General features: G+C 39.3%; 4 protein-coding genes across 18 annotated transcripts in view; 2 read left to right on the top strand and 2 right to left on the bottom strand.

Annotated features, from left to right (window-relative positions):
* Positions 1-38,985: 38,985 nt before the first annotated feature.
* rgs3a (regulator of G protein signaling 3a) lies at positions 38,986-235,468 on the bottom strand. 9 transcript variants are annotated; one of them, XM_057819522.1, is made up of 17 exons: positions 235,352-235,468; positions 224,958-225,025; positions 209,807-209,888; positions 206,726-206,831; positions 205,827-206,256; positions 204,891-204,930; positions 203,972-204,291; positions 203,809-203,886; positions 199,492-199,603; positions 192,564-192,607; positions 171,666-171,800; positions 109,271-110,224; positions 73,256-73,326; positions 49,046-49,147; positions 47,964-48,025; positions 43,188-43,354; positions 38,987-42,705 (listed from the first exon to the last, which is right to left on the bottom strand). In XM_057819522.1, exons 2-17 carry the CDS (start codon positions 224,970-224,972, stop codon positions 42,505-42,507), a joined length of 2,919 nt encoding a protein of 972 aa, XP_057675505.1. In that variant the 5' UTR covers positions 224,973-225,025; positions 235,352-235,468; the 3' UTR covers positions 38,987-42,504. The 9 variants fall into 9 exon arrangements, with proteins under 9 accessions (XP_057675503.1, XP_057675505.1, XP_057675507.1 ...); XM_057819524.1 differs by lacking the exon at positions 235,352-235,468 and adding an exon at positions 228,146-228,800; XM_057819523.1 differs by lacking the exon at positions 235,352-235,468 and adding an exon at positions 225,098-225,348.
* Positions 235,469-248,591: 13,123 nt separating this feature from the next.
* rabepk (Rab9 effector protein with kelch motifs) lies at positions 248,592-254,648 on the top strand. Of its 2 annotated transcripts, none has more exons than XM_057819380.1 (7): positions 248,592-248,805; positions 250,429-250,604; positions 250,684-250,836; positions 250,921-251,085; positions 252,763-252,912; positions 253,545-253,694; positions 253,761-254,648. In XM_057819380.1, exons 1-7 carry the CDS (start codon positions 248,753-248,755, stop codon positions 253,991-253,993), a joined length of 1,080 nt encoding a protein of 359 aa, XP_057675363.1. In that variant the 5' UTR covers positions 248,592-248,752; the 3' UTR covers positions 253,994-254,648. The 2 variants fall into 2 exon arrangements, with proteins under 2 accessions (XP_057675363.1, XP_057675362.1); XM_057819379.1 differs by having other exon boundaries at positions 250,681-250,836; positions 253,761-254,647.
* Positions 254,649-256,950: 2,302 nt separating this feature from the next.
* On the bottom strand, positions 256,951-260,704 carry hspa5 (heat shock protein 5). Its single transcript, XM_057818499.1, has 9 exons — positions 260,539-260,704; positions 259,855-260,017; positions 259,544-259,775; positions 259,346-259,483; positions 259,065-259,177; positions 258,598-258,988; positions 258,290-258,527; positions 258,047-258,214; positions 256,951-257,800 (listed from the first exon to the last, which is right to left on the bottom strand). The coding sequence occupies exons 2-9, from the start codon at positions 259,971-259,973 to the stop codon at positions 257,244-257,246; spliced, it is 1,956 nt and encodes a 651-aa protein (XP_057674482.1). The 5' UTR covers positions 259,974-260,017; positions 260,539-260,704; the 3' UTR covers positions 256,951-257,243.
* Positions 260,705-261,333: 629 nt separating this feature from the next.
* The window catches only part of golga2 (golgin A2), a 26,931-nt gene continuing 6,292 nt past the window's right edge, over positions 261,334-281,972 (top strand). For 2 of the 6 annotated variants that reach the window (XM_057818494.1, XM_057818493.1), the window contains exons 1-19: positions 263,192-263,339; positions 265,362-265,520; positions 265,747-265,815; positions 269,412-269,555; positions 270,365-270,411; positions 271,304-271,367; positions 271,450-271,509; positions 271,705-271,785; positions 272,613-272,651; positions 272,740-272,802; positions 275,282-275,375; positions 275,470-275,576; positions 275,679-275,737; positions 275,894-276,035; positions 276,125-276,214; positions 276,326-276,433; positions 277,409-277,496; positions 279,262-279,404; positions 279,465-279,683. In XM_057818494.1, the coding sequence (XP_057674477.1) occupies positions 263,250-263,339; positions 265,362-265,520; positions 265,747-265,815; positions 269,412-269,555; positions 270,365-270,411; positions 271,304-271,367; positions 271,450-271,509; positions 271,705-271,785; positions 272,613-272,651; positions 272,740-272,802; positions 275,282-275,375; positions 275,470-275,576; positions 275,679-275,737; positions 275,894-276,035; positions 276,125-276,214; positions 276,326-276,433; positions 277,409-277,496; positions 279,262-279,404; positions 279,465-279,683 (1,866 nt within the window). In that variant the 5' untranslated portion in view covers positions 263,192-263,249. Of the gene's footprint in view, positions 261,491-263,191; positions 263,340-265,361; positions 265,521-265,746; positions 265,816-269,411; positions 269,556-270,364; positions 270,412-271,303; positions 271,368-271,449; positions 271,510-271,704; positions 271,786-272,612; positions 272,652-272,739; positions 272,803-275,281; positions 275,376-275,469; positions 275,577-275,678; positions 275,738-275,893; positions 276,036-276,124; positions 276,215-276,325; positions 276,434-277,408; positions 277,497-279,261; positions 279,405-279,464; positions 279,684-281,972 lie in introns of those variants that run through there. The other 4 variants (XM_057818496.1, XM_057818495.1, XM_057818497.1 and 1 more) reach the window with 4 other exon arrangements.

Here is a 281,972-nt window from a genome sequence, read left to right as displayed (position 1 = left end):
CAGAAAAACACACCATAATAGGAGGAATTTACGTAGCGGTAATGCATCAACAGTGACAAGTTGACGGACAATATGGCGCGGGGGCGTGGTTGTGACGTCATGTGAGTAGGGTCTATTGGGGAGGTTTTGTCAAATTTTGTCGCCATTGTACGTTTCTGCCAAATAACTAACTGCCAGATAACTTTTGTGTGCTTTGATTTTTTGGGATGTTTTGATGTGTGCATTAAGTGAATTTGACAAAAACTGTAGGACAAAATGCATTTTGAGAATTTGAAATGTTTTTTCAATTGGAAATGTGAATTTTTGGAAAGTTTTGAAATGCGAATGTTGAATCAGTCAAAGTGTGCGGTTTGTGCATCGAGCCGAAAAAGTGAACAGAAAAAAATATGAATATTGTATGTCAGGAGCACCTACAGTGATATAAGTGGTTCAAGCAGTGATTTTGCATCTCTTTCAACATAAGCGGATGAGGTCATCACCATTGTTAGAGACATAGTGAGTTTGATGGATTTATGTAGTGTAAGAATTGCTGAATTTTCAAGCTCTGACACATTTACACGATTGAATGCGTTACACATAGTTTACAACACCCATTTAGTAATTCTGAGTAGGTGTGAATTGGAGTAGTGGGGAAAGCAGGAAAAAACAAATTCATTTCGTAAGGCATCACAAGCACGATGACGCAATAAGTGACTAAAAGATTAGCCACTTCCTGATGATGCCTGAGGCGGCTTCCTATGACTGCACGCTAATTTACACGGTAGACTGGCATCAAGTCAACAGCTGATTTCTAAAAAAGATACTCAGGGAAAACGTAAGATTGCTGCTGAAAAAAATTAAACCATCAACATGGGCCTCTTCTTATTACTCAGATTTTTTTATCCTTAAAGGGAACCTCAGAATTTAAGACTTGTAGGTGCTGATAAGCCACAATTGTTCTCTTTCACTAAAATATGTTATTAGAAACACATAAAATATTGCCATTGATTTTAAAATCTAAATATTTAGTACATGTTTTGGTGTCATGTTTTATGCGCGCAATGGACGCTTGGGATGATGACGTAGTTTGTCACTGTCACTAAATCAGGGGTATGCAACCCTGGTCCTTGAGAGCCGCTATTCAGCTTGTTTTCAGTGTCTCCCTCCTTTAACACACCTGAATCAAATGATCAGCTCATCAGCAAGCTCTGCAGGAGCCTGATAACGATCCTGATTATTTGATTTAGGTGGGTTAAAGGAGGGAAACATGGAAAACAAGCTTAATAGCGGCTCTGGAAGACCAGGGTTGCAGACCCCTGTACTACATGAACACTACCTGTGTTCTGCAAATCCTTCTATGCGGTGAGACGTCCAACACATGCGCACATCGGTTAAAAGTGGCGAACACTTACTATTTGTGTTTTTATTGAGTCTTTTATTACCTTTTCATTGCCTCAAATACTTTATGCTTGTGTTTTCCTCTCATATGTTTAAGCATTTCTTATGGTAGCTGTGGTAGCACTGGCCTGTCATGGGTGTTCCGACAGGACATTGAGCTAAAACATTCCTTAAATAGCACCAAGAAATGGTTGGAGACCAGTACCCAGTGCCAGGAAAAAATGAGGCATACAAAAAAAAAAAAGAACACAGTGCCTATAGACCCCAATCACGTGACGTCACAACTCCGCCCCCCTGACTCGTGCCGCCATGTTGTCCATCAGCTCATCGTGTTTACATATTACCGCTATGTACATTCCTTCTATTACTGCGTGTTTTTTAGCTTGTCTAAGGAATCACCGCCGGGTAAACGAACACAAAAACCTTCCTGACAGTCGTTAACATTGATTAATCAAAATGGTGAAGGCATGTGTGGCGGTTGGTTGCAGTAACAGAAAAGATAAATGGTCATTTTAGTAGTTGCTGTGTACCCATTGTTAAAAGGGCAAATCTCGAAAGCAGCACAGTTTTTTTTTCTCGGTCCATGATGCGTTTGTGTCGACAGCCGTTAGACAGCAGCGAAAACATCAATATGATGCCAACACGATCGCAGACATCATCAGACGGAGACTACGAAGCTCGTCACCGCGGTCCCGCAGCAAGAAGGTGAGCGCAACAACAGGTGTTGTGCCGAAAAATAGCCGCCCTGCGTGAAATGTCCCCCCTGACGGGAGCGCCCAAACGGAAACGACTTTCTTGTACCGTGAATATGTATTATTTTAATCTGCTTGAACTAATAAATGTCATACCTGTGTGATTGTCATTGGGATATGGTCGTGAAAACCTGTAGACTAATACATTTCTGTTCAAAGATGGTTATGTGCCCCAGTCCACGATTTGTTACTAAAATACAATACTAATATTTTGTGTAATTTAATTATTTAAAACTGATCTTACAGTCGTAAATCCATTACTGTAATGCGTCCATGAAAACATTTGATGTTTTCACGTCAATAAAGCGTTATAAATAAGCGCTCCCGTCAGGGGGGACATTTCACGCGGGGCAGCTATTTTTCGGCACACAACGGCCCGTTGTCGATCAAGTTTCATTCTACAATCGTGACAACGGTGACGCTCTGCTGACCAAATGTCGGTTTATATTCGGGCAGGTGCCGATTTTGGGTACCCGACTCCTCATCGTGACATAAACTGGAGTATGATTGGAAATTTTGTGGTCTCAGGACGAGCTCTGACGCACGGGACGGGACCGGACGGGAGGAAACATCAGTTTGGGCATCAAATATGGATCTGGCGACTGGATCGACAGAAGCTTTTCCAAATAACGGCTTTTATGCAACTCATCCAATGAGTTTACAGCGTCTGAAAGCACCAGGTATTCCATAATTTGCAAGTGAATCCACCTTTCAAAACTACGATCAATGACAATACGGACACACAATGACGGACAATATGGCGGCACAATACAGCGATCACGTGATTGTGTGACGTTGGTGATTGGGGTCTATCGTCAAATATGGTGGAGTTCGATAATGTTTTGGGGTTGTTTTACTGCCTCTGGCACTGGGTGCCTTGACAGTGTGCAAGGAGTCATAAGATATTGAGATCTATCAAAATGTTTGGGGCCGGAATGTAAGGTGTAGTGTGAGAAAACCTGGTCTGCGTCAGAGGTCCTGGGTGTTCCAACAGGACAATGACACAAAAGATACTTCCAAGAGCAAGAAAGGATTGGAGGCAAAGCGCTGGAGAATTATGAGGAGCCATCGATGAGTCCAGATCTAAATCGTATTGAACACGATGGAGAGGTCTCAAAATTGCTGTTGCAAGAAGGCCCCTTTCAAATCTGAGAGATCTGGAACCGTTCGCAAAAGAAGAGTGGTCCAAAATTCCATCAGAGAGGTGTACTTGTTAATGGTAATAGGAAACAATTGCTTCCTGTTATTTCTTCTAAACCAAATATTGAGTTGAGGGTGCCAACAATTTTGCCCAGCCCATTTTTGGAATTCTGTGTAAAATTGTGTACATTTTTACTTTTCTCTTCAGCTTTTTTGTGGTTTTCCAATGCACATCCAAGAAATAAACACATTATTGCCCCTTTCCCACTGAAACTAATGGGTCAACGCGCGTTTTTTCCAAACCGATGCAACCCACTAGCAATTGGCATTTGGCACCTTTCCCATTGACAAAAAAAAAAAAAAAAGCCGTCTTTTTTTTTTTTTTCACCCGTCTAACCTCCCACCCCTCCTCAGCCGTGCGTAAGGTTACGTGACGTCACCACGCTGAGATGCGCAACTGAATTCATTCAGTTCAAGGAAGTAAACAATGCAGAGCAACATGGCAGTAAAGGATCAATACTCTGCTTGTGCTGAGGCAACGTAGGCGACGTGAATTTTGGTTTGAAATTGAAAGGAGTCGTGTAGGTCACAGAAGGGGGAGAAGAGCCTTTGTTTCATCTGTTATGGCTATTGCTAACGCTGCTACACCAACTGTTCGCGGTATGTGGATCCGGCGACTGGCACGTTGTTATGACGCATCACGTAAGAGCCTACGTCACCACGTAGATTAGGGTGTTGACTGTTGACCCGGGGTTTTGCTTTCACAATGCATGGCGATCAGAGCCGAGGTGATTTTAACGCGGATCGCTTGGCGGGTTGATTGACACGGGTCGAGGCAGGTCGCTGCACCTTTCCCACTGCCACCAAAAGCCGATTGTTAGTGGGTTGACACGGGTTTTTTGGCCAGCGGGAAAGGGGTATATGTTTGGTTTTGTGTTGGTTACATCCTAGTGTGTCCCTGTGATTGCCCATTGATTTCACCTGTTGTACCTGCTCCTAGTGTATCCTCCAATGTGCATCCTCCTGTGTCGCTCACCTGTTCTTCGTTGTCTCATTACCCCTTGTCTGTGTGGGTATAGAAGCTCCCAGTTTCTTATCACTCCTTGTTGCTTCATTGTTTATATCTATCCCAGTGTGGTCGATATCTACTTCTGAAGCCCTCGTGTTCCTGCATTCCCTGTTTGAGTTTTGATGCCATTTATTTGATCCCCTGGCCTTCTGTTGATGCTTTGTGCTTTTGTTAATTATCATTAAACCAATTTTGAGTTTGCTGCTACCAGGCATTGCCTCCTTGCCTTGCCTTGGATTTGTTTCCCTGCTTTTGGGTCCACACCTCTCGTCCACCCCCGCTCCCCTAACACATTCATACTGAAAACATTTGTAATTGCATTAATTTCTGTGAAAATGCTGTATTCATATATATACATATATACTGTATATGTTATTAACCATCTTATGTACGCGGATGATGTGGTGGTGCTCTCTCCATGCAGTGCTAGCTTGCATGAGCTACTCTCAATATGTTCCCAATTAAATGATCATTTTGACATCTGCAATAACGCAGGGAAAAGCAACATCATGATTGTACGTTCCAAAAAAGACATATATTCCCTCAGTTTTTCTGGGTAAAATAGCTCTGAATACTTGCAATGAAGCTAAATACCAGCAACTATGCCACTGGCTCTGTGCTCTTCACCAATGAAAGCAGGTTCAACCCGAGCTCATGCGACAGACGTGAGAGGGTCCAGAGATCCCATGGAGAACGTTATGCTGCCTGCAAAATCATTCAGAATGACCAGTGTGGTGGTGGGTCAGTGATGGTCAGGGAAGGCAATTCCCTGGAAGGGCATACAGACCTCTACAGGTTGGATGATGGCTTCATGTGGCTGCAGTATGCAACAGTTCCTGAAGGAAGAAGGAATTGATAATATTGACTGGCCCCCACGTTCGCCTGACCTAAATCCAATAGAACACCTCTGGGACATTGTGTTTAAGTCTATCTGGCAAAGCCAGGTTGCTCCTCAGAATGTCCAGGAGCTCAGTGATGCCCGGGTCCAGATCTGGGAGGAGATTCCCGAGGACACCCTCTGTCATCTCATTAGGAGCATGCCCGGGCGTTGCAGGGAGGTTATCCAGGCAGGCACGTGGCGATCACATACACTACTGTGCCTCATTTTGACTTGTTTACATGAAAATTGAATCAGCCTGTAGTGTGTTTTTCCACTTTCATTTTGAGTATAACTCCAAATCCAGACCTCCATGGGCTGATACATTTGATTTTCATTGGTCATTTTTGTGTGATTTTGTTGTCAGCACATTCAACCATGGAACAAACAAAGTATTTAATACAAAGTTTCATTCATTTATAACTACAATGTGTTACGTTAGTGTTCCCTTTATTTTTTTTGAGCAGTGTTTATACAGAGGTGAGAACAAGTATTTGATACACTGCCAATGGGTTTTCCCATTGTGAGCGAATCAAATACTTGTTCTCCCCACTGTATGCCCAAGGTTGCCCTTATGAAACATCGCTTTTTCTCGTAAAACTTAAAGAAAACCCGAGCGGGGGTGGTGCTAGCATATCGTAGCTTGTAGAATGTTTTCCAGTACGATATTTACTGTACGCCATATCTGTTAAAATGATTGTGAAAATCCCATACAAAATACAGGCTGGTGGGGGGAAAAAATGGTCATAGTGCAATAATAAATTGGATTTCAAATCTTACAATATTCAATTGATTATCCATGCACTACAGTATTTTAATGTCCCAGAATTCAGTCTTTACTAGGGGTCCTTCAGCAGATATGACATTAAAATGCGATGAATTCGGTTAATTAATTACAAATCCTGTTATGAATTAGTTAGATTTTTTTTTGCCTGACATCAGTAATGACTAATGGAGAGAGAGGGGCACAGGATATTAATTTATTTATTAATAATTTATTTTATTTGTTTGATCATTAATTAATTAATAAGTGTCTTATTTTTTTGCTGCCATAAATTTAAAAACGGTAAGTCTAGCGTAAGATAAAATGTAAAAAAAACATTATTAGTCCCAGCGTGGGGAAATGTATGATTGCAAATATGTTAATAGCTGTAAATTTTAAACATTGCGGAAATAATATCTATAAACTGAAGCACATGCAACTGACTTTATAGAAAACTAAAGCAACACTGTAAATTAGTCTAGTCTACTCATTGATTAATTTCGTTGTTTATTAATCACTTTAATCACTCTCTTTATGCGTATCACTCTCTCTTTACACACACACGTACACATTTGCGCACACACACGACGCATGGCGTGATAACGCCTGTCGATGTACACGCTTTTGCTGACGCTGTACAGGGTTTTGTGTGAATAAATTTCGTTGGATCAACCTGTAGGCTTTTCAGCCGTATCTCTGCACCTCCCCCTCATTCTTTTCCGTCTCAGTTGTCCAGGGGGTGGGGTTAGCGGAGCACTGAGATATTTCATTGGGCAAACAAAAATTGGACCAACGAATGGGCCGTGTGCCACAGCCAAGAAACTTAAAAAAAAAAAATGTTTTAACTTAACAGCGTCACCAGCCCAAAAATGTGTGTCACCTCCCTGGGAAGTGTCCGGTAAGCCTGACGGCCAGTCCACCTCTGCCACCTCTCTCAGTACATTTTGGATCATTTCCTGTTGATTTTGGGGCACTTCATCCACACACTTTTATTGATCCTATCTTCCCTCTTCCTCTTTTCTGGGTACTAGGTATATCCTCCCCACATGCTGTTACCTTAGTAAAAGCAACACTACTTCTATTAGGTAGCATAATTTGTTAATGTTTTTAGTGTAGACCTATTTCTTCTTACTTTCTGTCTGTTCTTCTTTTCTCTCCTTCCCCCGAAAACCTTTTTCTGTCCAGTTGCTTTTTATGAATATACAACCACAATGAAGTACACCAAACTCCCATGTGGCACATTAAAATTGTGGGGGCACTGGGGACACTTTACATTTATATTGCTCTGCACCAAGCACTTTAATGGAAACTAACCCATAGTATTGTTGGAACTCCAATCTGAATTTCGTTATCTTGACAATAACAAATAAACTCTGAATCTGAATCTAAAACATTAAAGATACAATCATTTTTCCCATTCTCCGTGTCAAAGCAGCTGAACAGGACAGGTAAATAGATTGGGGTATTCCATATAAAATAACGTTTTTATTCAAAAAAAGGCTATCAATGGATAATAATATTTTGCAACTCTGAGTTGCATGAGTGAATGGAGACGTTTTTGTGTGAGTTGAAAGTGCCATTGGAAATGAATGAACACACTTCTCCCATGTGTAGTTTATAATTAGGTGTGTAGTTTTTATTATTTTCCGTCTTCTCCCTTAAGTTAAATCAGTTGCTGTCAAGACACTGATGTAGACTCAGTGGTTCCCGTTTTCTAATGAGGAAAAAAAGGTGACGGGGGAGTTTCTCGACCGCATCCAGAGTAATCGAAACCTGGTTGCTAGGAGACTAATGGAAAGTCATTGGCCAAAAGGAATGGCAGGAGTGAGTCACTGACCGTGAGGGAAACTGCGTGAAGTAAGACACCGAAATTAGAAAGGGGAAACGATACCAAAAAGAGAACGGTTGGAAAATAGTTTTTAAGTTTTTCAGCCCTTCATATGCTCTAAAAAAAAGGACAAGATTACTCTCTGATGGGGCCATTGAAGTTTCTCGATTCCTTCTGAACAAAAAAGAAAATGTTGAAGACAACAACACAGACAAGGCTGAAAAAGCAATTCTGCTCTTGCACCCCTCTTTAAAATAAACTGCTGTATTTTAAGCCAAAAGAACTGTTGTGTTTGAAAGAACAATATGTCTATATGCTGTCATAGCAGTTTCATAGCGCATTGAGCCCTCAAACTATTTTCAAATGTGTTCGTTTTACCCTGGAGACCCCCGTTTACAGACACTGCGCAACGGCTTTTGTTTAAACCCATCCATAAAAAGAAGGTAAGTAATTATATTATTCAAAATGTCTATCATTTTTAGCTTAGTATAATTAATTGGTGTCTAAAATTTAGTTAAAAAAAAAACAAAAAAACGACTTTATAAAGTTATTCACACGCATATTTCAAATTTTTAAACAAAATTACATCACGATGAAAATAACTGTGTCTGTAAATAGGTCACAGATATCTACCTAGTAACTATCACTTAATTGGTTGCTGTCGCATTTTCCCCGATATTTAAGATGATGAATAATCGATCCAAACAAAGAAAAATTAGGGGGAAAAAAACGTTTAAAAGGGTAAATATTTGAAAAAGAAAATCTCGACCAATCCTTGATGTCTGCGATTTCTGCATCATGACCCTTGTTATATTACCGTGTTTCACCCATAAAATCCCCCCAAAGTCCGGCTGTGGCCATTCACAGCTGTGTCTTGACGGTGAGACATGCTACACAGAGTTTTTGTATCAAAACAAGGTAAGTACCCGATTATATCTCGTTAAAATCATGGTGTCATTAATTATGCTCTCTCATGCTCTCACCTCGAGTTACCGGAAAGACACAAAAAGATAGACATTGCAGTCGAACGCTAGCGTGAGAATTATGGACACAGCAGGGTAACTGACTGGCATGCTGTCCATTATCTTTTCGACCCTTGTTGCCATTTGGATTGCTTATTGTTGGATGATATCGATAGATATATTAGATGCTTAAATCATAAAGCCTCGCTCCTAGGTTTATGCATATGGAGTGTTGGGTTTCTGGGTGAACGGGGGACCCAAGTGCAGATGATACGCAAAACTGGCTGTGACAACAATTTATTGACAGGTTTGGTAGAAGGTGTCGAAACAGTTAGGTGAGCCGTTGCAGTGGGTGAGCAGATGGGCGAGCAGGTGTTCAGGCAGGCAGGTTTTACAGGATCTCGGGAACAAAAGAAAGATTAGCTAAATAGCAAATTTTCAGGTCTTCTGACTGAGGCTGGAGTCACGAACTCGTTGAGCTGAGTTGTTGATCTGGCGATGAGGTGAGGCCAGAGACTGGTTTAAGTAAGCCGTAAACAATGATGACCTGCACCTGGAAAATCTCGACCACTCCTTTTTGTCTGCTATTTCTGCATTGCGACCATTGTTATATTACCGTGCTTCCCCCATAAACTCCCCACAAAGTCGGGCTGTGGCCATTCACAGCTGTGTCTTGACACTCGGTAAGACATGCTTCACGGAGTTTTTGGATCAAAGCAAGGTAAGTACCCGATAATATCTCATTAAAATCATGGTGTTTTTAATTATTCTCGCTAATGCTCTTACCTCGAGTTAGGGTTTAGGGGTTGAAACATTTTTTTAAATGCCCTCCTTTTTAAAATGTTTCTTCCCCCAGAAAATTGAGATTTTAAGCTTTCCAATGATGTATCACACATGCATATAGGACAATTTTGAAATTTGGACAAATTGGGGGTCTCAGAGCGGAACTGCAAGTCACCTGAGTGTTTTCAGCCTGAAACAAAAATTCAAAACACAAATCATTAGCACTGTATGTATGATGAATGTTCCTGCCGTCCACCTCTCCATGGCACTATTCTCTCTTTTGATAGAAATGTCTCAATTTTCCTGGAAGTACATGCTGACATTAAGCAATGTAGTGTTAGGTAACAACAATACAGGTAAGAGCCGGATGTCTGCCCCTGTTAGGTTTGTCCCTGCACTCAGCTCTTGACATTTGTACCGAAAAGGAGAGGCTGTTTATGTCCTTGGTGTCCTGCTCTCAAAACACTACTTAGAATCACGTTGGACATACATGTACACAGCAAGAGTTAAAAATCTTGGCATTACTGTTTTTTTTCCAGGAGTGTGGTGTTTTAATGCGGCACTGTGTGATTTAATGTCTACTCCTTTGGTGATTTTACTGAAGAAAAATCAATTTAAAAAAAATCTTCAAATTAAAGGGTTCTTTCGAACCCTCCAGATGTTAAATTTAACGCCGAAATAACAGTAACTTTAAAATTATTGCTTAAAAAAGAACTATTTTAAAACCTTCTGGTGTGCTCGCATACAGTTTGTAAACAAGGAAAAGGTTGAAATGAACACCATGCTGTTGATTTTGCTGTATACGCCGCATTTGCCAACTCTAGTCTTGTCTTTATAACAGCGGTGAAAAAATTCTGAAGGGCAGGCAAATAATAATAACTGAAACAAGAAAAAAAAACTTAGGACCAATGCTTTTCCAAGTACTCTTTTGCAAGTATTTAGGCTTAGCTAGGAGTGAAAGTGGGCCAGAATGGTCAGGAACGCAGTTCCGGTATAAGATTCAGGGCCGGAATGCTGTTCCGGTACACGGTGCTTTGATTCCAAAAAAATGACGGCAACTGTCAAAATGCTATGTAAAAAAAAAAAAAAAAAAAAAGTGCTAAGCTGCCACACATGCATTTCATCTCCAAGAAGAGAACAATCTACCAACATCAGATTTACATATACAAGTGTTAACAACAAGCATAATAAAGTCCTTGTGTAGTTTAATCCGTTTCCACCGATATTTATCATTTATTTTATTCCACGGACGGCATGGAGGTTTCAGCAGCTGCTGCAATTATCTGAGTCTGACGATGATGAGTCACGTCAATGTGCGAATGGACTCATTTATCCGTTCAATGGCGTACCGCACGCAGGCTATTTTTAGACCGTGACGTCGCATCGTAAAGTGGAAGTAAAGCCGAAGTGGGACATTATAGACCCGCCCTCGCATAGACACAACGCAATTAGTGCTACTTTTCGCCGGTAATCTTTCATAAACGAACATGGCGATCACGCATTGCTTTTTTGGAACTTGTAGAAACGACTCTAGACATTACGACCATGAAGGATGTTTTCTTCATACGTTCCCGGAAACCAAAAACTCGGGAGGAAAAAAATGTGAAGACCGAATCAACTTGCGCGGAGTTTAACAATCAGCTCGGCGAATCCATTCACGTTTCATATGCAGTAAACATTATGTTGGGTTGGCATGGTCTTTCAGAGGACAAAGAAGTAAGCCATTTTTATATTTTTACCTTATTTTTTTAGCATAACGTTGTGCCGCACTGCTTCTGTCTGACAATGAATGACCTGAAAAGAATTACAATGGTATCTGACTGCCACTGTTACCGTTTCTGTTATATATATATATGTAAAAAAACAACTTTAGTAAGGGGGAAGTGTAAATAAATTATAGGATTAAGATGTGCTAGCAATGAAAAAATTAAAAGTGTTCGTTGGCTGTCACTGAGTAGCATTTGCGATCGCTACACAAAGCTAACTAAATTACCCCCAAGAACGGTAAGAGACGTAGGACAACCAGAGGATATATAAGAAAGACAGGGCTGATGGTAAAGGATAGCTTGTTGAAACCGGAGAATGTCATTGTCAGTCGCGTCGATAAAAAAAAAAAAGCTAAAGCTATGCTTAGGTCGGCTCGTTTTTTTCGTCCTTTTCAGCCTTCGACACTAAAGCCATCTCTTCAACTGAACATTTTTATGTTCTTCCACATCTATGCCAGTCAATTTGGCACCAGACACATCATTTTCAGAGAGAATTGGTAGGGGGTAGCTCTGTAAACATCTCCTTCGTACACGATTTCCATTCATTTCCTATTAGGGACAAACGGTGGCTTGTCCTTGCTTAGCAACAGTAGCTAATGTCATGAATATTAATGAGCGGAAGTGACGTGTTGCTTGCGGTACGCCATTGGCTGACATACTGACATGTAATTAGCAGAGATAGTTAGCTCCGATTGGTTCAAATGTTAATGTTTTCTGGAACAGCAAAAAAAAAAAAAACGGCAATGCAACAGAAAATGGATCAAATCTTTAGAGCAAGAAAAAAGTTGAGGAGGCTTACTTTTCATATTTAGATTCATTTGCTCTGATGAGGAGGTTCAGAACATCTTAGCTGTCAGTGTACACTTTGGACTTATATTTGTTCATGTATGTTAGGCTACTTATTCATTTCCTTATGATTTAAAAAATAATAATGTTTGTGCGATCTTCAAAATATATTCCATTTCACTCTGCATAATATTTGTACTTATTTTTCTGAATGTATGTTACTTATATCTTTATTATTAAAAAAAAAAAAAAAAAGAAAGCAAAAGTAAATGTTTACATTAACTTCAATTTTAATATACATCCTATGTTATTGAGTAGTTAAAATTGAGATTTGGCATTTAGTATGTGAGGAAATGAGGGAAAATAAAAATTAGGAGATGGAGGTTGGGGTTATTGCTGTTTTTGTTAACTTTTATTTTGCAAATCATTGAAAAAAATACAATTTTGAATGAAAATCCGTTTCTGTATGTGTTATAGAAATAACTGTGCCAAAACAGTTTTCTTTGCATTTCAGTAGTTTTAGGAAAAAAGAAAATAAATAAATAAAATTTCTGGCTCCATGGCGACCTTCACATCAGGGAGTTCCGGCAAGAAATTCTAGCCACTTTCACCCCTGAGTTTAGCTCATGCAACCAGACAGACAACAGTCAATTTCAGAGTAGAGGGAACAGCAATCAACCAAGGCCACACAATGATTAGGTAACATACAGTAAATAACTGGGAAGAATTGGAAAACAGCCTTTGAATTCCAGGAGAGAACTGAATTGAAAACAAATTCTCAAAAATATGCGTGGATAAAAATGGGCAACAGATAAATGTCATAGCATAAATGTCCCCCTTGTTATTGGGAGTTGGCAGAGAACTGGGATTGTTTTGACAATTTTTTTTTTTTTTTTTTTTTTTAAAGCGTGTGATATTGTATGAAAGAAATTAGGCCAGTTAAAACTCATTTGTAAATGTAGGTTTTATTCCAAAGGAGGACATTCAAAATAATTGTTTCCTATTTATTTTTGTTTTTATGGATTTCAAGGTGATAGGCCAGGGTGGAAAGTAACAAATTATTCTTTTACATTCCCAAGATGATGATGACCATCCAATTGTGTGGCGTCCAATCAGCCTTCTGCTGTCAATTTTAGTGAGTTAATCACTAGTAGATGTCAAATCCATGTGAAGTGGGAGGTCTGTCAGCGAATAATTCGCTGCCAGTCCTCCCACTTCAAATGAATTGGACGTCTACCTAGATAGCAAAGTATAACTGGAGCGGACATGGGCCAGATGTACTCAAATTTTGGCACAACTTCGTAAAACGGATCTGCCATGGTGTCTTTTTTCTTTTTCTTTTTCAACCTGTCCTGTTCAGCTGTTTGACACGGAGAATGGAAGTCTAAGTGCCCGGATGGTCTGAACAGTTTTAATGTTTCACATTGAAAGTCCGACATACTCCCATTGTGATCATTCAACATACCTCGTTTACGAACAGGAAGGGGTTATGGGGGAACAGAAGAAAAGAAACACAAGAGAAGAAAGAAGAAAGAAAAGAAACACAAACTACAACAAGAAATACATACTAATAATACTAATACTACTAATATGTTGGTGCTATCGTCAGCTAGATGTATTTCCGGTTGACACCATGTGGGGGGCCTGTTGACCAGGGAAAGAGGGGGATGGGGGTGGGAAGTCTATAAGCTAAGTGATTGAAAGGGGTAGAGTGTACACCAGACATGTCCAAAGTGCGGCCCGGGGGCCAAATGCGGCCCGTGGTCAAATTTCATCCGGCCCCCAGCCTCTGTCATAAGATCAATAACGTCTGGCCCGCGCACAGACTGAATAAATTGGTCAGCAGTACTGCTACCAGCATATGAAGTAGCTTACACACTAAATGCTGCTCCTCATTTACCCAATAAAAGGCAGCAGCACTCTAAGTAACATTATGTCATGCGATCCTTGACTTCCAATTTTCTAAAATGGCGACAATCAACAACAACAAAAAAGTTGACTGCGACGGCTGACGCTTCAAGGATAGGTGGAAATTGGACTATTTCTTCTATAAAATACGCAACAACTGTGTCTGCCTCATTTGCAAAGAGACATTCGCTGTTTTTAAAGAATTCTATGTGAGGCGATATTACCAAACAAGACACACTGACATGTACGACAAGATTACGGGAAAGATACGCAGCGAGAAATTGAAGCAACTTTTGAAGCTAGTTTAATTTCACAGCAGCAGTATTTCGCAAGAGCCCGAGAGTCGAAAGAGAACACTAGTTGCGAGATTGTTGAAATTATTAATTAAAAAATAATAATAAAGCAAATGTGACACACAGAATGGCTTGCTAAAATTTGCTTAAACATATTGTTCTGCGAAAAGGACGTCAGTCAAGGTCGGCCCCCCACATTTTTACCACACCAAATCTGGCCCCCTTTGCAAAAAGTTTGGACACCCCTGGTGTACACAAATCAGCTCAGTCGTGTGAATCCCTTGTGAGTGCAAGCCCGTTGGCGACCGACCTACGCCGCCCCATCGCCAATCCCGGCACCGGGACCCCTCCACCCGAGCGCGCACTATCAATTCCAGCTGCACGCCAGCCCCACTAGGCGCGTGACAGCCACACAGACGAGTAGAGATGCCACGCGGGTGCCAACCCAGGGCCACGGCCCCCACCCAGCCAGCCCGGGGGAGGGGGTGTCAGCGCAGCACATCCCTCTTCCCGCAGCCCAGCAAAGAAGCCCCCCTCCCAGGATCCAGGGTGGTCCCCCCGGCACCCCGCGCACCCATCAACCGGCCTTCAGGGATGGAAAGAAGCGACGCACCACCAACCCCACGCCCACCCACACCCCCGTCCGCCCACCCGGCCCACGGGCCACAGCCCCCCAACCGGCACGGCACGCAACGGGACCCCTAGCGGCCCACCAAGCCCAGGGCAGGGTCCCGCGCCGGAGCAAGCAGCACCCAACCGATACACTGGCGCCCAGCCAGCGACCCGCGACGGAGCACAGGCTGGATACCCAGTCAGGGAAGAGAGGGGAAGGCGGAGGCAGGAGAACGCAGAGGAGCCGCCAGGGGGCGACGCAAGATCGGAGCCCCGACCCCCCCCCCCCCCCCAGTCCCGCGGCCAGCAGCCCACTGTGTCTTTTTGAACAATGGCTCAAACTCAGTAAGGAGTCACTTGCCAGATCAGCACCAGTTTTGGGCCAGAACTGGTCCAAAGTAGCAGACACGACATTAATGTATGGCCCAGATATGGCACTCATGTTACCCAATCTGGGCCAGGTTTGAATCAAAACCGTTTTCAGTATTAAATTTGGAGTCCATTTTGTTTACTGTATCGTACTGTAATGTTTTTGTATTGCAAATTAAATTTGTCTATTAAAAGCAATAATGACAACACTTCTTTTTCACACCATTTATTAATGCTAACATAATAATGCAACATACAACAACATAACAATATAACATTGTTTTTTCACAAAATATTTTAATTGGAACAAGCAACTCCACATTAAAGATGACCCAAACATGATACAAATGTGGCCCAGATTGGGAAACATGTGTACCATATCCGGGGACATACAGTACATTAATGTTGTGTCTGCTACTTTGAAACAGTTCTGGCCCAAAACTGGTTGCTGATCCGGCAAGTGACGCCTTACTGAGTTTGGGCCATTGTTCAAAAAGACACCGGGGCGGATCCGTTTTACAAAGTTGTGCCGAAATTTGCAGTACATCTGACCCATGTCCGCTCCAGTTATATTTTGCCATATGAGATCATAGTGCTGATCCGGGCCGCATCTAGCGCAAGGAAATTAAGTGGGTGTGATTGCTATGCGGATCTGGCGAGCTGAGGCCCGATCCGGCACGCAGTCGCCTGCTATTGGGAAATGAGTTTAGCAGTGTCTGACCAAACCATGATATCAATTACTTCAGACTGAAACTAGAATAGAATTGATTTACAGTCAAGTGAGTGTATGCAATAATTCAGAAAAAAAAGGGGAAAAATTTGAAAAGGCGGTATCGGTACAGTATCGCCATCAGCCGAAACCACACAGATGGTTGTCAGAATCGGTATCAGGAGCTTAAAATTTGTGTCACCGCAACAGTAATTATAGGTAATTAACATCTGTTAATTCTTTGTGAAATAAAAGTAACATTGTATACCCCTAAAAAGTGTTTTTTAAACCCCGCACGAACAAGGCAAGGCAAGGCAAATTTATTTATGTAGCACAATTCATCGCAAGGCTAATCAGAGTGCTTTACATCACATGAAGATCATAAAAATCACATTAAATCAATAGAACGTAAAAACAAAGACGGTCATAAACAGGAAATAAAATTATACATAAAAATCGCATTTAATCACGAGTAGAATAAAAAATCAATCAATCAATCAATAAAATATAAAAAATACTACTACTACTACTAATAATAATAATTGAAATCAGCAATGGAAATAAAGCACAAGAGGAATAGAAAGCAAATAGATTGAAATATATAGACAGTTATGGTTATGCTGTTCTAAACAAAACCATTTTAGCCCTGATTTAAAGGAGCAAACAGTGTGAGCATACTTCAGACCTTCAGGTAACTTGTTCCAGAGGTGAGGAGCATAATAACTAAATGCTGCCTCACCCTGCTTGGTTCTTGTTCTTGGAACATACAGGAGACCGGTTCCAGACGACCTTAGGGGTCTTGATGTTTCATACGAATCAAACAAATCAAGCATGTATTTTGGTCCAAGGCCATTAAGTGTTTTGTAGACAAGCAGTAGTATTTTATAGTCTAGTCCTTTGACTCACTGGAAGCCAGTGTAACGATTTCAAAACCGGTGTAATGTGGTCCAGTTTCCTTGTATTTGTGAGGACTCTGGCTGCAGCATTCTGTACTAGCTGCAGCTTCCTGACTGATTTTTTATCAAGACCTGTAAATATACCGTTGCAATAGTCCACTCTGCTGAAAATGAATGCATGCATAAGTTTTTCCATGTCTTGTTGAGTCAGAAGCCCCTTAATTCTGGCTATATTTTTTAGGTGGTAATAAGCAGATTTAGTGGCGGACTTTAGATGGCTATCAAATTTGAGGTCTGAGTCAATAATTACGCCAAGATTTCTGACTTGATTTGTAGCTGTAAGTGACATTGTGCTAAGGTGCCTGCTTATCTTTGACCTTTCCTTTTTTGGGCCAAAAATGATCACTTCTGTCTTTTCCACATTTAACTGAAGAAAATTCTGGCACATCCATTCATTGATTTGATGAATGCATTTACTCAGGGAAACTAAGAGACTATAATCATGTGTGGACACAGAAATGTGAAGTTGTGTGTCATCTTCATAGGTGTGATAGGAGATGTCATACTGTTCCATAATCTCAGCTAGGAGAAGCATATAGATGTTAAATAAGAGTGGTCCAAGAATTGACCCTTGAGGGACTCCACACGTGAATTTGGTTCGTTCTGATTGATGGTTTCAGATTGACACAAAGAAATCCCTATCATGTAAATAAGATGTCAACCACTGTAGAACAGTGTCAGTAAGCCCTACCCACTCTTCCAATCTGCTGAGTAGTATGTTGTGATCAACATTGTCGAACACACACAAAGTAATTTTTGCTTTGAGTAAATTTAAAATTAGGTACTTTTACTTTAAGCAAATTTTTACACCAGTAATTTTACGAGAGTAAAAGTTCATCAATGTAGCTTTACTGAAGTCGATTTTGGGGGGCGTACTTTTTACACCCTTTTAGTCGCTGATAATCTTTTCCGATTTTAGCCTTCTTGTTTTTGTTTTAACATCAGATTTAAAACATCCTGCGCTATGCAGCAACACGTAAATGTGTGTCAGCTTCTGAGCAGCATTCATCCACCCACCCAGTCTGGATGAGATGACAAAGAGCAAAGACTCAGTCATATAGCAGACACTAACAGTGCAAATTCAACAATTCCACTGAAGAACTTTTTAAATACTTTTGAACTGTCATTGGCCTTATTTTAACTACGAGTACTTCATACAGAGTTATTCATGAATTTGATATATTTATGTATGATATATTTGTGCAGTTCCATTTTTTTTTTTTTTTTATCATGGAGCCTTCTTCTGGATTTATTATATAATGGCAGCTAAGCACCAAAAGTGTTTTTCCATTCTTCAGTATTGGCTGTCTGAAACGTGGATACTCACTCCTTGTATGTTGTTAATATTGGCGTTTAAACAAATGCTTCAGGGGAAGCTTTTAAAGAAAGGCCGTAAATTTGAATAGCAAGCTCAGTAAGGCACTTGTAAACTGACCATTTAAATACTGAATGTTCTTTGAATTTAGGTATGAACTGGATGTAACTTACATGACCGTTTCTATCATGGTATGGTCAGTCATTGCTCATTATTCGTCATTGACAGAGCTATACATTCAATCCATTTTAAGTGGGAGGCATGTTTGTTCTTTCGCTGCCACTGGGTTGGACGTCTGCTAGTGACAAACTAATTGGTGGGAAGGTGCATCTTTTCCAGAGGAAGAACACATTTAGTATTCTTAACCCATTGGTTGCCATTGATGTTTACTAGTAATGAACACATTTAAAGCAGAAGGATGACTGATGACGTCTTTCGTTATAATCTTGGAACGGGCGACAAACGCTCCTTTTTTTACAGCAGCATCTTGGGTAGGGTGAACAGCAGCTGGAAACTAATTCTGGACTAAAAAGTAAGAATAGATTGCGTTATATCTTAGTACTCGCCGATACTAATTATGTCATTTTAGTGATGGATCGGTACCGATACTAAGGCTAGGTTCATACTGCAGGTCTTAATGCACATTTCCGTTTTTTGTATATTTAGCTGTTTTTTGGCGTTCCCGTTCAGAGTGCCTTTGTCCATAGAGCTCATTCAAGGATTACGCATGCGCACTAATTCGCAGTCCGACTCCGACACGCGCTGAGCAAACTGACCCGCATGTGCATCAAGCATCAAAACAAATAATTACTCACTGTGCGTGCATGACACACACACATAAGCCTTATGTGTGTGCGCCAGTTTGCCCCGACTCGGCCACGTAAGCAATACTGAAATATTGCTCATTTGGCGCACTATCAGGCTTATACTTTTCTTCATAGTATTTTTCCCTTTTCAATTGTATTTTGCCTCCTGCGTAGTAAAAGCCGAGTTCTAGGCGCTAACGTTAATGAACAGCTACATCGCTGACGTCTTGCATGTTGCTCTCGTTCTTTGCTGACGTTATTCTGCATGAATTCCGATTTGGGAGACTTGACAGTTCAGACTGCCACAACATTCTGGACAAATGTGGCCCAGATCGGATTTAAATCACGTACTAAATTCTGTGTTCTGTCAAATTTTCAGCCCCATCAGAAATTACAACTTTGTGTTAAAAATGGCCGCGAACATAGCGATTACAAAGTAAACACTACAAACTTTCTTTAAATAAAGGACTATTTACTTAAGTTTGATCATGGACCGACAGGTAGAAAAGTTCTCCTCAGACACATCCTGCCATGTTAGCTGCACAACAACTGTACGCCGCTCTCTGTTTACGTCTTCGCCATGTAGTAAAGCATTAATTTACTTCATATTTGTGTTGACCATTTGGCAGCTACTCGCTCCTCTGACGTCGGCCGGTTTGTCCGGTGGCACTATCCAGCTGCCTCCCCAGCGAGCTCTCCTGTCCGTATCAGGGGAACAAGCTGTAAATTGCTCGCCGCCGGGCTGGTTGCCGATCGGTGAAGACATCGACAACCCCACCGCCCTATGATATGATCCGGGCTAGTTTTGTGAGATTTTTCGCTTCGAAAAGCGAAAATAAGACTTTGAGACGTCACTCGGTTCGGGTTAGCATGTCGGCTAGCTGTCACGCCTCTTGGTTTGTTTACATTCTCCGAAGCCGGGGCAGGGAAATGACAAAAGCCTGACTAACTACTGTGGAATAAAATATCTTCGGGGGGTGCGACAGTAAAGGTGAAGTCAACAGTAGTGACAATTATGGAGTAATTTTGCCATGTCGTACTGAATTAATGCATTTTTGTTATTTCATATTCCATTTAGCACAAGACTGTTATTTGTCATGACCATACCATTTATTTAGCAATTGGGAGAAATACTTCGATGAAAAGAATATCCTATAAAAGTATTGGAGAGACTGGAACAGTGACATTTTGCAGCTCTCTTCGTCGTATTTTCCTCGTTCTGAAAAATTCCCCCTCAATGGGCTGAATTCTAAATCGAATGAAACCATGACCCTGCCGACGTCATCCTCCTGTTGGGGATGCTAGAGCCCTATAATGGTAGGCGTGGGTAAACGACGGATTAAAAGAGTAATTTCTCGTCATCTGCGCTTTGCCAAATTGTTGTATATAGTCGAATCGTCTCAAAATATGATTCTAATTCACATAATAATTCTATTTAAGACTTTTTTTTTATCCTGTCGTACACACTTTAAGACCTGCAGTATGAACCTAGCCTAAGAGTATCAGTGCAACGCTACAAAAAAAAAAAAAACTAAACATGTGCCATATTGAGGCAAAAGTAATGACGTAGTGATCATGCGATTGGTTAAAATGGCACTCCCTGCTGTTATGTCCTTATTTTTATACTAATTTATGGGTTTAAACATAATTTTGTGCATTAGATATCATTCATTTTTGTCGGAATTCTTTTTCTTTTAAGCACTGCTCAATCAAATAACATTGCACATTCAATTTCATGTTCCTTTAACAATACAGTTCATTGGCCATTACTCCTTTTTCCTGTTCTCTTACCAGTTTTATCTCATACACATTGCTTTCTCAAGGGGCTGCCCGTTTTGGAGCTAACATTTTGTATGTTCAAAACAATGATGCTTTCATTTCTACCCGCTGACTAAAAAAAATTCGAAGTAAAAAAAAAAAATACCCACAACTTTTTAATGCAGTTTTCCTGCTACAATAATTTCTAATCTCTTGTTAAAACATATGACCCTGTACTTCACACACTTTACAATAGGATATGATATACTGGACAGAAGAATGATTTGTGACTGAATGGAAAACATGAAAAAAGCCAAGACACAGTTGGAGTTTAAACTGTTGCATAACAGTGAGGCTGTGGAGGGGAAACGGAAAAAGAGGATCAATCAAAGAGCTGCGGTGAACACCTGCAGATGAAGCTAATATGTCTGTGTTAGATATCTAACTCAAAGACAAGCTTTATATACAAAGGGCCACTGATGCCAAGGTCTTCCTCTAAACAATTTAGCATTCAGATTTCAGTTGGTCATCTGAGCACTATGCTTAATTCATTGCCTGCCAGTGATGGCGCTAGACGTACAATCCATTTTGACTGGGAAGGGCAAATGAAAGATTGTTTATTCGCTGCATCCAGGTAAACTAGGGTTGCCATGTTTAATCGAGAAATCGATTAGCAGATTAATCATCTGTTTTTATAGTCAATGCACCATTTCCAGGCAATGTCCACCTCAAAATTGTCCAATTCTTTTTTTAGTTTAATCTTTTTTGTAATGGTTTTATCATAACAAAGCAACATATAACAGCATGTATACGAACAAACAAAAACAGAATATTAATGCTATCAAAAAATTGACATAGAGGCAGCAGTCAGTGCACACACTCCAACTGTCCAATTCCTTTTTTGGGCCTCTTAGTAATATGTTTTGTTCATTTGCTTTCAGCCCTCCCAGTTCAACTGGATTGGACACCTGGAGCCATCAATACTCCGTTCTCTGAATGCAGGTCTACTGATTGTTCCCAGGGTCTCTAAAAGTACGGTAGGAGCTAGAGCCTTTAGCTACCAAGCTCCTGTCTTATGGAATCAGCTTCCAGCTAGTATTAAAGAAGCCGACACAGTCTGTACATTTAAGGTTAGACTAAAAACGTTCCTATTTGACAAAGCTTATGGTCAGGCTAGTTGAAATCGGACTAGACTCACAGTTCAGTCTAAGCTGCACTAGAAGCTATAATGCTGGGGGAAGTACAGCCACTGAGTCCTGTCCCCTGTTTCTCACTCTACCTACCACTTGTCTTTACTTTATATCTCTTTTCTAATTCTAATATCTAGTTGACTATAGTCTCTTCATCGCTAATCCCCCGGTGTCCCCATTCCCCCCTCCCCTCAGGGGGAGGAGCTATTTTTCAGTCGCAGCCTCCTAATTATCCTGACCCTTGGCTGGATGGACATTCTCGTCCGTCCTGGGAGTGGATCTCTCCTGACTGTGGTTCTCCCCAAGGTTTCTCATTTTTCCCAAAGGGTTTTTTGAGTTTTTCCTTGACGACATGGAGGGTCTAAGGAGGGGGGATGCCCAGGACATGAAGTTCATCTAATTAATTTACTGTTTCTGACTGTGTATCATATTGACTCTGCAAAGCCCTCTGTGACAACCTTGTTGTGCTATAGGGCGATACAAATAAAATTGAATTGAATTGAATCAATGGCAGACAATTAGGTAAAAAATACATTTTTTCTTCCTCTAACCAAGATGCATCTTCCTACCAACTAGTTTATTACTAGTAGACGTCCAATCCATTTGAACGTTCAAATGAACATTCATTTGCTGCCAACCTCCAATTTTAAATGTATCGCATGCCAATGGTACACAATCACTGCCAACCTCCCACTTCAAATGTATCGCACACTAATGGTACACAATGAGTTGAGCAGTTTCTGTCCAAGCCATGATTGTAATTACTTTAAATCGAAGGGATTGTTCTGTAATTTAGTATTCAGAGGGGGAAAAAATGTATACCGTATTTTTCGGAATATAAATAGCAGTATTTTTCATAGTTTGGCTGTGGGTGCGACTTATACTATGAAGCGACTAATGTGTGGAATTATTAACACATTATTATATCATTTCACATGTTATTTTGTGTTTTAGAGTGAGACTGATGGTTTGGTAAACTTGTTAGCATGTTCTTTATGCTATAGTTATCTGAAAAACTCTAAATGGCTATGTTTCGTTAACACACCGGCCACGTTCACATTTCGTTGTTCATGCATCATGTAACATTATCATACTGTACACTTATTTAGCATGTTGTTCTCTAATGTATTTTTATTTTAAATTGCCTTTCAAGATGACATATATGCTCTTTGTGTTGGATTTTATTAAGTAAATTTCCCCCAAAAATGTGACTTATACTCAGGTGCGACTTATAGTCCGAAAAATACGTAAATACATTTTTTAATGTGGTATTGGTGCAGTAACAACATCAGCCAATACCATACAGCCACGTGTCGGAATCGGTAGCCAAAAATGGTATCGAGGGAACACTAGTTTTAACATCTAACTCTGAGTGCGATAACGTTTCTTGTTAAGCAGTTGTGCATTCTTCTGCACTGGCAACATAATAAGCACAACACTATTATCCGTCATGAAGCAGCCTCTGAATCATACACTTGTAATGTACATGATACAATTCATTCATTTCCGCTGAACCACTTCCTCCCTCGAGACAGCGCATTATGCAGCTTGATCACACGAGTTGCTAACGACTCACTGGTGGGCATCCAAGCACACGATGGGGGGAATGATTAAAGAAATCCCACATGTCATATTTTGATGGTTTCTTCCATTTCACTATCCCTTCATCGTTTAAGTGGTACTCAAGTGTTATTTTCATAACCGTGGATGACATTTTACCAGGTTTGCACAACAACAGTGATCAGAACGTCACCCAATTTGAATAATGAATTTTTAAATTTCAACTCTTTGCTCTAATTGGCCTTGGGTGGAGTGGGTGTGTCAGTGGGAACGTCAGGGGCGTTGGCAAAGTGTGCGTTGACTTTGATGCCTGACTCAGACCACATGATTTCAGTCCGATTCTAGCTCGACAGCGCTTATCTCGTGCACTCATTTTGAGGATGTCCAGAACCCAAATTTCTCAATCTAATCACTAGAACTTGGCCCAATTCTGCATTTGATGAGCTTTGGTTCCATTCTGCGCAGCGGTTTTTGATATATCATCAAATTTATATTACCCGACAAAAGTGCGCTTATCCCTCGCTGGGGAGGTCAGTTTGGCTGTCAAAACTCATTTTGAGGATTCCGCACAAACCAAATGTCCCAGACTCGAATATATATTTATATATGGCGGAAAACACTCAAGTGACTTGAAGTTCCGCTCTGAGACCCCCAATTTAGCCAACTTTCTAAATTGTGCGATATGCATGTGTGATACATAATTGGAAAGATTAAAATCTCAATTTTCTTGGGGAAGAAAGCATTTTGAACAGGAGGGCATTTTTTAAAAAAACAAAATATTTTTCAAACAGCAAAACCCTATATGGAGGTGAGAGCACGCAAGAACAGAATTAAAGACGCCATGACTTTAACGAGATATTATCGCGTACATACCTTGTTTTGATCCAAAAACTCCATGTAGCATGTATCACTGAGTGTCAAGACACAGCTGCGAATGGCCACAGCTGGATTTTTAGGGGATTTTATAGGTGAAACATGGTAATATAACAAGGGTCGCGATGCAGAAATCGCAGACATCAAGGAGTGGTCCAGATTTTCTTACTCATATATTTACCCTTTTAATAGTGTTTTTCTATTTTTCTTTGTTTGGGTCGATTATTTATCATCTAACTGTTTGGATCGATTATTTATCATCTAACATATCGGAGAAAATGCGACAGTAACAAAAGAAAATACAATTAAGTGATAGTTATGAGGTAGATATCTGTGACTTTTTTACAGACGCCATTTTTTTCATTGTGACATAATTTGTTTAAAAGATTAAGATATGTAAAATATATATAAATTTAAAATATGAATAATTTTTTAAAGTAGTTTTTTTTTTAAACATCAGAGATCAATAATTCTGAGCTAAAAACGACAGACATTTTGAATAATAAATATAATTAATTACCTTCGTTTTATGGCTGGGTTGAAACAAAAGGGGTTGCGAGACGTCTGTAAATGGGGGTTTTCAGGGTAAAACGGACATATTAAAAATAGTTTGTGGGCTTAATGCGCCATAAATCTGCTATGGCAGCATACAGACCCCACTCACATGACGTCACAACCACGCCTCCTCGCCATATTGTCCGTCAGCTCGTCGTGTTTACGCATTACCGCTACGTAAATTCCTCCTATTATGGCGTGTTTTTCTGCTCGTTAACATTAATAATCAAAATGGTGAAGGCGTGTGTGGCGGTTGGTTGCAGTAACAGAGAAGATAGACGGAGAGACTTGAAGTTCTACCGTATTCCGAGAGACCCGGAGAGGAGAGCGAGATGGACTGCTGCAATTCGACGAGAAAACTGGGCACCAAACGATCACCACAGATTATGTAGTAGTCATTTTATATCTGGTAAGATGCATTTAATATGTATTTAGCGGGTTTTGGGCTGACAACCACAATTAAGATCATTGCGAGGCTAATCGCCGACAACATACAGTTTCAAATTCAAGATGCTTCAACCATCATTTTTTTGAATAATATTTAGCTGGTACCAAGTGTAAGAAGCTGGCCTTGTCTACGGATCATCAGTTAAACAGGTATGTCCAAACCTTTTGCAAAGGGGGCCAGATTTGGTGTGGTAAAAATGCGGGGGGCTACCTTGGCTGATTTACATAGAACAACATATTCAAACAAATTTTAGCTAGCCCTTCTGTGTGTCACATTTGCTTTATTATTTTTTTTTAATTCATAATTTCAACAATCTCGTCTTTGTGGCGTTCTCTTTCGACACTCGGGCTCTTGCAAAATACTGCTGCTGTGAAATTAAACTAGCTTCAAGTTGCTATAATTTCTCGCTGCTTATCTTCCCTGTAATGTCGTACATGTCAGCGTCTTGTTTGATAATATTGCGTCACATCGAACTCTCTGAAAACAGCGACTGTCTCTTTGCAAATGAGGCAGACACAGTTGTTGCGTGTTTTATTGAAGAAATAGTCCAATATCCACTTATCCTTGAAGCGTCGGCCATCGCAGTCAACTTTTTTTTTTATTGATTGTCGCCATTTTAGAAAATTGGAAGTAAAGGGTCACACGGGGTAATGTTGCTTAGAGTGCTGCTCTTAAAGTTTTTCAAACTTTCGTGAGAATAAGCTGATTTTGTGTGGACAACATAGTTGTAGATATCAGGGTAGCAGATGTCAGGCAGAGAGGGCAAAGACAGCGGGTCGAAAAATATCGATTTCGGCATCAAATATGGATCTGGCGAATTGATAGACTGAAGCTTTTCCACATAACGCCTTTTATGCAACGCATCCAATGAGTTTACAGCGTCTGAAAGCACCGGGGCTTCCATGAATTGCACTATAAATTGCACGACAAATTGAAACCATTGAGAATACAGATAAACAATGACGGACAATATGGTGGCTGGATACAGCGACACATCATTGTGTGACGTTGGTGAGTGGGGTGTATAGACATATTGTTCTATCAAACACAACAGTTCTTTTGGCTCAAAATACAGCAGTTTCTTTTAAAAAGGAGTGCAAGAGCAGAAACTGCTTTTTCAGTCTTGCCTGTGTTTTCCGCCATATATACTGTATATATTTTATATTTTATATTTTGATGTCCCCATTTTGGTCCAGACAAAGCAGAGGAGCAGAGTGCAGAAAGAGGTGAAGGAGAGATGGAAGTTGATGAGCATGAGCAGAAGTGACTACCAACAAGGAATGTCCCAATTTTGATTTTCAATACTGATGGCTGAAAAAAAAAAACTTTTTTTTGCAGAAACATATACTGTATTTTGGTTTGATTATACTTTAAAATGGTATTTCTGGCTTTTTATCAATGGATATGTGCGAAAAAAAATCTTTTTTGCCTGCTCACCAGTGTCCCAGTATTGTATTAAGGCTAGTGACGCCCCTGGTTGTCAGGGGTTTGGAGGCAATGGAGCGCTGGGACGAAGGTACAGGTAGCGAACGCGAGAAAGCACTAACAAGGAACTGAGAGACAATCCAGTACGTGGCAGGGCTCTGGCTCATTTAAGTAGTCACATGATGATGATTTAAAACATCTGCCGTCGCTCTGGCACTGACCCTGTGATAAGGTGAGACACACACAAGCACACAAGCACACACGCACAGCCCAGGGCCTGACATGAGCATAGTGCCTCTTGGCCAGCTCGACAGTGAACACCTGTTGGGTGTGACAAAGACAAAGACAGGAACTGACAAAAGTATCTTATTAAACAAAAGCAAATGCACATGTATACATTTAAATACTGCATTATGTATACACTCTATGCTTGATGCGGCTCAGTTAAGAACCAGGAAGTGGCAATGTCCAGCCGGCTTTCCTCAGTGCTCAGTGAAGGAGGAACAAAGAGGTCAAGTAGTTGCATAAAAAGGCACAGTGTGACGTCACGTAACCATGAACAATTTCAAAATCTACCGTGTGCAGAGCTTAATTCACGTGCAATCTGATCCGTGTGGTCCATAAGGCGAGCTAGGCAAATGCTAGGGGCGTTGCAGTGTTCAAAAGAGCGTCAAGAAAAATGTTGCATAAAAAGGCACAGTGTGACGTCACGTAACCATGAACAATTTCAAAATCTACCGTGTGCAGAGCTTAATTCACGTGCAATCTGATCCGTGTGGTCCATAAGGCGAGCTAGGCAAATGCTAGGGGCGTTGCAGTGTTCAAAAGAGCGTCAAGAAAAATGTTGCATAAAAAGGCACAGTGTGACGTCACGTAACCATGAACAATTTCAAAATCTACCATGTGCAGAGCTTAAGTCACGTGCAGTCTGATCCGTGTGGTCCATAAGGTGAGTTAGGCAAATGCTAGGGGCGTTGCAGTGTTCAAAAGAGCGTCAAGAAAAATGTTCAAATACTATCTGATGACAGCAGTATTAAAAAAAAAAAAAAATACAAGAAAAATCAAAATAAACAAGACAATTAAACAAAAGAACTTTAATACATATAGTAATGAGTCTTTAAATACCGTATTGGCCAGAATATAAGACGGCCCTGATTATAAGACGACCTCCTCTTTTTCAAGTCTCAAGTTTGAAAAAAAGACTTTATGAACACCAAATTAATTTTTATACAGAAAATAATTACAGTACATCTGAAACAAATGATTATAACAATATATTTGAGAGTAAAAGCATGTTATTTTGCCATTCAAATTTTTAGTATCTGAACATTTAAATATGTAAACTAAAGTACAATCACATTCGTAAATGAATGGCTTCTGGTTTTTGAAATGTAAATAAATCAATCTATTGTGATAAAACAACAAAATTGCAATAACTGTATTAACAATCAAAGTGAAGTCTAACTATAGTCTTGAAACAAATCTGAATAAGGAAAAACATTGCAGTAGAATAATGAGAGTAGCTGAGATCCATCATGACAGAACATCGCTTCAAAGGTATCTGGCGCCATCTAGCGTCGCGAATGGGGAGAGTAGCTGAGATCTGTCATGACAAAACATCGCTTCAATGATATCTGGCGCCATCTAGCGTCGTGAATGGGTATACTGTCTAGACCGCGAATATAAGACGACCCCCTCTTTTTCAGGCTTATTTCAATGCAAAAAACACTGTCTTATATTCGGGCCAATACGGTAATTCATGATTATTAGATGGTTAGGATCTGAAAACCTGACTGAGCCAGGTACAGTGGGCTGCTAAAGTCAGGAGCTATTTTGGTTATGTCATGCTGGTTGTACAATCAACAGCTACTTGTCTAATATGATGTAACATCCCACTTTCTTCTCTTTGTAGATGCTCTTCTGAGATATTTTCCTTCCACTTCTGGACATCCTTGGCCATCTTTTACAGCCAACTTATCCACATCAGCACTCAGTCCAAGCCCGCCAAGTCCAGTACCTTCCCACACACAAACTGCTAGTGGAAAAAGAAGTACAGTGCGAGTATGAGTGTTTAAATATTTGTGGCGAAAATAGATATTGTTGCGGGCGGACGGAGGGGGCACCAGCAAATATGTTGTCTTGGGTACCACATTGGTCAGGAACGCCTTGCTTGCAATTGCAATCAAATACAAAAAAAAAAAAAACAACAACAAAAAACTACACGGATAACACACTTCTACTTTCTTCAACCTTTCTTATCAGTTCAAAATATTACAAAAAGGCTTTTGTGCCTCTTTAAGGGTGACAGATAGACAGCAAGGTGGAGTGTGGAGGCAACGTGAGGCAAAATGCAGGGAAGCAGGAGAAAGCAATGGAGAAGTCATTGAAAAATAATGACTTAATAAGGCAGCCAAAGATCATGAAATACTCAAAATTTAAAATTAACATCACTTACTCCTACATGAAACAGTGAACATGAACTTACAGGAACAGTACTTAACCTACGAGGACTAAATGAAACAACATTCGTTCATTCACCCTTCTTAATCAAAATCATACCTGTCAAGTTGTACGGTTTCGGCGTAATTTGTACAAGTGAGCACTGATTTTTAAATGTGTACGCCGTACGTTCAAAATCTGTACGATTTTTGTGAATTACGTTTTTTTTTTTCTGTTTGGATTTTGTCACCATTTTGGCAACGAGACAATGTGCATTACTATGCGTTACTACGTTGGTTGAATGACGTGAGAAAAGTCAGAAACAGAGAGAGAAAAGCGGGAGTGGGAAGGAGGGAAGATTGTTGTGACGCTGTTGCAAACGCAATGCTAGGCAAGGTGGCTCCAATATTTCCTGACTGTAGCGACAGCCTACTATCCACGCCCACTTGATGCTACACTACATATGACATGCATAGAGAACTACATACGAAATGACAGACTAGGCGAATAGGCAAATAGGCAAAATCTTGACTTGAATCTATCTTTAAATGATTTTTAAAACTTTCACATGTCGAAAGTACACAGAAGGGAACTAATGCAAAAACGGGAGAAATTTTAACAAGTTTAACAGTTGATTCACAAAAATAAATGACTTCCAAACATAGCAAAGGTAATTATGTTTTTATTTAATTTTGTTTTGTTGAAAAAAATGAAGAAAAAAAAAAAAAAACATGAAAGGTAACACCAGTTACTTTGCCAAGTAACTAATTACTCTTATTTTCAGGTAACTGAGTTACTAACTCAATTACTTTTTGGGAGAAGTAATTTGTAACTGTAATTAATTACTTTTTTAAAGTAAGATCAACAACACTGGTCATAAAGATGAAGTCTGCAGAATGAAAAATGACAAAAGCGGAGATTTTTTTTCTGCCAATTTGTTGCCGAACACAATTTGCCACAATTATTGCTGATCACTTCTCAGAATTAGCTAAAGAAATGTTCCCTGACTCAAAGATTGCATCGGTAAGTTAATTGTATCAGTTGACCTTTTTGATTTATAATTGGACACACTAACGAGCTACCTTCAAGTCAAACTGAATTGCGAGCTGAAGTGCCATGAAGTGCAGCCATCAAAAGACACGACAGAAAGTGCCAAAAGTGCTACAGACAATTATGACAAAAGTTACTGTCAAATTTTAGTAATCATGATGTAGCTGAATATATTGATTGCACCAGGTTATATGTAACAATATTACCAATAAATTCATATTATTTTAAAATATGAGTTTTATTTTTGTTTCATATTGAACGCTTTATAAAACCTAAGATTACTCACCATTTTGTAAGATTGACAACAGCCTCGGGTTGACAGGTATGATCAAAATGGATTGTATGTCTAATGCCGTCAATGGCATGTAAACTAGGGCTGCCACGATTAGCAGACTAATTAATCAACAAAAGAATCATCATTGATTGTGATAGCCATAAACCGTTTAGAGACATTGTTGACCTAAAAAATAACCATCATTTTATCGAATTCTAGCTCGGGATTACGTTTTCTTCAGAAGAAACAAAAGCAATCAGATGAAGTCACTTGATTGCAATCCTATTAGGAGAGTGTATTACTGAAGCTTAGCACCTACCGCATTCATCATTTAAAGTGTTTGTTTGGGAGGAAAACTTAAGTCTGGGCTCTCAGCTCTTTTCCCTCGGCATGTCTTGCTGTCTGAGCTAAAAATAAACTGGCTGATTGTAAAAACAGCCCAAAAGCCTCTCGCGGATCATTTCCATGTCTCTGGGTTATATGTCAAAACGCAACATGTTTTTATCTCGGAACTTGCGACCAGAGCAATGTCAAAGTCAAAGGCTCCCTTGACACGCGCTGACATCCGCTTCCAGAGCTCTGCACCAGCTATGGAAACTCAGCTAAACGTTGGCGCGGCTTTGCGATTCAGGTGCGCCAAGTTGAAAATATTCCACGATAAATCTGAGGTCAGTGTTGTTACAGCCCCCGCGGCTCAGTGGAGCCAAAATGAATTTTTCCTCCCGTATGCCTGACTGAGGAAATTTGGCACCATTATATTTATCCAAGTTGACAGATGAACTCTTTTACAAGGGTGCAAGAAAAATGAATCAATGTCAGGTGAGACACGGCTTCATGGAAGCGGAGATTTACTCTTTATCAAGTTGAATACCATTCTTAGACGGGTGATGGAGGAAACTCATTTGGTTCCTTGGAATGTTGGGAAAGGTCAAGAGAAAATTTGCCGAAGAGAGGTTTCTGCTAAGACAGTTACATTTGAAATTCTTTAAAGACAACAGTTATTATCAAGAAATTGCTCAGGAAAAATATTTCAATGCATGTTGACACCTTAACTCATTGGCTGCCATTGACGGCACTAGATATCCAATCCATTTTTACTGGGAGGTAATTAACTTTTTTTTTAATTATTAAAAACTGAAAAACCATCTAAATAAAAAAATAATAATAATTCCCAGTCCAAATGAACTGAACATCTATCACTGCCAACGGTAGCCAATGAGCCGAGAAAAAAAATATTTTATTATTATTTTTTCTTAAATTGAATTCCAAACCGGAACAACAATAAAGCCCACTAAAAATGGAATTGACATGTAGCACTATCAATGGCAGCCAATGAATTAGTAATAATAAAACAATTTATAAATGCATATAGTATATATATGGCAGAAAACACAGACAAGCCTGAAAAAGCAGTTTTTGCTCTTGCATCCCTCTTTAAAATATTCTGCTGTATTTTAAGCCAAAAGAACTGTTGTGTTTGATAGAACAGTATGTCTACACGCTGCCATAGCAGTTTCATGGCGCATTATCCCGCCGGACTATTTTTAATTTGTCCATTTTACCCTAGAGACCCCCCATTTACAGACACTGTGCAACCACTTTTGTTTCAACCCTGCCATAAAAAAAAAAAGGTAAGTAATTATATTTATTATGCAAAATGTCTATCATTTTTAGCTTAGAATCACTAATTGATGTCTAATATTTAGTAAAAAAAAAAAAAGACTTAAAAAAATTGTTCATTCGCATATTTTTAAGTCACGGATATTTACCTCATAACTATCGCTTATTTGTATTTTTTTTTGTTTTTTGTTTTTTTTGTTACTGTCGCATTTTCCCCGATATTTTAGATGATGAATAATCGATCCAAAGAAAAATTGAAACAAAAAAGTTTAAAAGGAGAATAATTGAAAAAGAACATCTCGACTACTCCATGTCTGTGAATTCTGCATCGCAAACCTTGTTATATTACCGTGTTTCACCCATAAAATTCCCACAAAGTCCGACTGCGGCCATTCAGAGCTGTGTCGTAACACTACATACATACTACATGATACATGCTACACGGAGTTTTTTAATCGAAAATAGATTAGCACGCGATACTATCTCGTTAAAATCATGGTGTCATTAATTATTCTCTCTCATGCTCTCACCTCGAGTTACCGGAGAGCCACAAAAAGACATACATTGCAGTTGAACGGGAAGCGCTAGAATTAGGGACACAGCAGGCTAACTGACTAGCATGCTATCCCTTATCTTTTCAACCCTTGTTGCCGTTTAGATTGCTTATTATGGGATGATATCGATATATTAGATACATTAGATGCTTAAATCCTACAGCCTAGGTCCTAGGCTTCAAGGCCAATTTCACTAAATAGATAGTGTTATGTACTCACATTTATATGTTCCCTGTATGCATCTGGAGCCTTTTACTGTCAGTATCTTGCATTCACATTCTTTAATCCTAATTGGAAAAAATATTTTAAAAGGCCCACCCCAAAAATTAAAGTATGGTATTGGAATTTAACCCCTAAAATTCCCCCGGAAATGTTTTGGGGGTTTTTTTGCACAGGTTAAGCCCAGTCTACTCCCCATTTAGTCATATTTGTTAACAAAATAAAACACAGGGCTAAATTAGATCTACATTTATTCACACACCAAATTCTTTTATTATTATACATCCGCCCACATGTCTTTGGGCATGCATAGTGATTATCAAAGACTTGAGTAGACATAGGGGGATCATTTTGAAGTGTTCGTTATTATTATGTACCAGGATGGGTGTCCAAAACCTTTTTTTTTAAATGAGAAACTTAAGAAAATTTCAAAGGTCTCAAAATGCCCTCCAGTTCTAAATTTTTCATCCCTCAGGAAATAACGATTTGAAGCTTTGCAATGATGTATCACACATGCATAAAGGGCAATTTTGAAATTTGGCCAAATTGGGGGTCTCAGAGCGGAACTTCAAAGCACCTCAGTGTTTTCTGCCATATATATATTAAATCAAATATATTTTTTTATTTATTTTTTTAGTCAAAATGAATTGGACATCTATTGCTGTCAATGGCAGACGAGTTAAAAGGCAATTGTTTCATTTTCTCACGCTTCACTGTGTGGTGTGTAGGCCTACATCATAATTGTGCAAGCCGATAGACAGCCGATCATGTGGCATCCAATCATCATTCTGCTATAAATTTATAATACCGGTAATGAGTTTCTCACTAGTAGACTCCCAATTCCCAATTCAAATAAATTGGACGTCTACCGCTGTCAATGGCAGCGAATGAGTTAATGATTTTTTTTACTGCAAGGTTCCCGTCAAGGTTGTTGTGAATATAAAACAGCAAGGACATATAAAAAGAGGATTTCCTCGAAAGATAAACACAATGAAATGTTACGCAATGTTTAAAAGCAGCTGTAAATAAAGATACGAAACATGAAAGTCATGGCATAGAGCGACGACCATTTTAAGATAAGAGCCATCCGAGGAATCCCAATACGGCCATATTTGGAAAAAACACCAAGGCAAAAGGAAAAACCCGTGACAGATAGATTTCCAAAACAGTGACATATACTGTTAGTGGCAGGAAGGAAATGTGGACAAAGGGATCCTGTCAGAGAATCTTGAAACAGTTCATGCGGGTGGCCATTAAAAGAAAAATAATCGAGAGAGGGTGAGAAGGAAACAAGCCAAGAAAGAAACATTGTGTCAAAACAGATGGCAACTCCTAAAGGAGATTATGACCAGCAACACTTCCTCAGACTGATCAACCCCCTCATTTCAAGACAAACACACTAATCCCACTACAACAACCTTGTGTATAACTAAACTGGCCTCTTTTGATGTGTCACATAAAAGGAAATAACATTCAACGACATATTGACGGCAATTAAGCAACTTGTGTTGCCTTATTGACTATTTTTACATTGACCACGCTATAATTTTGTCAAATTACCATTTATAACACTAAAACTAATGAACACATCAACAACCATCCCATAGGCGGAGTTGATGTTGATGACCCCGAAATGCATTGTCAGCAATAAAATTAACTTACAAGAATATTTATTATAATAAGTTGAAAATGAGCTTTTTTGTTTCCTATCATTTGTGAGGGGAATTCTAAATCAGGCTGCTTAGGACAGCTATAATTTTCGCCAACATCATAATCCATTGAATATGGTACGCCCGCCGGTGGTGGCTCTGTTGTACAATTAGCGTCTTTAGTGGGGCAAATTAAATTAAAAATTGATATTCGATATTTTCTGCGTCCTATATGGTATACTGGGGACGGGTTTCAATAAGCTTCGGCTTCTCCCGTCATCCCTTTTCTTTTCGGGTTGAATTAATTGTAAACACATATAAATGCTGTATGTTTGTTTGGATTTGTCATGCCTGAAGGGAAAATATATATTTTTTTTTTTTTAAATTGAAACTCCGCTCTACATTTTGGCGGTGCTCTCTGGCGTTTCATGGTCCACATTTTCAATCCTTCGTTCTTGCTCAGAAGTTGTTGTCGCTTTTGAAAGCTTAAGTTTGAAAAAATTACGTATATCCATCTTGCCTCTTCGGTCCTCAGGTGGTTTTGGCTAACCAAAACAAATGACCGTCTAAGGTGCTAGTCACATGATTTGTTCAAAAAATAATTTTGACCCATTATAAAAATATTTTCTGTTCATTTCATTCATTTTTGTTGTTTGTTTTATTGCTCTACAATGTTTATAGACAATATTTCGCCAGGAAATTCTTAATTTTAAAATCATATCACAGTCAATTACACGCAATGACACTTTTCGGCCACCGGGCCGAAAACTCTGCGTATGAACTTTCCTATTGTTGGATTGGTTTTAATTCTATATAATAAATTAACATTTGCTGCTACTAACGGTGCTGGACGTCCAATTCATTTGGGCTGAAAAAAATTGCTTGGGTTTTTGATCTTCTGGTTTATCTTTCCCCACTTCGCATTGGAATTAACAAATATACTGGTCCTTCTAAAATAAATTAGCATATTGTGATAAAGTTCATTATTTTCTGTAGTGTACTGATAAACATTAGACTTTCATATATTTCAGATTCATTACACACAACTGAAGTAGTTCAAGCCTTTTATTGTTTTAATATTGATGGCTCAGGCAAAAAAGTCAAGGAAAAACAAAAATCCCTATCTAAAAAAATAGCATATCATGAAAAGGTAGTCTAAAGAAGCTACTAACCTCATCATCTGAATCAACGAATTGACTCAAAACCCCTGTGAAAGATTCCTGAGGCTTTTAAAAACTCCCAGCCTGGTTGATTACTCAAAACCGCATTAATGGGCAAGACTGCCGACCTGACTGCTGTCCAGAAGGCCATCATTGATACCCTCAAGCAAGAGGCTAAGACACAGAAAGAAATTTCTGAGCGAATAGGCTGTTCCCAGAGTGCTGTATCAAGGCACCTCAGTGGGAAGTCTGTGCGAAGGAAAAAGTTTGGCAGGAAACGCTGCAAAACCAGAAGAGGTGATTGTACGCTGAGAAAGATTGTGGAGAAGGGCCGATTCCAGACCTCGGGAGACCTGCAGAAACTTGGAAATGGGTTACAGGTGCCGCATACACCAGGTCAAGCCACTTTTGAACCTGAAACAGCGGCAGAAGCGCCTGACCTGGGCTACAGAGAAGCAGCACTAGACTGTTGCTCAGTTCTTTTTTCAGATGAAAGCAAATTTTGCATGTCATTCGGAAATCAAGGTGCCAAAGTTTGGAGAAAGACTGGGGAGAAGGAAATGCTAAAATGCCTGAAGTACAGTGTCAAGTAACAACAGTCAGTGATGGTCTGGGGTGCCATAACAGCTGCTGGCGTTGTTATCAAGGGCAGGGTCAATGCAGCTATCCATCAGATTTTGGAGCACTTCATGCTTTCATTTGCTGAAAAGCTTTATGGAAATGAATATTTCATTTTTCAGCATGGCCTGGCACCTGCTCACAGTGCCAAAACCACTGGTAAATGGTTTTCTGACCATGGCATTACTGTGCTTTATTGGCCTGCCAACTCTCCTGACCTGAACCCCATAGAGAATCTGTGGGATATTGTGAAGAGGAAGTTGAGAGACACCAGACCCAACACTGTGGATTAGTTTAAGGCCGCTATCAAAGCATCCTGGGCTTCCATAACACCTCAGCAGTGCCACAGGCTGATTGCTTCCATGCCACGCCGCATTGAAGCAGTCATTTCTGTAAAAGGATTCCCGACCACGTATTGAGTGCATAGCTTATATAATTAATTGAAGGTTGACCTTTTTTGTATTAAATAACACTTTTTTGTATTGATCGGATGAAATATGCTATTTTTTTAGATAGGGATTTTTGTTTTTTCTGGACTTTTTTGCCAAAATCATTAATATTAAAACAATAAAAGGCTTAAACTACTTCAGTTGTGTGTAATGAATCTAAAATATATGAAAGTCTAATGATTATCAGTACATTACAGAAAATAATGAACTTTATCACAATTTGCTAATTTTTTGAGGACTAGCATGTATCACAGGTATTGATGGAATTGACTGATTTGACCATAGACTTCACATTGCGCCACGCCTTCCCGTTGGGGGCTGACCCAGGTAGAGCGTTTGGCTTTCACTGTGATAAACTCAAACACACGCTGCGTTCAAGGTGGAAAAAGGACGAAAGATTTACTGCATACAAGCAGGTAGGAGTGTCTCAAGAGTGATTTGGTCGAGGAGTCAAGGTAATTATTATATAAAATAGCCCCATGCATGCACTTTGAAACGAAATGAAAATTTAGCTTGAAATATTGACGTAAAATTAATGATAACTGCCTATTTTTTTGCTTTTAACTAAGAATCTAGACTGTTCTATGTTCATATCTATACAAATTCAGGGATGTACGCATTTATTTACAAAAATTTCCAACTTACAAAAAACTTTGTTTTGTGATGGCTGCCATGTTGTATCCAATACACAGTAGCGTAAGTTTCCATTCAAATGATCAGGTAATTTTTGGCCAACTGCCTGTGTTTTTGGCAAAGAAGCAGGAATTTAGACATTTCTACGTCCATACAAAAAAAAAAAATCACCTTATCCGTGTTTTATTTAATTTAACATTTCAATCTAAAAGCAACGAGGGCCAGATAGCCAGCAAGACGTGCCTCCATGCTGAGGCAATGCATCATCCGAATTCACCCTAAATAAGTTGTGATTTTGTATAGAAAAGTGCAAATTTTGCTTTTGTTGAGTAAAATTAAGATGATTCTGCATGCTTTCCTCGAGTATTAATTTTCTGATGTGAAAATGGAGTCATTTATTAGCTGTTGAAAACTTTAAAAATATGTTTCTACTTTAGGCAAAAACATATAATATGGTAAACTTTGCTATTGAGCCTAGAAATATCGGTGATTATCTCTGCATTTGGTGATTTTTGTGCATCTAGTGTAAAATTTGAGAATTTAATAGCCATTTTAAGTATTGTCATGCTTTTATAAAAAATAATTAATTGGGATTTTATGAGGGAGCGACTCTGAATTTTTTTATGTCGCTGCTCATGGAGAGTCTGATAGGCTAGGTTCATACTACAGGTCTTAATGCACGAATCCGATTTTTTCATGTTGTTCCGACTCGAGTCAGGCATTAACTTGACGGTCTGAACGGGACAAGTCGCATAGAAGTGGACCATTTCAAATCCGATCTGACTCACTTTCGTATGTGAATCAAATCCGATTTGTGCCACATTTTTTCAGAATGTGACTGGCGGTCTGAACTGCCAAGACTCCCAAATCGGAATTTCTGCAGCAATGACGTCAGCAAAGAGCAAGAGGCACGGAGGATGGCAGTCATGTAGGCATTAGCTAGCATTAACTAGCTTGAACTCTGCTTTTAAGCACGAAGCGGGCTTGACCACAGTCATAAAAAGAAATAAAATGATGAAAAGAATAAGCCTTACAAATTTCGATTTTCATTCTGTGCGCCGAATGAGCAATATTTCATTATTGCACACATGGCCGAGTCGGGGCAAACTGACGCACCCACATCATTTCACGCACACACGTCCATATAAACTTTGAATCTAAGACTTAACGGGGATTATTAATGTCTGTTATTCGTGTCCTCTTTTTGGAAATCAAAATATGATCACTCTGGAATGATATACAGCTAGCATGTGTAATTTGTTTTGATGCTTCTGCGCATGCGGGTCTTTTTGCTGAGCGCATCTCAGACTGCAAATTAGTACGCATGCGTGATACTTGAACGGTCTCAGTGGACAAAGGCAGTCTGAACGGGCATGCCAAAAAACAGATATGGCAAAAAATCGGATTTGTGCATTAAGACCTGTAGTATGAACCTAGCCATATATGCATAATAAGGGAGGTGCCTGTTTTGGTTTTAGGTCGCTAGCAGCTTTGGTTTTGAAAATATTTGAATTTTAAGTTTTCGAAAATAGGCTTCCTACGGATCGGCTCTGATCCCCATGTCCCATCAACTGACAGTCTATGGAATATGTTTTTTGGCTTTGACAAATATAACACTCTTTAGCATTGACGGACACAGCTATCTTTGGCATTGATGGGTATAGCTGTCTTTGGCATTTACAGCTACATCATAAAAACTAACATGAAAAACTGTTAAAAACCTGTAAAAAATCAGGGAAAAAAACACACAAAAAATGGGGAAAGTTCATGTCAATTGTCAGCCATTGGAAAAGAATGGTAATAATAGCCGTGGACTGTACGTTTGTACCCATATCAAAATAATAGCCGTGTTTGCCCCTCCCAGTCCAAATGGATTTGACGTCTCCTCCCGTTAATGGCAGCCAATAAGTTAATGGTCTGTACAACTTCAGATAACACTTCATGAAGTGCACAACTACACAAATGTACTTATGTTATGTGTTTGTTTACTTGTGATATTCAAAGGACAGGGCAAAAACCAAGAAAAAAATAGTTCAGGGAAAACACAGGTCGACTTGTTCAGCTGATTGTTTTATTTATCATTTGCATTGACACCAGATGCAATCTACTGTTTTCACTTGCTATCAAGGGAAATGCATTTTGACTTGTAAACGGTGAAAATAATCAAATGCATTAAGAAAACACCTTATAAGCAGTGTTAATATGTATGACCCAGCAATTGTGCCCTGTTCTTGCTCGCCATCTACTAGTATTTTGTTATTCTTCAATATTACATATCATCCTATAGTTCTGGAGTCTCTTCTATTTACATAAATACAGCTGAATCCCAACTTCACAACATGTGGGAGACTCCTGTCACTTGATTTTTTTGCTTTTATCACATAGTTTTCTTAAAGAATTACAGAATATGTACAACCATAAAGTTCCCGGCGGCCCGCTGCCGGGGGGATCAAACACAGTTGAAATCATTACTCGCTTTAATTAAAACCCCTTGACGCCTGAATTTACATTGAATATATATATACGTCAAACTTCAGTGAGGGAATACTTAAGTACATAAAAGTAGTAATTATATATATATATATATATATATATATATATATATATATATATATATATATATATATATATATATATATATATATATATATATATATATATACATACATACATACATACATACATACATACATACATACATACATACATACATACATACATACATCCACATATATACTGTATATAATGTAAATATGGAAAGTTACAGTGGAATAATACAACATACTACTTTTAAAAAATAATAAAGAAATAGAAATAAATATATAGCTAGCTGACTTAATGTGACTAGTCATTTTGTTTTACTTCTACTTCTTAATTGTTTTCATGTAATGTAAAGCATTTTCAATTACCTCACCAATTACAGTTGAATTGCGCTATACAAATTAATTTGCTTTGCTAGAAAATGTTAAAATTTTAAAATAATACAAATTCAAATTGAAGTAAAAATGTATTTGGAAAAAAAAAACATTAAATAAAAAGGAGAAATTTATTTAGTCCTTTTTTATATTATAGAAATTATATTTTTTATGTTTAAGTATTTTTAAGTATTTTTTTCTTATTCATTTTCTATATTATAGATCTTATAAATCCATTTTTTAAATTCATGATTTTCTCATTTTTAGCTAATTTTCTATATTTAGCTATTTTGTATTAATACCATTTTGGTGTACTCAAGTATTCCTTCAAAACTTGATGTGTACTTTTTAAACGTAAATCCAGGCAACGAGGGGTTAAATCCATAAAAACCTCACACAGATTTGTCAAAAGTCTTCATGTTAAGTCAAACTTACAGCTCTAATTTTTCTTTGCTAACAAATCTAAATAAATGAACAAATAATAATAATATTAACAATAATAATATGAAAAATAAAAATATTGCACTTAAATTCAGAACAGCATTGGACCTGTTTGGCGGTTAGGAGGAAAGCTTTTGAGCAGAGTGCTTTTTTTTTTTTTTTTTTTGACGTCCAACCAGTTATTCCATTACTCTAAATAAATAGGCAAAGTGAACTTTTCTCAAGTGACTTGTCGTGTATTGCTTAGTATAAGTAAAGGAGTGCAAGTTGGGAAGCCAGGAAACCAAAAAAAGTGAAACCATGTCCTGAGAAATCCTCGTTCATCAGCTACGTTTGTTTTTGAATGAAAATGTGGCTTATCCTCTCATTGAGTCCGTTTGTTCTTGCCGTTCAAACGACTTTTCAAGTCTTGAATATGTCCGTTCATGCGCATTCTTCGTTTGTTTTTGTCACAGTCTGTAGAAGGAACCTAGATGATCGTGGAACAGAGCTACAATTTCTTCACGATGGTGAGGAACCATCAGAGGTTGTCGTACCAACTGTTTGGGAACGGGCATTGTAGAGCAGGGGTGTCAAACAACTGGCTGCCATTGATGACGTTCATTCCCCCCATTCCGGTCAAAATGGATTGGATGTATTGCGCCGTCAATTGGCAGATAAACTTAAGCGTTGTCATGATTAGTCAACAAAGTGATTAGCAAATTGATCTATTTTCATAGTCAAAATTAGTGTTGCACCGATTGTACTTTCAGTACCGATATTACACAAAAATGATGTCAAGTAGAAGGGTGGCAGCACGTTAATTTGCTGCTAACCCTCCCACTTGAAATGGATTAGATGTCTGTCGTTGTCAATGGCAGCCAGTTAGCCAAAGCAATGCCTAAACAAGCCATGATAGCAATTACATTACATTGACGTAAGTGTGCAGTATTTTAGTGTTAAATGCAAAAAATTGTTCTTTTTGTTTGTTTTTTTTTTCCCCCCAAAAAATGTATCAGTACAGTATCGGCATTGGCCAATACCATACAGCCGGGTGTCAGAATTGGTATTATGAGCCAAAAAATGGTATTGATGCAAGAAATAATTAATAATAATTATTATTACAACGGAAATTTTAGGTCGATTTTATTTTAACCAAAACATGAAGTAGATGCATGTGTTTTACTTTCACGGTGGGCCAGATCTGGCCCCCGGGCCACCAGTTTGACACCCCTGTTGCAAAGGAAATGAAAGGACTACGATATAAGAAAATGAACAGAGTGACAAACAGTACCGGCCTGTCTTCATTTCTGCAGCGGCTTTTTTTGTTAAAAAAAAAAAACTACCCTATTTCTCCAGTACAACTGGACCCAAACATTTCTTACAAAAACAGTGATCCGACAAGCTTCTTCGTAATTCCGTTTCGGAAACCGTTGAGTAAACGTTCCTTTACAGTGCCGTTAGCGTTTCCGCGACCACCGAAAACAAATGAGAAGTTATAGCGCACAGGATGACAGACAAAATGTCAACAACAAAAAAAGGCAAAACAAAAGGAGAAACTTGGCATCCCAAACGTGCCCGCTCCTTTCGGGACGATTGTTTTTATGTCGTTCTTACGTCGTTCTTATGACGAAGACGACGTCGAAGTGGAGCTGGCCTTTTTTTGGTTGATCAAGTCCAAGTAGAGCTCGGAGCGGAGGAAGCGTGGGTATGAGTCTTTCTCCATCAGTCCATATATTCGCCTTTGTGCCAGCTCAAAGCAAGAGCGCGTCACATTCTGCAGGTTGTCCTTTGTGTGATCCCGAGTATACGAGTCTAGGTTCACCTGGATCGACGAAAAAAATACAGTAAGTTAACCCTTTATTGGGCAATTAAAGTGCAAGAAGCAACCCAAAACCGACAGAAAGTGACCCTGAAATGCTCAAATCTAGAGTAAACGAACAAAAAGCAATAGAAAGTGACCCAGAAATGACCCAAAATGAACAGGAAGTAGCCAAAATTAATGGAAAGTTACCATGAAATGATCAACGGAAGTGACCCAAATTCAAAACCAAGTGGCCCAGACATAAACCAAAATCAACCGAAAGCGACCTGAAACTGCCCCAAAATCAACAGGAAGAGACCAAAATAATCAGGATATTATGAGTTACAACACATAATGAAAATAGTGAAGAATAATCATATAAACATGATAGTACAACTTTTTTTTTTTTTCAAATTTATTTTAATTACCAAAAATAGTGACTTGCCATATAAAAGGTGAACAAGAAAATCAAGGTGGCGACATGCTCAAATCGTGTTCCTCACCTCTTTACACGACTGGATAGCAATATATTCTGCAAAGATCTTCTTGGCTTTTGAGGCCATCTTGGACTGCGACTTGATCTTCTTGTATTCTTCGCACGCCAGCCAAAATTCCAGATTCTCCTCGCTGAACTCGGTGCGCAAGAATGCTCTGAAAGCTGCCAAACCATCTGAAAGAGAGCAGAAAGAGGGACGATGATGATGAGGAGGATGACGATTATCAGGATGAGGAGTATAAACAAATGGAAGCGTTGACTGGGTTACCATGGCAACGCTTCTTGGAGTTATGTTTTACGTGATTATCATTGTTCTGCTGTGGCATAGATCAGTTATTATATGTTGAGGTCTATGTGACTCAAAATGTGGTTTCCACATGTGTAAATCACTATTTTGTCTTTTTTCCATTAACTAAGAATAGAATAGAATAGAATAGAATAGAATAGAATAGAATAGAATAGAATAGAATAGAATAGAATAGAATAGAATAGAATAGAATAGAATAGAATAGAATAGAATAGAATATACAGTGATCCCTTGCTACTTCGTGCCCTCAGTCCACCGCGGTTTTTTTTTTCAATTTAAAAAAAAAATTCTAATGAGCTGTCCCAAGCCGATCGCATAGTCTCACTCTCGCTCCCTCCCTCCCCCTGCTCTTAGTTCATCAGGCACTGCGGCACTCTACTGGAGTTGCCTGTAAAAGTTAACAATGTTGACAGATGTTTGTGTTTGATCTTGCCGTGTCACGAGCTTCAAAAGCGCTGCATGCGTCAATCATCGTTTAACTTGTTACACAGTTGCTGTGGCGATTCATTGTGTGTAAGTGAAAGGATTTGAGTGGACTCACTCAATGAAGTGTTGTGAGTGCTGCCTTGTAACAGACAGGCTCTGTGTGCGCATGCGCGGGCGGGAGGATAAGGAAGCGCGCGCTGGAATGAATGTGTGTGTGTGGGGCGACGTTCGAGGCAGGCGGACGTGTTGTGTTCGCGGCAAGAAATGCCATATGTTAAAAGTGATCCTGAGCAGTTTGTAATTTACACATGTCACTCCAAGAGTCACAGCCAAGGGAGGTAACAGAAGCATTTAATAAAGTCAAGCATTTTTTTACTACAGTACTCTATTCTTGTTTTTAAAAAATTGGGTGGGACACTACCATGTTTAAAACATATCATAATTATAACATTTGAAGTGCTTAAAAACCATTTATTAAAATATATATTGCGGAAAACACAGACAAGACTGAAAAAGCAGTTTCTCATCTTGCACTCCTCTTTAAAAGAAACTGCAGTATTTTAAGCCAAAACAACTGTTGTGTTTGATAGAACAATATGTCTGTATGCTGCCATAGCAGATTCATGGCGCATTAAGCCCCCGAATTATTTTTAATTTTTCCGTTTTACCAACCGCTTATGTTTCAACTTAGCCATATAAAGAAGATAAGTAATTATATTTATTGTTCAAAATGTCTGTCATTTTTAGCTTGGAATCTTTAATTGATGTCTAATACAGTGGTACCTCTACATACGATCACTTCGACACACGATCTTTTCGACATCCGACGTAAAATTTGAGCCGCCATTTGTTTCTACATCCGACGAGTTGCTCGAAATACGACGACATGACAGCACTGCAAACGAACGCACGGTGGATTTTCTTGTGTGAGAAATCAACACAGTTTTCAAAAAAAGTTGATACAGTTGGAGAAACAAGGAAAAAAGTGATGCTTACCTTTGAAATGAAGATGCAAGTTATAGAAAAATATGAGCTTGGGGTGCGCGTCCCTGAACTGGCTCAACAATACAGCTCCGTGGTCCTCTTCCGACCACCGTTCGCCACTATTTATAAGTTAAGGTGACAGTTATCATTGTGGTAACATTGCCAAGGAAATCGCCAGCTTCGTCACGTTTTTATCATTTATTTAAGAACTTATCCAACACAAAACGCCCATTGTCTTAAGCAGTTGACTGCTCTCAAGAAAACGAAAGTATTATCTCTACCGCACCGACCTATCTCACTGAGACGTCAGCTTCGCGGTGCGTTCAGGGACAGTAAAAAGTGTCCGCCATATTAGAATCCGCTTTGTTACATTATTTACAGGAATAATTATTAATTATTCTTATTATTATTATATTATTCTGAATTATGTATTCATAACTTATTTGTTTTTCTATGTTTAATTGCCATTTGTAACAGTGCCAGCAGTATTTATTAAGAATTTAGTGTATGTTTTTAGGCTTTGGAACGAATTAATGGAATTATAATGTATTCCTATGGGGAAATCCTGCTCGACATACGACCATTTCGACTTACAAACAAGGTCCTGGAACGAATTAAATTCGTATGTAGAGGTACCACTGTATTTAGTTAAAAAAAAAAAAACGACTTGTTATTCAGTTATTCACTCGCATATTTTAAACTTTTAAACAAATTACGTCGCAATGAAAAATTCTGTAAAAAAGTCAAGGGTATCTACCTCATAACTATCGCTTAATTGTATTTGTTTTGTTATTGTAGCATTTGCCCCGATATGTTAGATGATAAAAATAACGTTTAAAAGGGTAACTATATGAAAAAGATAATCTAATGTATCTGGCTGTGGCCATTCACAGCTGTGTCTTGACAGCCGGTGATACATGCTACATGGAGTTTTTGATCGAAACAAGGTAGGTACACGATAATATCTCGTTAAAATAGTGGCGTCTTTAATTCTGCTCTCGCGTGCTCTCGCCTCCAGTTGTATCATTTAAAAAATTTTTTTTTTTAAATGGCCTCCTGTTCAAAATTTTTCTTCCCTCAGAAAGTGGAGATTTTAAGCTTTCCAATGAAGTATCACACATGCATATCGGACAATTTTGAAATTTGGTCAAATTGGGGGTCTCAGAGCGGAACTTCAAGTCACCTGAGTGTTTTCCGCCATATATATATATTTTTTTAAAATCAACTTTGGGAAAAAAGTGAAAAAAAACATGTCTTATATTTATCTCTTTCCAATACTAAATCTGAATAAATACATTGCACAAAAAATCTTCTGATCCCATTAACTGCGAAAAATAAGGGATCACTGTATATTAAAAGCACCCATTGACGGCGCTAGACATCCAATCCACTTTGACTGGGATGGGCGAATTCATTCATTCGCCCCTCTCAGTCAAAATAGATTGGTTGTCTAAGCGTCGTCAATGGCAGTAATGACTTCAATGAGTGCCCAACCTGGTTTTCACGAGCTATTTCATACAAAGCATGGGTGTTTTACAACAAATGGAATAGACTCCATGCAGCTGGTGAACTTTTCGGAGCCTAGTTAATGATTTGAGGAAGACAGCATCTCTGAGAGAGAATGGCAGGAAGCCCAATCTGCCCACACCTCCCAGCCTGCACCTTTCCGTTCCCATGGATTATTCGAGAGCTACGAGCAGGTCTTACTTCACTCCGTGGAAGGGAGGAATTTACATGGGGAATGAGGAACAGATGTCTTTACGTCAACTATTCTGTCTTGTACTCAGCTTTTGTTTCCTTTGTACCATAGGAGGTGGTTGGAGCGGAATACAAAGATGCACCTATGGAGTAATTGTTTTGCTGTGACATACATGCTCAGATATACAGTAGCTGTCATTAGAATTGATGGAAATGACTGATGTATCTGTCTTTGGCATTGACAGATATAGCAGTCTTTAGCATGAACAGTTTTAGCTGTTATTGAAATTGACATTTCTAGACGTCTTCAGCATTAATGGATATAGCTGTCTTTTGGCGTTTACGGTTATAAACGTTATTGTCCTCTGCGGACATAGCTGTCTTTGGCAGTGATAGTTCTAGACGTCTTTGACATTGACGGTCACAAGATTTAAAATCTGCATAAAAAGGCAAAAATCGCAAAACAATCTGAGGAAAAAAATGAAAAACTGCAAAGAAAAACTGTGAAAAATCGAAAAAACAAAGAAAGAAATATGAAAAAATGCACACAAAAAAAAGACATGAAAACAGAAAAAATCTGTGATAACACAATCGATAAACACCCCTTCCACCAAAAAATGTGGCAAACTGAAAAACTGCAAAAAATCCCAAACCACCAAAAAATGTTGAAAAAAATGCAACAAAAAAACATTAAAAACTCAAAAAAGAACAAATGCAATAAGCACAAACAACTGGAGAAAAATAAACCTCCAAAGAGTAAATAAAGGGTGAAAACCTGCAAAAAAAAATTCAACAACCCCTTCCTCCAAAAAACAAGAAAAAAAAGTTGAAAAAAAAACCAAGTCAAATTTTGTCCATTGGAAAACAATGGTAATTTTTTTTCAAAGTTTTGGCAAAGCCGTATAGTTTTGTTTAGCCTGGTTTGCCTGCATTAATTTGACATAAAAATAACATGAATTGCACAAAAAATGTATGACGAGTAGCAGTTGGAACATTTGAAATTTTATTTCATAATTTTGCCATTGGAAATGAATGTTTTTGGGGGTTTGTTTGTTTGTTTTTAATTTTTAGAGTATGCCAAATTTGGAACTGTGTCAATCGATCAAACGGTGTGGGCTGGGTGTTGCGCTGAAAAAGTGGACAGAACTTTAAATAGTATACAATATATACTTTTAATATATAATGTTTCTCTGTATACTTAATCTTTTTCCTTATAATGACCCAATTACATGCATGAAGAAACAACCGAAAGAATAGAATAGAATAGAATAGAATAGAATAGAATAGAATAGAATAGAATAGAATAGAATAGAATAGAATAGAATAGAATAGAATAGAATAGAATAGAAAGAAGTTGAAGCCTCTTACATTTGTGCGCCAACAGCTTGTCAAGAGAGTCCCCCCACTTGAGTGCATCCTCTGGGGTGGGCCTGCAGATAAAAGCAGAGCGGTTCTTGAGTAAGCCCATCTCTGCTAGGTTTCTCATGGTGTGACCCATTCGCCAGAAACAGAATGCCACACGATTGAGCCAAAATGCTGCTTCCTTCCTTTCTGATCACCCTGCCTTAATGCTCCCGCTCAGTGGTTTTAGGCTTGACTGTGTTGAGAGCAGTGCAAGCCATGAGTCTGCCTGCTTGACTCCACCGGAGGGAGGTTTTTATAATCCCCATGAATGTAAATCTAGAAGGCGTGATAGGAGGGGCATCGATGAGCCAATGGAGGGATATTTTGGCTTTGGCAGACTCCTCCCTCAAGAGAGATTGTCTGCAACCACCATCCGGATACTACCTTTCATGCTCTCATCTTCTATTAAGGAAGGAAACATGCAGTTTAACTTTAAATTCAGTAGACAAAATGTCTTGTAATAATGTACTAAATACATCATACAAATGTCTGGGACAATGTAAAATATTGTTATTTTTACTCATTAAATACCGTTTAAATTTTGAATGTTATTGGGGGCTATAAACAGATTTAATTTCTAATGAATATGCCTCAAAATGCCCACATTACATGGAAAGCTAACAGGAAATGCCTCAAAATCAACTGAAAAAGACCTGGAATTGAACCAAAATTTCAAAAAGTGCCCCCAAAATGAACGGGAAGTGGCTCAAAAAACCCAAAAATCAATAGGAAGAGACTTGTAAATGCCCCCAAATTATCTGATTGGCTATCATTGACGGCAACAGACACTCAATGTTTATTCAAACGAACGAACGTTAATTCGCTGCTACCCTTTAACTTCAAATGGATTGGATATCCACGAGTGACAAACATCTGTTTGTGTTCATGACAAACTCAGACAAAGTACTCTAATTTAAAAGAAAGGTGAAAAGTACCCCCATTCAACTGCAAATGCTTTTCATTCCGAGACGCTCGTCCGATAATCAGTAATCAAGTCAAGACCCGGAAAGGTGGTCCACATGAATAGCAAGGAAGTGGTCACTTACTTGACTGACTTCATAGTTTTGTCCAACTTTCCGGCTGGGTTGCTTCCTGGAGATTCGTTCCTCCGTCGCAGGAAAGCCAAGCGGTTCTTCATGTCTTTTGCCCTGCGAGAAGAAGAGAAGAATGATAGAAAGTCCCGAAAACCAATGTCTGAGTACCGTCCACAGTCCACTGTTGTAAATCCAAACCAAACATATGGAGACAAGAAAGGAAAATAAAGACGCATACATTTTAGGTCTTCAGGCAGTTGTGCAGGAATGATAAAACAGGATATTCCGAAAAGGCGTGTTGTCACTTGCTATTAGTTTCTCATGTCAGCGGATTATCAAAGAAAAAAACCTTCTCTCCTATAGCTGTGCCCCTGGCAGGTTCCTTGGCAGGGACTGAGCAAAAGTGTCGGAGGAGGAAGAGAGAGACTCATTCCTCACTCCTCTGGTTTGATCATGCCCTGAGGGGACGCCGAGAGGGATCCGACCCCCGGGGCCGAAGCTGTGGTGACCCCCCGACTTCACCCTCTGCTCACAACCTCTCCCGACCACCCACTGTGTCCGCTTCAACCCCCTCATCTTTAAAATGCACCTCTGTCACCTCAAGAGAGAAAGGGAGCTCATCACAAGGTATGACGTTCCCAGAGGCGGTTGACGGAAATGTGCACATTCTCCTAATCCCAGGGTACGTGTCCTGGCTTTTCCCGACCTGAAGCACATGCGCTGTAATTGGGATGTGACCTCACTCAACACCCATTTCCTGAGTCCTTGCTTTTGATTTCCACTGTGAGTTGCCAGGCCTGCTAATAGTCCAGCCCGGACGCGTGTTTGCAAAAACTGTCCCTCGATCAGCGAGCAATCTAAACCCTGATTCATCCATAATTTTTCCATAAAGTTTTGCTTGGCATTCAAAAATGCATATTGCGTTGTTATGAGCTTAACACTTGTATTGTGTTTGGGTCAAAATTGACCTGTTTCCAAGTTTAGGTATGTAAAAATCAGTGGTACTATTTACATACCTAAACTTGAAAATGGGTCAATTCTGACCTGAAAACAATTTACTGTCAAGCAGTGATCCCCAACCACCGGGCCACGGACCACATTTACTACTGAGCCGTAGAGAAATAATCAATCATTTGTTAACAACTGCAATCTGGCCTGTGGCTCTTGACACGTCAATATCCCTGTCTACGCCATAGACTAATCCTAGCAAAGATTTGTGTAGGTCACCATCTAGTGGTTGGCCGCAATTACTGGGATGTTTGCACAGCGTCAGTCAATGTAAACAGTAACTTTAGCTGCTGTTGAAGTGTGCTGCGGGCAGCGACGTCTTTGGACAACTTTTTAACGAGGAAGAACGCCACCTGCTGAGCCAGAAGAGGAGCCTACAACTAAGTCCATTCTGCATTATACAGCATGTGGCTAAAAGCTAGCAAACAAGGCAACCAAAGCGATTGCACTGAGAGCATCATACCTCATAGCGAACCGTATTGGTAAAGCCAAGAAACCTTTCACAATTGGAGAAGAACTCATTATGCTTGCGACCACGGATATTTGCCGTCAAGTTTCAGGATAGGCTGCTATTAAAAATGGTTGATTCAGCATATGGTGAGTAAAATTTTCCCTGAATTTAATATTCGTTTCTAGCCCCGTCGCGTTATTTTATATTTACTGTCATTTTAAGTGACACATTGCTGGTCCGAGAAAAAAATGCCCACATTACACCCCCGGTCCGCGGTACAAAAAAGTAAAGATGCACTGATACCATTACTAGTATCGGCAGGGGGGGGGCGATCCAGCTCGAAATAGTGGTATTGGTATCGAGGAGTACCAACAAAAAGGGCGCCGATACCATTTACCGGTCCATTATTATAACACTTGAACGCAGCCTTTTTTTCTCCTGACGCTCACTACCCTCTCTGTTGTGTGATGACACGTGACTTGCATGCTAAGCAGCTATCGCTATTGGCCTGATCCAAAGCAATGAGAGTGGCCCAATAGTCGCTCTTAACCAATGCCGGGGCAGCTTTTTCATCTGTAGGAAAAACAAACTACAAAAGGAAAATGTGGGTGGTCTGGAAATATTACAGTTTATAATCTCCCTCGAATACAATGGCTGCATGCAAGATTTGCGACCTGAAAGTTTCGAGAGGTGGAGTTAAATTGGCCAGTTTCAATACCTTGAACCTGATAAAACATTTGAAGACGAAACGTGAACGAACACAAAGAGTTTGAGGCCGCAACAGCAGGACTGCAGAGGAAGGGGACTGGACCTGAGCAACAATCCCTGGTCAGTTCGTCTACTTTACTTTTATCGTCTTTTACTGAAAGAAATGCCGCAGTAATTTAACACCTGTTTCAAAAGTAGGGTTGCCACCTTTAAGAAATAAAAATAAGGGACCCCCCTCACACCCAAAGTTGTACAAGTACTAAGTCTATCTATTCATATATATTTTCCATATTGTTTCAATACAGAACACACCTTTTAATTCCCAAATCGGAACGATTCCTTATCTCAATGGACAGGTGGCAAGCCGATTCAAAAGTGCTGTAGAAGTAAGCAAAGTAAGCTAAGCTAATTGGCTAAGTGTGTGTTGCTGCTGGTGCACAGAGAGGGAGGCTAATAGAGAGACAGGATGCTGTGGTCAATTATTATTACTTATAATTTCATGAAAGTTGCACTGTTTGGCCTTTGAGCGCCAAAACACAGGGTTTAAAAAGTGTTTTCATTATTCATTCATTGTATTTTTACATGGTATCGGTATCGGTCGGCCGCTACTGCATAGCCAGGTATCGGTATCAGTATCGGGGCCAAAAAATGGTATCGCTGATGGTACTGCTGTAAAGGTTTATCATTTTCAAACTGAGTTAAGCCACAGATCAAATTTGATCAAATGCAAAAATTTATAGCACAATACAAGGGCTAAATGGTATTGGTACAATAGGGTCATCAAAATTATCAAAAACTATCAAAGTATCAATACTGAAATGTTGTATCCAGATAATTTGATTGCAATCGTATCAGTACTCACGTATTTTGTTTTACGCACGAGAAATTTGTTGTCATGGTGGATAATTGCATTGAATTTTGCACTTCTCTAAATCGTCACGATAATGAAGAATATTTTTGCATTTTCCTTGTGAATTCATTGACAGTGCTAGACGTCATTCACTTTGACTAGGAGGGACGAATAAACATTCTAGCGCTATCAATGGCAGTGAAAGACGAACATTCGCAGTTTAATGAAATGGATGTACATCACGGGATATTTTTTCATATTCTTGTTAACTCATCGGCTGCCATTGATGCCGCTGGACGTTTACTTCCAAAATCAGTTAGATCGACTTAACAGTTCAAATTCTGCTTACTTAGAAATGTTAGTACAATTCGCCCTCCTTCCCAATTGAAATGGATTAGACGTCTCGCGTCGTCAATGACAGCCTCAAAGTCGATGCGGCAGCTGTGGCACACGAGCGCGCGCACACAGCGATGACTCATCGGCTGTTTGAAAAGATTCTCATAGCGCTGCATGAATCAGCCTTAAAGCAGATGTGAAATGCAGGCCGTGGCTCTTTCCCTCTCGTGGAAACAACGGGGCACTCTGATGTGAACAACTCACACTTCTCAGCCTGAGGCATACTGTTACCCTAATAAAAAAAAAAAAAACTCTTGCTGTTTAAAAAAAAAAGAAAAAAGAAAAAAAACTAAACCCAAGAGCAGGCTCTACTTTTAGGGTTGGGGTCTACACTGAAATTAATTAACTCGCTCTAGATGTTTTGGCCAAATAAAATAGAATTCCCAGTTTTATTATCAATGTCTGCATTAAGGTGCCTACATGGTAATGATGGGAGGATGACGTCATGATTTTTTTATGCCTTTGTCCTGCCATCATGTGGCTGTCAAAAGATATTGCATATTTTTTCTGTCACAACGCTATGCAGTTACTTGGGCAAATCAGCGCTTCAGAGGTATAAAGTTGCCCCATTATAGGGCACTCATTTAAAGACTGTGTTTTAAAAAAAATAATAAAACAACTAACGTTTAAGTGTTATTGCTTAGTTCTCATGGAAATGCTGTAAAATTATCAGGAAGTGACCGAAATAAACAAGAAGTAAACAGAAATGACCCAAAATCAATAGGCAGTGAGCAAAAATCAACAAGAAGTGACCCAGAAATGCCCCAAAATCAGCAGGAAGTGACCAAACTTTACAGAAAGTTCTCAGAAATGACTCAAAATCAAAGGAAAATGACCAAAAATCTACGGGAAGTCACCCAAAAATGGCCCAAAATGAGCAGGAAGTGACTCGGAAATGAACCTCCATTGAGAGAAAGTGACCAAAATACACCAGAAGTGACCCGTAAATGCCCCCAACTTAACACAAAGTGACCCAAAATCGGCAGGAAGTGGCCTGTAAGTACCCCAGAATAGAGTTTTTGTCGTCTCTCTAGCTGGGTCACATGAAATAGCTCCATCATCTTATTTCAAACAACCCACTTGCAATAAACTGGAATCGTTTGTGACTATCATATTAGCAAATCCTGGCACATCAAGTACCGCCGGCCTATCTGATCGCAGTTTCAAAGGGCTCTTGCGTATTGTGACACTGGACAGCAGTTTATGATCTTACTTTCACAATTATCCGATGGCTGGGGCCCTCTGTATTCCCTCCTCAAATCAGTTGCGCTAATGGCAGTGTGCAAAATAGGTTGCACTCCTTGGGAGAGGCTACAGACATGCCACAGATGACGGCGTGGCACTAAGGTGTGGTCAAAAATGAGGAATGCAAGAGTGCCTTTGTTTACACGACACTGTTTCAGACTCATACCAGAATACAACTTTCCACCATTTTGCTCTATTTGTTTACACAACAACTGAATTTTATTTGTTTGTTTATACAACAATTAGAATGTTCGTTCGATGCCACACACCCATTTCAAATGCATTGGATGTCTATCACATCACATACTGTATATGTCAATGGTAGCCAATTAGTTTAACAAAACAATATTGGAACCATTTCTGACCAAAGTGTGACCATGTTTTTACAAATCCTGAACTAATTCTCCAATTATCAAATGGATTAGACCTCTATTGCCGTCATTGGGAGACAATGAGTCAATATGCAGTTAAAATAATCAACTATGACATTCATTGTGATTACTTACATTCGGGATAGTAATGAATTCAAAGTATTTAGCACACTTTTATTAGATCAGGCATTGCAAGGCAAAGGCCCATATAGTAAAATTCCTTTTTTTTCGTTTCTTCGGCGGGCCACACAGCCCAAACCGTTTGACCGACTGACACCGTTCACATGTCAAAATGACCGGGATTTTCACGCAACGCGGGGAATTTTCTAGAACGACCCCCCTGAAATTTTCCATTCGCCTGTAAATGTGATTTTTTAGAAAAAAAAAAAAAAAAATTTATTCAAAACGCTACTTGTCCTACAGTTTTTTAATAAAACGCATAATTTACACATAAAAAATTCCGCAACCGTAAGGGGCATGCAACTTATTTACAGAATTTGGCAAAAATGTACGGTTCCCCCAAGTTTCGCCGAAAACTGTCCCATTCATTTCTAATGCGATGCCATTGACAGCCATGTATGTCCAAATTTCCCATTCGTTTGCAATCCCCTATAGAGCCTACCCACCAACGTCATAAAACCACGTGCTCGCTGCATGGTTCCGCCCACTTGTCCGTCATTTTGACTCTGTATTAGCATTGTTTTCAATTGATGGCGGAATTTAAAATGCATTTCATGGAAGACCCGGTGCTTTCTGATGCCGCAAACTCACTGGATCTGTTGCATAAAAGGCGTTATGAGGAAAAGCTTCGTTCTATACAGTCGCCAGATCCATATTTGATGCCCAAATCGATGTTTTTCGACCCACTGTCTTCGCCCTGTCTGCCTGACATCTGCTACGCTGATATTTACAATTATCTTGTCCACACAAAATCAGCCTATTCCCACGAAAATTTGAAAAACTTCAAGAGCTTGGAGGCTTATAAATACTTTGTTGCTGGTTGGGTGAAACAGGTCCTTGTTCGGCAGGAATCTATCTTTTGCTTGGAAAGGTGAGTTACGAAATTTTCAATTCAAAATCTTTTGTTATTGCTAACATCCACTGTCAAGTCTAATGTATTTCATGTCGTTTGTCAATGGAGTTAAGGCTTTTAATGTTTATATGGTTTAGCGATAGCACTCTCACGACATACATACGTGTATGTTGTCGGCGATTAGCCTAGCAATGATCTTAATTGTGGTTATTTGTCAGCCCCGTAGACGAGGCCAGTTTCTTTCACTTGGTACCAGCTAAATATTATTCAAAAAATAACGATGGTGGAAGAAAGGGAAGTCACAAACATCTTGAATTTGAAACTATGTCGTACTACGTCGTATGTTGTCGGCGATTAGCCTCGCAATGATCTTAATTGTGGTTATTTGTCAGCCCAAAACCCCCTAAGTATATCTTAAATGCATCTTACCGGATCTAAAATGACTACTACATAGTCTGTGGTGATTTTTTGGTGCCCAGTTTTCACGTCGAATTGCAGCCGTCCATTTCGCTCTCCTCTTTGGATCCCTCGGAATACGGTAAAACTTCAAGTCTCTCCTTTCATCTTCTCTGTTAGTGCAACCAACAGCCACACACGCCTTCACCATTTTGATTATTAATGTTAAGGAGCAGAAAAACACGCCGTAAATAGGAGAAATGTACGTAGCCGTAACAGGTTAACACTATGTTTTGACGGACAAGTGGGCGGTACCATTCAGGAGAGCGGAGCTGTGACGTCACGTGGGTAGGGTCTATAGCAGTTGACTGCATGCCTCAGCTCGCCAGATCCGCATAGCAATCACACCCCCTTAAGTCAGTGCCCCAAATGCGGCCCGGATCAGCACTATGACAGTTTTGCCTTAATTGTCGCCTTGATTGCACAGATGGGTGAGCCTGGGACCAGGTGCCGCTGATCATCGTCAGCAGCTTATTTAAACCAGTCCTTGGCCTCACATCATCGCCAGATCAACAACTCACCTACAGGTATGTGACTTTCAGCTAACAAAAAATCTTGTAATCCTGATACTGACCTCATTTTTGTGTTTTTCCCCCTACTGTGTTTTTCCTGTACTGCTTGCCTGGCAAAACGCCTGCCTGCCCGTTCACCTGTTTTATCACCAAACTGCCCACCGGATTCTTTGGACACTATCTACCACTCCATCTCATCGTCAATGAATTAGGTCCCCCGTTACCCCAGCACCTTAACAAATACAATATGTTGTTTACAGTGTAAAAATTGGTCATCTTCAATGTTGAGTTGCTTGTTCCAATTAAAATATTTTGTGAAAAAGAGTGTTATATTGTTGTTGTATGTTGCATCAATAAAGTGTTGTCATTATTGCTTTTAATAGACAAATTTAATTTGCATTATGAACACATTACAGTATAATACATTGAACAAAATGTACTCCAAATTTAATACTGAAAACGGTTTTGATACAAATCTGGCCCAGATTGGGTAATATGTGTGCCATATCCGGGCCATATATTAATGTAGTGTCTGCTACTTTGGCCCAGTTCTGGCCCAAAGCTGGTTGCTGATCCGGCAAGTGACTCCTTAGTGAGTTTGGGCCATTGTTCAAAAACACACTGGAGTGGATCCGTTTTACGAAGTTGGGCCGAAATTTGCAGTATATCTGGCCCATCTCCACTCCAGTTATATTGTGCTATCTGGGATGGCAGGAAAACATAGGTTCTTGTGATTTTTGACCATTTACCATTACAGCCCATTGACATTTTGTGACCTGATATCAACAGGAAGTGACCCCGAAATGTCCCCAAATTAACAGTAAGTGACCTGATATCAACAGGACGTGTCCCCCAAATGTCCTTAACAGGAAGTGACCTAATATCAACAAGACCTGTCCCCAAAATGTCTCCAAATAAACAGATGGATCTGTATCAACCACAGCAAAGCCCCATCATAATTTCTCCAGAAATTGCAGTTTATAGTGTTAAATCTACTGTCATAATAATGAAATATTTATCTTTGTTAATTCAGGAGACATTAGGTCAATGCACGGTTGAAATAATTGTGTTAATTAATATGTGAGTTAACTGTGAGTCAACTTGTCCCACCATTTACATTTACTAGGATATACAGGATACAAGTAATGTCTTGAAAAAAATTCTTTAGCTCTTTCAGTGAAACTGAGGATGATAGACATCAAATCATGTGGTGCTTGTCATACGCCTGCTGTGAACTGAAATCACTATTCATTATCACTGGTAGACGTCCAATCCATTTGAACTGAAATGGCTTCGACGTCTATCGTCGTCAATGGCAGCCAATGAGTTAAAGTCTGCAGACAAAATCAGGAAAGAAGTACTGCGGAAAGTGTAAACTGAGGCAATGGAAATCCAATCACGACAGAAAGAAGGTCACTGCAATATTCCTAGAAGAATGGTGAAAAGGGGAATTGTCCTTAATTGTATCCATAAATATCCCAGGACAGCCACGTGCCACACGCCTTTCCCTCGATTAACATCGAAAGGGAGGAGTTCCATTTCCTTAGCCTCCTCCACACACGCACGCACGCACACCAGTCCAACACATCATGCACTATTCTTAAAATCCAGGTTGGTATGATGATATTAATAAAAAGGTCTCCGGTTTCAAGTCAAAGCAGTTTCCTATACTAAATAGCTGGAATGGCTCTCGGGCCTCAATGGGGAATTCTCCTGCTCCCCTGCTGAGACAGTCAAATGAGATGCACGGCGGGGTCAAATAGCTTCTCACCAAGCTTAGAATTCCTGCAGGATGCCTAAACACGCATGCACACACACTTACACACACACATTCCTGGCTCTTACCTTTCCAGGTACTTCTCAGAGAAATCAAGCATCGAGTGAAACATAGGTGCAAATTTGTTTGGCTTGACGGCATGTAAGCGTGTGTCTCAAGCGTGCGGGTTTATTTGGCATAACATTCATCTAACCCCTTGGAGGCTCCGGTGGGAGCATTTATAGCGGCCTGTGTCTGGAGGAGGCGGACCTTCACACCACACAATCATTCAGAGTCGGTAGATTCCTTCCATCAAGCTTTGCCTAGTGTTTATGTCTGTAAAATTGTATCACATTTATGTTTGTTGTAAACAAATCAGTAGTATTTTCATATAGGGTTCAGCATGGGTTTAATCTGCTATCGCTTATTACACAGTACTTTATAAAACGCTTCCGGTGCTTAGACGGATCTTAAGCCAATACTTAAAAAATAAAGCATACAAGAAACTCTACCGTGGCAAACTTTTTTCCATTGAACATTATTATTATTTTTCAAAACCACATATTAGCAAATTGGAATACAAGTATAAAGTTAAATCAAATAAAATTTTTAAAAAATGAATGAAATATTCTATAATAAATTAAATTGGCATGCTAATTAGCCACGTTATCTGCTTTGTGTACAAGCTTACATTACAGTATGTTTTACCACCACTAGACACACTACACACGCTGGAGTTAACTCTTGTAGCTAGTGGGAAACGTTCATGAGGGAGTTTACTAACCCTTTATTTTGTGTAAATGCGAAATCATATTGGAGATATTGCCGTCTCTGGTAACCACCCCTCCGCAAACGTTTTACATGTCAGTTGGCCCAACTAAGCTGCAGCTGTCTGTAACTTTCCTGTAGCCGAAGTATTCCCTTACCAGCTATTTCGTTTTCTTCGATGGGGGAAAAAAGTTATTTCATGTCCCCCAGCCAACATGCAGCACAGCTGACTCACTGACACTGAGCAACAACTTGAGGGGGAGGGGTGAGCCCTGCATTTATGGGACATGAAAAATAGATAATACCATAGTGTCGGTATGACGGAAAATTTTAGCGCTTTTGAAACCTTGATGTTTTCATACCACGGTATACCTTGAAACTGGAAAGCTTTCAGAATGATAAATACATGAAAAAATGTTATTAAGTCATTTAGAGCCCAAATTTAGAGGAAATGAGCCAAAGTGTATAGTGTGTGACCAGGAATGCTCCAAAAGCATCATTAAGTGACCCTAAATCCACCCAAAGTGAACCGTAAGTGTCCTGAAACCAACAGGAGGTGACCTGGAAATGCCTCCAAGAATGAACAGCAATTGACTAATGAACAGGAGGTGAAACAGAAATGCCCTGAAATCAACAGGAAATTATCCAAAATGTACGCAAAGTGACCCCGGAATGCCCCAAAATGTATAGGAAGTAAAATTCACAAGGAACTGACCTACAATTAACATATTGCCTGCCATTTGATAACCAATTCATTTAAACTGGGAGGACTGGCTGTGCCATAGATGGCACTAGATAGCAACAGATAGTAGAAACCCTTTTATGACGGCAATGTCGACAAAGACATTCCAGTATCGCCACCATATTTGATGGGCTTCCTCACCGTCATCATAAACGTACAAGTAAAGGTTCATTACAATACAGTTGCACCTTTACTTATGATATTAGTTGGTTCTGGAAGTAGTTTCGTAAACTGAAAATTCCATAAATAGAGACGTATTTTCCATGTAAATGCCCTAATCCATTCCAAGCCCCCCAAAATTCAGACATAAATCTTTCCTAAAGCATAAAAATGCATCAGAATGTAACAAATAGATGTTACGATTAGATTATTGCACAATAACAATAAAATGAGTTGTAAATAAATAAAATAAAATAAAAAAAATAAAAAATAAAAGATTAACGAATAAAAGTTAATACACTTATGTAAGGCTGTTGAAACATGAGGGGCGGATGAAGAGGACACTGGGATACACACAGACACATACAGTAGAGGTCCCCCTTAGCCCATTGGATGCCAGGAAAATGCTAGGCAATAGCCAATGGCAGAGCAGCTCTAAGTATGTTACGTTCAGTAAACTCTCGGAAATGCGAGTCGCAACCCATACTGTATTTTTCCCCTTCGTATCCTGAAATTTAGTTCGTAATAAGAGGCAACATTTCCCGCTGAGGCGTGTCTTAACCTGAAAATTCTGTATGTAGAGACGTTCATAAGTAGAGGTACTACTGTATTAATATAACAAGCTTCAAATAGCAATTGCAACCAGCTACGAGTTAGTGAATCTAGTATTGGTGAAACAAATGCTCTGGCGGTTACTGAGGGACATAATGTTGCTAATAGCGTACTGCTATTAGACCGCAATTGCCCCCAAGAACGGTTGTAGAGAGACGTAGGATAACCAGAGGGTATAAAATATAAGAAAGACGGGACAGGCGAATGTCATTGTCAGTGGTGCAAGGCAATTCACGCAAGAAAAAGCTATCGATAAAAAAGCTACCTCTGAATCAGGGCAGCACTTTTTCCCGTCTTTTTCAGCCCTCGCACTCAAGCCATCTCTTTAACTAAACATTTGTACGTTCTTCTTCATCTTCACCAGTGAATTTGGCACCGGGGACATCATTTTCGGACAGAATTGGTAGGTTTAGCTCAGTAAACAGCTCGTTCGTACACTATTTACATCAGTACTCGCAGAGCGATGCCAGGGGTGGCGCATGTGACCTCGAGGAACATGCTTTTTTTTTTTTTTTTTTTCTGCCGTACTAGAATAAAGTGTACTTGCACATCCACTCAGTGGGTGGCAGTGGCACTCTCATTTTCAAAGTGTGCGCTGTATTTTTGAAGTAGCAAGAGCACACAGAAGAGAGATATGAAGAGCTGTGCGCCGTTTTCGAAAGCTGTTTTCCGGCCGGACTCACGCAGCGACCCACTGTCTTCTCCGGTTCTCACGTGTCCACTCGAGAGGTGCCATTTTCGGCTTGGGATCGTCACGACGACCGCCCTCACCTACGTTTCTCCCTCGGCCGCCGAGCTTTTTTCGGGCCGTTTGCCTTTTGGCTTTGACATTTAACACAGTGGTAGATGAGGAAAGACCACTGTTTACTGTGTGTAAAAATGATTATAGCGGACAGCCGGTGTTGTGCCGTAAAATAGCCGACCCGCGTGAAATGTCCTCCCTGGCGGAAGCGCCCACATCGTCACTCGTACAAACTTTTTCTAACCAATCGATGGACACGGAAACGACTTTCTTTTACCGTGAATACGTATTATTTTACTCTGCTTGAACTAATAAATATTGTATTGTGAATATGTATTATTTTACTCTGCTTGAACTAATGAATCTTGTACTGTGAATATGTATTATTTTGCTCTGCTTGAACTGATAAATGTCATACCTGTGTGATTGTCATCGGGATATGGTCCTGAAAACCTGGAGACTAATACATTTCTGTTCAAAGATGGTTATGTGGCCCAGTCCACGATTTGTTACCAAAATACATTACTAGTATTTTGTGTAATTTATTCATTTATATTCATTCAAAACTGATTTTACAGTCGTAAATCCATTACTGTAACACTGTACTGTTACATGAAAACATTTGACGTTTTCACCTCCATAAAGCCTCATAAATAAGCGCTCCTGTCAGGGGGGACATTTTTCGGCACAACAGATGTTGATGTAAACGTGCCGAATATTGCCAACAATCGTCCTGCTTTGTCAGTGTTATATCAGTAAACCAGTGAGCACTGTTAGCATGCTCAGTGCAAAATAACCCCACACCATTGCAAACTGGAGGTGATACTGTGAGCAGCGAGCAGCGAAAATAAAAACTGTCCTTCTGTCCAAAGACACTTTTTTTTTTTTTTTGGGCATATTGTCCTCATTAGTTAATGTTTCTAATCAATTTGAATTTGTTATTATTTACTGATTTTATTTTTCAGTATCAAATGGTCAAAAATGTACCTTTAGTGTATTTTTACAGTTTGGATGTGACTTTTTTTTTTTTTTAATTCAGGCAAATTGATGCGCGTTAAGTCTTTTCTGTTACAAACAAAACAATGTTAATAAAGTCATACTTTATAAGTTGATCTCTGTTATTTTCTCTAATAGAAAAAAAGGACACAATGTGAAGCAGAGGCGTACTTATAATAGTAATATTATAGACAAATGATACTATTTACAGTGGCGGCAGAGTTTAGGGGGGCGCGAAACATTTACGTCTTCCTTGGGGGGGTCTTACAGAAAATAATCGAGAAGCACTGATTTACATGCCTCTAGCATGAGGGACAAACGCGAGCTTGACCCCCCCAGCAATAGTTCCTAACGTCATGAATATTAATGAGCAAAGGTGACGTGTTATGTGCGATACACTATTAGCATGGCTAACATAATTTACATCCAGGGTTGCCAACTCCCTGAAAAAATAAAAAGTTGTTGGTAGCCGTCACCCTTTGATTATTTTTTTTTGTATGTGAAAAGTGATTTTTTTATTCATGAATACTTATAATATTATAGTTTGCACTTTTTAAAAAAAAAAGTTTTAAAAAAAAAAAAAAAAAAAAAAAAAAGGAAAAAAATGGCCAAACACACACACACACGCACAAAAAAGCTTAAGCCCTTAAGAGTTAAATCATTTTAGTTTTCTATTTAAATTATTATATTCCTTTAAATCAAGCAGGACATATGTTATTTTATATAGTATAGTATATAAAGTATATAGTATATTTTAAATTAAAAATATGTAGATGATAATTAAGTTTCTCCAAGTGCTTAAATATGTAACTACCGGTAATTAATTCAGGTTTGAGTAAATTTACATTAACTCTGAGGTAAACTTATTCTTTCTTTCTTTTAAACAATTTAGGTGCGTTCAAGGTGCCCTCAGCAATAACATTTTTGCAAATGATTAATCCAAATATAATATGGAAATACAAATTAAATTGACAGAGCACAAAACTATAATCTAGTTAGTAAAAAATAAAGTACACAAAGAACAATAAATCATCACTTTGAAAATGCTTTTTAGTCAAGCTTCACTCAACCCTTTTATCTCCCACCACCTCTTATGTTGTCTTCTGTTTTCATCATGGCAAAAGACAGTAGCTCGACCAATGAGATAAGTGGGATTTCGTATTATCATTGTTCCGTCAGCTCATTGGTCAAAAAGCAGGAGAAGCAGGGGAATGCGTTTCCCTGCATATTCTTGTAAAGCACCATACCAGTATTCGTTCGATTTACAAATAAGACACTATTTTCAGGTTTCATGATAATACGGGACAATGTGTGTCCCTTGAAAGCTCAAAATGGGACGTGTACTTTTGTTTCTGAATACGGGACGAGTCTGTTTTTCAATATACAATACAATATTTACAATTTACATCACACTTAGAGCAGCACTCAATTGTGGGAAAAAAATGGGTATCGTTACTGTTGTGCTCATATGATAAGTACCATATTTTTGCGACCATAGGGTGCACCATATTAAAAGGCGCAGGCTCATTTTCGGGTGATATTTTTGTATTTAAGAGAGACACAAGGTGCACCGTAATTTTGGGCTCATGAAATACACGCTAGCATGCACGCTAGCTTGCGCACTAGCATTTTTTTTTTTTTTTAAGACAGCGGCAGCAAAATGAGTTCAATTGTACTTTATTAAAGAATTTACAAAGTACTAACATCAATAATAATCGATCCACAAATCCATTTAGGTCCTCATCTTTTGTATCCGAATTGAACAGCTGGGCTAGGTCTCCATCAAACATGGCAGGTTCCCTCTCGTCATTGTCAGAGTCAGTCTCCTTGTCGTGCATCTCCTCCTCCTCAAAAATGATGCTGGCTTTGGTGAAAGCACAACAATGCAAGACACCTTAGCCTAAGCATCCACAATCCATTCGAAAATGTTGGCGTAACTCGCCCGGCACTGCCTCCCAGTCTTCATAAATCTGTGTTCCCCATTTACCATCCATTGCTCCTACGCCGCTCGCAACTGGACTTTGAACGCCCTTTTTACACTGATGTCCAGCGGTTGGAGTGCCTTCAATGATGACAAGTTCCAAGTTCATCAGATGCTACTGCGGGCACGCCCCCCAATCATATGCAACCTTCTCCCTTTAAGGTTCTCATGCAGCTCTCACTTACACCGCCTTTTCAATAATTGCTCGGTCAGACAGACACATTCTGGCACACCACATTATTAGGCGCACCATCCATTTTGGAAAAAATGTTTTACTTTTAGGTGCGCCTTATGGTCGTGAAAATACGGTACTTTGCTACTATCTTTTTATTTGTTTTATTTATTTATTTAATAGGGGCAGTGCACATTAATGAACATCTAAAAGATGTAAAGTAAAGTAAGCAAATATGCCCCCCAAAAATGCTAATTTACATCCGTAGTCCCTAGGCAGGTAATACAAAGACACAAAAAGACAAACAAGAACAAAAGATTACATAAAACAGTACAGTACAATAGGTTACTAAGAACTTAAAAGTCATTGATTGTAGGACTGGTTTACTTTCAACAACTGCTTGAGCTGAGTTTTGAAGGTTCGTATTGTGAGACACTCCTTGATGGCGAGTGGTAAACTGTTCAGGATTTTACTGGCCTTTACAGAGAGAGAATTGTGACCAAAGGCTGTTTTTCTGATTGGCAGCTCACAGTCCCCTCTAAAAGAGGCCGTGGTCCTGAGACCACTGTGATCCTTTTTTTTTTTAATAGACCCTACCCACATGACGTCACAACTCCTTCCTCCTGACTGGTGCCGCCCAATTGTCCGTCAACACATCATGTTTCCCTGTTACGGCTACGTACATTCCTCCTATTTACGACGTGTTTTTCTGCTCGTTAACATTAATAATCAAAATGGTGAAGGCGTGTGTGGCGGTCGGTTGCAATAACAGAGAAGATAGACGGAGTAGACGGAGAGACTTGAAGTTCTACCGGATTCCGAGAGACCCGGAGAGAAGAGAGCGAGATGGCTGCTGCAATTCGACGAGAAAACTGGGCTCCAAACGATTACCACAGATTATGTAGTAGTCATTTTATATCTGGTAAGATGCATTTAATATATATTTAGAGGGTTTTGGGCTGACAACCACAATTAAGATCATTGCTAGGCTAATCGCCGACAACATACACGTATGTATGTAGTGAGAGTGCTATCGCTAAACCATATAAACATTAAAAGCCCTAACTCCATTGACAAACGACATGAAATACATTAGACTTGACAGTGGATGTTAGCAATAATAAAAGATTTTGAATTGAAAATTTCGTAACTCACCTTTCCAAGCACAAGATAGATTCCTGCCGAATTTTTGTGGACGAGGACCTGTTTCACCCAACCAGCAACGAAGTATTTACAAGCCTCCAAGCTCTTAAAGTTTTTCAAACTTTCGTGAGAATGGGCTGATTTTGTGTGGACAAGATAGTTATACAGTTCAGGGTAGCTAGCAGATGTCAGGCAAATACGGCAGAGACAGCGGGTCGAAAAACATCGATTTAGGCATCAAATATGGATCTGGCGAATGGATAAACTGAAGCTTTTCCACATAACGCCTTTTATGCAACGCATCAAGTGAGTTTACGGCATCCGAAAGCACCGGGTCTTCCATGAAATGCATTATAAATTGCTCGATCAATTGAGACCATTGATAATACAGACACAAAATGACGGACAAGTGGGCGGAACCATACAGCGAGCACGTGATTTTGTGACGTCGGTGGGGAGGGTCTATAGGTGGGGCGAGTCCATGTAACACCTTGTACATTAGACAAGCCGTTTTAAAAAAATTTTAATTCTCAAGGCTCAATAAAAAGTACTTTTTTAAAATGTTACAAGCATGAAATGACATTGGTTTTCTGGCAAAGACCTTTAACGATTACTTGTAGAGTAAATCTACACTATGTTACTGCATGTATTTATACCTGCCAGTTGCCAACAAGTAATGCAATATTCAATGTGTGATAAAATCATTGAGTGTAGAAACATTCTAGCAGCCCCAAGTGTTATAAATATCTTATTTATTTAAAATTGTTCAGGTTGAATTTCACAGTCTTCCATATTACTTTAATAACTAATTTAATTAATTAATTAATTTAATATAATTAATTTTGTTAATTTGTTTGTTCTAACCCTTGTACTTTTACTTTGAGTACATTTTAGACTACTTTTTACTATTATGTTGAACAGATTTTTACACCATTACTTTTACTTGAGTTGAATTTCACCAATATAATGTAGTTTTTTTTTGCCACTCTTTTGACCCCTGATCAAATTGCTTTTCAGATCAGAATGACCACTTATTCAGAATGTGATTTAAAACCTGACATTTACAACTAGTCAATATAATCTGGATGTAATTGAAATACACAAAAAATGTAAACTGACACACCAAGACAAGAAAAAAAAAAATCTAAACTACAGAAAAAGCGTTGACAATTAAATACGATCTAAATACTGAGTGATTTGCTTAAAATTAGCCAATTGACATTTCTAGTTCACATTGTACAGACTGACAAACCTTGTACTCTTCTGCCATCAGTGATGATTACATTATCAAGATCAATGCTGTGTATTCATTAGCAAATGAGAGGCACGTGATAGCCTAACAACATCAACAAAGGTTGTTAAATGGGAACACAAGGAAACTATCAACTGCATCCTCCTTCTTTGTCTCAAAATAGTCTGGATTACAAGAGATCAAGGTCCTTCACAATTGAAGTAGAGGATGAAATACACAAACATCCAATGCGACTCTACGTTATAATCACATGTGTTTTGTACTGTCACATGTAATTGGCCTCTCGCAGGCCATAAATGGTGCAGACAAGCCCCCTCTCCCACACACATACGCAATTTGCACGTGCCTCAGCACCAATTCATTTTCCATTTCTATTTGTGAACACCATGCGTATTACAAAGATTTAATTTCCTCCAGGCTTTGGGCTTATTAGATATGTCTATATATACAGTAGCTGCAACATCAAATGCCTGCGCACAAACATTTATTGGTTGTGTGGAACCGAAAATAGTTAAAAATATTACACAAAGAATAAAGGTGGGGATTCAGCTGGAGACAAGCGAAGCATTGTAAGCATGAGATGTAATTTATCGCGTTCCTGGCACCCAGTGACGCAAATTCTCTTAATAATATTAAAAAGCACGCTGAAATAGTGCAAAAAAAGTACCTAGAAATTTATTTTGAGACACTGTAACCTACAAAATCTAATTTTTGCAGTATTGCCAACTCTTTTAGTGTTATTGATGATGATAAAGTCCAGTTATGTGGCTGTTTTCATTCTTCTGCTATGAATTTAAATGGTTTATCACTTGTATATGTCTAATCCCTTTAAAGTGAGAGGGTGGCAGGGAATGAACGTTCGATCATTTGCTGCCAACCCTCCCACTTCTAATAGATTGATGTGTATTGCAGTAAATGGAAGCCAGTGAGTTTGATTTTTATTAAATGGGGGGGTCTGTCTCAGGGGTTGTTTACATGGCGACTCCGCGACACAGAGACGCAATGACTGAGTAGCTGACTCGCCTCGCGTGCATATGGTGTCGGCGAAGACGGAAGACGAAGACGAAAAATTCTCAATCCTGCCTCCAAAGTGGAAGAATCCGATTGCGGGGGGTTCAGGGGGCTTCCTCGGCATGCATATCATTGGCTCCTGCGGCGCGAGACCGCACCGTTAACGTCAGCACTCGTACACGTCACATTGGGCGTGCGCAGTGGTGCTACTAAACATTAAAAACAGCAAATATGGCAGAATGTCAGCTTTAATTTACTCTTTTAATAATATTTCTAAATTATATATGTTGAACGTTTCAATTTTTGTGCCTTTTTGAACAAAAGAAAAATGACATTGCTTCGAGTGGGCGGGCATTTTTTTTTCCGGGCGCTTGGTGGGGTCAAAGAGCATCATTCTCTGTCGCCCTGTAAATCCGCACTGCCCCCAAGGGCCTGGCATGAATACTACATCGTTTTCATGCGGAATTGCGACATTGTTCAACTGGAGATGCAAATGCAAATTTGAAATTTTTCGTATTCTCCGAGAGTCACCATGTAAACGGCCCCTCATAAGTGATTTTTATTTTCGTTTACATTTTTTTAATTAAAAAAAAAAAACTTTTTTCGTTGGTTTTTTTTTCAGTACTCTTTGCGATTTTGGCGACTTTTAAAATTTTGATAGTTTTCATAATTTTTCAATTCAAAAGTTTTTTTTTTTTTTTTTTTTTCGGAGTTTTTGTGTTTTTGGGGGGGAATTTTTTTGTATTGTACCTTTCAGTTTTAATTGCAGTTCTTCCATTTTCACTGCTTTTCTTGATTTTTTTTTTTTTTTTTGGGTGGGGTTCTCTGTTCAGCTACAGTGGTATGAAAAAGTATCTGAACCTTTTGGAATTCATCATATTTCTGCATAAAATCACCATCACGTGTGATCTGATCCTTGTCAAAATCACACAGATGAAAAAAAACAGTTTCTGCTTTAACTAAAACCACCCAAACATTTATAGGTTTTCATATTTTAATGAGGATAGTATGCAAATAATGACAAAGGGGGGGAAAAAGTAAGCGAACCAAATTTAATGAATCAAATTTAATATTTTGTGGCCACCCCTTTGGCAGCAATAACTTCAACCAGACACTTCCTGTAGCTGCAGATCAGTCTGGTACATCGATCAGGACTAATTTTGGCCCATTCTTCTGTACAAAACTGATGTAGTTCAGTCAGATTCCTTTGATGTCTGGCATGAATCACTGTCTTTAGGTGATGCCACAGCTATATAATGGGGTCAGCTCTTTTGACCGGCCCATGATGCACATCAGACAATGCTTCTCATGTAGACAATTCTTACCAGGTGTATGTTTTATAGTGGGCAGGGCAGTTTTATACCACTCATCAGTGATTGGGCACACACCTGACTTAAACTGTTTGGTAAAAATTGTTTCAATTGCTCTTTAAGTGTCCTTAGGCAGAGGGGTTGACTTGTTTAATTTTACCCTTTCTGTCATTGTTTGCATGCTATCTTCATTAAAATATGAAAACCTATAAATGTTTGGGTGGTTTTAGTTAAAGCAGACACTGTTCTTTTCATCTGTGCGATTTTGACAAAGCTCAGATCACATTTGATGGTGATTTTAATGCAGAAATGTGAGAAATTCCAAATGGTTAAGATACTTTTTATACCACTGTAGTTTGTCACTAGCCCCTTTCACATACACCTGAACATTCTTTGGGATCTAAACAGACAGCCCTTATATTTGAAAGCAATTTTCCGGGTCGACTGACAGAGATGATGGGGACATTTACCAAGTCACGTCTTACTGTAATGTCCGGGACTTTCCCGGGAAGCGGTGTGAGTGTGAAAGCCGGCGTTAAATTCATGGGTCAAAGCACAATGGCTGATGACGTAAATATCATGGCGGGCCGAAAGTCACGTCCTCTTTCTTCGCAGTAAGTCGAAAAAGCAGTAAACAAACATCGCAATTATCAACATAGCAAGCTGAAAATAGCTAAATTAAACTGAAAACATAACAAAATTTAGTTGCTACTGGATCGTAGAGCTCAGGAAGAGAATCCATCGTCCATATTTGGAAATGTGTGGGTCCGCAACTGCGGAAACAAGGTTGTACCTCAAAGCAGAGAACAACGGAGGGATTCGTTCAAGGGTTTATTTTATACAAACAAAAATACACGTGATCGCGGAAAAGGGGGAATAACACAACAGTAGGTACAGTAGGTTGACGGGGATCAATAATACTTACCTAAGCGGTAGGCAGAGAACTGATACGAAAAAAACCAAATACAGTCAGACCAATGTAGGGAGCAAATGCACAAAATTCGAGAGTACAAGGTGTCAAATTGTGCCCGGTAAGTTAATATCTCAGCACCCTTCTCTTGGATCACCGGACCTAAATACCGTCTAAATGAGCTCGAATTGGCTGCAGGTACGACATTGGGAATGCTCCCACAACCAGCTCTGTAACAAAACACGATGTGACCAACAGAATGTGACAGCCAATGCTGACCAAAAATGACGTAATCATGCCTGGGTTATAAAATCACGCCAGCAGCCCTCCCCGCACAGAGAGCGCTGACTGGGCAACACGGTACAAGTCTGTGAAAGTGATTCCCGGGATATCTCTCCATGTGTGAAAGCAATGACGCGATTAAATCCCGCGTCACCTTGCATGGGAATTTACCGGGATATATGTGTGAAAGGGGCTACTGTCACGCGACAGAGTGTACAGTTCATATGAGTGGGATATTTATCTAAGTCAGTGGCAGCCAATGAGTTAAATGAAATAGACTATTTTTGTAGACCATAAATTTCGACCATAGAGTTCAAATGGCTTGTTGAAGCCACATTGTTGCTAACATTAGCAATAATTCTAAGAACTCAAATCACAAGTAAATCTCAGAGGCAATGTGGTAATCTCAAACCTGACATAAGAACTATTTTCACAATTTTAAAGGTGGTGGTGGGGAAGAAGTTGTGGAATCTTAATCACTTAATCTTCCTGGTTAACCAAACACAGCCTGTGGACAAGAAGGAAAGAGCATGGAGCGGCAAAGCTGCCACTCTGAGTGGCTTTTATTGTCTTGGCTAAGTGCTAATGTGTTTCAGTCTTGATGAAGTAGGGTGTGAAAAGGCTCATTCAACAGCTGATGAATCACTGAAGCGTCAATACACACACACCAACATACGCAGTTTCTCACACAGTTGAAAATGTGAGGCACACATATGGTAACACACAAAATCTTCACACATCATTTACCACTTAATTGAGGCTGTCATGTGGCACTTTTATCACCAGGCCCTAAAACATGACTGACTTACTTTATTTTGAGCAAAAATATAGCGTAAAAATACATTATAATTCCATTAATTCGTTCCACAGCCCAAAAACCTACACGGAATCCTTAATAAATACTGCTGGTACTATTACAAATAGCAATTACACAGAGCAAAACAAATAAATTATGAATAAAAATCGGAATAAAAACATAATCATAGTAATAATAATAATACCTGTAATAATGGGGGAATCGGGTTCTAATTTAGCAGATGTATTTTTGCGTGGCTGACTTGACAGAGAGAGAGAGAGAGAGGGATTTTTTACTTTTACTTTGTTCAGCTGCGGCGGACAGTAGGCATGTTGAGTTGCACAAGTTCTGAAATAAATGATTCAAAATCTGAAGAAGCAGGCATATTCTTTGGCGATGTTACAATAATAATAATTGTCACCTTAACTTATAAAGACTGTCAAACGGAGGAGGACCGCCGAGATCATAGACCGTCTACGGCCGTATCGTTGAGCCAGTTCACGGACGAGCACCCCATGCTCATATTTTTCTATCATTTCCATCTTCATTTCAATTGTAAGCATCCCCATTTTTTTCTTTTTTTCATCACCTGCACTCACAACCCATGTTGATTTTTCTCACGAGAAAATCCGCCGTGCGTCCGTTTTACGGGAAAGCAAAGCAACTGTGGCGCTGTCATAAATCGTGGTATTTCGAGCATGTCGTCTGATGTAGAAACAAATAGCGAGTCACATTTTACGTCGGATGTTGAAAAGATCGTGTGTCGAAGCGATCGTATGTCGAGGTACCACTGTATACTTACATGTGCATGTACAAATATATGGCGGAAAGAATTCAGGTGGTTTGAAGTTCTGCTCTGAGACCCCCAATTGGGCCAAATTTCAGAATTGTCGTATATGCATGTGTGATGTATATCATTGGAAAGCTTAAAACCTCAATTTTCTGGGGGAGGAAAAATTTTGAACAGGAGGATATTTAATTTTTATCTTTTTTAAACAGTGAGATCCTAACTTTAGGTGAGAGCATGAGAGAGCATAATTAAAGACGCCATGATTTTAACTAGATATTATCACATACTTACCTTGTTTCGATCCAAAAACTCCACGTAGGATGTATCACTGAGTGTCAAGACACAGCTGTGAATGGCCACAGCCCGATTTTGGGGGGATTTTATGGGTGAAACATGGTAATATAACAAGGGTCGCGATCCAGAAATCGCAGACATTAAGGAGTGGTCGAGATTTTCTTTTTGGAATATTTTCACTTGTAAATGTTTTTTTCCAAATTGTCTTTGTTTGGATCAATTACTTATCATGTAAAATATCGGGGAAAATGCGACAGTGACAAAAAAATACAATTAAGTGATAGTTCTGAGCTAGATATCCGTGACTTATTTACAGACACTATTTTTTCATTGTGACGTACTGTATTGGCCCAAATATAAGACAGTGTTTTTTGCATTGAAATAAGACTGAAAAAGTGGGGGTCGTCTCATATTCGGGGTCTAAACATTATATCCATTCACGACGCTAGATGGCGCCAGATATCATTGAAGCGAATGCTGAACTTGAGGAGTAATTTTCTGTCATGACAGATCTCAGCTACTCTCAAATTTAACCAGTTTGCATTATTTATTGCAATGTTTTTCCTTATTCAGATTTGTTTCAAGACTACAGTTACAGTTAGATCTTACTTTGATGGTTAATGCAGTTATTGCAATTTTGTTGTTTTATCACAATAGATTGGTTTACAGTATTTACATTTAGAAAAACCAGAAGCCATTCATTTACGAATGTGATTGCACTTTAGTTTACATATTTAAATGTTCAGATATTAAGATTTGAATGAGGCAAAATAACATGCTTTTTCTCTCAAATATATTGTTATAATCATTTGTTTTGGATGTACTGTAATTATTTTCTGTATAAAAATTAATTTGGTGTTCAAAAAGTCTTTTTTCAGACTTGAGTCTTGAAAAAGAGGGGGTCGTCTTATAATCAGGGCCGTCTTATATTCAGGCCAATATGGTAATTTGTTTAAAACTTTAGAATATGTGAACGAATATTTTTTTTTTTTTTTGAGTGTTTTTTTTTTTTTTTTTTTTTTAAACTAAATATTAGACATCAATTAATAATTCTAAGCTAAAAATGACAAACATTTCGAATAATAAATATAATTACTTAGCTTCTTTTTATGACTGGGTAAAAAACAAAAGCGGTTGCGCGATGTCTGTAAACGGGGGTCTTCAGGGTAAAACGGACAAATTAAAAATAATTTGGGTGCTTATTACGTCATGAAACTGCGTATAACTGCATTGAAATGTGTCAGTGAGCAGGCGATATCATCATAGATATTTTGCTAAATTTAATGCGTGTGAGCAACAAAAAGTTTGTAGTAAAGTGGTTCACGTTTTATGTCATCGCCTGCCATTGACGGGAATAGACGTCCAATTCATTTTGACTGGGAGGGGCGAATGAACATTGTTGCATCGCTATTTTAGGATAAAAAAAAAACAACAACAGCAACAGAAGCATACATGCAACAAGTTGGCATTACTTACAGATTCTTGGACTTTTTCTTCTTGGTGCCGTTGGGGCCGACCTCGCAGCTGCAGGAAGATCCGGAGCTGAGCTGGGGGGACAGGAAGGAGAAGACACACTGCATCATCCGAAAGAGGGCCTCGGAAAAGACAGCTTCAGTGTGCGCCAATCAGTAAACGATCATTCCGTTCATGTACCCCAGACGGAAAAGTGTCTGTATGGTCCGCGTGTAGTGGACGGTGTTTGCAAACAGTACAAGTCCAAACTGGGACAACGCATGTGAGGGTTTGCTGCTGATTTTGTTGCACCCCTCCCCTACAGTGCACTGAGCTACGAAACATACCACGCCACCCCTCCTGGTTTCACATTACACTTCATGCCTGGCCCGCATTTTCATTGGTTTGGAAGGGAAGGGGAAGTTGCTTCAGGGTGGAGAAAGGGTCAGTCCCTGCTAATCTGATGGCCTGAAACTGCCCCATTGTATGTGAATGTGGGGTGGGCTCCACATAATGAGCTATTGTGTTACAGGAACCTTGAATGTGAGGCACTGGCCACAGCTGGTGGAACACATTGTGTTTTATTGTGCTTCTACTTTTGCCATGTTTTGGGAAACTCCCCCCTTTGGATATTTTAGGGAACAGTCAGACATTTTTATCGGAAGCTGACCCGGGATTCTCACATCTTGAGTCACCTGAAGTCAACTGAAGATGAGGACGACGCAAGACGTCCAATCCATTTGGACTGGGAGGGGCGAATGAACATTCAGCCAGTACTGTTTAGAGACACAGCTGACCACAAAATCTGGTTTTTATTCATAAATTTCAAATTCAAATGTTTGTATACATTCATTGTTTTCATTTGTATCTTTATTTACATTTTTTAATATAAAAATCAGTGTACATCCTCTTTGTGTTGTTTTAGATTAAAAAGGAATAAACAGTAAAAAAAAAAAAAAAAGTAAACAAATACAATAAAAGGGAATATTCTCTGATTTCTGGACTATTGAAATTAAAGTAGATTCACATAATTTAGTTTCGTGGGCCATTTAAAATAATGCGACGGGCCGGATTTGGCCCTAGTGGCCGCCAGCTTGAAATTTTGCACGATCATTTTTCAGTGCAATTGACGGTGACAGACGTCCAATCAATTTGGACTGGGGCAATTGCTGTCAGCCCTCTCAGTCTAAATGGATTCGACATCAATCACCATCAGTGGGATCAATAACTGCATGGAAGCGGCAAGAAAATCCTAAAATTTGTCCTCAAGGCTTCTACAGGTATCAGCAAATCTCATTTAATGCTTTTTAATGCCACTTTTAATGCCACGTGACACAAATTTAATGCCCATGTCCAACTGCAGATACTTTCACACACACCAATTGTAAGTAGAGTTATCCGAACATGACTTTTTAAGCAATATCCCAATATTATCCAACTCCAAAAATATGACACCAATATCACACTGATACCAATATAATGTACGTGGTCGTGGACTTAACGTATTATAGTTAATTGTATTGCGATGCCCCACTGGACACTTTAATAACGATAAATGTAACAACTTCAAGGTTTTCCTTTTTTAAAGCGACGGGGCTGTACACCCCCGTACCGGCACGTCGCGGCACGTCGCAGCACTCCGGTTGGACCCGATAGCCAGCCGTCAGGTCAGCGGGTGAAGTTTCCCATGTTGAATCAAATTAAGCTGCAGGCTCTCGTATCATAGAGGCGCTGCCTTGCATCAAAGTCATCCGCCTGAGGTGCACTATTTTTGGCTTGGGCTAGACGAGTGGCCATGATTCTTGCTTCATCATGCTTTTATGGGTTACGTAATTGGCGTAGTCACTTGTCATTCAAACATGTCTGACCAATAGCAACTAGTGAATATTTGTGTCAAAATTTCAATTAAAAAAAAGTGCCTCCGAAACTTTTTCCTCTTTAATAAAAAAAAAAAAAGGTTGTTCAAAACTTTTTGCACTTCATTGAAAAAAAAAAATCCATCCATTCATCCATCATCTTCCGCTTGCGCCGAGGTCGGGTCACGGGGGCAGCAGCTTTAACAGGGAAACCCAGACTTTCCTCTCCCCAGCCACTTCAACCAGCTCCTCCGGCGGGATCCCAAGGCCTTCCCCGGCCAGCCGAGAGACATAGTCTCTCCAGCGTGTCCTGGGTCGTCCTTGGGGCCTCCCGCCGGTGGGACATGCCCGGAACACCTCTCCGGGGAGGCGTCCAGGAGGCATTCGAACCAGATGCCCGAGCCACCTCAGCTGGCTCCTCTCAACGCGGAGGAGTAGCGGCTCGACCCCGAGTCCTTCCCAGATGACCGAGCTTTTCACCTTATCGCTAAGGGAGAGCCCGGACACCCAGCGGAGGAAACTCATTTTTTTTTTATTTAATTTTATTTATTTTTTATTTATTTATATAGCACAATTCAACACAAGGCAATTCAAAGTGCTTTACATCACATGAAGATCATAAAAATCACATTTAAATCAACACAACGTACAAACGAAGACAAAAGATCGCATTTAATCACAGAATAAAAATAAATAAATAAAATAAAAATAAAACAAAAACTACTACTACTAATAATAATTGAAATCAGCAATGGAGATAAAAACAAGAGGAATAGAAAGCAGGTAGATTGAAATATATAGACAGTTATAGATATGCAGTGCTAAAAAAAAGCGTTTTTAGCCCTGATTTAAAAGAGCTAACAGTTTGAGCATACTTCAGACGTTCGGGTAACTTGTTCCAGAGGTGAGGAGCATAATAACTAAATGCTGCCTCACCCTGCTTGGTTCTTGTTCTTGGAACATGCAGAAGACCGGTTCCAGACGACCTTAGGGGTCTAGATGTCTCATAGGACTCTAACAAGTCAAGCATGTATTTTGGTCCAAGGCCATTAAGTGTTTTGTAGACGAGCAGTAGTATTTTATAGTCTATCCTTTGACTTACTGGAAGCCAGTGTAGCGATTTCAAAACTGGTGTAATGTGGTCCAGCTTCCTTGTATTTGTGAGGACTCTGGCTGCAGCATTCTGTACCAGCTGCAACTTCCTGACTGTTTTTTTATCAAGACCTGTAAATATACCGTTGCAATAGTCCAATCTGCTGAAAATGAATGCATGCATAAGTTTTTCCATGTCTTGTTGAGTCAGAAGCCCCTTAATTCTGGTTATATTTTTTAGGTGGTAATAAGCGGATTTAGTGACGGACTTTAAATGGCTATCAAATTTTAGGTCTGAGTCAATAATTACGCCGCTTGTATCCGGGATCTTGTTCTTTTGATCACGACCCACAGCTCGTGACCATAGGTGAGGGTAGGAACGTAGATCGACTGGTAAATGGAGAGCTTTGCCTTTCGGCTCAGCTCCTTCTTCACCACTACGGACCGGTGCAAAGTCCGCATCACTGCAGACGCTGCACCGATCAGTCTGTCAATCTCCCGCTCCCACCTACCATCACTCGTGAACAAGACCCCAAGATACTTGAACACCTCCACTTGGGGCAAAATCTCATCCCCGACCCGGAGAGGGCACTCCACCCTTTTCCGAGCAAGGACCATGGTCTCAGATTTAGAGGTGCTGATTTTCATCCCAACGGCTTCACACTAGGCTGCGAACCGCTCCAGTGAGAGTCGAAGGTCATGGCTTGCTGAAGCCAACAGCACCACATCATCTGTAAAAAGCAGAGATTCAATGCTGAGGTCACCAAACCGGACCCCCTCAACGCTTCGGCTGCACCTAAAAATTCTGTCCATAAAAATTATTCAACAGAATCCATGACAAAGGGCAGCCTTGGCGGAGTCCAACCCTCACTGGGAACGAATTCGACTTACTGCTGGCAACGCGGACCAAACTCTGACACCGGTCGTACAGGAACCGAACAGCCCTTACCAAGTGCCTGGGTACCCTGTACTCCCGGAGCACCCCCTACAGGACTCCCCGAGGCACACGGTCGAATGCCTTTTCCAGATCCACAGACCACATGTAGACTGGTTGGGCGAACTCCCATGCACCCTCGAGGACCCTGCCGAGAGTGTAGAGCTGGTCCACTGTTCCACGGCCGGGACGAAAACCACACTGCTCCTCCTGAATCCGAGATTCGACTTCCCGACGGACCCTCCTCTCCAGCACCCCTGAATAGACTTTACCATGGAGGCTGAGGAGTGTGATCCCTCTATAATTGGAACACACCTTCTGGTCCCCCTTATTATACAGGGGGACCAGAAGGTGCCAATCCAGAGGCACTGTCCCCGATGTCCACGCGATGTTGTAGAGGTGTGTCAGCCACGACAGCCCCACAATATCCAGAGCCTTTAGGAACTCCGGACGGATCTCATCGACCCCCGGGGCCTTGCCACCGAGGAGCTTTCCAACCACCTCAGTGACTTCAACCCCAGAGATCGGGGAGCCCACCTCGGAATCCCCAGACTCTAAATAACTCAAAATGATTTCAAATAAAAATATTATTTTCCAAAACAAAAATTTAGGGGAGGGTAATTTTATTTTTAAGATGATTTTTTCTCTTTGATTGGAAATATTTTTGGGGGGGATTGAAGAAACTTTTTGGGGGATTGAATGATTTAGACACAAATGTCCTATTGCTTATATGATTGTGTTAGGTTTTGCGTTGGTTCCCTCCTAGTGTGTCCCTGTGATTGCTCATTGATTTCAACTGTTGTGCCTGCACCTAGTGTATCCTCCAACTGCTTCCTCCTGCGTCACCCATCTGTTCCTCGTTGTCTCGTTACCCCTTGTCTGCGTGTGTATATAAGCTCCCAGTTTCTTTTCACTCCTTGTTGCGTCATTGTCAATGTCCATGTGCACGTCCGAACCTGTTCTCGTCAGTTTTCTCCAAGCCCTCGTGTTCCCCTCAGTAAGTTTTTGATACCCATCCTTTTGTTAGTAACCTGGGATTTGTTTGCTGTGTTGTTTTTTTGGGATCTCCACATTATTTTTTGGTACTTTGTTTTTTGCTTGCCTCAATTCAATCACTTTTGCACCGTATATCTGCCTCAGCTCCCTTTTCCTGCCTTTGGGTCCATACCACCTGCCATACCACCATTTTTTGTTTGAAGCAACTTCTTTTTTGATTTAGTAATAAAGACACAAATGTTCTAGCCGAAATGTGGCCCAAACGCAAAACAACATTACTTTAATCAAAAAAATTTGTTTAAAAAAAATAATAAATAAATCTAAGAAACTTAGTTTTCAAATGCATTTTTCGGAGTTTCAAATGTATTTTTCCAACATTTTTTAAAATTTGATTGAAGTGACTTTTTGTTTCGATTGAAAATATATATTTTGATTGAAGCAACATTTTTTTAGGTTGGATAAGACACAAATCTACCTCCATTAATATGCATAATTGCTGTGCTAGGCTTTAACCAGCCCTTGAAAAAAGGCAGCTTCTCCATTCACTCTGAAGGCAACGTGCATATTGGGCCAAAACCGATAATGAACAACAGATGTCTATATTATCCAATATCATTTTAAAATGATTTCATCGGCCGACATCATCGGCTAACCGATTGCATAACTACATATGTTGCTCATACAACATAAATAAGTATGTACATTAAAAAAAGAATGATATATACTGTAAATATATATATTTTTAAGTGCCACCATCTGCCCACACTAGCGTTGCAATCGACTGGTAGATCGTGATCGACTTAATGAGGCCCCCTGCCCAAAAGCAACATTTTTATCCATTTATCAATTTCAAACATTATTGTGCAAACAGTAGACGTTTCAGATGCATGGCCAGTCAGAGTGTCGGCGCGAACGGGGGAGGGAAGCTCTAAAAACATTTTCAGACTCAAGTCACAGTTGACTGTGAGAATGGATGTTGAGGGAGCCGTCTAAAATTAAGCACAGGCATTGACATAGTGTATTTTTAGTTAGCTACAACTGACTGCTAAATGTACGTATTCTCCATTCGCTTGCAGAAATACAATGCACAGTAATTTGGTCATATAAACTGGAAGACGCAATATCTCCAGAAATTGCTTGGGAATGCTTTGCTCTCCTATGGGTCACTTCCTGTATATTTTTAGTCATTTCCTGTTAATTTCGAGGCATTTTCAGGTCACTTTCTTGTTAAGTCATTGGCTGCCATTGAAGGCGTTAGATGTCCAATTCAATTTTGACTGAATAAATGTTCATTCTTGGGACGCAGATATCGAAGATTTTAGAAATCGAGTATTCGACTGAAAATTCTATCGATTAATCGGATAAAACATATTTTGTTATGTAAAGAGCAATTATAAATATACACGAGAAAACAAGACATTTTGCCTAATATTGAACCATTTTCAGACAATCAATGTCTTAATTTTCGATTACATTGTTGAAAACAACCAACAATTGCATCTCAGATGTGACTAGAAAAAGAAAAAAAAAAACAACAAATTCATGGCATTCACTCAAAAAACCTCTAGATCTGATAAGAAATATATATATATTTCTTACCTAAAAATGTCACTACGCTGTATAACACACATCACTGAAAAGGTGTTTTTCCCACGTGTTTCAATTGTATTTCCATTTGTGTCAAGCTATTTTTAAGTTCTAGGTAAGTATTAAGTTTCTAAATTGTAAGTCCTGATAGGATTTGGAGTTTTTGCAGTGTTCAGAATAAATGTGTACAGTGGGGCAAATAAGTATTTAGTCAACCACTAATTGTGCAAGTTCTCCCACTTGAAAATATTAGAGAGGCCTGTAATTGTCAACATGGGTAAACCTCAACCATGAGAGACAGAATGTGGAGAAAAAAAAAGAAAATCACATTGTTTGATTTTTAAAGAATTTATTTGCAAATCATGGTGAAAAATAAATATTTGGTCAATACCAAAAGTTCATCTCAATACTTTGTTATGTACCCTTTGTTGGCAATAACAGAGGCCAAACGTTTTCTGTAAGTCTTCACAAGCTTTTCACACACTGTTCCTGGTATTTTGGCCCATTCCTCCATGCAGATCTCCTCTAGAGCAGTGATGTTTTGGGGCTGTCGTTGGGTAATACGGACTTTCAACTCCCTCCACAGATTTTCTATGGGGTTGAGATCTGGAGACTGGCTAAGCCACTCCAGGACCTTGAAATGCTTCTTACGAAGCCACTCCTTTATTGCACTGGCTGTTTGTTTGGGATCATTGTCATGCTGAAAGACCCAGCCACGTCTCATCTTCAATGCCCTTGCTGATGGAAGGAGATTTTCACTCAAAATCTCTCGATACATGGCCCCATTCATTATTTCCTTTACAGAGATCAGTCGTTCTGGTCCCTTTGCAGAAAAACAGCCCCAAAGCATGATGTTTCCACCCCCATGCTTCACAGTGGGTACGGTGCAATTGAATATTCTTTCTCCTCCAAACACGAGAACCTGTGTTTCTACCAAAAAGTTCTATTTTGGTTTCATCTGACCATAACCAGTCCTCTTCTGGATCATCCAAATGCTCTCTAGCGAACCGCAGACGGGCCTGGACGTGTCCTGGCTTCAGCAGGGGGACACGTCTGGCCGTGCAGAATTTGAGTCCCTGGCAGCGCATTGTGTTACTGATAGTAGCCTTTGTTACTGTGATCCCAGTTCCCTGTAGGTCATTCACTAGGTCGCCCTGTGTGGTTCTGGGATTTTTGCTCACCGTTCTTGTTATCATTTTGAGGCCACGGGGTGAGATCTCGTATGGAGCCCCAGATCGAGGGAGATTATCAGTGGTCTTGTATGTCTTCCATTTTCTATTAATTGCTCCCACGGTTGATTTCGTTACACCAAGCGAAGAGTGAAGAGTTACAGGAAACGTTTGGCCTCCGTTATTGCCAACAAAGGGTACATAACAAAGTATTGAGATGAACTTTTGGTATTGACCAAATACTTTTTTTCCACCATGATTTGCAAATAAATTCTTTAAAAATCAAGCAATGTGATTTTCTGTTTTTTTTCCACATGCTGTCTCTCATGGTTGAGGTTTACCCATGTTGACAATTACAGGCCTCTCTAATCTTTTCAAGTAGGAGAACTTGCACAATTGGTGGTTGACTAAATACTTATTTGCCCCACTGCACCTGCTGCATTGGAGCACATTAGGCACCAGTGCAACTTGATGTTTTATCCATCAATGACTACCGAGCTAAAATTGACAGTAAGCTTTATTATGTTTTTATTTTACACCCTCATCACTCTACAGCGCTGTGTTTTTACAGATTAAATGAAGACTGTATGTAAGACATGTTAGCCACGCATAGACAGTAGTCATAATAGAAACCCAGTAACGTTAATCTTATTTATTAGCGCTGAGAAGTCTTCTGCTTTAAGATGGCGGCTGTTTACTAATGCCGGCGAGTCCGTCATTTCGCATCTAGGTCTATGTATATGTGCTAACGCAGGCGAGTCTGTCATTTCACATCTAGTTCCATATACATGTGATATCTATGAGAGTCATCAGACGCTACCACCGTAGCATCATGCGGGCGTAGTTTGTAGCAACGTTGGCATTGTTTGCAGCAGCTGTCAGCTGCAGTCAGGAATTATTGCTTCTTCTGTACGCACGTGACCTCAGCGCATTGAACCGTATTTAAAGTAGTCCAAGCAAAACATGATGTTTAGAGCTGGCAAAATTAAACAATTCCTCGAGGCGAATAAAATTACTCGGATCAATTTTTAGACTCGAGTTACTCGGGTATTCGTTTCAGATCTAGTTCATTCGCCCCTTCCAGTCAAAAGGAAATGGACGTCTAGTGCCGTCAATGGCACTGACAGATAAGTATTCGTAAAAAGTCTCCCAGTTTAACTAATCGGATGTCTATCGTTGTCAGTGTAAGGAAGTGAATAAATTTTGGGTCACTTCTTGCTGGTTTTGGGGTACTAACGGGGCACTTTTTTTTGGGGGGGGGTCACGTTCTGGTGATTTTGGACCATTGAGAAAGTTTTTTGTTGTTGTTTTTGTTGCCATTAACAATTACCACCAGTGGTGAAAGACATTAATTGAAAAAATATATTTTTTTTTAAATTGATGGAATGTGTAGAAAATGGTATCGAATATTTCTTTGAGTATTGAGTTGAAAGTGTTAGTGTCTTGACTAGAGTTGTCCGATAATGACGTTTTAACCGTAACCGGAGAACTAAAAAAATCGGATACTGATATCAAACCGATATGTATATGCGGTATTGTTATGTATTTTATATATTAAATTGTATGTTGTAAACTGTATTGTATGCATGTATTGTAAAACTGATAATGTAAAACTTAAGTTGATATTATCCGATATCGTTTTAAAATGCTTTTATCTGCCGATATTATCGGCTACTTAATAATATTGAAATCTCTAGTCTTGACAACTGTATTTGGGGCAGAGCTGGGTATATATAGGCTGTATAGCTCCTTTCACAAACATAGGTGAACGGTAAATTCCCGCGGTGTTTACTCGCGTCATTGCTTTCATGCAAGTAGAGGTATCCTAGCAATGACTCGAGTTGGAAACTTTAACAGACTTGTCCTGTGTTGCTCACTGGCGCTTTTATAACCTGGACATTACGTGATTTTTGGTCAGCATCGGCTGACACAATGTTGGTCAAATCGTGTTTTTTTACAGAACCGTTTGTGGTAGCATTCCCGACGTCGTAACTGCTGCCAATTCAAGTTTATCAAGACTGTATTTAAGCCCAGGCGATCCAAGAGAAGGGTGCTGAGATATTAACTTGCTGGGTGCCATTCGACACCTTTGCTGCCTTTGTTTTTGAAATCCCCTACGTTGTGCTGGTATTTGAATGTATTTGTTTTGTTGTTTTATCAGCTCTCTGCCTACCACTTTGGTTAATATTATTGACCCATTGTGTTATTCCCCCTTTTCTGCGATTGCATGTACTTTTGTTTGTATTTAATAAACCCTAGAAAGCTTCCCTACGTTGTTTTCTGCTTTGAGGTACCAACCCTAACATCGGCAACAAAATAAACCACACGTTTCCAGAGATGGACTCTCCAGTAGCAATTTAATTTAGTTATGTTTTCAGTTTAATTTAGCTATTTCCAACTTGCTATGTTGATCATTGCGATGTTTGTTTACCGCTTTTGGTCTAACTGCGAAGTAAGAGGAAGTGACGATCGGCCCGCCATGATATTTACGTCCCAGGAAGTTAACGCTTGCTTTCACATACGCCTCGTCCCGGGACTTTCCTGGACATTATACGAAGACGCGACCCGTGAAATGTCCGCGTAATCTCCGGGTCAGCCGAACTGGAAAATTGCTTTTACATGCAGGGGCAGCCCATTTAAATCCCGGGATTTTAGCGATGTTTCGGCGTATGTGAAAAGGGCTTATGGATATGGAATCACAGGAGTGCCAAAATTAAAACAAAATAAATGAATAAATAAAAAAAAATACTGTATATAAAAACATGGAAGTATATTATAGAAGTACATTTCGTCATTGACTTTTACTTTTTGTTATTAAAAAATCCCAAACGAAAAAAACAATTACAATTTTTTTCTTTGCCTTTGCCTTTTCTATTTCGCTTGTCATCGTCTTTGCTTTAGTTTTTGCGTTTGCTTTTACTGAAAGAAATGGTCTGTCAATCAAATGGCGTTGGGAGGGGCTTTCCAAACAGGAAAGGGTTAGTTATCGACGGCATTAAATTTGATGGCTGAGGCGACCCATCCAGCCTGTCAGCTGTTTCTCTATGCAGTTGTGATAAGGATTTTTCCATATCTCTCAATATATAAATGATGAATCAAAAATCGCACGCGATACAGATACCCCCCCCCCCCCGTCGCTCCGAGACATGACTTTCCTTCAGGTGTACTTGGAGCAATCAACTATAAACTACTATTCTTGTTTAGAACGCCGTGAACACTTTACAATAACAGTCCCTTTATTAACATTAGTTAATGCATTTTTAGATAATAACTCATGTTTAAGTAACATTACAATGATTAAAACAATTGCTTATCTAACATTTATTAATATATTAATTAACATGAGTTAATGCATGACCAGACAGTTACTAATGGTTTGGTAAAATTAAACATATTTATAGGCCTATATAGGGTTAGGGTTTAGGCTTTGTTAACTTAGCATTTTTTAATTTCTTAGTTAAGGGACACATGTGCTACACTTTAGTATAAGGGTCCTAAAAGCATTCAGTAATGGTTAATAAAGGTTAAGGGGGGTGGGGGGGGGGGTGGTAGGGGGGAGAGACTTAAGCATTTATAATTTCTTAGTTAAGGGACACATGTGCTACACTTTACAATAAGGGTCCAAAAAACAGACCCGTGCCACCCATAAGGCAATTTAAGCAACCGCCTAAGGGCGCACCGGCGTCAAGAAAAATATTCAAATAATATTTGATGAAAGCAGTATTCAAAAAATTATATAAAACAAAAGAACAACAAAACTGTTCATAATAAGTCTTTAAATAATAACGAAATCATTTTTCTAGTGTGCCTTCAGCCCGTTTCACTTTTTCCTGTGATGCGATAATTTCACCACGGACCCTAGTCTCACCACCCAGCAGACCAGCGAGCTACTTGAAGGTGCTATTTTTAGCCTCTGCAATTGAGCGACGTTACGTTGACAAGTCAACTTGAAAAGACAAAAGCCCTTCGGGTCAGAAGAAAAAGAAGACAGCAAAGACGTGAAGAAAAACTGAGGTTTGTTGTGATGATTTATATTCTTATATGCCTTAGTGCTAAAGCAAAATTATACTGTATCATTAGCCAGGCTGTTGTTTTAGAAATATTTTCAGTATTCAGCCAGCCGTGGAATAGTTTCAGTTAAATTTACTCCCCCTCCAATTTTAGAGAAATTTGGACAAAGTGTATGGGAGACTACAATTGTCTTGCTTATTTTCATGTGATCTGAACCACTTTTACCTTGTGTTAAATTGTGCTTTTCAAATAAATTTGCCTTTCCTAAAAGTGCCAAGGTTAATTCAATAAATACACCTTTAAATATGGAATAAATAATTTCAAAGTTCTGTGGTATTGGGGACTAAAAGTGCCACGGATTTAAATGCAAATATTTGTTATTAAATGTGTCATTAATTCATTAAAATGGCGATCACATTCATGTAAAAACATATTCAATTTTTTTTTTTTTTTTTTGCTATCATATATTATTTAATTTATTATTATTGGATAGTCCTGTGTAGTTGCCGTGATTCAAGAATTTATTTTCTTTTAACTACGCCCATCAAAGATAGTGGCTGGATCCAATAGACTGATACAGTAGGCTGCAAGATATTAGGCGATATTATGGTTATGTCATGCTGGTTTCACAATCAACAGCTATTTGACTAATATAATGTAACATTCCACTTTCTTCTCTTTGTAGATGCTCTTCTGAAATATTTTCTTTCTACCTCTGTACATCCTGGGCCATCTTTTACAGCGAACTTATCCACATCAGCACCAAGTCCAAGCCCACCAAGTCCAGGAAAGAAGTGCACCTTCCAAAACAACTGTCATACGAAAGTGCAATAGAGGCTTTTGCATCAGTGAAGACAAGGTGAGTAAGGTTATAAGCAGGGGTGAAAGTGGGCTGGAACAGTCAGGAACGCAGTTTCGGTATAAGATTCAGGGCTGGAACGCAGTTCCGGTATAGGATTCAGGGCCTGAACGCAGTTACGGTATAAGATTCAGGGCTGGAACGCTGTTCCAGTATACGGTGCTTTGATTCTGAAAATATGACGGCAACTGTCAAAACGCCATGTAAAAAAAAAAAATGCCAAGCTGCCACACATGCATTTCATCTCTAAGATGAAAACAATCTACCAACATCAGATTTACTGTACATACACAAGTGTTAACAACAAGCATAATAAAGTGCTTGTGTAGCGTAAACCGTTTCCACCAATATATATTATTGATTTTTTTCCACGGACGGCATGGAGGTTTCCCCAGCTGCTGCAGGTATCTGAGTCTGACGACGATGAGTCACGTCAATGTGCGAATGCACGCAGCAAAGCAAAACGCCTGGACTCATTTATCCGTTCAATTGGCTGACATACTGACATGTGATCACCAGAGTAAGTTAGCTCTGATTGGTTCAAATGTGCATGTTTTCTGAAACAGCAAAAAAAAAAAAAAAAAAGGCCAATGCAACAGAAATCTTTAAGAGCAAGGAAAGAGTTAAGGTGGCTTATTTATCATATTTAGTTTTATTTGCTCTGATGGTGATGTTCAGAACATCTTAGCTGTCAATGTGCACTTTGGACTTATATCTGTTCATTTATGTTAGGCTACTTATTCATTTCCTTATGATTAAAAAAAAAAATCAATGTTTGCGCGAGCTTAAAAATATATTCCATTTCACTCTGCATGATATAAGTCATTTGTTGTCACTTTTATCTTTACTATTAAAAAACACAACAAAAAGTAAACGTTTACATTATCTTCAATTTAAATATACAACCTATGTTCTTGAGATTTGGCATTTAGTATGTGAGGAAATGAGGGAAAATAAAAATTGAATGAAAATCAGTTTTTGTATGTGTTGCAGAAGTAACTGACCAAAACAGTTATCATTGCATTTCAGTAGTTTTGAACCCCAACCCCCCCTCCACCCCAACCCTAAAAATAAATGGATAAATACATTTTAAAAATTCTGGCTCCGTGGTGACCTTCAATTCAGGGAGTTCCAGCAAGAAATTCTAACCACTTTCACCCCTGGTTATAAGTCGGGGGGACTGCATTTTAAAGTGTTCTGTGTGTCTTTATATAGGTTTGTGTGGGTGGGTGTTAATCATATTGTACTAACAATTGTAATTTATTTAATGTATTTGTTTTTTAAGTGTTTTCATTGGTGCTTTTGAATAGTTATTACAGCATTTTTCTTTTAATTTCTGCACTTGTTCGTTGTCTTTTTTTATATAATAAATTACAAAGAGATAACGTGCTTTTTCAGTGTGAGTGTGTAAACATACAGTATGTGGTGAAAAATTGGTCAGGAACGGCCCTGCCAAAAAACATTCAGTAATGGTTAATTAAGGTTAAGTAATACTTATGAGGTACATTCACGTGAAATAATACCATACTTAAGGGTAGGTTAGCAGCACCCAAGGACTCACAGAGCAGTGTTTCTCATTTTAAAATAACAATCACTTACTAGTACCAGTATACATTAATAACTATTTATGAATGCACTAATGTATATGTGATTAATGTTAAGTGATGTATTAATATATATTATATATTATAACCTAACCTTAAGTATGGTATTATTTCACGTGAACATATCTCATAAGTATTACTTAACCTTAATTAACCATAACTGAAGGTTTTTTGGACCCTTATTGTAAAGTGTAGCACACGTATCCCTTAATTTACAAATTATAAATGCTTAAGTTCCCCCCCCTTAACCTTTATTAACCATTACTGAATGCTTTTTGGACCCTTATACTAAAGTGTAGCACATGAGTCCCTTAACTAAGAAATTATAAATGCTTAAATGAACAAACCCTAACACTAAACCCTAAACCTATATAGGCCTATATATATTTTTAATTTTACCAAACAATTAGTAAATGTCTGGTTATCCATTAACCAATACATTAACTCGTGTTAATTAATATATTAATAAATGTTAGATAAGCAATTATATTAATTATTGTAATGTTACTGAAACATTAGTTATTGTCTTAAAATGCATTAACTAATGCATTAACTCATGTTAATTTATATAGTAATAAATGTTAGATAAGGGATTAAATGAATTATTGTCATGTTACTTAAACATGAGTTATTGTCTAAAAATGCATTAACTAATGTTAATTAAGGGACCCTTATTGTAAAGTAATACCGGAAAGCCCCTCCCAATTTCATTTGATTGACAGACCAGTCCTTTCGCTAAAAGCACAGGCAAAGACAATGACAAGTGAAACAGAAAAGGCAAATATTTTTTTTTGTGTTTTTCAATGAAAAAAGGCAAAAGTCAATGATAAAAATTGTCAATGTTTTTTTTTTGTTTGTTTGTGATTTCCATTGGCAAAAAGTTAAAATCAATGACAAAATATACTTTTCTATTTTCATTTATTTATTTTTTCATTCATTTATTTATTTATTTTGGGACTCCTGTGATTCCATATATGAAAGCCACCCGAATCAATAAACAGTGTTCTCTGCTTTTTGTTTAGAAAAGCTCGCCTGGGCCCCAATACAAAACAGAACCGCTACGCAAACACTTAACGCAGACGACACATAACACTTCTTGACCACTGAAGCATACAAAAAAGTGTAAATCGTTCCTAAAAATAGCTCATGCGTGCAGATTTGCCAAAAAAACAGAACCTGCAAAAGCTCACTCAGGGACTGAGAGCCCCCCCCCCCTCCAAGGCGCTCACAGCAGATGTTGACACACTGTTAGGTGTCGCAGATAATAGTTCAAACACATGCATACGCACACCTGGCTGTGAAAGAGAAAACGTGTGGGCAAATGCAAATTGTGCACGTGTAAAGCCAAACACGTTTTCTCAATTTGAGTCCTCATTAAAGCCAACTGTGAAGAGAGAAATTAGTGCTGCGACAAATTTACATTCTTCCTTCGCAGCCTGCAACAATAAGATCAATCAACAAAAAAAAATATTTTAGATGCCGCTCAAGGAAACATTCTCGACCTCGCTAAATCTAAACAACCAAAAGAGTTAAGATGTGTTGGAACAACTGCTCTACATATGTAACAATCATTGTTTGGTGATTTAAATATTAGAACTACTTTTGTTCATCCGTGTACTTGGCAGACCCACCAGAGGAAAAAGGTATTTTAAAAATGTGTCTCCTGCTAACTGCAAAAATATTATTTTGCTCATACGCTGTGAGGTTCTGAAACTTTATAGTGCGCCTGTTCTAAAGCTCAACAAACAAATGAACACACTAGCGTGGTGACCTCGACAAGCTCTAGAGGTAAGGAAACGTTTGCTCTCTGTTGGGCTTTTTTACGAGATTGAGAAAACACAAACTAACAGTCATTATGTAAATAAGAAGACACACGGGAGGGATCATCAAGCAAAAATATCACCCTCCACCTTGAATGTTTTCAGCCCTGTGAGAGCACTCCCGGTGTGTTTGATTGCATAATCGCCTTTCATTGTCTGCCACAGGAAACGGTTGTGCAACTATTCCAAATAAAGGGAAAATTGAGGGGAAAATAAACAGTTGAAGTATTTGGGTACACACCCATACACACTTTCAGGGGTAAAAATACATCATGATAATTCATTCTTTCAGACGTTCATTCGTGTGGAATGCAATCATTGTGCTGTGAATTGGAAATGTCATCAGTAGAACGAACGAATGAATGAATGAATGAATGAATGAATGAATGTCAACAAAGTTCATTCGCTGCCAACCCTCACACTTCAAATGGATTGGATGTCTATCTGCTGTCAATGGAATCCAAGTATGAGTATGAATTTGGATTTTTATTAACTTGCTGTCTGGAATAATCTCCTGGAGATCATGAAGATTATAACAGAAGATTTTGTTTTTTATAAAGGTCTTATTCAATGACATCAGGGCTATCCAAAGCCTGGCCTGCGGGTCATTTGGGGCCCACGGTTCATTTTTATTTTTTATTTTTTTATTTCTTAATTTTTTGCTGTTTTTCATCAATCGTTCCACCTTCTTTGGCTTTGTTATCTCAAATTTCTTTTGCAGTTTTTTTTTTTTTTTTAATCTTTCGTGGTTTCAGCATCTTACACACGTTTTGAATTTTTCACTTTTTTTTGCGGTTTAAAAAAATTTTTTAAACAATTTTTTAAATTACTTTTTAAACTACTTCGCGTTTCAAACATCGCGCCCTCAGTACATCGCAGATTTTTTTTTCAATTTAAAAAAACAGATGAGCACAGGCAATCGCAAAGTCTCACTCTCGCGCCCTCCCTCCCTCTCCCTGCTGCGGCACTGCAGTGGAGTTGCTATTGAAGTTAACTGTTAGGGCCTCAGTCTCCTGAGCCCTGCTCCTCCTCCCTGTTTGTGTGTGTGTGCGTGCGTGTGTGTCTTGATTGCAGGATTGGGCAGATGGGTGAGCCTGGGACCAGGTGCAGTCGATCATCATTAGCAGCCTACTTAAGCCAGTCCCTGGCATCACTTCATCGCCAGATCAACTACTCTACTTGACGAGTTTGTGACGCTAGCATTTGCTTTTTTCCAAGTATTTCTGATATTCTACTCACTCTGCCTTGCTTACAGATTCTATGTTACTCGCCTGCCTTGACAACTTGCCTGGTCACCCAACAACTGCCGCCTGACTTTTTGGACACAGACCATCTTTATATTCTGCAATAAACAATTGTTAACTCTGCCACCTTGCCTTCCTCTCTGCATCTGGGTCCCCCGCTCACCCAGAAACGTAACAGCTTGATCTGGCCGTAATATGGACCCAGCAGAGACCGAACCGCTTCACCGCCAAGCAGCTGCCCAGGACGTCCTTCTGGAGCTACACGGTGAGGCAATCTCCGCCCTGTCGAGACAGTTAAGTGAATTTGCCGAAACCCTGGCTCGACTCCAGGCTGGGCTCTCCTCCCCTCAAGCCTTTAAGCAGGTGCCACCTGCTCCGGAGTCGCTTTACACAGCCCCTTTTACCTCCAGAGAGCCGTTTGTCCCGGCACCTGCTCCTTATCACGGAGACTTGGGGACTTGTCGAGCCTTTTTGGTTCAATGTGCACTCGTTTTCACGCAGCAGCCCCACACGTACGCTTCTGAAGATGCCAAAATAGCATACCTCATTGGCTGCCTTCGTGGTGCCGCGCTAGAATGGGCTACAGCGACATGGGAGGGGTGCTCTCCTGCCTGCTCCTCCTATCACGCCTTTACGGAGGAAATGAAAAAGGTGTTTGATCACCCAGTGCGCGGCAGGGAGGCAGCGAAGCGCCTCATGTCGCTCCAGCAAGGCACAGACAGCGTAGCAGAATTTGCAATCCGCTTTAGGACGCTTGCCGCCGAGAGTCGCTTCAACAATGTGGCACTCCAGGAGATCTTCCGGGGTGCCCTTAACGACTCAATTAAGGATGAGTTGGCCGCCCGGGATGAGCCTGCTGACCTCGACCAGCTCGTTGACCTTTCCATCCGGCTAGATTGTCGTCTCCGTGAGCGCCACAGGGAACGTTTGAGACATCTGGGACCACTGGCTTTCTCGTCCACCCAGCCACATGTCCCACTCACACCTTCATTCCATGGAGGGCACGGCTCCCCGTCTACTCTACGCCCTAGCGCAGGGCCTGAGCCAATGCAGTTGGGACGTGCCCGGCTTTCCACTGAGGAGAGGGAGCGCCGGCGGTGTGCCAATTTGTGCCTTTACTGTGGGGGTGAAAACCATTTTGTCATCAACTGCCCTGTGCGGTCAGGGAGGAGGGCCACTCCACTCTCCAACAAGAACAGCCCGGTGAGTCATGATCAAACCATAACAATCGCACGTTTAAAGCTTTCTGCCATGCTTTGTTGGAGAGAACAGTCTATCCCGTTATATGCCCTTGTTGATTCTGGTGCAGACGATAATCTAATTGACCGTGCCCTGGTCGACCAGATGGGGATCACTCTACTGCCCCTAAAAACCCCGATCAAGGCCCGAGCCCTCAATGGCGACCTGTTATATTGTGTGACTCAGGAGACTGCCCCCTTATCCTTAGTGCTCTCGGGAAACCACAGAGAAGTAATAAAGTTTTATGTTTTTGAGAATCTTCAAGTGCCCTTAGTTCTCGGCCTGCCTTGGCTTAAGACCCACAACCCCAATATCGATTGGAGGGGGGGCAGCGTATCGGCTTGGAGCGACTTTTGCCTCAGTAACTGCCTGGGATCTGCCGCCGTGGTCACTGTTGCACAACCAGCTCCAGAGCAGGTAGATCTGTCCCTTGTTCCAGCCTGTTATCACGATCTTGCTCCCGTTTTCAGCAAAAGCCGTGCCAAGTCGCTACCACCTCATAGGCCCTATGACTGCACCATCGACTTGAAGCCTGGGGCGCCTCTTCCCAGTGGACGGCTGTTCAACATCTCGCGCCAGGAACGGCAAGCTATGGAGGAATACATCTCGGAATCTTTGGCTGCTGGTGTAATCCGTCCATCTTCTTCGCCGGTGGGGGCTGGCTTTTTCTTTGTAGGCAAGAAGGACAAGACCCTGCGACCTTGTGTTGACTATAGAGGCCTTAACAGCATAACAGTCAAAAACAGGTACCCACTTCCTCTTATCGACTCTGCCTTTGCTTCCCTTCATGGTGCCACAGTCTTCACGAAGCTCGACCTACGCCAAGCCTACCATCTGGTCCGCATCCGTGAGGGGGACGAATGGAAGACGGCCTTCAACACTCATCGTGGCCACTACGAGTATTTGGTGATGCCCTTTGGTTTGACTAATGCGCCTGCCGTCTTCCAGTGCCTTGTCAACGACGTCCTGCGGGACATGATAGGCGTATTTGTGTTTGTTTACCTGGACGACATTCTTATTTTTTCAGATTCCCTCACAGCACACGTAGGTCATGTTCGGCAGGTGCTCCAAAGGCTACTTGAAAACCAACTCTACGTCAAACCCGAGAAGTGCGAATTTCATGTCGCTCATACCACGTTCCTTGGCTTTGTCGTCGCTAAGGGAGAATTGAAAATGGACCCCGCCAAAGTGACAGCTGTCACTGATTGGCCCCGACCAGCCTCACGGAAGGCCCTGCAGCGCTTCTTGGGATTTGCGAACTTCCTCCGGCGATTCATCAGGGACTACAGCCGGGTTGCTGCCCCCCTCACAGGCCTCACCTCTCCGTCAGTACCATTCAAGTGGACTGCTGCAGCGGAAGCAGCATTCAGTGATCTCAAGAGGCGGTTCAGTTCTGCACCCATCCTTTGTCACCCTGACCTAACACGCCAGTTCATTGTCGAGGTGGACGCTTCAGATCTAGGAGTGGGAGCTGTGCTTTCCCAGCGCTCGGAGGATAGCAAGGTACACCCATGCGCATTCTTTTCCCGCAGGCTATCGGCGGCAGAGCGCAATTACAGCATTGGCGACAAGGAGCTCTTGGCAGTGAAGCTTGCTTTGGAGGAGTGGCGCCACTTCCTCGAAGGGGCAGAGCACCCATTTGTCGTCTGGACAGACCATCGAAACCTGGAGTACATTCGGTCGGCCAAGAGACTGAACTCCAGGCAGGCAAGGTGGGCTCTCTTCTTCGACCGCTTCTCCTTCACTCTCTCTTACCGTCCAGGGTCTCAGAACATCAAGCCTGACGCACTGTCCCGCCAGTTCGCACCCGATGGTGAAAGACCAGAACCCAAACCCATTCTATCCCCTTCCTGTTTTGTGGCATCTCTCAATTGGGAGATCGAGTCGGTGGTCAAGCGGGCCCAAGCGCAACAAGCAGATCCAGGGGGAGGCCCCAAGAACCGTTTGTTTGTGCCTGATTCTGTCCGGGCCCAGGTGCTGGAGTGGGGGCACTCCACACCCCTGACATGCCATCCTGGTGTGCGTAGAACACTGGCCTTTATCAGACGGCGATTCTGGTGGCCGTCCATGGAAGGGGACACAAAAGCCTTTGTGGCAGCTTGCACGGTCTGCGCCCGTAATAAGACCTCCACCAAGCCCAGTTCCGGTCTTCTTCAACCACTTCCTGTTCCTGGCCGCCCATGGTCGCACATTGCTCTTGACTTCGTCACTGGTCTCCCGCCATCTAAGGGTAATACAGTCATACTCACAGTCATAGACCGTTTCTCAAAGACTGCTCATTTCCTTGCATTACCCAAACTCCCATCTGCTAAGGAGACGGCAAACCTGCTGGTCAACAACGTCTTTCGTCTTCATGGAATCCCTGCTGACATTGTGTCTGACCGTGGTCCCCAGTTCATCTCCCAAGTCTGGAGGGCTTTCTGTGCAGCCCTGGGCGTCAAGATCAGTCTGTCTTCCGGATACCACCCACAGACTAACGGGCAAGCAGAACGAGCCAACCAACAACTGGAGTCAGCCCTGCGCTGTATGACCAGCACGCATCCCTCTTCCTGGTGCTCACATCTTGCCTGGGTCGAGTATGCGCACAACACGCTGCCAAGCGCTTCCTCTGGTTTGTCCCCCTTTCAATGTTCATTAGGTTACCAGCCCCCCCTGTTTCCGTCGCAGGAGACGGAATGTGCTGTTCCATCAGTACAAGCCCACATGCGCAAGTGTGCCAAGGTCTGGAAGACTGCCCGCACGGCCCTGCTCCGCGCAGCCTCAAGCTCCAAAGCGCAGGCCGATCGCCGCCGCACGCCTGCGCCCACCTACAACGTCGGACAGCAGGTCTGGCTCAGTGCCCGTAACCTCCCCCTCAAAGTGGAGTCCAGAAAACTGTCGCCGCGTTTTGTGGGCCCGTACGAAATCGTGGCAATCGTAAACCCAAGCGCTGTCCGCCTCAAGCTTCCTGCCTCTCTTCGAGTCCACCCCACATTCCATGTGTCCCAAATAAAGCCAGTCTCATCCAGTCCGCTGTCTCCTTCGGTGCCAGCTCCTCCTCCTCCCCGGCTCATCGATGGGCATCCCGCCTTCACTGTCCGGAGGCTGCTGGACGTCCGCCGACGAGGTCGGGGCCTCCAGTACTTGGTGGACTGGGAGGGTTACGGGCCTGAGGAGCGCAGCTGGGTCCCCGCCCGCCATGTGCTGTGTCGGTCCCTTATCCGTGACTTTCACCGTCAGAACCCTGGTCGGCTGGCTGGTGCGCCAAGTGGCGCCCGTAGGAGGGGGGGTACTGTTAGGGCCTCAGTCTCCTGAGCCCTGCTCCTCCTCCCTGTTTGTGTGTGTGTGCGTGCGTGTGTGTCTTGATTGCAGGATTGGGCAGATGGGTGAGCCTGGGACCAGGTGCAGTCGATCATCATTAGCAGCCTACTTAAGCCAGTCCCTGGCATCACTTCATCGCCAGATCAACTACTCTACTTGACGAGTTTGTGACGCTAGCATTTGCTTTTTTCCAAGTATTTCTGATATTCTACTCACTCTGCCTTGCTTACAGATTCTATGTTACTCGCCTGCCTTGACAACTTGCCTGGTCACCCAACAACTGCCGCCTGACTTTTTGGACACAGACCATCTTTATATTCTGCAATAAACAATTGTTAACTCTGCCACCTTGCCTTCCTCTCTGCATCTGGGTCCCCCGCTCACCCAGAAACGTAACATTAACGATGTTGACAGATGTTTGTGCTTGATCTTGCCAGAGTCACAAGCTTCAGAAGCGTCGCATGTGTCAATCATTGTTAAACAATTGCTCTGGCAATTCATTGTGTGTAGGCGAGAGGATTTGAGTAGACTCAGGGTTAGGGTTGAAGTGTTGCGAGTGCTGCCTTGGGACAGACAGGCCCTGCGTGCGCATGCTCGGGCGGGGGGATATGGACGCGTGCGCTGGAATGGATGTGTGTGTGTGGTGATGTTCGAGGCAGCCGTATGTGTTGTGTTCGCGGCAATAAACGCCACATGTTAAAAGTGATCCTGAGTCATTTGTAATTTCCACATGTCACAGCAAAGGGAAGTAACAGAAGCATTTAATAAAGTCAAGCATTTTTCTACTACAGTAATTTATTCTTGTTTAAGAATATTTCGGTGGGACAGTAACATGTTTAAAACATAACTATTACATTTGAAGTGCTTAAAAACCATTTATTATAATTTATTAAAATATACATACTGTCCTTCTCAAAACATTTGCATATTGTGATAAAGTTCATTATTTTTTGTAATGTGCTGTTAAACATTAGACTTTCATATATTTTAGATTCATTACACACAAATGAAGTAGTTCAAGCCTTTTATTGTTTTAATATTGATGGCTTAGGCAAAAAAGTCAAGGAAAAACAAAAATCCCTACCTAAAAAAATAGCATATCATGAAAAGGTAGTCTAAAGAAGCTACTAACCTCATCATCTGAATCAACGAATTGACTCAAAACCCCTGTGAAAGATTCCTGAGGCTTTTAAAAACTCCCAGCCTGGTTGATTACTCAAAACCGTAATCTCAAAAAAGTTGCATATTTAATTCAACCAATACCAAAAAAGTGTTTTTTTGATACAAAAAAAGTCAACCTTTAATTAATTATATCAGCTATGCACTCAATACTTCGTCGGGAATCCTTTTGCAGAAATGACTGCTTCAATGAGGCGTGGCATGGAGGCAATCAGACTGTGGCACTGCTGAGGTGTTATGGAGGCCCAGGATGCTTGGATAGCGGCCTTAAGATCGTCCACAGTGTTGGTTCTAGTGTCTCTCAACTTTCTCTTCACAATATCTTCACAATACTTCAGTTGTGTGTAATGAATCTAAAATATATGAAAGTCTAATGTTTAACAGCACATTACAAAAAATAATGAACTTTATCACAATATGCTAATTTTTTTTTAGAGGGACCAGTATATTATATATATATTTTTTTTATACTTTGGGGAAAAAAGTGAAAAAAATATGTTCTGGTCCCCATTAACCGCGAAAAACAAGGGATGACTGTATATTATTTACTTTTTTTTCTCCAACTCTTCTGCAGTACTTCTATTTTTCACTTTTTCCATTTTTCGTATTATTTTTTTCCCATTTTGTTTTTTTTGCAGTTAAAGTACTTATTCACTTTTAGATGTCCAATTCATTTGAACTGGGAGGGTGGCAGTGGGCAGCGAATATACGAACTTCCCAGCCCTCCGAGTTCAAATTGGACATCTATTACTGTCAATTTTCATCCAATGATTTAATATCTGAGCGACCCATTAACAGGATACTGACTCATTCCATCACCAAGCCACATAATGAACACACGAACAAAAGGTGCATTGTCTGCAAATTTGCGGACAGTATGTGTGTGTGTGTGTGTGTGTGTCCACCGTACAGTACGTGAGTGTCTACTGTTATTCCGACACGCTCAGGAGATGGCTGCTTCCTGCGTGTCACAGGATGTAAAACGCTTGTGCGTCACTTCTCCGAGCTCCTTAAACAAATGATCAGGTTACCCACTCCAGTCCCGGAACTGACTGATGCCATCCCGTAAAATAAAGGTGCTTGACCTTTGCGGGAATATTTTAAATCCACCAGTTCTGTCAGTTTGAACTTGCCCTGACCCGAATTTAACTAATTATTGTCTTAATAATACATAAGTGCCATAGAATGCATGGATCATAACCCCGACAGTAAATCCAATGTAAACGGATTGTGTCATCATATATTTGAGCATAATTACAAATCAGAGGCACAGAGCAAAGGGATTAAGTATGCTTTAGCATAATCTCAACACTCAGCACAAACAAGGCTCTGGAATCTTAGATGATCCAGTACTATTCCGGGAAAGCGAAACGGGATCAGATGTAAAGCATTAACATATTATAGGGCACTCATTGACTGACAGCGCTAGACGTCCAATCCATTTGGACTGTTTTACTTGAAGTGCCTGTGACTCAAAAAAATGGTTATTTCATACTACACGCACTATTTTATGCTCCTGAATGAAATGGACCACTTGGAAGTTAGATGTGTGTGGAAGCGATTGATATATTTATTCAATTTTATTGAGGAAGAAGGCGAATGTAACGTCAGTGGACTAATCATCGTCACAATACAGCCATTACTATCGTATGCAGAAGGACCGCGGATTCTGCCGATTTCGCAGATTAATTCGTTTATTTTTTGCGTCACGCCAGCCCAATGTGCTGTAGGCTTTTGTTGCTGCACCAGGGAGAGTGGTGTGAGGCTTTTTGGATTTCCAAAAGATCCTGTTCACGTGAAGTCCGACAATCAATAGACCGTTGGACGGATGGCTAAGTGAGTGAGATACATGTTTTATGTTATGTCGAATACTGCGATCATGGAAAGCGTTTTAATAAGGAGGTGGCTTGCATTTTGTGGGTGACCATATTCTCTGTCCACCGAGAAGGCCACTTGGCCGACGACCGGCGGCTTGTCGCACACCATGGTTGCCGGCCGATGAGTGCCTGTGCTCGAGCAGCCCCGGGGAGCCCCCCGCTCTCGTCTCTGGTTTTCGATAGCGTCAAGACTTCGACCCCCCCCCACAGCCCTCTTCACATGCCCGCCTAGAAAGCTCTAAACTCGGCTTGGGCTCGGGCAGCCACGCGCTCCGACGTCAGCTGGTTTGTCCACTGAGAATGCGCCATTTTTGGCATTCATTCCCCACAGCGTCCCCGGTGACGAGCACCGCCTGCCTGCCGGGGCCGCAGCAGAACGACGAGCCGAAACTTGCTCGCCGCTGGAGGCTGGCCTATCAGTGAAGACAATCAACCCTGCCACTGTGTGTGACATGAGTCAGGGTAGTTTTGTGTGAATTTTCGTGTTCGAAAGGCAAGGAAAAGACTTCGAAAAGCCACTTGGTTCGGGTTTGCATGTCGCCTAGCACTCACTTCTTCTGTTTTGTTTACACTTTTTCCTCCCTCTCTGAAGCCGGGGCAGGGAAATGACAAAAGCCGGACTAAATCCATTGGCATAAAATACTGCTCGGAAGGTTTAAGAAGTCGGCAGTTTTGACCATTTTGCAGCACTTTAGCCCTGTCGTACTGAATAAATGCATTTTTAATATTTCAATTTCCATTTAGTACAAGATTATTATTTGTCATGACCATACCGTTTATTTAGCAATTGGGGAGAAATACCTGGATAAAAAAGAATATCCTGTTAAAAATATTGGAGTAGACAGATTACAACAACGACATTTTGCTGCTCTCTGTTGCATTTTCCTCGTTCTGAATCTTCCCCCGCAATGGGCTGAATTCTAAATCAGCTGAAATGGTTACTCTTCCGATGTCATCACCCAGATGGAGGCGCTAGAGCGCTGTAATGAAAGGCGGGGCTAAACGGCAGATTAAAAGACTCATTTCTCGTCATCTGCGCTTTGCCAAATTGTTGTATATAGTCTTTTCATCTCAAAATATGATTTTAATTCAAATAATAATGCTATTTAAGATTTTATTTTGTGTCACAGGCACTTTAACTCTGAGAGATGTCCGATCATGTGGCTTTTTTCAATTTCAATGAACAAATTCTCCACTTTTCAAACGGCCCACAAGTCTATTGCCGTTAATGGGAGACAATGAAAATAATTATCTGTGAGTTTAATAGCGATTAATCACATTTTGGATTATCATGAATTCATAAGTGTTTGACACACTTACTGTATTGTCATGGGACAATGAGTTAATGCACAGGTAAAAATATATTAACTGGGAGATTATTAACGATTAATTGCATTCTGTATAGTAATGAACTAAAAAGTAAAAAGTAATCGGCATACTTTTATGTTGAATGTATTGTCATATTAAAGTGATATTAAGCTATATTAAGTCATGAGACAATGAACTATTTAGTTATTGTGAGCTAACGCTGAGATATCCATCCCTAATATACAGTAAAAATGTTCATTCGCTGCCAAACCCTCAGCACGTTTGGATTGGACATCTACTGGTGAAAAACTCATTTCAATTTGCCGCAAAAGGATGATTTTGATGCCACATTTCAGTGGCACGGAAATAGTTCACAACACCAAAAATTAGGAATGTCACGATCGCATATTTTTGCACCCGAGTCAGAGTCACCTAATGTCGAGAATGCTGATACTAAGTCCCAATCCGATACAAAAAAAGCTTGGGTTTGTTGGGGGGTTGATTTTTTTTTTAAACAAAAGTTCCAAACATTTTACAGTAATGTACTGTTTTCAGTACTTCCTCTTCCACTTTTTCCGAGAGTGTTGCAGAGTATGAAACTTTCAAAAATTTCAGGACGCTAAGAGGCTTAAAAGTTGTATACAGAATTTGCCAAAAACTTACTGTTCCCTCAAAATTTGCCAAAACTTGTCCATTCATTTCTAATGGGGATGCCATTGACAGGCATGTACATCGTTCCATTCATTTCTAATGTCAAACATTTCCCATCTTTTTCAATGGCAGGAAAACATAGGTGGTTGTGATTTTTGACCGCTTCCCATTACAGCCCATTGACATTCAACTGGGGCCCATGTAAGTCAGTGCCATTGACAGCCATGTCCGTCCAAATTCCCCATTCATTTTCAATGGCAGAAAAAACAGTGTGGTTGTGGTTTTTGACCAAAAACCTACCATTACAGCCCATTAGCATTCAACTAGTGCCTAAGTAAATCGATACCATTGACAGCCATGCACATCCATGACATTGACGGCCATGCACATTCATGACATTGACGGCCATGTACGTCTAAATTTCCCATTCATTTTCAATGGCAGAAAAATGAGTAGTTTTGATTTTCGCCCATACACTTACTATTACAGCCCAATGACATTCAATTGGCGCCCAAGCATGTCGATGCCATTGATGGCCATGTACGTCAAAATATCAACAGGAAGTGTCCGCGAAATCTCTTCAAATCAACAGGAAGAGCTCTAATAGATTTGTATCTACTACAGCAGGCGCCATCGTAATTTCTTCAGAAATTGTAAATTCTAGTCTATTTTTATCATTTCTATATTTATTAATTATTTTTTATAATGGATATTCATATATACATATCGGCGGGGAGGTTTCCACGTGCTACAACGGATACACTTTCTGTGTACCCGTTACACTTATATATATATATATATATATTTTTTAATTAACGACCCAATCTTTTTCACTTGATTCCAGTCCTCTGAAAAATGGCCCTATCGGCCCAATTTCCGATCACGTGATCGGATCGAGAACATCTCTACCAAAAATAATGGCAAGTGTAAATACATTTAAATAAATGTACTCGTCCAATTTCAGCTTCCAGGAAGGTTCTAACATCAGAGTGAGAGCACACTTGAGATGTTTATTAAAAATGACAGTTGGTGTTTCAATTTAGAGCAAGCTTTGAGATTCAACACCATACATGGCAAAGTACTGCAATCGAGTTTGTTCCAGTTTTGCCAATAGACAGCTCACGGGACATCGTGTTGACTATCCGTAAGTTTGTTCATGTGCCTAAATATTTACCTATTCACATTCAGTATTTTTGTGCTGTCCCACATCGATTTGAACTTTTGTCCCATGCTGGTCTTGAACATAAACAACGGGTGACTCTTGTAATTCAAATGATCAATTGACTGTCCAGGGAACATTCAGTTACAGACAAATACAGAATACTGACTCTTTTTTTTTTTTTTTTTTAATTCCCATCCAGACCAAACAACAATTACACTAACCACCAGATGATAAATCAAGTGTTTCCATAAACTTTCAATTAAATGGAAGCAAATGTCTATTTTTAGCTCCGCTCACGTGTAGCCACGTGACGTGCAGAGGTTAACTGCGGGGCGCATACTGTGTGTTGGAACAACACATTTGTCTTCAAAGAGTAGAGAAGGCACTGCTCAACCCCAAATGTACATTTGGTTCAATGCTAATTTTGTTTGAGGGGACAAAATAGTTTCCATAAGCACTTGGCACATAGGAGTAGGTAGCTTTAATGCAGCTTTGGGAAACTGTGGCTACCATTGAGTTTGAAGTTGTGGACCTGACGTGTGTGGAAAAACTAATGTGCAAATGTCTCCATTTGAGTAAATGAATGACTCTGACTGTTATTTGAAGTCACATATTGTCAATAATATAATAATTTTTGTTTGTAGCATTTTAATATTTATTCTTTACGGTGACTGAGGAGTGCAAAACAACTACAAATTACAAATCAAAAGAGCTTAAAACTAGTTTTAAAAAACTGTTCATTAGTGTATACAAGTAATGTAAAAAAAGCACAAAACTTCTGTCTTAAAAATAATCTTTTTCCCTCCCTATATTTGTATGGTCAGCCCCCATATACGAAGTAATACCTCCACAAAAAAACAAACTCTGTTTCATGGTTGTTGAATGGTCTGTTGAATAGCTGGTTACTAAATTTCCTTTTTGGCAGAAAAAAAAACCAACAACAGCAATTGAATTTGGATTATACGTCTTTCGCCATCAATGGCAGCCAACACTCTAAAAAATGATTCATGAGGCTAGTTGGTATGACTTGAAAACATGAGCTATTTCAACATAAAAATGACTTTTTTTTTTACTATTCATTGTTTTATTAAGTTGATAACTTCTTTTATGGAGTTAATCTAAATTAAATATTAAGAAAGACGTATTAACTTAAAAGTATATTGTTTTGGAATAAGCTTTTCTGCTTTCACGTAACAAAGGGAAAGATTAAGTGAGTGAAATTTAATTTCTATTCCATTATTAAGTTGGTGCAACTTCCTAAATTCCCATCACATGTGCATATTACCACGGGAAAAGAATTGGCCATTTTCTGCCTTACAATATTTGCAGTCAGAAAGAAAATGAAAACAGATTTCATTACCATACATCAAGCAGCATCCTCAAAAAATTACAAAAATGTTTACAACATTTAAATAAATTATCTTAAAACAGGAGTTACTTTTCAATCACCCTATATTGTTTGTACATTTGCAAACATTTTGTTGTACACTTGTTTTGCACTGTGTGTTGTTGTGCCATATCTGTGTATCAAAGTACTGGAAGTACACTTTTCGTTTATACCTGCACCTGAAGTGAACTGTTGACAATGTGTAGGATGTTTATATTGGTTTTGCTCTGCACTTTCATTTTGTCCATTCTTTTGAGTTTTGAAATATATATATTTTTCCAAATAAAACTGGAGTTGCCATGTCCAATTTATTTTAGAAAAACAAGTTACTCTTAGGCGGCACGGTGGCTGAGTGGTTAGCCCGTCCGCCTCACAGTTCTGAGATCAAGGGTTCAATCCCAGGCTTCGGCCTTCCTGTGTGGAGTTTGCATGTTCTCCCCGTGCCTGCGTCGGTTTCCAAAAACATGCATGGTAGGCTGATTGAGCACTCTAAATTGTCTGTAGGTATGAGTGGGCCTGAATGGTTGTATGTCTCCTTGTGCCCTGCGATTGGCTGGCAACCAGCTCAGGGTGTCCCCTGCCTACTGCCCATAGTTAGCTGAGATAGTCTCCAAGCACCTCCGCGACCCTCGTGATGAAAAAGCAGCATGGAAAATGAATGAGTTGCTCTTACTCAATAAATTTAAGTACCATTTTGCATCAACTTTTGAGTTGAGAAATTAAAATGAAGGAGTTATAGCAACCTAAATGAAGTAGTTTTATTTCTTATTAATGCTATAAAAATTGAGTTGGTTCTATCACAATAAAGCTTGTGGAGGACAATAAATAATGATGGTTCAACTATACTAATTGAGTTAGTCCAGTTAGAAAATTTATAAGGGAAGTACTTAATCATTGCTTAGTTGAATTTACTTAAAAAATTAAATGCAAATTGTTACAACAATTTTTTAAAGTAGAGCCAGTGGATTTTTTTTTAGAGTGAATGAGTTAAATGTGTTACTCAACAAACACTCATTCTGTGTCATGCCCACGCTGTACCTAACTTAGCAAACGTAACTTACAGGATGCCCACTTTTCTTCCACCCACACGCGTGGACCCTTGACACAACGGTAGGGAATGTAAGCCGCCCTTAACGACCTTGGCGGCAAAAACACTGTGACAGTTTGCACAGCACATCTGACAAGTATTTACATGCATTTCAAACAATCGTTTTACAGCACATAAACAAAATGTTTACAAGCTGCATGAAGATGTGTCCAACCTAAACTTACAGCATATTCATTAAAGGGAAGAAAAAAAATGTTGTTTAAGCACAGGACTTTATGTGCGAGTTAGTCATTACAAAAAGACAAACACGTTAAAAAAATACATCATGCAACAGAAAATGAAAAAAAATTGTCGATCAGTGTTATTACTAGTTTATTAGCGTAATTTTCGAACTGTAAGCCGCGATTTTTTCCCTTCATTTTGAATCCTGTGGCTTATAGTCCAGTGCAGTTTATTTGTAGATTTATTTGGGTTAAGAGGTAACACTTACAGCGGCGTCATAGGACCGTTATAGTTATGACATGACACTATCATGGGCATTACTGAATGCTTATGACAGATGTCATTAAGTGTCATCCGGCAAATTATGTAACTAACTCCATTTATGTCCAGCTCAGATCTTTTACATCCATTCAAAAGTGAGATCATTTGCCGGATAACACTCAATGACCTGTTATAAGCATTCATTAACGCTCATGACAGTGTCATGTCTTAATTATGATTGTCTAATGACAGTCTTATGGCACCACTGTCAAATAAAGTGTTGCAAAATACAATATCTAGCAATTAATGAAACAACTTGAACAGTAACTGAAGAAATAATTAGCATAGAACAAGAATTTTCATTGTTATTTACATCTGTAGTGCAGCAGTGCATGCTAGGAGGCATGTTGGACAACAGCAGTGTTGACAGCAGGTGGCAGCAGAGATTGACTGTCTCCCCCAAGGGAGCAGTATTGGCCAAATGAAGCTTCTTCAACCAATGAAGCTTTGCGGCCAATTGGTTCAAAGTCGTATGATTCCGCTGTCAAATAAAGTCTTAATATCTTTTGGTGTAAATATCCTATAATACAGTGAGGACAGCTGGGGCCTTTAGTCCAGTGAGGCTTATCTATGAACAAATGTCGTTTTCGTGTCAAATATGGTGGGTGGCGGCTTATAGTCAGATGCGCCTTATAGTGCGAAAATTACGGTACTTCTTTTGTGTTAATATTTTGAGTGCCACATTTCCGTCAAGAATAATCCTACCATTAAGACTACAACCACAGTCATGAAAAAATTGTTAGACCAAATGTACATATGTACAACAGGTACAAACACAATATATTTGTTCTAAGGATTGTTCTTCTTCCTAAAGGCCAAGTAAAAGCATCTCACAGCACCATGGATGAACAAACTGCAGGTTGCCATGCGTACTAATAAATACAGTACACACGCATTTACTATCTGTCACAGGATGTATGTGTGCAAGTCTTACAGATGACATTAAATAGTGGAAACTTACTCCTCGAAGGAGCTGTCCCCATGACGCCAATGGGGTGGTCCAGCTGGCCTCACGGGGCCAGGACCAATCGTGTCAGGCCTTGTGGGAGGAACCGCGCACAATCACATATGTACAATCTCCATGCCATTTAAGGTTGTCGAATGTGCTGACAGCCCAGCTGCGAGAGCAGAACCAGACCCAGCCCTTGAGAACTCTAAAAGATTTTGAGTGTCCTCAACAGGGTGATGCGCTATCTATGCTAAGCTAACCTTTGCACAATGCAGGCTGAAGGGAGTCCCGTCCTTATTGTGGTGAATTAACTCATTGGCTACAATTGATGGCGAGAGACATCCAATCCATTTGAAGTGGCAGCGAATGAACATTCAATCATAACTAATCAAGTAATTTAAATTCAAAACAGAGGGATTAAATTACATTCATTCATCCATCCATTCATTTTCCAAGTCGCTTATCCTAACGAGGGACGTGGGGGTGCTGGAGCCTATCCCAGCTAATGGACATCAGGCGGTGTACACCCTTTATTGGTTGCCAGCCAATCGTAGGGCACAACCAGTCATGTACTCACTCATACCTAGGGTCAATTTGAAAAGGTCAATCAGCCTGTGATGCATGTTTTTGGGATGTGGGAGGAAAACGGAGACCCCGGATAAAACCCATGCAGGCACGGGGAGAACATGCAAATACACACTAGAATATCAGAGCACAGGATTGAACCCTTGCTCTCAGAACTGTGAGGTGGACGTTCTTACCACTCTTCCACTGTGCCGCCCAGTGGTGTATTTTGTTCAGTGGTCATTAATAAAAACATGGTTAAAAGACTTCTGAATTATTTGGGACTTTTCAAATTAGGGCACCCAAATGAGTTGCAGCAACCCTGTCATGTTGGAACCAAAGTCATGAGTAAGTATGGATGAAAAAAAACTTATCTATAAACAACTGAGCCCAGATTATGATTTAAAGTGCCTTTTTTAATTGTTAAATGTCTATAAAAGATTCATGAAAGTATTACATAAGTAAATTTAATGATGTCATCATGTTTTCTAGTGTGGGGTGTATTTAACATCTAACGTGCACTTGCAGCCTTTTACCACTTGATGTCACTCTTTTTATAGAATACAGAGAAGGCCAACTGGAGCAAATACACAGCATCAGTGATGACAGATGAAACGAAAATGCTGGGAAAATGATTACCTCTTTGACATTTTCAACATTGTTGTAGTAAACGAGGGTTCAATGTGTACTCCAGAGTGTATGTGTGGTCGTATGGGTTATGCCCAGTGGGATTTTGATATACATTAAAGGTTAAACTAAGTTCATGACTTGTCTGTGCACTTGTGCTTCAGCTACATATGGCTCTGGAAGGCATTATGTCAATGACGCATCCCTGTGATTGCAGGAGCACAAGGATGTAGTCACGCAGCCTTGCCTGAATTTACGGAGCAAAACTTTGACTGAAAATTAGGGTGAGCAGAAGGTCATGCTCATATGCTTAGTTCAGCAGATGGAAAGAGCTCAGGAAGTACATTACATCCACAATCCTTTGCTACAACTACAATGTACTGTTTATGTTTAGTTACATGTGTGTAAGCATGTTTGTTTAGTTATGTGTGTACACACTACTTGTATGCGTTATGTCAGTGAATCTCAAATTATTCAGAAAGAATACTACCTAAAAACAAGATATACAGTAGATCTCTACGTACCACCATCGTAGCAAACATTGTCATATAGCAATTTTAGAGTGACACTTTAGTTTAATGCTTCTTAAAACAGTGTCATAACACTGTCGTAATCACAAACATGAATGAATACTTAATACAGATGTCATTAAGTGTCCTTATCCTAACTCAAATACAGTTAAAACAATGTCAAATGTGAAAATTGACATAATTTACTGCATTCATTCATACTCATGACAGGTCTTATGACGTTGTCATAAGAATCATTTAAAGAAAAAAAAGTGGAACTCAATAAGTATTAAGTTTTCACTACAAACTGCAGGTTTTATTCCTTAATTTCAAGTGCATTTAACATTACATATTCTTTGTACCTAAAAACTGTGCTTAACTACTTATATTAACTCTTTGAGTTGTCAAAATCACAAAGATGAAAAAACAGTGCTTTAACTAAAACCACCCAAACATTTATAGGATAGTATGGAAACAATGACAGAAGGGGGAAAATAAGTAAGTGAACTATCACATTTAATATTTTGTGGCTCCCCCTTTGGCAGCAATAACTTCAACTAGACGCTTCCTGGAGCTGCAGATCCGTCTTTAGTTCTTCTAAAACCATTCTGAAGTTGATTTACCTCTGTGTTTCTTGTTGCAGCATCCATCCTCTTTTTAGCTTCAACTGTGACAGACAGCCTCAGGTTTTCCTGTAAAACATCCTGATGAACTTTTGAATTCATTCTTCCATTAATGATTGCAAGTTGTCTAGGCCCCGAGGCAGCAAAACAGCCCCAAATCACAATGCTTCCTCCACTATGCATCACGGTGGGGATGAGGTGTTAATGTTGGTGAGATGTTCCATTTTTTTCTCCACACATGACGTTGTGTGTTACTCCCAAACAATTCAACTTTGATATCATCAGTCCACAAAATATTTAGCCAAAACTTTTGTGGAAGGTCCAAGTGCCTTTTTGCGAACATTAAACGAGCAACAATGTTTTTTTGTTTTTTTTTTAGACAGCAGCGGCTTCCTCCGTGGACACCATTCTTGGCCAGACATATTGGACTGTGCCAGTGATTTCTGTAAGTCTTTAGCAGACACTCAACGGTTCTTTTTTACCTTTCTGATTATTCTGCGCTGAACGCTTGACATTTTCTTTGGTTGACGGCCACTCTTTGGAAGTGAAGCAACAGTGCGAACTCTCTCAATTTGTAGATAACGTCTTTGACTGTCCATTGATGAACATCAAGACTTTTAGAGATAGATGGTTTTGTATCCTTTCCCAGCTTTATACAAATCAACAATCCTTGATCGCAGGTCCTCAGACAGCTCTTTTGACCGAGTCATGATGCACATCAGACAATGCTTCTCATCAAGACAATTCTTACCAATTCTTACTTTGTTTTATACTGGACAGGGCAGCTTTTAACCACTCATCAGTGATTGGGCTCACACCTGACTTTAAATTGTTAAGTTGTTTGTGTTCCAATTTCTCTTTAAGTCTCCTTAGGCATAGGGTTCACTTACCTTTTTTTCCTCCTTCTGTCATTGTTTGCATGCTATCCTCATTCAAATATGAAAACCTATAAATGTTTGTCTGTTTTTTTCATCTGTGTGATTTTGACAAAGATCAGATCACATTTGATGGTCATTTTGTGCAGAAATGTGAGAAATTCCAAAAGGTTCAGATACTTTTTCATACCACTGTTGTTTATTACTGGATTGGGCATCTACTACCGTCAATGGCAGCCAGTGAGTTAACGATAGAATGAGTTTATGACTGTACTTGAAAGCTTAAAATGTGAAGGGTCCTATGTCAGCATGAGGTGAGAAAAATTCAAGGACTGGTGTCACAAAAGATAGATTTCTAATCCAAACTGCAAGTTTTCCCTTTGAGGAGGCTAACGAAAATTCCCGGCCATCTATTGGAATGATTCCTGCAGGATCTTCTGAAGCCAGGCACGGTGAGAAGGAACGTTGCTCAGGGCACTGTGCGAAGGCATAGCAGACTTGGTGAAACTGCCACAAGTTGTCCTGCTGAAACTAGTCTCTGAAGGAAACGTCCGAATTTCTTTGTAGACAGTTGATCTTCAGACCACGTGACAAGAACGATGGCCCTGACATTGATGAATACCATCAATGTAACTTGACTCTGGAGTACCATGTCTTGCTTTCTTTGTTTTTGGAGCCGTCGGACTCTTCAACTGAAGGCTCGGGCGATTGGTCTCCGGTTTGTACTCGAAGATCCATGAGTCATCACTGGTGTGACTCTCCCTAGCAAGTCTGGTCTGATTGGTCTCATCATCACTCACTCTGCTCATTGTTTGACGACCTAACACAGAGGATATGTATATACAGTAAAAGCAGGTGGAAAAAAGTTCAGTAGTTGCAGCTGAGGTCATGATTATATAATCCAGGGGAAACCTTTTCATATAGTTTGTGTTTGAAATATATCTTTTGTGACAGCAGTCCTTTGGTGAATCCCCAAAAACTAGATGTACATTCGCAGCGATGCTCTAGGAGTGTGTTCATGCTTACCTTCCTCCCAGAGAAGAGCATGTACAGCTGATGCATGGATCCTCCGTTCTTGGTCAGCTCTTTCTTCAGCGTCTTGGGCGAGGGCAGCGTCCAGCCGCCCTTGTGGTGCGCTCCGCCCACCTCCAAACAGTTGATGGCGTTGTCAGAGGTAAAGCATGGCGTGCGAGGGTCCTGCAGTAGGCTACCCTCGCTGTGGGTGCGCCTTCGCAGCGAGTTCTGCACGCTGAGACCTCCGCCGCCGTGCTTCTCGCAGGTGGCGCCCTCCACCATAGAGCGCCGTTTGCTGTCAACACGTTGCAGGTAGGCATCGTCGCTGTCGTCTTCCTCAGAATCCTCATCATCGTCGTCGTCCTCCTCCTCCTCCTCGTCGTATTCTTCTTCGTCGGTGTTGGGCGAGGAGAGTGCGTCGGCGCTGAAGGAGCGGTCCAGGCGTAGCTCGGGGATGACGAAGGAGGACGAAGAGGAGGAAGGAGGCGCGTTGGTGTCCAGCTGCTCCGAGGCATTGTCTTCGTCGGTGTTTGACACCAGCAGGTGGAGGTGAACTTCCTCTCCCTCTTGTTCTACGTCTGCCTCCAACTCACTTTTCCTGCTCACAGCCTCCTCTTCTTCATACTCTTCTTCTCTACGGTCCACTTCTCTCCAGATCTCCATCTCGTGCCCCTCCACGCTCTTCCAGTCCTCACCCTCGGTGGAAGGCGGAGGCGTGGGGGGCACCTTGTGGCGCTCCTCCGACCCGCCCAGACTACCAAGGGGCAGGTAGACCTCATTGAGTGGGCTCAAAGGCTCTGAGGGGTGAGGGCTGCTTAGGGTCAAGGGTTCAGAGGGGCTGGACGGATAAAGGCTGCTTTCTTCTCCCTCCGAATTACGGGGCGGAAGGTGGAGGCAGACGCCCCCACGATCGCCCGTGACTCCCCCCAACTCACAAGAGGGTACGTCCACCTTTGGCTCCAACATCTGCATAGACAAAAAGAGATATAATGTAAATCACAATTTGTCTTTAGCAATGTTTCTGCTGCAAGCTCCCGGAAATTGCCCCATCTAAACACAAAAAAAAAAAAAAAAAAAATGGACAAAACCAGCTCAATAGTTTGCTTTTACTTTAATCTTTCAGAGGCTTTGGGTTAATTAATTATCATTCATCAGATATAAATCACAAACAAATCAACAAATGCTAATACAGTTCAAATGGATTGGACGTCTACCACTGTCAATGGCAGCCAATGAGTTAACTAGGGCTTCAGCTATTGATTATTTTGCAGTCAATTAATCTATCAACTAGTTAATTCCAATAATTGCGTAATCAGATAAGGAACATTTCAAGGTTGCACTTTCAAAAGCGCATTAAATGCGAATACAAAATAAAATTCCCAAGTGTTTCTTCAAACTATGCTGACTTGCACTTTCATTTAAAAAAATATATGAAAATACCTGAGCTTAGCCTCAAATGGTATAAAATATAAATAAATGACGATCTAAGTACAACAAGAGAACAATTGACTAACTTGCATGGCAAAAGTCCGCTAGCTTAAATGTGATGGGTGCGCGATATCCATTTTTTGAAACCGATACCGATATCGATAACTCCTTGCTCCTCAAAGCGGATACCGATATCGATAACCGATAATAAATATATATATTTTTTTAAATGTATAACCTGAGTTTTTGAACACCTGGAGGTTTAAAAAAAAAAATTAGTGGTGGATTCAACATAGATGTTCCATTGATCTCACCAGATTTTTCATAATGACATGAACAAAACAGTGTGTTTCACTTCTGCACTGCCCGACAGCCAGCTAAAAATGAATGCACTTCCATAAACCACAAGGCTTGGTCTTTTCTTGCTTTTATGGGAAGACACTCGTCTTAATAATGTAAAAGTACAACAGAAAAATACACATATTCAATACTCGATATACAACAAACTGCACAATACACTTATATACACAACTATTATAATGTATAGCATAGCACACTAGCTTGAGCTACTAAAGCATTGGGTGGCTTCTGTAACACAACTTATTAAGTTCTGTAACTATGACCCTTCAACGCAGAAGTAAACATATGGTGCACATCCATATGTTATAGTAAACATAAAATACTTACATATTTCCGAGGCGGAAACATAACAGAAAGCATTCACAATTGTCAATGCGACCGCTAGACACCGCAATGTGTATGTGAATGAGCTTGTAATGTGAACAAAACTACTGTAACAGAAAAAAATAGAACGAATTATTCTGACCAGCGGGTGGGAGCAATACCTCGCAAATGGTCAACTGCTTTCCTATACTAGTGTGTAAAGTCACTGTAAATTGTAAACCAGCACAATTCATATTTTCGGTCCTATTAATAATGTTATTGGATTTATCGGGATGACGTTGTATTCCTATTATCGGACCGATAATTATCGGACCAATAATTGTCGTGCACCAGCAGATAAAATGCTAAAGTTTTTTTTACAATGCTCTTAACAAATCATTCAAACACATATTCCCACAAAAAAACAGCTAAATAAACCTATACACTAAATTACGAACGCATAAAAAACATTAGCTCAAAGAAAAACTTAATACCCTTATGTTGGTCTTAACAGGGTGCAGCTGGATTCAGCCATGCTAGATGAGTTATGTCATATTTACTGTTGCCACTAGAGAGCAAATCAATAACATTAATTGCAAACACTTTCAAAACAAACCATTACAATGCCACTCTAATTAAACGAATACTCAAAGCGGCAAAATTTGATTCAAAGCTTTTTTCTAATCGAATGACTCAACTTAATTAATCGTTGCAGCACTAGAGTTAACATAGATTATTTCATTAATATGTTACCACAGTTAGAATAAAGGTATGCTAATTACTACTTTTGTATTCATTATTATAGAGAACATGATTAATCAAAGCAAAATAAGTAACATGTCATGAGCTTTAAAACTTAAATTTAACAACTTTAAAACATTTTTCTACAGCCGAGTACTTCTCTCCAAATACAAACTCCAAAAATAACTAGGGGTCGACCGATATATGGACTTTTTTCCAACGTCGGCCATCGGCCAGTTAACAACAACAACAACAAAGCAATTTTGACCAGGCATCTGTGTGGGCAACTGAGGGTGCTACAGAATGCTTCAAGCTTCCCTGTTTTGTAAATATTGTCAGACTTTTTTTTTTTATCTTGCATGAGAGAACAAGCAATGTTGCTTTAGCCTTTTAAGGTGTTTACCAAGTGATCCTTCCACTTAAATGTAACTCGTAGCGTTAGTGTAGTACCCGCGTTAGCATTAGCTTTAGCATGGCTAGCATCCTCTTATACTCTCACTTGTTTAGCTCTCGTCTTGATGTCCTGGTGGGTTTAATTATTTGAAGATGATGTTCTGTTCTTGCTGAGTGTGTATAATCATTAATATATATATTTTTTTTTTGGTTTGGTATGACTATACTGAATTAATCCGATAAGTCTCAGGTCATCATTGTAAATTTGAAGCTGTCCGTCCGTCCGTACATCCGTACGACCGCACGCATGAGCGCGGTTTGAAAAATAAAGTATAGCCACCTCAAATATTGGTTTGTATCAGCAATCGTTATCGGCTCAAAATATTTTTTGATATCGGTATTAGAAAATCCCATATCGGTCAAACTCTAAAAAATAACGTACTGCTCATTTTATAAATATCTATGAAAGTGCATATTAAATTATTTTTGGGATGATGTATGTGCAATATTCTGGGCATCTGAAAAAAAGCAAACAACTAAGAGCATCATAATTTATCTTAAAAGCACAGTCATCAATGAAAGACAAGTTCTTGCGGAGTTATGACAGTAATAAATGGTTAAAGTCAGACGCTGTCGGTCTTTTCTCTTGTGTTTGAATGGCTAAGTGTAGCTGTAAATCAAGTCAGCCTCAGCCAAACCCTGAAGCACACGCACTATCCATTCTTCCACCCATACTCACCAAGCGCGCCTTTAACCTTTCCCAGCCCACAAGCTGTCAGCGGTTGCATCTTTGTGTGGGCCAACAAATGCTCCGCACCCACATGGTGGTACATGACTTTTAAGATGATAAATTTCTAATAAAGATGAATATTTAATGCCCGACATTGTACTGCGAAAAAACTGCTGATGCAACATCAGCACTCGGTGATGTTAAGTACCTGGAGAGATTATCGTTTCAGGAAATGAGATGGCAAACAAGGCGTTTTTCATTTTTAGCGGGAAAGTGTTATTGCTCACTGGCTCATAATGTGCAAGGTGATTAAACTACAGCTGTGGAAAATAACTTACACTGAGGAGCTTTTCAAATCTTTTTTGCGACCCTAAGTGAAAATTTTTGGTAATTTAGGAGAAGAAAAAAAAAAAACAACAACAACACAAACGCGGACATCACATTTTGGGTCATGTAGTCACAATATCAACATTTGGAATAGTATGGCTTATATGACCCAGTGTGTGGGTATGTGACGTCAGATCATTTTGATCTTTAGTATCGTTAGTTTTAAAGCATTATTTATTTATTTTTGAAATTTTTTTGTGATTAACAAATCAAATTAACAATTATTATAATGTCAATGAAAAGTCTAATTTAAATGATTAACAGAAATACAGAAAATACACTCTAGTTATGGCCCCTAATAACATGCAAAAGTTGATTAAAAAAAAAAAATTGCCTTGCTAAATACCATTTCTAAATGTGTCCCCTTTTTTGTTTTTTAGATTCGTTCATTGCCCCCCCCCCCATTCAAACTGGATTGGCTGTCTAGTGGCGTCAATGGCAGCCAACGAGTTCTTTGAGTGCCCTAGGGTTAAAATGGCAAATCAAAACATTGAGATGCTGTGCATCACTGGCCATCAAACAAACCCTATCAAAGTTCAAATATTTTTTGAGAAATTTGGACTTTGGTCATTGTTCAGAAAGTAGCTACAACTCCTCCAAAGTCAGCATAACTTTAAAGCCATTCAAATTCTACAAGAAAAAAAAGAGCGTGGGTGGCATGGGTTGAAAATGCAAAGCAAAAAGAACAGGAATATGATTTCTTGGGCTGGTTAAGTGGGACATATAGTATTATGTAAGACTGAAGTCCTTGGTAGTCGCTCTTCAAATGGGAATTCAAACAACCAGGTAAAAGTTTGGCTTATTAATACGTGCATAGATGAGCAATCCATTTTAACTGGGAGGGGTGGCAGCAAATGAACAAATGATTATACCCCAGCACATTCGATTATACCCCTTTTATTATACACAAAACAATGTGACAAACTAAAAAAATCACACACAAAAAATTCGTAAAAATTTCAAAAACTGTGGAAAATGCTAAAACTGAAAATATATGGATAGAGACCCCCCTGAAAATTGGGGAAGACAAAAAAACTGAAGCACTGCAGGAAAAAAAACAAACTGTGGGCTGCAAATGGCTCGCAAGCTGGACATTAGACCACTTTTTAGGAATAAAAACTATAAAAAGAAAAAACAAAATACACATAGTCTGTGCGGTATTAATGATTCATTCATTTGCTGCTAACCTTCTCATTTCAAATGGATTGGACGTCTAATTGTGACAAACTAATTTAAGCCCGAAAAAACATGAAAACTGGAGAAAAACTAAAACGATGAAATTTAAAAAAAAAAAACACACACCAAAAAAATTTGGGAAAATATAAATTGACAACCAGGCCCGGAGTCGGTAATCTGGAGGACCGGGACACTTCCCGGTGGGCCGGCCTGACGTTTGGACCGGTTGTAATATTCATTTTTAATGAAGCTGTCAGTTAAACTCGTTAATAACGGCATTAACGCAACCCCGCTTTCCGCGATAAATTATGGCCCTTCTAGCATCCCGTAGTTTGGAATTCAAGACCCCGTGACGCGCTCCCAATGCCGCCAGCTCTATTGACTTGATCCTGGTGAAACTTAATTTTGGGTTTTAATGGCCGAAATGAGGCACGTTGAGGAAGCGTGACGAGCGTGAACCCCTTCGGCTGTTGGGCGACCCATTATGGTTGTTTTCAAGCATATTTGGATGAAAATAAGCTGATGAACCTACCAGCGTGTTGCGTAGCTGTCGTGGCCGCCTGAGAATCGCTATATGCGGACAGAAGCACACGGAGGCTCGGGGTGAAATCCCCTCGGCCGGCGAAACGTAACTTTGTCTTTTTTATATCAAAATATGCCCTTGTTATTTATTACTGCAATGTACAGATACAGTAAACTGTGAATGAACGTTTAGAATGAAAGAATTTGAAGGTTTAAGAGCACCAGAAGCTCCAGGCACGTCTGCTTCTTTCGCGGCCACCCGAAGCTCACTATTTTTGGATTGGGGTGAAATCCGCGTTCTCAGGCAAAACATAACTTTGGCATTTTAACCCTAAACATGACACTCTGAGGTGGACTAATGAGCGTGAACTACCCTGAAATGCAGATGTTCGAACTGTATAAGTGCTTTGGAGACAGCCATTTTGTTGAGTTCAATCATTTTATCTTTCACATGTATTTATTTTTTTTGTAATATAATGCCACAAATAGGGATGGGAATTGATACGATTTTTTCGATTCCGATTCCATTATCGATATTGCTTAACGATTCCATTCTTTATCGATTCTCTTATCGATTCTAATTGGGGGAAAAAGAAGAACAAACGTTTTGATTGGCATCAAGTTTGTTTAATCAGAAGTCACAACCTTACAAACTCACAACGAGGTCAAAAGAGGCCCAAGGCCTCAATGTTAACTGTGGCAATAAGTGGCAAATATACGACAATGTGTAACATTTTACTGAAACATTTTTCTAATAGAAATAAAAAATATTGGTATATATTGGCATATAGGTCGTTGTTCTGCCTTTGGCAATATGTGTTAAAGTGTATTATTTACCATTATATTGAAATGCATGTCTTTTAGTTTTTATGGTGCTTTCACGCTCAAGTGGGGGCGCCCTTGCGCTTCCTCAAGCGAAGACGAACGCGCTCACTTGAAGAAGAGCGCACTCTCACGCAAAGATACAAAGCACCCAAGCGAGTTAGTGAGAGAGGGAAACAATGCTACGAGCCTACCTTCTTTGTTAATGTTTGTAAAATATCTACAGAGGCAACGCCTGTATGTATCATCTTTTGGGTTGTTGTTGTGTGTTTCCACTCGCGATCGGACACTTAATTCCAGTTGTGAAGTGGTTTGAACGATGTGCTAATGCTAGCGAACGCATGCTAACCGTTTGTGTTATTACTGTATTAGCAGCTAATCATCACTGATTTACGTTGATGTGGACCTGTTTGTCATTGGTGACGTAATTGATTTGTTTCATTTCTATTTTTAGTTTCAGTCTTCAAGTGATGGTTGAATAAAGTCAGCAAATTATACCAACGTCTTCTGCATCGTCATTTGGGAGTTTAGCTAGCTGTATAGCCAGGACTGAGCCTTAGTGTCTCGGTGAGGACAGTAAAGTCGTATTCCCTCCCAATGCAGTTATCTCCACCTTGCAATGACTGCAAGTCGCTTTGTTGTAATTTTTCCTCATGACGTGAAGACACACTTTCGAGCGTTTGAACCTACGTGCTGTCATTGTTATGTTTACGGCTGCAATGCTCATGCTAAACCCTCGTAACCTTTCATTTTCACCCTTTTTCCTGGTGAAGTGTAGACAAACTTTGGAGCGAGTGGTTCTTGGCGCCATGCTAGCTTGATGCGTCTGGACAACAAGACACGTCACATGATGACGCAATACGCGTCTTTAGGAATCGTTAAACGGATCGTTAAGGCTTTTTCATTGTGATGTCGAGGCCTCCAATTCCAATTCCGAACCGGTTCGGAATTGGAATCGGATTTCGATTCCCATCCCTAGCAATAAATAATATGTAACCCATAATAACCAATGATATATCACTCCCATTTACTTATTACCTATTTCTATAGTACTCCAAGAAAATTTGAATATCAAGTAGAAGTTGTTTCATTTTGACAATTTATTATAAAAGACTAAACCAACACAATTGTTTATGTCAATTTGCATGTAGTGGCTCATCTCAAGCAGAACCTTGTAACCTTTTTGTTTCTGAAGATTTTTCAGCTTATTATAACTACAAATAAAAATAATAATAATAATTGAATACGGAGAAAAGCTTCAGTTTTGTACACAGTTACTACATCTGTAATTCAAAATACCTGCAAAAGGTTTCAGAGCATTGAGAAAGTTTACTAATAGTCTAATTTATAAGAGGAAATTATAGATAGTACCCCAAAAATAAAGCAGTAACTCCACACAGAATCCGTGCTTGAGCCCTTGATCTCAGAACCGTCAGCAAACATGCTAACCACTCTTCCTCCATTCCTCCCTTTTTAAAAGTTAATTTGGGGAAGATTCACGCCTTAGGTCAAGTATTCAGGACCACAAAAAACAATAAAGGGCACTTCTAGTCTGTGTGGTTCCCGAGGAATTTATGATTAATTCGTTCATGATCCGTTTATAATTCTTTCATTCATCGTGTGGCTTGAGGATGGAATGAATCCTATCCTGAAAGTATCCTATCAATGAGCCATTTAGATTTTAACTCATTGGCTGCCACTGACGGCACTAGACATCCAATCTATTTCAAGTTCGAACTTCTAATGGATAGGACTTCTACTAGTGATAAACTCAACTCATGCGAAAGAATTATTAAAAAGTTAGGGACTGTATATCAATATAAAATGCTGCTCCATTTAGACTCAATATTTGTGCAACCATTTATAAAGCAACAGGGACAACAAACTGTCAGAGAGAAATATGGCCGAGAGCTCCAGCAGTGTTCGTTAAGACACTTGTTATTTACCGGACTACGGAGTGGATGTATGAACTAATAAGTCTTGCTCTGTGTTGGGCAAATCAATTCTGTCTCTTCGAAACCTAGTGAAGGGGGCTCATTGTGTCGGTCGGGCCGACCCGTGATAACACGGTGCGGTCACAAGACGATTGGCTCTGATTGGGAAGAAGGACATCCTCACATAAGAGTTTAAAGCGGCGCAAATGAGTTTCCCTCAGACAAGCCGGTTTTTAATCTCTTTACCCTTTCAACTCTTCGATGTGATTAACCATATACAGGTACAGATTTTTATATTACATTTCAAGGGTTGAAAATATATCCACTTTACAGTTTTGGTGGCTTACTTTACAGGTTTTCACAGAAAAAAAAGTGTTGAAGTGTAGGATTTCAGGTTCTGTCACGAACATTGTCGCTCAGGAAAATTATGTTGTCTGCGATGATGGTGGTGGCCTGGCGTCTGACTTGGTTCTTGTCCACGTATTCACCATGATCCAGTTTGCCCTCCACAGTTCCCCATTATTTTTCAAAGTTGCAAGCCCTGGAATTTGCCCCAACTGGTTAGCTAGCTGTTTTTTAAAGGGTACTACACATGTAATTCTTAAAAGATAAAATTTTGTATGAGTTATAATAATTTGATATTAAAACCCTTAAAACCTTTTAATGTTTTCGTTTTAGTAAAATTTGTAAAAGTTTAACTAGCAGGTCGCCATTGTTGTTGACGACGTAATTCACTCTGGTCGGTGACGTCACTGGGTGGCGCTGCCGGGCTACCACAGAGTCAAAAAAACAAAACAAAAAAAACAGTGACAAAAACAGAAACGCGATGAGCAGGACAGCACTGTCGATATTTCAAAAAATGAGCAACAAAAGCAATTAAACGAAGGTCTCCAGCGGGATTCGAACCAGCATTGCCAGTGAGACGAGCAAGTACACAACAGGACTATGGTTCCACGTGACATGAGAGTCATGATTTTCTATATAAGGCAATCACAACCCACATGTGTTGAGTCTTTGTGCGGTAAAACCTGAAAGGGAAAAGCAACTAAAAAGAAAGTGTGGCTGGCTTGACCACAGAATTACAAAACGCAGCTCACTTCAGAAAGCAAGCAGACAACAATAACAGAGATTGCGTAAAAGGGTTTCTTGAACACACAAAAAAACATGTAAGCTCGAAAAGGAAGACACAAAATAAGGGTCCGTGACAGTAGGTCGGGATCAACAAGTAAATTAGCTACTGCGTACTTTATGTAGCGCTTCGCCGCTTCTGTTAAAATGAACACTATTGAGGGGATCTCCTGAGGCTATATTTTATATTTTTATATCCGTTCCACAAATCAAGAATTACTTCACATCTACATCAATTTCTAAACAATATAAGGATTTATTCAAATATTTCATCGTGGATCCCAGCCAATGTAAGACTTACGTAGTTTTATGTACTTTACTTAATATTTAGCTAACTAAGCTAAATTAGCTGCACTGCAACCATACATACAGTATTACCTAATGTAAAGATAAGTAATATAACAACTAAGATGGTGAACATCCCATTGTGGGTCATGTAGGCTAACTAAGCTAAATTAGCCACACTGCATCTATACATACAGTATTACCTAAGATAAAGATAAGTAATACAACGACTAAGATGGTGAACATCCCATTGTGGGTCATGCAGACACAGGTGGGTAGAGTAGCCAAACATTTTACTCAAGCAAGAGTAGTGTTAATTCAAAATAATATTTCTCAAGTAAAGTTAAAAGTAGCCATTCAAAAAAGTAATGCGCAACATTAACAATGGTATATTTTTTTTCTCATCACGAGATAATCTGTTATTATTATTATTAAACTGTACAATACCCTATTATCATCATACTGGACCAAAACACTCACAAATCATAAAATTCTGACTAGAAAAACAGAAACATCCAAAGTGCAAGAGCATGAGTGCCTCTCTATTGGATTAAAAAAAAAAAAAAAAAAAATCCTGCCATGAAATTAAAACAATCATATCTCTGGTTTTACATGGTCTATCGGTGCCAAATAAAAACTGGGAGAATGGTTGAAATCCATGCTTTCGAGTAACACAGGTAGTCCTTGTTACGACGTACCCAACTTACGTGATTTCAACTTTAAACGCTAGAGTTGTCTGCCATTTTGTCTTCAGCCATTTTTTTTTAGTCGTGTAAAAAGTACCTTATTGTACCTCACACTTTCTTTTTTTTTTTTTTTTTTTTTTTTTTTACTTTCTTTTACTAATATGACTGTTCTTTTGTTCTGTGATGCATGCTTTTATTTTGGCGCAGGAAGTGTAGAGAATGTAGTACTTCCGCACATGAGTAAGAGCGCGCATACACACGAAGAAGAACGTATTTGCACACATGAAGAAGAGTGCATAGGCACACATGAGGAAGAGCGCATTTGCTCCCACGAAGAAGTCGCGCACCCGAGTGAGAGAGAGGGGAAATATTACACTTTAGCTTGCTGTCTAGCTAGGACTTAGATCCAACGTCTTGGCGAGGACTGCACAATGACGTATAATACATGTTTTTGGACAGTTATTTTGAGATTTACGGGGTATTTAGGGGTACTTAAAGGATTAATTCCGACTTAACGCGGAAATTCGGGTTACGTCGCCAGTGTAGGAACGGAACTCGTTCGTAACCCAGGGACTGCCTGGATTGACTGTGTCAAATGGTTACATTTTTACAGCGCTTTATAGGCGCCACATGTTTGAACAGGCTGGCGTAATCATAGGACTTCTGACTGCAAGCTTGTGTGTAGCGATATGACTGTATTTTTACGTCTGATTGGTAGAATGGAGTCATGTGATTATTGTTGCGACGTCTAATTGGTGAAACTGGTAGAGACGCTGTCGGCATCTCTGACAAAAATGAAGTAAAATGTAATGTAAAAGAGGAAATATAAGCCGACTGTAGTGCAGCCCCAAGTAGTGGAGTAAGAGTAGCATTTCGTCTTCACAAATCTACTCGAGTAAAAGTAAAATGTATGGTGTGGTAAAACTACTCTTAGAAGTACCTTTTTCTCAAAAGGTTACTCAAGTAAATGTCAAGGAGTAAATGTAACACATTACAACCCACCTCTGCATGTAGACCACACCAAATGTTAATATTGTGGATTACATGAGCCAAATTGTAATGTTCACACTTGTGGATGCCAGGTCTTTATGGGGTTAAGTTTGTTCATTTTTATTTCCAAAAATAGTCACTTGCCCTATAAATGTTTAAAATTGTAAATCACTAGGATACATAGAGACAATAAACACTCCTAATCCATACACGTTACGATGTGACATTATTTATACATGTGCATCTACATACCAATATCCTAACATTTCCAGTGGTGCTGTATTGCTTTTGGCTGTTTTCCCTTTATACGTGGATATTTTGACCTCATAAGTTTCCATTACCTTTTAAATTTATGACAAGTTCTGCCCCCGTTCTGCGTCTAATGTTTGCACAGCGCTGCGGTCAGCTCATGTAAATCAATTTGATTCGATGCTGCGTCCTGCCAGCATACCACATAAATAATACAACACCCAATCTCCACACTCATTCCCTAAAATGTTCATTTATTCGCAAGACAGCAGCTGTGATTTAGCAGGTAGGGAGTAATGTTTGTAGTTTGAAACGAAACGCAGTATAACGTTGTTTAAAGCAGTGGTGTCAAACTGGCGACCGAGGGATCAGTCCAGCCCGTCGCATCATTTTGTGTTGCCTGCAAAAGTAAATCATATATATCGTGTTCATGTTTTTTGCTAAAAAATAAAATGCAAATAATTTTTTTTCCTATTCCAGAACTTGGACAAAATTTACCGTTATTCTCTGGTTTGAACAAAATACACAAATAGAACACAAAAAATGTATGTAAATGTAGAATATTTAATATTTATTACTTTTTAAATGAAATCCCCAAAATAAAAAAATGTCAATTATGTAAGAAAATTGTAAATAATAATTCAAAGATAATTTTTTTTTAAATCCTGAAAAGATTTTTTAAAATAATAAGAAATAAAAATAAATATACAAATTAATTAAAATTGTACTTAAAACTTAAAAAGAAAATTTTACTTTGTTTCTTTAAATTTAAAAATCATATGAAAAAGGAGGGAAAATTCACTTTTATTAATGTACTAATTAATGTGATAATACCTCAGTTATATTATTATATTTCCATGACAAACATACTTTTTTTTTTTTTTTTTAATTTTTCCATTTTTTTTAGTTTTTTTTTTTTTTTTTTTTTTTAACTTATTTTCTATATTTTGTATATTGTTTGATCAATTTTGGATTATTCATATTAGTAATACAAATACAGTGATCCCTTGTTTTTTGCTATTAATGGGGATCAGAATCCGTATTTTTTTTGTTGTTGTTTTTTTTTTTTTTTTTTTTTTTTTTTTGTATGTGTTCAATGTTATTATTCAGATTTAGCATTGGAAAGAGATACGTACAGTGCTGGCCAAAAGTATGGTCACCCTTGCAATTCTGTCAGATAATGCTCAATTTCTTCCAGGAAATAGTTGCAATTACAAATGCTTTGGTAGTAATATCTTCATTTATTTTGCTTGCAATGAAAAAAAAACACAAATGAGAATGAAAAACAAAAATTAAATTATTATCATTTTACACAAAACTCCAAAAATGGGCCAGGCAAAAGTATTGGCACCCTCAGCCTAATACTTGGTAGCACAACCTTTAGACGAAATAACTGCGCACAACCGCTTCCGGTATCCATCAATAAGATTCTTACAATGTTCTGCTAGAATGTTAGACCATTCTTCTTTGGCCAACTGCTCCAGGTCTCTGAGATTTGAAGGGTGCCTTCTCCAAACTGCCATTTTCAGATCTCTCCACAGGTGTTCTATGGGATTCAGGTCTGGACTCATTGCTGACCACTTTAGACGTCTCGAGTGCTTTCTCTCAAACCATTTTTTTAGTGCTTTTTTAAGTGTGTTTTGGGTCATTGTCCTGCTGGAAGACCATTGACCTCTGAGGGAGACCCAGCTTTCTCACACTGGGCCCTACATTATGCTGCAAAATTTGTTGGTAGTCTTCAGACTTCATAATGCCATGTACACGGTCAAGCAGTTCAGTGTCAGAGGCAGCAAAGAAACCCCAAAACATCAGGGAACCTCCGCCAAGTTTGACTGGGGGGACTGTGTTCTTTTCTTTGAAGGTGTCGTCTTTTTCCTGTAAACTCTATGTTGCTGCCTTTTCCCAAAAAGCTGTACTTTGTCTCATCTGATCAGAGAACATTCTTCCAAAACGTTTTGGGCTTTCTCAGGTAAATTTTGGCAAACTCCAGCCTGGATTATTTATGTCTCTGGGTCAGAAGTGGGGTCTTCCTGGGTATCCTACCACAGAGTCCCTTTTCATTCAGATGCCGACGGATAGTCTGGGTTGACACTGTTGTACCCTCGGACTGCAGGACAGCTTTAACTTGTTTGGATGTTAGTCGAGGTGCTTCATCCACCATCCGCACTATCTTTCGTTGAAATCTTTCATCAATTTTTCTTTTCTGACTAAATCTAGGGAGGTTAGCTACAGTGCCGTGGGCTTTACACTTATTGATGACACTGCGCACGGTAGACACAGGAACATTCAGGTGTTTGGAGATGGACTTGGAGCCTTGAGATTGTCCATGCTTCTCTACAATTTTGCTTGTCAAGTCCTCAGACAGTTATTTGGTCTTCTTTCTTTTCTCTATGCTCAATGTGGTAGACTTAAGGACACAGAACAGGTTGAGTCAACTTTAATCCATTTTAACTGGCTGCAAGTGTGATTTAGTTTTTGCCACCGCCTGTTATGTGCCACAGGTAAGTAACAGGTGCTGTTAATTACACAAATTAGAGAGGCATCACATGATTTCTCAAAGGGTGCCAATACTTTTTTCCGGCCCATTTTTGGAGTTTTGTCTAAAATGATTTAATTTTTTTCCCCCCATTGTCTTTTGTGTTATTTCATTGCGAGCAAAATAAATGAAGATATTACTACCAAAGCATTTGTAATTGCAATCATTTTCTGGGAGAAATTGAGCATTATCTGACAGAGTTGCAGGGGTGCCAATACTTTTGGCCAGCACAGTATAAGACATGTTTTTTCATATTTTTTTCCCCAAAGTATAATTAAAAACAAATTTTTAAACAAAATAAAGTAGTAGAAAAATGCTTGGCTTTATGAAATGCTTCATTGAGTGAGCCTACTCAAATCCTCCCAAGCTGCTCACTTATACGCAATGAGTTGCCACAGCAACTGTTTAACAAGGTAAACAATGATTGATGCATGCAGCGCTTTTGAAGTTGGTGACTCTGACAAGATGAAAACCAAACATCTGTCAATCATTGTCATCTTTAATAAGCAACTCCAATGCACGTGCACTGCCTGACAGCGAGGGAACAAGAGTAAGACTACGTGATCGGCTCGGGAAAGCTTACCTGTATTTTTTTTTTTTAATTGAAAAAAAATCCGTGATGGACTGAAGGCGCAAAGTTTGAAGCGCGAAGTAGCAAGGGATCACTGTATCTAATTTTATACACTAGTAATATTACATTTTAATGTACTTATGTATACCTCCAATGCTTTTGTATGAATATTTGTAAAATGTAATACTGTATAATTCAGGCATTAAGGGTTAAGACTTAAGAGGCTAAAAAAAATGGCATTTGGACAATTTTGACATCAACAATGTCTCCATGATACAATTTATTCGCTCATCAATTAGCCAGTTTATTGTGGCAGCTCCTCTAGTTTACCGCGCCCCTCCCAGTCAAAATGAATTGGATGTCTCGCAGTGCCAATGGCAGCCGAACGATTTAAACATTTCTGTTGGTGAGCCAATATAATGGTCCTCTGAAGGAAAGCATAACTACGATGAGTGTGACAACCGTTATTCGCAAAAGAGAAACATAAGCAGACCTTTTTCCGCCTTCCTGTTTTGCCCAAAGGTAATTCCGATTTTTCTTCCTCATCTCCAGCCCGCTACTTAAACCCCCCCTTGTGACCACACTTAAAGGCTCCATAGTGATGTTACAAGTGATGCATGGAGATCTATATTAACAATGAAGTGCACTTGCTGAAAGAACAAAAGGTTCCTTGGGGGAATTAGAGCGAAGCAAACGTCCATTCCGTTCGCTCCTTCTTTATTATGACTATTTTTCTTTGAATTGAAAAAGTGATTGTCGACCACCAGAATATGCCATTCGCGTCACTGTTTTATATTGTGTCAAAATGGCAGCCTGGGGGCAAGCTCAAACACACCGGATCTTTTTTTATGGCCTGTGAAAGTAAATCACGTGCATCGACTTCATTATTTAATGTAAAATAAAATTTGTATTCAAATTTCGGCGGTCCAAAATTTGTAGAGAGTGTTCAGAGAATAATTATTGCTTTCCCTTTGTTTTATGTTTTAAAATTAAATCCCAAAGTGAAAGACTAAATGAAATTAAGAACTGCCCCCACCCACTTTTTTTGTTTGTTTGTTTGTTTCTGTAGTCAAAATATCAGCGCATATTTAATGTTTTTTTTAATTTGTTTTTTTCCAAACAATACATTTTAAGAAAATAATTAACATTTAAAAATCAAAAAGAACATTTTTCATTTTTTCTTTAGTTTTTTAAAATTACATTAAAAAATTTGTAAAAAAAATAAAATAAAATAAAAAAGTGAATATTTACCAATTTTCCCAGTTTGATTTTTTGTAAACAAATAATAAATAAATGAGAGAGAAAGAGAAAATAAAAAATAAAATAACTGAATATATAAATCTATAAAATTAGTATTTAGTCTTTCTATCCTAAAAAAAGTCAGACAATAAGAAAAAAAACTGAATACCGTGATCCCTCATTTTTTGCGGTTAATGGGGACCAGAACCCACCGCAATAAGTGAAAAACCGCAAAGTAGTGCCAAAAAAAAATATTTTGTGTGTGCGAGTGTGTGTATTCCATGTATTTATTCAGAGTTATCATTGGAAAAAAGATACTATACATATAAGACATGATTTTTTTCCACTTTTTTCCCCAAAAGTATAATTAAAGAATATATATATATTATATATAATATATATTTACATATTTGAATTAATTTTTTTGAAGCACTTCAAAAGTTTTAAAACATGTTACTGTCCCAACGCATTATTTTAAAACAAGAAAAAAGTAGACGCCCAATCCATTTAAAAAAAAAAAAAGTAGAAAAATGCTTGTCTTTATTAAATGCTTCATTGAGTGGGTCCACTCAAATCCGCTCAAGCTGCTCACTTACACACAGTGAGTTGCCACAGCAATTGTATAACAAGTTAAACCATGTTGACGCATGCAGCACTTTGAAGTTTCGGCTTACAAGCGTCTCTAGCAGAATCAAACCTTAACTGTCTGTCAATCATCATTAACCTTAAAAAGCGCTGACTGACCAAGAAAAGCGGCAGGAGCGAGAGACAGAGTAACACACCAGAAATGTCTACGGCGCATGAGCAATGGCCACGCGTCAACGCACCAGTGACGCTCGGGGTCAATTTCCATAGGGTGAGTTATACGTGCACCGCGTCTGTTGAGCGGCTGGATGGTTTACGTTAGGATTGCAAGATCGCGTGAGAGTAGCGGGTATTTAAAGATAATAATACAACAACCTTTGCCTTTACTGGTCAGCTTTCTTTCTGAAAGAAAGAAAAAAAAAGAAGTCCTGTGCTAAAGAGAAAAACAATCCCAATGACAAAGATTTTAACATATATTTTACAAATGAAATTCCTCAATGAATCTTTTTTTTCTTATCAACGGTTTTCAAAAGCTTTATTGATGGATTTCTCAAGTTAAAGCGCCAACCAGAAATTAATCAATTTAATTGTGTAAGTAGGATTTGTGATGTATTCTATTATTTAACTATAGGTGTTTTAGTTTATTTCAATTTATTTTATTTATATGGGCTATTATTTATTTTATTATGTATTTTTGTTTTACAAATGTGATGAAGTATTCATTTATAGTCTATATTTTATGTTGTGTAATTTTAGTTCCTATTTGAACATTAGTTCCTACTTGTTTTGTTGTGGTAGAGAGAGGTGAGAGAATACGTGATCGCATCGGGACAGCTCTATAAAATACTGCATTTATTATTTTTTTTTAATTGGAAAAAAAATCTGCGATGAACTGAGAGCATGATGTTTGACGCGCGAATTAGCGAGAGATCACTGTACTCCTTCCCACGTTCTATTTTATATTAAAGGGTAATAAAAATGTGCGTGTGGGGGGGTTTATTAAAAGGTTTTTTTTTAAAAAGGATTTGGACAATTTTGAAGTCAATATTGTCTCCTGGAAAGCATAGCACCCTACCTTTACATGTCATCGACAGTGCTAGGCATCCAATTCATTTTGACTGGGAACGTTCTTTCATCCGCCCCCTCCCAGTCAAAATGGATTGGACATCTAGCGCCGTCAATGGCAGAAAATGAGTTTTGGCCCTCATAGAGTTTGACAAGTGCCTAATGGACAACTAGGAAATACAACAAGGTATCTTTCAATTATGTTTCAATGATATTTCAGTATTTCTCTTCAACCTCAATGACATTCACCTTCACCTTTTCTTGTTGTGTCCTCACTAATGAAGCAATGAGTGTTGAAGATATGGCCTTAGACACAATGGAACCACCTGTCAGAAACAGTTGTATCCTCTCACATACTCTCGACTCGGACACAAAACAGTCACGCAAGCTCGTGTAAACGCTCCCCTTTTAAACGAACAGATCCAGAATTATATGATGCAAAACAATCTTTTTAACTCATTTCAGTCTGGATTTCGACCACAACACAGCACCGAGACTGTGCTTATCAAAGTCCTAAATGATATTCGTCGGAATACCGATGCAGGCAAATCATCTGTTCTGCTACTATTGGATCTCAGCGCCGCATTTGACACGGTTGATCACAACATACTACTCAGCAGATTGGAACAGTGGGTAGGGCTTACTGACACTATTCTTCAGTGGTTCACATCCTATATACATGATAGGGATTTCTTTGTGTCAATCGTCAACCATCAGTCAAAACGAACCAAATTCACGTGTGGAGTCCCTCAAGGGTCAATTCTTGGACCACTCTTATTTAACATCTATATGCTTCCGTTAGCTCAGATAATGGAACAGTATGACATCTCCTATCACGCCTATGCAGATGACACACAACTGTACATTTCTGTGTCCCCACATGATTATAGTCCCTTAGTCACCCTGAGCAAATGCATTCATCAAATCAATGAATGGATGTGCCAGAATTTTCTCCAGTTAAATGTGCAGAAGACAGAGGTGATCATTTTTGGGCCAAAAAAGGAAAGGTCAAAGATAAGCAGCCAACTTAGCACAATGTCACTTACAGCTACAAATCAAGTCAGAAACCTTGGCATAATTATTGACTCAGACCTAAAATTTGATAGCCATCTAAAGTCCGTCACTAAATCCGCTTATTACCACCTAAAAAATATAACCAGAATTAAGGGGCTTCTGACTCAACAAGACATGGAAAAACTTATGCATGCATTCATTTTCAGCAGATTGGACTATTGCAACGGTATATTTACAGGTCTTGATAAAAAATCAGTCAGGAAGTTGCAGCTGGTACAGAATGCTGCAGCCAGAGTCCTCACAAATACAAGGAAGCTGGACCACATTACACCAGTTTTGAAATCGCTACACTGGCTTCCAGTAAGTCAAAGGATAGACTATAAAATACTACTGCTCGTCTACAAAACACTTAATGGCCTTGGACCAAAATACATGCTTGACTTGTTAGAGTCCTATGAGACATCTAGACCCCTTAGGTCGTCTGGAACCGGTCTTCTGCATGTTTCAAGAACAAGAACCAAGCAGGGTGAGGCAGCATTTAGTTATTATGCTCCTCACCTCTGGAACAAGTTACCCGAACGTCTGAAGTATGCTCAAACTGTTAGCTCTTTTAAATCAGGGCTAAAAACGCTTTTGTTTAGCACTGCATATCTATAACTGTCTATATATTTCAACCTACCTGCTTTCTATTCCTCTTGTTTTTATCTCCATTGCTAATTTCAATTATTATTATTTGTAGTAGTTTTTGTTTTATTTTTATTTTATTTATTTATTTTTATTCTGAGATTAAATGCGATCTTTTGTCTTCGTTTCTACGTTGTGTTGATTTAAATGTGATTTTTATGATCTTCATGTGATGTAAAGCACTTTGAATTGCCTTGTGTTGAATTGTGCTATATAAATAAATTTGCCTTGCCTTGCCTTGCCTTAAACGAGATATAACATATTTGGTGTACAATGGACAACTGCATAGTCACAGTTGTAAAAAAAAAAGTTTTCGGAGCCTACTCACAGAAAACTTGTCAATTGGCTTTTTTTATGTGTGTACTAAAATGATGTCAAAAAGGAAGTGACCCCAAATTATTGGGAGGTGAACGGAAATGCCCCAAAATAAACAAGAATTGACTATAAATGGGTACAAAATGAACAAGAAAGGACCCAGGAATGACCCAAAAAGAATAGGAAGTGACCCAAAATGAACATGAAATGATATGGAAATGTGCCCAATTTAGGGTTCCTACAGGTTTCCTCAAGTTAAATTTGAGACTTTTTAAGACCAAATTTAGACCATTAAAAAAAAAACCAATACCTATTTCACAGCCATATCGACAAAGAAAAACAAAATCCCTGAATTTGTGTTACTTATTTCTCGAAAGTGGAAATGTAGAATGTGTGCAGGATGTAAGAATGCAGCATATTGACTAGGCTACTCACAACAACACCGTGCAGACACAGACCAAGTAAATGCGTTCTCGTTAGCATTAGCATTTAGCGTGTTGCACGTCATCTTAAACTCTCGGGCAACCATAACACCTCTGCTTTCATGGTTGCTCTGGACCCGAACGATTTGCGTAGATCCACTCTCGCAAATCCACTAGAATAGCCGGACTGGGAGGAAGGGGGGGCTGCAGCATTAACAGCTAGCTGGCTTGTGTTAGCTGCTGTCGTTTCGCTTCCATTAGCAGCTTGCTGGCTGGCTTTGGGCTTTAGCTTCTGTCTGTTCAGGCTCGTGAGCAGCTGGCTGTCATATACGGGCAGATTGAAAAATGCCGGGAATGTTGGGAGTTTGTCTCTTTCCTCTCAATATGTGCTTGGACGATTTAGCATGGGACTCTAGCGCCTTTATGCCCATTGTACCCAGCGGTCTTTATTTTGCATACAATGTAAAAAGCCTCGAACGAACTGCTATCTACTGGTTTGAGCCAAAGGCATAAGGATTGTTTACTCAACCACGCTTCGCTGGATTTAAACTTCCCCATCTCTCTTATATGAAATGTATGGTTAGGTGTAAAAAAAAAAAAAAAAAAATCTGTGTAATGTAGAGCATGACTCCCGTCGTAAAATGGAATTTACGTGGGAAACCCGCGGGCTGGGATTTTGATCGAGGGGGCTGCGTTGCATTTTGAATGATTGGCTCCTCTGCCTTGTTTATTTAGGCTATGTTATTTAATCAAAACGACACTTTTAAGGTGAAATGAGGCACGGAGAAGTTACCATACTGGCCTGAATATAAGACGGCCCTGACTATAAGACGACCCCTTCTTTTTCAAGACTCAAGTTTGAAAAAAGACTTTTTGAACACCAAATTAATTTTTATACAGAAAATAATTACAGTACATCTGAAACAAATGATTATAACAATATATTTGAGAGAAAAAGCATGTTATTTTGCCTCATTCAAATCTTAATATCTGAACATTTAAATATGTAAACTAAAGTGCAATGACATTCGTAAATGAATGGCTACTGGTTTTTGAAATGTAAATAAACCAATCTATTGTGATAAAACGACAAAATTCCAATAACTGCATTAACCATCAAAGTGAGGTCTAACTGTAACTATAGTCTTGAAACAAATCTGAGTAAGGAAAAACACTGCAATAAAATAATGCAAACTGGTTAAACTTGAGAGTAGCTGAGATCTGTCATGACAGAACATTACTCAAGTTCAGCATTCGCTTCAACGATATCTGGAGCCATTTAGCGTCGTGAATGGGTATAATGTCTAGACCTCGAATATAAGACGACCCCCACTTTTTCAGTCTTATTTCAATGCAAAAAACACCGTCTTATATTCGGGCCAATACCGTACATACATTATAAATTTTAAGAACCAGATATGAAAATTCAATACTTTTTGAAGTATTACTATTTCCAAATTCATACATTCAATGTTTTTAAGACTTTTTAAGACCCTGCGGGAACCCTGCAAATAAACAGAAAGTGACTTAAAATGAACAAGAAGTGATAGAAAATGAAATCGAAGTGACCCAGGAACTTTTTTTTGTTTTTCCAATTTTTATTTCAATTTTTTTTTGTGTTTTGTTTTTGTTTTGGGTTTTTTCCCCAATTCTCGTGGTCAGCGCGTTTTTTTCGTCGGTTTATCCATTTTCAAGTTTTTTTGCTGTTTTGTTTCCCGGTTTTCCACAATTTTTTTCAGTTTTTTTTTGTCGCTCTTCAATGTTTCGGTTTTGCGATTTTTGGGTGATTTTTTTTTAGGCTTTTGCGGTGAAATGAGTTTGTCAATTGTAGATGTCTGAACCATTTGAACTGAGAGGGTTGTCAGCAAATGGACATTCTCTCATTTGCTGCCAGCCATCCCACTTCAAACAGATTGGGTATATAGCGCCGTCACCCAATGAGTTAATACTGTACATGGTCAGTGCTACTCTATGAATCCTTGTTGTCAATATCCATGCAGTATTCCTCGTGATTTTCTGAAGGTCAAACACTTAACTGTAACCAAAATAGAACTGCAGGAACACGCACACTCAGAGTCATGGACAGTCACCCAGGGACAGTCGTGTGACCTCTGTCCTAGTTACCATGACAATGAGAGACCTATCCCAGGGGAGCAGCTGTGTTCTACGGCGCCTCCAAATGTTACAGCTTCACCTACGAACTCTTGTCATCCCACTTTTTTCCATTCAGTTTATTATGAAGCACCTCCAGTGTTGCCTTTAACTTCCTGTGGTTGTTTTTGAGTAAAGCAAAGCTTTAAGGCGCATCCACAATGGTACTCCTCCCTTTACTTTACTTACAGCAATATTATTACTTTAATGGATCCAGATGCCAAATCTGTGTACAGTCTCGATAAATCCGACTCAACTCAATTAGCGAAGCGGTTAGAAATACAGTTAGCTGCCAAACATGGGTTTTCTTTCCACTTCCACTCCCTACCATGCGCTTCCATCCTCGCTCCCAGCTGGATTTGCGTGACACCAATATGGCTGTCAGTTTATATTTGATTGCAACAACATAATTTGTTGTGTATATCAAGTCATTTTTAATGACTTAAAAGGACATGGAAGATCAGAGGCATTACACTATATTGATATACAGTGGTACCTCTACATACAGAGTTAATTCGTTCCAGGAACTTGTTTGTAAGTCGAAATGGTTGTATGTCGAGCAAGATTTTCCCATAAGAATACATTATGATTCCATTCATTCGTTCCACAGCCCGAAAACCTACGCTAAATTCTCAACAAATATTAATGTTACTGTTTGCAAATATCATCAATAGCAAAACAAATACATTATTAATAAAAATCGGAAAACTAATATAGTAATAGCAATAATAATAAAAATAATACCTGTAATTAATAATAATAATAATAATAAAGTTGCAGAATAACATTATCTGGCTTTGCCAAAAAGGCAAAGACCAGATAATAATGTAACAAAACCAGGTTCTAATGTGGCGAATGTGTTTGCGTGGTGTACCTGAACACATCGCATGGCTGACCGGAAATGTGAGCCTTTTTAATTTCACTTTCACTTGGTTGACTTGTTACGGGTGGGGGACACTCAGCATATGATGATGGAATAAATGATTAGAAACCTGACGATGCAGGCAATTTCTTTGGCGATGTTACCACAATAATAAATACCACCTTAACTTATAAAGACTGGCGAACGGAGTAAGACCGTCACAGACCGTCTACGGCTGCATTGTTGAGCAAGCCATATCACGGACGCACTTCCCATGCTCAAATTTTTCTATCATATTTATATTAATGTCAATGGTAACGGTAAGCATCACCTTTTTTCTTTTTTTTCACCACCTGCACTAACATTGTTGGAACCCATGTTGATTTCTCTCACAAGTTAATCTACCATGTGGCCGTCTTGCAGGAAAACAAAGAAACTGCGGTGCTGTCATAGATTGTTGTATTTAGAGCATGTCGTCGGATGTAGAAACAAATGGCGAGTCAAATTTTACGTCGGATGTCGAAAAGATCGTGTGTCGCAGCGATCGTATGTCGAGGTACCAATGTACAAGGTACAGACGTCAAATGATTGTGAGGATGCTTTGCAAAGCACCCCTAATGTTAACAAATTCTTTCAGCCAAAAAAGCCAAATAAATTTCCAATTTCAAAAACAAATTAATTTTTGTTTTTCGTTGATTTTTGTTCGGTTCACATAACTCACACATCCCAAAATTTAATAAAATTGAGGTACACAAACATTATCAGCCAGTTTTGGGCAAAAACGTACAGTTCCACTAAAATTTGACAAACAAAATTCCCATACATTTCCAATGCTTCTATTTATTTCTAATGGCTCATACAACAGACAAACATATCATTATTTTTGACAAAAACTCGAAATGCCCCAAAATCAACAGGATGTTACCTTAAAATCAAAAGGAAAAGATGCAAAATGAGCAAGTAGTCACGTTCTGCTGCTGGTCAGATTTTGTGGGGGCGTTCCCGACCATCGTATCTGAAATTAATGTCTGCTCATCAACAGTTGTATAAAAACGCAGGTGATCCGAGAGAAGGGTGCTGAGATATTACCTTCCTGGTCGCCATTCGACATCTCAAAGTTTCGAGTCTCTTTGCATTTTGTAATTTCGCCCCTGCCTTGGGTTTTGGTCGTCTGCTGCTTTCATTTTGTATTCCTCTACCTTGTGTATTTGAGTGTATTTTTAGTTGTTTTATTGGCTTTCTGACAACCACCTTGGTTTACCCTGCGTTTATAGTATTGCTCCCCATTGACGTTCTGTCACGGACCCGTTTTGTTATTTCCCCTTTTTTTCCGTGCTTGAGTGTTGTGTTTTTGTATTTAATAAACTCTTGAACGCATCCCTCGGTTGTGTGTTGTCTGTTGTGAGGTCCAACTATGTTTCCGCGCTTGCGGATCCCGACAGAAGTGGCATTGGAATGCACCTAAAATGAAGAGCAAGTGGAGTGTAGCGCTGTCAATGGCGGCTAGTAAGTTGAATCTTACATTTTTCTAGGTTTTTGCATTTATCGTTTTTTATTGCAGATTTTAGATTTACGTGGTATGCGCGTTTTCGCGCTTTTTTGTGTTTGCTATAATTTTTCTTACTAATTTGCATATTTTGGGGGATTTTTTCAGGGTTTGGGAATTTTTAGCAGTTAAATTATCACTCGCTGTCCCCCAATCCATTTGAACTGGGGGGCTAGCAGTATATAAACATTTGTTCATTCATTACTAGCCCTCCCACTTCAAATAGATTGGATGCCTAGCGTCGTTAATGGTGGCTATGAGTTATTTTTTGTTGTTGTGGTTTTTTGGCAAAACCGTGTAAACAAAACAAAAACCCCCCAGCAAAAACTGAATAAAATACGAAAAACTTGGAAAAACAACTGCCAAACTCTCACTTCTAATAAATTGGACGTCTACTACTGATAAACTTTAAATGAGTGTTTTTGCGGTTTTCCGCAATCAAAGTAGTTTTTCACACTTCAGTTTACTGTATTTTCAGTCCAATAAAAATATTTAAAACAAGAGTTCTGACAAATGTGTGTAAATGTTTCATCTGTTGTTGCAATACTTACATCAGGGATCCCCAAACTATTCCACATCGGGCCGAAGTGGGTGCAGGATTTCTTACCAACAAAACAGGACGACACCTTTGCACCAGTCTGGTGTCTTACAAGTGTAATCAGTTGAATTTAGTCAGGTACTACTTGTTTTAGCAGAAAACCTATTGGTTAAACGGTCTGTGCTCGATCGGTAGGAACAAAAACCAGGATCTACAATGGCCCTTGAGGACCGGTTTGGACATCCCTAACTTACATTAACACCATAACAACATGACAAATGACCTAAAAAATAGTCGTGACAGATAGGTTGGTGATAAATCAATGATTTTCTATGACAGAAATTGGTTACTCAATGAATGCTGAGCTATGAATATGCAGACTTTCATTGTGGTTGTAATGGTTAGGAAGTGGAATCTTCATATTGTTCCCATTTACGTAAGTCCAGTGGAAATCAATGAAAAATTAATTAGCACGTTCCGTCATTACAAGCCTTCTCTATGCATTAGCATTTGGCATGTTCTCACAGTACTGTGTATGAAAAGTGTATACTACAGAGTGCGTTGACATGTACTGTTCAGTGCATGTCAACAACAATCTGCACTCTGGTGATTTGAAAACCATTACCGCTGTATGTAACAGTAATAACGTGCTACGAAGGGGCTGTATAGATGATCCATATAGAGGATCCCATCTCGAAATGGACTGATTATATGCACAGTGATGTGCCGGCTACTTTTGCCCCTGGATTTTCACGGCCGGAAGAGCAATGAGGCAATCACCGTCATTTATCCATCACGGGTGTCCATTTAGATCCTGGCTTATAAGAAAGGATATCACAGGCAACGGAAAGGGTGCAAGAGAACAAGTGACGAACGGGTCGATGGATCAATGAAAACAAGGAGGCGCCACCGTTATTGAAGACTGAGCTTAGCCTTCATTCAAGAAGTGTTTCATAAACACGGGATCATTTTCATAGCTATGTCATAAAGGTTTCTTGAGAAAATACTGGATGGCAGTGCTGGTCCAATAATGAAAAGGCATTATTGATAGGCACTGTGAGAATGTCATTGACGTAACTTGGCTTTACTGTGTGACGCCAAACAGCTGAGGGACAATGTGTCCACTGAGTGCGCCTTGAAAAGGCCTTTTTAGAAATAAAACCGCATGTACAGTGAGCTGTATGCTTTCAATGAAGTATGCGTTTTACTTTATTGCATTGATTTTCATCTTGACGTCAAACACACTGGTCTTACAGCCAATTTCTTAGGCTTTTTCGTCGTCAGAGAGGTGTTAAGGTTTTTACGGGCTAGTCATTGACCAAATATGGACAGGTAACATCGCCCTGTTTTTATTTGGTTAGATATTAACAATTTTATGATAAAAATATTTGTTTATTGACTGTCAGAGGGGCAACACATTTTTTCAACAAAAGGAAGTTATATTTTTCATAAAGAAATGTACTGTTCACAACTCACTTTATACAAGGACCAAATCAACGCAGCCAAATCAACTTACTATTCCAGTCTCATTTCAGCTAATCAACACAACTCTAAAAGCCTGTACTCACTTCTAGCCAAACTCACATAGCCTCCCGACCCACTCCCTCGTCATATATGTTCTGCTAATTTTTGTGAAGCCATCCTGATATTCTTTTCCACGAAAATCACTGACATTCACCAATCCCTGACTCACCACGGAGCTGCAGTTTCTGGGACTGACCCTGTTCCCTTTCATGTTCCTCTCATTAGCACCCTCTCCTCATTTACCCTTCCTTCAATCCTGGCTATCTCTGACATCATCACCAGATCCAAACCCACTGTCACCTTGATTCTCTTCCCACTGCCCTCATCAAAACTTGTCTTCCCTCAATAGCCCCACTCATCACTACTATCATTCACTCTTCACTTAGATCCGGTACGGTCCCTCCATCCCACAAAACTGCTTCCATCACACCCATTCTGAAGAAACCCAACCTGGATCCCACCAATTTCAATAACCTCCGCCCCATCTCCAACCTACCTTTCAATTCCAAAATTCTTGAAAAAACCGTTGTCATCCCAACTCCATAACCACCTAATTACCAATGACATTTACGAGCACTTTCAATCCGGTTTCCGCCCCCTCCATAGCACCGAAACAGCCTTACTTAGAATTGCAAACGACCTCCTCATAGCATCCAACTCCGGTTTATTATCAATTCTCATCCTCCTCGACCTTACTGCCGCCTTCGACACAATTTCCCATACAATCCTTCTCGACCGACTCTCCTCCATTGATATCACCCACACATCCCTTTCCTGGTTCACATCCTACCTGTCCAACCGCACACAATTCATCAAACTTGGCCCCCATAAATCCAGTTCCCTCCCTGTCTCCGCTGGCGTGCCCCAGGGCTCTGTCCTGGGGCCGCTCCTCTTCATCATCTACATTCTCCCCCTCCGTTCCATCTTCCGCAAACACAACATTCACTTTCACTGTTACACGGATGACACCCAGCTCTACATATCCTCAAAACCAACCGCCTCCCTCCCACCTTCCTCCCTCACCCTCTGCTTAGATGACATTAACTCCTGGTTCTCCTCCAACTTCCTCCTACTTAACAGCTCCAAAACAGAAGCCCTCTTAGTTGGAACCATCGCAATGCTCTCTAATGTCCATAAGTTCTCTATTACCATCAACAATTTACCGATGTCTCCTTCGTCTCACGTTAAGAGTCTGGGTGTCATCCTCGACAGCACACTTTCCTTCCGGTCACATATCAACAGCATCACCAGATCAGCCTATTTCCACTTTCGCAGCATTTCTCGCCTCCTTCCTTCTCTCACCCGCCATACCGCTTCCACTCTAGTCTGTAATCTAATAACCTCCTGGCTCATTTATTGCAACTCACTGCTCTTCGGTCTCCCTAACAAGTCCCTCCAGAAACTGCAGCTCCTCCAGAACTCAGCAGCACGCCTCAACACTCGAACCCCCGCAACACACCACATCACCCCCATCCTCCGTAAACTTCACTGGCTTCCCGTCAAACAAAGAATCAACTACAAGACTCTCATCATCACCTTCAAAATACTCCATGCCCTGGCCCCTCCCTACCTTTGCGATCTTCTCCATCGAAACAATCCAAACCGTTCACTTCGCTCTACCACTACTCTTCCCCTCTCCGTCCCCCGTGTCCGCCTCTCCACCTTTGGTTCCAGAGCTTTTAGTCATTGCGCCCCCCAGCTCTGGAACTCCCTACCCCCTGATCTTCGCAGCATATCTACCCTATCACTTTTCAAATCTAGACTGAAACCACACCTGTTCACTCTTTCTTACACACCACAACCCCTAGCTCTGTTATATCTTTACCTCTTTTTATTGTGCTTTTAATTTTTTATCCTTTTAATACCTTTTTATCGTATTGTGATTCCATGTCTCTTGTGAAGCGTCTGAAAAGCGCTCTAGAAATAAAATGTACTATTATTATTATTATATTTTAAAGCTTGTTGTAAAAAAAAATTACATTTTCTGCACTGATTTATTTAATGTATTTTAATATGTTGGGGTCCAGGGTGGGCCCACAATTCTTTTCTAGGTCTTGAATATTCCATTCCAAAATGCATGACATTAATTCATTAGCTGCTATTGATGGCAATAGAAGTCAAATGCATTTGAACTGAGAGAGCTGGCAATGTTCATTCGCTGAAATGAAACATTGGTATTGCTTCATCATAGACTTCATACTGACGGAACACATTCCCCAGACGCTGCGCCACGCCTTGAAGTAGAGGGCCGTCCCACACTCCGCTTCAGTCGGTTGAAGTTGGTCGCACTTATTTTCAAACACATGCAGCCATTCAACGCCGGATTTAGGTTGAAAAAGTACGAAACCTTTGTCACAGGAGTGATTTGTTCAAGGATTCAAGGTAATTATTGTATTTTTCGTACCATGCATGCATTTTGAAACGTTAAAAAAAATCAACGGGAGAAATTAACCGCTACGGCATTGGCGTCATAATTCGCAATACTTACGTCAAATAAATGCTAAGTGTCCGTATTATTGCTTTTAACGAAGAATCGAGACTGTTTTATGTTATTTCTGTAAAGAATTCAGGGATTTAAGCATTTATTCACGAGAATTTTCAATGTAAGAAGGTTTTTGTGGTGATAAAGACCACAGTGGCTTAAAGAATAGCAGCACATTCAACATTTATGTTAAAAAAATGCTAACTGCCAGGTTCTTTGCTCTTTTAACATAGAATCGAGACTGTTTTTCGTCCATATCTATAAAGAATTCAGGGATTTAAGCATTTATTCACAAGAATTTTCAACATAAAAAGCTCTTTGTCTCTATTTTCACTTGGTCAGGTTTGAATCGGGCCCGCACCCCATGTCCCGTCAATATATTATGAAGTCTATGGCTTCATATTCCACCACGTATTCCATATATTCCTCAAAACCTGTTTGATATGGTTTCTCAGCTTATATACGTACATTTTAAGAAATTGTAGTTTTTGTATTACTACCCCAAACTTCCATAAGTGGGTTAAGAATGACAGCATGCATTTTCTTTGGATTCAAAGGGAAACTTTGATTTTTTTTATCAACTGTGGTTGTCATTTTTTTTCTTGCAGTTTTAGTTTTGTTTTTCAGTTTTTGTATGTCAGGGTTTGCGTGGGGGTGTTTTGTGTGTGTGTGTTTTGTTTTTGTTTTTTTCAGATTTTGTGATTTTGCATGGTTCATGTGTGTTTTTCATAGATTTCACCTATTCTTAGACATCCATAGTTTTTCAAATTTTTTGCGTTTTTAAAATTTTTCCCTTTTTTTTTTGCGTTATTCTGGGGGTGTGGTTGTATTGTTTTTCGCTTTTTCCCCCACGATTTTTAAAAAATTATTTATTTATTTTTGGGGGATTCTTGCATTTATTTGCTGTTTTCAATTTGTTCACTGTTGGGACACAAAAATACAGATGCAAGGCCATAAATGGCTGTGAGTCGAACTTTTGACACACAAAGAGGATCAAGACCTATAAAAAAAACAAAACTATTGTGATATAGTCTCTGGTTCCCACACAGGTTATTTATTCTTTAAAAATCAAAATCTCCCATTGTATTCCATAGATAATGCATGTGACTCATTTTTGGCCCACTTATGGTAGAATGACCATGTCGAATATCATATATTGTAAATACTTCTCTTACTAGTTGCTTCTTGATTTGTTCCAAGCAACAGCTCATTACAATCCCAGCCAGACTCAATTTTGACCATACAGATAGTGTTTGCCATTGTAAATATTGGACAGGTGTGTCATTTACAAGTGTTGACCCCTGATCGTTTTGTGAGCAGACCGAGGGAGGAAAATTTACACTTAACACAATATAATCCTAATCTAGTTAGGTGTCAAGAGAAGCCTACTTGAATATCTAAACTCATACAAACATGTGTTTCAATGTGATTTTTTAAATACCAAATACAGCTGACTTTTTTCTACAACACAAAAACCTGGAATGAGAAAAAAATTTGCAGCCTTTTTCTGTCCACTAAGTAGCCATCCCTTGGCTCTGGGCTTGAAATTCGCAACACAAGAAAATCCACCATGCTGACAGGTCAAAAAAAAAAAAAAATGCATGAATTGACTTGTAAAGCGCAACAAATGATACAAAATTGGCAAAACGGAGAGGGATCAACAGGAGCCTGTGCCTCACATTGTTGTTCCAAGGTTAGCACGTAACAAACAGCTCATTTGTTCAAGCGAGCGAGACACAGCTCATAAATCCCGCTGCGTGTGTGCATGTGTGAATTCACGCGTGTGTGTACAGCTGACAGTGTCTCCTATCGATCAAGGACAAACGGAGGATGAAGGTGCTGAAGGGGAGGACACATCTTAGTTGGAAACATCTCAAGCTAAAGCTCATCTAAGTTGCCAACGCAAAGCAAACACATCCCTAGCATGTTGGCCGTGCCTCATCAAATAAGGGAATAATCCCCATAATTCCCTGGTGAGGATACTAGAATGGCAATTACACCCAAGCCTCCTTCGTCTCCAGTCTATCACTGTCTGTAAATGTTTTTTTTTTTTTTTTTTTTTTTTTTTTTTAATCATTGGCTGCCATTAACGGCTATAGACGTCTAATCCATTTGCCAGCCCAAAGAAAATAACAAAAACAACCACGGAAAACTGGAAAAACCGTGACAAAAAAAACTGCGAAAATAGTGACAACAAAAAACAGGTGAAAAAACGAAGAACTTTGAAGCAAAAGAAATACACCCAGTTACACCCAAGCGTGCTTCTTTGGTATTTATCTCATTGTCTGCTATTGATGGCCATAGAAGTCCAATCCATTTGCCAGCCCTGCCAGTTCAAATGGATTGGACATCTAATCGTGAAAAATTTCGTAAAATGACAAAAAGAACCGCAAAAATACCCAAGCATGCTTCTTAAAAAACTCCCCTCTCTGTAAACCTGTTTTAAACTCATTGTCTCCCATTGACGGCAATAGACGTCCAATTCATTTGAACTAAGAGCCCCGGCAAAGGGCAGTGGGACGGGCAGCTGGGTAGAAATTCCATGCAGCTGTCCCACTTCCCCAAACCGAGCTTTCCTATTTTAATGCATACATTGCACTACCCTCCCCACACAATCCCATCGCGGTGCTGGGTAATAATGGCTGCCAGCTGGGAACCTGGCAGCCACGGTAATCGGGTGGTAGGTGGGTCCAACACTTTTTTCTATGGCGTGGCTCCCAGGGCGTGGCTTCCCCTCTGCCTGGGCTGCCGGCCGCGGGAGTGGGGGGAGGTCAAGGCTCTGGTCTCGCGTCGCCCCACGGCGGCTCTTCGGCGTTCTACTGCTTCCGCCGTACCCTTTCTTCTCTACCTGGGTACCCGCCCTGCACTCCGGTGCGGGTCGCTTGCTGGACGCCAGTGTATCGGCTGGATGTCGCCTGCTCCGGCGGGGGACATTGCCTTGCCCTGGGCTTGGTGGCCCGCTGGGGATGCCGTCACGTGCTGTGCTGGTTGGGTGGCTGCAGCTGTGGCTCGTGGGCCAGGTGGGCGGATGGGGATTGGAGCGGGCGTGGGTTTGTTCGTGCGTTCCCTCTTCCCATCCCTGAGGGCCGGTTGATGGGAGCGCGGATCCCAGGGGGGTGATGATGGCTCCATTGCTGGGCTGCGGGAGTAGGGATGGGCTGCGCCCCTCCTCCCTTGACCGCCCTCTCTCCCCGGGCTGGCTGGCTGGGGGCTGTGGCCCTGGGTTGGCACCTGAGCGGTGTCTCCACTCATCTCCGCGGCTCTCGCGTGTTTGGTGGGGCTCGCGTACGGCTGGATGTGATTGGGTGCGCTCGGGTCGGGGGTCCCGGTGCCGGGGCTGGTGGTGGGGCGGCGTAGGGTCAGTTGCCAACGGGCTTACACTCACAAGAGATTCACACGATTACTGGGTTCTAGATCACAGACAGTGTTGTTAATTTTACTTTAAAAAAGTAATTAATTACAGTTACAAATTACTTCTCCCAAAAAGTAATTGCGTTAGTAACTCAGTTACCTGAATGTAAGAGTAATTAGTTACTTGGCAAAGTAACTAGTGATATATATATATATTTTTTTTTTCTCAAAAAAAAAAAAAAAAAAAAAAACACAGGTCACACAATGTGAAGCTTAAAGGGTTTGGGGGACAATTGGCCCTAACCCAATTCTTTACCCTCCGCTTAACTAGACACAAGGGTATTGCGATAACTAGCTAGTAACCTTTGCTATGTGTGGAAGTCATTTAAAATTGTGAATCAATTGTTAAAGTTGTTAAAATTTCTCCCGTTATTGCATTAGTTCCCTTCTGTCTACTTTAAACATGTGTAAGTTTTAAAACTGTTTCATCATTTAAAGATAGATTTAAGTTAAGATTTTGCCGATTTAGGAGCATTTTAGGTTTTAAAAAATTACTTAGGGTCGCTAGGAAGGATCTCTGCATCAGGGCCTTCCTGAGAGGTCTACTGTTTTAAGATGGCGGCTGTTTACAAACGCATGTAGTCCTTAAAACATGTTGGCAATGCAGCAGTGTCTATCATTTATATCTAGTTCTATAATATGATATCTACCGTGTCATGTGGGCGTAGTTTGTCGGCTATGGCTGCAGTCAGGTATTATTGGAGCCACCTAGCATCGCGGTTGCAACGGCGTCTTCCCCACTCCTGCTCAGCTCTCGTCCCCGTGAGTCCGTTTCTCTCAGACTTTTTTTTAATTCAACCAACTTAGTAACGCATAGTAACGCACGGCTTTCCCGCCTCAGTAACGGTAACGGCGTTGCCAAGATGAGAAAAGTAATTAATTAGATTACTCATTACTGAAAAAAATAACGCCGTTAGTAACGCCGTTATATTGTAACGCCGTTATTAACAACACTGATCACAGAGCTGATATGTGTACACTCTACCCCTCACAATCACTTAGCTTATAGACTTCTCCACCCCCCTCCCTTTCTTTCCCTGGTCAACAGGCCCCCCACATGGTGTCAACTGGAAATACATCTAGGTGACGATAGTACCAACATATTAATAGTTAGTGTAGGCGTTCAATGTATTTCTTGTTGTTGTTTGTGTTTCTGTTCTTTCTTCTCTTGTGTTTCTTTTCTTCTGTTCCCCCATAACCCCTTCCCATTCGCTGCTTTGTCATAATAAACGAGATATGTTGAATGATCACAATTGGAGTAAGTCATAGTCTCAATGTGAAACATTAAAACTGTGCAGACCAACTGGACACTTAGACTTCCATTCTCCGTGTCAAACAGCTGAAGAGGACAGGTTCATAAAAAAAAAAAAAAAAAAAAAAAGAACTGAGGCAGGCAATCGTTCACTCGCTGCCACCCTCCCAGTTCAAATGGATTGGACGTCTGCTAGTGATAACCTCATTTAAATTCACAGCAGATGACTGGATGCCACACAAGCTAACATCTACAGTACCATTCTAAACGGCACTGAAAAAGTTAACAGCTATCTCTTTAACATCTTCATTCCTTCCGGCAGTGCCGAGTGGGCTAATCCAGTGTCACTTGCAGCCTGAGCAGGGATGTAAACAGCTATGACGGTGAGCAAATCTTGTTTATGCTGAAATGAGGATGAAGTATTTATGGTATGCTTAAAGGAAAATAAAAAAGTAAAGAAGAAGACCAGACAGAAAACATGACACTACCTCCTGCAAAAACTAAGCTTGGATTGGCCGTTTCTTATCTTTCCGCACAACTATCAAGTCATATGAACAAACCACTCCCTGTCTCACTAGGGCAAAACAACACTTTTTCTTTTCCCTGATCCAAAAAAGTAATTCTACTTAAAGGACATCCCTCCTACCTGGTGAGTGGAATTCGTCCCAAGTTTAGAGTCCGCTAAAAGGCAATGAAAAGTGCTCCGCACCCATTCAAGTGGCCTACTTCCTTTTCCGTCAAAGGGAGCGTCAGCGGAGGCACGGCTGAGTCTGTGCGGGCTCAATCGACAAGAGCGAGAACAAACTAGAGGAGAGGATGGAGAGAAGAGGATGGAGGAGGAGGGGGCCAAGGAATTAGAGGGAGGGAAGAGAGAATGCCTGCGAGGCGAAGAAGGTGGACTCCCGAGTCTCGGTAACAAGAAGAGACAGTTGAGCACCGAGAGGAGAGAGCCTGCACAGTTTTTTATGTTAGGATGCCAACTGGTCAATAATGAACTCAGTGGGCGCATCGCTAAGCACAGATCATCATTACATCCATTGGAGGCTTCGCTATCCATTATTGCCATTTGTTAGACCTTCATTAACATTGCCACCATCACGTTTTATGTTTCTTGTAATAGTCACTAGAGTTCAACCAAAAAAATAATTCAGCCAATTACCAATTTCTAAAGCCAATCTTTTAAGCCGATATACTTTTCTTTTTAAAGCCCGTTGATCATGAAAGGCAATTGAAACACTATATACAGTGGTATGAAAAAGTATCTGAACATTTTGGAATTTCTCATATGTCCGCATAAAATCACCATCAAATGTGACCTGATCTTTGCCAAAATCACACAGATGTAAACAGTGTCTGCTTTAACTAAAACCACCCAAATATTTAAAGGTTTTCATATTCTAATGAGAATAGCATGCAAACAATGACAGAAGAATGACAAAGAAAAATAAGGACACTTAAAGAGCAATTGAAACAAATTTGTACCAACAATTTAAGTCAGGTGTGCCCAATCACTGATAAGTGGTTTGAAGCTACCCTTCCCACTATAAAACACACACCTAGTAAGAATTGTTTTGATGAGAAGCATTGTCTGATGTGCATCATGGTTCGGTCAAAAGAGCTGTCTGAAGACCTGCGATCAAGGATTGTTGATTTTATAAAGCTAGGAAAGGATACAAAACCATCTCTAAAAGTCTGGATGTTCATCCATCGACAGTCAGACAAGTTGTCTACAAATGGAGACAGTTGCTTCTCTCCCAAGGAATGGCGGCTAAAGACTTACTGAAATCATTGGCACAGTCCTATATCTCTGTGGACACATCAACTATATGTAAAACTATGGCCAAGAACGGTGTTCATGGGAGGAAGCCACTGCTGTCAAAAAAAAAAAGATTGTCGCTCGTTTAATGTTCGCACCTGGACACTCCACAGATGTTTTGGCAAAATATTTTGTGGACTGATGAAAACAAAGTTGAATTGTTTGGGAGTACCACACAACATCATGTGTGGAGGAAAAATGGAACAGCTTACCAACATCAACACCTAATCCCCACCGTAAAGCATGGTGCGGGAGCATCACGATTTGGGGCTGTTTTGCTGCTTCATGGCCTGGACAGCTTGCAATCATTAATGGAAGAATGAATTCAAAAGTTTATCAGGATGTTTTGCAGGAAAACCTGAGGCAGTCTGCCAGACAATTGAAGCTAAAAAGAGGATGGATGCTGCAACAAGACAATGATCCAAAACACAGAAGTAAATCAACTTCAGAATGGATTCAGAAGAACAAAATAGACGTTCTGGAGTGGCCTCAAGTCCAGACTTGAACCCCATTGAGATGCTGTGGCATGACCTAAAGACAGCGATTCATTCCAGATATCCCAGGAATCTAACTGAACTACAGCAGGCAGTTTGGTAGAGAAGAATGGGCCAAGATTAGTCCTGATCGATGTGCCAGACTGATCTGCAGCTACAGGAAGCGTCTGGTTGAAGTTATTGCTGCCGGGGGGGGGGGGGCTCAAAATATTTAAATGTGATGGTTCACTTATTTTTCCTCCTTATGTCATTGTTTGCATACTATCCTCATTAAAAGACAACCTATAAATGTTTGGGTGCTTTTAGTTAAAGCAGACACGTTTTTTTCAACTGTGTGATTTTGACAAAGATTTTGACATTTGATGGTGATTTTATGCAGAAATCTGAGAAATTCCAAAAGGTTCAGATACTTTTTAATACCACTGTAAGTGTATTTATGAAAAGTTCCTTTGATAACACTGGCCAATAGGTGGTGCACAAAAAAAAAAAAACAATTAACAAAGGTCACCCAAAGGGTGAACATAACCATTATCTTGATATTTTGGCTATATATCACTCAATCTCGAAGAAAGTCAATATATAGTGTATATATATCGCCTGATCGGTCAACTTTTATAACAGCGCTCATCGTCCAAGCAGTAACTATAACAGCTAACCTAATAAATCGACTATACATCAACCAATCTTGAAAAAAGTATTGGCCCGATATACCGGCCGGCCGATATATCAGTAGACTTTTAACAGTTTGCAGTTTTTGTGAGTCCCACAGAAATCAGATGGCTAAAAGTCTTGTTTCTGTGGAGAACAATACTGAATATTTACCGAGAGCAATTCTCTCTTCTGCGACTTGAAAGTTGTTTTTCTGCAGGTATAGAATAAACAAGATAAAAATGACCAGTTATAAAGCAAATTAATGCAATAATGATGTAGGAATTTTCTTATTATATGATTTGCAATACCACAACACTAAATGATTGCTGATATAAATTACCGTAATTTCCCGAATATAACACGCGCTTTTTTCCCCCAAAATCAACTTGTAAAATCATGGTGCGCATTATAAACGGGTACATGGATGGAGACAAATATATATATATTACATATATATAAACCGATTTTTTTTTTTTTTTTATTGACACGGCCACATTATGTTGAAGAAACGTATGCGGCGAGCCGTTGCCGACCATTACGGTATGTGACGTCACCATTTTGTTTCGGTAATACTTCACTCTGATTGGCCGAATGATTTCGTCCGTGTTAAATTCTGCTTTTTTTCACTCTTCATAAAGCACAGGATTTAGTTTCTTGAACTCATTTGAGTCAACGTTTATTGCAGATCTGCAACTCGGACCATAACAAACGTAAACACACAGACTTCCTGTGTCCGTCAACTATATCTGTTCCTCGGGAAACTCAAACCCAAATAACAATAGTTCCTATTGTTTCTGTCGTGTTGACAGCGATGAGCTCTCACGGATTTCCGACTTACGTTCTCACTTTCATTTTGCCGTATCAATCCATGGAAGAAACATTTATTCATCATGATGAAACGAGCAAGTTATACAGCAGCCTTTAAAAGAAAAGTCACATCTGTTTTGTTTTCTCCTACATTCTGGTAAGTTGGAGAAGTTGTCAAATCATATTATTAACGTAAATATTGTCAGTTTATGGTAATGTTTTGAACTACCAATGTGCTATGCTTGTGCTGTGTTTCACCAGTCAGTAAAATGACATTTCTGTATCTGTTCACGAGTTCTGTTTTCTTGTATTCTTCTATTTATTGGTGCTAAAATTAGGGTGCGCGTTATAAATGGGTAGAATAATTTCCCCTAGATTTTACAAGTAAATTTGGGGTGCGCATTATACACAGGTGCGCCTTATATTCGGGAAATTACGGTAGTAAACATCAGTATAATAAATAATCACATATTCAGACAAAAGCAAACAGAAGTAAATACTGAGAAAAATTGGAAAATGATTGGAATAAAAACATGAATAGGTGAATCATAGATATGCAGGGGTCCACTGCATTGCCATAAAAATACTAATATAAAATGCCATTTCTTGTGAATGTTCATAAAATTCTCAAAAGAAATAACTTTTTTTTTTTTTTAATTCAGGATAATATCAATTACAGATGTTTTGATTCGATCATGTGATCGGAAACTGAGCCTAATTACATCATTTTCAGAGGCAGGCAATCATTTCCAGAGGCAGGCAATCAACTGAAAAAGATGTTGTTTTTTAAAAATATAGTTATATGTATATTTTTTAAGGGCTACACAGCAACCGAATAATTCAGAGGTAGGTACACAAATATTGCCAAGAGAAATAACAATATCTAAGTTTTATATCATGCAACATTGGAAGTAAACAGCCAGTCGGGAACATTCTCGTAGTTGTCTCTGGAAGCTGAAACTAAGCTAACGACATGCAACAGCACAATGTCTGCCCTGCAGTATGGAAATATGGGTGCAAAATAAACTAATTGGGACATTGCTGATATTAATACATTAATTTCAATAGTGCTTACACTGTTTAGGGCCTTGGGACACTGAACGTATCTGAATAGACTTGGTCTGAAAGTCAGCTGTGATAATAAATAAATAAATAAATGTATGATTGTGAGACTATGGCTAAACGGCCTTTACTCTGTTGCATAACTACACATTACAATACTGTATAACCTAGTAAACGCCTCATTATTCCTCTGGCTGTCGTCTGAGCTTCGGAGCATATGGATTGAGCAACTATATATAGACATGTTTACACACTATAATTGTACTGAGTCATAGGTTGCCACCATATTCTTGACACGAATGGCCCGTTCTGATGCAGTGCAAACAAAGCATCAATAGAGGATATGACAAGGCCGTCAAATGCTGCCCCACAACACTTCCATACAAAGTGGTTTGGTACGCAAAATTTATTTTAACTAATTCACTGCCAGGCCAGGTTACAGAGTATGTGTTGTAGTAGTTAGTAAAAGAAGGAAACTAATTTTGAAAACACTCATTAAGCGGAATAGATAAATTAAAAGTGCCTACGACAGGAGAAAAAAAGTATTCAATAGCATTATTATGTGAATTAGAATCATATTTTGAGACGATTCGACTATATACAACAATTTGGCGAAGCGCAGATGACGAGAAATTAGTCTTTTAATCTGCCGTTTAGCCACGCCTACCATTATAGGGCTCTAGCGTCCCCAACAGGAGGATGACATCAGCAGGGTCATGGTTTCATCTTATTTAGAATTCAGCCCACTGAGGGGCAGTTATTCAGAACGACGGAAATGCGACGAAGAGAGCCGCAAATTGTCATTGTTTTAGTGTCTCTACTCCAATATTTTTACAGAATATTCTTTTTATCTAAGTATTCTTCCCCAGTTGCTGTATGAATGGTATGGTCATGACAAATAAGTCTTGTGCTAAATGGAATATGAAATATTAAAAATGCATTTATTCAGTACGGCATGGCAAAATTACTCTATAATGGTCAAAACTGTCCACTTATTGTACCTCCCAAACGATATTTTATGTTAGTCCGGCTTTTGTCATTTTCCTGCCCCGGCTTCGGAGAGCGTAAACAAACCAGGAGGCGTGACAGCTAGCCGATATGCTAACCCGAACCGAGTGATGTTTCAAAGTCTTGTTCTCGGCTTTCAAAGCGAAAAATCACACAAAACTACCGAGGATCACATCACACAGTGGCAGGGTTGTCGATTGTCTTCGCCAATCGGCAACCCGCCCGGCAGCGAGCAAGTTACAGCTTGTCAGACTCGTTCTCCTGCTGCGGGCAGGAGAGCCGGGGAAGCAGCTGGACAATCCGGCTGACCTCGCAGGAGCGAGTAGCTGCTACATTGTCAACACGAATATAGCGTAAAATAATGCTTTACTACACAGCGAAGACGTTAACAGTGAGAGCTGGCGTGCAATTGTTGTGCAGGTAACATGGCAGGATGTGTCTGAGGAGAATTTTTCTACATCTCCATCCATGATAAAAGGTAAGTAAATAGTCAGGGGTGCACATAAGTGGTCCGCATGCGCGCATGCGTACTGGACGTAGACAAACGCGCTGGCCCTCAACGGGTTCCATACGCTTTTGCGTACCGATGGCTGACCACTGTATTTGCGGCGGACACGAGAAAATAACTTCTCAAATTGTCGATGAGGCAGGCCACACTGAGTAATTACTTCCGTGTTCCCCCACCCCCGTCAAAAGACAGACAGACGACAGAGACGTCACCGGAGCTACCGAAAAAAGGACTTTTGCTGAAAAGTGGCTGCAGGAGGTACCGTGGCTAGAAGTAAATGATGCTCGCACGGAAATGCGGTACAAAATGTGCCGTGAGAATCCCAATGTCGCCGATAAGAGCAGCGCATTTTATGTAGGGTCAAAGAATTTCAGCCATCCAAACTTTGAAAAGCACGAAAAAACAGAGAGCATGTGGCAGTTAAGCAAACTATCAATGTCAGACAGCACCGTACTCGCCCTATGGACAAGTGGCGGAATAAAGGTAATGAAAACAGCGCCATGCACTGACAAACGTGTTTTTGCTCGCATTTTACAAAGCTAAACATGCACGTTCAATGAGGTCTTATGAGGAGGACATCCCACTTTTAAAAAGGCTTGGAGTTAATGTGGGAGCCGCATAATGCCCTTTATTTTGAATTGGTGCGTTTATGTTTATTTCTTTACATTTCACTTCAAAGTAATGGCAATTTTGTTGTGCCAGTTGATGTTAATCAGGCATTAATTGTTAATATAATTAATTAAAGTTAATTGGCTCTAAGTAAAGCTTGTCATAAATGTATCGCATTAGGCGGGTCGGCTCTCAAGCTCAATGAGGACCAAGTCACATCTCCAGGTCCTCCTCTGAGAACCTGGGCAAAAAAATTATGTGCACCCCTGTAAATAGTCCTTTATTTAAAGAAAGTTTGTAGTATTTACTTTGTAATCGCTGTATTTGCGTCCATTTTTAAAACAAAGTTGCAATTTCTGATGGAGTTGAAAATTTGACAGAACACCGGGCACACAAAGACGGCAATAAGCCAAATATAGCGCTCTCCCGGCGGGCCGCGAAGGACTGAGGGGGGTGTGCGGCCGAGTGGCATTCTCCGTGGACAATCAGCCGCAAAATGCAAGCCACCTCTGTATTAAAACTCAATAAAAATATGATGTTTATTCACTTCCTCGTAACTCCAATGGTCCCACAGTAGTAGGGCTTGTTTTGGCCAATATCTGCGGTGAATGGGAACCTTTTGAAACTCAAAAAGGCCCACACGCCTCTCCCAGGTGCAGCAACAATTTTCTGCGGCAAATTTGGCTGGCGTGATGCGGGGAAAAAATGAATTAATCCGCAAAATCAGCTGAATGCGCAGTCCATCTGCATGCTCAAGCAATGCTGTATTGTGAGATGCTGACCCGGATGACGTCACATTCGCATTCGTCCTAAACATGAGACTGGAGCTGGAAGTTACTCCTTTTTATGGCGCGGGATCCAAAAATTGAATATATGAAACGATCGCTTCCAAACACATCCAAGCAGTCCATTACATTCAGGAGCATAACACACTGCGTGAAATATGAAATAAACATGCTTTTTGGAGTCATACGCACTTTAATGTCAATCAAAAGTAAAAGTGAGTGGAAAAAAAGCTGTCATAATTGTATAGTTTTCAATCAATTATTAAAAACATGAATCGTGGCATATCGATATTGTAATATAGAACGGCCCATATCATGATAGTTTGGGTTTTTTTTCCATATCGCACAGCTCTAGCAATAAGCATGCACGTCGTTGTAACAACACTGTCATCGTAACGTCAATACAATAGGTAAGATATTACCTTCGAAACAGGCATTTGGACACAGTTGGCCGGCGTGCCAAGAAAAGACACAAACACTGATGCACTCCTAATCCAACGTCCCTTTTGTGCTTTTTTTTTTCTTTTATGGAGCGCTTCTGTCCTCCTGTTCTTGTCGGGTCGTCGCCGGCTCAGGCGTGAGGATCGAAACAATGTGCGGAAAAGCGATAGTGAGTGAGGGAGACAGTGCGGTAAAGCTGATAGGAGGTTGGCAGTGGAACAGGAGGGGGGGATTCATGAAGGACAGAGTCGAGGAAATGAATGAAAGAACAAGAACCGATGAGTCTGAAGTGAGCAGGGATGCTTAAGAGTCTCGTAAACACCAAGAGAGTGAAGGTTATTAAAAGATCAAACGCTCCAAGTAACTCTCTGGAGAGTAAAGCATGCAAGTGTCCTTCCGTCTGTCTCTGCCTCCCTCTCGGCGTGCTATTTTTAGAAGTTACAAATCAAAGCCGTGAATCAAAACCCGGCGAAGAGCAGGATGTTATAGGGGCCGCTGGCTCTTTAATGCCCCATGAGACACACATTCTTTCTTATGTGCGAGTGTGAGACCCCGACCCGAGGGTGAGGCACGCAAGCGCTCCATCAAGCCTTATCTAATCGTATCATGTGCTCGTATACAACAGGCTATTTTGAATGTAATTGATTACACGCCAAATAACTGTCACCCGCCACGTCGAACATATGATGTCACAAATTTAACTCATTGGCAGCCATTGACGATGATAGATGTGCAAACCATTTTGAATAGAGATGTCCCGATCGATCGGGATGATCGGGTCCGATCACGTCATTTTCAAAATATCGGAATCGGCAAAGAAATATCGAACATGCCTTTTTAATTTTTTTTTTTTTTAATTTAAATCGTTTTCTAATTGTATTTAACGTTACAGACATAATATGTTACACTCATCCAGAGTCTTTAATTTAGGCCTAAGGTAGGGTTATCAAATTTATCCAGACAACGAAATGTATCACGTTAAAATATTTAATGCAATGGGGCTTGCGTGCTGCTGGATGTGGTAGGGCATGCTCGGGTTGGGGGTTCCGGTGCCAGGATTGGCGATGCGGCGGCGTAGGGTTGGTCGCCAACGGGCTTACACTCATAAGAGATTCACACGATTACTGGGTTCTAGATCACAGAACTGATTTGTGTACATTCTACCCCTTTCAATCACTTAGCTTATAGTCTTATAGACACCCCCACCCCCATTCTCCTCTTTCACTGGCCAATTGGCCCCCACATGGTGTAAACCGGAAATACATCTCGCTGACGATAGCACCAGCATATTAGTAACTAGTTTAGATGTTCAATGTATTTCTTGTTGTTGTTTGTGTATGTGTTTCTTTTCTTTCTTCTCTTGTATTTCTTTTCTTCTGTCCCCCCATAATCCCTTCCTGTTTGCTGCTTTGTCATAATAAAAAGGTATTTTGAATGATCACAATGGGAGTATGTCAGACTCTCCATGTGAAACATTAAAACTGTTCAGAATCCGGGCACTTAGACTTCCATTCTCTGTGTCAAACAGCTGAACAGGACAGGTTTAAAAAAAAAAAAAAAAAAAAAAAAAAAAAAAAAAAAAATATGCAATTAATGCATGCGCTGCACGACCCACTCACGGATTGTCGCGTTCAATCTGTAATGGCACCGTTTTACCTATATAGAGAGCTAAAAGGCAACGTAAAATGAGTAGAGTTAATTTTGGCAGCCTTTGGAGCCTTTTTTTAATTGTCTAAAGCCTTAAAATCCCTCTCCCTACAATTAGAAATATCGTGGGAAGCAATGTGGGGAAAAAAGTTAGTATTGATCTTTTTCTTAACACCCTATGTTATTTCCCAACGGAGAGAAGATATATCAATTGGTAGCACTACGCACAGTCATGGTTGCACTTCCCATCATGCATTTGGGCAGAAGTTAAATGGCTGCAGTATCATTTACTGAAAGCTCAACAGATACACTAGATGGCAATATTTAGTCACAATATACGAAGTCACATTTATCCTTTAAGAATTACAAGTCTTTCTATCCGTGGATCCCTCTCACAGAAAGAATGTTAATAATGTAAATGCCATCTTGAGGATTTATTGTCATAATAAACAAATACAGTACTTATGTACTGTGTGTTGAATGTATATATTCATCCGAGTTTTATTCATTTTTTTTCTTAATGCATTGCCAAAATGTATATGATCGGGAAAAATTATCGGGAATGATTGGAATTGAATCGGGAGCACAAAAAAAAAAAAAAAAATCGGATCGGGAAATATCAGGATCGGCAGACACTCAAACTAAAACGATCGGATCGGGAGCAAAAAAACATGATCGGAACAACCCTAATTTTGAACGAAAGTGCATTCGCTGCCCTGCCCTCCCAGTTCCCAAGGATGAGTCACGTGATTGGACATCCCAGAATATACAAGAATCTCTGAATACATACGGGCTGAGTATCAATATTTTTGCAATCAAATACCAAATACCGTATCTGGCAGGGCCGTGCAAAGACTGATGGAGGGGCAGGTGCTCATAGATCAAAAGGGGCACACAAACAAGACTTTAATACACCTTACAACAACATAACTTCCAATTTAACCAGCTTTACAGTATAATTGGTTGGACTGTGACAAACTTTAATTGAGAGGGGGAATAGTGAATAGAAATCAACACTGTCATCAACACTTTCTCTACTCAGTCTTTGCCTCTTTTCTTCCTTCAACCTTTATATCAAAACTTCCTTCTTCAACTTGTTGTTCATCTGAGAACAAACCACATCAGTTGTTCACTGATTATTATAACATTAAGATTCATACAAACACCGGAATCAGAGAAAATTAAAAAAAGGATGGATTGCAAATATTAAATTTAGATTAAAATGAGAACTTAAAGATGTGTACCATTCTAAATAACGTTGTGAAGAGAACGGACAAATATGGTTTCCTATAGTGCAGAGGTCCCCAACGACCGGGCCGCAGACCGGTACCGGTCCATGGCGCATTTGGTACGGGGTCGCGCAGAAATAATAAATCATTGATTTACGACTACATTCTGGCCGATTGACTTTGGCCTGTGCCACTTAACACACCAAAATCCCTGTCTATTCTAGATATACAGGACTACAGGACTGGACTGTTAGCAGTACATCTTGTTTTGTATATCTATGTGCGTGCCTCGATAATAACGTATGACATAGGTCGTCGCCCATCACATTTGTTCCCGGAAATAATTAGCCTCCACACTAGAATGACTGAAAAACGGACGTCTTCGGACAGATTTTTTACGGGGAAAAGGGAACCTGACGAGTCAGAAGGTGAGCCTACAACCTCGAAGAAAACAAAATCTATGCTACTTCCCAATCACTAAAGACCTACGAACTTCGAAGGAGTGGATTCGTGACCCGTATGTGAATAAACCGAGTGATTCAAGCATGTCTGCCCAACATGAATATCAGCTTGTAGAGATCGCACATCACAGCGACCTTAAACGTACATTTGAGACAACAACTACCGAGGTTCTGGATTAAAGTCATTTCGGAATATCCTGACATCGCTAGGACAGCACTGAAAACTGTGCTACAATTTCCAACATCGTATCTTTGTTAAGCGGGCTTCTCTCACTCTCCCATCTCGGGACCATCTCGTCTCAACGAGACAAGCTCAGGCCTCCCACTGAATCAGCGGGTGAGTTGTATTTTCCCTGCACTTAACACGACGGGGCTAAAAACAAATGTTATTTTATATTTACTGTATTTTTCTGCCGCACATTGCCGGTGTTCTGACAAATTTGGCATGCGCGTAACGTTAAAAATGACCGCGAATACAGCGATTCCAAAGTACACACTACAAACTTTCTTTTAAGAAAGGAATATTAACTTACGTTTGCCATGTTAGCTGCACACAACAACTGCACGCAGCTCTCTCAATTAACGACTACGCAGTGTCATTAAGCATTAATTTACGCCATTTTTGTGTTGCACATGTATGCTTATGATGTAAATAGTTTTTTAGCACCGTTGGATAACATTGAGAGTCCAACTGAATATAAAAGAGGGCTTTTTTTCACCGCCACAAAAGCTTTGGGAGCAAAATTTTATAAGGGTGCAAAATTTTACAGAACACCGGTCCGTGAAAATAAGACCCAAATCCCACTGGTCCATGGTGCAAAAAAGGTTGAGGACCCCTGCTATACAGAGTAGAGACGCACGGATCGAAATAGCCAGGGGCGGGGGGTGTGTGTAATTACTTATTAAAGTATAAAACTACATAAGAAAAAATTATGTATTATTATTATTATTTTTTTTTTTTTTAACAATACAATAAACCAGGTGTAAGAATTTTCACTATTTGCTCGAAAACGGTTTATAAGGGTAACAGCATTTATTTCCAACTACCAGATGTCCTCGGACTCCTCACCACACACCCAGGTCAATGAGGAACAGCGTGAGTGGGGATGGGGGGTTATGCGGTGGCTTAGGCACGTATACGGCTTTTTTTAAGGTGTTTTCTGTGTTCAAGTAGAGTACTCCGTGGCTTGTCTGCACAGTTGGCCAGCACACACATACGCACCAAAAAAAAAAAAAAAAAAAAAAAAAAAGCCCAGTCAAAAGGAGCACTTTGGGCATGTAGGTGCCCTCCTCTCTGCACGTGCCTGGTATCCGGATACAACATTTGCATATCGATACTTTGATACTTTTCAGATACAGATAGTTACGACAGCTGCCACTGACGGTGTTAGACGTGAAAAGCATTTTGAACAAAAGTTCATTCGCTGCCCAACCCTCCCAGTTCCCAAAGATGGGTCACGTGATTGGATGTCCCAGAATCAACAGAAATATCTGAATACATACAGGCTAAGTATTGATATTTTTGCAATCAAATACCGTATCCGGATACATTTCAGTATCGATTTTTTGATACGTTTTAGATTAGGTAGTTCCTGGGTTACGACGTACCCTACTTACGTAATTTCGACTTAACGACGCCTGAGTCTCGTCCGCCAATTTGTCTCCAGTTGTTTTCTTTTTTTTTAATGTGTCATAAAAAGTGCAAAGACGTTTTAGCCAAATTGTTTGTATATATGGTTCTGTTTTGTACATTTGTGATTGTTCAATTTTAAAAAAGTTGCGTGAACAGTACCTTATTGTACCTCAGAGTATCTTATTTTTTACTTTATTTTATTAACATGATCGTTCTGCCCTTTGGCGAAACGTGTATTAGATTATAGTGTTGACATTTGTTTTGTGATGCATGCCCTTATTTTGGTGCAGTAAGTATAGAGCAGGTAGCATGCACTCGAGTAAGAGGGCATGTACACGCAAAGAAGAACGTATTTGTGCACACGAAGAAGAGTGCACGCGCACACACGAGGAAAAGCGCAGTTGCGCAGAGTGAGAAAGTGGGGTGAAAGATTACAGCTTTGCTCACTGTCTAGGTAGGATTTAGCTCCAACGTTTTGGCGAGGACAGTACAATGACGTACAATACATGTTTTTGAACACTTATTTTGAGATTTAAGGGGTAGTTAGGGGTAATAAAAGGGTAAATTGCCATTTACGTGGAAATTCGGGTTACGTTGCCAGCGTAGGAACGGAACTCGTTTGTAACCCGGGGACTACCTGTACTACAAATAACGCCAACGTTTAAGGCAGAAATAAATGGAGAGATGTTTTATTGACATGGAAGTCGATCTGATTTCTTCTTCTTATACTACTACCGTATTTTTCGGTGTATCTGGTCAATCTATATAGGTCAAAATAATTTGTTCCGACCAAAAGTGTAATGCCTGACTGTCCGAGAAGACAATGCATCCGATCGTAATTTTATTACGAACGCTGATCAGATTGAATAAATTTTGTCGATGAAAATGTAGCCAATGACCAATTCATTTGGACTGTCAATGTTAGAATTGACATATTAATTACTAAATTAGAGGAAATACTGGTAATTGCAAAAATAGAGGGGTCAACAGATTAATCTATTAGATTCATCTCAAAATTATTCAAAAAAAATAATCTGTCATTAACCCATTAAATGCCAAAGACCATATGTCAGTGTCATTGACAAATCCATTTAGACCGACAACATTACAATTCATAGAATAATTGCGAATTTACATTGATGAACAACCCCCCCCCCCCCCCCCCAGAAAAAAAACAAAAAAATCGGGTGGCCAACAAAATAATCCATCAATTTCATCAATTAATCCTAAAATTATTCGACTGCTTAATCTATCATTAGCTCATTCACTGTGTGTGATGCTGTGATTGCAAAACATGAAACTTCCTATGATTACGGTCAAACTCTTTTCCATCTCTTGGAACCCTTCTGTCACAAAAACAGTTCTAAAAATGTTGACGTCTCATGAGATTTGCTAAAGTTTCCCTTGATACACAGACTTACGCAACGTATTTGTATGTAAATGGTACGTTCCACTGAATTCGAGCAAATTCAATTATTCCAGCAGGCTTGGCAAGGCTTCATGTTTTTTTTCCAGGGTGAAGAATGCATGTAATTAAAATTGTAAGTGGCTTCATCTCGTGCTCTGTGACGCCCTATCGAGGTCTGAATGTTTTATGTTTAACTCTTTCAGTCCAAAGATGTGGCGTCAATGTGAATTTAAATGGGTTCATCACTAGCAGGCGTGCAATCCAACTGAACTGCGAGGGTGGCAGCGAACGAAGTTCTAACGGATTGGACGTATATTGCCGTCAATGGCAGTCAACGAGTTAAAAAAAAATACAATTTGTTCTTCCTCTGAGTAAGAGTACCCTCCCACCATTTAGTTAATCGCAAGTAGACGTCTAATCCGTTTGAACTGGGAGGGTGGCAGCGAATGAATTGGACGTCGATGGCTGTTAATGGCAATGAATGAGTTAAGGACGGCCAAGGGAATTAATCTCTCTCAGAGTGCTGGGGAACATATCGTCACTGTGCTGTGCTGTGTGAGCATACTGTATTTAGGAAAAGCTAAACAGGATGAGAGAGTAAGTGGGCCAAATGAGCAGGGAGAAGATGTTTGAGGAGATACTGCATCTGCTTCGAGCGGTGTGAGGTGAATACAAGACAAAACATTGAGCGAGAGGACAATTTGGTCAATTATCCAAGACGCTGCTAGCTTATGTAACCATATTCTTACTTGTGTGCTGTACAAACTTGCAGCTAGTTCACTCTCACCCAGAAGCTGCTTTCATGGCAATGTGGTTAGAGATTGAAACTTGATTAAAAATTACCTTCAGTTAGTATTACTGTTTTGTGTAATTATCGGTACCAAATTATTGGTGCAGATCTTACTTTAGTCGCTGGTGTTGGATTTTTCCCTGCTGCTATAACAGCCAACAGAGAAGGAAAACAATTAAAAAAGGATTTACACTGTATCACAAAAGTGAGTACACCCCTCGCATTTCTGCAGATATTTAAGTATATCTTTTCATGGGACAACACTGACAAAATGACACTTTGACACAATGAAAAGTAGTCTTTGTGCAGCTTATATAATAGAGTTAATTTATTTTCCCCTCAAAATAACTCAAAATACAGTATAGCCATTAATATGTCAAAAAAGTGAGTACACCCATTAGAAACTAAGTAAATCCCTAAATGTCCAAATTGAGTACTGCTTATCATTTTCCCTCCAAAACGTCATGTGACTCGTTACAGGAGTGCTGTCAGCATTGCTGCAGAGATTGAAGAGGTGGAGGGGTCATTCCCACCACCATGCTTGAATGTAGGCATGACACACTTATCTTTGTACTCATCACCTGCTCGACGCCATACATGTTTGAGACCATCGGAACCAAACAAATTAATATTCATCTAATCAGTCCATAGGACATGGTTGCAGTAATCCATGTGCTTTGTTGACATATCTTCAGCAAACTGTTTGCGGGCGTTCTTGTGTACCGTCTTCAGAAGAACCTTCCTCCTGGGGTGACAGCCATGCACACCAATTTGATGTAGAGTACGGCGTATGGTCTGAGCACTAACAGGCTGACCCCCCCACCTCTTCAATCTCTGCAGCAATGCTGACAGCACTCCTGTAACAAGTCACATGACATTTTGGAGGGAAAATGACGAGCAGTACTCAATTTGGACATTTAGGGATATATGTAGTTCCCATGCGGTGTACTCACTTTTGTTGCCAGGGGCTTAGATATTAATGGCTATATTTTAAGTTATTTTGAGGGGAAAATTACCGTAATTTCCCGGATATAACGCACACTTTTTTTCCCCAAAATCAACTTGTAAAATCATGGTACGCATTATAAACGGGTACATGGATGGAGACGATTTTTTTTTTTTTTTTATTGACACGGCCACGTTGTGTTGAAGAAACGTATGCGGCGACCCGTTGTCGACCATTACGGTACGTGACGTCAACATTTTGTGTCGGTAATACTTCACTCTAATTGGCCGAATGATTTCGTCTGTGTTAAATTCTGCTTTTTTCACTCTTCTAAAGCACAGGATTTAGTTTCTTGAACTCATTTGAGCAGATGTTTATTGCAGCTCCGCAACTCGGACCATAACAAACGTAAACACACAGACTTCCTGTGTCCGTCAACTATATCTGTCCCTCGGGAAACTCAAACCCAAATAACAATAGTTCCTATTGTTACTGTCGTGTTGACAGCGATGAGCTCTCACGGGTTTCCGACTTATGTTCTCACTTTCATTTTACCGTATCAACCCATGGAAGAAACATTTATTCATCATGATGAAACGAGCAAGTTATACAGCAGCCTTTAAAAGAAAAGTCACATCTGTTTTGTTTTCTCCTAGATTCTGGTAAGTTGGAGAAGTTGTCAAATCATATTATTAGCATAAATATTGTCAGTTTATGGTAATGTTTTGAACTACCAATGTGCTATGCTTGTGCTGTGTTTCACCAGTCAGTAAAATGACATTTCTGTATCTGTACACGACCTCTGTTTTCTTGTATTCTTATATTTATTGGTGCTAAAATCAGGGTGCGCGTTATAAACTGCTACAATAATTTTCCCTAGATTTTACAAGTAAATTTGGGGTGCGCATTATACACGGGTGCGCCTTATATCTGGGAAATTATGGTAATTAACTATATTATATAAGCTGCACAAAGACTACTTTTCATTGTGTCAAAGTGTCATTTTGTCAGTGTCGTCTCATGAAAAGGTATACTTAAATGTCTGCAGAAATGCGAGGGGTGTACTCACTTTTGCTATACACTGTAAAGGGAACCTCGGACTTAAAGACCTGTAGGCTCTAATAAGCAACCGTTGTTCTCTTTTACTAAATAATGGTATCGGAAACACATATATTATTGCCATTGATTTAAAAATCTATAATATTTAGTACATGTTTTGGCCTACGGAGGGCACCATGTTTTACGCGTGCAATGCACGCTCGGGGTGATGTCGGTTGAGCTGGACTGGGAGAATAGCTGTGCTAGCTAGCAAGCGAAGCTGGTATGACGACTGGCATGATTTTGTCACATTCTACTGCTGGTCGGATTGTTTTGTTACAGAGATTTGGGATGAGTTCGCAACGTTGTACTTGCATCCAATTCCAGCTCATCAGCAGTGCCTTTAAACTGATCCTAGGCGGCTTGCCATGATATTGATTTGCTGCCATTTGACATTTTGTATATCCCTTCGTTGATAGTTGCATGATTGCCTTGTTTTATTCGTTTGTCTGCCTCTCACCACAGTTTTCCCTTTTTTTTTGGTGGGGGGGGGGGTCCCGACCTACTGCCGCGGACCGTTTTTGTGCCTCCCTTCTCGCGATCACGTGTTTTTTTGTGTGCTCAATGAACCCTTTTACACAATCCCCATGTTATTGTTGTCTGCTTGCTGTCAGAAGTGAGCCGCATTTTCTAATTCCGTGGTCAAGCCAGCCGCACTCTCTTTTCAGTTGCGTTTTCCCTTCAGGTTTTACCGCACAGACAGACAACACATGTGGGTTGCAATTGCTTTATAATAGGGCTGTCAAAATTATCGCGTTAACGGGCGTTAATTTTTTAAATTAATCACGTTAAAATATTTGACGCAATTAACGCAGATGCCCCGCTCAGAGAGTTTTAAATGACAGTACACATTGAAACCCTCACTTGTTGTGTTTTACGGAGTTTTGCCGCCCTCTGCTGGCGCTTGGGTGCGACTGATTTTATAGGCATCCATGAGCATTGAGTAAGTAATTATTGACATCAACAATGGCGGGCTACTAGTTTATTTTTTGATTGAAAATTTTACAAATTTTATTAAAACGAAAACATTAAGAGGGGTTTTAATATAAAATTTCTCTAACTTGTACTAACATTTTTCTATTAAGAACTACAAGTCTTTCTATCCATGGATCGCTTTAACAGAATGTTAATAATGTTAATGCCATCTTGTTGATTTATTGTTATAATAAACAAATAGTCCTTATGTACCGTATATTGAATCTATTTATCCATCTTGTGTCTTATCTTTCCATTTCAACAATAATTTACAGAAAAATATGGCATGTTTTATAGATGGTTTGAATTGCAATTAATTGCGATTAATTAATTTTTAAGCTGTAATTAACTCGATTAAAAATTTTAATCGTTTGACAGCCCTACTTTATAAGGAAAATCATGGCTCCAACGCACGCGGAAGTGTAGTCCATTTCTGCTCAGGTTCAAATTGGAAGAATAGAACCGACGACATGTTTATGTAGCTAACGAGTGACACTGTTGAAGTACGGCAACGCTGCCCAGTGATGTCACCGCCAAGAGTGCATTGCGTCATCAACAATGGCGACCTACTAGTTAAACTAATTTTTAAAATTTTATATAAATGAAAACATTAAGAAGGGTTTGAATTAAGCCTGAACGATATATCGTTTAAACATCGCCATCGCGATGTGCGTGTGCGCAATAGTCCCATCGCAAGCACGTGCGATAGTTTTTCTTTTTTTTATCCACATACGCCTCACTTTCTGGTCTGCGCACAGCCTCCTACCCTCCCTCTCCCAGCCTTTTGATCCTCTCAGTCACTGCAGCACAACAATGGCTTTGATCTGGCCAAAGAAGCAGACTTCACACGGGCATCTGTCAATCATCGTATAATTTGTTAAACAGTTGCAAGGAAGCCGCGCTGGAATGAATGTGTGTACTGTGGGGACGTTGGAGACATTTAAATGCCAGAAGTGATCATGAGGAGTTTGAAATTTCTACATGTCACTTCAACGGTCACAGCTAAAGTAGATAAACAGAAGCATTTAATAAAGCCAAGCATTTATCTGCTACAGTACTTTATTCTTGTTCAAAAATGATTTGGTTGGACAGTTATGTTTAAAACTTATCATAATTATGAAATTTGAAGTGCTTAAAAACCATTTATTTATATACATTTTTTAAATCACTTTGGGGGGGGAGTGAGAAAAAAACATGTCTTATACACGGTGACCCCAAAAAAAGTTTACACTGCCATAATACAATTTAAATGCCATGTTTATTCAGTTTAGAATTAGAATTGAATCACAAATTATACATTATTGTAAAGAACATGTACAGTACACTCTATTTTTCAATGTGTCCTCCCTTAAGTGTCACAACAGCCTCCAGGCGCCTGCGGAACGCTTCTTTATGTAGGATGCTGTCATCTTTTCCCAAGATCTAACAATGGACCTCTCCAAGGCTGCCACAGAAGTTTGTGGCTTCTTACAGGCACTGTCCTCCACAGTTGCCCGTATGCTATAATCCAGGGGATTGAGATCTGGACTCTGGGGTGGCCACATATCACCTTGTCAATCAACTTTTTGGTCCGCACAGATCGGCACTTCCAGACCCAGGTTTTCGTGAGGCTGTTCCAATATCTTTCAGCTTTTTTTTAACTTTGTAGACTGCACATCTGGATATTCTCAGATTTGCTGCAATCTCAGTAGGTGTCAGACCGGCACGCAGCAATTCAGGTACAGCTAAAGTTTTCTTCATTTTCAGCAGAAGCACAGGAATTGTAGAGACGAGAGATTACCAGCTGCATTGAGTGACCTTAATGAATCACTTAAGCATGACAACCTATTTAGATATGTTTCAATGGCTTTTAAACAAGCAGTCAACTGAGTGTAAACTTTTTTTTGGGTCAACCTGTATGTATCTCTTTCCAATGCTAAATCTGAATAAATACATTGGGCACAAAAAACACACACAAAAAAAAAATTAAAATGGGGGGGTGGGCTACTTCGCGGTTTTTCACTTATCGCGGCGGGTTCTGGTCCACATTAACCGCGAAAAACAAGGGATGACTGTACACTGTGGTGATCTTAAGTCTTTCCAAACAGCTATTTAAGTCATCTTGTGAAAATATCTTGGGAAAAAAATATATAATTTTTTTTTAATATCGCAATATAATATCGCAATATATCGCAAACCCAAAAAAAATCGCAGCAATAGTTTTTCCCAATATCGTTCAGGCCTAGTTTGAATATCAAATTATTATAACTCATACTAAGATTTATCTTTTAAGAACTACAAGTTTTTCTGTTCGTGGTTCCCTTTAAGCACCCACGTGAAATTTGTATGAAATTTTCATTTTCATCTTGTTTTGTTTAAAAAAGATAAAAAATAAAAAAAAATCTCCAGTATATACACACACATGCACACCAAGTATATATTTAGATGTGCTACTAAAATTCTTGTTGTACTGTTACCTTTTTGGCATCCAATATTCTTTTCCTAATATTTTTGTAGTTATTATTTCTCTTTTTCATTTGAATATTTTTTTAATCAGCGGTAATACTTTTTTCCTTGTGTGTTCAATTTATCTAATTTAGCCATGTTTTTGACAAGTACCCATTTTCCACGAATATTTGTGTGGCTTTCCTTAACTATATATTTTTTATCAGTATATTTTATTATTGTATTTATATACATATATTTATTTTATTTTGTAGACATAATATAGATTGGACTTCTTTGCATTTTATTGAAATACAGTATTTGGATTTTTCTATTTCTGTATTCCCCGCAAATATTGTTAAATGTTTTCTAATACTTTAATTTTCTGCCAAGCACTTGCATATTTTATCATTCTTCTAATTACACAGATGATCTAGGTATTTGTTGTCATATTATTGTCTTTGTAGAGTTTTCCACTTAAACATTTTATACTTGTGTTGTGGTTTTTAATGCTCTATCCTTTTGTGTGCCCTGCAATTTGCTGGCAACCAATTCAGGGTGTACCCCCCCCCCCTACTGCCCATAGATAGTTGGGACCGCCTCCAGCTCCCCTGTGACCCTCGTGAGGATAAGCGGCTCGGACAATGAAAGAATGAATGAATGTCCTATTCTGCATATCTCCTGTAAAATGTTTTAATAATTTTCTAATATTTGTGCAGTTTTCTTCTCGTCTTTTTCCCCACCGCATACGCATTATGGTGATGTGGTGAAAAAAAATCCTAATACACCCAGTGAACTGCTTTCCTGGACATCAGTCTTCTTAATGAACGCCATAAAACAAAAGCGGCCACAGCCGACTATAAACAACTCTGATGGATTGAATACAAAATGACAAAATGTGGAATGCTGCTTAAGATGTAAATGGATGCTGTTTTTTGGGGTGGGGGCTATGTTTTTTTTTTATTTTATGGGGAGGTGGGGGCTTTTTTAAAAACAGGTCAGGTATAAATTCATGAAGTCAAGCATAATTCGTTTCAGGAAAATGGGTGACTGGATAAAAGCTTTATGGAACTAAAATTGTGCCAAATGTTTTTTATTTTGCGTGTGTAAAATCCTTTCCAAACACACAAAAGCAGCCCACACACATTGACCAATTCGCACCGTTCCAACTTTGAAACATTCCGAAGATTCACGGATAACACAAGCATAAAAGTTATCAACCAGTGCTTGGCAAAAACGTGCAATTCCGGCAAAATTTGACAAATACCTCTCCATACATTTTTAATCAACCCATTCATTTCCAAAGACATTCACTTATATTGATTATAATATTTAACAATAATATAATATGATAATTATATTGGTGTTCAAGGTTACTTAAACCTGCAAAAAACAAATTCAAAAAGCATCAATTTTGATAAAAATCTTCCCCAAATTGCCTGAAAGTTTACAGGAACTGACCTGTAAGTGCCTCCAAACCAACAGAAAGTGACCCGAAATAGTCCCAAAATCAACACAGAAGTCATCAATGAACAGGAAATGACCCACAAAGGCCCTAAAATCAACAGAGCGTGACCTGTAAGTGCCGTAAAACCAACAGGAAGTGACCCAAAATCAATAGAAAGTGAATAATGAACAGGAAGTGAATCGGAAAGGCCGCAAATCAATAAGAAATGATACAAATTGTATGGGATGTGACCCCATGATGCCGCAAAATATAGAGGAAGTGACCCAGAGGTACCCTAAAATTAACAAAGAAGTGACCCACAATTAACTCATTGTCTGCTATTGATAATAATAACAATGCAATTCATTTAAACTGGGGGAACTGGATGTGAATGCTCATATTTCAGTGCCATTGACAGCGCTAGACATACAATTCATTTTGACTGTGACTCTAAATGATTTGGGCGTCCAGTGTCGCCAATGGCAGCCAATGAGTTAGGAAGGATGTTACCCAAAAAATGCCCATAAAATGAATAGGAAGTGAATGAAAATCTACAAGAAAGTAACATTTTCCTAGTTAGGTAAAATGTTTTTTTTTTTTTTTTTTTTTTTTTTTTAGCCCACACAGGCTCCACAGTACAAATGTAAATTGTGATGAACCATACATCCAAAAGACAGCGCGCAGACAGAAACGGAGGGAGACAAGCGATGCAAAGCCAAATGCAATTCAGCCATGTCTAATTAGAGACAATGAGCAGGAATGCGTGTCTGCAGCAGGGAGGCATAAGACAGTAAGAAGCATGCAAATTACATATTTATTGGGCAGAACAGATGTTTCTGTGGGTTTAACTATTATTTATGTCTCCATCTAATAAATAGTTGCAACAACGGTGAGGAAACAAACCATGAACTAAAAGTGAAAGAAGTTGTATCATAAATATAGAATATATTGCCTTCCAACATTGCCTTTATTCAATAAATCATAGTTTAAGTGTGCTCACAATGCTTCTTCCATCTCCAACTCCCAAAAGCATTACTCATGCAAACCACATATAAAAATATCATAGGATGCAAGGACCACTTTGACATTCTTCAACTTTAAACTTTTATAGAGCAAGTTATTATTTTGGGGGATTAGAAAAATAAAGATTTAACTTAATGCTGGTCTACAATATTATTATTTCGCAAAATTAGCATACAAGGGTGGCCCTTAACAATTTTATATTTTTCTTAAATAAATAAATTAGGGCTGTTAAACGATTAAAATTTTTAATCGAGTTAATTACAGCTTAAAAATTAATTAATCGTAATTAATCGCAATTAATCGCATTTCAAACCATCTATAAAATATGCCATATTTTTCTGTAAATTATATATATATATTCTGTAAAATAAATTGTTGGAATGGAAAGATAAGACACAAGATGGATATATACAGTGGGGAGAACAAGTATTTGATACACTGCCAATGGGAAAACCCATTGGCAGTGTATCAAATACTTGTTCTCCCCACTGTACATTCAACATACGGTACATAAGGACTGTAGTGGGCATTTCACTCTACTGTCATTTAAATCTGTCTATGCTGTCCTCACTCCGAAGCGTCTACTTTTTCCAAAGCTAGACAGCTAGTGAACGACGCCTTAATAATCAGACTTCTCCCTTTTTCATCTGATTTATTAATAAAATAGCCTCAAACCATTGTCCTCTTTAGACCGTCGTAAAACTACAACAACAACAAAAAGTACACAAGCATTGCATTAGCAACAAGGTTAGCTTAGCACGCTATATAGGTTCACTAAACATAAACAAAAAGCGTCTCATACAAAAAATAGAACATTTCGCTTACTAACATAATATGTACATTCTTTACAACAACCATACTTACGGACAAATCTTGTCCAAGGATCATATAAGCACAACATTACAATGTAGGCGTCAGCCCGAGACGTCGTGCAGCCATATTGAACTGGCAAGAAAAAAAATAAACCATGTCGCAAAGCGACCACAAGAGTTCGCTGTTAGACAGCACAAAAAGCCTGCTGTAAAACTTACCAAAAGGCAGAATACTGTCTGAGCGGGACATGTGCGTTAATTGCGTTAAATATTTTAACGTGATTAATTTAAAAAATTAATTACCGGGCGTTAACACGATAATTTTGACAGCCCTAAAATAAATATAACTATAGATGAAGAAAAAGTTGATTAAAAACAAATTAAAATGAATAAAACCAGAAAAAAATTCACTTACCACTCACCATTTCCTGTGTTATTTTGGTGTTTTGGAGTGACACTGATGGTTTGGTCAACTTGTTAGCGTGTTCTTTATGCTATAGTTATCTGAATAACTCTTAATAGCTATGTTGCGTTAACATACCGGCCACGTTCGCATTTCATTGTTCATGCATCATGTAACATTATCACACTGTACACTTATTCAGCATGTTGTTCTCTATTGTATTTCTATTTTAAATTGCCTTTCAAGATGACATATCTGTTCTATGTTTTGGATTTTATCAAGTAAATTTCCCCCAAAAATGCGACTTATACTAGTATATGTTTTTTTCCTCTTCGTTGGGCATTTTATGGCTGGTGCGACGTATACTCAGGTGCGACTTATAGTCTGAAAAATATGGTATAATTCATTTGTTTTGCTTTGTGTAATTGTGATTAATAATTGTTCCTGCAGTATTTATGAAGGTTTTAGCGTAGATTTTTGGGCTGTGGAACGAATTAGTCGAATTATAATGTATTTTTATGGGACAATCCAATTCGACATACCACCATTTTGACTTGCAAACCAGGTCCTAGAACAAATTTAATTCATACGTAGAGGTACCACTGTATTATATCTTACGTTTAAACATTTTTTGTTTTCCTTTGCTATAAAAAAAAAAAAAATGTCATTTTAAACTGAACAAAAAATATTTGGTTCACCATATGTATGTTAAAGGAATAAATATAAATAAATGTATATTAAAAAGTAAATCCAAGTGAATATAAAAGTCGACAACACAAAGATTTTCCAGGCGGCAAGTTGCACCTGTTTTGTTTCAGTAGAAATTTTTTTTATTCGGTAAGATACACAAAACTTCTTACAGACTAACATAAGTACAACATAACATAACAAACTACTTTTAGGGCATAACAGTAACAGTACCCTATTTTACCCCCCAAAAAAATCATGTACTGCTCTCAATGTGATGTCAACTAATGCTGCTTAGCCATGTCATGCCACCGGCAGCAAATTTGGAGCTTGTATGTATGCAGGTATTATATTATAGGTATGGCAAAAATTAGGCGGTTTTACTAAACATAACTTAATGTAACCATGTTAAACCTTCAAATCGGTAACCGGCACACGTCTACTGCTCACTTCTTTATTTTGCATGTAATTATGTGGCGCCAAAGTTCACTGAACATTAAAACTTTTTGCCTTTGAGGTAAAACGCACAGAGGCAATCAAAAGTGAACTAATTTGACGAGATGTTCGATATAATTAAGCAAACAGTTCCTGGCTCTTGGGACACCACAAATTTAGATTGAATGAGATGTTTTAAGAAAATAGGAGAGTAGAAAATGAAGTAAAATAGTTTACGATATCATGGTTTAACCCCTTGATGCCTGAATTTACATGATTTGATTTGAAGAGTTTCACAAAACTACACATCCAACCCATTTGAAGTGGGAGTGTGTTTTTTCATTTTTTTTGTGTGTGTATGTGTGTGCATGTGTGTGATGTTTCTTGCATTTTCTACGATTTTTCAATGTTTTCCAGATTCTTTGTGAATTTTGTGATTTTTCATGTTTTTTTTGGGGGGGGGGTTCACGGTAAAATTAATTGGAAGTTGGAAAAACCAAGAAAAACGTGAAAAAAAAGCTTTAAAAATGCCCCCCCCCCAAAAAAAAAAAAAAACCGGCTAAAACTACCAAAAAAAAAAAACGTATGGACCTTATAACTGTCTAGCGCCATCAATGGCAACCAAAGAGTTTTCAATTATACACAAAGTATTGGAAGAATACATATAAATAGTATTGATGAAAAAATACTAAATATTAAGTAAAAAAAAAAAAAAAAAAAAGGAAAATAGAAAAGCAAGAAAGGTTAGAAAAAGAACATAGTAAAGCATATAAAAATATAAAACAAAAAATGACATATAAGTGCATATTTAAAAAAAAAAAAAAAAAATTTAATATACAGTATATTGTGGAAGACACAGACAAGGCTGAAAAAGCTGTTTCTGCTCTTGCACCCCTTTTTAAAATAAACTGTTGTATTTTAAGCCAAAAGAACTGTTGTGTTTGACAGAACAATATGTCTATATGCTGCCATAGCAGTTTCATGGCCCATTAAGCCCCCAACTATTTTTAATTTGCCCGTTTTACCCAGGAGACCCCCGTTTACAGACAACGCGCAAACGCTTTTGTTCCAACCCAGCCATAAGAAGAAGGTAAGTAATTATATTTATTATTCAAAATGCCAATCAATTTTTAGCTTAGAATCATTAATTGATGTCTAATATTTAGTATAATATATTTTTTAAAAAAGGCCTTTATAAAATTACAGTATTCATTCGCATATTTAAAACTTCTAAACAAATTACGTCACAATGCAAAAAAGTGTCTGTAAATAGGTCACGGATAATTTTTTTGTTTTTTTTTTTGTTACTGGCGCATTTTCCCTGATATTTTAGATGGTAAATAATCGATGAAAACAAAGAAAAATTGAAAGAAAGAAAAAAACGTTTAACGGGTAAATATTTGAAAAAGAAAATCTTAATCACTCTTTGATGTCTGCGATTTTCGCATTGCGACCCTTGTTATATTACCGTGTTTCACCCATAAAATCCCCCAAAAGTCCGGCTGTGGCCATTCACAGATATGTCTTGACACTCGATTAGACATGCTACATGGAGTTTGTGGATTGAAACAAGGTAACTACGCGATAATATCTTGTTAAAATCATCGTGTCTTTAATTATGCTCTCTCATGCTCTCACCTCCAGTTCTGGTTTAGGGGTTTAATTTTTTTTTTTTTTTTTTTAAATGCCCTCCTTTAAAAAAAAATCTCCAGAAAATTGAGATTTTAAGCTTTCCAATGATGTATCACACATGAATATAGGACAATTTTGAAATTTGGCCAAATTGGGGGTCTCGGAGCGGAACTTCAAGTCACCTGAGTGTTTTCCAACATACAGTATATGTATGAGTAAGTAATCATTTTTACAATTGTATTTATTTTCATATATAAGGTGACAAATCAAACTTTTTGTGTTAAAGTGAGCCCTGCTGGTATTAGAATGAAGGCTTGTGTCCAAACAAGATATGGAAAAATAAGTCCATGCATTCATTTTTTCATAGACTGGATTATTGCAATGCCTTATTTACAGATTTTAACAAAAAAAAAAAAAATCAATAAGGATGCTGGAGCTAATCCAGAATGCTGCTGCCAGAGTCCTTACAAATACAAGGAAACGTGACCATTTAGTTATAGTTGAGTTATATTTTCAAACTCTTTTATCACTGGAGAATAAAGACCATGACCACAGCTTGGGTCAACACTCACAGTTGTTGCAAAGATAACAAAAAAGCCCAAAATCCAATATTTCTAAGCTAAAATAAACATTTCCACACTTTCGGCAGGCATCCATTCACACAAGTAGATTAAATCCAAGCAAAGCCGAAGAAAGCAGAACATGTTGCTCATTGAGAACACATGTGAATGAGAGGGTACATGCAAATATATGCACAAACACATGTTCATGTCTCGTTTCAGGCCAGAAACGAGTAGGGAGAAGACTCCCTAGTTGTGCCTAGGAAAGTCCAAGAGTATCCTTACCTGGTCAAAATGCTGAACGGCGGGCTCCCTCCTTTGAAGGTGGAGCTGCTTGTCGATGTTGTCTTTGAGGCACTGGCACACGCGATGCTTCTGCTCGGACGAGAACGCTTCCAGGCTGAGCAGGCAGTCGCACTTCTGAGGGTGGAGAGACAAGAAGACAGAGAGAGAGAGGGAGTGAGACGATGGAGAGAGATGAGCAACAAGACAGGCGGAGGATTAAGACGGCATGTGGTTTAGAATTAACAGTCAGAACTCTTTCGGTGCCATTGTCTTCAATCATCCTTCTGCTGTGGATTTAAATTTTCGTTTAAAATGTAAAAAATTGTTAGTAGACGTCAAACTCTTTTGAACTGGGAAGTCTGGCAGCAAATGAGTGTTCATTCATTCGCTGCCAAATCTCTTAGTTCAAATTGAATGGGCGTCTAACGCCATCAATGGAGTTAATGCAGAAATGCAGATTTTTTTCAAACGGATTCCACCTAATTTTTTTCACACAAATTTGAGTGGGTGACAACATTGACACTTTATTCTCGTTAAAGTACAGTTTTATCAAAGTGTTATAACCCTTTATAGGCAAGGCAAGGCAAGGCAAATTTATTTATATAGCGCAATTCAACACAAGGCAATTCAAAGTGCTTTACATCACATGAAGACCATAAAAATCACATTTAAATCAACACAACGTAAAAACCAAGATAAATGATCGCATTTAATCACAGAATAAAAATAAATAAATAAAAATAAAACAAAAATAAAAATAAAGCAAAAACTACTACTACTAATAATCATTGAAATCAGCAATGGAGATAAGCACAACAGGGATAGAAGGCAGGTAGGTTGAAATATATAGACAGTTATGGATATGCAGTGCCAAACAAAAGCGTTTTTAGCCCTGATTTAAAGGAGCTAACAGTTTGAGCATACTTCAGACGTTCGGGTAACTTGTTCCAGAGGTGAGGAGCATAATAACTAAATGCTGCCTCACCCTGCTTGGTTCTTGTTCTTGGAACATGCAGAAGACCGGTTCCAGACGACCTTAGGGGTCTAGATGTCTCATAGGAATCTAACAAGTCAAACATGTATTTTGGTCCAAGGCCATTAAGTGTTTTGTAGACGAGCAGTAGTATTTTATAGTCTATCCTTTGACTCACTGGAAGCCAGTGTAGCGATTTCAAAACCGGTGTAATGTGGTCCAGCTTCCTTGTATTTGTGAGGACTCTGGCTGCAGCATTCTGTACTAGCTGCAGCTTCCTGACTGATTTTTTATCAAGACCTGTAAATATACCGTTGCAGTAGTCCAATCTGCTGAAAATGAATGCATGCATAAGTTTATCCATGTCTTGTTGAGTCAGAAGCCCCTTAATTCTGGTTATATTTTTTAGGTGGTAATAAGCGGATTTAGTGACGGACTTTAGATGGCTATCAAATTTTAGGTCTGAGTCAATAATTACGCCAAGGTTTCTGACTTGATTTGTAGCTGTAAGTGACATTGTGCTAAGTTGGCTGCTTATCTTTGACCTTTCCTTTTTTGGCCCAAAAATGATCACCTCTGTCTTCTCCACATTTAACTATTTATAGGACACTCATTTAAATATTACTAATTTAAGAAAAGTTTTGAGTATTCTTTGGAGTTTATTTTTTTATGAAACTGCAAAAATCAATAGGTAGTCATCATAATTAACAGAAAGTAAGAGAGAAATTCCCCAAATTAGCAGGAGGTAACCATAGAGGCAGTCGGACATCTGGGCATTAATGACGTCACCAGTCACAACAAAGCGTCGCCATATTGAAAACGGGGCTTAGACGAGTCACAAGCAGTTGCTCTGTCGTCCATTGTAATACAAACGCGTTGAACTTTCGTCTTATTAGCGGTCTTTTTTCCGTCGGAATGACTAAAAGTTGCTGTGTTGCGGGTTGTCACACAAGGAAGAGTTAGGAGCCGCATTTGAAGTTCTTTATTCTTCCTCGTGAGATGAAGAGAAACAAATGGCTGAAAGCAATTAATCGAGGAACAGTAAAAGAAGACGGTTCCGTGGACTATTCTCGCGTGTGGGAACCTAAATCCAAGCACATTTAAGTTTGCAGCCGACATTTTATGACTGGTGAGTAAACTTTAATTTTTGCCCCAAATAGCAGCTAGGATTCAATAGACTAGGCAGTGGTTAATATTACTGTAACCGGCAACTCGCAAAGCGTTATTTTTCTTTTGCCGTGAACTGCTCTGATCAGTCAGTCGGTATATTATTGGCCTGGTGGGAATTGGTTATTTTGCCGTGACGTGTTCAGGGCTAAATAACACTTGGAGGCGAATTACCAGTTACGGCAGAACTAATCACTTCGTATATACTACCAATTTTCTCAGTTCCACACTGTACATATTCCACGTAATTGATAAAGGTCAACTTACTGGGTGACTTTATGAGGTAGTTGTAGATGTTTCCAAACTCTACTGCAGGCCATTCCTTTGTTTATCCAGCTATCAGCTGCGACTTTGTATGGGCAGCTTTGTAAGCCAATAAACGCAAATTTTAAATTGTATCGCCTCCTCGCGTCTGTCGGCAATGACTCGTGATAATAGTAAGCCATGTTTAAGAGGTTTTTATGAAAAAAGACGCAAAACACACCTGAAATATATGAATTTCAGACATTTGTCTATGGAATGTTTAGCTGTGCGTACCCCCTTCACAAAATGGCGACACGTTGCTAAACGAGGTGACGTCATCGTGACATCACGCCGACTTCCTCCTCCAAAATAATAGGAAGTGATCCAAAACCCATAGCAAGAGACCAAAAAAAAAAAATCAATAAATAAAACATATTGGAAAAAATAGCGTAATTTTGGGGATGAAATGAGGATGGCGGAAAACACAGACAAGGCTGAAAAAGTAGTTTCTGCTCTTGCACCCCTTTTTAAAATAAACTGTTGTATTTTAAGCCAAAAGAACTGCTGTGTTTGAAAGAACAATATGTCTATATGCTGCCATAGCAGTTTCATGGCCCATTAAGCCCCCAACTATTTTTAATTTGCCCGTTTTACCCAGGAGACCCCCGTTTACAGACAACGCGCAAACGCTTTTGTTCCAACCCAGCCATAAGAAGAAGGTAAGTAATTATATTTATTATTCAAAATGCCAATCAATTTTTAGCTTAGAATCATTAATTGATGTCTAATATTGAGTTTAAAAAAAAACTACTTAAAAAAATTATTCACCCGCATATTTTAAACATTTTTAAACAAATTATGTCACAATGAAAAAAATAGGCTGTAAATCGGTCACGGATATCATAACTCATCTATCGCTTAATTGTATTTTTTTTGTTACTGTCGCACTTTCCCCGATATTTTAGATGATAAATAATTGATCCAAACAAAGAAAAATTGGGGAAAAAAAACATATAAAAGGGTAAATATTTGAAAAAGAAAATCTCGACCACTTCTTGATGTCTGTGATTTCTACGTCACAACCCTCATTATATTACCGTGTTTCACCCATAAAATCCCCAAAAGTCCAGCTGTGGCCATTCTCAGCTGTGTCTTGACACTCGGTGATATATGCTACACGGAGTTTTTGAACCGAAATAAGATAAGTACGCGATAATATCTCGTTAAAATCATGGTGTCTTTAGTCATGCTTTCACCTCGAGTTAGGGTTTGGGGTTTATTTTTATTTATTTATTTATTTATTTTAAATGCCCTCCTGTTAAAAATTATTCTTCCTCCAGAAAATTGAGATTTTAAGCTTTCCATTCATGTATCACACATGCATAGAGGACAATTTTGAAATTTGGCCAAATTGGGGGTCTCAGAGCGGAACTTCAAGTCACCTGAATGTTTTCTGCCATATTTTGAAAAACTTTTTTTGTTATTGTTAAAAACAAGGTCACCACCTGATACCTTGCTTGCAACCAGGTCACGTTGAATATGGCGCTATTGGAAAAGTTAACTGTTGACAGAGGAGGCATTAACATGGCGCAAAAACGAATTAGCGATTTTTTTCTTTGCAAAAAAAGCAACATTGTCTAAAATGTATTTTGAGGTCGAAAATGCAGATCATTATGATAGTTTATAATAATGCCCAGCAAGGATAAGTTAGCTGCAGATTAAGACCGTGGAGAACTTCAAATAGGTAAGTCACGCTTGCATTGTAGCCATATTAGTGGTTGTTAAACAGAGGCTTATTGGACCTTTTAGTTTTCAAATGTGTTTGTGAGTCATTGCGCCGTCTAGCTGCTGGGATTTGCATTACAATGCACGGGCGCTTGTATGTCCAATACAAAAACGCTAACACACACTGTAGGTGAAATAGAATGCTGCCTGTGTAGTCACCTAGTAGTAGTACGTAAACAATCCAGCATGCGTGTCCACTGCCATCGGGCACGCCTTATATGTAGAAAAAGCCCGAGCATGACAAGTTTGGACCGAAACGGCTGTTTTTGGATGGGAGAAACAAAGTAAGATTCTCAGCACCTCCTGCTGTGACTTCCAGTGCCCCTGATCATACATGTTGTGGCAATTCATATCCCATTGCAAGTCCATTTGGGCTCAGCTTTTATGACGCAGCAACATTGGTAGCAGCTCTGGTTAGGCAAAATGTGCGAGCATTAGTGAAATTAGATCATGGTTGCAGCGCACTTGAGACAGAATTTGATATGTGGACCAACAAATCAATAAAGCCCTGCTGGGAAAATGCATGAAAACACAAATTCGACAGTCAGCGGTTAAGGCAGGGGAGCTGGCGGTCTGAGAGCTTTTCATCCACAAGGACTTAAATGCTATTGTAGTTAGCATCATGGCTCAACTATTTTTTTTTTTTTTTTTTTTTTTAATGAAACTTCTAACGATGTCATTCCTCAATTTCTTCCCACCAAAAGTGCCATTTAGCTCCAATTTGTATCACATTGAAAATGGCTTCCAGGCAGTGAACCTCTTCTTAATTTATTGGCTGCCACTGACGGTGATAGACGAACCAAAGTTGCTTTACAAATGATCTGTTTTTAGAATAACCTCACAGTAACTTTGGCATTACTACTTAACAATCTGAAACCTTGAAAACAAATCAACAATCAACAATCTCAATCTGTTCAAACAGCTTCAATGTTATTTCATAATTAAAATTCGCTGCCATTGTTGAGGATAAACATCCAATCCATTGAATAATGTTAATGTGTCAACCACAGTCTGAGGGGATTTGTTGTTTAGCGGCGTCAATGGCAGCTAATGATTTTAATTCAATCATTTATTCACTGTCTGCCCCGCAGTTCAAACGGATTGGATGTATACTAGTCACAAACTAACCAGAACCAGCTAAAACCTAAAAATCGTGAAAAATCTAAAAAAAACTTATTTAAGAGAATAAAAAATATATAAGAAAAATCAAGAAAAAACACACAAAAACTGTAAATCTGCAGAAAATGCAAAAAATGCTGAAAAAAAAACCAAACATCAAAAACAGTAATTAATTGCAATTATTTGTTTGATCGCTTGCAATCCTCCAAGTTCAAATTGATTGGACATCCACTAGTGTCAAACTGGTTTAACTGTAAAAAAAATGAAAAACTGATAAATGTAAAAAATTGCATGTAATCAAGAAAAACTGCAAAGAAGTTGCAAAAACAAAGAAAATGCACCACAAAAAAACATGAAAACTTGCAACTATTCCCTTAACAAATTGCGTTTGTCACTAGTAGACGTTCATTCATCTCTCCCAGTCAAAATGGGAAAACATTGTTGCTCGTTTAATGTTCGCAAAAAAGCACTTGGACACTCCATAGATGTTTTGGCAAAATATTTTGTGGCGTGATGAGACCAAAGTTGAATTGTTTGGAGTAACACATAATGTCATGTGTGGAGGAAAAATGGAACAGGTCACCAAAATCAACACCTAATTCCCACTGTGAAGCATGGTGGAGGGAGCATCATGATTTGGGGCTGTTTTGCTACTTCAGGGCCTGGACAACTTGCAATCATTAATGGAAGAATGAATTGAAAAGTTTATCAGGATGTTTTGCAGGAAAACCTGAGGCCGTCTGTCAGACAGTTGAAGCTAAAAAGAGGATGGATGCTGCAACAAGACAATGATCCAAAACACAGAAGTAAATCAACTTCAGAATGGTTTCAGAAGAACAAAATACACATTCTGGAGTGGCCAAGTCAAAGTCCAGACTTGAACCCCATTGAGATGCTGTGTCATGACCTAAAGACAGCGATTCATGCCAGACACCCCTGGAATCTGACTGAACTACAGCAGGCAGTTTTGTAGAGAAGAATGGGGCAAGATTAGTCCTGATCGATGTGCCAGACTCATCTGCAGCTACAGGAAGTGTCTGGTTGAAGTTATTGCTGCCATGGGGGAGGGGGGCAAAAAAATACTATTTGTGATGGTTCACCAACTTATTTTTCCCCCTTCTGTCACTGTTTGCATACTATCCTCTTTAAATTATGAAAACCTGTAATGTTTGGGTGGTTTTAGTATAAGCAGAAACTGCTTTTTCATCTGTGTGATTTTGGCAAAGACCAGATCACATTTGATGCTGATTTTATGCAGATATGTGAGAAATTCCAAAAGGTTCAGATACTACCACTGTATTGCTAGCAGGGAATGGTCTGGAGTTAATGTCAAACAGAAGAACACACAGACTGATAAAAACTAGTTTCTTTGTGGACATGTCCCCTCCGCATCCTGCCTCAAGCAAAAATATTTGAGGGAAGACATTTTTGGACATCAGTCGGGATATAAATAGCGTCAAATTTTGTTGTTCCAATTTGCACAAGTCCTCTTGAGATCAACTTCAGGGTCATGCCTCCACGCTCACTGTCCCGCTTAGTAGAGAATCACAACGCTGTTGCTTATTTTCTCGTTCCCCCGACAACTTGGGATACATCATGTCCTGCCTGGTTGCTCCCTGTCTTTTTCAATCAACCTCAACGTCTCATCTAAGAGGATATTCACAAAGTGGAACAAGCAGCAGGCATAATACAGAAAAGGAATAAGACTTTGAAAAGAAAGGGATCTTTAGTAGAGAGTAAAGGGATGGAACAGAAGACAAAAGAAAGCGAAACGTTTATGACATCACAGCGAGATGATGAATTAGTGGCACGGGCAAAGCAGACAGAGATCAGTGTCAATTTTCTTTTAAATCAATCACTGTTTGAGACTGTCACAGCACACTGGAGGCCATTAAATTTGGATCTCACACACACACACATTCATTTCTGCATTCGAGCCTTCTTGGATGCTGCGACGCAAAAGAAACCTCAAAATTCAACTTTCATTTGATTTATTTTAGCATTAGAGAAAAGAGTGTTGCTATTTTGCCAGATTTTCAATTTGACTAGCCCTTGCGCTTGAGATCACCATTTAGTTGACATCCTGTCAATTTGGTAGCTTGGAGACTAAAACAGGTAAACATTGAAAAACAAGTCTCAGGATTATGTCATAATTTTCATGTAAATGCTGAAGACCGTCATCAAGGTAAGAAGCCTAAGGCTACGTCTAAACTAGGACAGATAATTTTCTCAAGGGTATTTTGCTCAATATTTTGGTTATTACATATTACCTGTCCGCACTGACGTTTAAGGTGCCTTCAAGGCCCCCCCATCCCCCACCCACGCTTGTGCAAGGTACGCCTGCATTTGCGCAAACTATGCATGCTTTGAAAGGAGCAGCCTCATTACTCATTATTCGCCGGCATGAAATTTCGAAATGACTACGCCTTCTAGACCAGGGGTCGGGAACTCCGTTTTGTGATTACTGTTTTTTCGTGAACGCAATTGAACGTATCACGAGGGAGCGAGAGTGAAGGGAGAGCACGCTCGGCTTTTACGAGCAGTCGCCGAGTTGTGATTGAAATAAAGCTTTAGAAAACAACAAAAGCCTGACATCGTTACTTGGGATGGTACAATCGATGCTCAGTTGCGCTCTCACCACTTGGAAAATAACAAATAGAAACATATGGTGTGGCGCTACGTAAATTTCCTGGAAGCTGCAACCAGGAGTGCTCGTGCATAACAGTGGCGATGCTGGAAGTGGCGACAGGTTTGACAGGCAGAATGAACACTTAAACACTATACTGAATTACAGCTCCGCACATCATCTTACCTTTCTGTTCGATCCTCCCCTCGCCCAACCATGCCCACTTTACACTCGCAAACCGGGCCCCTTAGGAGCCTGGGCCTGGGCTTCCTAAGTTCTACCACTGGTCAGATCAATCATTTGGCGTGACACATGAAAGTAAATAACGTGAATTGACTTGTTTTTCCCTAAAATCAAATTTATGTAAAATTTTCGTTGTACAGAAATTACAGTTCCCCTTCTTTTTTATTTGTTTTTTTTTTTTTACAAATTTAAGTTTAAAAAAAAAAAAAAGAAAAGAAGGGAAAATATATACTGTTTTATCTTTGTTCATTAATCAAATCCAAAAATGAAAAAAAATTAAGCTAATTTTTTCGCCCGCTTTTTGTTGATGAAAAATTGGAATTAAATAATGAAAAAAATTAATAATTTTCATTTAAAAAAAAAAAAAAAAAAAAGGAAAAAAAAATTTAAAGAGTAATGAAATTGGGGGGGGAATCTTATTTAGAGGCTCAAAAAGAGGATGTCGGAAAAAATTGAAAGAAGAACTTCACTTAAAATCACCACCAAAAAATTAACATATAAAAAATGTGAAAAATCGAAAAACGTAAAAGTTAAAAACCACAGAAATCTTAAAGAAAAGAAAAAAAAACCACAAAACGAAACCGTAAAAACGTAGTTTCTTGTCACTGTCTCTCTGTAAACGTCCTCATTTGCTGCCATTGATGCCAATAGACATGTAATCCATTTGAAGTGGGAGGGCTGACAGCGAATGAATGCTGCCAACCTACCACTTCGTATGGATTGGACGTCTAATCGTGATAAACCCAATGAAATTCACAACAGAAGGATGATTGGATGCCACTTAATTGGACGTCTATCACCATCATTAGCACTGAAAGAGTTATTATTACCATTAAAAACAAGCTCTTTTGCCCTTTCCTACAGTGGATAGATTCATGTTTTTCTACCGTTAGATATAGCAGCAGATTGATGTCATACTGTACATGAACTCAAATGTAGCATCTAGTTCTGGTTTGTAATCACAGCACTTGACCAAGAGCTCTGCATGGGAAAATAATGTGGTAAAATCCAATGAATGGCCGCTGGTAACTGGGCTAAAAATAAAAGCAGTATAATCAGATTGATAAAAGTGCTCCCTTGTTGAGGGCCTTGTCCCAAGCCATCTGGCGTATTAGTCGTCAGCATGTCACTGATGCTCACTTACCATGCGCCAGTCTTGATTAGCATGTTTTCACTGTCATATACATGCACGGGTCATAAATGTGCCAACTGGAGGGTCTTTGATCTTATGTCAGCTACTTGCCCTCAAGGAACGCTCTTTAAATGCCCTCGTTTGCCTTCTTTACAACGGCCAGGGGAGTGGATCGATACCAATTTCAGTCTCTGTTGTAAACATGCTGAGCCGTAGCTAGCAGCTGGTACACATCAAGTCAAGAATGCTTTCAGCTCGATTTTTTGGTTGGCCGAATTGGGCTTGCTTACAAGACTGTTCGAACGTTACTGAAAAGGTTCTTAAAAAAGAAAGTGTTGAGAGAAATGGTGGAGGAAATGTTTTGTATTCATAAATGTGTCCTCAGTTGATGTGGAAATAATGCTCCTATTGCTTCTTATTATTGACATATTAACTTTTCGCCACAAGATGGCAGGATGGGACTTAATTGTCAAGAGTGCTACTTTTATTACTTCTTCTTGTTTGACTTTGATGACTTTGATTTGTGGGATTGCCTGTGAAGACAGCAATGAGAGAGGATGTATCCGCATGTTGGTGGAAAGTAAACACGCCAAGTTTTGGCTAAAAGACAACTTATTCTCCGTCAATTCTTCCTACGAATGCAACGTTGAGCTGCAACCACCTCAACAGAAAGTCCATAACCTTTCATAGGGTATACATTTATGAACTCATTGGCTCCCATTAGTGAATTGTGCTTACAGTATTGCTTTTTTGCAGACTGTTGTCTTGTGTTTTTCAACTTTTTTTTTTTCTTTTCATTTTTTTTTTTCTAATTTTTGTTTTGGTTTTAATTAGAGTAAAAATCAGTAGAGTAAAAATCAGCACAGATTTTTTTTTTTTTTTTTGCTGAGGCAGAAAAAATGCGGGTCTGAATGGGTTAAAAAAAATCTGGGGTAAAATCCTTGAACATTTAAAAACATTGTGCAGCAAATCGAGCAAAACATAGCATTTTTACCAAACAATTTCCATGGCACAGTAATTTGCCACAGTGTCTTTCCCACACTCTTGCATCTATTTCAAGTTTGTTTGTTCGCCTTTCCACTTCACGGCTGTTCTGCGGTTGTCCAAAAAGAGGAGCTTGAGCATCGGAATGTTTGGCCCTAAGCTCTTCCTATAGACGTCATAGATGATGATTAGCACATGATTGGCCCCGCCGGTATTGTGCTATTTTCAGTTTGGCCTCTAATCAACGGCATTCTTTTTTACGCTATTTATTTTAATAATCATTCATTCAGCTCACATGATTGCATTGTTGATATTCTTATTGCATAAGAATGAATGCACCCTTTATATATGGGCCCACATTTTTTCTATATTGTTTAAAGTTACGATTACGTCTTTCGATGGCATTGATGTTGATACACGTCAAATCATGTGGCTTTTGAAAACCAAATAAAAGTCTTCAACTGAGTTTATCACTATAGTAACTGTACAGTCCAGTTCTGTCATTTATTAAGTAGGCCTATGATCTAGCGCAGCATTTGAAGCTAGGCATAATCGTCAACTGTGGTTGTGACATCACAGAATGACCTAAAAAAAAAAAAAAGTGGGCGTTCATTGATAAATTCCTTTCAATGGAATAACTATAAAATGGTAAAAGATAGCTTTCTACATTGAAACTTAAGTCCTGTCATTTTGATATTTTGAAGTGCTCTTTCATAGCACTTTTAAATATCAGACACACAACAGCCAACTATTCCACAAAGGGGCACAGTGGGTGCGGGTTTTTGTTCATACCCGTGATGAGGACACCTTTTCATCAATCTGGTGTTTTACAAGTGCAATCAGTTGATTGCAATGAGGTGCTTCTTGTTTCTGCTGAAACCTCATTGGTTTAAACTGTCTTTGCTGGATGGTTTTGAACAAAGACCAGGACACACTGCAGCCCTCAAAGACCGGTTTGCCCATCCCTGGACTACAGGGATGTTACATAGCTTCATGATGATCTGGGAGACATACTTTTTACTACTCATGTGTGAATAAGATAATGCAGAACTGGTGTGTTGTGCTAAACTGTATCCCATGAATATACATGTCGGTATGATTAAAAGGAGTTACTGTCTAGGACATTAGTAACTCCACGGGGTCACTTACAGAAATACAGTAACGAGAAAATTCAATTTCTAGAGATATGTTTGCTCTACTGGTACGTAAACTCCAACTTCCTGTCAGTTATGGGGCATTTACAGGTCACTTCCTTTTGATTTAGGGGCATTTCCGGATCACCTTCTGTTGATTTCAGTTTTTTGTCAAAAATAATTACATTTTTGTGGACGTTCTCCATGTCAATGGAAATGAATAAATGCATTGGAAATGCATTGAGAGGTTTTTTTCACAATTTGGCCCAACATTGCATTTTTGTGAAAAACTAGCTGACAATTTGTGCGGCTTGATTTTGTGAGTTTTATGATGTGTGAAGTATGTGAATAAGACAAAAACTGTAAGACAAGTATCATTTTGAACCTTTGAAGTCTTATGTTTTTGCCTTTGGAAATGAGTAGAGCTTTTTTAGTCATGTGTATTTTCGTAACATTTTAAAAGCTCGGACACTTTGAATCTGTCAAAGCGTGTGAGCTGTGCTTGCGCTGCTCCCAAAAATGTGACGGGAAAAAAAATACAAATATTGCAGTATATAGACAAGTTTCCTGAGCGAAACAAGGGCGGCGCCATCTTTGACAATTTCAGCTCCAAACGTCCGGTTAAGACAGAACAACATGAAGTGCAGCTGAAGTAAGCAGTGTGATGACAAAGTTAAAACTGCAAAATCAAACCAGAGGAATTCACGTAATCTCCAAAAATTGATTCAGCATGACGTAGATGAGACTCCGAGACTTTCTGTGCTGTGCGTGAAGTCCTGTAAGAGCCTATATATGTGGTTGGAAGTGGAATGTTTTGATCAGCGACCAGCTAGTAGCTACAATGTGCGAATGTGGATCTACCTCGCTATACGCCTTAAATTGAAACCAGCTGCAACAATAAGTTAAGGATATGCTTTAAACCTAACGATCCACTTAAAAGATTGCAATTTTGTTCTTATGACTTCGTTGATCATTCGAGGACAAAATTATAACAACCTGTTCTGCCTGTTTTAACGTGAGGTGTAGACTGATACGGCAGCCACTTGACTGACCAAAATGTGGTAAAATTACTAGGGCTGTCAAACGATTAACATTTTTAATCGAGTTAATTACAGCTTAAAAATTAATTAATCGTAATTCATCGCAATTCAAACACTCTATAAAATATGCCATATTTTTCTGTAAATTATTGTTGGAACGGAAAGATAAGACACGAGACGGCTATATACATTCAACATACGGTACATAAGTACTGTATTTGTTTATTACAACAATAAATCAACAAGACGGCATTAACATTATTAACATTCAGTTAAAGCGATCCATGGATAGAAAGACTTGTAGTTCTTAAAAGATAAATGTTAGTACAAGTTAGAAATTTTATATTATAATCCCTCTTAGTGTTTTCGTTTTAATAAAATTTGTAAAATTTTCAATCAAAAATAAACTAGTAGCTCGCCATTGTTGATGTCAATAATTACACAATGCTCGTTCAAAAACACAAGTAACAAGTGCACATTACACTGCTCTGTCATTTTAATCTGTTTGAGCAGGGCATGTGCGTTAAGTGCGTCAAATATTTTAACGTGATTAATTTGAAAAATTAATTAACGCCCGTTAACGCGATAATTTTGACAGCCCTAAAAATGAAATAATAATATTACAGTTGCCGAATGCAGGAGGGCTGACAGGGATTTTGTTGTTACAAGGAAATACTACCAAGGTAAAAAAATGGATCGGAAGTCTGGATCGGAATTTTTCCATGTCGGCCGATCCGATGCCGATGAGCATTTTTTTGCCCATATCGGCGTTCGATCCGATCCAAATATCGGATCGGGACATCTCTAAGCTCCACTGTTGTTTTGGATGGAGAAAGTGTAAAACGGAAGTCGCGAGAAGAAATGTGGAAGTACCTCGGAAACTTGTTTATGTTTGGGGAGCTTTGCTTTGCAATGCATTCCCACAATAAAGGGAACAAATGGGATTTCTCATGACACAGCACAATTTTAACAAAATTCCACGAACTTACACGTAATGGCCTCCAACATAAACATACTATATGACTTTTGACTACCCAAAGGGGCTTTTCATATGACACCACATCTTTCAAAATGAGAATTCCGGTCGTTTTGGTGTTTGAAAGGTATAAAACGGTAAAACGAAGAAACACCATTAAAATATATACTATACAGTATATATATTATATATGGTAGCTTTTGCATAACATGCAAAACTACCAATACAAATACATTCTAAGATTCTTTAATATACACAAGCTCCACTTACATCTGCAGTGTCAGACAGCAGGTGTTGCTGGAGAGAGTTGCCCTCCCTAGATAACCACTTTTTGGGCAATACACGGTCAGCCAAGTTTCCCATGACTTCTTGCTCTAAGAAGCTGGCAAAAATCTCTGCTACGGATGCTGATCTCAAATGCAGTAGATGCCCTATCACACCATTTCCAACTCCATTTACCCGCACAACGCCTATATCTGCTTCTTCTGCTCCTGCGTCACTGACACATTTACACAAACTTAATTTTCCAGAGAGCACCCTCCTCTCCTCCCATTGACACACACATTTTTCTTTCACAAGCAAATCTGGGTTAGAGCCGTTCCGTTTTGAGCGCATGCAAAAATAGGATGACCTCCCGCTTTAAAAAAGAAGAATGGACCATCTTCAGGAGTGAATTGTTTCCGTTCCTCTCCTGTTTTATTGGCCAGGTAACAAAATTGCAACAAAAACAGTTTTAACGTATGGACTTGTGTCAAGAGGATGAATCATTCGCAAGTAATGGCTTCAATAATGTTAGGAATTTTGACTACATTAGGCACAAAGAATTCAACTCCATCGACTAAATAAACCCCCGCTAACTCAAAGAATAAGCCTAAATTAAAAAATTCTGATCTTCCCCTTTTAATTCAATTATCGGAAAGTCAATTACATGCAATGGAATTTTTCTGTTGTCATTCTAATGTTGAGGCAGCAAAGGGAGAAAAATTGGTAAAAAGTAATTTTCGCACTATAAGGCGCACCTGACGTTAAGCCGCCACCCACCAAATTTGACACGAAAACTACATTTGTTCATAGATAAGCCACACTGGACAATAAGCCGCAGCTGTCTTCACTGTATTATGGCTTATTTACACCAAAAGATATTAACTGGTAACACTTTATTTGACAGTAGCATGATAAGACTGTCATAAGACCGAATGAACCACCGTGAAGCTTTGAAACAATTGGCTGCAATTCATTGCTTCAAGAAGCTTCATTTGGCCATCACTGCTCCCTTGGGGGAGACAGTCAACCTCTGCTGCCACCTTCTGTCAACACTGGTGTCGCCCAACATAAACCAAGCATGCATTGCAGCGCTACAGATGTAAATAACAATCAAATTTTATGTTCTGTGCTGATTATTTATTCAGTTATTGTTCCAGTTGTTTCATTAATTGCTCGTTATGATAGTTTGTGACACTTCATTTGACAGTGGCGCCATAAGACTGTCATAACACAATCATGATGACATTATGATATGACACTGTCACGAGCAATAATGAATGCTCATGACAGATTTCATTCAGTGTCATCTGGCAAATATTCTCACTTTTGAATGGATGTAAAATATCTGAGCTGGACATAAATGGAGTTAGTGACATAATTTGCCAAATGACACTTCATGACATCTGTCATGAGCATTCAGTAATGCCCATGACGGTCTGATGACAGTCTTATGACGCCACTATCAAATAAAACGTTATCTATTAACCAAAACAAATGAACAAATAAGACGCACTGGATTATAAGATGCAGGATTCAAAACTGACGGAAAAAAAGTAGCGGTTTATAGTCCGAAAATTACGGTAACTTAGTTATTTTGATAAGAAAGTAATCAGTAAAGCAACTAGATTTACTTTTTTGAGGTGTAATCAGTAATAAGTAATTAAATTACTTATTACTTATTAAGTAATTTGTGACAACACTGTTTACACCACCTAAAAGCAGAACTGAGCGCTATAGGCGCTCCCTTATGCCCACTGCCATCAGACTTTATTGATTGATTGATTGTTTATTTCAGGTGTTAAGACAAAATAATCCACACAAAAATTATTATTTGAAATAACAAAAATGTCTGAAAAGGAGTGAGAAGAAGCATAGCTTATATGGTCCCCACCCCTACACATTCAAAATACAAATGAATTTTATACATAAGACGTACCTCCATATAATTCAAAAATGTACATGCATATCAATATAACAAAATAATCAATAAGTAAATAAACACAAAAAAGATAAATACAAACTTCAAAACCATCATTGCACAGGTTCACACATGTAACACTTAAATATTGACTGTTTAAACATTCTCTTGAATTGATATATATTTTGACATTCTTTTAACTCTACATTCAGAGTATTCCATAGCCTTACTCCACAAACTGATATGCTGAAACCTCTCATTGTTGTTCTGTTCTTAATCCTTTTAAAATTAAATGTCCTCCTTAGATTATAATGCGCGTCTTCTAAATTAAACAATTGTTGAATATTACCAAGCAATTTATTATTTTTTGCCTTGAACATAATTTGTACTGTTCGGTAATCAACCAAATCAGCAAATTTTAAAATCTTTGAATCAAAAAAAAAAGTGAATGAGTATGGTCCACATATCCTTTCTTATGAATAACACGTATTGCTCTTTTTTGAAGAATAGTTAGAGATTGCAGTGAGGTTTTGTAAGTATTTCCCCAAGCTTCCACACAGTAAGTTAAATAAGGAAGAACTAAAGAACAGTACAAAATTTAGAGAGAATCAAAATCTAAAAACAATTTTGCTTTATTTATTACTGAAATACTCCTTGATATTTTATTTTGCAAATATTTAATATGTGGTTTCCAATTGAGTTTTTCGTCAATGACGACGCCAAGAAATTTGATTTCAGAAACTCAATGTCCACACCTTCAATAGAAATAAATACCTGTGAATTACTTTTATTATTACCAAACAACATGAATTTTGTTTTTCCTAAGTTTAATGATAATTTATTATAATCAAACCAAATTTCAATTTAACCATTTCATTCATAATATCTCTCTGTAATTTCTTTAAATTCTCTCCTGAACAAAAAATATTTGTGTCATCTGCAAAAAGAACCAATTTCAATAACGTAGACACATTGCAAATGTCATTAATATACAAAATAAACAATTTGGGCCCCGACACCGACCCTTGTGGTACCCCACACACAATATCCAGGTTAGAAGAACAAAAATCCCCTAGTTTAACAAATTGTCTCCTATTAGATAAATAGCTCCTAACCCAATCTAATACTATTCCCCTAACACCATATTTATCTAATTTGCTGATTAATAATTGATGATTAATGGTATCAAATGCTTTTTTTAAGTCAATAAATATTCCTATAGCATGTTGTTTCTCATCTATGGATTTTGTGATTTCTTCTGTTGTTTCTATCAGTGCCATCGTCGTTGATCTATTTGAACGAAAACCATATTGACATTCAGCAAGAATATTGTTTTTATCAAAGAATGCATCCAACCTTTTATTCAAGACTTTTTCAAGTATCTTTGAGAATTGTGACAATAATGATACAGGCCTGTAATTTGTGAAGTGATGTCTGCTCCCACTCTTGAACAAAGGTATAACTTTAGCTATTTTCATTTTATCAGGAAAAATACCTGTCTGAAATGATAAATTACATATATAAGTTAATGGTTTAGAGATAGATGAAATAACACTTTTTATTATTGCCATATCAAAATTGTTGAAATCAGTGGACAACTTTCTCTTACAATTATTAACTATGTTCAGGATTTCACTTTCTTGTACATGAAGACAACAGGTTATGCTCACAATTAAGTGTACGTGAAACATAAGGATACCACGTAATCTTGTTGTATGTTTTGTTGTATGTTTTTGACATAATCTGCAGTTATTTTAGATTCCACTTGTTCTTATACTATTGCACTATTATACTTAGGTAATTTGTATATACCTTTTTGTATAGTTTTTATAGTTTGTTTATATGTTGTACAGTCGATTGTATGCTCTCTGGTGCTGATGCAATGCCTAAATTTCCCCTACGAGGGACAAATAAAGGATTATCTTATCTTAACTCGGACATTGCAAACAAAATGACTTACAACTGAAACGATGGGGGGAAAAAAATCTTCATGAAACACCAAATTATTTTTTTTCAGTCCCTATTGACGAATTGTAACATATCTTCTCTTTTATTGACAAGCATATCCTGCAAGATTGGTAAAAAAATGTACTCAATTATCTCTTTCTCTGTTCAAGATATGGTAAAATAACTTTTCTGATCTCTGAGACTTTTGACCTTTGACCTCATAACCTTAACTCGAATCATCTCTTCTGCTTCATAGTACAGACATACTGCGCCTGCAAGTTTGGTGATCATCCCTTTATTTGTTCTTGAACTGTCACAACATTTATTTTCTGACATGTATAACCTTTGACCTTATGACCCCCAAATTTAATCACCTCTTGCACTTCATATTACAAACATATTCTGCAAGTTAAGTTTTATAACAATTTATCTGTACTGTAAGATGTGCAATGTTTGTATTTTGAAATTGTATTTGTTCATTTTGAAAAACGTTTTTTTCTTAACTAGTTGGATACCATTGACGGTACTAGAGGTCTAATCCGTTTGAACCGAGAGAGTTGCAGTGAATGAACATTTGTGGGCACCAACTCCAAGTTAGTTTGTATTTGTTTCAGTGTTAAGCAAAGATTTATGTTGTTATTAGTTCTTCTTTGACCCTGCTGTGGCGCTTATCATGTACACAAAGTCGTCTATTCATTGTGTCTGCAGTTCAACTCATAGCTCCAGAGGCAGGCAGCATTTGGTGGTATTCAACGTAGTCTCTGACAAGTGCTGTTAGAGATGAACCTGTTTTATCCCCCTACTTGTCTCGTCAACCCACGGTAGTGCTCGTTAATCTCGGAGCGATGACAGAATCTTTACGAGAGGCGCTGACAGACAGGCAAAGTAAACCCTCATGAGGCAAATATTTCTAGAGCGATAGAGAGAGAAATGACATCTCTAAATAGACAGACTGTTGAGCCGTGAAAATGACGGTGGATCTCTATTCTCAGTACAGGGTCCCTTTAGCAGGGAAAACCCATGTAAAAACCATGCCAATTTGCTTCACCCAGCTGTTTTTTTTTAACCAGTAGACATCCAGTCCATTTAAACTGGAAGGGCTGCCAGCTATAAACAAATGAATTTAAATCATTTGCTGCCACTGACGGCGATTGACGTCAGTGGCAGTAACACATTGCCACTGATCCAGAAACGTGACTATCATAATGATCAGCCAGGAAACGAGAAGGTCATCTCTGGCCGCACATTTCTATTTAAAAGCCAGACTTCCAATCTAATGACTTTGAAGCTGGTCAGATTGTCAGATAAGATTGCTTCAAAAAGCTTTGCTGGATCAGAGCTTTTCAGTTGCATTTTGTAATACATGTAACTAGAAAGTGCTCTTGTTCAGGTTAGATTGTTGCACAATGTAGTGTGTCATCGTACTAACGTACTATATACAGTGTTATCAATACAATTGTTATTGTTATGTCTCCATATTAATGAGGTTCATTGTTTTTCAACTAGGTGGACATTTGTCTCATTTCCATGCTGTTACCGCTTGTGGTAGAGTTGTTACTAATGTAGTGACAGAATTTGTAACACCAACAATGCCTTTGAGGAAATTCTGTTTTGAATGAACAGTAGTTACTGATAGGTTGTTACTTTGAATAACGATCATCCATGTAGTTTTCAGTTAGAACTAGTCCCTATGCTAACTTCCAAATTTCATCATTATTTCCAGTTTCGCTTGAGTTTAGGTGGGACATCCTGGAGGCGATATTCCAATTTCATGCTGTTACGTTAACATCTCTAATCAAATTGTGCCAGTATTGGCCCCTATCAACTGTCCTACTCCACCATTCTGTCCTACGCAAGACCTTGCTATTTATATACTCTTTCCTAATTGGACAGAGCGAAAGCTATGTAGCCATTTCCTTCCTCTTTTTCCAGCCTTTGGGACAGACAGTGAGACTCCTCTTGTTCTGTCTGGAATCTCAGCCAAAAAAAAAAAAAAAAAAAGCTATGGGGAGCCTTTAAAACATTCATAAGCTGCTAATGAGGCTGTGCAGCATATTGTGTAGTGTATGTGTCAGCAGTAGTACTAGTTGAAGTGAGTAATACTGGAATAACAATTTCCACACAAAGGCACATTTTCAGAGACATTTTCCAGTCATGTGGCTCAATTTGCATCAGGTTAAAAAAAGAAATATGCACAAAAGAGTATGCAGTCAGTTACCTGCAACTAATGAGACCTAGAGCAATTTTTCAACTCAAACTCATCACATAGCATTTTATATCCACGGGGTTGCAACACTTAAGATTTTTTTTTAAGTTTATGCTTATGTGGGGAAATTCTAGGGCAAGCTTTTTTTGTGGCAAACTGCATTGTAAATTTAACTCAATGGCTGCTTTGACAGAAATAGACGTCCAAACCATTTGAAGTCGGAGGGTGGGAGCGAATGAACAATACTGTCAACTAGTGATAATGCAGAAAGACGAAAAGGACCAAATCCTTGACAGTGGCACTGAAAGAGTTTTTAAAAAATGATTGAATGACTTCGCATTCAATTTTGGGGTACTGGAGCCAGAGGTCACAGAGGTCAGAAAAGGAATTTCACGTTAAATCAAGAAACAATTACGGGATTTCAAATTTGTAGGATATTTTTTGTAATATTAAATGGAAGAGGTGATTAAATTTGGGGGTTGTGAGGTCAGAGGTCAGAAAAGGAATATCATGACAACTCAAGAACCAAAAAAGGGATTATTATCAAATTTTAAGGATATGATTGTAATATGGAAATGGAAGAGGTGATTAAATTGTAAAGTAGTGAAGTCAAAGGTCACAGAGGTTCAGAAAAGAAATTTCCTAACAACTCAGGAACCAATAAACGGATTATCAAATTTGCAGGATATGTTTGTAATATGAAATTAAAGAGATGATTACATTTAGGGTATGAGCGTACAAAGGTCACAGAGGTCAGAAAACGAATTTAGCGATAACTCAAGAATGAACAAAGAAATGATTATCAAACTTGTAGGATATGTTTGTTATGAGAAACAAAAGAGTGATTACATTTTGGAGCAATGAGGTCAAAGGTCACAGAGGTCAGAAAAGGAATTCCGTGAAATTATTTCAAATTTGAAAGGGGGTGCCGACTAACCCAAATATAGTTTTGTTTTAACATTCACTTTTTGTCTTCTTTTTGGCACAGACATGGAAGTGACGACAATGCAAGAGGAAACGAAATTAGCGTATGCTGCTAATCTGCGTGTCATACCAATAATGTGATTAACAGCCGACTGAAATGGCTCAGTGGCGCCACACAGAACCATAGACGCACACATGCCAATGAATGAGGGTCTTACCTCGGTCATGTGAATAAGGTAGAATCTGAGTTCTTCGACGTAATCTGAGAGAAAAAGAAACACAACATATAATTAAGATTATTAATGCAATTGACCACAATAGACATTTAAACTCGGAGTACTAGATGTGAATGCTTATGTTCAGCACCCCTGACATTTGTTCAATGGCCTCTCCCAGCCAAAATGGATTGGATGTCTAGCACCGTCAATGGCAGCAAATGACTTAATAATGCTCTCAATTTTCTTTTATTATGATGATTACTATAAATAACAATTTCTGCATTCTTCATTCATTCTGTCTAGACTCCAATACTGTAATGGCTGTGTTCCATACTTAACCCCTTGATGCGTGAATTTACATTCAACGTGTATAAATAAAAATGCAAAGGGGAAAAATACATGACTCCCTTAAAATAGTGATGATTATTAGAAAAATGATAAATTATAGAAAATTAATTTGAAAGCTACAACAAGAAACTGGAAAATCTTAATTTAGCAAAAATCTTTTAAGTAAATACAAAAATACAATTTAAATAAAATTTTAAATACTTAACATAAAAAGCAGGAATTATTAATAAATTCCTCCTTTTTTTAAATTTTAGAACATTTCCATCCAAATATATATATATATATATGGCGGAAAACACAGACAAGACTGAAAAAGCACTTTCTGCTCTTGCACTCCTCTTTGAAAGAAACTGCTGTATTTTAAGCCAAAACAACAGTTGTGCTTCATAGAACAGTATGTCTATATGCTGCCATAGCAGATTCATGGCGCATTAAGCCCCCAAACTATTTTTAATTTGTCCGTTTTTCTTTGGAATCCCCCGTTTACAGACGTCGCGCAACCGCTTTTGTTTCAACCTAGCCATAAAAAGAAGGTAAGTAATCGTATTTATATTTTGAAATGTCTGTCATTTTTAGCTTAGAATCATTAATTGATGTCTAATATTTCGTTTAAAAAAAAAAAAACGACTTTAAAAAATTATTCACTCGCATATTTTCAACTTTTAAACAAATTACGTCACAATGAAAAAAATGGTGTCTGTAAAAAAGTCAGGTATATCTACCTCATAACTATCGCTTAATTGTAATTTTTTTGTTACTGTCCCATTTCATCTGTTATTTTAGATGATAAACAATCGATCCAAACAAAGAAAAATTGAAAAAAAAAGTTTACAAGGGTAAATATATGAAAAAGAACATCTCGACCACTCCTTGATGTCTGCGATTTCTGCATCGCGACCCTTGTTATATTACCATGTTTCACCCATAAAATCCCCAAAAAATCCGGCTGTGGCCATTCACATTTGTGTCTTGACACTCGATGATACATGCTACATGGAGTTTTTGGACCGAAACAAGGTAAGTACGCGATAATATCTAGTTAAAATCATGGCGTCTTTAATTCTGCTCTCGCTTGCTCTCACCTCCAGTTGGGGTTTTGCTGTTTAAAAAAATATTTAAAAAAAAAAAAAAAAAAAAAGCCCTCCTGTTCAATATTTTTATTCCCCCAGAAAATTGAGATTTTAAGCTTTCCAATGATGTAGCGCACATGCATATTGGACCATTTTGAAAGTTGGCCAAATTAGGGGTCTCAGAGCAGAACTTCAAGTCACCTGAGTGTTTTCCACCGTATATATATATATATATATATATATATATATATATATATATATATATATATATATATATATATATATATATATATATATATATACATACCTCCGCGACCCTTGTGAGGAATAAGCGGCATGGAAAATGAATGAATGAATGAATATATGTATGTGTATATATTCTTTTTTTTTTTTTTCATTTCCTTCCATTGACCACCAGTCCTCCTAGTTTATTTGAATTAGACATCAGTTGTTGTCAATTGGAGGGAAGGAGAATGAATTGCAGAGAATTCTAAATTTACTAATATTTTTTTTTTTTTTTTTTTTTTATATTTTTGATTATTTTATTTTAGGATGTTCTTATTTTTAGCTGTATGTTTTAGGTTCAATATTTAGCATTTTATACTAATATTGTAGTATTTATATGTATTTATGTATTTTTATATAGTATATATCTTTTATATATATTTGTTGAATGTAAAGGCATAGACTTCATTACGTATTGACTTGGCACTTCATCATTCTTTGCGACACGCCTTACCATAGGGGGCTGAGCCGCCGAACTTCATTCAGTAATAGTCAGCCGAAGACGGCACACGCTTTCTCCAAGCCAGATTTAAGCTTGGATTTTTGGAAGAATTACGAAAGCTGTACCGCATACTAACAGGAAGGATTGTCTCAGGAGTGATTTGTTCGAGGATTCAAGGTAAATATTTTATTTTTCGTACCATGCATGCATTTTGAAAAAAATGAATGGGAGGATGGGAACTGCTATGGCATTGGTGTACTTCTTCGGCATATACAGTATACTTAAAATAGATGCGTAACTGCCCGTTTTTTTGCTCTTTTAACAAAGAATCAAGACAGTTTTACGTCCATATCTATAAAGAATTCAGTGATTTAAGCATTTACAAGAATTTTGAACGGAAAAAGCCATTGTGTTAGCCTCCTTATCATAACAAAGAGCTAACAGACTGGCATAATACTCCGACAGGTTTAAGTAAAGTAAATTCAGACTGCCCTTTTTTTTTTCTTTTTTTTTTTTTTTGCTTTTAACCAAGAATCGAGACTGTTTTAGGTCCATATCTATAACAAATTCAAGGATTTAAGCATTTATTCACAAGAATTTCAACGTAAAATGCTCTTTGCTGTGGACATGTGGTAAGGCGGCGCCACAGTGAACTTAAAGACGAGCTGCACATTTGCCATATTTACGTAACATAAATACTACCTGCACAGTTTCTTTTGCTTTTAACCAAGAATCGAGACTGTTTTACGTCATATCTATAAATAATTTAGGAATTTAAGCATTTATTCACAAAAATTTCAACGTAAAAAGCTCTTTGTTGTAGTAAAGCAGCGCCACAGTGAACTTAAAGACGAGTATAATGACAAAAAAGGGCTAATCTGTTTTATAAAAAGTTGTGATTGTATATAGAATTTATTAGTAATCTATTTATATATTATAATTGATTCTGCATGCTTTCTTCAACTATTAAGTTTCTGATGTGAAAATTCAGTGATTTATTAGCTGTTGAAAACATGCAGTAAATAAAAGTAAAATAAATTGGTATTTTCGGCAAAAACTTAAACTGATGTTAAATATTGCTATTGAAAATATACTAGTAGGTGATTATCTCTGCATTTGTTGATTTTTGTGCATCTAATGTAAAATCTAAGAATTTTATAGCCATTTTAAGTTCTTTTATACTTACAAAAAAAATAATTAATCAGGGTTTTATTAGGGAACGACTTTGAATTTTTTGATGCCGCTACTCATGGAGACTCATATATGGCTAAGGTAAGTTCCTGTTTTGGTTTAAGGTCGGTATCAGCTTTGGTTCTGAAAATATTTGAAGTTTTTGAAAATAGGCCCCTTACAGATCGGCCCCGTTTCTCGTGTCATGTCAATAGGTTATAAAGTCCATGGTAAAAGCATCAAGGGGTTAAACAGGTGCTTCACTTCCAATGGAAAAATCCGTTTCACCCACCGAAAGTTCTTCTTACAACAAAGAATTAAGGATAATTCACCCCATTAAAATAATTTAAATAAGCAATTGTTCTTCGGCAAATAACCACACTTCACCCACAAGCCACTTTATGAAGAAACAGTCGTTTCTACATGAACCAGCAGAGGTCACTGTTTGATATATTTCACAGTTGCTTTACAGCACGTGAGCTCTGCTTTTAATTTATATTTCTTGACCGTTTTTGTTTTGTTTCCTGCTTATTTTAATGTGATTGTGGTGGATACCTCTGCCACCACTATTCAGTGCTATTTAAATTTATATAAAAGTTGTATTTACTTAACTTTGAAGAAGTGTTTTAATTGGATATACTAGTATATTTTCTACAGGGTGCAAACTTTAGTTAATATTTGTGTGGATATTTATTTCTGATTCAGATTTATTTTTGATTTGAGCCAACGAACAAGCTGTTGAAGACCCGGAATATACCATCTGGAGGGGGGGGCATTTAAGTGCAGTAGTTAATTTGAATGTTTGATGTTTGGGTATTGTTCATTTAAATGCACGTTAGTTTAATTTATTATTTGTTGTTAATGTATTTAATTCTGCCATTTTTTATCTAATGAAATTGGTAATTTTTTTGTTTATTTGCTATCACACTTCCCAACAAGTAGTCATTTAGGCAATCCCTCCTTATTCAAGCAGCCAGAGATAATTGTCTGGGGGTCAGTTCAGTTGGAGCATGTCATTGTTTGGCTGACCTGTTTTAAGCTGGGCCCAAGAACTTTGGTTAAACTTTTATTATGACTTTATTAAATTGAATTTTCGTCCTGAGTTGAAAAAGTCCTTGAGCACGTGTGGTCCACTACAATGATGTAAAGCACATTGAATTACCTTGTTTAATTGTACTATACATATAAATTTGCCTAGCCTTGATAATTTGCTTGTCTTATTTAGCTCTACGAGAGGGCCAAACTATTAGAAACACCCCAACTTTAGTATCATATGCGCTCTCGTCTTGGAGTACATTGTCATGGCAATACTGCCAAAATTAATTCTGAGTGACAGACTATCATATCTGCATGTATGCTTGTACATGACCCTTGGTGTTTCCCACGCTCTTTTTATGTTTAAGTATCATGTAGGCAGGAACACAGGACAGCTGTTGTATTGAACTTGTCCTGGCTAAATAATGTTTTTGGGGCAGCACACAAACACAATCCCCTACTGGCGCCTCTTTCCTGACTGACGACGTCGAAACGAAATAACAATGACAGGCAAGCAGCAGGGTGGAGATGTGTGTCTATTACTGTGTCCTCTTATGACAACATACACACACTGAAGGCACAAACCCGAACGTGACCACTAACGACTTTGAATTTTGTGCTCACAGATTGAATTAATATTTTTGTATTTTGAATATACGATAGTCAGCAAATTTATTACTGGGTTTCTACAGCTCAAGGCCAGTAAAATTCAGGGCTTTACAATGCCGTTTGAAAATAAATCTGAGATCAGCTCGACTACAAGCCAAAATTGAAAAGAAAACAAAACACCACGGGACGTCAAGTAGTCATACACAACGAGTTATGTCCATTTAATTTGTTTTATTCTTAGTACAAAATAAACATTTCTGGCAAAAGACCTGCAAGTGAAGATTTTTGCTTAATTTCAACATTTTGACAGCGTCATTGTTTAGTAACACTCGCGGGAAATCTCACAAAGACCAACGAGATTGCCATTTTCTGGTCATTTTCGCAGTTTTCGGGTTTTCACGGTTTTTTTTCAGTTACATTAGTTTTTCATTTGTGGACGTCCAAATTCATTTTAACTGGCAGCGAATGAACAAATGAATTTAAATTGTTCACTTCCACTGAAAGTTGCAATTTTGCATTAATTAATTTCCATCCCATTGATGGCAGTGAATAATCACGATTTTTCACGCTGTGTTTTGCGTTTTTCCAATTTTACTTTTTTATTGTGTGGTATGCGCTTTTTTCGCGTTTGCTGCTGTATGCTTTTTTCACGTTTTCCACAGTTTTGCAACTTTATATTGCGCTTTTTGCGATTTATTATGACTTTTTCACGGTTAAATTAGTTTGTCAATGGTATAGGTTCAACCCAAATGAGCTGGGATGGCTGGCAGAGAATGAATGAATTTAAATCATAAGCTATTATATTCATCCGCCACTCCCAGTCCAAATGAATTGGATGTCTAGCGCTATCAATGCCACTCAAAGATGAGTATTCGCAGCCAGTCCTTTCAGTTTAAATGAATTGGACGCCTATCGTTGTCACAGGCAGGCAAGTTTCTGGCTCCATTCCCACTGCTTTTTCACTGCCTCCCTCCCAGTTCAAACGGATTGGACATCAACTCGAGACAAACTAATTTTAACTGTGAAAAACTGAAATCACAAAATAATCGTGAAAAATCGGACAACCGCAAAAATATTGACGAACTGTGGAAAATGAGCAAAATACACTTGTAATGGCTTGGACATCATTCGCAGTTAAGGACTTTATTGTTTTTAATGTATTATTATCCAAGATTTTGAACATTTGAACGTGATCCAAAACAAGTGTTCCCCATGATCACTTGTGTTTCTTTCAAAATTAATTAAGCTGCTACGGTGCCACTTCGTCTAATAGAATATCATGCGCCACAGATTTTGGACACTGTGACGCTCATAACAAGTATTTGTGCACAATGTAACACAATGTGCTACATGGGGGGGAAGGGGGAAGAGCTACAAGTATATTACAGGCTCTACTGAAGACAAATATTTAGAGCGAGTCATGACATAAGGCTGTTATTGCCAAGTTATGAGGTGCACTGGCACAGGAGATGACTGTTTACTGGGGACTGGATTGAAAGACAAAGCAGCAGGAACTCAGCGGGGATGTCGCTCCCTAAATATCCTTAGGTCAAAGGAGGGTTTATTGCTAAATGTCGAATTTAGCTTTGCCATTCAACAATTTCCAAACACACTAAAACAAATACACAAAGTCTTTCTTTGTCTTTTCATTAGCACTGATGTGGATACTTCATCAGGGACATCGAAACAATCTATTCAGAGTCAACAAAAGTGTTATTGTGCATTCACGCAGAGAATAATAATAACTTTTTATTGACTTCAAGAGAAGTATGAAACACTCGTTAGTGTATTTGCAACTCAACTTTTATTCCCTGGTAAATTCATGACTATTCTCAGAAAACGATTACTGTGTGAAAAATAAAATTTCCAAAAAGTTGTGCTGATTAAAAATGGAGTGTGCATGGTGTAGAATTGCACATTATCTTACTATTTTACATTTCCCAACATGCACTTTGACATGCAAACGTACCATCCTGTAGTCGCAGGTGTCTCAGGTACAAAGGGCTCTGGAGGACATTACACTTGCCAGGTTCGTCTTCTCTCGTCACCAACATTAGGTCTGTGTAGACGAACACGGTAACCTAATGCAACGAAACAACAATCAGGTGGTAAGTAAATAGAGTAGAATTAGCTAAACTACACTGTGTATATTTTTAGAGGGGACATTGTCATTGGCAAGATTATACAGTGGGGCAAATAAATATTTAGTCAACCACCAATTGTGCAAGTTATCCTACTTGAAAAGATTAGAGAGGCCTGTAATTGTCAACATGGGTAAACTTCAACCATGAGAGACAGAATGTGGGGAAAAAATAGAAAATCACATTGTTTGATTTTTTAAAAAATTATTTACAAATTTGAGTGGAAAATAAGTATTTGGTCACCTATAAACATGCAAGATTTCTGGCTGTTAAAAGAGGTCTAACTTCTTCTAACGAGGTCTAACGAGGCTCCACTCGTTACCTTTATTAATGGCACCTGTTTTAACTCATTATCGGTATAAAAGACAACAACCTCAGTCAGTCACACTGCAAACTCCACTATGGCCAAGACCAAAGAGCTGTCGAAGGACACCAGAGACAAAATCGTAGACCTGCCCCAGGCTGGGAAGACTGAATCTGCAATAGGTAAAACGTTTGGTGTAAAGAAATCAACTGTGGGAGCAATTATTAGAAAATGGAAGACATACAACACCACTGATAATCTCCCCCGATCTGGGGCTCCATGCAAGATCTCACCCCTGTGACGTCAAAATGATAACAAGAGCAAAAATCCCAGAACCACACGGGGGGACCTAGTGAATGACCTACAGAGAGCTGGGACCACAGTAACAAAGGCTACTATCAGTAACACAATGCGCCACCAGGGACTCAAATCCTGCACTGCCAAACGTGTCCCCCTGCTGAAGAAAGTACACGTCCAGGCCCGTCTGCAGTTCGCTAGAGAGCATTTGGATAATCCAGAAGAGGACTGGGAGAATAAGTTATGGTCAGATGAAACCAAAATAGAACTTTTGGGTAGAAACACAGGTTCTCGTGTTTGGAGGAGAAAGAATACTGAATTGCATCCGAAGAACACCATACTCACTATGAAGCATGGGGGTGGAAACATCATGCTTTGAGGCTGTTTTTCTGTAAAGGGACCAGGACGACTGATCTGTGTAAAGGAAAGAATGAATGGGGCCATGTATCGAGAGATTTTGAGTGAAAATCTCCTTCCATCAGCAAGGGCATTGAAGATGAGATGTGGCTGGGTCTTCCAGCATGACAATGATCCCAAACACACAACCAGGGCAACAAAGGAGTGGCTTTGTAAGAAGCATTTCAAGGTCCTGAAGTGGCCCAGCCAGTCTCCAGATCTCAACCCCATAGAAAATCTGTGGAGGGAGTTGAAAGTCCGTGTTGCACAACGGCAGCCCCAAAACATCACTGCTCTAGAGGAGATCTGCATGGAGGAGTGGGCCAAAATACCAGCAACAGTGTGTGAAAAGCTTGTGATGAGTACAGAAAACGTATGGCCTCCATTTTTGCCAACAAATGGTTCATAACAAAATATTGAGATGAACTTTTGGTATTGAGTAAATACTTATTTTCCACCAGGATTTGCAAATAAATTCTTTAAAAATCAAACAATGTGATTTTTTTTTTCCACACTCTGTCTCTCATGGTTGAGGTTTACCCATGTTGACAATTATAGGCCTCTCTAATATTTTCAAGTGGGAGAACATGCACAATTAGTGGTTGACTAAATACTTATCTGCCCCACTGTATGTAAGACAAATTCTTTTAAACTGGGAGGATTGGCAGTAAATGCTCACGTCTAGCCATCAATAGCAGCTAATGATTTAGATTCACTCGTTCATTTGCTTGCAACCCTCTTAATTGAGATACGTAGATTGGACATCTACTAATTACAAGGTACTGTAATTAATTTAACCGTGAAAAATGTGAAAAATCGCAAAAATTAGTTTAAAAAAAAAAAAATGAGTTTGCAACTTTATTGAAGTACAATTATATTATAAAACAAATTATTTAAAAATATATATATATATATACATTACTATAAATTACTAGTCCCAGAAGGCCTGTGTAATAAATTGATTGTATCAATTAAGTTTTTATTGCTATTTATTGGAAGGAAAAAAAAACAGTTTTTTGTGTTTGTTTTTGGGGGGGGGGGGGGGGGGTGAAAAAAAAACTAACTCTAGTAACCAGTAATTCCAGAGATTATTCCATTAGAAAAAGTTACACAAATCGGGGGAGGAAAGGTTTTGCAGTTACTTCAGCTCAACATTTAACATTTTTCAAACTTTTTTGGTATTTATGTCTTCTGTTCTTCATTGCCTTAAAACAGTAGGGGGGGAGTAAAACTTTTGGATAAAGATTTTTAAGGCCGCACTGCCCAGCCCCAGTAAAAGACAAACTCTAACTCATTGGCTGCCATTGACGTGGATATGAACATTCGTTCGTTTGTTCTCAATCTTCCCAATTCAAATGGACTGGGCGTATACTCATGACAAAATAATTTAAAGAGCTTTTATATATAGAGGTATGAAAAAGTATCTGAACCTTTCGGAATTTCTCACATTTCTGCATAGAATCAGCATCAAATGTGATCTGATCTTTGTCAAAATCACACAGATGTAAAAACAGTGTCTGCTTTAACTAAAACCACCCAAACACTTATAGATTTTCATATTTTAATGAGGATAGCATGCAAACAATGACAGAAGGGTGGAAAGTAAGTAAGTGAACCCTCTGTCTAAGAAGACTTAAAGAGCAATTGTAACCAATTTTTACCAAACAATTTTAAGTCTGGTGTGTGCCCAATCACATATGAGTGGTTTAAAGGTGCCCTGCCCATTATAAAACACACACCTAGTAAGAATTGTCTTGATGAGAAGCATTGTCTGATGTGCATCATGGCTCAGGTCAAAAGAGCTGTCTGAAGACTTGCAATCAAGGATTGTTGATTTGTATAAAGCTGGGAAAGGATACAAAACCATCTGTAAAAGTCTGGATGTTCATCAATCGACAGTCAGAGAAGTTGTCTACAAATGGAGAGAGTTTGGCACTGTTGCTTCTCTCCCAAGGAGTGGTCGTCCACCAAAGATGAAGCCCAAGAGTTCAGCGCAGAATACTCAGGGAGGTAAAAAAAAGAACCCTAGAGTGTCTGCTAAAGACTTACAGAAATCACTGGCACATTCCAATATCTCTGTGCACAGATCAACTATATGTAAAACTATGACCAAGAATGGTGTTCATGGGAGGACTCCACGGAGGAAGCCACTGCTGTCTAATAAAAACATTGTTGCTCGCTTAATGTTCGCAAAAAGACACTTGAACACTCCACAGAAGTTTTGGCAAATTATTTGGTGGAATGATGAAACCAAAGTGAAATTGTTTGGGAGTAACACACAACGTCATGTGTGGAGGAACAATGGAAGAGCTCACCAACATTAACACCTCATCCTGACAGTGAAGCATGGTGGAGGGAGCATCATGATTTGGGGCTGTTTTGCTATCCCAGGGGCTGGACAACATGCAATCATTAATGAAAGAATGACTTCAAAAGTTTATCGGGATGTTTTGCAGGAAAACCTGAAACCGTCTGTCAGACTGTTGAAGCTAAAAAGAGGATGGATGCTGCGAAAAGACAATGATCCAAAAGACAGAAGTAAATTAACTTCAGAATTGTTTCAGAAGAACAAAATACACATTCTGGAGTGGCCAAGTCAAAGTCCAGACTTGAACCCCACTGAGATGCTGTGGCATGACCTAAAGACTGCGATTCATGCCAGACATCCCAGCAATCTGACTGAACTACAGCAGTTTTGTAGAGAAGAATGGGCCAAGATTAGTCTTGATCGGAGTGCCACCCTGATGTGCAGCTATAGGAAGCGTCTGGTTGAAGTTATTGCAGCCAAAACAGGGGGGGGGCCACAAAAAATTAAATGTAATGGTTCACTTACTTTTTTTTTTGTTTCCCCCTTCTGTCATTGTTTGCATACTACGCTCATTAAAATATGAAAACCTATAAATGTTTGGGTGGTTTTAGTTAAAGCGCTTTTTTCATCTGTGTAATTTTGACAAAGATCTGATCACATTTAATTTGATGAGGATTTTTTGCAGAAATGTGAGAAATTCCAAACGGTTCAGATACTTTTTCAAACCACTGTAGATCTTAAGAGCCATGTGATTGGACGTCTAACATCGTCAATGTCACTGAAAGAATTAATTTCCAAATTCTGACTTTGACAAAAACTATTGACAACCATTTAACTGACCTTGAGGGAGTGATGCTTGCTCTCATGCAATATCATCTCCTCTGTTATGATGAGAGCTCGGCTGCACAGGTCCAGAGGCTGCTCACATACATAGGTTAGTTCTATTATATTAAAATTCTGGTGACAAAAAAATGATAATGCCATCACAAAAAAATGGACACACCTGAACAAAGATGGGGAAGATGAGTATCTTGGGTGCAACGGAGACGTATCCGTAATTACCATGAGGGACGTGAGAGCGTACGATGGTGCAGTTCTGGTAGTTGGCAATGTTAGCACTGTGCTGCTGGTAGTTGGGCACGCCACTACCAGCGGAGGCGATTTTTGACGTCTTGGCGTTGTTGGAGCGGCGAAGGAAACCGGTGCGACTGGAGAAAGGACCGCCTCCACTTGACCCGGGCAAAAAGGTTCCCACTCCAACACCGGTACTGGCGGACTGGTTAGGTGCCGCAGAGGCCTGCCGCGTGGGATACAACCTGCTGGCTAATAGTAAAAAAAATAAATTAACTAATTAAAAGTTTGAACGAGCTTGTGCTGTTAAATGTATATTGTCACATTCTAACAATAAGTGAGGTGTTAATGGATGAACTTGTTTCTTTTTTACATTATTATGTATGCTGTTTGTGTATATATACAGGTTTATATGTATTTTTAACGCTTCCAGCGCAATTCCCAATGAAAGACATCCAATCATGTGGCTGTTTTTATTCGGCGAAAAACTGAAAACCCGAAAGCCACAAAATATTGCAAAACAAATCATGGAAAATCGCAAAAACTTAAACAATTAAAGAAAAACTAAAAAGTTGGAAGAAAAAAAAACAGAAAATGCCAAAAACCGAGAGAGAAAAATGTGAAAAACTGTATAAACCACGCAAAAAAACAAAAAAAAATCACAAAAATCCTGAAAAATCTGAAAAACATGGGAAAAAATACAAAACAGTTGGCGGGGGGAAACATGGAAAATAAAAAGGGGGAAAATACTCCTCCAAAAATCCGAAAAACTGTGATAAATTGCAAAAAAAAAACGTAAAATCGGACAAGCACAAAAAAAATGAAGTTGGCAGATTGCATAAAAGTCTTACCTAATGTTCCCTGATTGTCTTGATAAACTGGCCTCAAGATCTGAAAACAGAAAAGTGGTTGTATTATATTCATTTTACAATTAAAATCAATAATGTTGGGTTGGATTATCATGACATGTATTTGCCGTCATGCCATCACCTTGTCGTACGTACAGTGATAGCGTTGCATTTTCCGCAATCCTTTTGGGGTAAATTTCGCCTGCACATCTAAACAATTGTATTGTAACTATGTAAATGAATCATTATTGGTATTGTGCAATGTACTGTGATTCATTCTTATTGTCTGAATCCACTCCTTTTTCACTTTGAAATATAATCGCATAAGCACACTTCAACATAAATCAGTGCAATGAGATACAATGGGTTGTTTGATGATCTTAACTAACCCTAACATACACTACTAGACAGCGTGTCTATTGCAAGTGAACTACGAGTTAGGCTTGTTAGTCAGTTTCTGTCACACAAATGTGTTAGTAACGTGTAATTACACTGTTATGAACTAAGGAACTCATTTCAGTCTTTGCTTTGACAACAAGTTTGCTTTATTGATGCAACCTCTAGATCAGTGCTTGGACACAGTTCTGAAAAATCCTCATGTGTCATCCATGAAGTGATGCGTTACACACGGTCAAAATCAATAGATTACCTGCGAGATAAATGATGCCATTAATAAAAAAACATGCTTTGTTTATCAGATGTCTTTGAATAGCCGGACATACACGGCGGACTAAGTGCTTTATTGTCGTCTGAACGCGCTTCCTGTGTTCACAATGAAAGGAACACTGATGGAAGCCCTTGTGTAAAGTCACTCTATCAATTAGCACCGGGGATGAAGGGTAAGGAGACATATCTAGCATGAGCCATCATGTGACCATGATGAAGATGAGGAGGGCGGAGGAGATGATGAAGATGCAGCCCACCACCAGTCGTCGGTACCTGGCTTCCGGGGTCGAAGGGGGCCAGGATGATGTAGTTGTCCCCGTTGGACGCCTTCACCCTTGTTCCCTTCAGCGTGGCGGTGTGAGGATGCTGGATGTGCCGCGACTTGCCGTCCAGCTCCTCAGCCGAGCCGGCCCCGGCGCCCCACCTCAGGGTGCCCGTTCCTAAGCCCCCGCCAACACCGTCAGAACCGTTAACAAGGAGCCGGCGAGCAGCAGTGGCCCGGTGGTGCGCGGGGAGCGGCGGCACAGCAGGCGGGGTTCGACCGGCGCCCATGTCCGGGACGCGGCGAGGGGCCGGTGGAGAGGGCGCCTCGTAGTTGGAGGTGGACGGCTTGTAGGAAGGTCGGTGGATGAGACCCTCGAAGTTTGGTTTGGCTGAGGGGCCAGTGCGCCACACCACCACTGTGATTTCATTCGCGCTGTTTCTGTGGTCACATGACAAGATCGCGTTATTTAACTCTTTTACTGCCATTGGCGATAATGATGATGAGTGGCTTTTGAAACTAAATTAATTGGGTTTATTACCAGTAGACATAGAATCAATTTGAACTGGAAAGGATGGCAGCTGATGAACATATAGACACTGAAAGTTTTCATCCGGATACAAAATTTCATTGCAAAAGTATCGCTACTCAGTTATTTGTTTTTGCAGGTCACAAGCAATATTATTATTTTGGGGTAAATTTGAATTTCCACTACTCTTGATAGTATTGGAGGATGTGTCTGGACTGATGGTTAGGACATCTACTAGCCATCATTTAAAGATTTTTATTTTGGTTTTTAAGAGCCACATCTTTGGACTTGATGGAAGGCACTAAAAGAGAATTTTTTTAAATTTGATTAATTTTTAATCATCGATAAGAGTAATACAAAGACAATGTTGGATTGTCTTACCTAATTGCATGGGCCAAGTCTGCACATTTCCACTGCTCCACAGGCTGACCATTGAGCTGCAGGAGCGTATCCAACTGCTGCAGACCCGCCTGGTCCGCAGGTCCTCCTGCCACAGAGTAGACAACAAAGACATGTCACTCAAGGTAAAAAAAAATGTTTTTCTTTTCAAGCTTGTTTATTTGATTCGCAGAAAAAAAACGATGCGGGCTCCCATTATAACGCCCTTATTACCGGCAGCACCCCGCTGCTCGCCTTGATCCTCTTAATAATCCTCAAAGCTCAGAGATGAAAAAACAGAAGTCCCCACAGGTGACATTAAAGTTTTATAGTGCAGAGAATAATTCATGAGGCATCAGGAGCAGATCGATGATTGGGAAGAGGGAGTAATGTTGTGGAAGAAGAGGGTTGTTTAAGTGGAGTAGGTGACTGAACAACTGAAAAAGTGGCATTGATGATGATAGGTGTCCAATCATGTGGCGCTTTTCATCCAACTACTGTAACTTAAAATGTGTTTATCACTAGTAGGTGTCCAATCCATTGTAACTGGGAGGGTTGGCAGCGAAAAAAACCATTTGTACAAAAACCGTGAAAAAAAAAACTGCGAAAAACTGAACTAACTGTCTCCAATTAACAAGAATAGATGTCCAACTCATTTCAACTGGGAAGGCTAGCAGTGTCCTATGCATCTCTAATCCATTTGGACCAAGTCTTCCCTTTCCAAATACATCCATTTGGACCGAGTCCTCCCTTTCCAAATGTATTGGACATCTACTATTGACCAACTAAAGCCCTTTTCACACTCATATCCAGGGAAATTCCCGTGTAAGGTGACGTGGAATTTACTCGCATCATTGCTTCTACACATGTAGAGATGTCCCGAGAATGACGCGGGTTGGACACTTTCACACACTTGTCCTGTGTTGCCCACTGGCGCTCTCTCTGCGGGGAGGGCTGCTGGCGCGATTTCATAACCCGGACATTACGTCATTTTTGGTCAGCATCGGCTGTCACAATGTTGGTCGAATTGTGTTTTGTTCCGGAGGAAGCGTTCACGATCTCGTAACTGCAGCCAATTTAAGCTCATCAAGATTGTATTTAAGCCCCGGCGAGTGGAAGGAAAAATCCTGCTGGCTTGGGAAGGAAGAATCCCGCTGGCTTTGTTTTGTTGTCTTATCGGCTGTCTGCCTAGCGCTTCGGTTTGTATTTTATTGATCCCCGTCGACCTACTGTCATGGACCCATTGTGTTTTTTCCCCCTTTTCAGCCAGCGATCGCGTGTATTTTTGTATTTAATAAACCATTGAACGTATCCCTCCGTTGCTTTCTGGTTTGAAGTACAACCTTGTTTCCGCACTAGCGGACCCTAACATCGGGGACAAAATAAACCACACATTTCCAAACGTGGACGATGGACTTCCTCGGCATTGTGTAATTCCCCCTTTTCAGTCAGCGATCGCGTGTATTTTTGTTTGCGGGGCCCGCCGAGTAGGAAGGCGGTTGCGGTGTGCACGGAATCCTCGGGCGAGGCGCGGGTGGAGCCGCCGCGGGTGCAGATCTTGGTGGTAGTAGCAAATATCTATTTAATAAACCCTTGAACGCTTCCCTCCGTTGTTTTTTGCTTTGAAGTACAACCTTGTTTTCGCAGTAGCGAAAGTAGAGTAGAGGGAAGTGACGATCAGCTCGCCATGATATTTACGTCATCAGCCATCGTGCTGTGACCCCAGAAATTAACGCCTGCTTTCACGCACATCGCTTACCGGGAAAGTCCCGGACATGATACTAAGACGCGACCCGTGAAATGTCCGCGTAATCTCCGTGTCAGTCGACCAGGGAAATTTTCTCATACAACTGCTGTAAGGTTAAATCCCGCGATTTCCCGTTGTTTCAGAGTGTGTGAAAAGGGCTTAATTCAACTGCTAAAACCCGTGGACTGTGGAGTGTCGGGCCTTTGTGGAGGTCCCTTCGCCGCTAATTGCTGTTCTAGCTAATGTTCTGTTATTTCGACTCCCAAAAAGCAAAAATATACAAAAAATCCAGAAAACTGAAAAAACTCAAAAAGGTTTTAAAAAATATATAAAAGATTTCAGAAGAACCATCATGATTATTCATTGCTGACAAAGGCAGCCAATGAGTTAAAACTTTATTGCAGTACAATCATATTTGTTTGAGGTAAAATTATGACAATTAATGCAAAATTACAGCAAATTTTAATTCTTGTTTTGTTTTTTGTTTATTTTAATCCTAGTTTAAAATTAACTTGTTCAACATTACTGCTATGGTCCCAGTAGGCCTGGGAAATAAATAGATTTCCTTCATTGTTTTTTTATTTTTTATTGTGAATGTTTGAAGAAAGAAAAATGTTATTGTTGTTTTTGCCCAAAAAAATTTTTAAAATCAGCAACCTATTATTCAATAAATCATTCCATTAGAAAAAGTTTGTTTCTTCTTTATTTATTTATTAATTTGTTGTTACTTGTATTTTTGGGGACTGACAGCACAAATGGGGGGATTTCTTTTGTTCAACAGTTAACACTTAAAAAAAAAAAAAAAATTGTTTTGATATTTCTCTATCTTTTGATCTTAGAAGAGGGAAAAATATGTGAAAAATTTGGTAAGGAGAAAAAAAATCATGTTATTTTAGGCCATATTGCCCAGCCCAAGTTCCCAGGTAAAATGAATACTTTCTCAAGTCATTCACTCTATCGGCATCAATGGCAACAAATGAGAAAAACTACTATACAACAGGACACTCCTGACCTTCTTGCTACAAGCAGGGAAAATATATAATTCAGTGGAGGACCATTGTTTTTTAGTGCCTTCCTTTTCTTTGTTCTATTCAATGAGATGAAACAAAATAATCAGTGGAAATGCAAGTCAAATCAGGTTAGAACTGTTCCAAACTATAGCATAGTGAGCTGAATTGAACTGGTGTCCAGTGAAATTCTCTTGGTTATATTAAAAAGGAAATACAATAAGGGCCAAATAAGTGCTAAACATTTCAAACCGTACTATTAAACAAACGATATTTTTGGGTGGAGAAATGGCTTCATATTTTGGATTCTACTGAAAAGAACATTCTTGCCTGGGTCAACAGCCTGCACCCTCACGGGCGAATCTGAGCAGATGGTGAATCCATATCCATCCTTTCCTCGAAGGATGGTCACCTGCAACATAATAAAGGCACAAGCAGATCATCATTTGGGGGACTGTAAGGCTTTATTTTCACACGACAACGAGGATGTGAAAGTAGCAGGCTGGCATGTAAAACAGCTCCCTAATAAAAGGAGTGATTAAGCAGATATGTTTTAGGCGTCCGCTTCCAATGAGAACTGTCTTGATGGCAGTTTTCCTGAGGAAGCCAATTAGCTGAGCTGGTGAGAAAAACAACTCCCAGAGACGTAAGGCTGACTTTCTTTGTTCACGGATGGGGGAGGAATGCCACATGAGGCGTTTCCAGGTAACCCAGCTCCCGTTTATTCAACAAATATATCAGAAAATATGGATACAAAAAAAATAAAAATTAGGGTTGGGACTCGAATAAAGAGAAATAATTCCAAGCTATTAGCGACCTTGCAAACAATGTTGATCAATCGCATTTTAATAACACTATTAGTACAAATAATATATTTTTGAAGATCTTACTGAATGACTGAATCAAATATACACAGGCGCGGATATAGTTAACACTTAAAAAATGCGTCTAATCAAATGTATATATGAAACAATTTTAAAAATGACCAGAAAATATCACTTTCCTGAGTTTAAAAGACAGTTACAGAACATAAATGGCCATTGACACTGAAACATGAACATGCAATCCTTTCAAATTTTCCGCAGTTTACAACTTTTTTTTAGTTTAATTGTTTGCGGTTTTCAGTTTGTCACCATTAAATTAGTTTGTCACTAATAAACATCCAATCCATTTGAAGTGGGAGGGTTGGGAGAGAATGAACCCTCCCACTTTAAACTTATTTAAACTTCACCTCACACCAGAAGGATAATTGGACGCTATCCAATTGGGCATTTATCATCATCAATGACAGTGAAAGAGTTAACTACATTAATTGTTCAATCAAAATTGTTACTCCTCCAGTATTCACAGATAAATTCATCAGAATGCGGGTTTTTTTAAAGCCTTTTTTGTCTCAGGGTTGATTAATGATATTAACCAGTTATTGTTGCCTGTAGGTTCAGAGTTAACCAATAGAAAGAGCTAGGTTGTCGTAATAGGCACATAATTGAAAAAAAAAATCATACTGTAAAATTATTCCGAATGTTCGCATATTTTTTCGCTCGAACACTCTGTTGTCATGCTTAAAAACTGCAAAATAACCATTTTCATCCTGCTGTCTTTTTTTAATTGTGATTTATCTGCTGATTGCATGCTGAGCTATAAGGCTTCAGGCGGCTTCCTTTCTAGTCCACGATGTGTTGTTTAAACTGACAGAAGGTGGTGTGACAGATTTACCCTCCGGTGGAAAAAGGGAAGGAAACTCACAGAGATCCTTTCAAATTCTTTGGCAAAAACAGAAGTTCGCTTTTTGCAGTATCGAACAAATCCGACCCAAAATAAAACGGGTTTGTCCACGTCTAATACCAAACCATTGGCCACAATGAAGCACCTCATTTTTACACAATCCTATCTATTAATCCCATTTATTTATCCATCCTATTTTCCCCATCAGTGTTCAAATTAAATAGTTCCAAACAAAATAAAAAAATCTGCCGCTCTGTTCTCAAAATTTGGTGGTACGTTTCAACTATTAAGGGAGCCTGAAGCTTGCAATGACCCTGAAATGTCAGATAGGATTGCAATAATATATGAGAAAAATATGACAAGGAGAAGGGTGAGTAATGGGCCATATCATCGCGATGGAGCAGTGACGGATAAATCCTACCTGACCGAAAGAAGCGGGACATTTTGAAGAGTAAAATGATATAAAGCACAGCTTTGTATCACGTAGTTTGTCTCTAGTAAATGTCTAATCCATTTTAAGTGGGAGGCTTGGCAGTGAATGAAATTAACTCATTGGCTGACATTGAAGGTGTTAGGTGTCCAATCTTGACTGGGAGGGCCAAATGAATGAATGTAAAACATGAGCAGTCTCTGCCAGTCCTCCCAGTTTAAATGAATTGGATACCTGTGCCGCTAATGGCAGTGAAACATGAGCATTCAATGTCAGTCGTTTCAGTTTAGATTAATTAGACGTCAATAGCAAACAATGAGTTAATTTGCCATTTCACCCATTTGGATTACACGTTTTTTTGTATTGTTTTCTAATGAAATAAAAACATACTCAAGTCGACAATAAAGTTCCCCGGTTGTTCATTTAAAATGCATGAGCACATTGAGATTAATATTTCAACGAAATGGAAAAAGAGGAAATGAATGGACCCAACTCATGGCTTTAACTCATCTTGCACACAAGAAAGACAGGCCCATGTGCACACAAGTACGTGTTCACGCGTGAGCTCTTTTTTAGCGTTCACGCCTCAGTGCGCCGCCTCTCATAGAGCCGACCGCCTGGAAAAGAGAAGTTGCCAATTGCGATACACCGCTTGTCTTAATCCTGACAGTTGAATGTGTGTATCGATTGCAAGTTAGCGAATGTTATAGGTTGCATGTCATAGCACACAAAAACACACGTCTCAGTCAACTAGTCATTTTCCTCTTCCTCTTGATAGGGCAATGTTATCTGGGTCAGTATGTTCAGTGACTTGAACTACTCACGCACACATACAGGCCACACGTAACACGAATGTCATTCTGTATTTTTGTCATGTGAGGTTTTTTGGGCAAAGAAAGAGGCATTATAGAGGCAATTATTATGCCAGATGTAATCATTTTCAAAGCCACTAATTATGAAATAAATCTGCAATGGCACAACATTAGGATCATCTGAAATATCTCTGGGAGTCCAAGACAAGGGTTACTAATAGGGTTGTTCCGATCATGTTTTTTTGCTCCCGATCCAATCCCGATCATTTTAGTTTGAGTATCTGCCGATCCCGATATTTCCCGATCCGATTGCTTTTTTTTGCTCCCGATTCAATTCCAATCATTCCCAATAATTTTTCCCGATCATATACATTTTGGCAATGCATTAAGAAAAAAATGAATAAAACTCGGACGAATATATACATTCAACATACAGTATATAAGTACTGTATTTGTTTATTATGACAATAAATCCTCAAGATGGCATTTACATTATTAACATTCTTTCTGTGAGAGGGATCCACGGATAGAAAGACTTTTGACTTTGTATATTGTGAATAAATATTGCCATCTAGTGTATTTGTTGAGCTTTCAGTAAATGATACTGAAGGCCATGCCCAAATGCATGATGGGAAGTGGAACCATGACTGTGTGTAGTGCTACCAATTGATATATCTTCTCTGTGTTGGGAAATAACCTAAGGTGTTAAGAAAGAGATCAATTGCTACCTTGCTTCCCCACATTGCTTCCCATGATATTTCTAATCGTAGGGAGAGGGATTGTAAGGCTTTAGCCCAGGGATGTCCAAACTTTTTGCAAAGGGGGCCAGATTCGGTGTGGTAAAAATGTGGGGGGGCCGACCTTGGCTGACGTCCTTTACGTAGAACAATATACTTAAGCAAATTTTAGCAAGCCATTCTGTGTGTCACATTTGCTTTATTATTTTTTTAATTACCGGTAATAATTTTAACAATCTCGCAACTAGACTTTGTGGAGTTCTCTTTTGACGCTCGGGCTCTAGCGAAATACTGCTGCTCTGAAATTAAACTACCTTCAAGTTGCTTCGACTTCTCGCTGCGTTTGTCATACATGTCAGCGTGTCTTGTTTGGTAATATCGCCTCACATAGAACTCTTTAAAAACAACGACTGCAAATGAGGCAAACACAGTTGTTACATATTTTAGTGAAGAAATAGTCCAATTTCCGCCTATCCTTGAAGCGTCTGCCATCGCAGTAAACTTTTTTTGTTGATTGTCGCCATTTTAGAAAATTGCAAGTAAAGGGTCAAATGGAGTAATGTTGTTTAGAGTGCTGCTGTCTTTTAGTGGGTAAACGAAGAGCAGCATTTAGTGTGTAAGCTAAATCATATGCTGGTATCAGTACTGCTGACCAATTTATTAAGTCTGTGTGCGGGCCAAAAGTTATTGATTTTATGACAGAGGCTGGGGGCCGGAAGAAATTTGACCGCGGGCCGCATTTGGCCCCCGGGCCGGACTTTGGACATGTCTGCTTTAGCCAATTAAAATAAGGCTCCAAAGGCTGCCAAAATTCACTATACTCATTTTACACTGCCTTTTAGCTCTCTATATAGGTAAAACGGCGCCATTACAGATGGAGCGCGACAATGCGTGAGTGGGTCGTGCAGCGCATGCATTAATTGCGTTAAATATTTTAACGTGGTACATTTATAAAAAAAATTAATTACTGCCGTTATTGGGATAAATTTGATAACCCTACCTTAAGCCTAAACTAAAGACTCTGGATAAATGTAACATATTATGTCTGTAACGTTAAATACAATTAGGAAACGATTTAATTAAAAAATATATATATATATATATACATATATATATATATATATACATATATATATACATATATATATATACATATATATATATATATATATATATATATATATATATATATATATATATATATATATATATATATATATATATATATATATATATATATTAAAAAAAGGCATGGCCGATGTTTTTTTGCCGATTCCGATACTTTGAAAATGACGTGATCCCGATCGATCGGGACATCTCTAGTTACTAAGAAAAAAAAAAGTTGTTCTTGATGGTATCTGTAATAATATGATGTTTTATATACAAAATGTACTATACTTTAATGAAAAATCGAATTGGGATGGCTAGCATTGAATTATCATGTTTCAATGCCATTGACGACAATCGACGTCCAATTTATGTGGACTGGGAGGTGCGAATGAACATTTGGAGATACGCTCCAGCACCCATGTGACCCTCGTGAGAATAAGCAGCACAGAAGATGAATGAAGATAAATACCGTAAATCTCCTAAAAATACCCTAAATTTGGAGCTATATATATTTTTATACATTCTTGCTATGTTAAACATTTTTATTAGTTTGTTTTTTTAAAGGACTTAGCAAACCTGTTGTGGGAGATAAAAGGTCCTGCAATTGCACTTTATGATCTGCAAATACCTTTTCAGTTTTGACCAGGAATATTTCTGGTCATTTTTTATTTTTTATTGTTTTGACATTGAAATTTGCCCATTCACTACCAGTCGACCTCGTTCAAATGAAATGGACGACTATCGCCGTCAGTAGGAGCCAATGAGTTAAGTTTCCTCGAGTCATCATAAAAACATTAGTTCCAATCAAAGTTGATTTCTAGAGCGCTTAAGTCAATGGCTGCCATTTTGCTGTGATAGACAAACCAGAGTTGCTTTAAAAAAAAAATCAACTGGTTTTACATTAACCACAAAGTAACTTTAGCATTGTACAACTCTCAAACTTTCCCGCGCAAATTACTCGCGAGCAAAACTTTGAACACGTTTTCTTGGATGCTTTGATTGGATCTGTTTTTACCTCTTCATTACGAATACACACACACCTGTGGTAGCCTACATCCGATGCAGAGGTGACACAACCCGTGAATGGTGTGCATCACTGCCCCTCCTCCTACTCTCCCCCCCGCCGTCCCGTTCAAGTCGGCCGACAGCACGCACACGCTGCGGCGCTGACTTTCCGGCCTCCTGGTCCCCTTGCAGCCCGAATACCTCCAAAGCCGCCTCTGTGCGGCCGATTGTGTGCGGACAGGACTTTGCGTCTCCTCCTCCTCCTGAGTGGTCTTCAGCGTGTTGTGGATCATCTCAGCGTCAATTCTGTTGTTGTGGAAAACATCCAATTCCTGGGAAGTTCGTAGATGCGAGTGCTGAACTTTGTTCCATTTAATAATTGGTGGTAAAAATATCATTGAGGTTGCATTCTTCTTCTTCAGGTACTTCTTCTTCCAGATTGTCCGCTCACATGAAACACCGGCGACACCGAGTCGAGACTGGTGCTCCGGCTACAGTGTCGCTGCTGGCAAGGGCGCTCATGGGAACTCTTCAACAGCAGAAGAATAGGAGGAAGTTCCTCCCACCACCACCAGCAGCAGCACCAAAACCCCCCATACACACACACACACACATACACACACTCACATATGGACCCTCGCATACCTCGCCAACCTCCATGGCCCACATCGGTTTGACTGTCTGCCTCTGATAAGGCCCGTTTGCTTCCTGAGTCCACACTATGAGCTTCTCATAGGTGGTGCGGATCACTCTGACAACTACACACACAGTCGTAATAAATGTCTGTGTAACGACTGTGTGAATGTACGGAAGATGATTAGGGCCAGTGAAGGAAAAAATAGTTGGCAGGATTCTCACTTTTAAAGTTTTAAACACAGGACTGTATTTAATACCTATTGTGTGAGTCCGAGTGACTATTTGGATGTTTAGCTACGTCAATGGCAGACAATGAGTTAAAGTCTGCATTTGCTGTTCATCTTTCAGTGCTATTGACAGCGCTAGAGGTCCCATTCGGACTGAGAGGGGGAAGTGCCATCAAAGGCGGCCAATGATTTCACCATAAAAAATGCAAAAAAATCCCTCATTACGATCAAGATTTCTGACTTTCATGTAAGTCAGAATTCTGATTAAATTCTCAGGATTCTTACTTTAAAGTCAAAATTCTCACTTTAAATAAAAAAAATAACGTGAGTGACTTTATATTCAGATTTCTTACTTTACTTGCACCCCTCTTTAAAATAAACTGCTGCATTTTAAGCCAAAAGAACTGTTGTGTTTGATAGAACAATGTGTCTATATGCTGCCATAGCAGTTTCATGGTGCATTAAGCCCCCAAACTATTTTTAATTTTTCCGTTTTACCCTGAAGACCCTCGTTCGCAGACATCGCGCAACCGCTTTTGTTTCAACCCAGCCATAAATAGAAGGTAAGTAGGTAAATTATTCGAAATGTCGATCATTTTAGCTTAAAATCATTGATGTCTAATATTTAGTTAAAAAAAAAAAAAAAGACTTTATAAAATTATTCACGCGCATATTTCAAACTTTTAAACAAATTATGTCACAATGAAAGAAAATAGTGTCTGTAAATAGGTCACATATATCTACCTCATAACTATCGCTTAATTGCATTTTTTTGTTACTGTCACATTTTCCCCGATATTTTAGATGATAAATAATCGATCCAAACAAAGAAAAACTGGAGAGGAAAAAACGTTTAAAAGGGTAAATATTTGAAAATGAGAATCTCGACCACTCCTTGATGTCTGCGATTTCTGCATTGCGACCCTTGTTATATTACCGTGTTTCACACATAAAATCCCCTAAAAAAGTCCGGCTGTGGCCATTCGCAGCTGTGTCTTGACACTCGGTGAGTTTTTGGATCGAAACAAAGTAAGTACGCGATAATATCTCGTTAAAATCATGGTGTTTTTTATTATGCTTTCTCATGCGCTCACCTCGAATTAGGGTTTAGGTTTTTCTTTTTTCTTTTTTTTTTTTTAAATGCCTTCTTGTTCAAAATTTTTCTTCCCCCAGAAAATTGTGATTTTAAGCTTTCTAATGATGTGTCACACATACATGAAGCACAATTTTGAAATTTGGCCAAATTGGGGGTCTCAAAGTGGAACTTTAAGTCACCTGAGTGTTTTCCGCCATATCTATGCATACAATATTTGATAGCAAAAGTATCAATATTCAGTTATTTATTTGATTTTGCTCTACCAAAGCTCACTGGGAATTTGTTGTCATGGGGTAAGTTTTATTTTGCACTACTCTTGATAGTTATGATAATGCATTTTTCTTGATAACTCAATGGCTGCCAATGACACCGCTAGACGTCCTATCCATTTGGACTCTGAAAGGGCAAATGAACATTGTTAAAATGTGACATAAACATCAGCCTTTACTACTAATAACTTTTTTACAATTTTTTACAATTTTATAATGCTGACACTTTGAACCTAGAACAGGATATTTCTAATTCAATTTATGCCAAGTGAAAAGACGTAATTTTGGAACACTAACAAATCAGTGCCGGGCCTCTTTGGAGGTCCCTTCACCACTAATTGCTGTTCTAGCTAATGTTCTGTTATTTCAAGATTACCAACACTTTCCCATGGGTGGCGATATTAAAAACAAAAATACAAGCGCTATTTGGATAACCGGCAGAGGAGGAGCGATTGTCAGGGATTCGCATAACTGTGAATTTCCGTACAATAGGGCCGGAGGGGGGAGGTTTCGGGCTTGAAAGGAAAAGCAGAGGAAATATGGAAGGTGAAAAAATAACAAACAAGTCTGGCTAGAGGTTGAGGGAAGTGTGTAGCCTACTCACTTGCGTCAGTCTCATGACCACAAGTGGTGCTCGCTAACATTTCTCTTCTGTGTAAAAAAAAAAAAAAAAAAAATCAATTTGACACCTAGTTAATAAGCTCTTGTGACTATTTGGATTTTTAGCGCTGTCAATGGCAACAGCCGTTGAGTCAGCATTTGTTACTAATTTTCAGTGCTAATGATGGGGCTATAAATCCAATTCATTTTGACAGGGAGGGGCGAATGAATGAATTTCCGATGACCTATGATAGTGAAAAAACAAAAAACAGAATATCAATATTTTCCAGCTCAACTGTCGTGTCTAGAAACACAATTTCAGTATAAATTGTTCGATACTTTTGACAACCCCTGTAAAGAATAGGTTAAACAGAGTGCCTTACATGACAGAGGGGTTTCACCCCTCCTCTCCCAATCAAATATGGATTGGGCATCTAGTACCGTCAGTGGCAGTTAATGATTTAAATGAGTGCCGAATCAAGTGTTAATTGGGTACTTCTAGGGGTGTAACGGTACACAAAAATCTTGGTTCGGTACGTACCTCGGTTTTGAGGTCACGGTTCGGTTCATTTTCGGTACAGTAAGAAAACAAAATGCAAAATATAAATGTGCTAGTTGTTTATTACACACTTTTGTGCTTTCAACAATAGGAACATTGGACTATACAAAGCTAGAATTCTGCTCAAAAAGTAGCGGGTATTTAAAGATAATCCAACAACAATTTGCCTTTCAGACCCCACGTATTGGTCAGCTTTCTTTCTGAAAGAAAGAAGAAAAAAGAAGTCCTGTGCTAAAGAGAAAAGCAATCCCAATGACATAGATTTTAACATGTATTTTACAAATGAAATGCCTCAATGAATCTTTTTTTTTTCTTATGAAAGGTTTTCAAAAGCTTTATTGGTGGATTTTCTCAAGTTAAAGCGCCACACAGAAATTAATAAATTTAATTGTGTAAGCAGGATGTGTGTCTTATTATTATTTAATTACAGGTGTTTTAGCTCATTTCAATTTATTTTATTTAAATGGGCTATTATTTATTTTATTAGTTGTTTGTATTTTATGTGATGTAGTATTCATTTATATTGTTTTTTTATGTTGTATAACTTTAATAAACTAAAAACTATTATTTTATTTAGTTCCTATGTGAATATTAGTTCCTACTTGTTTTGTTGTGGTAGGAGGGCTTTGTATTGAACACGGGGCCGTGTTGGTTATTATTATAGCAGAGAAGACAACTTTAAATCAACAAAGACAAGTCAACTGTGCCCCGATCTACCACTAAAGAGATCTGATGGACTCAAAAAGTAAGTTACAATTGTATATTAGTTTGAAAATCGACCAGATCCACTGTATTTTTACACGAGTCACTTCCGGTCTGCCCGGTCTGCTAGCTAGTAGTATTAATGCAGGAGGGCCGCTTCTCGCGTCAAATAATAAACTCTGCCGTTCTTTTCGCGTGCATCGTGTTGAGCCGCTTCTGGGACGCGTCTAACACGCGGCCGCACTGCAACTGGTGTGCATTGGCTGATTGACTTTAACGCCCGCATTTCACTGCGTTCTCGCGGTGGCCACGTTGTCGCGCTGTTGACGTTTCATACTGTCCTACCGTGTTGGTCCTCATTATAGTAAAGAAGACGGAGTAAATATAATCTACACAAAGAAACTGTAACCCGATCGACTCACAGCCTCGAAAAGTCAGGGTTACATTACGTCAGAAACTCGTTCGGTACGCCTCCGTTCTTAACCGACCACCAAGTACCGAAACGGTTCAATACGAATACATGTACCGTTACAACCTTAGTTACTTCAATGTAATTTTTAATGGAAGCGCCTCATGAAACATTGTTAAGCAACTATTGTGTTTTAAACTTTATTTTTTTTAGTATAAGTATTAAACATTTTGACTTGTTTCTATTCGTACATTAGCGGGCATCTTCCTCATTCACAAAAAAAAAAATCTTACAATGACCATAATATCAAAGCATGTGCTCTTTGATTTTTCCTCTTAAGTTTTTCTACAAAAGTAAAGGTAGGTCTTCCATGTCCATCATGGCCCATGGCTGTCTCATGGAATGAAACACTGACAGAGAAGTACCAGAAAAAAAGCGAGAGCTCTGCCCAAGTCTGTAAAGTGCTAATAAAGAAGCTGCAGAGGTTCCATTTTCTCTAAGATCCCCTCATAGCAAGAGGTAATGGCAGTTTTTCCACGTTTGCCTTTTTAAAAGGGCTAGGGTTACCACGTCAAGCACACAAAAAACACTTTTGTCTCGCTTTCATGCGGCGCTGTTCACCTCTAAATGGGCAGAAGGACGGATTAGAGGGCGAGAAGAAAAGCATGTCTCGGGGAGAGGATTGAAATGCTTGTCTGCTGGCCAGATGAGGCCAATCTGCTTTTTAGCGCGGCGGGTTTGCGCACTGCCAAACGTAAAAAAGCAACTATCAAAGGAGAGAGCCGCTCTTACATGCATTCAAACTGATACGGTAGTTACAACATTTCGAAGGTCATGTTCCAAGACAGAAGGATTGTTAGAGTAATGGGGGGGAAATTATTCTTATTCAACATAAAATGAAAACAGTAATGTTTCTTAAAATGGAAACGTGTATAGAAAACCAATAAGAATGAACTACAATTAAAGGGATTTTTTCCCCATACAGTGTAGCTTTGGAATAAAAAAATAAATGCTGGCTGAATTTGTTTTATCCCTATGATAATCCCGAACTGGTTTGTTGTGTGTTCCAAGAACCAAGCAGGGTGAGGTGGCATTCCGTCATTATGCTCCTCATCAGTGGAACAAACTACCTGAAGATCTGAAGTGTGCTCAAGCGGTTAATTCCATCAGATTAGGGCTAAAAACTATTGTTTACTTGAGTTAGAGGCGTCATAATCATATTGACGGGTCACATCCGTCATACACTGCGCCACGCCTTCAAGTAGGGGGCCTGCCCACATCAAGAGGAGTTATTCTCAAACACACGCACGAAGCAATCTACCGCTGTATTTAGGTTGAAAAAGTATGAAAGCTGTACCACATACAAACAGGAAGGATTGTCTCAGGAGTGATTTGTTCGAGGGTTGAAGGTAATTATTATATTTTTCTTACCATGCATGCATTTTGAAACGTTTTGAAAAAAATCAATGGGAGAAATTAGCAGGTACGGCACTGGCTTTATAGTTCACAATATTTACGTAAAATACTGTAAATGCTAACTGCACGTTTTTTTTTTTTTTTTTTTTTTTTTTAACCAAGGATGGAGACTGTTTCACGACCATATCTATAAAGAATTCAGGGATTTAGGCATTTATTCACAAGAATTTTCAACGGAAAAAGCTCTTTGTGGCGATAAGGTGGCGCTACAGTGGCTTAAAGACTAGCAGCACATTCGACATATTTACGTAAAATAAATGCTAACTGCACTTTTTCTTTTTTGCTTTTAACTAACAATCGAGACTGTTTTACGTCCATATCTATAAAAAAAAAAAAAACTTCAAGGATTAACGCATTTATTTACAAGAATTGTCAACAGAAAAAGCTCTTCGTCTGTGTTTCAACTTGGTCAGCTTTGAAAGAGATCGGCCCCCTATTAATCGGCCCCGTGCCCCGTGTCCCGTCAATATCATTATGAAGTCTATGCTTGAGCATATTACTAACTGCCCTTACTGTTCAAATCCGACCAGTGTGGTTTGTGCAGTTTCCAACTATTTAGTTGTTTTTTGTTTTTAACCATGTTTTGTAGATTTTAATCTTTAGTTTAATTTCTCCTTCCTAATTCATTGGGGGAGTTTTTTTGTTTTTGCCGATTTTATTGTCACGTAAAAATCACATTGACTTACGTTGTGTGGAACTGTGCCATAGAAAATAAATTTCCCTTTTTTTTGTATATTCATTTCATTTCAGGCAGTTACATTTTTTTTACTTGCCTTTCGGTAGTATTGATCATGATAGACGTTCAATTATGTGGCTCTGTTACTCCTTCTGTTGTGAATTTAAAGGTGTTGAAACTAATAGTTCAATCCATTTATTACAACAAAATACATATATTTCTGCGTAGAAGTTAATTTGAAAATTGCAGCTAACGTATGATCATTTTAATGAAACCGTCTACTTCTGGTAGAATGCATATCGGCTATTTTATGATCATTTGCACTTGGATTAAGAGAGTTTCTGAGTGTCAAATCACTCTATTAAGTCATTAGCGGCCATTGATGCATTAGACGTCCAATGCATTTGAAGTGGGAGGGTTGGCAGCGAATGAACGTACGATTCGATGTCATTGGATGTCTAATAATGATAAACTCTTTTAAATGTGCATGTACTGTATTTGTAAAATATGCTAAGTTAACAGAGGAATCCTCAACATCACTGCATTATCCATACCAACAACAAAATCAAAAAGATTTCCGTCATTCAGGAGGATAATCAAACTCTCGCTTGGCAGCCAGCCTTGCCCTTCACTCCGATACTTGGCCAACAGATAGATGTGTCACAGCCATTATCGCAGTGACAGAGAAGGAGTTAATGCTAACCGACAACCAAAGTAATGCGGGAAGACACGGCAACCAGGGATGATAATACTCAAGAAGGCTCTGCTATTTCTGTGAATGGAGAGGATCACGTGGAGAGACAATTTTGCAGATAATGATCGCAAATCGTCAAATAAAAGTTGATAGATTTTAAATAAATGATCTGTATGAAAATGAAGATGGTACAGACTTAACACATTGGCTGCCACTAAAAGTGATATCCACTTAATTCAGCCCATTCAGTTAAAGTAAATTTCAACTCAAATGTCATTTTATCTGTTGTATTAATCACTATTTTAAATTTAAAACACTTATGATTTTTTTCCGTCCTCATATTAATATTTCTATTGATTTTTTTTATACAAGATGTCTAGAGTTTCAGCACCAATAAATCATTTGACTCAAAGAAGCATGTGTGCTACTACAGGTCTAATGGCAAACTCTTAACCTACAGGTAACACAGGCATCAATAAGTCCATGTGTCATGCATACATGCCCCCTACTGGCAAATTCCTAATGTACAGAAGTCTACTCTCTACTTGGAAACTCCTAAATACAGTATAATTCTGCAATTAGTTAACTCACTGGCTGCCATTGACGGCAAACATTTATTTATTATTAATATGACGCTAACTTAAGAAACAGCGATCTTAAAAGTCAAAACCACTCGTTACAAGTATTAGTAGATAATAAGATATCTTTACATTTGAGAAAAATTGCTCCTCTGCTATCTCTGTTCACACTGGACACTTTTAGGTTGCAGCAGTACTTGATACATTTAACACTTGTGGCAAGTCAGTTTATTGTTAATTCAAAAATATCAATATCGTAATACAAAATGGCCCATACCTTGATGAGAGACGTTTTCCATAACGCACAGTACAATAAGAGTCACATGCAAACAATCAGCTTGGCATCCTTAGGCAAGCATAGGTATTAGAGCTGAAACGAATACTCGAGCAACTCGAGTAACTTGAGTTTAAAAACTGATCCGAGTAATTTTATCCAGCTCGAGTAATCGTTTATTTTGACAGCTCTAAGCATCACGTTTTGCTCCGGCTACTTTTAATGCGGGACAACGCGCTGATGTCACGTGCGTAGAGGAAGAAGCAAAAAAACTTACCGCAGCCGACACCCGCTACAAAAGACGCCGACGTTGCTAAAAACTAGCCCGCATGATGCTAAGTTGGTAGCAGGTAGCGTCTGATGCGTCTCATAGAAATTACATGTATGTTGAACTAGATGCGAAATAACCGAGTCAGCGGCGTTAGTAAACAGCCGCCATCTTAAAGCAGTAGAGCGCTAAGCGCTAATAAATAAGATTAACATTAGTGTCACTAGCTCACGTAACGTTAGCCCTGCGGAGGGCTAGGTTTCTATTAATTATGACCACTGTCGATGCGTGGCTGACGTGTCTTACATTCAGGCTTTAACATAACATCGCGTTGTGGAGTGATGAGGGTGTAAAATAAATACTTAATAATGCTAACTATCAATTTTAGCTCAGTAGTCATTGCTGGATAAAACAAGTAGCACTGGTCCTTAATGTGCTCTAATACAGCCTGTATCATACATTTATTTTGAACACTGCAAAAACTCAAAATCCTCTCAGGACTTACAGTTTAGACTAACCCTAACTAGAACTTAAAAATAGCTTGACACAAATAGAAATTCAATTGAAACACGTGGGAAAAAATCCTAACATTTAAGTGATGTGTGTTATCAAGCGTAATGGCATTTTTAGGTAAGAAAAAAAAAAAAAAAATATATATATATATATATATATATATATATATATATATATATATATATATATTATTTATTTATTTTTATTTTTTTAATAAGATCTAAAAGTTTTTTGAGTGAAAGCAGTGAATTAGTCTTTTTTTTTGTCTTGTTTTCTCATGTATATTCATAATTGCTCTTCACCTAAAAATATATATGTTTTATCCGATTACTCGATAGAATTTTCAGTCGATTACTTGATTACTAAAATATTCGATAGCTGCAGCCCTAATAGGTATATTTTCTAGTTTCTTTCTTGTCATGTTCTTTTTGCTCCATTCGCCACTCAAGGCTCAAAGAAAAATTTCGATTAGTTACCATGGTGGCTGGGAATGTATAACACGGAACTCATGCAACCGATAGTTAGCGAGGGTGTGTTTATGCGTGATGAGTTTGTTTTGTCAGGGGTCATTCCTCTCGGCCTTCGTGACTGCGCACATATGCAAAAACTAAGGACTACTAACCCAAAATAAAGCAAAGTAGATGGATGAGGTGTTTACGTAAACAAAGAAAGGTGCACTACTCACCGTTAAGCATTGCATATTCTCAGGTCGGTGTGTCTCAGGGGCAGCACCATGGTTCGACAGCACAGCCTCTGAAATGTAGACAAAGGAATCACGGGCTGACACTGTGCCTTTGGAGCACATTTCTGCTTCCACAAAACCACCTTCTGGATGCAAAAGTCTCCAAAATAGTTTTGAGGGGCCATAAAAAAGTGACTCCGGTGAGGGGAGGGTAATTAAGGCCTGAGCACCCCGGCACGACTAGGAAGTAAACTTCTCCCGAGAAAAAAAAGAAAAAAAAAAGATTAAAACAAGACAATGCGGAGTTTGGTTAAAATCCCTCAAGATGCGAGGATCTCACCAAAGTGCCCAAGAGAGGAGGAGTGAACAAGTTAGAGGGAGGGCAAAAGAAGAGAAAAGGAACTCCTCTCTCACTCTATTATCCGTCCGTCACAGGGCTCCTGGGAGGGTTTCCATGGTTACAGGATACTCCCGCTTCATGTGTCCCTTTTAACTAACGCTCATAAAGGCCGCATTCAGCACACGGGCCACAATGTGGATTTTCGCCTCACTGCCGATTCAGACTGTCTGTGTTCACAGTCTGTCTCGTCACTTTGTCCTCTTCCTCTCCAAAAGTTTCGAGTTGACTTCCTATAGAAAAGGCAAATCTCCTTCCACTATCGTTCCAAGAATGCCACGCCCTTTTCTGTCACATCTCCATCAACTGTGTGAGAGTTGGCGCCTTTTCACCAAATGCAGTGATATGAAAAAGTATCTGAACCTTTTGCAATTTCTCACATTTCTGCATAAAATCACCATCAAATGTGATCAGATCTTTGTCGTAATCACACAGATGAAAAAACAGTGTCTGCTTCAACTAAAACCACCCAAACATTTCCAGGTTTTCATATTTTTTGTGGCCCCTCCTTTGGCAGCAAAAAAAATCACACAGATGAAAATACAGTGTCTGTGTGTTACAGTGTGTTCATATTTTAATGACGATAGCATGCAAACAATGACAGAAGGGAGAAAAATAAGTGAACCCTTTGCCTAAGGACACTTAAAGAGCAATTGAAACCAATTTTTACATAACATTTTAAGTCAGGTGTGTGCCCAATCACTGATGAGTGGTTTAAAGCTGCCCTGCTCACTATAAAACACTCACCTGGTAAGAACGAGAAGCATTGTCTGATGTGCGTCACGGCTTGGTAAAAAGAACTGTCTGAAGACTTGCGATCAAGGATTGTTGATTTGTATAAAGCTAGGAAGGGATAAAAAAACATCTCTAAAAGTCTGGATGTCCATCAATCGACAGTCAGAGAAGTTGTCTACAAATGGAGAGAGTTTGGCACTGTTGTTTCTCTCCCAAGGAGTGGCCGTCCACCAAAGATGACACCAAGAGTTCAACGCAGAATACTCAGAGAGGTAAAAAAAGAACCCGAGAGTGACTGCTAAATACTTAGAGAAATCACTGGCACAGTCCATTTTCTCTGTGCACACATCAACTATATGTAAAACTACGGGCAAGAATGGTGTTCATGGGAGAACTCCACAGAGGAAGCCACTGCTGTATGAAAAAAACGTTGTTCGTTCAATGTTCGCAAAAAGGCACTTGGACACTCCACAGAAGTTTTGACAAAATATTTTGTGGACGGATGAAACCAAAATTGAATTGTTTGGGAGTAACACACAATGTCATGTGTGAAGAAAAATTGAACAGCTCACCAACATCAACACTTCATCCCCACATTGAAGCATGGTGGAGGGAGCATCATGATTTGGGGCTGTTTTGCTATCTCAGGACCTGGACAACTTGCAATCATTAATGGAAGAATGAATTCAAAAGTTTATCAGGATGTTTTGCAGGAAAACCTGAGGCCATCTGTCAGACAGTTGAGAGAGGATTGCTGCTGCAACAAGACAATGATCCAAAGCACAGAATTAAATCAACTTCAGAATGGTTTCAAAAGAACAAAATACACGTTCTGGAGTGGCTAAGTCAAAGTCCAGACTTGAACCCCATTGAGATGCTGTGGCATGACCTAAAGACAGCCATTCATGCCAGACATCCCAGGAATCTGACTGAACTTCAGCAGTTTTGTAGAGAAAAATGGGCCAAGATTAATCCTGATCGATGTGCCAGGCTGATCTGCAGCTACAGGTAGCGTCTGGTTGAAGTTATTGCTCCCAAAGGAAGGGGCCACAAAATATTAAATGTGATGGTTCATGTGAGAGAATTTTATTCTTCTATCATTGTTTGCATCCTATCCTCATTAAAATAAAAACCTAGAAATGTTTGGGTGGTTTTGGTTAAAGCAGACACTGTTTTTTCATCCGTGTGATTTTGACAAAGATCAGCTCACATTTGATGGTGATTTTGTGCAGAAATGTGAGAAATTGCAAAAGGTTCAGATAATGTTTTCATACCACTGTACCTTTTTTCCCCGATTCAAATGGATTGGATATCTATTTGTGATCAAATAATTTGTGGGAGGGAGCCTTTTGGCCAGAAGAAGAACAGATTGTCAAGTTTGATCTATTTAGCTGCCATTGACGGCGGTAAGACGTCCAATCCATTTGAACAGTGAAGGTGGCAGCTGACGTCAACTAGTGATAAAATAATTGGTGGGAGGGTGCATCTTAGCCAGAGAAAGAACCATTTACAGTATTTTTTTTAACTTATTGGTGTCAAAATGGCGATGGCAGCTAATTATTTAAATTCCCTTGTTCATCCGCTAACAGCCCTCTCAGTTTAGATGTATTGGACATCTACTCGTGACAAATTAGAACCGCGAAGAAAATCAAAGTTATTAATTTTATTATATCAAAATTTGATAATCAGTTATTTACAGTTCAATATGGGAACATAGGGCACCTTAGTCTGCAATGGTAGCACCACGACTGGCATAAAAAAATAAATAAATAAATAAATAAAGAAATGCAATAAGACGAAAGAGGCTGTAAAAATGTTCGAAATACTAAGTACTACAGTACTTGCAAAGTTTAACTGCAGCCCAAGACCATGTACACTGACAAAAGAAAATTACACACATCACTTTTGGACACATTTAGGGCTAAACCCACAGTACATGGTCCAGTCTCCAGGCTGCAGTAACCATGGAAATGTAGAAGATTAAACAACAACAGAAAAGAAGATTTCGTCTGAATCGGAAAACTTCAGGGGTCCGGCAAGGAACGAAAGCGGGGGCAACCTGGTTGGCGTCGGGCCCAGAAGTGTAGCCTTTTGTCTGCTTAGGACATCGGGAATGATGGCGTGGAAGCAGCTGGAAGCATGAATGACATCAAAACAGAAGGAGTCGGTAGCGGCCAGTGGGAAAAGTATACATAGGAGGGAATAAAGGGGGGAAATGAAGGGTGACAAAAAAAAAAAAAAAAAAAAGAAATAAAGACATTGGCAGTCTTCCAGCATGAACAAGTCAACTCGACTCTTGTCAACACCACACTCATCCACTTGACACTCGCTCGCACTTTTCACCTTCCGACAACCACAAACAAACAAACTCTTGATTAAAAAAACGGAGACTTGTAGCACTACACCATTTTGACATCAATAAGCAGATTAATGCAAATGAATCGATTAAATCAGGGGCATCAAACTCAATTTTGTAGTTATGGTTTCCTTTAGAGGGCTATTATGTTGACCAACCCATTTTAATACTGAACTCATTTGGGTGCCATTTGTTCATTTGCCCCTCCCATTCAAAATGGATTGGACATCTACTATGGCAACCAATGAGTTAATAGTATTGCAAGTGATTATATATCTATATAATCAAATGAATTATTGACTAATAACATTTTTGCAATATTAATCCTAAAAATTACTTCTTTTTTTTCACTTGAAAGGATTTTTTGGATGAATGAATTAAATTATATCTGGTAAATTTATAATAGCATTTCAATACGTAACAGTCGAAAAACAACTACTCAGTTAAAAACCAAAAAGATCTGAAGATAAAGTGTCATTTTAGGACTTTTTTGTTTGAACAGTACAACATTTAAACAGTCAAAAGACAGAAAATAGAAGTAGTAAAAGAACTGGTAGAAGAACAAGAAAAATTAAAGGTTATTTGAGAAGCCTAAAACGTCAAAGTAACCTCAGCAAAAATTATGTGTGTGATTTATTTAAAGGCAAGCACATAATATTTGCATAAACTTGCATTATTTTTGTATATAGGTATCTTATTTTAGTTAAATGTACTTATTTAATCGGATTTCTCGGTTTCGGTAGCTGTTAGCTGAACTAATTTGTTCTTCAAATTCGGCAGTGTCACATTTCGGCCAGAAATTTTCATCCACTGTTTTTGGGCGCTTCTCTACTAAACATAGAACAAAACTCACACACACGCTATTTTTTCTCCTGTTCTAGAACCTGAGGGCTTGCACAAAGAGGGACACATCTGGAAACATAACACAGCATCTGTTGAGTTTGTTAGAGCTGAAGAAGAACGATATTTCTAAGGATTTACTGTACTGCACTATCCAACCAAAATACCACTAAAAACCCACGCACAACCAGATCAAGCTAACTACTTTTCTTGTATTATTGAACAAATCCACAGTGATGTTGCACAAAAAATAGGGCACATCCATATTCTAATACAGAAGTCTAGTACGCTTGAGTTCACTGCTTGCTGGCGAAAAAGCCAATAAATACATAGCATCTCAAACATGACAAAGCTCTGAACCAAAAATGCAAATTAATTCTGTCGGCTATTTTGTGGCTTTTGGATTGTGTATGACCTAAGCGTCCACTGAAAAAATGACTCATTTCTAACATGACGCCACACTAAAAGACTGCAATGACTATCGGGCATGCCATGTGCAGCCGGCCTACGCTTGACACTTTTCATTTCCAGAAGACAGCCGGGGAGCATCATGTCAGCCATGTCATGATGGCTTTCGTAAAAGAAAAGAGGGGGGAAAAGACAGTCCTGCTCAGGCTGAGGCTGATTATTGGTACTGTCATAATCAAACGACAAAACCGAATGAAAACAAATTAATATTGAGAGTCCAACGTGAAATAATTGCATATGTAAAAGCTCCAGACTGGCCCTAAAAGGCACACAAAATGACCCAAAATTTACAGAAATGTAAAAATAACAAGCAAGTGACCCATAATTACCGTAATTTTTGGCCTATAAGGCGCACCTGACTATAGAGCCTACCCACCGACGTCATAAAACCACGTGCTCGCTGTATGGTTCCGCCCACTTGTCCGTCATTTTGTCTCTCTATTAGCATTGGTTTCAATTGATCGAGGAATTTAAAATGCATTTCATGGAAGACCCGGTGCTTTCTGATGCCGTAAACTCACTGGATGTGTTGCATAAAAGGCGTTATGTGGAAAAGCTTCGTTCTATACAGTCGCCAGATCCATATTTGATGCCTAAATCGATGATTTTTGACCGGCTGCCTTCACCGTCTCTGCCTGACCCTGATATTTACAACTATCTTGTCCACACAAAATCAGCCTATTCTCACAAAAGTTTGAAAAACTTTAAGAGCTTGGAGGCTTATAAATGCTACGTTGCGGGTTGGGTGAAACAGGTCCTCGTACACGAAAATTCGGCAGGAATCTTGTGCTCGGAAGGTGAGTTACGAAATTTTCAATTCAAAATCTTTTGTTCTTGCTAACATCCACTGTCAAGTCTAATGTATTTCATGTCATTTGTCAATGGAGCTAGGGCTTTTAATGTTTATATGGTTTAGCGATAGCACTCACTACATACATACGTGTATGTTGTCGGCGATTAGCCTAGCAATGATCTTAATTGTGGTTGTCAGCCCAAAACCCTCTAAATATATATTAAATGCATCTTACCAGATATAAAATGACTACTACATAATCTGTGGTAATCGTTTGGAGCCCAGTTTTCTCGTCGAATTGCAGCAGCCCATCTCGCTCTCTTCTCTCCGGGTCTCTCGGAATCCGGTAGAACTTCAAGTCTCTCCGTCTTCTCCGTCTATCTTCTCTGTTATTGCAACCGACCGCCACACACGCCTTCACCATTTTGATTATTAATGTTAACGAGCAGAAAAACACGTCATAAATAGGAGGAATGTACGTAGCCATAACAGGTCAACACGATGTGTTGCCGGACAAGTGGGCGGCACCAGTCAGGAGAGCGGAGTTGTGACGTCACGTGGGTAGGGTCTATAAGCCGCCACCCACCAAATTTGAAACGAAAATGGCATTTGTTCATAGATAAGCCGCACTGGACCATAAGCCGCAGCTGTCCTCACTGTATTATGGAATATTTACACCAAAAGATATTAACCGGTAACACTTTATTTGACAGCGGCATCATACGACTATTAAGACCAAAGGAACCACCATGAAGCTTTGCAGCCAATTGGTTCATTGCTTCAACAAGCTTCATTTGGCCATCACTGCTCCCTTGGGGGAGAAGGTCAACCTCTGCTGCCACCTACTGTCAACACTGTTGTTATTTAACATGCCTCCTAGCATGCATTGCAATGCTACAGATGTAAATAACAATCAAAATTTATGTTCTGTGCTAATTATTTCTTCAGTTACTGTCCCAGTTGTTTCATTAATTGCTAGTTATGGTATTTGGTCACACTTTATTTGACAGTGGTGCTATAGGACTGTCATGACGCTGTCATGAGCATTAATGAATGCTTATAACTGATGTCATTTAGTGTTATCCAGTAAATTATCTTACTTTTGAATGGAGTTAGTGACATAATTTGCTGGATGACATTTAATGACATCTGTCATAAGCATTCAGTAATGCCCATGATAGTGTCATCTCATAATTATAACCGATATAAGTCTTATGACACCGCTGTCAAATAAAGTGTTACCTATTAACCCAAATAAATCAAATAATAAGTCGCACTGGACTATAAGCCGCAGGATTCAAAATGAAGGAAAAAAGTAGCGGCTTATAGTCCGAAAATTACGGTAAGTCTTTGCCTGCCATTGACAACAATACACATCAAATTAATTTTAACTGGGAGGACTGGCTGTGAATGCTCACCTTGCAGTGCCATTGACGGCGCTAGATGTCCAATTATTTTTGACTGAAAGGGGCGAATGAACATTCCGTCAGTCAAAAGGAATTGGGTGTCTAGCCACACGGGAGCCAATGGGCCAACAAGGAAGGGGCTCGAAAATGCCCCAAAATAATAAGAAGTGTCCCTACTATTAAATCACTAAACCAGAACTGTGAGGTAGGCATGTGAACTACTAGAACCCTGTGCTCTTGGATCCACCAACTCTTCGGGAAAAAAAAAAAAAAAGTCTTAAATTTCTCAAATATCAACTCAATAGCTGCCATTGACAGTGATGGACGGCCAATCAATTTGAAGTGGGAGTGTTGGCGTTCATTTGCTGACATTTTTCCCACTTCAAATGGATTAGATGTCTACTAGTGACATACTTACTAATAAATACCATTATTATAACACCATTAACAAACATTAAATGATGAGACTTTCTTAAGCCAAGTTTGTTACAGCTAAGTTCACATTTTTAAAAGGCCATTTTTAATATATGCACTTGACTGGGGGAAAAGATCTGCTCACACAGCACCCGCGTGGTTGAGTACTTCAAGTTCCCACGCTAAACCAGCAAGTAAAGTGTTCGCAGGGAGCACCTGGTCCATTTATTATTTACAATACAAGGAGCACTCACTCCGCTGATACAAGTGTCACTGCAGTAAAGTACAGGAGTACTACTGCTTCATTACTTGCATACATAATTACAGTATCCTTGATTTCAATATGTTAAACTCATCAATAAGATTAATGCTTTACATGTTAAGCATTTGCTTGTATGATTGTTCTTCCATTCCCCCACAAAGAAATAATAAATAAATAAATGACCAATTGTAAAGCCATTTTTCTGCAAATATGGAATGTTTGGCTGCCACTCACATAGTTTTGAGGGTTCCGCCTTTGCACACGCTCAATAGAAGTTAAGGAAGCAGGGCTTTTATTGTAGCCCTACTGTGTAATTAACTGTCAACGTCTAGAAGATAAGGAGCCACGCAGATGAACTGACAATTTCACTGGGACAAAGGAACCCCCCAAAAATGACTGTTTTGTTGTTCTTGTATTTAAAGTAATAATAATTAAAAAAAAAAAAACAACAACTTCTAAACACCGTTGTTATTGGGTGCAAAAAATGGTCAATGGGTTGTTGTTGTTGTTTTTTTTTGTTTTTTTTTTTTTAGATCAAAAGTCAAAGGAAAAGTAACTTTCAACTAACTTGAATGTATATAAAATTCCTGTTGATTTTTAAATCACGTCCTGTTGATTTTGGGTAAATTCTTGTTGATTTCTGGGGCATTTCTGGGTCACTTCTTGTTCATTCTGGGGTAATTTCTGGGTCACTTTCTGTCCATTTTGCGTTATTTGGAGGAAGGTTTTTTTTTTGTCAAAAATAAAACATTTTGAAGCATGGGTAACGTATGCAAAGGTTTTTTGTTAAATTCTGGTGAAACTGTACATACAGTATTTACTAAAACCCTATTGCTACCTGTTGATTTTGGGACATTCACAGATCACTTCTTGTCAATTTTGGGTCACTTTCTGTTGACTTTCAGTCACATCCTGTTGATTTTGGGGCATTTTGGGGGGGGGGGGGGGGCAAGTTTTTTTGGGGGGTCAAAAACAATGACTTTTTAGGGGGGGTGGATGGATGGATGGATGGATGGATGGATGGATGGATGGATGGATGGATGGATGGATGGATGGATGGATGGATGGATGGATGGATGGATGGATGGATGGATGGATGGATGGATGGATGGAGGCATTGACAATGTATGGGAAGTTTTTGTCAAACTTTGGCAGAACCGTATGTTTTTGCCCAAATGGTAATGCTGGTAACTTTTCTGCGCCTTGATTTCGTGAATTTTTTTTCATGTGTGTGTAAATCGGGAAAAAGAAACTGTAGGACAATCATTTTGAAAATCTGGTTGTTACCATTAAATGTACAGAAAAACAGTTTTGAATGCGAGGGGTGAAATCGAAAAAGACACTGCATTGCGTGAATTTTTGGATTATTTCAAAGATGGAAAAGTTTGAATCGATCAAAGCGTGTGGGCTGTGCAGTGTGCCGAAAAAGTGGATCTAAGAAAAATATGAGAATAATATGTGGGGAGCTTTGCTTTGCAAAGCATCCCCACAATAACTACCCTGGTCATAGGAAGCCAACTTTTCGCAAAAAAATTGCCAAATTAAAATAGGAAAATGAGGACTATCTAGAACTATCTAGAAAAACAAAAATTATCCTTAAGATGGGACTGAAGCACACACTCACACAGTTGCATTGCACCAAATGGGATTTTGATCATTTCCGTGTTTGTGCATGTCATTGTGCAGCAGTGCCATGGCCTACATTCTGCCAGCTGGCCTGGCAACATTCAAGTGCATGAGTGTGCACCCCCACGACAGAGCGAGTGAGACACCACACTGGCATATGAATCTGATGAGACAGTAGTGGGGCAAGTATTACCACTGCATGAGATGATCAAAATCTGAAGCCAGATGTACCGGTACTTGTTTTGTAATGAAATCAACTTACCTCTACTGCTCTACTCCCACCTGCATTATTGAATACATGTTAGCATGTGGAAGTTCAACTAACCCTTGGACAAGCCTTGCTACTCGTTGCTGATGCTCATTCAGTCCCGCACTCCCACCCAGAGGAAAACTCCTTTTAAAGTTGCATGAGATGTATCGTAGCCTAGCTTAGACAAGCATCATCAAAAACAGAAAAGGTCATACAGACTAGAAACTAGATTTTCGGCCATGTCCAATTAATTTTTGGTGCAATTTCAGGTTTTTCCTTGTTAACTCATTGGCTGCCATTGATGGAAGTGACCCATGAAAATTGGCATTTTCTAGTTATTAATTTGTGGGGAAAAAAATATATAATAATAATAATTTAAAAATAGAAGAACGGACACTAAATAGATAAATAAATAAATAAATAAATAGAAATACAGGGCCATATTCTTCCACAATTAATTTTTGATTTAAAAATATGTTGATTATTTGGGTTGTAGTTTCAACAGCTCTGAGTTTTTCCCTATAGTTTGGCTCACTTTTTAAGCAAAATGTGTTTCAAAATATCATAAACAATCACAATAATAAACCTATCGTTTTTTGTTTTTTTTTAAACAGCTCTTGTATTGGACCTCATATTATTTAAGTAGGTAAGATAAGCTCCTTAAAAGGGAACACAGAGTGGTGGTCTGGGGCAAGGGGGATACTGTTGAGAGCAAAATAAAATTAAAGGGTAAATCAGGGATGATTAAAAGGAATGGTGGATGTTGGGAGGGCGAGATGCCAAGTAGGAGGAAGACAAAAGACTCTGAAAGTTCTGTTGTGTAAAGAAGATAACCCAAACAAGTACTTACCTACAGTCACTGAGGAGCCTCATGTACACGCACGCACATGGATGGAGCGAAGGGGAGCTCCGCACCAGCAGCCTGAGTAGAGCAGCACTGGAGTAAACTCAGTGTCGCTCTACGGTGAGTGTGACGCGGCGGGCTTTGGTCCAGAAAGCCCTCCCCATCATCGTCCCCTCCCCGCCTGCTTTCTCTGCGTTGTCACTCTCTCGAAACCTCGCTTTCTTCCTAATTTAATCCCTCGCTTAAACACCATAGACTCAAAGAAACCACACACATTTTAAGCACTGTTTTATTTGTGTAGCATGTCGTGCTTGGCAAGCATAAAATAGGATTTTCAAAAGCATACCTCAGCAAATATTGATGATTTGTAGTAATTATAGGCATAGAATTAAAATCATCATCAACATCATCTTCTATGCTCATATACTATTAAATTTTTGGCTGCCATTGACGTCCAATCCATTTTGACTGGAGGGCGAATAAACATTATGTCCGAGTTAATTTTAGGGTACTTACAGGTCACTTGATTTTGCGTCACTTTCTGTACATTTTAAGGCATTTTGGATCATTTCCTTTGGACTTCAGGGCATTTCCAGGACACTTCCTACCTATTTTGGGCAGTGCTTTATTTGTAAATCATAAGGTGCCGAAACGCAAAGTATATATGACAGCGCAGGTGTTAGGTGTTGTGTTTTTTTTTTTCTCCTTGTGTGACTTGTTCCTGTGATTGCCCACTGATTTCACTCGTTGTGTCTGCTACTAGTGTATCCTCCAATCTGCATCCTCCTGTGTCACCCACCTGTTCCTCATTGACTCGTTACACCGCGTCTATGTCTATACAAGCTCCCCATTTTTGTTGAGTCTTGTTGCGACATTGTCCACGTTCATGTCAGCGTTTTTGCCAGTTCCTCATGTTCCTCGTCCAGGTTCGACAGTAAGTTGATTTCTTAGCCTGACTTTGGTTGCCTTAAGAGTTTTTGGATTTGCGAGTCGTTTGTTTTTTACTTTGTTTTTGGTTGGCATTAATTAAAACATTTTGCACCGCCTGTCTGCCTTGTCTGCATTTGGGACCACACCACCTGCCTGCCCGCATTCCCTGACAGCAGGGATGACGAGACAGCCACAGGTCCCGGAACATACGCAGAAAATGGTGATGAAAACAATACGCAAATGCCCACTTGCCATGCTGTGGGACTTATAAGCTTCAATTTCACATAATATCCATGGTATAAATGTCATGACAACATTAATACCATGCTCTACCAGGGTAGCTGATGCCAGGGTACTGGCCTGTAGCTCCAACTGTTGGTGGTCCAGCTGGCTGATTGCTGTAGCTGGCCCCCACTCCGGGTGGTGTTGAACCTGACAAGCTGCTGCCATGGTAGCAGCCTCCTGCCAAGGCTTGGCTGACTGTCCGTGAACTTGCTAGCTGATGCGGCACTAGCCTCCTGCTGCACCCGGTCCTACCCGTTAGCATGATTGCTGCAGCTGCCCTAATCGCCGTTTGTTGCCTTTCTGACTCGTTTTGAACCATACTCCTTCTTTTTGAAAAAGGACAGTAAATGTAACTGTCTTTTTGGCATGTTGAAATAGCGTTTGATCCTGGCTGCTTGCTAACCAGATGCCGCAAATTTCCAGTTTTTTTTTTTTTTTTTGCTAGATTTATTGTTCCAGCTTTTCAGTGCATCAACAAATCTCTCTTTCAAACTCTTTCAAATGACGTTAAATTTTTATAAACAACATTGTTACTGGCATCCCCTAGGGCCGTTGTCCCATTTCAGTGTGACCGGCGTTCCCAATTTGGCGTAGAAGAAGAAGTGGGCGAGCATAAGGGGAAGACAGAGGGAGCGAAAAGGAGAGTTGCGCGGGAGCACGGTGCACTGGCTAACTGTCCCCTGCTGGTTTTTGTTTAGTTAATAAAAGTTTCCATGCTACAGCCATGTGAGGCGTCTCTCTTTTTATACGCTACACCAGATCCCCGAAGGAAGAAAAGGAGCAACGACGAATGAGCCTCGGAAATCGCCGGTCCACATATTATTATTTTCTATACACAAGAAGTACCAGATCTGCCCAAATAACTCCCGGAACGCAGGGAGGCCAAAATCAAGAGGTGTCCAATCTTGTTCCAGCAGTATCTGGCACAAATTAACCCCTGATTTTGGGGCATTTTCAGATCACTCCTGTTGACGTTAGGTACAGTTACTTCTTGTTGGTTTTGGGGAACTTACAGGTCACTTTCTGGTGATTTTGGGGCATTCCTGGGTCACTTTCCTTTTAATTTTGGGGTATTTTGAGGTGGTTGCTTTTTTTTTTTGTTTGTTTGTCAAAATTAAATACCACCAGTATAATTTTTTTGCAATATCAAATGCTATGAAATTTAAAATATCAAATTATTTACAATTTTACATTTTAAATTTAGAGGTGAAATATGGTATACATCTTATTTATTTGAATTTCTTCTATGATATGATGTCCACATATGTGGACGTCAGGTCTTTATTGGGTTGGGTTTTCTTTAGAGGTGCACGATAATTATCGGTCCGATAATTATCGGTCCAATAATAGGAATTATGACGTCATCCCAATAACTCGAATAACATCATATATTATCGGGCCTATTAATAATATTTTGGGCGCGGTGTCGGATTGGGATGTGAGCGTTTGTTTCCACTCCTGTTTTTCCAGTATGCAAAATTTTGTTAGTGTTCTAGAGGCTGTATTTTTCCTTCAATGAGTTACAAACCTTACTATGGCAATTAGCAAATGTTTGCATTTTACAGTGTTATGTTTACAAGTTCTTGAGAGGCATTTTGGTTATTGATAGACATGCTGTTCTATAATTGCCAGGTTAAGAAAATTGTTTCATGGACCAAGACGACAAGTCTCCTCTCCTGTGGCACCAAATGTTTTTATCTGCTGACAAAGCACAATACATGTTGGGTCTATGTTTGTTTTAGATCAGTGCTCATTGTTCAGTGCTCATTGTTCAGGGCAACACATCGTCAATGATATTGACTGATTGACTCAAATTATATTTATTCAAAAAAATTAATACGGGCACTTTTTTTAAGTCAAAACTGTTCTTGTCTTTGTTTTATTTATTATAATAATGTTCATGTCATCATAAAAATTGTGGTTTGGTCAAAGGCAAATCTATGCTGAATCAACCACTAGTATTTTTGACCTACAGGTGTTCAAAAACTCAGGTAAATATAATTATATACAGGGGTGCACATAAGTGGTCCGCATGGGCGCATGCGTACTGGACGTAGACAAATGCGCTGGCCCTCAACGGCTTCCATACGCTTTTGCGTACCGATGGCTGACCACTGTATTTGCGGCGGACACGAGAAAATAACTTCTCAAAATTTTGAAGAGGCAGGCCACACTGAGTAATTAATTAACTAATTAATTAATTAGTGATGGGACGAAATGAGCCGAGGTTCCAAAGCTTGTGTCGAGTAATGGGAGGGGGGTTTCCACGAAGCTTGTAGCGAGGCGCGCTTCATTTCGGCAAAACCCGGAAATGATGATGTGGGAAGCCTTGCCGGCGGCCGGCGGCCGGCTGAATCTCGTGAGTGCTTCGGAAGTGATCCAACGTTTGGCGCACATTGCAAAAACAGGACAGACTACGGTATAAATTGGTTGCAAAACGCAATGGCGATCGCCTGTTATCTCACATTTTGTGGATTTCGGGCTCCTGTACTTGTTACATCTGTGCGCAACAGTGCAACCAGTGCAATCTTTTTTCGAGCCTTGTCCTTTGCTTGCGATGGAACCTGCGCGAAAAGAGCGATCCTCCCCTGTATGGGAACATTTTGATTTGATTGCTTTCAATAAGGTAAGGGAGAAAAACTACTTTAATATAAATGTGAGTGTGTGTGTGTACCTATCTGAACCAAACATCAACAGAATGAACAATCCATTAGTGTACTGGGAGGCACAAAAGAATACCTACCCAAATTTATATAAACTGGCACTCACATTTCTCTGCACCCCAGCTTCATCTGTGCCTTGTGAAAGAATATTTTCTAAAGCTGGTGAAATATTTTCCAAAAAAAAAAAGAAACTGTTTAAAGCCAGCCACTGTGGGAAAGCTATTATTTCCAAATAAAAATGAATGACAAATTACCCTTAGCACTTGTTGTATTTTGTTCACATACTTAACAATGTTGACCTCTTGGGCTTCTACACCACTTGATGGCGCCATAGGGTAAATGAAGCACCATGAAGCTTTGCTACATGTGCAAACCAATTGGCTGCAAAGCTTCATTGGTTCATGAGGCTTCATTTGGCCATCACTAAATTACTTCCGTGTTCCCCCACCCCCGTCAAAAGACAGACAGACGACAGAGACGTCACCGGAGCTACCGAAAAAAAAGGACTTTTGCTGAAAAGTGGCTACAGGAGGTACCATGGCTAGAAGCAAATGATGCTCGCACGGAAATGCGGTACAAAATGTGCCGTGAGAATCCCAATGTCGCCGATAAGAGCAGCGCATTTTATGTAGGATCAAAGAATTTCAGCCATCCAAACTTTGAAAAGCACGAAAAAAACAGAGAGCATGTGGCAATTAAGCAAACTATCGATGTCAAACAGGACCCCACTCGCCCTATGGACAAGTGGCGGAATAAAGGTAATGAACAGCGACATGCACTGACAAATGTGTTTTTGCTCGCATTTTACAAAGCTAAACATGCACGTTCAATGAGGTCTTATGAGGAGGATATCCCACTTTTAAAAAGGCTTGGAGTTATTGTGGGAGCCGCATAATGCCCTTTATTTTGAATTGGTGCTTCTTATTTCTTTACATTTCACTTCAAAGTAATGGCAATTTTGTTGTGCCAGTTGATGTTAATCAAGCCTTAATTGTTAATATAATTATTTAAAGTTGATTGGCTCTAAGTAAAGCTTGTCATAAATTTATCGCATCAGGCGGGTCGGCTCTCAAGCTCAATGAGGACCAAGTCACATCTCCAGGTCCTCTTCTGAGAACCTGGGCAAAAAAATCATGTGCACCACTGATTATATATATATTATCGGTTATCGTATCGGTATCGGCCTTGAGGAGCAGGAAGTTATCGATATCGGTATCAGTGTCAAAAAAATGGATATCGTGCACCCCTAGTTTTCTTTTATTTACCATAAATAGTCACTTGCCCGATAAGGTGGTAAATTTTAAAAAAAACTGTTGAGCAAAAGTAAAAAGTAAAATGCAAATCATCAGTCTTAAATATCTTTTTCTCTCCGCCTATTTGTGCTTTCAGCCCCGAAAAACAACGAAATAACTTCACAGACTCTTTTTCTAGGAATAATAATTCACTTTTTGGCAAAAATTAACATGAAAAAAAAAAATCATCATTTTTTTAAATCACCCACAATTTTTAAAAAATGAATTCATTAACTAATGTGAAAGATTCTTACCGGTGCCATGAGAATTGTGTTGCACATGCACTTCAAAATGCCTCCTCACATCAACTTCCTCTCCAAACAGGTAGTGCCATTTTCTGGCTTCCTAGAATGTTGACAACACACATGTCAATGTCAAGTGATAACATTTAAAAGCATTAAACATGTACCGAAACACACAGAAATAGAATTTAGCCTGTGTTCCTTCAGGGCCCACGCATAGTCACCATTCACTATCCTTTAGCTTATTCCAGCAGCTGATGACCCCCACAACAACCCCCTCCCTACCAGCCTTTTGCACTTCTGAGCCAGATGGTGTGTGTGTGTGTATTACATAAAGCTATGATGGGCCAAAGCAGCGGTTGTCTGATTTGTAACGTGAATGATGTAGACACACTCATGCAAAAACAAGGACACAAAAGAGTACGTCACAGGACAGACGCACGCATACACGCACGCTGAATATAAAAACACACATGCAAACAAGTGCAAGCCCCATCTTTTTGTATTGAATAATGCCATGCCATGGACAGTGACAATAATCTCCTCTTTAAGAGCATCTTAACCGAGTGGACAGATTTCTGCAGGCAGTGGGACACAGCAGAGGGGGGAGAAGGGAGGATGGTACAGTATGCACAGAGAGTCATGGAAGGATTAATGCTATTCTACGATATAAATTTGTATTTGGTTGAAAAAATGTGTAAAGGCTCAGAAATGGAAAACCAAACTAAAACTTTGATGAGGACACAATAGACAATATATATATATATATATATATATATATATATATATATATATTTTTTTTTTTTTTTTTTTAGAAAAATGTCGACCGATACGGGATTTTCAAAGGCCGAAGCCGATAGCGATTTAAAAAAAAAAAAAAAAATCGATTACCGATGTCTAAAGCTGGTTTTGTAAGATATTATTTGAGGCCGTAGTAGTAGTAGTAACTAGAGGCGTGCAAAATTTCCGATTCTTAGATGATTCGCAATTCACCGGTGGAAGATTCGAGAACAATTCACAAACATCCAAATTCCGATTATTAAATTATACCAGGTAGGCGGAACTAAAACAGTCAGCGTGGTCTTCGGGACGCAACGAGGAACGGACCAAGAGTAAATAACATGTTCAACTCATGCCACTAGATAAAAAAAAATAATATCTGACTGCGGCCGACAGCTGCCACAAACAACGCCCAGTTGATGGTTGCTAAAAACATACAGCCACATACGGCTAAGGTAGATATCACATATACTGTATGTACAACTAGATGCGAAATGACAGACGACGGCAGTGTTCGAACATGTATAGAGAACTTCATGCGAAATGACAAGACTTGCCGGCGTTAGTAAACAGCCGCCATCTTAAGCAGTAGACTTCTCTAGAAGGCTCTGTTGTAGCGAACCTAATTAACTTTTTATCGAAAATACTCCTAAATCGGCAAAATCTTGACTTGAATCTATCTTTAAGTGATGAAATGATGAATGATGATTATGGAATAACTGGAGCAATTTTAACTTCAACGGTTGATTCACAATATTAAATTCATTGAATGTAGTCTAAAGCAGCTGATACAGAATGGGGACTTGAATATTTTATTTACTGTTTTTAACTATTAACTTGATACTGAAAATTAGTTTGGTTTAGCCTGAGAGGATTTTTGAACAATTTTGGTAGTAATGTACAAAACATGGGGGGGGGGGGGGGGGGCTATATCAACAATCGATTTATAATCGAATCGGAGCCTGTGAATCGTAATCAAATTGTTAGGTACCCCAAGATTCCCACCTCTAGTAGTAACACCAATCAACCACCACACACCAACCATAGGTGAGTAATGGATGCACAAGATATATAAAAATAGCAACTCATAATCCACACAGAATACAGGCAACACAATATACAGTAGTTTTAAAAGTCAAAACCACTAATAACAAGTATTAGCAAATAATTACTCTTTAGACTCTTTACTACAGTTCGACAGATATAAGATTTTCAAAGGCTGATGCCCTTTTGTGTTTATTTAGTCTGAATCCAATATACTTTTTTTTTTAAAGCATATTGATTATGAAAGGCAATTGAAACACTCACTGTATAAGTATACACAGTACAGGGCGATTCAAAAGGAATGTACCAAAATCATCATACATTTATTCATTTTAAAATCATTGAAACTGACTGAATTATTATTCAATTAATGAATTTATTTAATCAAATAAAATAAATTAGTTAATTAATAGTTTAATCCGTCTTTTTAACAAGTAATCTATTTTAACAAATTAAAAGTCATATCGGCTTGATGTTGTCCGTGCCGCTGGTAGTGGTCACATTGAGCATTTGTAAAGCATGAAATAAAAACAAAGTTATACACAATACTTGTATCCAGCTAGTTATTGGGTTTTTTTCCCTTTTATTTTATTTTTTTTTAATATGCCGCCATAGTTTTGGCATATTCTGTTTAAATTACCCTGTTTTTTAGAAATTAAATACACCAATAGAACAAACACTAACTGGCTGCCATTGGTGGTGATAGACGTCCATTCCATTTAAAGTGGGATGGTTGGCAGCGGATTGGATGTCCACTTGTAACAAACTGATTGGTAGGAGCATGCATCTTGACTAGACGTCCAATCCGTTTGAAGTGGAAGGATTAGCTAACTCATGTATATTCAGAGATGATTGGACACCACATGATTGGACGTCTATCATCTATGGCACTGAAACAGGTAAAAAGCAGACATCGATAAATCCGGCAGCTGTGTTGTGGTCTGGATGAAAGGGTTCTTTTCATGAATGCAAGGTTTTGCTTTGCTTTCAATCCTTTTCAATTACATGTGGACGATCGTGATAAAAAAATAAAAAGATCTTGTCCTTTTCCTTGAAACACTTCACCAGCCTCGGTGCTGCTGCATTTGATCAAAAGAGGGGTTGACCATTCATTTGGGAGCCAAAGACAACAAAACAAAGATGATTTTTTTTTGTTGTTGTTCTTGGATGAATGAAACTGGACGCATTGAACCTTTCTTCTAAAATTCAGACAGTATGAAGGCTACGTAAAAGCTTATTGTGAAAACACATCGCTTTTTAAGGAATGATTATTCAACATTATCTTCGTCGTGTGAACATATGTCTCCCATTTAGGGCTTCTTTATACACCAACACACATATAGGATCAAAAGAGTACCACTTAAGTATCATAAGAAGAAATAATTTTTTTTTTTTATTCCCAATTTGTATTGTGACCCAACATTTTGGGACATGTTCATTTTTTTTTCTCCAGAACTCAACGCTAACAACAAGAACTTCCGACTCAAGGATGAGCGACAGCTTCAGCTGACCTACGAATGGAGAGAGTATGAGGACCTCAAGCCTAAAATCAATGTTGCATGTGTGACCGTGTTTGAATGCCAATCATCTGTCTTGTCTCATGTCTTTCCGGTCAGTCAAATGTCTTGCCCTCCTTCTTCAGTGCTGTTCACAACCCTCTGAAGCCTTGTTGACCATGTCGACACAGCCTGGCGCTAACATTGGCTTTGTGCCGCTTGTCTAAATTTATCCTGCTCCGAAGAACTCGGGCACGCGCTGATAACGTCGCCGCCACTTTGGGCCCCGCTCAAACGGTGGGTATGGGGGATGTTTGTCGTTCCCACACTGAGTTTGGCATGTGGAGACGCAGAAGAACAAAGTGGGAACACCGTTTCAAACGTCTGAAACAGTACATTTGAACACTCTCCACACAAAAAGCTGCTGTGAAGCTGACTCAAAGACCGTTCGCGTACTGTGCGTAAACTGCCAAGTAAAATGGCTAAGTGGCAAAGACATTGGTAGACGACAATAGGTCAGTGACTATTTTTTGCTTCAGCAGTCGACAAAGATTAATCTCATTTTAACAGATTTTTTAAAAAACTCATTAGCTGCCGTTCACGGTGGTAGACATCCAATCCATTTCAAGTGGAAGGGGCGAATGATCAAACGTGGCACTGATAGATGAGCGTTCACAGCCAGTCTTCCCCTCGGAGTTAAAATGGATTGGACGTCTAGCGCCGTCAATGGCTCCCAACGTATTAATGGCAATTTAAAGACTTGGAATGACCTGTGTTTGTAACTTAAAGGGCAAGAAGGTCATGTCGTTGAAGCACCCCGTGGTTCCGCACAAAGACGCAATCGGAAATGGGATGAGCGATTTACATCAAAAAAGAGGAAGAGGTGTGTCTTTCCCCCTCTTTCCCTACCTTGGCTTTAATTTAGCTTTGCAGCTTATTTGTCACATTTACATTTGAAAGCAAAGCACCCCACCGGCATCTAATAAGCCCAGGCTGAAGGGACGTTGACAGCCTTTGTGAAAACAAAAAAATGGCTTTTTCCGCAGAAAGAAGTGGAGTGGTCTCCATCCACTTTTTCTGTGAGAACCAAAGTCATTTGGGCAAGGATTCAATTTTTCATCATGCACATTTTCAGTTAAGATTGCGGGTGAGCTGGAGTCTAGCCCAGCTGATTTTGGGCAAGTGGTGGGATACACCCAGAGCTAGAGTTACACAATAAAGAAAAAAATCATGATATTAGCCATTTTATATCACGATATCAATATGCCACAATATGGAATATTTTGAAATGTTTTGTGACAAATTCTACAACAATTATGACTACTTTTCCCACACAGATTTATTTTTTATTTGACATTAAACTGACTTGATAAGTAGTGCTGCAACCAAAAATCATCCAGTGGAAATAGAAGGAAAACAGTCAAATACATTCTTTTTTTTATTCCTCAAATGTTAAGATATCTAATTAACTACTAATACAGTACTTGTGAAAAGTTTTGGATTTTAAATTACTCTCTGGATATTAAGTAAGCATAACATCATTAATAATGCATTTATTAATATTGCTATATGAATGAATTCTGTTCTCTTTGTGGATTATTTGAGGCTATTTTCAATTGTCTTGCATGTATTGCTCATATATGATCGGCAGGGGGAGCCAATTTGCTAACTATTAAGTGGACGTCTATCGTCGATGGCAGAGAAACAGTGAAGAGAATGCATGTGTATGCTGAAGCGAGAAGTCAGTTGTACCTGTGGTGATGTCAGCACTGAATATACATTTGCCTAAATATGTAATTGCAAATTATTGTCATCACCCTTTATCATGGATATTATCTGAAATTGAGGCTAGTAAAAGTCCCTCAGCATTGCAAGCGGGCATTTGTACCATGAATTTTAGAGCCAAAGTACTTATGGTTTTAAAATATTGGAATCGTAAAATTGCTAGAGAAATTGATACATGTGTGTATCTCTTGTGGAACACCATGCATCCATCTATCCATCATCATCTTCCGCTTGCTCCGGGGTCAGGTCGCGGGGGCAGCAGCTTTAACAGAGAAGCCCAGACTTCCCTCTCCCCAGCCACTTCAACCAACTCCTCCGGCGGGATCCCAAGGCGTTCCCAGTCCAGTTGAGAGACATAGTCTTTCCAGCGTGTCCAGGATCGTCTCCGGGGCCTCCCGCCGGTGGGACGTGCACACCTCTCCGGGGAGGCATCCAGGAGGCATCTGAACCAGATGCCCGAGTCACCTCAGCTGGCTCCTCCCAACGCGGAGGAGTAGCAGCTCGACGCCGAGTCCCTCCCGGATGACCGAGCTTCTCACCCTATCTCTAAGGGAGAGCCCGGACACCCTGCGGAGGAAACTCATTTCGGCCAATTGTATCCGGGATCTTGTTCTTTCGGTCACGACCCACAGCTCGTGACCAGAGGTGAGGGTAGTAACGTGGACCGACTGGTAAATCGAGAGCTTTGCCTTTCGGCACAGCTCCCGCTTCACCACTACGGACCGGTGCAGAGTCCGCATTACTGCAGACGGCACTCCACCCTTTTCCGACTGAGGACCATGGTCTCGGATTTGGAGGTGCTGATCTTCATCCCAACCGCTTTACACTCAGCTCCGAACAGCTCCAGTGAGAGTTGGAGGTCATGGCTTTATGAAGCCAACAGCACCACATCATCTGCAAAAAGCAGAGATGCAATGCTGAGGTCACCAAATCAGACCCCCTGAACGCTTCGGCTGCGCCTAGAAATTTTGTCCATAAAAATTATGAACAGAATTGGTGACAAAGGGCAGCCTTGGCGGAGTCCAACCCTCACTGGGAACGAATTCGACCTTACTTACTGCCAGCAATGCGGACCAAACTCTGACACTGATCGTACAGGGACCAAACAGCCCTTACCAAGGGGCTCGGTACCCCGTACTCCCGGAGTACCCCCCAAAGGACTCCCCGAGGCACACGGTCAAATGGCACACGGCCTTCCCCAGATCCACAAAACACATGTAGACTGGTTGGGCGAACTCCCATGCACCCTCGAGGACCCTGACCTTGTGGAACACCATTGGATACAAACAAAAGCCAGTGAAAACATCAAACATTAAAAGAGGAAAACATGTTATTAATGTGCAAATTGAGTCGTTGATGCTTATGTTTGTGTCTGAATAGCAGAGTTTAAACTGTGATTAGGTTGGAAGGCTGTAATCTACATTAATCCAAGATTTAACACACCTCCAGCTTCAAAAGTGACTCAACAAACAAAGCAGCCATGTATTGTTTTGACATGCCGCCCGGCGACAGTGTACGAGTAACCCACGGATGAACTTGCGTATTTATATTCATGTTGCTAATCCACCCACGCCTTCCAATTCAAAACTACCTAATGATGCCATTTTTGTTGACAAAAAAAAATCCCATCCGTCTAGTCTAGTCCTTTCCTCTGGATTTTTTAAATATAAATCATCTTCCTTTTCCCTGGGTCATTTGGGTCCTTTGTCAATTACAATGAAGGGCAAACAAAAGGAGAATTATCCTTTGCTTCCTTAGAAGGAAACAGGTTTGGATCACTTTCATGACCTTCCTGCCTATCGTTTACTCACAGTGCGCACGAAAATACACACATAGTGTCTGTAAGCAGCACACGTGCTGATCTTGCAAATAAATCAGGGTCAAGGGTGAACAGAAAACAAATGTTCCTTAAATGGGGAATTCAATCATGGAAAGTGGAAATAATGGTCCTCATTGGATCACTGAATGCTGACAAGACAATGCTACCCCCTATGGAACAAATAAAGAAATGCAAGTTCAATGTGCAAAACCAACATTAGTGTTCCAAGTCTAATCATGAAAGTATGAAGCATATCATTTATATTCGTAAAATAAAACGAAAATGTGTATCGTTAAAAGGCTCATTAATGAAAGAACTCCACAAATTTAACATTCTCACCGTTTAATTCGAAAGAAAGCGATGTAATTTTGCGTCAAACGACTAGCAAAAAAGACTGACGTCAAATAGGAATTGGCTAAAGGTGAAAGTTTTGTTGTTGTTTAAAACAGATCTTGGTTACAAGAACGCTTTCAAAAAGTGCCACGACGTCTTTCACTTACATTTGACGCGCATAGCCACCATTAAATGGTTTACGTCGCTTCCGAATAATAGTCGGGTTTATTTCGTGTTTTTCGGATAAAATTTAGATTTCCTGCTTCTGAATTTGAACGCACCACAAAACTCTTGAAGCGGAAGTCATTTTAGAACAAGGAGGAAGTGTCAGAAATCTTCTACAGAAGAGATTCGATGGGCGGTCCCGGAACAATAAATGTAGGCAAAACTCAGGATCTGAGTGGGAAAAATGACTCACTCATCAGAATGTGCGTTGTGTGACAATAAAATATAATTGAAAACACTAGCTTTGTCCTCGTGTAACATATTTTGCCTAATAATCATGCCGATTTGTGCAGGTCCTAAGAGAAGCGATACGATTGGTTAACAGCGTCTTCAACAAATTTGCAATCTCTGATTCAAATCCAAGTAGCTAGCGAGCTAGCTAATGGCAACGAGATGCATAAGTAAATGATAGGCTTAATTTACGCCTTTAAGTGTCATATTTCTGCGAGAAAAATGACATAACTATCAGACATAGTTTTTGTTTTTTTAGTTAAATCCCACAATTTCGGAGCCATGGGGCTTCTCCCGGTGCTTAAATCTGGAAAGAAGCCAAAAAAAGGAATGTGGTAAGCAAATAAATCTTGATAGATCTCCAGTAATTCTCCTGATCTGAATTTAACTGAATTTCTAGTAGATTTCCAATCCATTTGAACTGGAAGGGTTAAAGCCTTCCCACTTCAAATAGATTCGGCGTCTATAGTTATAATTTTAATCTTCCTCTGTCCAAGATGTACTCTCCCACCAATTATCAGTATGAGACGCCCAATCCTTTTGCACCCTCCAAGGGCGTACGTTTTGTCTCATCATTGGTAGGGACGATATAACAGCATAACCTGCATGTACACTTATTGCTGTGGAAAGGGACATTAATAGGACCAAACAGATTGGGTGAATGGGGGTCAGGGCTACATTTCTCACGAATATAAACCTAATGAATTGATTGGCTAAATAAACAATGCAAAATACAGCTGCATTATTGAGTTATACAGATTCATATACAGAATCGTATGTATTGGTACAGGTGTTACACTGTTCCATTCAATCCTTTGTTTTCAAAACTACTGAAGAAACACTTTCAGAATAAATGTCTGGATTTAATTATCACATTTATATTTCAATATTTGAACATAACTCAAATTATATTAAAATACACAATAAATACAAACTTGTTAATAATCTCTTAACGATCCAGGAATGCAAAAACATAAACATTTGTCTTAATACCACTCAACATTGTTGAGAAATTAATATCATACATATAATAATAAAAATATACAATAGAAATAACACAAAAAACCTCTTAGTCAGGGATAAACAGAAATACATAAAAATTCAACCTTCCTTCATGTAAGACACTACTGCTTTTGTCCACAAGCACAGCCAAACTCAACAACAAAAAAGAAATCTCACATAAATAAAATAAAACTGAAAATTGGGGAGAAAGGGATAAACCTCGGAACAGTAAATTTCTCACAGTTTAATTAACGTTACTTAACAGTTGAAAATACATATAGGACGACACTATTTCTAAGCAGCTTCCTACTCAAGTTTTGCAGGTTAGCAAATTCACACAGTTTAATGTTATGCTAACTCTGATACAGGTCGGACTTTCAGTAGCAAAATTAGTGGTGTGTTCCCTACCTCCACAACATTGACGTCTTTTTACATTAAATACAGTGGCTGCAGCTGGTTAAAAAAAAAAAAACCTTCTAATATCCCTCCTCTTCGGGGTGGAGGAGGCAGCATGGGGCTGGGGCTGTGAGTGTGTGTATGCGTGTGGGTGGGTGTGTGTGTGTGTCATCAGCCCATCAAACGTGCATTTGAGGGGAAAAAATGGACTGGCACACTCAGCAGTGAAAAGCGGTAAATGTAAGTCAAGTCTGAACAAAATGAAACTAATTCAATTAATAATGGTAGGATCAATTATATCCTTACAACATATGGGGAGACAATCTAAATTACCAGTATAACTGAAGTCATTATATAATGCAAATAAGGGTACCTTAAAAGTTGGTAGGGACAATTTGAGGATCCTGAAAAGTTGGTAGTGTTATGTCCCTACCGTCCGTATGCAAACCTACACCCTTGGCACCCTCCCACTTCAGATGCATTAGACGTCTATCACCGTCAATGAGTTATATATGGCCAACCATGTTTTATTTCTCCCTGATGTACTGCTGCCGTCTTAGGTATTCGTTGGTACCAAGTGGGAGGTCCCCGGATGTTAGCGTTGGACACACCTGTACATTCTGGCCAGGGGATGGAGGCAATGGAAAGGTCCTCCTAGTTGGTGGAGCAAATCCAAATGGTAGCTACTCGCATACTAATGCCATAAAGATGGGTGTGGTTACAGAAACACAAAAAGGTGAAAAACACACGGTTAAAAATTGTGAATCCCATCCATTCATCCAATTCAATTTTTTCTTCTCTGACTCTTCCAGAAGATCTTCAGTGGCACACGTTACCTTGGGAGGGCTTGAAGGCTCGGTATGAGCACTGCATGTTTGTTCCTAGGAGCCCACCACAGAGTTTGTGGGTGTTTGGGGGTGCTGAGCAAAGTAGAAACCATAACTGCATCCAGAAAATAAAAGTAGCAGGTTAAATTTAAAAAATAATTTCGTCCTTAGTCGCTTAAGTCTTATGCCATAAGAAAAAAATCTACCTACTGTTATCCTCTACAGAAAGCAAGGCCCAATGGGAGGAGGTCACAGTAATGGGCGAGCCCCCAAGTCCGAGGACATATCACACCAACTCAGCCTGTGCAGGGGCCTTACTATATGTATTTTGTGGTGGGGAAGCAGGAGCATCACCGATACAGGACCAAAAACTTCATATCTTTGATACTGGTGAGTGTAGTATTTGGTCATTTCAACAAAAATGTCAACCACAAAAATGTTGTACAGTATATGTAGTGCTGTATTATATGATGATACATATTGCCAAAATGATAAAAAAACAAAACTTTCTATCGACATTTTACATGTTTATTGTCATTATTCCCCATATATAGACCTGTTTCTACAATTCACATTTTGGCTAGGAGATGGCACTCAATTTGGCTGATTTGCTCCATTTTGGATTCCATATGCTATAGAACAGTGTTTTTCAACCGCTAGTGTGCCGTGCGAGATCGTCAGGTGTGCCGCGAGAAATTATCCAGGATCGCTTTTTTTTTTTTTTTTTTAAACGTCGTGGGGCAGAGTTGCAGTAGGAAGGAAGGAGTAGGTAGAAAGTTGCGGTCGTGTGCAGATGAGCGAGGTATTGCTCTTGCCGCATTAAATAACAGCCACCTTGCTGTCCATGACAATGTGGACCCCAGCACGTCTACTGAACATCATTTGATGAGTCTCGTCAAGAGTCAATATTCACGAAGTGTCCTTTGCCTTTTATCCATAAGTGATAACAGTCAATCCCCCCCTGTGTTTTATTCCAACACATTGTCAACAACAGCAAGGTGCCTGATGGCTAGAAATCTGAGCAATTCTTGAACACGACACGAGCAGCTGCCCAAAAAGTCATCTCCAAATGAAACACACGTTGCTTCAAAACAAGTTGATGGACTATTTTGTTCGCCTTTGTGAAAACACAGAGAAACGGGCAACTTTTTTTGAGAAAAGCTATGAAGGTAAATGAGAAAGCCCTGAAAGCCAGTTACCGTGTTGCTGAACTTGTTGCTGAATCCAAAAAGTCCCACACCGTTGCAGAGACCTTAATACTACCCGCCTGCAAAGCCATTGTCAGCGAGATGCTTGGCCCTGATGCGGTGAAAGACATTTCCAAAGTCCCCCTGTCTGATAATTCTGAGCTTTTCAAGCCTAACTGCTATAAAAAATAAAAACAGAGACTGAGAGCTGTTGACAAAGATTCCTGCCAGGATATCGGCTTTGTGTTCATCTATACAGGCTCTTGTTTCACACTGAGTAAGTATAAATATTGAGAAATTATTTTATAAATAAATATACTGTACAGAAAGTAATTTTGGAACATTTTTGGTTTGTGGTGTGCTTCGAGATTTTTTTCAATGTAAAAATATGCCGTGACTCAGAAAAGGTTGAAAAACACTGCTATAGACCACAATCAGTTTTAGGTGTCATGAGTTTCCCCTATCTCCACACAATAGTTAGTAAATTCGTTACCTTTGCCAACAATACATGAGTAATACAGGCATGACAATTGAAAATTGCCAGGCATATATTCCACACAGAACACAGAAAAGGCAATTCTTTCCCATATCAATATTAATTAATTATTATTATGCTGCTTTTGTTTACACTGGATAGTTTTAAGTGGCAGCACTACTTGATTCATTTGACGTTGGTGGCAGATCTGTTTAATGTCACTTCAAAAATAAAGTGAATGAAGTAAAGATGTCTAAATTGTTGTAGTTTTTCACTAGATATTTAAAAATGTATTATTTCGTGGCATCGATATTGTGATACAAATTGCATATATCATTATAGATTCTTTTTTCCCCCATAGCTCACAGCACTATTGATATATCAGTATTATTGTGGTCTTCGCAGTTTCTTCCACGTGGACACAGCCGGAAACACAAGGTCCAACACCGCCAGTCAGACATGGACATGTTATAGTGGCAGTCGGCTCGAAGATCTACATTCATGGTGGCATGGCGAACGATGATTTCTTGGATGATATGTACACTATTGAACTAAGTAAGGCTGTCAAGTATATTTTGGTGAACTCAGTGAAATTGTATTTTATTCCTACCACTTGTCTTTATTTTCTTGCAAAAACTGTGCAATAATTGAGCTTTTTGGGGGGGGGGGGGGGGGGTTGGGGGCTCTTTCTGATTTTTTAACTATTTGCCTGCCATTTACAGCGGTAGAAATCCAATCCATTTGATGTGAGAGAGCTGGCAGCGTAACCACGAACGTTCATTTCCCGTTGATTTTGGGTCACTTTCTGATTATTTTGGGCATTCTTGGATCTCTTCCGGTACATTTCAGGTCCCTTCACCAAAGGTTTTTTTGTTTGTTTGTTTGTTTGTTTGTTTTTGTGGTAAAAAATAATGACGACTGATAGTTAATTAAAAATAATAATTTTGGGTTGAACTATGTATTTTATATCAAGAAAGGGTATCAAGTATTATTTTTTTTTAGTTTCAGTAGTTAAAAAATTTAATAACGAGACAACAGCACAATCATATTGACTTTTTCCTATATGTTAGGCACCACTACTCATAGAGCACAATGTCAGGGAAAGTTTTAAACTTATTTCACAAATTCAAAATGAACTACCAATTGCTCGGCTTGCTCCCAGTGTCATCAATGTATACTTTTTGAAGGTAATATGGCATGGCAATTGGTGCAGCCCATAGGAGATGTTCCACCTGGTGTGGCTGCCCACTCGGCAATGGCCCTCGGCAAAAACATTTACATCCTTGGTGGGCTGACTGCCAACGGAGCTAGCAATTCCATGTACATGTTCAACACAGGTAAGTTCTCCTTATGCACTATTCAAGCACGTCAAATTTTAATGACAGATCATTGCATTTATCCAGAGAAAAATTCATGGACCCAAATGAAATTTGAGGGTGATTTGCCACAGAGCCGTCTGGACCATTGCATGTGTTTGCTACCGTGGAAGGTGGAGGAAGTAGAAAATAAAGCTGGAGCACAATCAGACACTCAGACTACAGCTCCTGAACAGACTGTTTACTTGGCTTTTGTATTTGGTGGGATGGACACGCAGGGTGTCCTATATAAGGACTGTTTTGTAACTGTGGTCACATGATATAAAAAGTGAAACCTAATTATTTTCTACCCAGCATTTATTTCAATGTCTTACTAACAATAAAAGATTTCAGACTTTATTATTTATTTGTACAGGTTTAACATAATTGGTATTCGGTTGGTGCGTTCAGTGCCATTGAAAAGGTGTGAATTAAGTTTGACCAAGGGCGTAGGTTTACATCTGGACAGTAGGGACATAACACTACCAACTTTTCAGGATGCTTCAATTGTCCCCACCAACTTATGAGCAACCTTATTTGCATTATATAAGGAGTTCAGTTATATAGGTCATTTAGATTGTCTTACCATATATTTTGTAAGGATAGAATTGACCATACCATTATTAAGTGCATTATTTTCATGATGTTTAGACTTACATTTACCCCTTTTCACTCGCTGAATGTGACGGTCCATTTTTTCCCCTCAAACGCATGTGCGACTGGCTGATGACTTGTATTAGTCATAATCGAGGTAAAAAGTTTTTTTTTTTAAGTTTGGCTGTGCTTGTGGACAAAAGCAGTAGTGTTTTACCGGAAGGAAGGCTCCATTTTTATTTTTTATGCCCCAAGAAGTTTTTTGTTATATTTATTTTGACAAATTTTGATTGGTCTTAAGACAAATGCATATTTTTTGCATTCCTGGATAGTTAAGAGATTATAAACAAGTTTGTATTTATTGTGTATGTTAATATCACCTGTTATGTTCAAATATTGCATTTTAAATTTGTTAATAAAATCCAGACATTTATTCTGGAAATTTTCAAAAATGTTTCTTAAATTGGTTTTGAAAACAAAGAATCGGTGTGTCACCTGAACCAGTACACATGAAAGTATAATTCAATACAGTTTTTGCATTGATATTTGAAATGGCTTTCGATTGCCTAGGTTCATATTCGTCACCCAATCTATTTGGTTTTATTAATGTCCCGTCCCCAGTAAAAAGTGTGCACGCAGCCGTATGCGGGCCCCGCCGGGCACGCAGCAGCCACACAGACGAGCGGAGACGCCACGCGGGCGCCAACACAGGGCCACGGCCCCCACACAGCCAGCCCGGGAAGGGAGGGCGGGCCCTGGGGGGGTGGGGCGGCGCAGCCCAGCAAAGGAGGAAAGAAAGTTTCTTGGTTACCTGTGACCAGAAATCTTGTAATGGTTTACATTGCCAAAGAGCATGGAAGTATGTATCTGAAGTATTTTCGTTGCAGCTTGTACATTTATCCGATTAGGAGAACCCCATTTTGTGCATTTTAGATTGAGTAATATGCCATCTGTGCAGTATTTTTAACTGTATAAATTGAAGGTTCTTATTCTTTGTCATTATAGATGTATTTTTACAGATGTCGGACCAATATTCATTATCTAATGTTACCGGAAGGTCGTTACTCCATTTTTCGATTGGTAGACAAGTAGAGTTGCAACATGAGAAAGCTTTATATACTTTTGCAAGTATTTTTTTTTTGAGGATGGATATTTACTATTCTATTTACGAAAGGTGCCGGGTCTAACGTACCCATTAGTGATGGGAGTTTGCTTTTGATGGCTGCCCTGATTTTATTGTATTGAAGGAAATTGACCCCTTTGATTTGGAAATCTTGGATATTTTCATATGACATGAATGTATCATCTTTAAACAAATGCTGTAACTGGTTAATTCCTGTATCTTCCCATGTTCTAAAATAAATAGGAATGTTATTGACTCCAAAGTCTGGGTTATGCCAGATTGGTGACAATTTACACGGCGCAAAATTGTGATTGCGTAATTTCCATGCGGCTGAATGTTGCTGGGCGCGCTCGGGCAGGGGGTCCTGGTGCCGGGGCGGCGCAGGGTCGGTCGCCAACGGGCTTACACTCACAAGGGATTCACACGATTAGATCACAGAGATGATTTGTGTACACTCTACCCCTTTCTATCACTTAGCTTATAGACTCCCCCACCTCCTTCCCTGGTCAACAGGCCCCCCACATGGTGTCAACCGGAAATACATTTAGCTGACAATAGCAGCAACATAGTAGTAGTTAGTGTAGTTAGGCGTTCAATGTATTTCTTGTTTTGTTTCTTCTGTTGTATTTCTTTTCTTCTGTTCCCCCATAACCCCTTCCTGTTCGCTGTTTTGTCATAGTAAATGAGGTATGTTGAATGATCACAAAAGGAGTATGTCAGACTCTCAGTGTGAAACATTAAAATTGTTCAGACTATCCGGGCACTTAGACTTCCATTGTCCATGTCAAACAGCTAAGCAGGACAGGTAAAAAAAAAAAAAAAGCGTGCACGCAGGTTATGCTGTCATATAATCCCTACCAATGTTGAGACCAAACCTACGCCCTTGAGTTTGGCCCTAGTTAAACTAAAAAAAAAAAGCTAATACACGTTATGCCCCCCAATGACACTGAAAAGGTAATGAAATAGTATTAACATTTTTAAAGTTTTGATTCTTAAAACATTAAATTGAACTTTTCAGTGATATGAATTAAAAGGGAAAATGTAAATATTTTAAATGTTGGGGGGGGGAAAAAAAAAAACCTTGAGTTTAAACATAAGATTAACTCATTGCCTGCCATTGACAAGACATCCAATTCATTTAAACTTGAAGGACTGGCTGTTAACGCTCATCTTTTAGCGCTGGACAACCAATTCATTTTGACAGAAAAATCTTAATTGGTGATGTACCATATGCAAGCTTGGTTGTCAATTGAGATGTATTATCGTGTTTTGAATACTTTCAAGCACTTGAAATACCATTTTTTACATTGTTAATTCACCCACTTGTCGAAATTGATTGGACATCTAGAACCTTCAATGGCAGCCCTGTACCACTGCATGTTGTGTGTAGCAAAAAGTCATTTAGTGAAAGCACGTTATTTTATATCAAACTTTTATTTCAAGGTCTTTTCCAGAAATACAACAACCAAATTCAATAAATAAATTTGAGCCTTGAAGAGTCAACAGACAGCCTGTCCATGAGCCCTCCCAACCCTCCCTCCCCCTTTAACTACTCTACTATTACTACGTGATCCCCATCAGGACTGCATGAGAACAGCAGCAGAAAGCCTTGAGAATCCAGGCTGACAAATCTCCGCCCAACAGCGAAGAAAATACCTAAACGAGCTGCAACTCGTTTCAATGTCTTTCAGAAGAATGAGTAGGGTGGCCAGAGATCCCTCTTATAATAAAGTCCCACCAGTTCAATATGTACATGAACGTTTTTGTTTTTTTTTGTTTTTAAGATGGGCGAGTGACTACAAATTTCATGCAGTCTACAACTCATCCTTCTCTTCAGCGCCCTCTGGTGGCGGGCCGCCCGCGCTGCCGTAGAGCTTTGTGATGATTGGTTGCACTACCTCTTCTAGCTCCTTCTTCTTGGCCTGGAAGTCCTCCAAATCGGCTTCCTGGTGTGACTCCATCCACTCAATCTTCTCCTCCACCGCCTTCTCGATGGTCTCCTTGTCTTCATCCGACAGCTTACCGCCAAGCTTCTCCTTGTCCCCAATCTGGTTCTTCAGGGAGTAGGCATAGCTTTCCAGCTCGTTGCGGGCGTCGATGCGCTCCTTTAGCTTCTTGTCCTCGTCGGCGAAACGCTCTGCATCGTTAACCATGCGCTCGATGTCTTCGGGCGTTAAGCGGTTCTGGTCGTTAGTGATGGTGATCTTGTTCTTGTTACCCGTTCCTTTGTCTTCGGCCGTGACACGGAGGATACCGTTGACGTCAATTTCAAAGGTGACCTCAATCTGGGGCACGCCGCGTGGGGCAGGGGGGATGCCCGTCAGGTCAAAGGTTCCCAGCAGGTGGTTGTCCTTTGTCAGAGGACGCTCACCTGAAACATTATAATTGAGATTAGGATATGACAATACTGCCAATTGGCTCTCCCTGCCAACCATCGGTGAGTAATGCCTGCCAGAACACTGAAAATAGCAACTTAACCCTTTCACTGCCATCCACAACAGCATTTGAATTCATACGAGTATTACTAGTAGACTAATCCATCTGAATTAGGATGGTAACATTTGTGGACGGTCAGGCTGCATTTTCTAGCTCCCTCAGCTTGCAGGATGAGACTCACCTTCGTAGACCTTGATGGTGACAGTAGGCTGGTTGTCAGAAGCCGTGGAGAAGATCTGAGACTTCTTAGTGGGCACCACAGTGTTTCTGGGGATCAGCTTGGTCATGACTCCTCCCACTGTCTCAATACCAAGAGTAAGAGGGCACACATCCAGCAGAACCACATCACCTACAAGAAAAGCAGATATGGCATTAATTTAAGGCACACAACTGACGAGATTACGTCAGCGTGACAAATGCTCACCGGTGTCCTCTTCTCCTGAGAGCACGCCAGCTTGTACGGCGGCACCGTAAGCAACGGCCTCGTCAGGGTTGATGCCTCTGGAGGGCTCCTTGCCATTGAAGAACTCCTTCACTAACTGCTGGATTTTGGGGATACGTGTCGAGCCGCCAACCAAAACGATCTCGTCAATGTCGGACTTCTTCAGGTCAGAGTCCTCCAGCACTTTTTGCACGGGTTTCATGGTGGAACGGAACAGATCCTGAAAGCGCAGAAGAATAATCAATAAGCTCATCAGCTCATAGTTGCCAATAAAGGTTAAGGGAGCTTACCATGTTGAGCTCCTCAAACTTGGCACGGGTCAATGTTTCGGAGAAGTCCTCGCCCTCAAAGAAGGACTCGATCTCGATGCGGGCCTGGTGTTGGGCAGACAGCGCCCGCTTGGCCTTCTCCACTTCGCGACGCAGCTTCTGCACGGCACGGTTGTCCTTGCGCACGTCCTTGCCTGTCTTCTTCTTGTAAAGCTTGATGAAGTGCTCCATGACACGTTGATCGAAGTCCTCGCCTCCCAAGTGAGTGTCGCCGTTGGTGGCCACCACCTCAAACACGCCGTTATCAATGGTCAGCAGAGAAACGTCGAAGGTGCCACCACCCAGGTCGAATACTAGGATGTTCTTCTCGCCATCCTTCTTGTCCAAGCCATAGGCAATGGCGGCAGCGGTTCTGTAAAGATGCCAAATTTTAGGGCAAGCGGCAAAGCCAAAGGGGAAAGCAGATCTTTTGTTGAATCAACACTTACGGCTCATTAATGATTCTCATCACATTAAGCCCAGCAATGGTACCGGCATCTTTAGTGGCTTGGCGCTGGGCGTCATTGAAGTAGGCAGGAACAGTGACCACGGCATGAGTGACCTGAAACAATAAGAGTTTTCGTTAATATCGTTGTCGCTTGAAGTCATTGCCTTGTCATTCATTCGCCCACTCTCAGTCCAAATGGATTGGACGTCTGGTGCCACCAATGTCAGCCAAGAGTTAAAACAGCCAAAGGCTGTAATTTATGAGTGTGTCACTTCTAGGTACCTTCTTGCCCAGGTATGCCTCAGCTGTCTCCTTCATCTTGGTCAGCACCATAGCAGATATCTCCTCGGGGGCAAAGGTTTTCATCTGACCACCGCCAATATCAACTTGAATGTGGGGCTTGCTCTTCTTGTCATTCACCTGTAAATGACCATAGGTTAGCTTCTGCCAGTTATAAAATGAGATATATTATCACATTACCTGGAAGGGCAGGTATTTGATGTCTTGTTGCACGGATGAGTCGGCCCATGTGCGACCAATCAACCTCTTGGCGTCAAACACAGTGTTTTCGGGGTTGGAGGTCAACTGGTTCTTTGCAGCATCACCGATTAGACGCTCGCCCTCGCTGGTGAATGCCACATAGGATGGGGTGATGCGGTTGCCTTGGTCATTGGCGATGATCTCGACGCGGCCATTCTTGAAGACGCCAACGCTGAGAGGGTAGGAGGTAGCAAAATTAGTATTAAAAATAAGATTTATGATACATTCCCCATAATTTCCCAACATCTTACCATGAGTAGGTGGTGCCTAAGTCGATACCAATGACAGTGCCGACATTCTCCCTCTTGTCGTCATCGTCACCGTAGGCGGTGCTAGCCACCACCAGTAACAGCCATAGGAACTTCATCATGGCTCTCTTTTAACTAAAGATTCCTTGGGAAAAAATGAATAAATCTGCGAGGGAAAAAAAGATTGCCTTTGTTAAACGACGTTGGCCCGTATGCCAACTTCAAGCCAACAGCTAGCTGCGCTAAAAGGATAAAACGAGTGGAAAGAATTGGCTTTGAAAGCTTGCATAACGATCATGTGTAGTGCATAGCGTACATATTGCTATTATGATTACTCATTTCGACAATTTACAACAGCTTTTTCGAGGCCAGTAGCTAGACAACAGAATTAGCTTGCCCGGCTGACTGAAAAAAACCGTCTTTCTAGGCCAGTAGCTAGCTAACCAAAAATCGCTTGCCCAGCAGACGTCTTTTAAAAAAGGATCTTTTTTTTTTTTTGTTATTAAGCCAACGTAAAACTTGAAGGTATTGGAATAGATTAAATTAGCAGGTACACCAGACGACTACGCAACAGATCATTTTATAGAACATTTCAATACACGCGTATTTTTGCTTTTAATAACTCTTAATTACAGTTATGTACATTCCTTACGTTTCCGAAATTCAAACATAAAACGTCGTACGTACCTTAGTCGTTGGATTGAGAATTCACTTGGAACGCAGTCTACGGAGATCGCCGATTGCTAGTTGTTCAGTAAGTATTCTTGTCCAGTAGATTTGAGATAGAATGAATTGAGTGTTGCCCCTATATAAAACCGTCAGCGCTTCCCAATCGTGGAGGCCAGCAATTGGTTAAGCCGCTACGCGTTGGAACGTGCCGATTGGTTCATCCTAGAACGCTGGCCGAAGCTGATTCGCACGCGTCGTGGTTGTATGACGTCAGGTATAATCCGCCGCTGATTGGCTGGGCATGAAACGTGGACCATGTAGTCCCACGATGTTCCAGTTCCACGCCACTCATGATGACTGGCTGGGGTGTTTTTTTTTTCTTTGAAACGAAAGGTTACGTTTTAATTGACGATTGTCTCGTTACACAAAGGTAAATGTGAAAATATCAGTTAGTTGCATCAGATTTCATCAGATTCCTAGGTGATTACATTGGATTACAGTACTGCATAACTAAACTGAATGATAAACAGTTACAGTAATTTAAAAGTAAAAATATGAACAGAAAACGGAGCACTTGGAGCCATACTGATTGTAACTTATTGGTTGCCACTGTTAGCAAAAGACTTCCTATACATTTGAACTGGCAGGGTTCATTCGCTGTCAACCCTCCCAGTTCAAATGAATTTGACGTCCACTTGTGACAAAACTAATTAGTGTGAAGGTGAATCTCAACCAGAAAGTGGACACATTTTATTTTTTCATCTCCTTGGCTGCCATTGACAGTGTGAGACGTCCATTCCATTTGAACTCGAAAGGCCGGCATGAATCAGTAAACGTTCATTTGCTGCCAGCCTCCCAGTTCAAATAGATTGGATGTCTACTAGTGATAACACATTACATTCACAGCAGAAGGATTAAATGAGACACATGATTGGATGGATGCCTGTTATCTTCAATGGCACCAAAAGAGGTACTATACTTTATTACAATTAAAGCTGGGTCAAGGTGAATACACTATATAGTTTGGGTACTTTACCGTAACTGATATTGTTAAAATATTGTGACAAAACTATAATGTGAAGTTAATTAAATGTATTAGTAATATACTTTAATTCAGTTTCTGAATATGTTGTGTTTTTAACAAGATTTTGGTTACTGAATGTTTTCCTCAATTTTCTTCCAGGTTTGGTGTGCATTTACTTGTAGTATTTATCTTATGCTAATTTATATATACTTAAATATATATTTAATATGAAAAAAAGCCTGTTGAGGCAGAAAGAATACTGAGGAACCTCAAAGTTCTCTGTGCCAAGGATTTGCTACATGATGGTGCCTCATGTTGATTGGCATCAAAGTAGCATGAAAAAGTGTGGGCATGTCCAGGGAGCTGTATGTGTTAATGATGTCATATCACAGAAGTACAGGACATTTCCTATCTAGCTTAAAATGTTCACGCATGGGAAAAAAAACTCATAGCCAAACCATTTAGAAATATAATTTCACACTGGTTGAAAATTAACACATTGAAGGAGTTTATCATGACTTTTTTTTTCTGAGTAGACAAATCTTCAAAATCATCAAGCGATTTAACAGTGTGGCCAGGTGATGAGTTGATCAAACAATATTTGAACGAGTCTTTGTTTTCCACAGCTTTTGATATTCCATTTCCCAATTTGAAATATTAATGAATTGGATGCTGTGGGGAAAATGAAATGAAAAAACAATTTGCAAAAAAAGAAAGAGTGGGAGTTAACACATCCGCTTAATACTTTGGAGGCTGTGAGTTTGTTGTTCCGGCTTTACTAAATTCCGATTATTAAATTTCATATTCCTTTTGCTTGCGTTGGTTTTCTCTGACTCTGAGTACTTCCGTTTGGTCCCAAGTTCAAGATATTTATATGTGTTTTCAGCATCAACACGCTCTTCATCGGCTGTAAATCAAACTACTAGGCTTGTGTGGGACTACTTCTTTTTAGAAACCAAAACAAGTAAAGGAGTACCATGTAATATTTGTCAATAGAGCATTTCTCAAGGACGTACTATGAGTAGGGTTTACTTTAATACACAAAATTTAATTTGTCATTTACTAGTTGAATTATTTTTAATGGATTAGTAATAATATAGGGATTGAATCGGCACCCAATATATCGGATAGGTATAGGCAAAACATCTTGGATTGGACGTTAAAAAAATCTGTATCTATTGTAAGTACAGCATGTACGTATGTATACATGCTTGCATGCATGTATGTAGCGATTAAGGGTGTGGCAATATATCTACAGGTATATGGTGATACATCGGGATACCTTGTATCCCAATAGGTTATCGATATGCTCTCGCTATGAATCGTCATATCATTTTAAAGAGGTGTAACTGTTTAAAAGAAGAAACAACATGTTACTCGCAAAATGTTCCTCAACAAGCATCCATGTTAACTCATTGGCAACCGTTGATCAGGTAGCGTCCATTTCATTGGAAGTGGAAGGGCTGACAGGTAGTGAACGAATGTTCATTGGCTGCCACCCTCGCAGCTAAAATGGGTTGGACGTCTACAAGTGATAAAGTTTATATGATCGATAGACAGATTATTTAAGTTATTAAGTAAATGAAAAAAATAATTCCTCTTTAGAATGCGGAACGACATGTTTTAATACAGAGGTAGTTTACCCCCCTTCAATAAACAAAGTTAGAAACTGCGCCCTCTAGAGATTTTGACCAGACAGCAACTGATGACGTGGTTCGTCCGGGTCGTTGACTACCACAGCAGCAGGATGGCCGACCAGAGCAGGCAAATAAAACTCGCCGCAGCCAAGAAAAAGGTAAAATAAAATAAAATACATTCTAATTGAGTTTGGGTATTGGTCCTTGTGTCACCCTGGTGCGTTTTGTTTTGTGACAACTGTATTAACGCATCAATGGTTTTGTCATTACTCGTCGTCCGACCTCTGTTGGTCCTCCTCCGGATTCATGCATAGGAAAACCCGGGGCTTCATTGCGGCCTTTGCTATTAACAGCAAAGTTTTCGCAATTCTAGACACATTTTTCATCACTAAGTGACATTTTTACTAACTAGCACTATTTGAATCGTCAATTACTTATTTTTTAAGGCGTTTGACTCGCTTAATTGCTGACAAAGTGAAAACATGCATTCCGTCGAAGCGGGACGTGCTAACTTGGCTAAGTTATGTTAGCAAAAAAGCTAACCAATGAATAGGGAGCAGTTTACAAGTGCAAGCGTGTCGCTATTTTGTTTTTAGGGACGCTTATTGTTTCTTGATTTGTCGTCAGTTCTAGTCAGACGGATAGAATGACGGGGAGTGTTTTGACAGCTGACAGCCCACTTCCCTGCCCCGCGTTGTGTACATGGTTTAAATGTGTTCAGTCCCATGGACGATGATTGACGTTCAAATATGTGGCTCTTTTTAGTGAGTATCACAAGTAGACGTCCAGTCTATTTGTAATGGGAGGTTGGCAGCTAATAAACATTCGTTCACTGCCATTGACGATGATAGACGTCCAATTATGGGGCTCTTTTTTTTTTTTTTTTTTTTTTTTTTTTTAAATCATTCTGCTGTGAATTTAAATGAGTTTCTCAATATTAGGCGTCAGTGGCAGCCAATGAATTTGAAAAAGGTGCAGAGGTACCTTTTGAAATCACACGTCATACATTAGGCTAAAATGTTATTGTGAATTTGTGAGATGTTACCTGTCCTAAAGTGACAGTTCACACTGGATTCTAGATGGAAAACATCAGTTTTTAATGGCAGTGTTTCCCAGAATTTCCTGTGGTGTTGTACTGCTATTTAGACCCTCTATGACAAACTTAAAGAAATGTTTTAGCTACAGGCTAAACTAAAAACTTTTTTTGTTGTTGTTGTTTTTTTAATTAAAGCGTTTTTAGCTACAAGTTAAACTAAAAACTATAAACAAAGACTGTCAGGCAGTGACTGAGAGGTATAATGCCTAGTGTTATCTAATGAGTAGGAAGTAAAATGTTTCAGACAGGGTTGGGTGCATTCTTGCTTGCATACCTGGAGCTTCTAGTCTTTCTTTCTATAAAAGGGATGGATTTTACTATTGCTAAGGGAATTTGTCAATGGTGCTACAAAATTTCTTTGCTTGTATTAACACCTGCAAACATTGTAATTAGGGATGCCTTAATCACATATTTTTGCATGTGAGGCCGAGTCACCGGATTTTGGGTCTGGCTCTACAGAGTCCCAATCAAATACCTTTGAAATTAAGAAGGGAACAAAAGTACAACCAAGTGTCTTTTTTTGCCCCCAATTTGAAGAAAGATATTCCAACATTGCTGCCATATAAAAGTTATGAGTACAGTAGTGGTTTCAGCGAAGCGCGGAAAAATCACAAATCATTTTTTGCAAATCATTTGTGCAGCACAAGTAACGTTGCATAGAAATTACGTTGAAATATTTTATTTTAGATAAATGCTAGCATTCATAGGGCAGCATTGTGAGTAGTTAGCAAGTTCACTTCACAGCTCTGAGATCAAGGGTTAAATCCGGGCTCTGGCCTTGCTGTGTGGAGTTTGCATGTTCTCCCAGTGCCTGCTTGGGTTTTCTGCAGGTACTCCGGTTTCCTCCCACATGCCAAAAGCATCCTTGGTAGGCTGATTGAACACTCCAATTTGTCCCTAAATATGCATGTGTGTGCGTGACTGGTCGGGGATAGGTGGAATGGAAGATGAATGAACAAATAACTTTGCATAAAAAATAATGAATGTTAATTCCATTTGAAGTATAAGGGTTCATTCACTGCCCCCTCCCAGTTCAAAAGGCTTGGGCTTCGACTACTGATAAACTGTTTTGTGTCTGGTTCAGCTCAAGGAGTTCCAGCAGAAGAGCTCTCCAACCAATATTGGAGAAGAAAAAGGCGGAGTTGGAGGAGGAGTTTTAGGCGGCTCAGGAGCCAAGAAGAAAAGGAAAGTGAAGGAACCCAAGTATGATGCACCGTCGAGTGACAGAAACTCTCCAGACAATGTAAGCATGGTCTATCAGCAACAGACTATTTCTAATATTTCCAAAAGGAATATTCAGAATGGTATAAACTCAGTCTTTGCCTGTTCTTCTTAAACATCCTATCTTTTACTCTTTCCCAGCCAACTTTCTATCAGAAATCCTAAAAATGTCTGCTTTCTATGCTCTTGTTTGTCATTCTCTTCTAAAGATTTCCCTCTTTCATTCCATGTCTCCCTCATGTCTTTAGTTTGACAATATTCTCAAAGCACTTAGTCAAAGCAATGGAGTAGTCCTGCCTGCGTATGGCAAAAGTCAGGTGAGCGCTACATCTATCCTTGTGTCTGTTCCACTTTTTTATGCTTTCTTAACATCTGTCTTGCTCTTCCCAGTCCTCTTCATGTGTTATTTATGTTTGAATTGAAGTGCTTCATCCTGACTGCAGTCTTTAATGAAGGCTCTTAAGTTTGTCGTCACGGGGCATGAAGAGCATGTGCTTAGATTGAAGTCTTGAAGAAATGGGGCATTTCAAGTAGTGCTGTGCGATATGGAAAAAAAATCTATCACAATATGGCCCGTTCTGTATGACGAAATCGATATGCCACAATATAATACATTTTTATGTTGGGATAAATGATACAACAATTATCACAGCTTTTCCCACACTCACATTATTTTTGAATTGACATTAAACTGACCTGCCAAAATTGTTAAATTTATCAAGTAGTGCTGCAACCTAAAACTATCCAGGGTAAACAGAAACAGCACAGTAGCAAGGTTTTGCTCAAGTGTAGGGCTGTCACAAACAATTTTCTCCTGATTAGTCAGCCGACTATTTTTACCATTAGTCGACTAATCATTATTTTTTATTTTTTTAAACTAATTTAGCAACGGAATTTTTGTTTACACCTAATAATTCACAAAAAACATTTTGGAAGACATAAATTCTTTATTCAGGGTACCCGCGGGTTATTAAAAGTATTAAAAAAGCATTGAATTTAGTTTTCCATTATTAAAGGTATTAAAAGTATTAAATTAGCTGTCGTAAGTCTGGAATTTTTTCACCGTGGTTTTAATTTTGAAGAACATCTCAGTGCAACCTAAATTATATCCGTGACAAAGTTTTTTTGTTTTTTTTTAATCCATAACGAAGATGACGCGTAGAATTTTTACGATGCACTGCACTACAAATCATAGTGCACCTCGTGCGTGCGCGCTGTTAGCATCATTAGCATCAGCATCACAACAGCAGGCAATCGCACAGTACTGTGTGCTAACGTAAGGAACTGCTCAGATGCCTTAGTTGTTATGTTCGATGAAAGCCTCAACAAGACAATCAAGTCCAAACAGTTGGACCAGCATGTGAGGTATTGGATCGGCGAACAAGTCTCATCCAGATACTTTGGGTCGCAGTTTATGGGTCATGCGAAGGCAGTGGACCTGCTTAACATTTCAAAGTAAGTTGCCAATTTCTCCAATTAAAATGTGTTAGATGCAATAATGTATTTCTGCACGGTTTGCCTTTCGAATGAATGTGAATTTCGTAGTTTTAACTCAAGAGTTAGCCATGTTCAATGGGGTATTGGCAGGTGCACTAGCCTTAGCATGGATAAACCGGAGTCATAGATCCACCATCACCCACAGATACACAACACGGTGACACTATTATTGGGGTAACATTGATCTGAATAACATGGCATGGTGATAGAGCTGGGCGGTAAACCGAAAATTTACCGTCACCGAAATTCTTCACGATGACCGACGTAATTTTGACCATGTCGGTAAATTCGGTAAATTAATAAAACAAGAAAATAGTCTTTTCATCCCGCTTTGACTCTGTGTTGTTCGTCTATGCTCATTCCCCTTTAAGAAAGCAGTGAATGTACTTAGGTAGGGAGTCACGTGATCATCAGGAAGCCAATCAAACAGAAGCCCGGTAAGCTAACGCTAGCAGCTAATGCTACAAGCAAAACGTGATGGAGTGTGGCTTAAGGGAGGTTCGCCAAACTTTCACCCGACATTTAATAGACTCTTGGTGGCATCCAGACGGGCTTTCACCAGCTGTCCTCCCTTGTTCTCACAATTTCCGGAGATGGTGCTTTCAGTGCTTTCTACCGGTAGCCAGGCCACAGGCTAACGCTAGCCGCTAACGCTAGCGGCCGCTAGCGGCTAACGCTACAAATGAACGTGATGGAGTCGGATAGCGGCTCTAACCTTGTCGAAACGGCTGAATTTAATGAGTGGATTGGGCATGGACTGCATCTAGCAATTACTATGTCGCGTTATTTTGTATCTGACTGTGTGTGATTTCTCTGATAGCTTTTGTGATGGTAAAGCATTCAGCATAAAGCACAAATGGCCCCAGCTATTTTTCTGTATGTGTTTAATTCTGTGTCATTATTGCTATCATAAAATCTTAAGTGTTTCATTTGCAGAAGATCAATATAGCTTTAATGTGTGTCTGTCTGTCTGTTTGGGGGTTCATGTATGTGTGCATTTATTAAAAAATGCACTGGGGGGGGGGGACCCTGAAACCATAAAGTAAACACTTGTATTGAATAATTATGTCACAGCAGCCATTAACAATAAATTGTCTTTTTGAAGTGTACTGTTCGAGCTGCAAGTCATTTGTGTTACAATGACATGTTTGCACAGGCATATCGATTTTGACAATGTACATTGTTCAAGCCATACACTCTGTTATAAATGCTCATACTTGAATTCTTATTGTTTACAATTCATTTGTATAAACCTAATGTCTAGACTGCATGTACATTTGTTAAATATATCAAATTGAATGCTGGTAACTAAATCAACAAGAAACTGTTAATCTGTATTTCATGCATTGATTCAGATTTTCAAATTATATAACAGTCCGCTTGGACGACTTTATCGTCATTTATCGTTATCGAGATAAATCTGCTCCATTTATCGTGATACATGTTTAAGGCCATATCGCCCACCCCTACATGGTGATAGGCAAATTATAATGTAGGTGATAGTAAAACACCTCCTGGTATATTTAAATGTTTTTCTTGATTGAATAAGAGTATGGATTTTCTCTATCTGATTAAAAGAAATGTCTTCAATAGCTAACAAAGGATTAACATTTGTTTTGTATACTTCTTGTAATGTGATTAGAAAAAAACAATTACCAAGGGAAGTTGTCATGTGTACCTCGCTTGCATACCGAGCATCCGATATTCTCAACTTTCCACGCATATATTTTGTTTAACCCTTCGTTAACCGTCGACGGGATGTTGTGCTCGTCGACACATTTATTTTATATTATTTCATCGATGATTTCGACTACTCGGGACAGCTCTACTCAAGTGTAAAGATATATAATTTCTGTATCTGCTAATACTTGTGACAAGTGGTTTTGTCCTTTGAGACTGCTGTATATTGAATTAGCATAATATCATTAATAACTGATGTGGATTTGCTATTTGTTGCTATTTTCAATTGTCTTGCATGCATTACTAATCTACTGTTGGCAGGAAGATAATTTGTTCAATCTTGTGTGGAGATAGAGAGACATCTTTAAGCTGATTGGTGGTACTGCTGTGGCATGTGGATATCGTCACTGTAGCAAGTTGGTGAAAATTGGCCATCTGCTGGCCAAAAATGTGCATTGCAGGAGCGGGTCTAATTTTGATTATAATTACGATAGACATGCAAATATCAATAGAAAGTTTTATATCATTTTGGCGATATATATTGTCATATACAACATCTAAAACTGTAGTTTCAATCAATGATATTATGAAGAGAGCCCAGGGCATGCGAGCATGTCTCTCTAATAGTCTCATTGTTGTACATTATATGAATGGCATTATGTCTGTGTGCATAAATGTGTAAATGCCTCTATGTTGCTTTTCTATTCTGTTTTCTTTTGTGTACCTGCCACCCCAGGCCATAGCTGACATGGAAAGCATCGGTTCTTCGGGCCCACCGCTAACGAACGAGCTCGACCGGCACTCACCTCTGTCTAACTCTACTAGCACTAATACTACTACTAACCTCCAGAATGCCAGCCACCAAACTGACATGCTGCAGGTGTGTCTCAACCATGCTAACTCATCCCTGAGTGAAATTGTACATCAGCATTATTATGAGAATGGATTGATTTTAACTCGTCGGCTGACATTGACGGCAATATGGCAAAATGGATTGGACATCTAGTGCCTTCAATGGCACCTAGTGCGTTCAATGAATGTACTAGCACAGGTTAAACCTTTTTAGCTTTTTTTCCATTTGTATCGCCTTCCTAAAAAAGTAGCTGGGGAGAAAAAATTGGAAATCAAATTTTGGCTTAAAGGGCAGAATTTTTCAGTACCTTTTATTTTTAGGTCGTATCGCAAATTTAGAGCGTTATTGAGGGCCATAACTAGAGTATGTTAATGTTTTTATTCATTTAAATTTTATTTCAAGTTTTAAAATAATTAATATGATTATTACTTTATTTAGTCATTAAAATATATAACATTAATGATTAATAATAAATATATTTATGTATAATTTACAAGAAAATGCTGTAACAAATGTAAAAATAACAGATATTGTGCAATTCATGTGATGTCCACGTATTTGGATGCCAGGTCTTTACAGGGTTGTCTTTTAAAGTTAACCAAAAATAGTCACTTGCCCTAACCTACCATTCCACCCCCACTCCATTTTGAGTTGTCATCCCCCAAATACAAAAAGTAAAAAATAACTTCACAAGGGAAAACAACATATTTCTCATATAATCATGTATTGAATAACCTTTTGCTAGATTTATGTTTCGGCTTCATAACATAAATTCATCACGCAAGTCTTACTGTTGTTTTTTTTAGATTTGATCAATTTCTGTCTTTTTTTTACAGGACTACCCTGACACCAATGGGAATGAAAGTTTAACGGAGGAAAATCGGTAAGTTGGCTTATTCCACTCAACCTTAGGGACCTGTGAATAAAGTACATAATGGAGTATTATGTCAAGAGCGTACAGGTAGTCCCCGGGTTACAATTTCCGTTCCTAGGCTGGCGATGTAACCCGAATTTCCGTGTAAGTCGGAATGAACCCTTTAAGTACCCCTAAATACCATAAATGTCCAAAAACATGTATTATATGTTATATTCATAAAATATAGTAAAAAATAAGATACTTTGAGGTGGACTGTGTTAAATGCCGTTATAGTCAATGACTTTTTGGGCTGTACTCACGAGTGAGTCTGCTTGCCAAGAGAAAAGGGCTCTTTAGAATAGGGAGGCGAGAGAGGGGGGAGGATATCATCGCCGCTCAGGTCTTCAGCGAGCCCACCGTCCAAACTCAAAAAGCCAGATTGGGACTCCTAAGAGGAGTCGGCGCCGGGGGAGAAGCAGCAGCACCAACATGAAAACAAGTTAGATCTCCCGGCCGACAGGAACTGCAGGACGGCGGCGACGCTGCTGGGGAAGGAGAGGATCCTGACAATGGCAACGGGAACTCTGTACTGTTTACTTGACTAAACAAAACAAAACAACTGGTGACAAAATTGCAGACGAGACTCAAGCGTCATAAAGTCAAAATCACATAAATTGCTTACGTTGTAACCCGGGGTCTACCTTTACTTGTTTAACTCATTCAATGCCATTGATGGTGATTGACGTCCCTTCATCCTTCTGCTGTCAATTGAAATGAGTTCACTAGTAGATGTCCAATCCGTTTGAACATTCCCAATTCAAATGGATGTGGATGTCTATCACCGTCAATGGTAGCCAATGAGTTATCAAACAGTTTAGGTAGGGAACAGTTATGTAAATGTATGTTTGTTATTCTGCAGACAACTGTCTTCCACAGAGAGTCTGCGACAGCTCTCGCAGCAACTCAACGGCCTGGTCTCTGAAGTGTGTTGCCGCATCCTCAAATACATATCTGATAAAATGCATGTTTTTTTTTCTAATGTGTTAATTATTTTTGTGATTTTAGTCATCAGCTGTACACGTGAATGGCGACAGTGCCTCACCTGTCGGCGAGAGAGAATTGGATGTATGACCAACTGCTCATTTTACTCCTCACACTCCACTGCTCATGATTTTTTTCACTATACTTGAAGACACTGTTGTTTGCCCTCATGTTTAATAATTTACAAATATTTGTCCTTCTTTGTTATGTCCTTTTTGTCTTGTGCCAAACACATCTTTTTCTATTCCCCCATTTCCCGAATGCATGTGCACATGATAGAGTCGGAACCAGGAGCTGTCTGCTGCCCTGGAGTCCAGCAACTTAACAAACTCTCAGCTCAATACCAAGCTTGATCAGCTGGTAAGAAGCTGTATGTCAGTCTCTGAATGCCACAGTGCACGAGATGCATTGCCTGTTACCATTTTAGCACGTTGCCCAAGTATCCTTTCTTTAAATGGTTACCCTTGCATGTCATGCAATTTTCCCTCCAATGTTCTTTGATAGCTACTGAATCGATTCATGTGAATGGTAATAGCCAGATAGTGAAGAAAATATCCAAAACACTAGTAATTATAAAGTTGACAAATTTAACCAACACATTTGACATTTTGACATGAGTTTTATGGTTGACCCCTTTTTAGAGCACTCAGTAAAATACAATGAAATTGAACTAATTTCCTGCCATTGACAGGGATAGACATTCTATCCATTCTAACTGGGAGGACTGGCCGTAGCGTGAATGCTCATGTTTCAATGCCATGTTAAATTGCCTATCTTTCTGCTTTAAGATGGACAAACCTTACTAATGCCACCGAGGCTGACTTTAGTTCTATATATGATATCTGTGAATGAGCCGATATCAACAGAAGGTGACCTAGAAATGGCCCCAGATCCACAGGAAGTGACCTGATTTATGATTTCATTAGGAAATTACCAGGAAATTACCCAAAATCAACAAAAAGTTAGAAACTGGAAGTCGCCAAAATCAAGATTCACTGATCTATGGGAGTTAACCGACTAGCATGAACTCATACTCACACAATTTCTCCAGAAAATGCATTAATTAATAACAACTTTTTTTTTTTTTTTAAATTCCCAAAAAAAAATCATTTGCCCTATAAAGGGCAACATTTGGGGATGGAATTGTATCACTATTCAACAATAGATTGTGTTCTATCTCTTCTCAGGCACAGCAATCTCAGGAGCTCAACGATCAGCTGCAAAAGGTTGTTTTCCCCCCTTTGTTCATCTTTTTTTTTCCCCGAGGCTCATCTCTTTTGTGCATTGATGTAATTGGCATTTCTGTTCATTCAGGAGCGAAAGGAATTTGAGCAAAAGTTTTCCAAAGAGCAGGGAGCCATGCGGGAACAATTACAGGTATATTGTCATACTCTTTACTGTGAATTCAAACTTTGTGTCAAATATCTGGGAATTTGAAAGAGCGTAATTGAATTAAGCTAGGTTTATACCGCAGGTCTTATTGCGCTCTTCCGATTTTTTAATCTTATCTGTTTTTTGTGGCGTGCCCATTTAGACTGCCTTTATCCATTGAGCCCGTTCAAGTATTACACATGTGCACTAAATCACATCCAAGACACGCTGAGCAAACTGACCCGCATGCGCAAAAGTATCAAAACAAACGACTACACATGCTAGCTCTGTTTTTCCACGGCGACCATATTTTGATTTCCAAAAAGACCACAAAAATAACAGACATAAATAATCCTTGTTTACTCTTATATTCACAGTTTACATGTATTGATAAAACTCCTGTCTAAAAGCTAAGCTCAAGCCAGGCGCTAACAGTAATGCACATCTCCATCGCTGCCTTCCTCCCTGACTCTGTCATTCTTTGCTGATGTAATTGCTGCATGAATTCCGATACGGGAGATTTGAGAGTTCAGACCTCTGCCACATTTTGAAAAATGGGGCCCAAATCGGATATAAAACCAAATACGAAAGTGACCTAGATCGGATTTGAAATGGTCTACTTCTCTGCGACTTGACCTCTCAGACCGTCAATTTAATGCCTCAATCGAGTCGGAGAAACACGAAAAAATCAGATTTGTGCATCAAGACCTTAGCCTTAGTGTCTCACGAGTAAATGTCCAATCCATTTGAAATGGGAGGGCACATTCATTCTTTGCTACCCTCCCAGTTCAAATGGTTTGGACATCTGTCACCGTCAGTGGCAGTCAATAAGTTAATTGATAGCTTGTAGTGATCTTCAGGCTGTAGATTGAATTCTGCATGTAACTGGTACTGCATTTACTGGTGACTAGCATTACCTTGAAGTACAGTACTTTGTATAGTCTATGCTCTTAACTACTGCTGTACGATAAGTATGTGTATATACACTCACCGGCCACTTTATTAGGTACACCTTGCTAGTAACGGGTTGGATCCCCTTTTGCCTTCAGAACTGCCTCAATTCTTCATGGCATAGATTCAACAAAGTGCTGGAAGCATTCCTCAGAGAGTTTGGTCCATATTGACATGATGGCATCACACAGTTGGTGCAGATTTGTCAGCTGCACATCCATCTCCCGTTCCACCACATCCCAAAGATGCTCTATTGGATTGAGATCTGGTGACTGTGGAGGCCATTTGAGTACAGTGAACTCATTGTCATGTTCAAGCAACCAGTGTGAGATGATTCCAGCTTTATGACATGGCACATTATGTTGCTGAAAGTAGCCATGAGAAGTTGGGTACATTGTGGTCATGAAGGGATGGACATGGTCAGCAACAATACTCAGGTAGGCTGTGGCGTTCCAACGATGCTCAATTGGTACCAAGGGGCCCAAAGAGTGCCAAGAAAATATTCCCCATACCATTACACCACCACCACCAGCCTGAACCGTTGATACAAGGCATGATGGATCTATGCTTTCATGTTGTTTACGCCAAATTCTGACCCTACCATCCGAATGTCACAGCCGAATTCGAGACTCATCAGACCACGCAACGTTTTTCCAATCTTCAGTTGCCCAATTTCGATGAGCTTTTGCAAATTGTAGCCTCAGTTTCCTGTTCTTAGCTGAAAGGCGTGGCACCCGGCGTGGTCTTCTGCTGCTGTAGCCCATCTGCCTCAGAGTTCGACATACTGTGCGTTCAGATATGCTCTTCTGCCTACCTTGGTTGTAACGGGTGGTTATTTGAGTCACTGTTGCCTTTCTATCAGCTCGAACCAGTCTGGCCATTCTCCTCTGACCTCTAGCATCAACAAGGCATTTCCGCCCACAGAACTGCCGCTCACTGGATATTTTTTCTTTTTCGGACCATTCTCTGTAAACCCTAGAGATGGTTGTGCGTGAAAATCCCAGGAGATCAGCAATTTCTGAAATACTCAGACCAGCCCTTCTGGCACCAACAACCATGTCACGTTCAAAGTCACTCAAATCACCTTTCTTCCCCATACTGATGCTCGGTTTGAACTGCAGGAGATTGTCTTAAACCATGTCTAAATGCCTAAATGCACTGAGTTGCCGCCATGTGATTTGCTGATTAGAAATTAAGTGTTAACGAGCAGTTAACACAACAGTTATCACTAAAATGATATAAAACTTTCTATTGACATTTAATGTCTATCGTCATTATCACCATAAATAGACAGTTTCCTGCAATGCACATTTTGGCCAGCAGACTGTGTCCAATTTGTGCTGAGTTGCTAAAATTATGTGATTCCACATGCAATAGTAGTACCATCAATTCGCCTCAAGATGGCCTTCTCTCCACTCAAGTTAGCCATAGTTGTTCCCCATATCATACAGGACTAGCTTTAACTGTTGTATTGTAAAAACTGACTGAATTAGGGACATAAGACAATATGCTATACTGCATCTAATCTCCCAAGGTTCACATTCAAACCATTGGAATACTGGTGTCGGAAAAATCAGAGCTACAGACCGCATTACAATACACACAACAGGCTGCCCGCCAGAAAGCAGGTGCGTGTGTTTCAATGTTGTTGTTTTTTTTTTTAATGATAATACACTAGCCGTAGCTGTGGGTGCGTTAACTTAAAATTTCTTTTGTTTTTAGTGGAAGCAGAGGAGTTGAATAGTCGACTGCAGACAACAAAGCAGAGAGTGTCAGAGCTGGAGAGAACGCTGTCATCTGTATCGACACAACAGAAACAGTTTGAAAAGGTAGTTAAGACAGAGAAAGTAATCAATACCATTGTTCGATGACAGTTCAAAGTTAACATTTTGAAACATTTTATAAATCATTGTTTTTCCTTTTCTCCTCAGCACAACAAAGACTTAGAAAAAGAGAGAGATGCCATGAGACTAGAGTTATTTAGACAAAAGTAAGTCACCTTGTGTGTTATAATTTCTCAGGAGGTATAGTTTTTGTTGTTGTTTTTAATCTACTTTTTTTTTCCGGTGTATCCATCATAAAAGACCACAGAATAGATTTAAAAGCTGCACACAATCTTTTTTTTTTTTTTTTTTTTTTTTTTCAGTAATTTAAACGATGAGTCCAAACAGCAGAGCTCGGAGCTTTCAGAGCAGCTACGGCAGAGAGCACAAGAGACAACATCGTTAAGGCTGGAGGTGGAGGATCTCCGCAAGAGACTTGAGATTGCTGACCTCATGTTGCAGCAAGTCAGTTTTTGGATATACAAGTGATCGTGGTCATATCTATTTGTAATACATACATATGCATTGCTGGGTTTCTTTCTTTTTTGGCCCAGTGCTCTACCCAGTCGGATCCCAGTAGTTCCAGTCAACAGATCCAGTTGCTGCTGGAGGAAAAGCAGCAGATGGAAGTGCACAACCACCAGGTACTGGGTGCAAAATAGATTGTTGGTCTTGACAGCTGTAATAACTTTAGTATGACTTGCCAATTTTCGTTTGCGATGAATTTGACTTTTCACCTGTTGTTTATGCTGTAGCTGATGGAGTCGGTTGCTCAGCTAAAGACAGAGAGAGACTGCTACGCAGAGCAGATCCAGGAGGGAGGCCGCGTTTGGAAGGACAAAACGGAGCAGCTGCTAACACAAGTAATCCATGCAGAGACCTAACGCAGATGTGATTAATGTCATTGAATGTACCACAGGGATTAATAATTATTGTACAGTAGACACCCAAATAGTCTGTTACAGGATCCATATATTTAGCTCATTGGCTGCCATTGACAGATATGGACTACAATCCATTTAAAGTGGGAGGGCTGACAGCAAATGACTGAATGTTGACTTATTGACTTTGACAATACACAAATTGTACTGCCCAAAACAGTGCATTTCCTTTGTGCCCTGCCCGACAGCCAGCTAACATTGAATGCACCTCCATAAACCACAAGGCTTGGTCTTTTCTTGCTTTTATGTGAGGATACTCACTTTAATATTGTGAAACTACAACACAAAAAACATGCACATATTCAACACTTAATATACACCAAACTGTACAATACAATTATATAGACAACTATTATACAGATAGCACAACTTGCTTGAGCTGCTAGCCATTGGCTGGCCTCTACAACACACCAACTTAATAAGTTTTGTACATGTGACCCTTCACCACCTAGGTATACATACACTGCCCATCCATATGTTATTACAAACATAAAATACTTACAGACATACAGTATATTTCCGAGGCAGAAACGTAACAGAAAGCATTCACGAGTTTCAATGCTACCGCTAGACATCACATTGTGAAAGTGAATGAGTTTATGATCCAAGTGTGACAAAATAATAGATGCAGCGAATTATTCTGACCAACAGGTGGCAGCAACGCACTGCAAATGGTCTACTAATGGCTCATATTATTGCATAAAGTCAGCACACAAATTGAGAATTGAATTGCATTGGACTGCGCAAAAAATATTTTAAAAAGTCTTTGAGATTTGCAGCAAACATTGGATGAAAAATAGAACCCACTGTTATGCTAACTATTAAACACCAAATCACACCTCTGGGGGATTGCGGTACAAATGACTATAATGTATCATGCCCTTGTCTATCTTGAAGGTGTCACTGGTTGCAGAGGAGAGGGACAGAAACATTGAAAAAGTCCAACAACTTGAAGCTACAATCTCAGAGCTAAGAAATGCTGCAGGTAAGCTCATAATGTTTATAGTTAAATGTTTTACATTGGCTATGTGGCCAAAATTTTGATGTTTTTTGCCCCAATTGTTTTCCAGCACTGACTATTTTAGGAACATAATAAAAGCAATAGACCGAAAAGTTAACAAAAAAAGAAATAATAATTAGTATTGGAATCGGCAAAAATATATCGGCCATGCCTTTTTTTAATATATATATATATTTTCTTTAATTAAATCGTTTTCTAATTGTATTTAACGTTACAGACATAATATGTTACACTCATCCAGAGTCTTTAGTTTAGGCTTAAGGTAGGGTTATCAAATTTATCCCGATAACGGCGGTAATTAATTTTTTTAAAAATGTATCACGTTAAAATATTTAACGCAATTAATGCATGCACTGCACGACCCACTCATGCATTGTCGCGCTCAATCTGTAATGGCGCCGTTTTACCTATATAGAGAGATAAACGGCACCGTAAAATGAGTAGAGTGAATTTTGGCAGCCTTTGAAGCCTTTTTTTAATTGGCCAAAGCCTTACAATTCCTCTCCCTATGATTAGAAATATCATGGGAAGCAATGTGAGGAAGCAAGGTATCAATTGATCTTTTTCTTAACACTTTTTGTTCTTTCCCAACGCAGAGAAGATATATCAATTGGTAGCACTACGCACAGTCATGGTTCCACTTCCCATCATGCATTTGGGCATGGACAGTATCATTTACTGAAAGCTCAACAAATACACTAGATGGCAATATTTAGTCACAATATACAAAGTCACAAGTCTTTCTATCCGTGGATCCCTCTCACAGAAAGAATGTTAATATTTTAAATACCATCTTGAGGATTTATTGTCATAATAAACAAATACAGTACTTATGTACTGTATGTTGAATGTATATATTCGTCCCAGTTTTATTCATTTTTTTCTTAATGCATTGCCAAAATGTATATGATCGGGAAAAATTATCGGGAATGATTGGAATTGAATCGGGAGCAATCTGATCGGGAAATATCGGGATCGGCAGATACTCAAACTAAAACGATCGGGATCTGATCAGGAGCGAAAAAACATGATCGGAACAACCCTAATAATACTAATAATTTACCCTTTCTAGAGCGCTCATTGAACTGGTTGACGTCCAATCCATTTGGACTAAGAGCGGTGAATGAACTTTTGTTCATGTTTTCAATGGCATTGAAACATGAGCGTTCACAGTACAGCCAGTCCTCTGTTTAAATGAATTGGATGTCTATCGTTGTCAATGGCAGGCAGCGAGTTAAATACTATGAAGTTTACAGAAAAAAACTTTAAATTTTAAACTTAAGAATTTTATTGTTTTGAGTTGGATTACTTCTTTCATTTATTCATAATGCAATATGTAAAAAAATACGATTAATAAGAATTAAAAATAATTAAATAAATAACTGAGACCTGGTGTGACTTTTTGTGTTTTGTAGTCCATACTTGTGTAATGAATATGTGGACGCCAGGTCTTTATAGGGTTATTTTTGTTTTTGTTTGTTTTTTTTGTTTTGTTTTGTTTTTTTATTATTACCTAAAATAATCACTTCTGTTTGAAAGAGATTCAAAAATATTAAACATTGAACAAAAGTAACTTCTATCTTTTTAGCAAAAAAATTGAATAAAAACAAAAGACTCAATAATTCATAGAATACATTTATCGCCAGACCTAACAATGGCATGTAAGAGTTTGGGCCAATATCCATAGGATTCAACAGCACAGCATATAAATCTGTTTCTTCTTTTTTAGCTTTACTGTCCCAAGAGAGAGAAAATCAGAGTGCTGCAGAAGCTCTGTCCTCAGGCCCGTCAGAGAATGAATTAGCTTTACAGGAAGCACTCAAAACTCTGGAACAGGAAAAAGATTCCCTTGAAGCGCAGTATCAGTCCCAAGTATGTCGCAATTGTCTCCCCGAAATTTTTAAGTTTTAAGACTGCAATTTCTTCTTGTAGCTGTGCGACAATGAGCAGCTGAGTCGACTATGCTCGGAGCAAGAGTCACGTCTGTTGGATCTGGAGCAGCAGGCGCATAGTCAGGCCCAGGAGGCTGAGGACCGTCGTCGCATGCTAGAAGATGTTCAATCGGACAAAGCGACCATCAGTCGCGCTCTAACGCAGAACCGAACGTTGAAGGACCAGCTTGCTGAGCTGCAGAACGGCTTTGTTCAACTGGTGATTTTTATTTTCTTTAAATCATGAATTTGAAGGGAAGCCCATCTCATCTGATTATCTGATTGATCAATTTTTAATCCTAATTTTAGCATTGAAAATTTTTTTAACGCTTTATAGAGCACTTATTGAACTCAGTGGCTGTCATTGACGGTGCTACACGTTCAATCCAGTTCGTTCACCCCTCTCTAAAAATGAATTTGAACGTTTATTGTTGTAAATGGCAGGCAATGCATTAACAGTAGTTATTCTCTTTTTATGAAAAAAATCTTTAATTTTTTTTTTTTTTTTTTTAATTAAACAAGGGGGACAAACAGCAAGAAAGTTTTTTTTTTAAATCTTAAAAAATAAATTTATTATTTTGGTATGATATAAAATATAATTATTAATAATTAACAATAATGAGATATTGAGACCAGCCGTCCACATGTGTACATGAAATTTGATGTCCGCTTATGTGGAGGCATGGTCAAGATTGATTGATTGATTGATTTCGAGCCGTAATAAAAAAATTACTGTTATTAGAAAAATAGTTTTCATCTGTACGGATTAGGGCTGGGCGATATGGCCTTAAGCACGTATCGCAGTAAATCGAGCAGATTTAACCCGATAACGATAAATGACGATAAATTCGCCCAAGCGAACTGTTATTTAATTTGAAAATCTGAATCAATGCATGAAATACAGATTAACCGTTTTTTAAATTTATTTACCAGCTTTCAATTTAATATGTTTAATAATCGTACATGCAGTCTAAACATTAAGTATACAAAATTTATTGTAAACAATAAGAATTCAAGTATGAACATTTATAACAGCTTGTATGGCTTGAACAATGTACATTGTCAAAATCAATATGCCTGTGCAAACATGTCATTGTAATACAAATAACTTACAGCTTGAACAGTACACTTCAAAAAGACAACTTATTGTTAATGGCTGCTGTGACATATTTACTTAACACAAGTGTTTACTTCAAGGTTTCAGTTTTTTTTTTTTCCCCAGTGCATTTTTAATACATGCAGGCACAAATGAACCCCCACACAGACACACACACAATAAAGCTGCATTGATCTAATGACACAGAATTAAGCACATACAGAAAAATAGCTGGGGCCATTAAACAGTCATTTTAAAATTTTCATTGTTGGATTGTACTTTATGCTGAATGCTTTTCTATCACACCAGCCATCAGAAATCACACATAGACAGAGATACACAATAACGTGACATACTAATTGCTAGATGCAGTCCGTGCCCAATCCACTCATTAAGTTCAGCTGTTTCGCCAAGGTTAGAGCCGCTATCCGACTCATCACGTTTATTTGTAGCGTTAGCCACTAGCATTAGCCTGTGGCTTGGCTACTAGTAGAAAGCATTGAAAGCATCCTCTTTGGAAATCGTGAGAACAAGGGAGGACAGCGGGTGAAAGCCTGTCTGGATGCCGCCAAGAGTCTATTTAATATCGGGTGAAAGTTTGGCGAACCTCCCTTAAGCCACACTCATCACGTTTGCTTGTAGCGTTAGCCGCTAGCGTTAGCCACAGGGCTCTCGTTTGTTTGGCTTCCTGATAACCACGTGACTCCATACGTAAGCACACTTTCTGCTTTCTTAAAGGGGAATGAACATTGCCCAACAACACAGAGTCAAAGCGGGATGAAAAGACTGTATTTTCTTGTTTTATTAAATTACGGAATTTACCGTCATGGTCAAAATTACGTCGGTCATCGTGAAGAATTTCGGTGCCGGTAAATTTTTGGTTTACCGCCCTGTTCTAGGACAGATATGTAATAATTAGGGCTGTCAAAATTATCGCGTTAACGGGCGTTAATTAATTTTTTTAATTAATCACGTTAAAATATTTGACGCAATTAACGGATGCACTGAATGACCAGCTCGCACATTGCCTTAAACAGATTAAAATTAGGCCGTTTATGGACATTAAGAGTGAAGAGAATGCCACCGGCCGCTTGGGGGCAGCGCCGTTCCATACTAATGTTATTTCTTCTAAACGTGGGAGAATTAGTATTTGTGAGATGTTTATGCTGTATGCACAATGCAATGCAAATTGCTATTTGTGCTCCACCTATATTTCGGTAAGCTTTCTTTCTTTTAGTGGCAATTATGTGTCTCTTGTTGTATTTTGGGTAAGATATGTACAGAGATATGTATTTTATAAAGGCGAGTGGAAACAGGCGTTCCTTGGACCGCGCCGTTTATTGGCATAAGCTTCTCCTTCATGACAAACATAAGTATCGTTTAGTGAAAGCCCAAAAAAAATAATATTCCTAT

The sequence above is a fragment of the Corythoichthys intestinalis genome, chromosome 17, assembly GCF_030265065.1.
Source record: "Corythoichthys intestinalis isolate RoL2023-P3 chromosome 17, ASM3026506v1, whole genome shotgun sequence".
Classification (NCBI taxonomy): Eukaryota; Metazoa; Chordata; class Actinopteri; order Syngnathiformes; family Syngnathidae; genus Corythoichthys; species Corythoichthys intestinalis.
The sequence above is the reverse complement of the archived record's forward strand: the minus strand, read 5'-3'. Positions and strand labels throughout refer to the sequence as shown.

Excerpts from the sequence above, each read along its gene's own strand:
- rgs3a (XM_057819520.1), bottom strand. The coding sequence starts at position 215,693 with ATGATATTTTTACCACCAATTATTAAATGGAACAAAGTTCAGCACTCG. Across the intron at positions 204,931-205,826 it reads CCTTCGACCCCGGAAGCCAG|ATCTTGAGGCCAGTTTATCA; the intron begins GTACCGACGACT and ends TTCTGTTTTCAG. Across the intron at positions 49,148-73,255 it reads AAGAAAAAGTCCAAGAATCT|GGCAAAAGACATGAAGAACC; the intron begins GTAAGTAATGCC and ends TTCTTCTCGCAG.
- rabepk (XM_057819379.1), top strand. The coding sequence starts at position 248,753 with ATGGGGCTTCTCCCGGTGCTTAAATCTGGAAAGAAGCCAAAAAAAGGA. Across the intron at positions 248,806-250,428 it reads AAGCCAAAAAAAGGAATGTG|GTATTCGTTGGTACCAAGTG; the intron begins GTAAGCAAATAA and ends CTGCCGTCTTAG. Across the intron at positions 252,913-253,544 it reads TATGTACACTATTGAACTAA|GTAATATGGCATGGCAATTG; the intron begins GTAAGGCTGTCA and ends TACTTTTTGAAG.
- hspa5 (XM_057818499.1), bottom strand. The coding sequence starts at position 259,973 with ATGATGAAGTTCCTATGGCTGTTACTGGTGGTGGCTAGCACCGCCTAC. Across the intron at positions 259,776-259,854 it reads TTAGGCACCACCTACTCATG|CGTTGGCGTCTTCAAGAATG; the intron begins GTAAGATGTTGG and ends CTACCCTCTCAG. Across the intron at positions 259,178-259,345 it reads AGGCATACCTGGGCAAGAAG|GTCACTCATGCCGTGGTCAC; the intron begins GTACCTAGAAGT and ends TTATTGTTTCAG.